Raw genomic sequence first — 288,358 nt, forward strand, 5'->3', positions numbered from 1 at the left:
ACCCTTTCATAGTTACCGCTATAAATTTAAATAATAGGCTTATGCCTTTATTTAAACAATATTTATATCTTAATATAAAAGATGAGATATTAACTTATACCCTGGCTACTTTCCCTATATATTCTCATTTCCTAAATTTGATACTTATTTTATTTTTACTTTTAGATCTCCTATGGGTTATAATTTTAACTGATATTTTCTTCTTCCATTATCCTGAATCTTTGCTTATTTAGGATGAGTGCGTTTACCCCTAACCCTTCTTTCTAACTTTCCTCATTCTAAACCTCTATACTCCCCATTCTGTCAATCACTTTTCTTCCACCTTCTCCAGGTTGTTGGTATTAACATTCTGTACACTAGCCATACATAAACCCCCCATGGTTTTCCTATAGTTAGATTCCATAATAAAAGCAAACGAATCAATAGCAGTTACATTGTTATGACGTATGCATTCTTTTTTTTTTTTTTTTTTTAAATAAAGCAGGACCCTTCTCTATTCATTCAATATCTGCACTTTTGGGCTCCTCAATGGAACATCTTTTCAGTACCAAGATCAAATGAAATATTTTTCCTTATACTTCATCAATTATGTAAAGTCTTGTCAAATTTGTTGTTTTATTCCTTCCAGCTTTTTTTGATTCTTTTAAAAATCTTTTACCAAAAGAATAATATGCCTTTATCATATTTTCAAGTTTTTCACCTTTTACGATTATTTGGTCTATTGCACCAAATCCCCCAACTGTTCTTGGGGAGACATCCCTGTTAGAGCCTCTGTCTCACTGGCCCACAATGGATTGCTTTTTTCCAAACTTGTAGAATAGCTCTGTCATCCTAGACACGCTCTTTTCTGGATCGTATTTGTGTTTTTCTTTCCGGAATTGTTTATAATCATCTTTTATCACTGGCACTCTAAAATTTATAGTTTTTTAAATTCATCCTACTCAGCAATAAGTGGTGTCTTTTCTGGTGAAAACTTTTGTTTTTCTCAGTTTAGGGATTTTTTTCCCCTGCTGTTTCTTTAATAATATTCTCTCCTCCAATTTTTTCTGTTTTTCTCTCTCTGAGATTCTAAGTCAAGTGATGGTTTCTCTAGTTCTCTTGTGTTTTCTCTCATGTTCTATTTCTCCTTATCGTTTTGCTCATATTTTGGGATATTTTTATGACTGTGTTTTCCTATCATTCCATTGATTTTTTTGTGTCCTGTTTTTAGTCTCTTTACAGTTCTCTGCTTGCCCCATTTTCTTGGCACCCAGAAAGTTTATGAATGTAAAATATTTCTCAGTGCTTGAGTTCTCTTTTTTCTCCTCCAGTCATTATTTCTTTTTATCTTCTTTTTTTCTTAATGCTGCTGGTTTTTCTCACATGTCTAATCATCTTTGGATTTGTCTCTTCCTATTTAAGAATGAAGGATGGGGATCTGGTATAGGCATCTCCTCTGATATACTGGTGTCCAGTACTGATGTCCAGATAGGCTGTTCCACCAAGTGGAAATTCTGGTAGAGAGTTTTGTTTACAAGGGGGGGGGGGTTTGTGGAATGGCAAGTTTAGCTTTAAAATGAGAAAATGTGGAGGTGGCTGTCAGATGGTGTTCCCCCAAAAGTCAGAATGAGGTGACTTCACTCTGGAGTATGCCAACATCCCATTCGAAGGCTTAATTCCCCAGATGGCTTACAACTGTAAGCAATGAGGGAGGTGGAGAGAGAGGAATTTAACTGGCATACCTCTTCTCTGTTTATATATTCAATAAATCCGCCTGTTTCCAGGCTCCAGACCAATTCCTCCCTCCTGAGCCCAGAGCCCCTCTAGAATTCTAGTTGGCAGATCATGGCGTTCCAGTCCCCACTCAGCCCCCTCATGGAATATTCCAGGCTATAACTTCTTTGCTGTGGTCCATCAATGTACTCCCATCTGTTTTCTGTCTTGCAGGGATTTGTTGAAATCTCTCCTCTACTGGTTACTCTTGCCCCCATCCCTGCTGTTTTCTTGACTTTATGTGTGTGTTTCTGAACTATTGCATTGTGTTCTGGGAAGCACAGGACATAAATGTCTGTACCCAATCCAGCATCTTGAACAACTTGACAGCTTTCTTTTGATGTTAAATTGTTATATTTCATTAGTGCTCATATGGTTTTCTGATTCTCACTAAATGCTCTTTCCTTCATGTTCTTTATGATGTTGGTTTCATGTAATGGAAATTATTGTACATCTACTTTTTAGAGTAGGAATTTACAAAGGAACTTGGAGATAGTTTCTGCTCCTTCCAATCAATAAATCAAGGGCTAACTGAGGACCTCCATTTGCTCTGGAATGTAATATGCACTTATTAAGTGCTGTACAAGAAGACCACAAGAATGAAGGGATCAGGAATGACTTTTGGGTAGCCAATCACCAATGTCTGCCCTATTATTTCATACATTGGCAGCATACTTTGAGCAAATAAATTCTTAGTCTTACAGATTTTTCTCACAAATGTTTGCCAAGGTAGTTCATTGATTGATATTCATTCACTTATTTATTCAACAAATATATTAAGCCTTACTCTGAGTCAGGCACTATGCACAATGTTAAGTAATAAAAACATGGCCCATTCCCTTAAAGACCTTCCAGTTGAGCTAGATAAACTGGCACAAAGAGAGCCTGAATCATTCTGAGGTTGGAAGGGTGCCAGAGAAAGCACATTATCTGCCAGGCACTGTCTTAGGTTTTGGGAAACAAAGATGAAAGAAACTCTCAGTCCAGTAGAAAGAGACAGAGAAGTGGGGTAAGGGATTTGACAGAGGTACCTGTTGTCCTAGTTCTTCCATTACTACTTCAGGACTATGAACCAGGTTGAGGGAATCATTGCTTTTCTTATCCATTTTAAAGGAGAAATCAGCTGTTTTGTACATGTAGCATCTTAAGCAGCTCAAAGTTCAAAGCTCAGGCCTTCAGAAACAATATTATTTGTTATCTCTACAGGCTTTCCTTAGGCTTTGGTACAAACACACACACACACACACACACAAACACGCGCACATACTCTTTCCTCTACCTCTAGTTCTGTGTATCTGAAGGCACCATCCCTTCTTTCTTCACTTCACCTGTCAGTTTTTTTTAATATATTTCCTTATGTCAAACTTACATATTTTAAACTCATGAAGGAGTTTCACGACTTCTTCACTTAATGAATACACACCTAGCTGATATTCAGCTGATATGGCCATATAGGTAGTTCAGATATTGATATTTCAATGAATCCTGTCATGATCCCCCTAGGCATCCCCCATATCCCTTCAACTTAGCCTCTTCTCACAATTAGAAGTTAATGGGCTAAAGCCTAACACTGCATTGGACTTCTAGGACCTCACCCATTTATTGCCCATGCCTTATTAATTATTAAATATATTTAATATTTCTTCTGAGCTAATCACTAAGTACAGAGTTTGCAAAACTGAAATGCCTTCAAAGGCAAGTAGGTGATGGAACTGAATGAAGCCAGCTATGTGAAACAAGAGATTGTGCTACACTTGTGAGCGCATGTGTCACTTTAGAGGTCATTTACATACAGAGGCCAGTATTATTAGATTTTCAGAAAAGGAGTGAAAAATGTTTTAATGTTAGGTATAGGAAGGAACATACTGAGGAGAGTTGTTTTAAAAAATCCCCCTCCCCAAATAATTAAAGTTTCTATCCACAGCATGATCAACAATTCAGTATACATAATCTGCAGCTGCTGCATGGAATTTAAATGAAGGATTAGTAAATGCATGCTACAGCCTCAGTTATTTTTCTAACATAGGTCACCGCAAGAAATATGTACACAACAGGTTTGATTTATATCCTCAATATTTCAGTAGTTATGGTGCCTTGAAGAAGCAAAACAAATTGGAGTCAAGACATTTGTAATATTTATTTTGCCTAAAGTAAAAAATATGACAGAATTAGAATAACCATCATTTGAAATTATTTCATTTAGGCAACCAACTATACGCTAAGATACAAGTAGGTGATTTTCCCCTGAAGTTTGAAAAGAAGGACCAGTCTCTGAAACATGTCCTCTGGTTTTCTATTTCTCCCAAATATCTTCTCCTGCAAAGTTCATCATTAAAGCTGTTTGAGAAGGATTATTTCAGACCCCTACATGCTATGTCTGGGACACAAGAACAGTCTTAAAGAGAATGTCCTGAAGTTCATCCACCTCAGTGTGCAGGGCTGGAGCTCATGTATATGTACTTTGGCTCTCACCGGAAGTGCTGAATCTTAGGGCTCTGGGTCTTATTGTTTTAAGAGATATGATGTGAGCCAGGCTGCTTAGTATGAACCACTGACAGATGAAATGATGGCTTATGAAAGAAAGTTAATGTAAAATATTAGCCCATGTGAGCTAGCATAATCAGTTGTTTTTATTAAAATTTTATATGTTTGTTGCATTAGGAAAAGGAAGTGGATTGGATACCCCTTTGTTCCCACATATCTTCAGTCTTTTTACACTTAGCACTACTGGCTATTTTTAGTATGCTTGTTGTCTGTCTATCCTGTTAGAACATCAGCTCCACAAGGACAGGGAATTTGCCTGTCTTGTTCACTGTTATACTCACTCCACTTCCTAGGAAATGCCTAGAAATAGAAGGAACTCAGTAAGTACTTCCTGGGTGAGTAAATACATGAGAAAATTATTTGTGTGCATGGATAGTTGCAAAGATCACTATGGCATAAGCAGAGGCTTCCCCACTCGGGTTACGGCAATGAGGTTCTTTGTTTGCAAACTGCAGTTACCAGTTGAAGCATCTGCTGTGATTTTTTTTTTTTTTAATCTACTTCAGTTTACTTGAAAGGTTTCCTAAGAAGACAGTGTTCTGATTTATGAAGCTATTGTCTCTCTACTTCAAACCCACCTTTCCATACTCAGCTTTATGGCACTGGGGCTGGGATTATAGGAAATAGAGTTTTGGCTGCCTGTGAGGCTTCTCTGAGGGGGAGGCACTGGATGCTTGCTGGAAGGCTAGAAAGGGAGGGAGGGAGGGAGAAGTCCCTGTTCCTGGCAGCGGCATCCGCCAGCAACAACCGCCCTCTCTTGGCAGCAGCAATTGGTCTGGTTCTAGTCTCCATCTTCTTTCTACACTTTTTCTGCGAAGTTACCCATAGCAGCCAGGCAGTGCCCTCTCCTCAGAGATCTGGTCCGGGTCTGACAATGGCTCTGCCGGGCATCTTCTCTGATTAGGGCAGCTTTCAGACAGCTGATTGCTCATTAGGAACACCTGGGATGGAACCTCAATTTCTTCCCTTTATTCTACCTTCTCTATTTAGCTTAGCCAATTCCTTATAACTGATTATAATTAATTTATAATACATTCCATCTGTTATAATAATTAGTATGCTTTCTAGTTTCCTGACCTGGACTCTGATGGATCATGTTCTTTATCCTACAGCTATGTGTGTTTCTGCAAATTCTATATTTCAAAGCTCTTAACAATTCACAAACTTGCAGGACTTCTTTTAATTTAATTTAAAATGATAGTGGGATTTCTTTTAATTTAAGAATGTTTTTCTGTTGGTGGGTATTTAAACACATAAAACAAATAGAGGTTTACACAAAATACAAACGCTCCAGTCTTACTTATCAATTTTTAACACATTTCCATTGGATTAATGTTCTCTTACTTTCAAACTCCCTCTTTTTAAAAATGCAAAACAGAAACTCCAATCATTCATGAATTCTCAGAGCATCCCTTTCTGTGATAGTAGAGTGGAGAAAAACTTCCTATGGGTCTATAATCCTATCCCTGCACAGGTACAACGCTTCCTTGTTTTTTCATGTGGAATATTTTGAGCAGTTTTCAGGAGGTTCCAATCTCAACAGACCACTTGCTTGTTCCTGTGGCATCTGAGGGGATGCTGACACATGGAGTTTGAGAACCACACTTTAAGAAGTTGTTCTTTCCTCTGGGGCAGAATTAGGGCGGCTTTCAGACAGCTGATTGTTCATTAAGAACACCTGGGTGGGACCAGAAGGAGGACAGAAAGTGCCATCTGAGATTGCAGAAATTCTCTGTAATTTCATGATTATGCCCATAGCAGGCTTTCTGTGGCAGAGTTGTTGACCTAAGGTTCAGAAGCCAATTTGACTTTGCTAATGACAGCATTTTCTCATGATCTGCAAAACATGAAGAAATGATGCAGTGGGAAGGTTGAAGCTATCAGTATAGTGAGTTGCTTGACCTGCAGAGAAGTAAATTCATTTATCTTCCTCTCAGCAATGACTTAAACTCCTGTCTATTGAGTGCCTCCGAGGTGCAAGGCAGGATCCTAGGCACTCGATTCTTCACACACTTGTAGAGTAGGTATTATCATAAGAGCACTGATCATCAGTCTTGAGCTCATAATTAAATGCCCCACAACTAGAATGTGGTCGAGCTAGTCCTTAGTTAATCTAGGGGTAAAGTCTGGTTGTTTTGACTTTTTTCCCCCTCCTTCCACCGTAAAGCATAGCATGTTCTCACATGGAAACCTGCAGGGCAATTCCCCTGCTTTACATTAATGAGGGCCAAATATGATTTGTGTCTTTTACTGTGTCTAATCTCCCACAGTTCTCACAGCTTCTTTTAAATTTATATGACTTTTCCATTTTCATAAAAAGATAGGATGCCATTTCTTATCTTTTTGGATCAATGTTATGGTATCAGTATTGATTCTTAAAGAAGTCCTTTAGAGGTTCAGCTCTGAAGCTATTGATCATTCAAAAGTTCCTCCTTTATTTAATTTTCATGTCACTTCAGTCTTTGAAACTTTAGGTTTCACATTTCCTCTGTATGTAGCTTTCCAGTGGAAGACAGGGCTTCCTTTACTGTATTTCTAAAGTTATGTAATTTGGGGGTACTTTATTTGGCAAACATGGATAGAACATTTATATGTTTGTGAACAATGTGCAATTCTTATCACAATGTTACCTAAAATAGCTAACATAAAGAGTCTAATTTATAAATAAGAGAAATTGAAGCTTAGGGAGTTAACTGTTCAATATAATTAAGTAGACTAACGGGTAGTAGAGCCGTGCCTCCAATCAAAGTCCATTCAAGGCCCAAAGCCTGTCCCCTAAACACTAACATCTATCTGCCCTTCACGTCCACTGTTTTCTCACTATCACTCAAAACTTGTCTCTGAGTGATGGCTTGCAGAGCACATGCCTAGTGCCCTGGTGTCCCCTGTTTGTTCACTCCAGGGTTGGCGGTACCATCTCGATGACTTCACATATCTGATCTAACTCTATTGTAACTGCTTATTTCTGTCACTCCAACTAGACAGGGTCTTTTCACTGTTTCATTCCAGCACTTGGCATAGTGACTAGCACGTTGGTGTTTAACAAATATTTGTTAAGGAAATGGATGCATGATTCTGGGCTTGCCAAACAGATGCTCAACTTTGCCTTCTGTGCCTACAACTACCTGGAGGAATTTCCATTTGCTTCAACCACCATCAAATCTCTCTAAACAAGCAAATGGTTGTTGTCAAGTTGGCAATGGATATTTGTTGTTGATTAAGGTGATAAACTGAAGTAGAGAAATAACTTCTCTGATGATGTATAGGAGCAAGGAGAAATGCTCTTGAGTGGATACTTTTATAATTCTACATTTTACTGGGATTTTATTGGCTGTCTTATTTTGTTGCAAATGGCATAAACCCAACTCACACTAGCTTAGCAAAATGTATAGTTGTAACTTTGGAAAATGTAGTATAGAACCGGCTTCAGATCCTAATGGATCCCAGAGCCAAACAATCTTCTTTTGGTCTCTCTTTGTATGTCCCTCCTTCTCTCTTTATTTGCATGTGTCTCATACTGGGTTCATTTTGCAGAAAGGCTGTCACCATTTGACCGAAAGGGAGGACAGGACAGAAGGACCATAAGTCAATGGTTTTCTTTAGTGTGCTGCCAGCAGAATCAGAATCACCTGGAAGCTGAGTGAGAATGCGAATTCTTGAGCCCTATCCAAGACCTACTGAATCAGAAACTCTGACACTAGGAAGTAGGACTCTGTGTTTTCATAAGCCTTCCAGGTGGTTGTTGTGTACACTACAATTTGAGACCTGCTTGACTAAGGGTAGGAATTGAGTCCTCAAATAAATGGGCTTCATCAAGTGACTTTTATGTACAGAAGTAGAAGAACATGGGAGATATTAATAGCTCAAAATGAGGGATTATATGTGTTTGGAATTCCTCTGACGTGCAATTAATCTACCTTAATTATACTCTTATCCCTATTTTGAGAGATCTTCAAAAAGAAAAGGATTTGGAGGAGGTTTAGTAATATACGATATTTATTAAATTTTACCTTTAAGACTGTCAGAGAGGAACTGGAGGATGCTGGGGTCTTTGTTCCATCAGAGAAAAGCATTTGGGTTCAAAATCTCACATTTCTACTACAACTTTGGGAACTCTGTAACTTCCCAATTTTATTCTTTAGCACCAATCTTTTTTTCCACAGTGATTAATAGTAAAATTGTTGAATGAAAAATTGTTAGTTAGTTTGGGGAGATAGCACAAAGAGGAAAAGGCTGGGGAGAACTGCAATCCACTTTGAAGCCAGCCTTGAGAAATAGGAATCTCCACAGATGAAAAGGGAAGTCACGGCTCAGAGGAGGGGGCACACCGCCTGTGTTCCTTGTGCCTCCAGGAATAGCGGGGCCCCAGGGACTACAAAGAATCCCCAGGGACCTCAGTTTCTTCAGAAGTAGTAGCAAGTAACTTCAGAATGTTATGCATTATCTGTCTTTTCAGATTTTAATCATCTTTATGTTTGCTTGGTCCTTAGTTAAAAAAAATAATATTTTGCACATAGGGCTAATAGAATTGTCTTTCTGGGGTCACAGAGAAAAGATTTTCAGAATATCTCTTCAAGACAATAGTGTCAGTGACCACAGCTTGGCAATTCCTGAGCTAGATATAAAGGTAGCAAGAACAGCACTATTCACAATAGCAAAGACACGGAATCAGCCTAAATGCTTATCAGTGATAGACTGGATAAAGAAAATGGTGTGGATATACACCATAGAATACTGTACAGCCATAAAAAGGAATGAAATTATGTCTTTTGCAGGGACATGGATGGAGTTGGAAGCCATTATCCTCAGGAAACTCATGCAAGAACAGAAAACCAAACACAGCATGTTCTCACTTATAAGTGGGAGCTGAATGATAAGAACATATGGATGCATCAGGGAGAACAACACACACTGGGACCTATTGGGGGATGGGAGGAGGAAGAGCATCAGGAATAATAGCTAATGGATTCTGGGCTTAAAACCTAGGTGATGGGTTGATCTATGCAGCAAACCACCAGGGCACACGTTTACCTATGTAACAAACCTGTACAGCCTGCACTTGTACCCCTGAACTTAAAATTAAAGTTGAAGTAAGAAAAAAAGAAAAAGTTTGTCAACCCTTTAACCCCTGACCAAAGGGAAAAATAAAAGAAGGTAGCAAAAATTAGAGGAGACCTAACTCATAATTCTAAATGATGTAAGAATTCAAAACACAACAATCCTAATAATTATTCTAAATAAAATAATTCTAAATAATTAGTAACATAATAATAGCAAATATTTATTGATCTCTTATGATGTCCTACGTCCTGTTTTAGTCACTTTAATTGTATTAACTCGCTTAATCTTTATAACTTCCATCCATTTTATAAATAAAAAAACTGACACAAATTGTCCAAATGAAATGGTTTTTTTTTTTTAATATAAACCCCAGAAGTTCTGTCCTCAGAGCTCGTGCAGTTTATCATTACCTAAGACTACCTGCCTCTTGAGAAAAAGTGAATCTCTTCAGTTAAACTATGCAGATGTTTGCTAATATTTGCTACTGTGCTTGTTCGTTTTGGGAAGGCGATTCCACATAATTTTGTCAGAACTCCTTTGTATGATGATAGAATCCAGCCACCATCCTATACTCATCATGACACTGTCATTACAACTAAGACATCAGAGTGGACATTCACCTCTTTTCAAGAAACATTTTCATCTACTGACTCTATGTGGAAGTCAAAGAGCTATGATTTATGTTCTTCATTTCATTTCCTGAAACTTTGATGTGCAGGTTAAAGACTGTTTCCATCTGAACTGTTTTATGGGAACAGCTAACTTGAACCTAACTACATGAACCTCTGGAGGCTGGGTAACCTGACGTTTTCACAAAGCAACTGATATTCGCATGTTGGGTTGTATTTTTAATTTGTCATGGTTCTTGGAGACTGCTCTGAATGTTCAATTATATTTTTAATTTCACTGCTGGCTTATTAGCTGATTAACTGAGCTGTTCTTATCTGAGCAGTGTTAGGGTTTAGTAAGATCTTACATCATTCTACAGGAATCAATTTATAAACTTTGTTTACTTCAAGATTCTAGCTGACACATAAATTTAGCAGCAACAGAATTACAGATAGCGTTACAAAAAAGCTATTAGCTATTCCCTTAGAGATAATATTTATAAATGGAACGTAATTACAGCCTGGAAGCACACAGTTTCCAGAGCTAAAGGCAATAAAGCTAAAGCAATAAAGAATTTACTATTAGCTCTCCTGGGACAAAGAGGTCTCAAGAGGAATGGGAAAGAGATTGGCGTGAGGTATAGAGCTGGGAAGGCAAAAAAAGAAGGAAGAGAAGGGGATCACAGGAGAGGCTTGGCTCTTCTAAACAGTAGTTATCGTCCAGGCTGTTCTAAGAAGGCAGAGACTAGCACCCAGGGAGACCAAGTCTCTGCTTCTGCTATGGAAGATTTTTAAAAGCTGTTTCCAACCCAATGGAAACTTTCTCGTGGGAATGGTTTGCTCACTGGTGTTTTCCCAAAAGATCCTTTCTCTTATTTTCCCAGATCACTGGGTTTTTTTAAAAAACGTAATGACCATTATCCCAAACAACTAGATAATATATAGCCTTTGTCCTTTAAGTGCAAATTTGGGTGCATAAATATTTATTGAGCAGCTACTGTATACAAGATACTTTACTAGGTATTTTGAGAGATACCAAGATAAATAAGATGTGATCCCTGCCCTTAAGAGGCACAAGATTTAGAAGGTGAGAGAAGATATATAATACTGCAAGTACCGATACTAGCTACTCTATACCAGGCGTTACTCTCAAAGCATTGGCTATACTAACTCATCTAACCCTCATAGTAACTCTGCAAGACGATGTCATCATTATTTTCATTTAATAGATGAAGAAATTGAGGTGGAGCAATATTATATAACTTGGCAAATGTTACATGCTATAAATAAGTTGAAAATCGAGACAGTGGGAGGTGAACTATTTGACTTAAAGTCATAGAGTAAATCAAAGTCAGAGCATCGGCTATAATTCAGTTGAAGTCTCCTGACTCCCAGCACAAGGCTCCGTTTATTAAATTGTGAAGTATTTTTTTGTTTTTTCCTTAATAATGAATGGGACTAGGAGTGATTTCAACACTCCATATAAGACTCCTACTTGCTTATTCTGAGAAAGTAATCAACTTCAAGTCAAACTTTGTTTTTTTTAAAGAGCCTTGAAAGTATTCACTAAGAGTTTTATGAAACTTTAAGCAAAGAACTGTTTGTACAAATACCATTTTAAAATAATTTTCTGACTGGAGCTAATATAAACGTACATTTATTGTTGACTTTAGGAAGGCTTTCATATGAATATCACTTTTTGAAGTTTATTTTTAAAAATTCATTCATTTATCTAAAGTGTATGTTTTGCATTAATATATCAGAATCAAAGTTCATTAAATAATGTTTTTATTAGGAAAATTGGTTTTATTTATATAAAATATTTAACATGTAATTTAAGAGAAATACTTGAGCTAATTTTTAAAACCTCCTCTAAATATATTAATTTTCCAAATGATTTTTAGGAAATCAGCAGGGCTGATTACTTGAGCCCTTAGACAAAAGTGCATGGTCTCTTCAATACTTTTGACCTTTTCTCTTCACCTTGTCTGTTTTTCCCTCAGTCCCTGGATTACTATGTTTGTCCTCTAACTGCTTGAAATGCCTTCTCCTATGCCTTTAGCAGCCACTGAAAGTTCACTATTTTCTGTCTTATTTTCTTAAATTTATGTCTCTTAGAGTGTTTGAGGAGATAACTACATAAATGGATCAGGAATAACGGGTGTGTTAGTTTCCTAGAAATGCCATAACAAAGTATCCAAAACTGGATGGTTTTGACAACAGAAATGTATTTATTCTCTCACAGTCCAGAAAGCTGGAAGTCCAAAGTCAAGGTGTCAGCAGGGCTGTACTCCTCTGAGGGCTCTAGGGGAAGAATACTTCCTTGCCTGTTTCGGCTTCTAGTGGCTCTTGGCAATTGTTTGCATTTCTTAGCTTGTAACTGCATCACTCCAATCTTTGTCTCTGTCATCACAGGGCCTTCTCCCCTATAACTCCTGTATGTCTCTGTGTCTGCATCTCCCTCTCCCTTCTCTTATAAAAACACCAGTCATTGGATTTAGGGCCCATTTTAATCCAGTAAAACCTCATCTTAACTAATTACCTCTGCAAAGACCCAACTGCCAAGAAAGATCACATTCAGAGGTTCCTGGAGAACAGGAATTTGGGGAGATACTCTTCAGCCCAGTACAATGGGTTAATAAGAGAAGGGAGGAGGGAAAGCTTGATCATTTGAACAAATGTTGGTTTATTTTAAGAGAAGTTGTGTTGTTCCATCTGGCTAGAACGACTACATCTTCTAATTTGCCTTACTTTAGCCTTACTTTATAGCCGATTGGAAAAGTCCAGTGACTTCCTTAGGTCTGACTCTATCTTTAAAAAGCCATGCTGACAGATGCCCATTTTACTTGATACAAGATGGAGTATTACCACTGGTCAGAGGAATTCATCAACTTCACTAATCATCTTCCTAAAGAGCAAACAGTATTAAGCATGTCTTGAAAAAAAAAACTGCCAAAAAGAAGAACAGAAAGCAAATTGAGCATCGTGAAAAGACTTGTGTCTATAGCTTCAGACAAAACTAAGTTCAATTTTCAGTGCTGCCATGTACTAGTTTACTAATCACAGGATTGTTAATCATGCTCTCTCAGCAGCAGTTTCGGGGTAATTAAATCTACATCAAAGGTTATTTTTAGGATTAAAGAAAGACACAGTCGATATTCAAAAAACATCTACATTAATAATGATAATAATACAGCTGCAAAAAAAGAGTAAGAGGGCTGCAAAAAGAGATGGCATCTAAAATACATTTCTATCTTTACATATTTTTGAGGAAATTTGATCTGATACTCTGAATTCAAGGGGGGGATGGTGGACTAACTTTGGATGCTGAAACAAGATGTCAGTATTCACTGAGATGGCCAAACCCCCAGACTCCTCTTCCCCTGTAAGCTGTGATTCAGCAGACCTTCATCCTAGCTGTGGCAAAGTGTGATTTTGAGCTTGCAAGTTCCTGGACCAGGCCTAGCTTTGCCCTCACACGGCACAAATCCCACACTCTGGCCCTCTCTTTTCCCACAACAATTTTGATTTGTAGGCAGGATAATCATAAAGGTTCAAAGGAGATAAGAAATTGCTACTTAGAAGACTAAGGTTATGTGTGGAAGGTAGAAAATTTCTAAGTAGCCATCCAACCCAGCTGGGCAGGATCTGACCGTCAGGTTGGTTGGTTGGTTTTTTACCACCAGATGTTAGGTCAGCTTCTTGCTCAGTGCCTCTCAGTCACTTATCTTAGTCCCTGGCTTCCAAACTAGAGGACGTGGGTCATCACTGGAATTTGCCATAGCTTAGGCCTGGGCCTGGTTAAGTCCACAAAAATCTAGTACAGCATCAGAGAAACTTCTGCTAAATAGTTATTCCACATCCAGTTTTGGTTTCTGTAGTTCAGGTGTCTGGTCTTCTGTTATAGGCTCCGCGGCAGATCTCTTGGCTCTCCCGCTCTCGGCCACACATGACCAACACCACCATCACCACTAGCCTGGCCCACAGGCTCTGGCCCTGACATTGGCTTGTGCTTCAAAGTGCTCAGGCCATGCTGTCTTCTTAACAAATGTTCACTAGGGGCAGTACTCTGAAAGGTTTCAAGCCACTGTGTACATTTCTACTAGGTAGACTCATCTAATCTCTAAATAGTAATTTATTACAAAGGCAACATGCATACTTTCACATGAAGTTCTTATTTGATTATGTTAATTAGACTTTCAGGACAAAACAGGTCACAATACTTACTTCACACTCACCAGGTCTAGAATATTTTACTGGGATCTGTGGGAGCGTAAAATAGATGTAGCATCTGCTTTGTGGAGGTCAAAATGGTACTTTATTTTTCTGGTTTTGAATACCCCTCATCCTTCCATTTTGAAAACAATCAAGAAAAATGTTCTGTCACATAGTTCTCTCTACTCCCTTTATCTTTCTTTGAAATATCGACTATTCTTCTGCTAACAGCAAAATATTTCCCAAGCATAACAATAAATTGTTCCTTGCCAAAGGAAAACAAGGCCAACCATTGGAAGAGACCCCAAGACTAAGTTACAGCTAATATAGCACCAAACCCCTCTTTTCTTAGCGTGATCTTTAAGTTTTGGACTTTGAAATGAAAGACCAAGGGGAAATTGTTTTATGTTTTATATACTACACTAGTTACATGTTTTATATATAACTACTGGTCCGGATAGCATGTTATCTAAGAAAAAGAACTATCACCTTTAAATACTTGAAAATAATTTCCAGCTGTCTCTCTTCCTCTGATAGTCATAAACACAGACACACACAGACACACATACACACACACACACACACAGACACACACAGAGAGAGAGAGAGAGAGACAAAGAGACAGAAAGAGAGAGAGAGCTTTACCACAATTGATTATGGAAAGAATCACAATTGATTATGGAAAGAATCACAATTGATTATGGAAAGAAGAAATGCTAGGAGAGCTCAGGCCCATTTATCTCAGTAGATGAACAAGATTGTAACCACTATTCTGTCCTCAGAACTTCATACAGTTCTGGTCCTACAGTACAAAAGGAAGGAAAAGAAGTGATGTAAGTACACATAATGTTCTTGTTAACATAAAAAAGCAGTAAAAGAGAAAAGATAAAAATATAGTGCCTCAGCAGCTGGAAAGTGCCCAAGTGGAGTGTAGAAAAGTGTCCAGTGAAAAACAAGGCGCCAGAAAGTAAATGAAGAAGGGGGCTTGGATTCAGCTAAGTGGGACAGAAAGGATTTCTTTAGGTTGAGAGAATTGGAGTTGGAAAGTAAGAAGTCTAAGGAAAATGTTCTTTCAAAAAACATGTTAGAATTAAGCGATTATAACTCACTCAAAATATCACAAATATATGTCATGAACATGGAAGTGGTTGGGAGGACAAAGGGTCAAAAGACTTCTTTGTTCTTTGAGTGAGTCCCACACGATTGAAGAGGAGGAACTAAGAACAGAATTGATGATGTTACAGATGGAAGGAAGGAAGTTTGTAGCAGAGCGCAAATTGTTCTTTGTCCTTGAGATAAAATGAAAGTTTGCTCTACTGGTTAAAAATTTACATGACACAGATCCCAGAATGAATGTAAAAATGTTTTTGACAGAAGGAATGGAATTAGAAGGTCCATGACTCCAATTGAACTAGATAGAGCAGATCAGGCATCTCACATTTGCACTCACATCTCTGACATGTGTTACCCACCATGGGATACTACATCAAAAATATTTAGTGTATTTTATTCTTAAATCTGTTTTCCAGCACATAATAATCTTACGTTATTCCTTGGGACACATTTGCTCCGAGCTCACCTCTCAAAGCAGGAGTCACATTGTGGGGCATACTCATACCAAACCTTCAGTGATTCTGAGAAGAACTCTGTGCTCACGTTCTCTTTTCTGCCTTCCTCTCACAGCAAGTCTTAGTTATATTGCCACAAAGCAGTTTATGTGACTTTACTGTGTCAAGAATGATCAGTTAACACACTCAAAGTAGGCTATTGTCTCTGTGACCTGACTAATGGACCCACCCCACACTTTTGTACATGCCCGTTTGAAACCTATTATCTTCTTCAACCACCATGACGACGGAAAGTCTTGGCATTGGTTACTCCTTTGGGGAAATGCTTGTAATAAACATTGTAGGATGGATTATTGCTCTAAGCCAATGTTTTTCAACCTTGACATTGGAGGCACTATTGACATTTGGCACCAAGTATTTCTACTTAGTATTTGGGGGGCTGTCCTGTGCATTGCAGGATGGCAGCCAGAATCTCTGGCTTCCACCCAATAGGTGCCAGTAGCATAAAATGTCTCCAGACACTGCCAAATGTCCCCCGGGGAGAAAAACTGCCCTGATTGAGAACCACTGCAGTAAACTATTATCTCTGATCAGCTCCTTATATATTGAAATTGCAGCAGTCTAGCAAGGCATTGAGAGAATGAGAGGTGTCTGAAGCTCAGGAAAATCTGCAGCTCAGGGAGCATCAGAAAATGGCTAGAAAGGGTAGGTCTGAACTGGCTATCACAGGGCAGGGACTTTCAGGGAGTCACAAGGAGATTGGATAAGGAAAAGACAGACAGGGATGAGGGGCATAAAGAAAGGCAACTGAAAAGAAGAAGAAATATTGAGAGCAATATGGCCTTCACTATAGGGCTTTCCTAGAAGACCAGAGGGGGAATCCACAATGGGCAGTCAGAAAACCAAGGTTCTGGTTTCAATTTCACTCTCCTGCTAGTTTTTAGATCACTTATTCTTGGTTTCTTTACCTATAAAACGTGGCTATGTTTCCAGCCCTGATTATCTCAGATTGCTGTATTAAGGCAATACATGGGAACATACTCTGTAAATGTGTTTATAAAAGTGTCAAGAACTGCTATTTTTGTGCAGTTGTGCCTCACATATAAGTCAGACGGCTGAGAGGAAGTAACTCAAAATTACTGGGGGCCTGAGGATAGAGAGTCTGCTTGCGGCCAGAGTGGCCTCATGCAGTTTGTTGAAAACCCAGGTCATGCTTCCTCACCTAACCCTGGATGCCTGGGCATCAGGAGCAGTTATGAGGGGTATCCAGGAGTATAAAGTAATATCTAAGTAGATGGGAGAGTGAAATTCAACTGTTAGCATTTTTTATACCAAGGAATTTTTATTAATCTCAATTTACACTTGTGGGGTTTCCAAAAGTGGAGATCTCAGTAAATCTTAGCAATAGGCCATGGTATAGTCTGTACTGCTTGAGTTCTACGGTGGAAAGGAGAATACCTGCCTACCAAAAACTTAGAAAAATATTTTAGGTAAACGAGATACAGAATAATCATGGATTTTTTTTCTCATATTCCATATGGAGAGCTGATAAAATCATCCTCAAAGCATTTTTCTTTTAAATTTATGATTAAGGTTATCTAGAAAACAAGATGGAAACAAGTGAAAACACCAGTTTGGAAACTAAAGCAAAAAGATCCTTTGGAAATTCCTAAAACTGTTTTGAGGATCAGTTCAAGTTTGAAAGAAAGATTTAGTGCTTATTTTTTTCAACCCTTATAAAAATGAATAAACACATTTGCCCTCTGAGGTAGACTCCAGACTTTTGCACCTGGCCAAAAGGAAGAAACACATCAGCTTAGATCAATCCAGTTTTTACTGGAATACTTGCGGCAGAACTCAGAAGTGCAGGTATAAGCACAATGACTGGATTATTCCCATCTTCTGCTTATTTAAGAAGTTAGGCATTATTCTTTCTCATTTTCAGACTTTCTGTTTACTAAACTACAAATAAAAATGTGCAGATATATGCTTCAGGTTTTCTACTTCTGAAATGCTGTTGGAGATTGCAATTGTACTAAGTTGGAAATTGAGAACTTAATTATTTTAAAATCCAGTCAAGTGAGAGGGAACTATCAACTGCAGAGATACCAGACTTCTTTGACGTTGTTCTTGGCCTTTGGGGATGAATTCTAACACTCCCCTTTTACAGTTCTCCCTCTCTTCATTCCCTAAAACCAGAGAGCTGAACCCATTTGCAAAACATTGTTACTTCAGGCATCTCATGGGGGATGATTAATAAGTAACCATGGTTAAATGATACAAGGAATAAAATAGCTAGTTGCCAGAAAGACAAAGGTGACCTGGAGAACATCAGAAGGTTTTGAGGAAAATAAGGGCTCTAAACAGACGTTATATATTTGCTTTGTTTCTGTCAAATGCTAGGATCTCAATCAATGCATCCCCAGAACAGTTCAGAGAGTAGAGCTGTGGTAGCATCTAATGATGGGGCTTATTGCAAAATGGGCTATCCACTCTCAAAGTTAGTGGGTTCCTTATTACAAAATAGTTTCTAATAAGGAGAATGATTTCTGCCATGTTAAGGAAACTTGCAAAATAGATGGGTAAGCCCTCACAACTCCTACTAACCTGGAAATTATATGATTTATATGTGTTGTTGGATTATTAGAACTTTCTGAGAAAAACACTGAAACCATGTTTTAAAAGCAGGTAGGTTCATTTTATAGGCTACAACATGGATGAATCTTGAGGACATTATGCTTAATGAAACAAGCCAGTAACAAAAAGACAAATACTGTATAAACCCACTTACATGAGGTATCTAAAGCACTCAAACTCATAGAAACATAAAGCAGAATGGTGGTTGCCAGGGGCTGGGTGAAGGGTGAAATGAGTCGCTGCTAAATGGGTATAGAGTTTGAGTTTTTCAAAATGAAAACGTTCTGGATATCTATTGTACAATAATAGGAATAAACTTAATGCCAATCAGCAGTGCATGTACAAGTGGTTAAGATGGTAAATTTTATGTTTGTGATTTTCAATACAATTAAAAAATTTTAAAGTATTTTAAAGTGTATACTATTTGCTAAGTAAAAGAATTTTGTTTAAAAACCCTGGCAAGATGAACTGAGTAGAATCATGGAACATAGAGGGTATAGCTGAGTGTGATTGTAATTAGTAGACTGTTAGTCTTCCACGCAACCTCACAGATCGGAGAATAAGAATCACTAAGAATCACATTGAGGAGAAAGAACAGCACTTCCTCCGCTCATTGTCTGTGATGTGACCTAGAAAAAGATTTATCATGCAATAATCCAATAGATATTTACGGAACACGTAGGAAGGGGCCAATAATTGTGCTAGGTGGGGATTCAGCAATGAATGCATTTCACACCTCAGTCTATTGTAAATTCCCCTGCTGAGGTTTTCAGCAACCTTCTAGTTACTAAATTCACTAGAAGCGTGTTTTACAGAGCCACATTGATTATTTCCTCCACTTAAAACTTTCTTCTTTATTGGCTTACATATCACTCTCCCTGATGTTTTTTTTTTTTTTCCTACTTGACCTGCTTACTCTGCCTTATCCATAAATACTGGTTGGTATTCTTCAGGGTTTCATCTTAGGTCCCCTTTTTCTCAACACACAGTAAATCCTATCAATGAGCTAATGGCCCCAAATCTTGTCTTTAGCTCACTTCTTTTTCTGGGCTCCAGAATGCTATATCTTATAAATTACTAGGTAGCTTTGTTTGAATGGTCCAAACACAACATGTTTAAGACTCAACTAATTCTCTTTTCCTGATGTTCTTCTATTTTAAACACTCTATATCAGAAAATTTCATTGTCACTAAATTAATTGCCCAAGTCAGAAACTGGAAGTTGTTCTGTATTTCTTCCTCTACCCTATCCTCATCTAGAATGAGTCAACATGGCCTGTTCATTTTATTTCCTTAACACTTCTTAAAAATGACCTCTCCTCTCCTTCATCCTTTCTGTCTCTTCTTAAGTTCTCATTTGATGGCCTCGCATAAGTTATTTCAATAGACTCCTTATTAGTTTCGGTACAAGTAGCTTTGGCTTCCCTTAATGCATCTGATACATTGCTATCAGAATAGTCTTAACACACAAATATGATTCTATTGTTTTCTTTGTGCAAAATTCTTTAGTGGCTCCTGATTACCTGTAAGATAAACTCTTCACACTTTTTCAATGTCTTTTGGATTTTCCCTTGGCCCTCTTTTCAAGCACCATCTCCTACTTATATTACCTTTGCATCCTATTCTTAAGCAAAATTCAACTTTTTAGTGTGAGAACACACAGGCTTGCTTTTGTTTCTGTACTATTTCCTTTGATTGGAGTATTTTCCTGCAAACTGTCCCATGAGCCCTTTTATAAAAGAGAATGTACTTTTCAGAGCATAGTCTTTTTTGTAGATGGCTCATGACTATGGTTTTATTATTTCGTTGATTTTAAAAGTACACATGATCTGGACAGACATCTCACCAAAGAAGATGTACAGATGGGAAATAAGCATATAAAAAGATGCTCAACATTATAGCTCATTAGGCAATTGCAAATTAAAATAACAATGAGATACCACTACACATCACATTTGAATGGCTAAAATCCTAAACATGAAATGCTGGATGCAGATATGAAGTAATAGCCACTCTCATTCATTGTTGGCGGGTCTGAAAAATAGCACAGCCACTTTGGTAGACAGTTTGGCAGTTTCTCCCAAAGCTAATCTTACTCTTACCATATGTAAGAGTAATCCATCAATCACACTCACAGCTATTTACCCAATTGGGTTGTAAACTTATGTCCACACAAAAACCTGCATATGAGTGTTTATAGCAGCTTTATTCATTGCTATAGTTGGATGCTTGTCCCCATCTAAATCTCATGTTGAATTGTAATGCTAATGGTGGTGGCTGGTGGGAGGTGTTTGGGTCATGGTGGCGGATTCCCTATGGCTTCGTGGTATCTTTATAATAGTGAGTGAGTTCCCGCAAGATCTGATCATTTAAAAGTGTGTGAGACTTCCCCCTCTACACTCTCTCTCTCTTTCTCCTGCTATATGATTGAAAGTTCCCTGAGGCTTCACTAGAAGCTAAACAGATGCTGGCACCATGCTTGCTGTAAAGCCTGAAGAACTGTGAGCCAATAAATCCTCTTTTCTTTATAAATTACCCAGTCTCAGGTATTTCTTTAGAGCAATGCAAGAATGGCCTAATACATTCATAATTGGCAAAACTTAGAAGCAACTCAGATGTCTTTATATAGGTGAGTAGATAAACTATGGTACATTCACATAGTGGAATATTATTCAGTGATAAAAAGAAACAAGATATCAAGCTATGAAAAGACATGGAGAAACTTAAATGCATATTGTTATGTGGAAAAAGCTAATCAGAAAAAAGCTACATACTGTATGAATCCACTTATATGATATTCTGAACAAGGCCAAACTTTGGAGACAGTAAAATGATCAGTGGTTGCCAGGGGTTTTGGGAGAGAGAGGGAGGAGAAGAGAGATGAATAGGTAGAACACAGGAGAACTTTGGGGCAGTGAAACTATTTTGTATGACGCTTTAATGCTGGATACATGTAATTTTACATTTGTCAAATTCCACAGAATGTACAAAACAAAGAGTGAACCCTAATATAAACTTTAAGCTTTAGTTAATAATAAGTTATGAATACTGGCTCATCAACTGTAACAAATGTACTATACGAATGCAAGATGTTGATAATAGGGGAAATTAAGGGGTGGGAGGGCTGATAGGTCATGTGAATGCTCTATACTTTAGGCTCAATTTTTCTGTAACCCTCAAAACTATTAAAAAGTAAATTTTGTTAATGATATATTTTAATAGTACATTCAAATCCTGAAAACTGGCAAGAAATTAGTGAACTTAACCATATACGGCTGCTTTATTAAGAATCTTCTCTTATGTACTAAACACAGATCCTAAGAAAATAAAAATGATGTTAGTGAAACATACACAGACATTTTTTCTTGGTATTGATTGTTAGTGTCAAGCATTACAGGGAAATAATTGGTGATTCAGAGGACATTTATGGACATTTTGTCTTTCTATGGAGTGGGATAGATTCTTAAACGAATCAGCACTGCCATACCACTGGAAGCAAAGAAATCATCTGCTGTTTAAAGAAAGGAAAAGTATTAGTTAATATCTGTACATCTTCTAAGAAGAAAACACTAATGATCATAACATCACTTTGGAAAGAACAATATTAATTATAATAATGATGATGATAATGATCACAGCAGTCAACATTTGTTGAAAGCCCACTATGTACCAGGAACTAAGCGTTTTTACTCATGAGGTAGGTATCATCTGTATGATTCCGATTTTCCAGATGAAGGCTCACAAGGGTTATGTCTCTTGCTGAAGACCACATAACCATTTAATAAGGGCATAATGTAATTATCCAGGTGTGGTGGCATACACCTTTAATTCCAGCAACTTGGGAGGCTGAGGTGGGAGGATAGTTTGAGCCTGGGAGGTTGAGGCTACAGTGAGCCATGATGGCACCACTGCACTCCAGCCTAAGCAACAGAACAAGACTTTGTCTCAAAAAAAAGGAGGAAAAAAAAACCAACTCAAAAATCTTAAAAAAGAGTAGCATGTAAAAGCCTTTGGGAGTATCTTTACTACTGCCTCTTAGCAAATGTCGAAACAGAGAATTTGGAAGAGTAGGAAGATGCTTTACAGTTCCAGTTTCTTACTTGTCACACCAAACATCTGTCACTTCTTTGCTCCTAAAGCTTTTCCTTATTTCAAGGAATTTACGCTATTTCAGCCAAAAAGAGAGAGCTTTGTTATAGTTATTTAAATGCCAGATCTTTTGCTTCATCATTTCTATATGAAATCACAGCAAGGGGAAAGCTACATGAAAAATAAATATCTGATAAGCATTCTTGGCCTTGTGTAACATTTTCTCCTTGAATTTAAAGAGAAGGAAAATAATATATATCTCTCAGTGAATGTAAGAAGGAGGAAATATCTAAACCTCAGATCACTTTGTTAGAGATTCACACAAAGCCATCGAATAAACATTGGACTGCTTTTTACAGAACTGAAGCTTCTTTCCTGGCTTAGACTAAACCCAAGATGATGCTGGGGCAGAGTTTGTGAAAAGGGAATTCAATATCTTGATGTTCCTAACATGATAGAGCACAACCAGACTAACACTGCTTACAAAAGCCATTTGGCGCTGCTAGATTGCAGAACAAACCTTGAAGGGAAAGTTAAATGGATGACTCAGAGCCTCTTTCCTTTTTGCAGCCAGTCACACCAGGGCAGTGGAGTTTCAGTGAATTTTCCCTTTGAATAAAGATAAAAATGTTCTGACTTAACATTTCACCATGTTTTATTCTTCCTCAAACACTTTTGTATTTTATCCTCATAACAAATCTGCAATGATGGTAAGATAGATTATGTTATTCACATTTAACCAAGAAAAAAACAGACGCAACAAGGTTTTTGGGCTAAATTCAGGGAGTTAATAAGGGGGATGGGCGTGGGGAATTAGACTAGAACTCTGAATGCTTAGACTAGTACTTTACCCGTTACTTGTTAGGTTGAAGCAAATGGAGAAACAGAATGGGACCTCACAGCTCATAATCTCAAGGTCTAATAAGGATACATGAAGCGCAGAAACAAGCAGAAGGAGAAGAGACTATTCCAAACCTACCAGACTTAACCCCTAGATTCATAGAAGAAATGCTCTATTTTGGGTTCCTCAGAAATAGCCCTCATACAAGGATTTCAGTGCAAGAAGTTTGATTGAGAGGTGATGATTTCAGGAAAAAACAGTTGCGAAGTGGGAAACTGAGAAAAGAAAGGAAGATCAGTTAATAAAGGGTGCATGACCAACCAGAGCTTAATTCTGCTGGGGAACTCTGAGAGTCAGTGTTGAAAATATGCTTTATAGGTAGCTCATCCAAGAGGTGAAGGTTAAGGATGCTGGAGAGAGAAAGTTGGAAATATTTATTTTCAGGTAGTGGCACTTCTCCCCGTATCAATTCCCATCCCATATGCAAAGACTCTTGGCTTCCAGACCATCATATGTATATGTAAATATGTGTATATATGCATGTGTGTATAAATATATATAAAATCTCTATCTCTATATATAAACAAACACACATTCATATATATACACACTTCATATACCCACACAGATATATGATATGTGTGTATATATAACATAATACATATATTATCTGTATATGTACTATGTATGTATATATAAAATTTTCAGTAACATGAGGTATAGGGTAGTATTAATTTCTGTGTTTTTGTGTTTACGTAAATTACATGGCAACATAGATGCCATTTGATTTTTTACTTTTATTTTAATTAACTTTTTAATTTGGAGATTATTATAGATTCATATGCAATAATAAAGAGAGATCCTATGTACACTTACCCAAATTTCCCCAATGATAATATCTTCTCAAACTATAGTACAATATTGACACCAATATACCAATATATAGTACATTTTAATCACCACGGAGACCTCTCGTGTTGCCTGTTTACAGCCACACCTCCTTCCCTCATACTGTCCCCTTCCTTTATCCTCTTTAACAGTTGAAAACCATTGATCTGTTCTCTATTTCTGTTATTTTGTCATTTTAAGAATGTTGCATAGTATGAACTTATTAAGATTGAATTTTTAAAATCAGTATAATTCTCTGGAAATTCATTCAAGTTGTCGCATGTACCAGTAGTTCATTTATTTTCATGGTTAAGAAACATTCTATGGTATAATAGAGTTTGTTACATCAAAAGACATCTGGGATTTCTCTCCCTTCTTGCTGTTACAAATAGAGCTGATATGACCATTTGTGTGCAGGTTTCTGTGTGAACATAAGTTTTCTTCTCTCTGTGATAGATACCGAGGAGTACAAACGCTGGGCTATATGATAGTATCATGTTTAGTTTTTTATTTAACTGCAAACTGTTTTTCAGAGTAGCATTTTCATTTTACACTTACAACAACAGTATATAGGTGATCCTGCTTCTTCACATCCTCACCAATATTTGGTGGTTTCACTATTTTTATTTTAATCATTCTGATATGTATGCAGTGATACCTCATTGTGATTTTAATTTGTATTTTACTAATTGCTAATGATTTTGAATATCTTTTCATGTGCTTTTAAACATGAGGCCTTTGCCAGATATGTGACTTGCAAATATTTTATCTGAGTCTGTAACTTGTCCCTTCTGTCATTTTACAGGATATTCAGAGGATCAAAGATCTTAATTTTGATGAGGGCTAATTTATCAGTTTTTCTTCTTACAAATTACACTTTTGGTGTTGAGTCTAAGAAGAACCTTGACTAGTCCCAGGTTCCACGTACTTTCTCTTACGTTCTTTCTATAAATGTTAAAATTTCAGCCAGCTGCAGTGGCTCATGCCTGTATCCTACAGCTTTGGGAGACTAAGGTGGGAGAATCACTTGAGGCCAGGAGTTCAAGACCAGCCCGGGCAAGACAGCAAGAACTTACCTTTACAGAACATTTTAGCTGGGAGTGGTGGCACATACTTGTAGTCCTAGCTACTTGAGAGGCTGAGGCAGAAGGATGGCTTGAGCCTAGGAGTTTGAGGTTACAGTGAGCTATGATCAAGCCACTGTACTCCAACCTGGGTGAGAAAACAAGACCCTGTTTCTAAAAATAAACAAATAAATGTTAAAATTTCACATTTTACATTCAAGTTTATGCTTTGTTTTTGTATAAGTTAACTTTATATAAGGTGTGAGATATAGGTCAGGTTTTCTTTATCATCAACGGATGTCCGGTTTCTTCAGCAACATTTATTGAAAAGGCAATTTTTTGTCCATTGAACATTTTCTCCTTTGTCAAGAACTAATTTGGATATATTTGTGTGGGCCAACTTCTGGATTCCCTATTCTAGTCCATTAATCTTTGTGTCTATCTTTCTGTCAGTATCACACTCTGTTGATTACCTCAGCTATATAGTAAGTCTGAATATCAAGAAGAGTAATTTCTCCCACTCCATTTTTATTTTTCAAGTTATTTTGAAAAATAAAGGTCTGGGGCCTTTCCCTTTTCATATAAATTTTAGAATAGGCTTGTCATATTCTAAATTGCCTACATGAAACTTGCTGATATTTTGATGGAAATTATTATAAACATAGAGATAAATCTAGGGAAATTGATATCTTAATTATGTGGAGTTTTCCAATCCATGAAAATGGTATGTTCTCACCAGTATTTAAGTTTTCTTTGATTTTTTTGCTCAATATTTTATAATTTTCACATACAGATCCCATACATGTTTTGTTACATTTATACCAAAATATTTCATTTTCTTTTGAGAAATTGTTAATAGTATTACATATTTTATTTTAGTTTCCACTTGTTCATTGTCAATATATGGAAATACATTGAGTTTTGTGCACTAATCATGGATCATAGATTCTGCGACCCTATTAAACTGCTCTGGTGGGGGTGGTTTTTTTGGAGATTTCTTGGAACTTTGTATATAGACATGATGTCATTTGCAAATAGACATAGATTTATTTATTTTCCAATTTGTATTATTTTTGTTTCTTTTTCATGCTTTGTTACTGCAAAGGCTAAAATTTATAGTACTATGTTAAATAATAGTGATGGAAATAGATATCCTTGCCTTGTTTCTGATCTTAGAGGGAAAGGATTCAATCTTTCACCATTAAGCATGATTTTTGCTGTAGATTATTTGTAGATACTCTTTATAAGATTGGAATACTTCCCCTCTATTTCTAGTATACTGAGAGGTTTTATCATATATAGAAGTTAGATGTTGTTTAATGCTCTTTTCTGTGTCAATTGATATGATTATGTAATTTTTCTTCTTTAGCCAGTTGTTTCGATAAATTATGTTGGTTGATTTTTGAATATTGAACATATTTACATATGTAGAATAAAGTCCACTTGGCCATGGTGTATTATGACATTTGGTTAAATTTGTTAAGATTTTATTGAATTCTGCTTTTCACTAGGATATGGTTTACAGATATGTGGAAGCTATGACCAACAGATTTCATTTTTCCTGTCAGGTGTGGTCTGCCCTAATTGTGTAAATGTAAAAGTGATTTTAGGGGTACTGGAAAGGGTCTTACCATAATGTTCTCATGCTTTCTGATGACTAAAAAATTTTAAGAAGGAATAAATTATTTTATTCCACAGTCAGAAATAAACAACTTGAAATTTAAAAGTCTATGGGAAAAATAGTATATTGGCAGGTTTTAACCCTGGGGGAAGTAGTGATACAGACATCTCCAACTTTGGCTACTGTGAACAGCAATGTGCAGAAATGTTGGGTATTTGCCACTCCTGCTTGTCACCCGTTATCCCTGTATTTCTCCTCTCCGCCTCTTTTGTTTTCTTTTATTTTACATTTAGATCCAGGGGGTACATGTGGAGGTTTATTATATGGGTAAATTGCAAGTCATGGGGGCTTGATGTACAGATTATTTCATCACCCAGGTATTAACAGGTTATTTCATCACCCAGGTAATCCACCACCTGATGGATAGCTTTTCATTCCTCACCCGCCTCCAACCCTCCACCCTGCCGTTTATTGTTTGCTGCTTTGTAGGCCCTGGTGTTTATTGTTCCCTGCTTTGTGTCCATGTCTGCTAAATGATTAGCTCCCAATTATAAGTGAGAACATGTGATATTTGGTTTTCCGGTCCTACATTAATTCACTTAGGATAATGGCCTGCAGCTGCATCCATGTTGCTTCCAAGAACATGATCTAGTTCTTTTTCATGGCTGCATAGTATTTCATGACATATGTGTAACATATTTTCTTTATTCAGTCCACCATTGATGAGCATTTAGGTTGATTCTGTGTCTTTGCTATTGTGAAGAGTGCTTCAATGAACATACATGTGAATGTGTTTTTATGGTAAAACTATATTCCTTCGGGTATATACCCAGTAATGAGATTGCTGGGTTGAATAGTAGTTCTAAGTTATTTGAGAAATCTCCAAACTGTTTTCCACAGTGGCTGAACTAATTTATATTCCCACCAGCAGTGTATAATTGTTTCTCTACAACTTGCCTGCACCTGTTATTTTTTGACATTTAATAATAGCCATTCTGACTGACGTGAGGTGGTATCTCATTGTGGTTTTGATTTGCATTTCTCTAATAATCAGTGACATTAAGCTTTTTTCATATGTTTGTTGACTGCATGTATGTTTTCTTTTGAAAAGCATCCTTTGATGTCCTTTGATCATTTTTTAATGGAGTTGTTTTTTGCTTGTTAATTTGTGTAAGTTCCTTGTAGATTCCAGATATTAGACCTTTGTCAGATGCACAGTTTGTGAATATTTCCTCCCATTCTGTAGGTTCTGTTTACTCTGTTGATAGTTTCTTTTGCTGTGCAGAAGCTCTTTAGTTTAATTAGATCCAATTTGTCAATTTTGGTTTTAGTTGCAATTCCTTTTGGCATCTATCATGAAGTCTTTGCTAGGGGCTATCTCCAGAATGATATTTTCCGGGTTTTCTTCTAGGGTTTTTAAAATTTGGGGTTTTACATTTAAGTCTTAATCCATCTTGAGTTGATTTTTCTATATGGTGAAAGGAAGGGGTCCAGTTCTAATCCTCTGCATATGGCTAGCCAGTTACCCCAGCACCATTTATTGAATAGGGAGTCCTCTCCCCATTGATTGTTTTTGTCAACTTTATCAAAGATCAGATGGTTGTAGGTATGTGACTTTATTTCTGGGCTTTTTATTTTGTTCCATTGGTCTATGTGTTTGTTTTTGTACTAGTACCATGCTGTTTTGGTTACTGTAGCCTCATAATATAGTTTGAAGTTGGGTAATGTGATGCCTCTGGCTTTGTTCATTTTGCTTAGGATTGCTTTGCCTATTCAGACTCTTTTGTGGTTTCAAATGAAGTTTAGAGTAGTTTTTTTAATTCTGTGAAAAAATGTCACTGGTAGTTTGATAGAAATAATAGTGAATCTGTAAATTGTTGAGGAGTATGGCCATTTTAACAATATTGATTATTCCTATCCATGGACATGAAATGTTTTTCCATTTGTTTGTGTCATCTCTGATTTTTTTCAGCAGTGTTACATAATTCTTATTGTAGAATTCACCTCCATGGCTAGCTATATTCCTAGGTGTTTTATTATTTTTTTTGTGGCTGTTGTGGGGATTGCATTCTTAATTTGGCTGTCAGCTTGCATGTGGGTATATAAAAATGTTATTGATTTTTGTACCTTGATTTTGTATCCTGAAACTTTGCTGAAGTTGTTTATGAGACCTATGAGCTTTGGGCTGAGACGATGGGGTTTTCTAGATACAAAATTATATTGTCTGCAACAGAGATAGTTTGACTTCCTCTCCTCCCAGGTAGATGTCTTTTATTTCTTTTTCTTGCCTGATTGCTCTGGCTAGGACTTCCAGTACTATGTTGAACGGGAGTGATAAGAGAGATTATCCTTGTCTTGTTCTGGTTTTTAAGGGGAATGCTTCCTGCTTTTGCCCATTCAGTATGATGTTGGTTGTGGGTTTGTTATACATGCCTCTTATTATTTTGAGTTATGTTCCTTCAATGTCTACTTTGTTGAGGTTTTTTTTTGTTTTTGTTTTTTTTAACATGGAGGGATGTTGAATTTTATCAAAAGCCTTTTCTGTGTCTATTGAGATGATCATATGGTTTTTTTAGTTCTGTTTATGTGTTGAATCACATTTATTGATTTGTGTATACTGAACCAATCTTGCATCTCAGGATTAAAGCTTACTTGATCATGGTGGATTAGCTTTTTGATGTGCTGCTGGATTTGGTTTGCTAGTATTTTGTTGAGGATTTTTGCATATATGTTCATTAGGGATATTGGCCTAAAGTTTTCTTTGTGTGTGTATGTGTGTCTGCCATGTTCTGATATTGGAATGATGCTGGCCTCATAGAATGAATTGGGGAGAAGTCCCTCCTCCTCAATTTTTGTAATAGTTTCAGTAGGATTCATACCAGCTCTTCTTTATATGCATGGCAGAATTCAGCTGTGAATTCATCTGGTCCAGGGAATTTTATGCTTGGTAGGCTTTTTATTACAGATTCAATCTTGAAACCCATTATTGATCTATTCAGGGTTTCTATTTCTTCCTGTTTCAATCTTGGGAGGTTGTATGTTTCCAGGAATTTATTCATTTCATCTAGATTTTCTAGTTTGTGTGCATAGAGGTGTTCATAATAGTCTCTGAGGGATTTTTTTTTTGTATTTTTGTGGGGTCATTGGTAATGTTCCCTTTGTCATTTCTGATTGTGTTTATTTGGATCTTCTCTTTTCCTTTATTAGTCTTCTAGCAGTCTATCAATCTTATGTACTGTTTCAAGGAACCAACTTTTGTTGATCTTTTTTATGGTTTTATATGTCTCAATTTCATTCAGTTCAGCACTGATTTTGATTATTTCTTTTCTTCTGCTAGCTTTGGAGTTGATTTGCTCTTGTTTTTCTGGTTCCTCTAGGTGTGATATTAGGTTGCTAATTGGAGATCTTTATAACTTTTTGATGTGGTCATTTGGTGCTATAAACTTTCCTTTTAACTTTGCTTTAGCTGTGTCCCAGAGATTCTGGTATGTTGTGTCTTTGTTTTTATGAGTTTCAAAGAAGTTCTTGATTTCTGCCTTAATTTCATTGTTTACCCAAAAGTCATTCAGAAACACCTTGTTTAATTTGCATGTAATTGTATGTTTTGAGTGACCTTCTTAGTATTGATTTCCATTTTTATTGTGCTATGGTCCAAGAATGTGGTTGGTATGATTTCAATTTTTTTGAATTTGTTGAGAATGGTTTTATGGCTGATCATGTGGTTGATTTTAGTGGATATGCCATGTGCAGATGGGAATGGGAAGAATGTATATTCTGTTGCTAGATAGAGTGTTTTTTAGATGTCTGTTATGTTCATTTGGTCAAATGTTGAGTTTAGCTCCCAAATATCTTTGTGAATTTTCTGCCTTTGTCTACTATTGTCAGTGGGGTGTTGAAGTGCCCCAATTTTACTGTGTGGTTATCTAAGTCTCTTTGGAGGTCTCTAAGAATTTGTTTTATATATCAGAGTGCTCCAGTGTTGGGTGCATATATATTTAGGATAGTTAGGTTTTCTTTTTGAATTGAGCCCTATATCATTATATAATGGCTTTCTTTGTCTTTTCTGATCTTTACTGGTTTAAAGTTTGTCTGCAATTAGAAATGGAAACTCCAGTGTTTTTGTTTTGTTTTCTGTTTACTTGGTAGACTCTTTTCTTCATCCCTTTACTTTAAGGATATGGGTGTCATTGAATGTGAGGTGGGTCTCTTGAGGACAGCATAGAGTTGGATTTTGCACCTTTATCCAACTTGCTACTCTGTGCCTTTTAAGTGGGGGCATTTAGCCCATTGACATTCATGGTTAATAGTGATATGTGTAGCTCTGATCCTGTTATCATGTTGTTAGCTGGTTGTTAGGCAGACTTGATTGTGTAGTTGCTTTATAATGTTAATGATCTTTTTACTTCAATATGTTTTTGTGGTAGCTGGTAATGGTCTTTTGTTTCCATGTTTAACACTCCCTTAATGATCTCTTGTAAGGCAGGTCCGGTGGTAATAGTTTCCCTTAGCATTTACTTGTCTGAAAAAGATCTTATTTGTTATTTGCTTATGAAGCTTAGTTTGGCTGGATATGAAATTCTTGGTTGGAATTTCTCTTCTTTAAGAATATTGAATAGAGGCCCTCATTGTCTTCTGGCTTATAGGTTTTTTGCAGAAAGCTCTGCTGCTAATCTGATGAGGTTCCCTTGTAGGTGATTTGCCCCTTCTTGTTAGCTGCCTTTAATATTTTTTTTCTTTTACATTGATCTTGGAAAATCTGATGACTGTGTCTTGGAGATGGTTATCTTTTATAGTATCACAGAGGGGTTATCTGCATTTCCTGAATTTGAATGTTCATCTCTCTATTGAGGTTGGGAAAATTCTTGTGAACAATATCCTGTAATATGTTTTCCAAGTTGCTTGTTCTCTCCTTTTCTTTCAGGAATGCCAATGTGTCACAGGTTTGGTCTCTTTATATAATCGCATATTTCTCAGAGGTTTCATTCAGTTTTATTTTTGTCTAAGTTGATTTAAATAACCCATACTTGAGCTGTGGAATTCTTTCCATAGCTTGGCCTATTCTGCTGTTAATACTTCTGATTATTATGAAATTCTTTTAGTAAGTTTTCAAGCTGTATCTATCAGTGTGGTTCTTTCTTAAAATGGCTATTTCAACTTTCAGCTGTTGTATTGTTTTATTGGATTCCTGAGATTCCTTGGATTGGGTTATGACATTCTCCTGAGTTTCAATGATCTTCATTTGTATCCAGATTCTGAATTCTACGTCTGTCATTTCTGTCATCTTAGTCATTTCAACCTGGTTACGAACCACTGGTGGGAAACTAGTGTGGTCATTTGGTGATAAGAAGACACTATGGCTTTTTGAGTTATTAGATTCTTGCATTGGTTCTTTCTCATCTGTGTGAGTTGATATTCCTTTAATCTCTGAAGTTCCTATCCTTTGGAGTTTTTTGCTTTTATGCTCTTTGATGCCCTTGAGGGTTTCACCATGATATCAGGTGGGTTTGTAACTGCCCAGTGGGTTCACTTTGCCCACTGCCTAGACAGAGCCCATTTATCAAGACAAGGGAATTGCAATGGTGAAAGAGTAATTCACACAGAGCTGGCTGTGTGGGAGACTGGAGTTTTATTATTACTTAAATCAGTCTCCCAGAGCATTTGGGGATCAGAGTTTTTAAAGATAATTTGGTTGGTAGGGGTTTGGGAAGTGGGGAGTGATGATGACTGGTCAGGTTGAAGATGGAGTCATAGGGGGTCAAAGTTATGTTTTCTTAATGTCTTCTGTTCCTGGGTGGGTGCTATGGCAGAACTGGTTGGGCCAGATTACCGCTCTGGGTGATGTCAGCTGATCCACTGAGTGCAGGGTCTGCAGAATATCTCAAGCACTGATCTTAGGTTTTACAATAGTGATATTATCCCCCAGAGCAATTTGGGGAGGTTCAGATTCTTGGAGCCAGAGGCTGCATTACCCCTAGATTGTAATTTCTGATCTTACTGCTAATTTGTTAGTCCTGCAAAGGCAGACTGGACCCCAGGCAAGAAGGGAGTCTTTTTGGGAAAGGGCTATTATCAATTTTGTTTCAGAGTCAAACCATGAACTAAATTCCTTCCCAAAGTTAGTTCAGCCTGTGCCCAGAAATGAACAAGGACAGCTTAAGTGTTAGAAGCAAGATAGAGTCGGTTAGGTTTGATTTCTTTCACTGTCATAATTTCCTCAGTTATAATTTTGCAAAGACAGTTTCAATCCCTCCCTTTGGGTTTTATAATCTTAATCTTAATCTTAATCTACATCTTAATTTATACCTTAATCTTAAAGTGTAGGCTACAAAGATGAGAAAAGGCTATCGATCACTCTCGCTTCTTCCTGCTGACATGGGATGTAATGGGAATGGGAGTGAACTCCAAGGTAGGAAGAGTGGAACTGCTTTGCAACCGTCTGAGTGTACTCATGCAGGCCTGGCTGTGCTTCCAAGCTAGCATGACAAAAGTATTAGTACTCTCATCTGTAGATTTACTACAATATTTAAGTGAACCACCTACAATAAGATAAATAATGAGTCCTAGGATGAGGGGTACAATTATCAACTTTAAAAGCAAAGATTGGAGAGAATTAGTTTGGGGACTTTTAACCCACAAATAATTTAGGATTTAGTCCAAACTGTAGACAAAACTTAAGGACAGCTAACAACAGGTGTATTATAGATTTTCTTTTGAAGCATAATTTTTCTCTCTTCAGACCCCATTTGAATAAAGAACAAATCATGATAGAACTGATTTGTTTACAAAAATAAACTTTAGTCTTACTGTACTTGACCTGATTATTTGCATAAAGTATAGCAAGAATACTTATTTTTCACTTAGGCTCTTTTTTTTTGCTGTTTAAATGGGCTTTGATGGAACTTTGTTCCATGAGGAATCTCGGAGAAGACTTTTTAAAAGCCGAGTCCAGCCACGGGTTTGCCCCCTCAAATACCTATAAGTTGGGTAAATTCCTCTCCTCTCAAGGTCCCATGATAACTTGGGGCTCCTGAACCTGTTAGAAAGTGACATTATTTACTTACCACAGGTCAGAAAACTTATATAGGGACTCTGTGTAGACAAGGTATGGGGCCAGATTCCCCAAGGGGCTTTTATTGCCTCTATAAGTCAACTTTGATTCTTCAAGGGAAGCATGCCATTCCAGTCAAAACCTTGGTAAAATAACCAATTTTTCCAACAGTGCCCTGTTCAAAAGAAAACAGATTCTTACTGCACTTATGCAATTAACTATACTGCCATAAATTGAGAATACTTACAAATGTTTTCCAAATTCTGGAGAAATCAGGTAGAGAGAAACAAATGTGCTCCAAAATTTTTTCACAGGAGTATATTTTACTCATGTGTTAAAAATTGCAAATAGCTGTAAAGAAATAAATTGTCTTGTCTCTGAAAATAAAATGATTAGCAATGTTTAACACATCAGCTTTCCATGAGAGTCCTAGAAGTTTCGTTTTTCCCTCTATTCCAATAGCACAATTTTAAAAGTTATCTGAGACCTGCACTCAGAATCTTATATCTGATTATAAACTGCCTTTTGAAAAGGACCAAAGCAAGACAAAATGTCTGTGGATGACAGAAGTGTATAGCCACTATTAAAGCTGCAATTGACTAGGAATTTTGGCTATTTCTATGGCATACAACAATTTTACATAACAATTATAATTATTCATAATGCACACTAAATCATATCAGAATTATAGAAGTTTTCCATAATTTCTGGAACATATGTTCATAACATATTAATACAAATACAGCCCAAAGAAACCAAACACCATTCACTCTTCTATTTGAAAGTTTTTCCTCTATTCTAATGTCACAATCTCCAGAGTTATTAATCAGACACCTGCATTTAAGAGCACCTGTTGAATTTTATAGCCGATTACAAAACCATCTACTAAAGAGGACCAAAATTATACAACAATTGTCTGTGGATGACAAAAGCATTTTAGGGTAGCTGCAGTTAAAGACACAATTGACAAAGAAATTTGTTACCTCTATAGCACACAGTCATTTAACATAATAATTATACTTATTTTTGATAACATATACTAAGTCATATTAGAATTATGAGTTTTAAATAATTTTGCAACATATACCATATAGCCCAAAGAAAGCCAAACACCATTTCATATTTGACAGTGCTTCCTGTATAACTTCTACGCCAAATAAGCCAAATACCACTTTTGGACTTTAGGGGACCTAATATCTAAAGTATTAGGTTAGGAAGAGACATAATTTATAATTTGATTTTGGAAACTTTGTCAAATATCAAAGGTTTAAAACACTGGATATCACAAAATAAAATCCCAGGTCACCATAAGTCATTTATTTGGCCAAAATGATAACTCTAAAATTAAAAAAAAGAAAACCTTTACTCAGAGCACGTAGCTGTCCAAACAAGACCCTATAAAGATAGTATGAGACTAACTGAATTTGCCTCTTCTCTCTCCTTCCCCTTTTTTTTCCTGCCATTTACCCAAAGGGGCAAACAAAAACCTTTCTATTATTTTTTAATATTACATAAAAATATCTTCAAAAGACAAAACCAGATTTCATGTTTGCATTAGTGCATGTCTCCTGCTAAGTCTAGTTTAAAAAAAATTATAAATTTACCCAGTTTTAATTAGTTTGACCATAAGGTAAGACTTTTATAAACTTTTTAGAAACCTTTACAATTTTTCCATCAAGCAGCAGATTAATTTTCTAAGAAAACCCTGTTGTTCGGACACATGGATCCAGATTTTGGCCCCACATCAGTATGATTTTAATATTTTCATCTATGGAAAAAAGCTAAGTAATTTATTTCAAATCTTAGACAACTCATTTATACCCACAGAATGTTTGTAAGATCAAGCCTTTACAAACCCTTCTCACTTTGCTTAAACCTTCAGTTTTGTCCCGTTACTCTTTTAGTTTAAGACAATTTTTAAAACCCTCTGAACTAGACAAAATTACGTTTCCTTTAACAAAAGCCATATTCCCATGCCTTCTGATAATCTTTTACCAAAAACACATTCCCTACACACATTGTATGTAAAACTGTTTCTCCAGTGGTCTTAACTACATGTTACAGTGTTAGCTCTTAGCAACTTCTATTTTTAGTGAAAAACCTGAAAAGTAAGCAATTTTAATTGTATACTAGGGGTGGAGCCTAGGACATTAGACAGAAGTGAAGATAAGGTCTGACTTTTTCCAGCAGGTAAATTGAGCGATATTCAAAAGTCAACGAAACAGGTTGACCTTAAAGCATTTAGCAAATCTGATATCTGACCTTAATTTAGACCAAATATCTACATTTTTAAGATATTTTATTTTACCAATAGTCTTTAAAGCTATCTTTATTTCCAAACGATTACTGAAGTCATGTGAACTAAAGGCATTAAAGTTTCTATTTTTTCTGGCAAAATATTTGATTTAAGCACTTATTTTTCTAAGCCAATTAATCAGAGCTTTTTATATAAACATACAACACATAACATATATAAATACACAGACAGACAGAAAATTCAGCACCTGTAAGATTTTTTATTTGCCAGGTTTTTAATTGGATTCCTGGTTTCAGGGCGGAGCCCTTGGCTGAACAGGGCCAGGAAAGCATGCGTTCTTTTTGGGAGGCTAACTAAGCATGCAGAGCTGAAGGCAAAGACAGATCCCCAAAATTAAGGATGCCATTTTATACTGGATACTGGATCCCCAAAAGGAGGGAAATACTATGGGAGAAGACAGTGCAGCGCTTCTGTTCCCGGAACCAAGCCAGGTCCGGCTGCATTTTCTTGAGACCCAATAACGAGAAGCAGACAAACTAAGAAAGAAGGGAATTTATTCCTGTAACCAGATACAGGGAGAAGGCTGGAGATAATTCCACCAGACCAACTAAAAGTGTTATAATTTTCTTAGTGCTCATATAGGTTGGTGTTATGTGTCTACATGCAATATAGCATTTGCCTAAGTCTATTGGTAACTAATTTTGTTTCAACTAGAAGGTCAGAGGCAAAAAGTGCTTGCTAAGTCTGATTAAAAGGGCCCCAGTACCTTCAAGGCCTGTCTACTGTGATACCAGATTGATTAGTTCTGCCTCATCTCCTTTACAGCTTGGTCGGGAGAGCTGCCTTAGACTCTCCAACGAATCTATTCCTAACAGCTGCCTCTGTTACCTTGACTTGTCTCAGATTCCGTCGACCTGAAATGTGTCCTGGCACTAGGAATGTAAGACTGTCTCTACTATTTTGTTCGCTCCAGGTTGGGGAGAAGCCTATGCAAGGCTCCTGATGACCATATGTTTCATTTCTAGCTTTGATGTCTGGGCACTGATTTCCCTGGGTTTAACTATTTGCTCAATGTTAAGGCAGTGCTGTGGAAATCTGTCTGTGTAACTGGAGTGCTATGCAGGCCTGTCTGTGTGAGTGTCATACAGGCCTGTTTGCGTGATTGTCAGGGAGAATTGGCCTGCCACACTTCTAACCCACGTTTTATTGCAAGGTAACCCAAAGCCAGTCAGCCCATTTTGTAATCAGCCCATCTCCCACGGGAATCTCATCTCTCAGTGGGGGTGGGGATGTTTCCATATCTTCCGGGTGGCCAAGAGCATGCTTCTCTGATCCAAGTGTGCAAAGAGTCAAGTATCCCCCTAAAAATACTATTAGCCATCTCTTAAAGTATATTTCCTACCTAGTTATTACACACCAAAGTGCCCTCATGATGCCAAGTAATTTCTGATACCCCCAAAACTCAAACCATCAGATAACACAGTGCAAAACAGAACAGAGCCTTTGATTTTGAAAAGGATCTGTCCACTTTTAATTCCTAGGGTTTCATGAAGAAAACAGATTTTTTTTTTTTTTTCCTCCAAACTGGGTCTGTCACACCTCCTCTGTTTTTCCCTAGAAATCCCAGGCTACCAGAAGTGATCTTAGGGCCTCTCATACGTGCATTAAGAGTGACAAGATGAAAAATGGAGAAAAATAATTCAGTCGACTGAGAAGAAAAAACCTTTTTCAGAAAAACAAGATCCAAGAAGAGAAAAACATAAAGGTCTTTTAAATGTATCCATAGCTTGTTTATTCACTTTTAATTAAGCTGACTTTTAACCATAGTGCTCTTTAAAAAACCTTTTAAATTTCTTATTAGCCCAATTTAGCCATGCTGCAAATATTTCTGGCTTTTGAACTTTACCAACGGTAACATCCCCAGGTGCTTCAAAAACATGGTAAACAGTTTCTTTTTACAAGATTTAGAATTTCCCCAAGGTAGTTCAGAGAAAGGACAATTCAAAGGAGGAAATCAGAAGCTATCCATTGCAGGGTGGGGAACCTCAATAAATGGCAAAGTTATGCAAATAACAAACCAGAAAGGAATTATTCTGGAAGCCAAGAATAGAACCCAGGCCACTATTGTCAAAAGGCAAAGCCTTAGCTACTGAGTTAGAGCATTGAGCAGTTTCTATTGCTTTTCCTGGAAGGAGCCTAGAGAAGCCAGTTTCAAGCTTGAAAAGGCTTTTAACTGCTCAAGATATTTTTTAGGGCTAAGTATGAAAAGAACCTGAAAATTCCTGTCCTCTGGATGGTGGAAACCAAGAGAATGTATCCCCAGATGGTCACAAGTTTAAGCTCTTAAGGACAAAAAACAAGACAGAGAAATTTCATACAGTACTGATTTCAGAGACTCCTAGCAAAGTTTATAACTGACCAGCCTGCTAAGCTGGCTTGAAAAAGCAGGCTTATAGGGGTCCTAAACCCACGTTCTATCCTGTGAAACCCCTCTCTCCATTACAGAACACAGAAAGACAAATTCCTAGCACAAAATACACCAGATTTGCTACAGCCTGAGACTAGTATCACAAATCCATTTTTCTATTAATCAAACCCTTGCAGAGAGATGAATAGTGATGTTTACTCTTTACACAGATGGAGAAAGAGAGAGAAAGACCAGAAACTCAGGTGGTAAGAATTTCTTACCCTTTTTGCTGGCATACCAGGTTTCCAGTTCTCTTTCTCTGCAGCTTCCAGAAGAACGGAGTGGCTTCTGATGACCCCGCTTGCTTGTGCCACAGCTGTGGGGTTCAAGCCACTTTACAAGAGAAAAATCACCCTTTTCTGTTTTATGGAACCATAGGCAAGATTCTTAATTTGCAAGATGTTGCCCAATGGGCTGCCTGGGGAACCAAATTAATATTTTTCATCCCAGCAAAATACACATAACAAAACAGACACTAGTCACCTCATTCAGCATGCAGTATCAGCCTGGCAAAGCTCAAACTTTTTCCCGTTGGTCCCCGTTGTCTTTGATCCACTCAAGGTGGGGAGAGACAACCTTGGAACAGTGATTCACAATGGGGTCTCTGGGCAAGGCGTAGAGCAGTCATCCTGAGATAGGCCTTTGAGCTTTCTTCAGGGCTCACTGAATGTAACCAGACAAACAAAGAGGGTTCTCTGAGTTAGGCCTGCTGGACTTCTACAGCAATTCCTTCTCAGATCCCCTCCACATATGCAAACACACACAAAGATGAGACAGAAGGCTTTCCAAATCAGATGATCCCTAACCAAGAACTCCAAGGGTATCCCTTCCAAACTATCCTCCTATTCTCCATCTGAGAAAACTCCTCAAAATTTTTCTGATTGAGAAATCTCTGAAACCAAGACTCTTTCTACTAGTTAGAAAGAGCCAACTGAGACTGCCCCAGAGCCAGACAACCCACAGTGGGACTACAGACACAGATACCTCATGGTGGAGCTACAAACAGACACCCCGCAATGGAGGGACAGACACCCCACCACAGGGCTACAGAACCTGTCGGGAGAAGGAAGGAGGCGTTGGCAGTGCCTAGGATACTCATCAATCCAGACACCTGGCAATGGGGCTACAGACAGACACCCCACAGTAGGGCTACAGGCAGACACTCTGTGATAGGGCTATAGTTAGGGGATGTCTCCTCAGGATTATTTCTCCATTGCAGTTCAATCCATGGGCATTGAGTTAGCAGTGCCCTGCCAGTAGAGACAGTACCAGAGCCAGCACCCAGTCCAAGAGAACTAAGCAGCCACTTGGGCTGGCTTCTGGATCCATCGCTGAAGGGGGGACCACCAAACCACAGGCAGGTAGCCACAAGGGTTTTCCCAGCTGACACGCCAAATTTGTAACCACCCAGTGGGTTCACCTTTTCTGCTGCCTAGACAGAGCCCATTTATCAAGACAGGGGAATTGCAATGGTGAAAGAGTAATTCATGCAGAGTCAGCTGTGTGGGACACCGGAGTTTTATTATTACTCAAATCAGTCTCCGTGAGCATTCAGGGATGAGAGTTTTTAAAGATAATTTGGCAGGTAGGGACTTGGGAAGTGGGGAGTGCTGATTGGTCAGGTTGGAGATGGAATCATAGGGGGTCGAAGTTATGTTTTCTTAATGTCTTCTGTTCCTGGCTGGGTACGACGGCAGAACCAGTCGGGCCAGATTACTGCTCTGGGTGATGTCAGCTGATCTATCGAGTGCAGGGTCTGCAAAATATCTCAAGCACTGATCTTGGGTTTTACAATAGTGATGTTATCCCCAGGAGCAATTTGGGGGTTCAGACTCTTGGAGCCAGAGGCTGCATGACCCCTAAATTGTAATTTTTAATCTTGTAGTTAATTTGTTAGTCCTGCAAAGGCAGACTGGACCCCAGGCAAGAAGGGGGTCTTTTTGGGAAAGGGCTGTTATCAATTTTGTTTCAGAGTCAAACCATGAACTGAATTCCTTCCCACAGTTAGTTCGGCCTATGCCCAGGAATCAACAAGGACAGCTTAAGGGTTAGAAACAAGATAGAGTCAGTGGGGTCTGATTTCTTTCACAGTCATAATTTACTCAGTTATAATTTTGCAAAGGCGGTTTCAGGTTCATTTGACTGGCTTTGCTTCTGGAAGAATTCAGGGAGCAAGAGCTCACTTAAGCACCCTGGCTGCATTCTATAACCCTGGGTGGCTAGTACCAGGCCCACGGTTTTGCTTTCTGGCCCCTCAGGGTTAAGCACCTGCTACACTGGAGGTGCTGAGGTGTTTCCAGAGTGTTGGCAGTAACACTGTAATGGAGGATACCAGCCAAAGCACTTCATCAGGTGGTGGCAGAGGGGTCTGCACTCATACACATGTGCACTGATCAGGGCAGGGTGGTGACAAATGTTCACACATGCAAGTGCCAGCCAGGTGGTGAGGCTGTGGGTGCGTGTCTGGGAAGCGTGCAGACAGGCTGCAGTGGGAGGAGGCTGTGGGTGCATGGGTAGGCATTGGCTGGTACACGTCTGCTGGATCTCTCCAACAGTGAGGCGAGGTCTGGTAGTAAAATACCTATGGCAGCAGCCACCAGGAAGCTCCCCAGTGGGCATCTGAGACTGGGCTGCAAGCAGATGCAACCAGGCAGGGACACCAGAAGAGGGTGCAGAGAGGGAGGTGCTCATATCAGACTGGCCCTGTCCAATGGGCAAGAGTGCCCTGCTCTGTCAAGATTTGACAGTCAGCAAAGGCTAGAGTCATCTAGAGGAGTGTGGTGAGCCTTTGGGTATGGGCATCCCTGGCCATACTCCACCACAGCTGTCCCCACACCAAACCCTCTGAGCTCTGCACAAGCTGGAGTCCTGTGCCTGCCACCTATACAAACAGCTCTCCCTCTCAGCTCCAATGTCCATGACAGTAGTGGGGTCTCCTGCAGCTAGAATTCCAGAGGTCTATGGTAAGACTGGGCCACTTCTCACCTATTTAACTTTAAGCCTCTGGGGGCCAGGAATGAGTCCTCATGCTTAGCAGCCCTATGCAGGATTCCAGCTTCCTCTCCCTTCAGCCCAGGGTCTGTGTCCTCCCTCTATCCACTCTCAATTCCTTCCTTCCAAAGATCTGTTTGGAGTGTGCCAATCTTCTTGGTCTGGTCTCTTGGTGGGAGAAGCTCTTCTGAGGTGCATCTAGTCAGTCATCTTAGCTCCCCATTCCTTCTCTTTCTTAACACACACCACATCAAAGCTCCATTACCAAAACAATCATAAAAATGTTTAAAATTCCAAAAAATTTTTTAAGATTTTAACATAGGTGTGGTAACATATAATAAAATGTATAGATCTGAGTTGTTTTGATAGAAGTGAAATAGTTGGTAAAGAGACCCAAGCCCAACTCATTTTTTTCTTGCCAACAGTTTAAAAACCACTCTTCTAATCCATGTTCCCCTGGAAAATATGTAGGATGATTGCTTAAGGGGAGAGGAAATCTTCAAGTAAGCCAATTTCTGTTTTGTTAATATCACATAGTTTTGTAAAGTCTGGAGATGAAAGGCTAATTAAAGTTATTGCAAACATTACCCTCTCTTATTACCTTTAGAACCAAAGTAAAATGAAATGATGTGCAAGACTGAAGAAGGAGAATGTCTATGTGGATATGACGTAGATATCACAGTGATCAAAGATAAATTCTAAATCTAAGTTTTGGTTGCAGACAGGATGTTTACTCTGTGGGCCTGAAGACTCTCCCTTTTCCTAGCATTGTTGTCCATCTGTCCCAATGTGAATCCAGTGAACTTTTCATGCTATCACTATCTTTTGAAGAATATATTTTGAGGGGTTGGAGTTAAAGTTTTAGTACTTGTCTCTACATAAATATATGTGATACATAGGACCAAAAACTAGAACTGACCATATTAAAAATAGAAGTTGTGTTAAGGTGCTGGGGTTATGGGGTTTTATTTTTTCATTAATTTAGACAGTATTCAAATTTAGAGTTTAATATAGTGCATATTCTATAGCCTTGATAGAAAAAAATGTAACTGGTGTTTCAGTTAGCTTAATTTGCTCCAGAGAGAACACAACAATGAAAGACCAGTTATGGCACAGTAGAAAGAATCCTATATTGAGGCAGGATGTTGATCTTCTATCTGTGGTCTTGGAATTATCAACAATGTAATTTTGAATAAATCACTTCATATCTCTAGCCACAATTTTCTGTAGAACAGAGTTAATATTTTCCTCAAAAGGGCACATTTTTAGTTGCTTCAAAGATACATCTGCATCTGTCATGTTAGAGGAGAGCAATTTCCTGTATGTAACTGAACAGCTATTTACACCTGATAGAATTTGTACATGATAGATAGTGCATGTGAACCACCCAAGGATCTTACTAAAATGAAGACTAATTCAGCAGACCTAGGGTGGGGATGGAGACTCCACATTTTTAAGAAACTTCCAGGGGATGGGGATGCTGTGGGTTCAAGCACCACTCTTTAGATGGTAAGCGTTTAGACTTCCTGTGCATCTTCCTCTTGGAGAGATCAAGTCACAGACAGTGTTAAGAATGTTCTTTCTAGGAAAAGGGAAAGAAAATGTCAGCTTGGAGACTTAGTTTGTATTTCAAATGGCAAAAGAAGCACATAAATTATTTTGGGCAGGATTAAAATATAAATGGTTGAATTTGTAATTAAAATGTCAACTCTAAGAAGGCACTAAAAGAATGAAGGCAGTTGATCAAATACCATTCCTTATTTTTAGTGAGATATGCTGGGAGGTAAAGGCAGAGGTCATGGTTTGTTTTGTGCATCTATGCAAAGGGCAACTTGATTATTATCTTGTAATAATTAAGAATCATTTCAGACAATGGTTGGGTTAATAAAATTCTTTTTTTATTGGAAGTTTTCCTCAGCAATGAAAACTCCCATTTTTAATCATTCAAATTTGTACTTCTCATAAATATGGAAATTGGACTAGGAAATTTTTTTTTTTTTTTTTTTTGATATGGAGTTTCACTCTTGTTGCCCAGGCTAGAGTGCAATGGCACAATCTTGGCTCACCGCAACATCCGCCTTCCAGGTTGAAGCGATTCTCCTGCCTCAGCCTCCCAAGTAACTGGAATTACAGGCATGCACTACCACGCCTGGCTAAATTTTTGTAATTTTAGTAGAGACGGGGTTTCTCCATGTTGGTCAGGCTGGTCTCCGACTCCCGACCTCAGGTGATCTGCCCGTCTCGGCCTCCCAAGGTGCTGGGATTATAGGCATGAGCCACCACCACACCCGGCCAGAAATATTTCTTAATGTAGGGGGAGAGGGCATAAAGAGAAATTGATTAATGGGTACAAATGTATGGTTTGATAGAGAAAATAAGACTTCATGTTATATAGATCAGTAGGGGAACTGTAGTTTACAGTACTCTATTCACAATAATAATCTTACACAATAGCTAGAATGAAAGAATTGGAATGGTTTTAGCATAAAGAAAAGACAAATATTGGGCTGGCTGCAGTGGCTCATGCCTGTAATCCCTGTATCATGAGGTCGGGAGTTTGAGACCAGTCTGGCCAACATAGTGAAACTCCATCTCTACTAAAAATACAAAAAAATTAGCCAGGTGTGGTGGTGTGCGCCTGTAATCCCAGCTACTTGGGAGGCTAGGGCAGGAGAATCGAGTGAACCCTGGAGGCAGAGGTGGCAGTGAGTTCAGATCGCCCCATTGCACTCCAGGCCAGGTGACAGTGCGAGACTCGGTTTCAAAATCAAACAAATAAACAAACAGACAAAACCAAATATTTAAGGTGATGAATATCCCAAGTATACAAATGGTAAGAATGTATTATTATGCATCAATAAAAAATAAAAAGAAACTTCTAATTTTTAAAAATTAGTTTACATAAAAAGCAAACTCATTTTAATGAATTTATTAGGATCCAGGATCTCATTCTTACCTTGTATGTTCAAGACATTGTATTATAAAAGGTTAACCATAATATCCATGTGGTTAATTTACACTAAAAAACAAAACTGTCCATTACAACAGTTGTTTTTTACTTCTAAGCAATTTGTATTTTCATGCAGGCAAACTAGTAATGATGTTATGAGGGAGACATGGTCTCAGGACAGAGGAATTCACTATATGATCTAAATGCTCAACATCATCAAATTCTGACAATTTGATGTTTCAGTCTCCACAATGGAGATGCCTCTGCAATGGGGAAAGTGCATACCCCAATCTGTATGAACAGATACCACCATTGTTCAGGATTCTGTCTATAATTACCAAAATGGTACATAACTGCTGAATACCAGCCCCATCTGCAAGGGAGATGGGACACTTGAGTCGATCTGTCAGGATACGCTCATCCTTACACAGCAAATGATGGAGTCATTGTTTTTATTCTATGCTTTTTTCTTGACCACCACAGCCTGTCTTTCTAAATATACACTGAATGCTACTTTTTTCTTCCCTTTGGGACAATAGAATAGAATTAATCATCCTTTTCAAACTGTGGCTAACTCAGGTCATTCTAAGACTTCATGTTTATTTGGTGATATTTTATTATAATTTTTTCACCACCTCCTGTGTCCAGTTCCATTTCCCCAAATCTTTAATAGGCACACACTCTAGTATTTGTAATGTATGTTCTTCCAGTCCACTTTCCATATGTGTACTGAGCTTTGAAAAATGTAAGGTGTGATTTTGACAGTTTCATATACATATACATTTTATGCCAAAAATAAAAGTTATAATTGCATTCTCTTTCTTAGAATTTGTGTGCAACATTATGTTCTCAATGACCATTAATGTTAGGAAGTCTAGTTCAAAACTTCTGACTTTTACAACAGTAGTTCCACTCTGTGTATATATTACATGTGATGTAGCCATTCCACTAGCAATAATCATGTGAGTTATTTCTACCTTGTTACCACAAGCTATACTATGTGAGCGTATGGCACACTCAATCTTTTCATAGAACTTCCTAGTGTCTATATTCAAGAGTGAAATTGCTAGATTAAAATGTATATATATGCATTTAACATTTTCTATTATGTTTCCTGTATTTTTCTTGCTCATTTTAGGAGTTCTTTGTGTATTTGCAATATTAACTCTTGTCAGTTATAAAAATTGCAAATAGTTTTCTCAGTCTGTCTTCTATTTATTTGTTTTGTCTAGGGGGTCTTTTATTGAAAAACAACTCAATTTTGATGTAGTCAAATGTGCATATTTCTTTTCATGGCTTGTCTTTTTAGGGTGAGTATGGAATCTATTGTATATTTCAAATTAGCTAGAGAAGAAGAATTTGAGTGATACTATTATAAAGAAAAATAAATCTTTAAGGTGTTGGGTATACCAATTCAGTCTTTACAAATTGTATGCATGTATTACATTATCACATGTATCCCCAAACCAGATACATCTACTATACATCAATTTTTAAAAAAGGATTTTTTCCTGATTACAGTCACAGAGATATCATCTTGTGTCTTTTTCTTCATTATTTTACATTTACATTTTTACTTATCTAAAGTTTATTTTAATATATGGTAAGAGGTAGATATCTGACCTTATTTTTTCTCAATATAATGACCAATTATCCTGACAGCATTTATATAATTACTTCATTCTCTTCCATATTGAAGTTACCGAAATATCATGTACTAAGTTACATGGCTACAGAAGTCCACTTGTGAATTCTCTTTTTGCTCTGCTGGTCCATTTATCTGATCTGGTTCTAGTACCATACTATTTTAATTGTATGACTGTGTAATAGAGCTTGAGTACAAACCAGAGATGTAATGTCATAAAGATATTAAACTCTTTCTAGTTTAAATATTTAATATTCTAATAACCATACTGATACTTTTTTTTGAGCCATACAAAATGGTTCTAAAGTTTGTATGGAAAAGTAAATTAAGAGTAACCAGAAAAATATTATAGTAGAAAAGAATGAGGGGAATTAATTCTGTAATATGTTAAAACATAATATAAATTCACTACAATCAAAAGATATAATGAATGAGTATGCAAACTAATGGAATAAATAAATTAAAAATCAATCATAAATATAGTAATTCTGTATATAATAAATTTTAAAACTCATAATCATAAATGAAAAGACAGACTTTTTAATAAAAGGTTGTGATGGCTAATTTTAGGTATCAACTTGACTGGGTTAAGAGATACCTAGGTATCTGGTAAAACATTCTTTCTGGGTATTCCTAGAAGAGATGATCATTTGAATCAGTAGACTGAGTAAAGAAAATCTACCCTCACTAATATGAGCAGGCATCATCCAATTCATCGAGGGTCCAAATAGAACAAAAAAGTGAAAGAAGAGAGAATGTTAAAAATTGAAAACCAACTGTAACCAGTGAATATTACTACATAGTAAGCTGCTAGAAAAACCTTACAGATAAAAGATTTACTCTACCTGACCTTAGAACAATAGTGACTATAAATCCCTAGCCACATGCAACTTAAGGACTAAAAACTGCAAAAGAATCTTAAATTTCATTTAGTCATTTTATTGTTAGTAAAATTTAAAGTAAACTATTACTGGTTTAAAAGTATTACATTTTTCCCATGGAATAAAGCACAGAATTATGTTAATATTGTTAGATATTTAGAATAAGAGAGAAAAGATACAATTATAAAATCAAAGAGGTTAAGAAATACTAAATCTGAAGGGGAAATATCAGTGGAATTCATATTTTATTCTTTAAAAATATGTATTTCTTAATTCTGGTTGTTAAAAAGGCCTAAAAGCAATGATAACCCCAGTGCAGGGAGCAGGCATAATGCCCAGATTGTGGTTTCTAAGAAATATCTCCCACTAAAAGAGCTTTGGGTTCTTTAGAGAAATGACCGATTCCAGCTCTGGGGCAAAAAATATACAAAATAAACCTGTCTATCTTATGCCAGAAGACAAGAAAGCTATCAAATTCTTATGGGTTTTCATAAAAAGGATATAGAAACCAACTGGAAGAAGTTCTCACTTGCCAATATAGAAAAGCATTTTAGCAACTCCCCCCCAACTTCCCCCCATGAAAAGACTGCACCTAATTAAAACATATTGAATATGGAAATATAATTCATTTGTAAGTGAAATAAGCCATGAAGACAAAGATTCCAATGAAAACGAAGGCAAAAGAAAAATAAAAAAGCCCTAAGTCACGATTGGAGGATGGCAAGCTAACTCTTAATATTGAAAACCAATAATTAAAGGGAAAAAATAAGTATTTCTCTTTCCCAGTTCGAGATGTGTTCCAGGTAATCAAATAGACCAAATGAATGAGGGAGAATTTTCAACCAAAGTATTCCACATAATAAATGCAGAAGAAATTTTAAAGTTGGAAAAACACAATTTTGTAATTCTGCAATTAAAAGACAAAAACGGACTCAGGCAGTGGTTATTATCTTAGTCCATTCAGGCTGTTATAGCAAAATATCGTATACTGGGTAGTGCATAAGCAAAAAAATATATATATTTCTTACAGTTCTGGAGCCTGGGAAATCCAAGATCAAGGCTCTGGCAGATTCTGTGTTTAGTGAGGGCCCACTTCCTGGTTCATAGAGGGCGACTTCTTGCTGCATCTTCACAGGATGGAAAGAGACAAGGCAGCTCTCTGGGACTTCCTTTATATAAGGGCCCCGGTCCCATTCGTGAGAGCTCCACTGTCATGAACTACTCACCTCCCAAGCGCCCCATCTCTTAATACCATCACTATGGTGATTAGATTTCAACACAGGAATTTTGGAGGGACATAAACATTCAGACCGTAGCATTTATTAAAGGTTGGAGATGCCATTAGGTGAAAGACTGATAAGAAACTTTGCTGATAAGGAAGTTTACCACCTGCACTTACTGACCAGTCTTAGGATTATTAAAAGAAAAAATAAATCATGTGCCTCCTGATACAATGCTATATGAATTACATAGCACCACTTAGGAAGTTTTCTTGGCCGACTCTGCCCTGTCACCCCCCCACACCACCGCCACCAAAAAAAAAGTAAAAATAAAAAAGTTGAACCTGAATTGAGTACTTACTTCTAACTTCTAATATAGTGGAAATATGGGGAAAAAGGACATGTTAAAATATCATGAAGAAGCCACCAGCCAAATCTGGAATGTGGGGTATTTTATAAGACAAATGATTGTTTTTCTTAAAATGTCAATGGTATTTAAAAAATAAGGAGTTGGGATTGCTGTAGGTGACTTAAGAGATAACAATCAAATCCATTGAGTAGGCCTCAATTGCATCTCATAAAAAGAAACTTTATTTCTAATTCTGGGACAATTGGACATATTTGAAAATACCTGGCCAGGCATGGTGGCTCACACCTGTAATCTCAGCACTTTGGGAGGCCGAGGTGGGTGGATCACGAGCAGGAGTTCGAGACCAGCCTGGCCAACATCGTGAAACCCCATCTCTACTAAAAATACAAAAATTAGCTGGGCATGGTGGCGGGCGCCTGTAGTCCCAGCTACTCAGGAGGCTGAGGCAGGAGAATCGCTTGAACCTGGGAAGCGGAGGTTGCAGTGAGCCAAGATCGCACCATGGCACTCCAGCTGGGCGACAAGAGCAAGACTCCGTCTCAAAAAGAAAAAAAAGAAAGAAGGAAAATAGCCAGGGAATTATGATAATAGGGTATTATATAATATATATTAAGAAATTATTGGTATTTTTGGTTAGGTATGGTAATAGTATGTTTTAAGAAAATGTCATTTATGTTACTAACACTCTTATTATTTTGAGATTCTTTCTAAAGTAGATAAAGATCCAATTTCATAGGATCTAGGATTTACTTAAAAAAAAAAACTTGTAAAAAAAGGAGTTAATGTGAGGGAGGGGAACAAATATGGCAAAGTGTTGATAAATGTCAAACCGGGGTGCTTGGACTCTTTATTTTTGTTATACTCTATATTTTCATGTTTGAAATTTTCTTTAAAATAGTTATCACACAGTATGACCTGGCCAGAACATGGGGAGGAATAAAGGAGGTAGGGAAGCTGGAGAGTAGAAAGAGAGTCCTGACCTCAGGTCTAGGATGCTGCCTGTGCAGGTGACCATTGACCATGCAGGCTACCTATCACAAAAGCAGCCCAGCAACCAGGAACAGGTTGAAGGGGACCAGCTGCACGAGAGGCAGTGCAACTCAGGCTGCCAATGTTCCAGGCAAAAATAATCTGTGGAAATCAGGCCAAAGCTGGCCTCAACAGACCAGATAATTAGATACAGGAAGAAAATGTTGCCAAATCCAATACAAAATTTGGTTCTTGTTTGACCATTTCAGAATAAAAATAAAATCAACATGTAGTTATGTACTCAGTTCATAAGTGAAGCAAGTTACAATTGGTTCTGGCATTTATTCAACGAGGCAGAAAAGTTTATGATTGCCCTTCCCTTGTAATAATTTCTTATATATTGAAATACATGATAAATGTACTTCTAGACTTTCTACTGAGATTAAAAAGTTAGAATCAGTTTAGCCTTTCTTATTTTTTTCCTAATCCCTTTATTATTTTTCTTCTCATTTGGAAATCTCAGAATCTACACTGTAATTGCAGAGTACATCAACATACTATAGAAATATCAGTAAACTTTAAAGGAAAGATGTAGGGACTCAATGAAGAGCAAGACTTCTGCACATTAAACAGTAATCATAGGAGTTGCATGGACTGATGGGGCAGAAAATTGGCCTGCAAATAGTGGCTCAAATTACACTGGCATTTTCAACAAAGCAGGCTCCCTTTAAAGTAGATATAATATAATATCCTGCATCCAGAGATAGAAATGATTCCTTCCTTCCTTCCTTCCTTCCTCCCTCCCTTCCTTCCCTTCCTTCCTTCCTTCCTCCCTCCCTTCCTTCTCTTCCTTCCCTTCCTTCCCTTCCTTCCCTTCCTTCCCTTCCTTCCCTTCCTTCCCTCTTTCCTTCCTCCCTCCCTTCCTTCCCTTCCTTCCCTTCCTTTCCTCCCTTCCCTTCCTTTCCTCCCTTCCCTCCCTTTCCTTCCCTTCCTTCCCTTCCTTCCCTTCCCTTCCCTCCTTCCTTCTTTCCTTCCTCTCTTTCCCTCTTTCCTTTTCCCTTCTTCCTTTCTTTATTCTATAACACAGTCAGAAGACTACAGAAGAGTTTGTGTGTGTGTGTGTAAGGATCAGCAGGTTGCCAATTAGATTTGCATATAAGACCTACTCCTTCCAAATATAGGTCTTCTGTCTCTCTGTCTCCAAGACATCATTTTTTATCATTTTATTGTCTCAAGTCCAAAAACATTGTCTTCCAGTCTTCCCTGGGGTATTCAGTTACCTATCTTGATTTCTTTTCCTTACTCCTTTTTAACTTCAACATGCTATGATGCCCAACCAAGTAAAGATTCCATGAAGTGTTTAGGTTGAGAGACAATTTTCCAGGTGACTTGTTTATTGTTTAATGGAAATTGGAAGTTGTATATACATTTCTTCTGCTTAAGGATGAGAAATTACATATCAAAGAGAATAAAAATTAGAGAGGGGAACCAAATAATTCCACTGTTCTTATTTTGTTTAGAATTAAAATGTATGCTATGTTAAATATATGTGGGTGTGTGCTTAGCCATTAAACCCTCAGTGCTCCATTTATCATGTGTTTATGCAACTGATGTGATGTGGTTTGGAAAAACAAAATATTAGAAAAATGGATGACCTTAGTTTGGTTTGTGTAACATTACACACTAATTTTTAATTTTTATTTCAGTACCTGCATATGGTTTAGAAATTTAGATAGCACTAAAGTCTCATTTTAAACACAACCCCCCGAACTCCCAGACCCTATACACAGAAGTTACACGTTCCACCTTCCCACCTCTGAGTCCCACTGCTTAAGGAATATTATTTTTCAACATTTTCAGCTACTATTCTAGTATTTATTTCCATATATCCAAACAGTATGCTTATTGGCCATTTAAAATTTTTTTTTCAAATTAGGATATCTAATGGCTTTCTCTTCTGAAGATTTAACCCTTTTACATTATACTCCACTCCAATGAACTTCCCCTTTATTCCAGTACATTTATTTAATAAAGTTTGGCTAAATCACTGTTAGGCACTTGGTATACTATGATTACATTTTTTTTCTTGCATAACTTTTCATTTCTCCTGGACTTCACAATCTTTTTTTATTTGCATAGTTTTCTATGTATCTAGAAAATTCAGAAGGTGAGGAGGAGCACTGAACATCACTATGCCTCTCAGGAATTGGCTGAGAGTAGTTCTCTAGCTGGCATGCATCTGGGGTCGACGGGGAAACTGCTCCTAGGAGACAGCAGGCCTAGGGGCAGTGTGTGCCGTAGTGCTAAAAGACCTTGGGATCTTATTAGGGTGCAGACATAGATAAGACTGCAGAGAAAGAAAGGCAATATATGTTGCTTGGAGAGGTTGCATGCTAAAAATGAAAGGAACTCTACTTACAAGAAGCCTCCCAGTGACATGAGAAATATTTTTACTAAATTTATGCCTAGGGTGCCAAGTATGTAGAGCTTAAAGGGTAAGTTGAAACTAAGACCTTGTAAATATGTGGAATCAAGGAGCAAAAAAATAAAAATAAAAATGGCTCAGGGAGACTGCAATGCCTTAAATGCTTTAAGAGATAAGGGGATTGCATAGAGGTAGGTGTTTTCCCCCAAGGATAGGGGACACTTGTGATGATGACAATTTAACTCTCAGTGTGACCGCTGTTGGAAAGGAATTTCAGCTCCCAGATTGTGAGCTTCAGACTACTGCTCACAGACTTAGTGGCCTCCTGCTGCCCTGATGCCGAGATATTTTCCCCCCTATCTCTCATATTTTATGTCTACTCTTCTTTCCAAGCTAATACTGAGCTTTGGCTTTGGTATACTTTTGTAGGTATGGGTTGTCTTCAGGTCTGGATCATAAATTTTACCTAGGAATTTTGCTATAGATACCAAGGATTTGTTTTATGCCTATGAGGCCAGTGATGTGATAACCTCGTATCCTATTTCGTCTGACTGGAAAAGAGATACACACATTTTAAAAGTTGAAACAACAATTTTGGAGGTGCCAGTGGAAGACAGCACAAGATGAAACAGCTGCTAAACAAACCCAGATTAAGGTAATATCCTCTAACTGAGTTGGGCTAAAGAGAAAATTGATTTTGAACTTACATTTTTTAATGCACAAGAAGGATATGTTATCAAGGGATTTAATTCTTTCTGGTAACTTCATCTTTGGAGGATGTATATATTATTAATTTTCTGGGCATTGTACCATTTGCCATATTATGTTGTTTGGGTATCTCTTATAATCTCAGATGAATTATGGTGAATAAAGTTACTGGGCATAAGTCGAAGTGTGAAATAAAGTTGACTTTTTATGTAGACAGCATCACTGACTTAATGAATGTTCTGATCCACACCAAAGCATTTGAAGGTCAACCATTAAAGGGGCCATTTCACAAATTTCAGGAGGATGTATCAGGGCCCCTCGTGGTAGTACGGCCTGGCATCCTGAAGGACAATTCGTTCTTCCATCCATACTTCCAGTTGACCAGAGGCTTGGCTGTAAAGTCTATCGGCTATGACAGAACAAAAATTTGTGGAATATTGATGAGACTGCATGACCCTACGTTACTGTTTTGGTCCAGAGACAAGGGTATTTTTGTTTTCCATCCTACTTGGGAAATAGTCTCATATGTCACATCCTTACTTCTTCCTTCAGGGGATCATGAGTACAGTCTGAACATTCTTTGAGTCATGGCTTTTTACTAGTGAATGGGGTTACTTTGATTTAAGACTGGAAAAATGGCACCATCTAGTCAGAAACTTAGTTGCCTTACCTTGTTCTTTAAGTCTCCATGAGGAAAGAGAAAAATAAAGGCTTTTCCCAGAAGGCCCAGCTAAGTCAGCTCTCTCAATTACAGCTTCTTAGTTGCAATTGGGTGAGTAAATCAAATCAGCGTTGCCCAATTTTGAAAATTTCTTCAATTTGTGGTGCGGGAAAAAATGGCCCATCATGTTGTTAAAGTCAGTGTTGTCAAAGAACGCTGCCCTTTAAGACAAAAATAAGCACTTGATTGGCACTTGATGAATAAACCTGACACTTGAGTCTCATTAGCTATCAACTCCTTGTGCCTGTTCTCTATTACTTCTGGAAGGGTGATTCTTCCATTTCTTCCTTTTGCAAAGCTTCCCAGTGTGTCGGGTGACTATGAAGTAACTTGAACTATCACACTTACATCAGCCAACTGTATGACCCCATTGGTAGATACTTTGGTAGGCCAAGCTGATGAGCATCTGGCAAAGTGGGTCTCAATCCTGGATTGGAATCATCTGGGGCACTTAAAAAATTATACCATCTGGCTCTACTCCCAAGAGATTTGATTTAACTGGTCTGAGTTGCACTCCCCAGGGTTGATGTTTTTATAATGGTCCTAGGAGTTTCTAATATGCAGTCGGAGTTGAGACCTAAATATGATTAGAAGCTGAACAGCAAATACACTTACTTCTCCTGAAACAAGCAACAAATTAGGCTTCTAGGTAACACAACACTACTTTAATTAAGGCTTCTTTATTTTCCCCCATTCCTTCAACCCTAGTTTCCTCAGGGAAGAAGGGAAGAACTATCATTAATAATTTACAGACTTTGTTCCAAAGTCTGTAAAGGATAACATCTCTGGTGTTAATCCTCTTCACAGCAGTTATATTTTCATCTTATGGAAAAATCAAAGGCTAATGGTAAAATAACTTCCCCAAGGTCACACTGGTAAGTGGAAAAATACGATTAGAATACTGGGCTGTTTGAATTAATCCATTATCTTATTTCAAACTTATTTGGTAAATAGTTTTACAAGTTTACATTTTAACACTGATGTATCTTTATTTATTGAAATTCATTGTATTTGCAACTGTTTTAAGAGAAAGGAGTAGAGTCAATTTGCCTTTACTCCACTATCTTTAGTTATAAGTCAAAGGTACAACTCCAAATTTATTATTACCAGTAACTTCCCAAATGTCAGAGGTGGCATAGCTTGCTTAGTAGTTGAAGGAGTATTGGACTTGGAGCCAGACCACATCAGTTTAAATCTCACCTCTATAGTCTGTCCAACCTTGAGTTTACCTAACACCTCTATGCCTCAATTGTTTCCACATTATGTTTAAGTGTTAATGTTATTAATTAATTCTGAATTATCGGCTTAAGGTATTGCATACTAAGGTTTTCCCTCTAATCTTCCTATGCGCCTATCTTTTGCTTTACCCCCATTATTTATTTTTATCATCCAGCCAACAGCCCTTCTAGCCTATTAGCCTAAAGTTTCCAAGGCTTAATGTATTGCAGGCTACCCAAATATTTTTACTTTACAGCAGAACACAAATCAAACCTAATTTGACTGCAGGTGTTAAAACTCATGGAACTTGGCAGAATTAACAAATTTTAGCTGCTTGTGGAACAAGTTGAATGTTCGTGACTCGGCACCTTGGGTAGGATTGTGGTTTCGTATGCTGGAAACCTGTAAAGATGGCTGCATGCCAATCCTTTGAGTTAGAGACTTTGAAAGTCCCTGCAGAAGCTCTGTTGGAGAAGTTTTATTCTCCAATAGCCTGAGCATAAGTAAATAAGTGGCTAACATGCTGTGCTAGTTACAAGTACTGTAGCTTGCTTGTTCTGCTGATTTGCAAAGTAAATGTGTGAGTTTAAAACTTGTCACACAGAATGTTGTAAATTACCTTTGAACCTGGGCCATGGTGAGAGAGAACTTTGGCAAGAGTACCAATGTGTATCTGCAATTTGTAAAATTCTTCTTCTTACCTACTTTGATGCAACAATATCATTACTTGGGTTCCTAAGTGTTAGTTTAGAATCAATCTTTATATCTTGTGTCAACCTTTTAAAGATTTCATAGTAATTATAGAAATAGAAAATCATTCAAGTATGCTGAATATCTCTTATGTATACATTTATGATATCCGTGTTTAAGAAGACAAAAATATGGTCAATATGAGTTTACTGTTTAGATTGCAAGATAGCACATAAAATATAGACAACATATAGGTAGTACAGGTATTCAGTGCTGTAAATTACAAACACAAGACATGTGGTCAGATAAGACTTCAAGGAAAAGTAATGGCTTGAAAGAAAAGCTTTGAAGAATAGGGTTAGTGAGATTATTGTCATGTGGGAATGACATGAACAAAGGTATTGCCACAAGAATAAGTTAGGTATGATCACAAACAGGAAGGAAAGGATTGTGTTCAATATCATATCCCTTTTAGAAAATGTACATTTAGAATTTTGCTTGCCCTTCTGATTAATCTTTTTCACTGATAAAAAGCCATTTTTGAAGTAGCTTCTGTAGTGTACTTCTAGAACACATGCCTTATTCTGACTTTTGTCATAGAATGTTGAGAGAACTAGGTAGTACTGATCTCTGGAATCACCCTTTCCTGGCAATGGTAGAAGGTTGAGGATTACCTGTTCACTGGTTCATTTCTTGTTCACCACCAACTTACTGTTGTAGGTGCCATCATGATGTCAGAGAGCTCATTCTCCACTCAGCACCACTTGTGCCTTTGCTGATAAGCTAAGTTCTCTTGTAGGAAGTCATATATAGCATCTTGATTTTTAGCTTCTTCTACATCTAATAATGGGGTGAAGATGGATGGATAGAAGCACTTAAAATAATCCTTAGATTTCTATGGATGGGCTTTGTTTTCTACTCCCTCCAAGTAACAGTAGCAGAGGCTTGATCAGTACAGCCCTTCTTCCAAACCAAAGCATCAATATGACATTATGGTTAAGGGTATAAATTCTGGAGCCAAATTGCCTCTGTTTGAATCCTGGCTCCCCAATTTCTAGCACTGTTGACTTGGCCAACATATTTAGTTTCTTAGTGCATTGGTAGTTTTATCTGTAAAATAGAAATGATAATAAATGTCTACTTTCTTGGATTGTTCTGAGATATTTAAATATTTAATATATGCCTTTAAAAAGTTCCAGGCACAAAGTAAGAACTCAAAGCATTGTATAATTGTAGTTTTAATTACATATTTTTGTTTACTAATATTTTTTCTGTCACTGAGTATTTCCTACTACATAGGCTAAATACAATGGCCAAAACTTCAAATGAACCATGACAGGCTTTTACGTATTTTCTCATTTAAAAAAAATCACCCTATTATATTCACCCCTCTATGTACTTGTGGAAGTTTTACATTTCTCTGGATAAACTGTGCCCTTATCGTCAGCTATAATGTAAATGTATACTCTACTATCACAAAGACTTTTCAGCAAGAAATGTTCTACCTTGCTTCCCCAGTTGCTAAGAAGGGAGAAGCAAAACAATTTTCTCTCCTCCCTTTAGCTCCCTTTCACTCCCCTTTACCCCCCTCAACGCAGACATATTGGCACTAATTCTTTGAGAGAGACTAGAATAAGAAAACATGAATAAGGATTTCTAGTCTTCCACATTAGAACCTTTTGGACACAAGTTTAAACAAATTTGTCATATGTTAGCCACATGTTTAAAAGTCAGCCAAGTCATTAGATGTCTAATATCCAAATGTAAGCTGCAGAGTTTAGAACTACAGCACAAAATTCCCTTTTTGTTCAGAGTTGGGCTACACAGTGGAGTTTTAATGTTGTATGATTTAAAGGGAACCTGACAGCCTTCTTTTTCCGTCCAAAGAATATCCTTCTTTACCCTGTGTCTCTTTTACTAAAGTATTTTTGGGGAAAATGATGAAGGCTTGTAGGCTAATGCAAGTTAGATTACTTTCTGTCCAGGGAGGATTAGGAAGTATGAAACTAGCCAATATATTGGAATACTTAGTTGAGTAAGAGGAAAACATGGGGAAAAAAGATAGGGCCTTTAATTAAACTTTACCCACATGATTCTCTTGCTGAAAGAGTTTCTGTTTTACTTATTTCTAAAATTCTTTGAAGGCAGATTGGTTCCGTCTAGGCCTCCCTATGTTATCAGGTAAGTAATGGTTACCTCTTATAAAATAGAACCATCAAGACCATCAAAAGCATTAGCTAGAACCAAAGGCTATTTTAATTTAAGTAAGGATAGAGATATTTGCCTTCGAGAGATGGTCTAATACTCGATGGTCGTGATGTGACATGTAAACAATATTCACTTAGTGGAAAGCAAGAGCAGAGTAACTATCCACTGTTTAGTCTTAAACATATTTCTTCAAAAGTAATTCTCTTGGTTTATATCCCTTGTTGTTGCCAATAAGTACAAGTATAGAAGGAAATTAACAAAGTATCTGCAAACCCTGTGAGGCCCCATCTCAAATCTAGCTATGAGACACTGACTCACCTAAATATCATTATTCAGAAAATTTTATTTCCACTTATTTCACTTATTCTCATTGCCAATAATAAAAATGGTAACAGACTAAAACTTTTCTTGTTTCAATTTTACCTTTGGAAACCATCCATATTTTTGTGTAACTGTTAGTTTCCAATGTATTCAGTAGTCTTACCTTTAATACTAACTACTTTTTTTGGACCTTAGGATTTTTTTTTTAAAAAAGCTTTAAACTAAAGCTGGCCTGATTAGCAAGATAAAGTAATATATACTTTTTGAGTCATTATACTCACATGCAGATCATAGCTTTTTAGCCACCTGGCTACATATGATCCTTCAGCCACACTGGGAAATGCTACCTTATATAGATGACTGAATCCATTAGGGCTGGTTAGGCCAAGGTGTCATAGTTTGGCTTTACTTTTGGGGCTGTGAATTGTTTGTGGAATACAGCAAGTGTAGACCATAAACACTTTAGGTTAAAAATTTAATTCAGTTGTGGATGTGATAAAACATGAAAATAGCAAATCATGGGTCTTGAAGTTTGACTTCAATTCAGATCTTGCCTCATTACTTGTTATATGACTTTGAGCAAGTTATTTAAACTTTGAATGCTAGTTTCTTTTCTTTAAATGAAGATTTGAAAATATTCCTAGAGGGCTAGTATAAGAAGGCAACACAATAAAACACATGAAATGTGGATGTGTTGTCGATCATCAACAAATAGTAGTTGCTAATATTAACATTAGAGATTTCTAAATTTTCTTTAATCCACTTAATATCAATGTCATCCAAAGGACAGCTAGGAAGGCTAAATAGTAGAAAGGAGAGCTTTATTGGTAATACCAGTTTGCAAACCGGGAAGAGACCATCTCCTGCATGTACCGAAGGTGCTCTCTCTTTGAAGAACAAAAGGGTAGGTTGATTTTTATGCCTCACAGGGTCTGCATTATACAATAGAATCATACATATTCAGCAAGTTTAGGGTGGAAAGCCATACATATTTATGAGGGGAGCTGAGATCATGTGGAATGGATAAATATATAGGTAACATGCATTCCATGTTCACTTTGGGGCGGGATTTTATGGTTGGTGCAAAAGTAATTAGGATTTTTGCCAGTAAAAGTAATGGCAAAAACTGAAATTACTTTTCCACCAACCTAATAGCATTAAAATGAGGTGGAATTTGGCTCTTTATGTCAAAGATAAACTATAAGATACAAAGACAGTTTGTGCACAGGTTCTATAAGCTGGCTGAAACTGGATTGAGGTCTAAAAACATCATCAGGAAATAATGTCTGTAGGGCCAATTCTTTGTCCAATCAGAGTTGTAGTGATCTGGGTTAATAATCAGAGTTACGAAGTGTCTGACAATTTGCCTGATAGCTCCTATTGTTAGAGAGTTTAGCAAGAGTGTGGTTTTTCTGGTAGCCATAGGAGTTTAAAAAGTTGCCATGACAATCGAGCCCCGAACTCTTTATCTGCAGGTAACTTTTGTTTCCTTAACCTTAGGGTCCCTCTTAGTTGATAAAGGGGCATGCATCTATTTTGGTTTCTCAGATCACAGCACCATCATGATGAGTCTATACGTTGCCTGATTGTTTTTATCCATGTACTTGATGGATCAGATTTTTTGTTGCCTGATAATAGTTGATACCACACAATGTGAGTGGGTCTTAATTAGCCCATAAAGCAAAGCAATATTCCTTAAGACTGTCTGTGAATATAACTAACCTCTTATGCTATGAAGATGTTTTCAGCCCTTTTGTTTGGGAGAAAAACCTATACTCATTTTTTAATTACCTGACCATATACAGCAGATTCAAACTAATTTTGTAAGCTTTTTTTGCACGTTATGCTATATTGCCAACACAAAGATATTTAATCTCCAAATAGAATTCTCCAAAACACCTTGCCTTGTAAGACATTCATTGAAGGCGTTGTCCCATCTATTTGGGGCATTTTTTGATCCTTTATCTTGTGCTTAACTTAACAAGTTGGCTAATATTTCTGTTGGAATCTTAGGTGGCTTTGGTTTTCTAAATTCACAGGATGTCCCATGACTGGCACTGCCATTATTTTGGAACTAAGCCAAGCGTGAGACTTCTAAATTACAGAAATATAAGGCAATAAATTTGTGTTGTTTCAAGCAACTGTGTAATAATTTGTTACAGCAGCAATGGAAATGATTATAAGCAACTACTATGTTATAGATGTTATATTAGGAGCAAAGAATCTATGCGTATACTGCCTTATTGAGTCCTTGCAAAGAAGTATTGCTATCACTGCTTTTTAGATGCCAAACCAATGTTCAGAGCAGATAAGCAATGGACGAAAGGTCCTGTGTTAGTCCGTTCTCACATTGCTATAAAGAAATACCTGAGACTGGGTAATTTACAAAGAAAAGAGGTTTAATTGGCTCATGGTCTGCAGGCTGTACAGGAAGCATGGCAGCACCTGCTTCTAGCGAGGCCTCAGGGAGCTTTTGCTCATGGTAGAAGGCACAGTGGAGGCAGGCGTCTTACCTGACAGAAGCAGGACCAAGACAGGGGGGAAGGTGTTATGTACTTTGAACAACCAGATCTCGTGATAATTTACTGCCTCACTATCATGAGAACACCACTGGGGGGATGGTGCTAAACCATGAGAAACTGCCCCTGTGCCTCCTAAGCACTGAGCACCAATAAATATTTAATGCTTAACAGACCAAAAAAAAAAAAAAAAAAGAAGACGTAAGCATCAGTTAGCTGTAATCATGGGGTTTATCACTTGCATTTAATTTAGAAATATTTACTTTAAGAAAGCAAGGTAAGGCCAGGGAAGGGAGCAGTGCTTCAATAAATCCGCTCTTTCCAGTCTGAAATAGATTGTGTCTCTACCACTTCCTCATGTCCTATCAAAATTATTCAATGTATTTGTCAGAATTTGAATTCAAAAGGAAAATTCTTCATTAAAATAAAATTGACTAAATTAATCTGAGTGATAAAACTGTTTGACAAATTTAATTTAGGTTCCAATGAGCCAAGTTTGGGGGAATTTATTAAAACATTTTTAGAATGGCGTGGGGCTCGTCACTGGTGTTTAAGTATATAAGTTGATATTCCAATTAAGTTTCAGAGCTAATTGGAAGTAGCTACCATGCTACCATAATGAACTATCTTCTATAAGCTATAGATTTGAACCACGGATTTTTAACTTTCAAACAATTTTAAAAATAAAACTATTATTTCTATTTAGAAATTGTTATACTTTGTTGTATAATACATAAGATATAAATTTAAAATGAGCAGGTTTGATGAGGACTGATCTCATCCAGTTAGAATAGGATGGATCTTTTCTAATTCTGGTTTTATCTCCAGTTTTTATTTGGCACGTTTCCTTCTGATTCATTCTGGGTCGGCTGTTCTACTGCAGGAATTTAAATTCTTGATCTTTAGGCTTTCAATATTAAAGGCTTTCAGGTTTGCTATTTCCCTTGGCAACCAGTTTAATTGAACAAATAAGAGTCCTTTCTATGATTGTAAACTAAAAGGCTGTTTGTAATTTGCCTTTTAAATTATTTCCTCTCATCTAAGATCTCTCATATTCTTTCATGTAATAAAAGCAGGAGTAGATGCTGTCATATAAGCTGTCTCTCTATTTTGAAGCCCCAAGCATAAAATGTTTGGTTTTTTTTCCCCTGAGTTTGTTTCTGTTACTTGACTCAGTAGCAAATCATAACATTTGTATTCTGCCTTATAATTTATAAACCAATTTAATATTCTCATATGAACTTTGTAATAAGCCTGTGAAGTAACAGAGTCATTTACTGAACCCTTAGCATATAGTAGGTTGTTAAAGATTAACTGAATGGGCCAGGCGCAGTGGCTCATGCCTGTAATCCCAGCACTTTGGGAGACTGAGGTGGGTGGATCACCTGAGGTCAGGAGTTCAAGACCAGCCTGGCCAACAAGGCGAAATTCTGTCTCTACTAAAAATACAAAAATTACCTGGGTGTGGTGGCACATGCCTGTAATCCAAGCTACTTAGGAGGCTGAGGCAGGAGAATCACTTGAACCTGGGAGGTGGAGTTTGCAGTGAACCGAGATTGCGCCATTGCCCTCCAGCCTGGGCAACAAGAGTGAAACTCCGTTTCAACAACAACAACAGAAAAAAAGATTAACTGAATGAAGTGTAGATATTAGTGTCTTGTTCTAAAAACAGGTATTTGAAGCTATGAGAAGTTGAAATCATTTTCTAAGATCATTGGGTAGAGTCTGGGCTCATTTTCAGCTGTTCTAGATCACAGGGCTAGGTTTTTTTCTATTATGCTATATCACACTGATCATATTTGAGGTTTCAGTTTCTGTGGTTGTTTTTAAGGTAAAATTTACATAGATTGAAATGTTCAGATATTAATGTACAATATGAGTTTTGAGAAGTACATTTATCTGTACAATGAAGATGCCAACCAAGATATCAAATATTTCCTTCTTCCCAATGCCCCTGGAGATCCTTCCCATAAACTTTACCCCAGGCAATCACTTTTCTGACTTTTTTTTCCTGCCATATGTTAGTTTTGCCTGGTCTAAAATTTCTTAGAAATGAAATCATATAGAAGATACTCTTTTATGTCCCAGTTATTTCATCCGGCATAATGACTGAGATCCATCCACATTGCTGTGTGTATAAGTCATTTATTCCTTTTTATTGCTGAATAACATTTATTATATGAATACACCACAATTTGTTCATCTGTTCTGTTGATGAGCATTTTGGTTATTTATTTTTTTAGCTATTGTAAATCAAACTGCTATAAACATTTGTGTACAAGTTTCTTTGTGAATATAAATGTTTATTTTTATTGGAGGCTTACTAGATTACAAGGTAGTTGATGGAGAACATAATGAAACTACCAAGGCTTTTTCTAAAGTGGTTGTACTATTTTATACTGCTACCAATAACATGTAAGTATTTTATTTGTTCCACATCCTAGTTAATATTTACTGTTGTTAGTCTTCTTCATTTTAGCAATTGTATTGGATATACAGTAGATTTCATTATGGTTTAATTTGTATTTCTTGGTTAATGTGCTGACCTTTTTTTCCTGTTCTTATATGCCATTCATGTATTATTGTTAGTGAAGGGTCTAAAATTTTCCCCACATTTATTTAAGATTTTCTTTTTGTTTTTGAGTCATGGGCATTCTTCATATATCCTGGATATACATTTTTGTCAGATATGTTTATTGTGAATATGCTCTCTGAGTTGGCAACTTTTCAATTTGTTTTCTTAATAATGTCTTGATGAATATAAAGCTACCTTGATAAGATTTAGTAGAGGGTTTTTAATTTTATTGATCTTTCCAAAGAAACAACTTTGGCTTTAATTTTTATATTATCTTTTTTATTTTATTGATTTAAGCTTTTTATTTCCTTCTTTCTACTTCCTAGATGAGCAAATTAAACCCAAAGGACTTTGAGAGATCTTGTTTTTTTATTCTAATTTAATTCTGTTGTGTTCAGAGAATGTACTCCATTGAGAATTCCTTTTAAGATTTACTTAAATTTATTCTACGATACGTGTGGTCCATATTGGTAAATACTTTAATGAACTTAAAGAATATAATATAATTATACATAATTATAATATAATTCAGTTGTTTCATACAGTGAACAATAAATATGAACTAGGTCAGGATGGTTACGGTGTTTAAATTTTCTCTCTCTCTACTACTTGACTGTGTACAATTGTTTTATTAATTGCTGAGGAAGAGATATTGACATCAGGCTATTTTTGTCTGCCCCTCCCTGCCTATGGCATTGGAGCGGAATGTGCCAACTGGCAGTTAGAAGAGAAAGATGGCATTGGGGGAAATTTTAGAGAGCTTTCAAACTCTTTTTATTCTCATGTTCCGTATTTCTAATTTTAACATAAATAATGTGCTTTTACACTGGATTGTAAAAGGCATGTGATTTTAGAGATTTTATTTTGGGATGTACTGTCTTATGCTGTATTAAAGGGAAAGAAGTATTAATGTGCATCACCCTATCTTGTTTTGGAAGCCAGGGTAGTTGTGTGATTTTGTCACTAGCAGTGCTAACCTGAATGTGACTTGGTTACCTTAGAAATGCGGGAACTTATATGAATGTGCTGTAAAATAAAATGAGGACTGGTTCCCAGGAAAAAAAATTGTGTATTTTATTTTTGTAGATATTCTTTAATTCTGTCAATTTATTGCTTCAAGTATTTAGAAGATCTGCTGTTAGGCACACACATATTTATAACTGTTATCATTTCAGATGAATTGACCATTTTATCATTATGAAATAACTTTGTCTTGGGTAATATTCTTTTTTAGTTTACTTCAACTGCTATTAATGTAGGTACTCGACTTCTGCTGACATTTTTCATGGTGCATACCTTCCATCTACTTACATTCAATTTTTCAGGGTCATTATATTTAATGTGTGTTTCCTATACCCTGCATGTAGTTAAGCCTTCCTTAAAAATTTTTATTGATACATAATATTCATACAAATTTATGGGGTACATGTGTTTTTTTGTTACATGCATAGGATGTGTAATGACCAAGTCAGGGTATTTGGAGTGTCCATTCCCTTAAATATTTATCATTTCTATGTGTTGAGAACATTTTAAGTCCTCTTTTCTAGCTATTTTGAAATACACAATACATTGTTAACATAGTCACCTTGTTCTGCTATAGAATATTAGAACTTATTCTTCCTGTATAACTGCATGTTTGTACCCATTAACCAACCTCTCTTCATAAACCCCACAATCACATGCTTCCCAGCCTCTGGTCTCTATTATTCTATTCTCCACCTCCATGATATTTTAGCTCCCACCCTGACAATCTGCATTATTTATGTTTCTGTGCTTGGTTTATTTTACTTAACATAATGACCTCCAATTCCACCAATGTTGCTGCAAGTGACATGATGTTATTATTATTTTTTATGGCCAAGTGTTATTTTATTATATGCATATTCCATATTTTCTTTATCAACTGATTCATCGATGGACACTTAGGTTTATTCCATATCTTTAGTATTGTGAATAGTGCTGTAATTAAAATGAGGTTACAGGTATCCCTTTGATATACTGACTTCTTTTCCAATGGATAAATACTCAGTGGGATGGCTGGACCATGTGGTGGATGGATGTTTTTTGTTTTCTGAGAAATTGCCATGCTATTTTCCATGGTGGCTATACTAATTTACAGTCCTATCAACAGTGTATTAGAAGTTCCCTTTTCTCTGCATCCTCACCAGAATTGTTTTTTGACTTTTTAATGATAGCCATTCTAACTGGAGTAAAATGATATCTCATTGTAGTTTTCATTTGCGTTTTCCTAGTGATTAGTGATGTTTAGCATATTTTTATATACCTGTTGGCCATTTGTATGTTGTTGTTGTTGTTGTTGTTTTCTGAGATGGAGTCTCACTCTGTCGCCAGGCTGGAGTGCAGTGGTGCGATCTCAGGTTACTGCAACCTCCGACTCCCTAGTTCAAGCGACTCTCCTGCCTCAGCCTCCCGAGTAGCTGGGATTACAGGCATGTGCCACCACACCCCGCTAATTTTTGTATTTTTAGTAGAGACGGGGTTTCACCATGTTGTCCAGGATGGTCTCGATCTCCTGACCTCGCGATCCACCCACCTCGGCCTCCCAAAGTGCTGGGATTACAGGCATGAGCCACTGCGCCTGGACTGTATGTTGTCTTTTGAAAAATGTCTATTCATGTTTTTTGCCCATTTTTAATGGGACTCTTTGTTGTTGTTGTTGATGTTGTTGTTTTTCTGTTGAGCTCCTTGCATATTCTTGTTATTAGTTCCTCATTGGATGAACTTTATAATTATCTCCCATTCAACAGGTTGTCTCTTCACTCTGTTGATTGTTTCCTTTGCTGTGCAGAAGCTTTTTAGTTTAACATAGTCCCATTTGTCTGTTTTTGCTTTTGTTGCCTGTGCTTTTGAGGAGTTAGCTATAAAATCTTTGCCTAGCCAATGTCCTGAAGTGCTTCCCCTATGTTTTCTTCTAGGATTTTTATAGTGTCGGTCTTACCTTTAAGTCTTTAACCCATCTTGAATTGATCTTTGCATATAGTGAGAGATAGGAATCCAGTTTCATTCTTCTGCATATGGATGTCCAGTTTTCCAAGCAGCATTCTTTAAAGAGGGTATTCTTTCTGCTAATGCATATTCTTGGCACCTTTGTTGAAAATCGTTTAAATACATGGATTTATTTCTGTGTTCTCTATTCTATTAGTTTATGATTCTGATTTTATACCAATACTCATGTTCTGGTTACTATAACCTTGTAATATGTTTTGAATTTAGGTAGCGTGGTGCCTTTGGCTTTATTATTTTTGTTCAGTATCACCTTGGCTATTTGGGAATTTTTTTGGTTCCATACAAATTTTAGAATTGTTGTTTTCTATTTCTGTCAAAAATGACCTTGGTACTTTGATAAGGATTCCATTGAATCTGTAGATTGCTTTGGGCAACACAATCATTTTAATAACATTCATTCTTCTAATCAGTGAGAATTGGATGTGTTCCCATTTGGTTTTGTCCTCTTCAATTTCTTTCATCAGTGTTTTGTAATTTTCCTTGTAGAGGTCATTTATCTCTCTGATCAAATTTATTTTTAGATTTTTTTTGCAGCAATTGTAAATGGGATTGTCTTCTTGATTTCTCAGCTAGTTCATTATTTGTGTATAGAAATGCTACAGATTTTTGTATGCTGATTTTATATCCTATAACATTACTGAAATTATTTATAAGTTCTAAGAGAATTTTAGTGGTGTTTTTAGGCTTTTCTAGATATAAGATCACGTCACTTGCTAAGAGAGACTATAAGATCATGTCACTTGCTAAGAGAGACACTTTTTTATTTTTTTTAATTTTTAATAATTTTATATATATATATATTTTATTGTACTTTAACTTCTAGGGTACATGTGCACAACGTGCAGGTTTGTTACATATGTATACATGTGCCATGTTGGTGTGCTGAACCTATAGTTTTCTCTTTTCAAATGTAGCTGCCTTTTATTTATTTCTTTCACCTGATTACTCTAGCTAGGACTTCCAGTACTGTGTTGAATAGGAGTAGTGAAAGTGGGAATCCTGGTCTTGTTTCAATTCTCAGAGGAAAGACTTTTGGCTTTCCCCCATTCAGTATGATATTAACTGTGGGTTTGTCATACATGGCCTTTATTATGTTGAGGTATGTTCCGTTTATATCTAATTTGTTGAGAGTTTGTATCATAAAGGAATGTTGACTATTATCAAGTGCTTTTTCTGCATTTATTGAGATGATCGTATGATTGTCATTCATTCTGCTGATGTGATACATCACGTTTATTAATTTGCATATGTTGAACTGTCCTTACCTCCTTAGGATAAATCCCACTTGATCACTGTGTGTTATCTTTTTGATATGCTGTTGGATTCAATTTGCTAGTATTTTATTGAGGATTTTTGTATCTTTATTCATCAGGGATATTGGTCTGTAGTTTTCTTTTTTTTTGTCGCATCTTTGGTTTTGGTATTAGGATAATGCTGGCCTTATGGAATGAGTTAGGAAAAATTCCATTCTCTTCAATTTTTGGGACAGCTTGAGGAGAATTGGTGTTAGTGTTTTGTAAGTTTGATAGAATTCAGCAGCAAAGTCATCTGATTTGGAACATTTCTTTGTTGGGAGATGTTTTATTACTGAATCCATTTAATTACTGATTATTGGTCTGTTCAGGTGTTCTATTTCTTCCTGATTTAATGTTGGGAAGTTGTGTGTGTCCAGGAATTTATCTATTTCATATAAGTTTCTCAGTTTGTTAGTGTACAGTTGTTCATAATAGCCTCTGATGAGTATTTGTATAATATTTCTTTGGTATCAGTGAGTATGTCTCCTTTTTTGTTTCTGATTTTATTTGGGTCTCTTTTTCCTTTTTTTTGTTAGCCTAGCTAGTTGTTTATCAGTGGTATTTATCTTTTCAAAAAACCAACTTTTCATTTTGTTGATCCCTTTTACTGTTTTTTAAGTCCCTATTTCATTTAGTTTTGTTCTGATCCTTTTTTTCTTCTACCAATTTTGAGTTTGGTTTGTTCTTTTCATTGTAGTTTCTTGAGGTAAATTGTTAGATTGTTCATTTGAACTCTTTCTACATTTTGATGTAGATGTTTATTGCTATAAACTTCCCTCTTAGCATGTTTTTTTGCTGTATCCTATAGGCTTTTGTATGTCGTGTTTCTATTTTCATTTGTTTCTAGACTTTTTTTATTGCCTTTATAATTTCTACCCTAACTTGATGATCATTCAGGATAATGTTGTTTCATTTTCATGTGTTTTTACAGTTTCTAAAGTTCCTTTTCTTATTGATTTCTAGTTTTATTACATTGTGGTTAGAGAAGATATTTGAAATGATTTCAATTTTTAAAAATTTTTTGAGACTTGTTTGGTTCCTAACATATGGTCAATTTTGGAGAATGTTTCATGTGTTGATGAGAAAAATGTGTATTCTGTAGCTGCTGAATGAAATATTCTGTAAATGTCTGTTAGGTCCATTTAATTTAAAGTACAGTTTAAACTCAATGTTTGTTTGTAAATTTTCTGTCTAGATTATCTGCCTAATGCCAAGAGTGGATTGTTGAGGTCCCCAACTATTATTGTATTGGAGTCTATTTCTCTCTTTAGGTCTAATATTTGCTTTATATATCAGAGTTCTCCAGTGTTGGTTGCATATATCTTTATAATTATTATATCCCCTTGCTGAATTGATCCCTTTAGTGTTATAGAATAAACATTGTCTCTTTTTGACTGTCTCTGTCTTAAAGTTTATTTTAATTAAGTATAGTTACTTTTGCTCACATTTGGTTTTTGTTTGCATGGAATGTCTTTTTCCATCCATTTACTTTCAGTTTATATGTGTCTTTACAGATGAGGTGCATTTCTTGTAGGCAGCACATAGTTGGGTCATATTTCTTTTATTTAGCCAGTTTATATCTTTTAAATAGAAAGTTAAATCATTTTATATTCAAGGTTATTATTTTTATGTGAGGGTTTATTCCTGTCATTTTATTGATTGATTTCTGGTTGTTTTCGCTATCCTTTGTTTTCTTTCTCCCTTATTTATCATTGTGATGTGGTGGTTTTTTTGTAGCAGTAAAATTTGAGTCCTTACTCTTTCTTATTTCTCAACCCATTTGCTCTGCCAGTGGGTTTAATACTTTCATGCAATTTTATAACAAGAGATATTGTCCTTTCACTTCCAGGTATAGGACTCCCCTAAGCATTTCTTGTAGGAGCAATCATAGTGGTATGAATTTGTAATGGTGATGAGTTTTTATAGCTTTTGCTTGTCTAGGAAAGAGTTTATTTCTCATTCATTTATGAATGATAACTTTGCTCTGTATAGTATCCTTGGCCAGCAGTTTCTTTTTCTTTCAGCACCTTGAATATATTATGCAATTCTCTCCTGGCCTGTAAGTTTCTGCTGAGAAATCTGCTGTTAGTCTGATGCGGGTTCCCTTGTAAGTGACTGGACAGTTTTCTCTTGCTAATTTTGAAATGTTCTCTTTGTCTTTGACTTTGGACAGTTTCACTCTAATATGCTGTAGAGAAGGTGTTTTTGAATTATATCTATTTGGAGAATTCCTGAGCTTCTTATATCTGATGTGTCAGTCTCTTCCTAGACTTAGGAAGTATTCTGCCATTATTTTATTAAATAGCATTTCTATCCCCTTTGTTTTCTCTTCTCCTTCTGGGACACCAAACATTTGAATATTTGGTTTCTTTATGGTGTCTCATATATCACATAGAATCTGTTCATTCTTTTTGATTCTTTTTTCTTTATTTTTGTCTGACTGGGTTATTTCAAAAGACGTCTTTGTGTTCTGAAATTCTTTCTGCTTGATCTGGTTTCTTGTTGAAGCTTTTGAATGTATTTTGTATGTAATTAAATAAAGTTTTTAGTTCCAGAATTTCTGTTCCATTCTTTTTAACGATATCTTTTTGTAATTTTAAAATTCATATCCTGAATTGTTTTTCTGATTTCTTTTTATTGTTTGTTTGTGTTGTCTTGTATCTCACTGAGCTTTAATATCATTATTTTGAATTCTTCTGGGATTTTGTAAATTTCTTTTTTATTGGTATCTGTTGCTGGAGAATTATTGTGTTCCTTTAGAGATGTCATATTTCCTTGCTTTTTCATGTCTTTTTTGCCTTTACATTGCTATCTGCACATCTGATGTAACAGTCACTTCTAATTTTTTTGAATTTGTTTTCATAGGGGAGGACATTTTCCTGAAGATGAATCTATGTTGTTGGTTGGATAGGGCACTTTGGCTTAGATTCTGCGTGCAGGCAGTAATGCAGTTCCTGTAAAATTTCTTCGGCTTTAGACAGCATATATGGCGTCTGTGATTTTTCTTAGTAGTTTAGGTTGCATTTTTAGTGGAGGCTGTGGTGAAGTTTTCCTGGGGATGGGGATGTCAGATGGGCCAATCCTTGTGCCCCACTGGTGGCAGTAATGGGCCAATTGTACCTGAAGTGGTCTATGCTGACACTGGATTAGCAGGTCCTTGCATGCTGATTCTCGGGCATTGAGGAAGCTTGCTCAGGTGCCAGTAGTGGCAGTGGTGGGCCAGGCAGGTGGGCAGATCCTCTAGCCTCTGGACATTAGGCATGGCAGGGGTGATGGCCATAGCAGTGGCAGAACATCCCTGTCCCCCAAGTGGTCTGCACTGATGTTGGTGGTTGCTGCTTAGGCTCAGCAGGGCAGTCCCTGGCCCACAGGTGGCAAGTGAAGGTAGGTGCTGTCTGTCATGGTAGTGGAAGGTCGGTTGGGCTTCACATCAGGTTCCTGGGAGGAGTACTCAGGTACAATGATGATGAATGGGGCTGGGTGATCTCCAGACTCCTAGATGACATGCTCAGGCCCTGAGGGGGCAGAGCTAGACAGGGAAGGCCTGTTCTCAGGACCCCCATTCCTGTTTGCAGGCACTGGCTGTAGTAAGCAGGGGTTGTCGGAGACAAAATGCTTGGGTGGGGTTATCAGTAACTGCACTGTGGATCTAATACTGGGGTGGCCAAGGTTGCTTTCAGTAGAAGCAACCATAGGCAGGGGACTGAGGAGAATGCACTTCAACTCTAGGTGGCAGCTATGGGTGGAGCAGCCTCCCCTCAGGGAATTTGTTAATGCACAGTGCCTTTATGACTGGGAGCAGTAGGGTCATTGTCAGTAGCTTGCCCTTCAGCTTTCTTGAGGTCCCCTCTTTCTTTGCCCCAATCAGAAAAGTGCTCCCAGGCAAAAAGTCAAGGTCATTGTTGGGCTAATCTCATGTATTCTCCTCTCTGAGGGATCACAGTTCTATACTCTCTGTTGTTCATCATCTGATAATAAACCCCTCATGTATTTTGTCCCAGGTTACAGTTTTTTTTTTAATCTCGAAAGCATTAGTTGGATACCAGTTACTTCACTGTGGGCAAGAGTGGAAATCTCATGGGCAGAAACAGAAGTCTTAATTATTGATTATTTTGTAGCTACTTTGTCCCTACTAGATATCAATAGCTTAAAATAAGTGTTTACACATACTTTCTATTCTTCTTTCCCACATCAGCATAAGCTACTAAGAGAGTTTCCTTGTTTCCCTAGAACAGTGGTTCTTGAAGTATAGGTTATAGACAAGCAACACTGGCATCATCTGCAAAACTTTTAGAAATAAAAATTTACTGGCTTCACCCAAGACCTGATGAATCAAAAAGTGTGTTTGGGGACCAGCTGTGTGTTGTTGTAGCTGTTGTTATTGAATAAGCTTCCAGTGATTCTGATGTGCAGTGAAGCTTAGCTCCTATCCCATCAGGTGTCCTGCTGTCTCTACAGCATGTTTGTTGTAATTGCTTGATTGGTTGTGTAGCTTTCCTCTAAGTTCTTTGTAAAGAGAAAATGTGTTTCATAGTCACCTGATTCCCAAATTTATGACTGATAAAAATTTGACTATCTGTGCTATTGCTTTGCCTTCCTTTCTTAGCACAATTTTTCTCCTTACACTCTAAATGGTTGATAAATCTTCTCCCAAAGTTTTTTGAACATGGAAAGATTATATTTTTTAAATGACTTTAATTGGTTTCATTTCATGGGATTATTATACTTTTTCTTTTGGAGAAGAAAAATTCACAAGTTTACTTAGATACCTGAAAATTTTTTGTGGAGTAAACTTGTCCAAAGAAGCATGTCTTTGTAGTTTTCAGTTTAATGAATGCTTTTAGGTTGAAGTAGACATGGGAGATAGTTCCCATTCAATGAAATTCTGCTTTCAGGAATCCTATCAGTTGAGTATTTTAGTTAGACCAGGGCCTGGTGGAGTAAGGAATGCTTCAGAATACAGTTATTTGTCTTCCTGCCCCAGAAGTAGGATCATGATATCATAGTGTCCCAGGGATGGAAAATATAAGACATTTTTGGTTAGTATGATAGAAACCACATTCAAATAAAGATGTGTGGTGAAGATTCTATGTCCATTTTGGGTGCTAAAGTAAATTACTATGAGGAAATTATAGAACCTTTTAACATCAGTTTTATTATCTGTAAAATATACACGATTTTCTTCAATGCAAAGACTTTACTCTCAGTTTACAGCTTCACTATCTCTTCTGCATCATACATTTCTTCTTCTTGACTGGAATGTTTCTGTGAGTTTCCATATTTTGCAATATATCTGATTTTTTATACCTCTTTTTAATCCCATATCTCCCCACCACCTCAAGAAATAGCTAGCCTTTTACTTAATCTTTGTTCTACCAGGCATTCTGTTGAAATTTGCTTAAAAGAGAAGATGAAAGTCTTTAAATCTATGTTATAAATCCTATCATGAATTGTAAATTAGTTCTCAGTAGTAGCATTTAATGTACCTCTACTAACCTCACAGCCTTAGAAATGCATGTATTGCTATGGCATTTATTAATTTTCACCCTTACTGCCAGTAAGGAACACACACACGTAGTCATGTGCCACATAATGATCTTTCAGTCAATGACTGACAGAATTTATGACTGTGGTCCCATAAGATTATACTGGAACTGAAATGTTCCTATCACCTAGTGACTTGTGTTACAGTTGCCTACAGTATTCAGTACGGTAACATGCCATACAGGTTTGTAGATTAGGAGCAATAAGCTATGCCATATAGTCTAGGTGTGTAGTAGGCTATACCATCTGGATTTGCATAATTACATGCTATGCTGTTCATACAATGACAAAATCACCCAAAGTTGCATTTCTCAGAACATATCCCTGTCATTACATGATGCATTTTTCCCCCTGAGGTTCCATATATCTAAATTGAGCATTATAAGCATGTTCAATTTCCTAAAAATGTAGTATATGTTTAGATGCCATTCAAATGTAGGAAGTCTAGTGCCGTTTCTGTGTAGCCTATCTGAATGTTCAAATTTATCTTTCATCTTTTGTCTTTTTAATATACTCAGAAACCTTTAATTTATACACATATTCATACAAATTTTCTTCTAATATCAGTGGATTCAGAAACATAGCTTGAGATCCTTATTTAAACATTTTATAGTTTTTTTTTAACATAATACATGTCTATCTACTGCTTTGAAAAACTAACCAGAGTATAAAACATCATCTTGGTCAGCTCAGGCTGCTATAACAAAAATACCATAGACTGTATGGCTTAAACCTGGGGTCCCCAACCCCTGGGCCACAGATTGGTACTGGTTTATGGCCTATTAGGAAATGGGCCACAGAGCAGGAGGTGAGTGGCAGGCAAGTGAGTGATGCTTCATCTGTATTTACGGCTGTTCACCATCGCTTGCATTACCATCTGAACCCTGCCTCCTGTGAGATCAATGGCGGCATTAGAGTCTCATAGGAGCACAAACTCTATTGTGAACTGCACATGCAAGGAATCTAGGCTGCACACTCCTTATGAGAATCCAATGCCTGATGATCTGTCACTGTCTCCCATCACCCCCAGATGGAACTGTCTAGTTGCAGGAAAACAAGCTCAGCGCTCCCACTGATTCTACATTATGGTGAGTTGTATAATTGTCTCATTGTATATTACAATATAATAATGATAGAAATAAAGTACATGATAAATGCAATGTGCTTGAATTATCCCAAAACCATCCCTCACCCCTCGTCTGTGGAAAAACTGTCTTTCATGAAACCAGTCCCTGGTGCCAAAAAGGTTGGGGACCAATGGCTTAAACAACACACATTTATTTCTCACAGTTCTAGAGGCTGGGAAATCCAATATTACGATGCTGGGAGATCTGCTGTCTGGCGAGGAACTGCTTTCTGGCTTGTAGACAGCTGCCTTCTTGATTTCTCCTATCATGGCAGAAAAACGGATCTCTGGTTTCCTTTTCTTCTTATAAGGACACCAATCCCATCATGGAAGCTCCACCCTCATAATTTCATCTAAGCCTAATTACTCCTGAAGGCTCACCTCTTTATCCCGTCCCATTGGGGTTGAGGTTTCAACATATAAATTGTCAGGAGACAAAAACCTGCAGGATGTAACAATATTTGATCAAATGTTCACAGTTGCCATAAACATCCCAAGTATCATTCTATTAACAGCAAATATTGCAAATGTTAACAGCAAATGCTTGTTTATGCCTCAGTTTTCTCTGATATGAAATCCAGGTCATTATGAATAAAATGAGAGCTTTTACTTTTTCAGGCAAGCCTGTTTTCAGTAGAGTCACAGAGAACTCAGTTACCATGACTACAAGGTTAGTTTCCCATTAATTCACTTATTAAATTACTGTCTAATAGCCATTCCTACTTCCTGGTCCAGATGCATGATCTGACCTTTCATTTTGAATTGCAAAGTAAAATTATGAATTCATGTTTTCATTTTCCTATTTGAGAAGACAAGTTTTTGTGTTTCCTTGTTTATCAAGATTAATTTTTCTGGATTGATTCTACTCAGTCCTGTTATATGAACTCTCAGGGTGGAGTTATATAAGTTTTATTGGTATCATTCATAAAATATAATTGACTTCCTACAATGGGAACTTAAGTTTCTTTTCTATGAAAATTATAGCATGCTGATAAGTATCTGATACTGATATTACTACTGCCTACATATGGGATTTTATGTATTTCTTGAAATGAATTCAATAAAGTCAGCTGGCAATAACCAGATACATTCTACTCATTGCCAAAAGGAAACTTCCTAAATTAAGTTTGAGATGGGATCATATTAGCTGTTTATTTTTACTCTGATGTCTTAAAAGTGTTATATTACAAGATACGCTTTAGAAATAAGAGATGTGTGTAAAAATTTTCACTTTATTTTGATTTCTTTCTACTTCAACTTTCCTGTAAGGAGTCTTGGGTAAGGCATTGGAAACTTTCAAGCCTCTGGAGGAAGATATAAAATTAATAATTAATTCACTAAAATGAGACATATTTTTTTTTTCTTTCTTTCTTTATTTTTATTATTATTATACTGTAAGTTTTAGGGTACCTGTGCACAATGTGCAGGTTAGTTACATATGTATACATGTGCCATGCTGGTGTGCTGCACCCCTTAACTCGTCATTTAGCATTAGGTATATCTCCTAATGCTATCCCTCTCCCCTCCCCCCACCCCACAACAGTCCCCAGAGTGTGATGTTCCCCTTCCTGTGTCCATGTGTTCTCATTGTTCAATTCCCATCTATGAGTGAGAACATGTGGTGTTTAGTTTTTTTGTCCTTGCGATAGTTTACTGAGAATGATGATTTCCAATTTCATCCATGTCCCTACAAAGGACATGAACTCATCATTTTTTATGGATGCATAGTATTCCATGGTGTATATGTGCCACATTTTCTTAATCCAGTCTGTCATTGTTGGACATTTAAAAAAATGTAAACTGAGAAGCAACTATTTAAAACTTAATCACTCAAAAATCAGAAAATTATCAGTACTCTTTTTGCCTCTTTCCTGTCACTAACTCCGCCTACAAAAATGTAAGCCCTATCTTGATTTTCAAAACCAAAGATGAGTTTTTTCTGTCTTGATATACATTCATATAGAACATATTCTTGGATCTGGGTCTTTCATAAATATTATCCTCATAAGACTATTCTACATCATTCTATGTACTTATTCTAATTACTAAATAATATTCTATTACATAACAAAATGTTATTCTGAAGTTGATGAGCATTTAGCTGATATACAGTTTCTGATTTTAATGTATAATGTACATTTCTTCTTGTAAAAGTGTAAACACATTTCTGTTAGTTATTTACCTGGAAATAAAATTACTGAGTTATAGAAAAAAAAATTAAAAAAAAAATAAAATGAGACATATTGTAATGCATGCTAGCCCTTATAAATACTGAGGGAACAAGTGGAAGAGAGTTGACTCAGGAGAGATTGGCATCAAAAGAAGTGAATTGGTTGCCTTTATTTAGATTAAGACTTTTCCTTTCAGTGTATGTTGATCTCCTCTTTTGCAAAATGCCTATGCATGTCTTTGAATCTTTCTGAAGAATTGAGAAGGAAATGATGAATGAATCAATATAGTGCTAAACTTTACAGTTCATCACCAATATTTGTGACCTACTGCTACTCTACTATGTACATATCAGAGCACACTGGCTCAAAGATTAGGTTATAGAATGATAACCAAAACAGCATGGTACTGGTACCAAAACAGATATATAGACCAATGGACCAGAACAGAGGCCTCAGAAATAACACCATACATCTAAAACCAACTGATCTTTGACAAACCTGACAAAAACAAGCAATGGGGAAAAGATTCCCTATTTAATAAATGGTGTTGGGAAAACTGGCTAGCTATATGCAGAAAACTGAAACTGGACCCCTTCCTTATACCTTATACAAAAATTAACTCAAGATGGATTAGAGACTTAAATGTAAGACCTAAACCCATAAAAACCCTAGAAGAAAACCTAGGCAATGCCACTCAGGACATAGGCATCGGCAAAGACTTCATGACTAAAACACCAAAAGCAATGTCAACAAAGGCCAAAATTGACAAATGGGATCTAATTAAACTAAAGAGCTTCTGCACAGTAAAAGAAACTATCATCAGAGTGAACAGGCAACCTACAGAATGGGAGAAAATTTTTGCACTTTACCCATCTGACAAAGGGCGAATATCCAGAATCTACAAAGACCTTAAACAAATTTACAAGAAAAAAGCAAACAACCCCATCAAAAAGTGGGCAAAGGATATGAACAAACACTTCTCAAAAGAAGACATTTATGCAGCCAACAAACATGAAAAAAAGCTCATCATTACTGGTCGTTAGAGAAATGCAGATCAAAACCACAATGAGATACCATCTCATGCCAGTTAGAATGGTGATCATTAAACTGTCAGGAAACAACAGATGCTGGAGAGGATGTGGAGAAATAGGAACGCTTTTACACCGTTGGTGGGAGTGTAAATTAGTTCAACCATTGTGGAAGACAGTGTGGCAATTCCTCAAGGATCTAATACCAGAAATGCCATTTGACCCAGCAATCTCATTACTGGGTATATATCCAAAGAATGATAAATCATTCAACTATAAAGACACATGCACACGTGTGTTTATTGCGGCACTATTCACAATAGCAAAGACTTGGAACCAACCCAAATGCCCATCAATGATAGACAGGATAAATAAATTGTGGCACATATATGCCATGGAATACTATGCAGCCATAAAAAACGATGAGTTCATGTCCTTTGCAGGGTCATGGATGAAGCCAGAAACCATAATTCTCAGCAAACTAACACAAGAACAGAGAACCAAACAGTGCATGTTCTCACTCATAAGTAGGAACTGAACAATGAGAACACATGGACACAAGGAGGGGAACATCACACACTGTGGCCTATCGGGGGGTGGGGGGCTAGGGGAGGAATAGCATTAAGAGAAATACCTAATGTAGATGATGGGTTGATGGGTGCAGCAAACCACCATGGCACACGCATACCTATGTAACAAACCTGCATCTTCTGCACATGTACCCCCAGAACTTAAAGTAAAATAATAATAATAAAAAAAGAATCATCCTGCATTATGTCTCAGCCACTGTGACATTTAAGAAAGTCATATATTCCTTCTGGCCTCAGTTTCCTTACTTATAATCCAAGGATGTTGAAGTAGACGGTCTATGATTCTTTCTGGTATTTAATATTATATTCTCATTTTCACCAAAAAGCTGTATATTTCCTTCTGGCCATGGCTCTGTGATCATTTGAATGTACACAGGTTTTCATGAGAATTGACTTTAGAAATTCTAAGAACATTTGAGTAAGTTAAATATTTTAGACTTGAAATCTATCTTGTAACTTTTCTAATTTTGTTTACAATTTTTTTCAAGCTACAAAGGCAACATTTACCAAGCCCACAAGCGGAATTTTCATTTTTATATTAGATGCAGTTAATTACAAATGTAATAAAAGTAAGAGCCCCGTTCTGTATAAAACTGCTGAATATGGCAGTGAAACTTACAGAAAAAGGAAACAAGCTAAACAAGCCATCATCCTAAACCCTAACAGTGATGTCTCACTCTTGGATGAAAAAAACTACCCAGAGCAGAATTCCATTTCTCCTCCTTAAAGAAAAGTGCTTTATCATCTTAAAGTATAAAATGCCTCTCACTCCGGTGCTCCTGGAGTTATTTATCTATTCCGGCGTGTTAACTTTTTTTACTTGACTAATGACTAAGTTGAGATTGAAATAGGACTGTGTGGGGACTCGTATTTAAGTCATTATGAATAAAAATAACTTGTAGGTTGTACTGTTTCTTACTATTTCAAGAAAGAAATGTTATCTTCTCCACAATGTTTAGGAATAAAACAGCTTTCTATTAAATACAAACATACATCTGTAACCCAAATACAAACCGCACATAGGGTGGTTTGGGCCAGGGGACGAGTCTGTGATAGTTGTGTACTCTACTGTTACTAGCCAAACACAAATGGAACTATATTATCATTCAGGAAAACTACAGGGGAAATTGATGTTTCACAGGCTCCCAAGAGTTACAATTCTAGTGAATGTTGAGATGATCATGCTGAGTCTTTATTTCCTTCCATACACTTATAATCTTCAACATTTGTATCATGGTTTATAACGGTCAATAGGACCCATAGTCCTCTTACTTAATGAAGAGGTGTAATTATAATGCTGTGGAGGCCAAACAAACTCCATCTTGGATGTTAATCTGCTGTATTGACTTGTGATTAACTAGTTTCAGGAAGCCTCTAAGATTTCCATTTATCTATTGTTCCTCATTTAAGAAGATTTACTTACTGTAAATCCTACCCTTAAGTCAAACAACCTTGATGTTACCGTAATTCAGATGTCCTACTCTCCCTTCTGAATCGCACTTTCCCTATGGTATATACGCCCTGGGTCTGGGGGATAATAGGATGGGGATCCACCATCTTGTCTTGTGTGGCAGGAGAAACAGACATGGCTTCTGTTCCTAAGTTCTTATTAAATATTTCTTTCTAAGAAACTGGATATGTCAGCCTCTTTTTTGGCCTCTCAGCTTCCTTGAACTTTGGGAGTAGGTTTGCATAGACCTGCCTACCACTAAACAAATGTTATTATTTATAAACAGATGAAAGAAGTATTTAACATTATTTAAGAACAAAAACTCCATCACAGGTTTCTGAAAGAAGGTGGATTAAAGCAAATTTCCAAAGCATCCTAGTTTTTATTAATCTTAACATACTATGTTGCAATCATATTTTGTTGGACTTATGGTTTTGTTTTCCAGCATAGGTGTATGTATCTATAGCATTTTGTGAATATCTATTTGTATTCAACAATGACAAAATTCAACACCAAACCAGCTTTGCTTATCTGTACCTATTATTTACTCCCAGTCCATACAGTATGATAATTGGCTTGCTTTTCTCATTCTGTTCTTTTTTGCATGATCCTTCTTGAATCAGTTGCCCTCCTTTCATCCTGCAAACTCTCACACTGCACTAGATTTGGCTCAGCCTTGAAGATGCAGTTCCAGAGTTTATTCTCTGCCACAAAGCTGAGTCCCTCCCACAGTCACCCTGCTTTCTGGATCAGGTGCTTTATCTATCACCATCTGTATCAGGGCACAATATTACACCAATGTCAATACAATGTTTTAATTCATCTGTCTTCTCCAGTAGACTCAGAACTCTGAGGACAGAAATTTTTCATACTTACCTTTGTATCTTATGCAGCATTGTGGTCAACTTAGCCTAATAAGAAGTCTGTAAACAAAATGAATAGAAATACCAGAAATAACACTTTGGCTCAGATGGAACATCAGAATGGGGACATCGTGGGAAATGTCAAAAATTTTTATACCCCTTGTTTACGTATATAGCTCTGTTATTACAGAGGTACCTTAAGTGTCTTCAGGCAGAAACATCTGATAGTTACCTTCAGAAGTTTGGACCAGTTTACTTTCTTTAGCAGCCTGAGCATTTGTATATATAATTGGGATTGCTGTGCTTGAGAGAGACCCTGTGACTATTAGTCATTCTATTGCTACTACATACTAGTAGCATGAGACAGTGAACTATCTTCTCTTCTCATATGTGCATGCCATTTATGTCCAACTATGTTTTAAGATTGAGCTTCCTGATTGTGTTTTCTGGAGATACTGTTTCAACCTCTACTGTTTAAGGATAAGATAAAAGAGAATTATAACACTGTGGGTAAAATTTTGATTTAAAATTATTGGCCAGTCACGCTGGCTGATGCCTGTAATCCCTGCACTTTTTGGGGGAGGGCAAGGCAGGCGGATCATTTATGGTCAGGAGTTTGAGACCAGCTTGGCCAACATAATAAAATCCGCTCTCAATACTACCACAGCTGATGCTCTCTTGAAAGCACCACCTCCCAGCAGGAGGCCAAATAGCACAAAAATAGTGCACTCATCAGCCAAAGCTAAGGACCCTCACAGAGTCCATTTCATCTCCCTGCCACCTCCACCAGAGCAGGTGCTGGTATTCACAGCTGAGAGACCCACAGACGGTTCAGATCACAGGACTCTGTGCAGAAAACCCCCCAGAACCACCTCAGAACCTGGCAGACTTGCTGGGTGGCTAGATCCAGAAGAGAGATAACAGTCACTACAGGTCTGGCTCTGAGAAAGCCACATTCCTTGGAAAAGGGGGAGAGTACTACATCAAGGAAACACCCTGTGGGACAAAAGAATCTGAACAACAGCCTTGAGCCCTAGACCTTCGCTCTGACAGAGCCTACCCAAATAAGAAGGAACCAGAAAACCAACTCTGGTGATATGACAAAACAAGGTTCTTTGACACCCCCCAAAATTACACTAGTGCACCAGCAATGAATCCAAACCAAATAGAAATCCCTGATTTACCTGAAAAAGAATTCAGAAGGTTAATTATTAAGCTAATAAGGGAGGTACCATGGAAAGGGGAAGTCCAATGTTAGGAAATTTAAAAAAATTATACAAGAAGTGAAGTGAGAAATATTCAACAAAATAACATAAATAAAAAACAGTCAAAACTTCAGGAAAAAATTGAAGCACTTATAGAAATGCAAAATGCTCTGGAAAGTCTCAGCAATAGAATTGAACAAGCAGAAGAAAAACTTCAGAGCTTGAAGACAAGGTTTTCAAATTAACCCAATCCAACAAAGACAAAGAAAAAAGAATGAGAAAATATTAACAAAGCCTCCGAGAAGTCTGGGATTATGTTAAGTGACCAAACCAAAGAATAATCGGTGTTCCTGAGGAAGGAGAGAAATCTAAAAGTTTGGAAAATATATCTGAGGGAATAATTGAGGAAAACTTACCCAGCCTTGCTAGAGAACTAGACATCCAAATATAAGAAGCTCAAAGAACACCTGGGAAATTCATAGCAAAAAGATCATCGCCTAGGCACATTGTCATCAGGTTATCTAAAGTTCAGATAAAGGAAAGGATCTTAAGAGCTATGAGGCAAAAACACCGGGTAACCTATAGAAGAAAACGTATCAAATTAACAGCAGATTTCTCAGCAGAAATCCCACAAGCTAGATGGGGTTGGGGACCTATCTTTAGCCTCCTCAAACAAAACAATTATCAGCCAGGAATTTTGTACCTACTGAAACTAAGCTTCATAAATGAAGGAAAGATGCAGTCTTTTTCAGACAAACAAATGCTGAGAGAATTCACCGCTACCAAGCTACAAAACTGCTAAAACTGCTAAAAGGAACTGTAAGTCTTGAAACAGATCCTAGAAATGTATCAAAACAGAACCTGTTTAAAGCATAAATCATACGGGACCTATAAAACAAAAATACAATTAAAAAAACAAAAACAAAAAATCAAGGTATACAGGCAACAAATAGCATGATGAATGGAATAGCACCTCACATCTCAATAATAACGTTAAATGTAAACGGCCTAAACGCTCCACTTCAAAGATACAGAATTGCAGAATGGATAAGAATTCACTAATCTTTAGTTCAACCATTGTGGAAGTCAGTGTGGCGATTCCTCAGGGATCTAGAACTAGAAATACCATTTGACCCAGCCATCCCATTACTGGGTATATACCCAAAGGATTATAAAACATGCTGCTATAAAGACACATGCACATGTATGTTTATTGCAGCACTATTCACAATAGCAAAGACTTGGAACCAACCCAGATGTCTAACAATGATAGACTGGATTAAGAAAATGTGGCACATATACACCATGGAATACTATGCAGCCATAAAAAATGATGAGTTCATGTCCTTTGTAGGGACATGGATGAAGCTGGAAGCTATCATTCTCAGCAAACTATCACAAGGACAAAAACCAAACACCACATGTTCTCACTCATAGGTGGGAATTGAACAATGAGAACACATGGACACAGGAAGGGGAACATCACACACCAGGGCCTGTTGTGGGGTGGGGGAGGTGGGGAGGGATAGCATTAGGAGATATACCTAATGTTAAATAACGAGTTAATGGGTGCAGCACACCAACATGGCACATGTATACATATGTAACAAACCTGCACGTTGTGCACATGTACCCTAAAACTTAAAGTATAATGAAAAAAAAAGACTTCACTAATCAACTATCTTCTGCTTTCAAGAGACACACTTAACACATAAGGACTCACATAAACTTGAAGTAAAGGGGTGGAAAAAGACATTTCATGCAAAGGGAAACCAAAAGAGAGCAGGAGTAGCTATTCTTATATCAGATGAATGAAACTTTAAAACCACAGCAGTTAAAGAAGACAAAGAGGGACATTATATAATGATGAAAGGGATAATCCAACAGGAAAATATAAAAATCCTAAATATATATGCATCTAACACTACAGGTTCCAAATTTATAAAACAATGACTAACAGATCTATGAAATCAGCTAGAAAGCAAACAATAATAGTGGGGACTTTAATACTCCACTGACAGCACTACATAGGTCACTGAGACAGAAAGTCAGCAAAGAAACAATGGATTTAAACTATACCCTGGACCAAATGGACTCAACAGATATATACAGAACATTCTACCCAACAACCGCAGAATATACATTCTATTCAACAGCACATGGAACTTTCTCCAAGATAGACCATACGATAGGCCACAAAATGAGCCTCAATAAATTTAAGAAAATTGAAATTATATCAACCACTCTCTCAGACCACAGTGGAATAAAACTGGGAATCAACTCCAAAAGGAACCTTCAAAACCATGCAAATACATGGAAATTAAATAACCTGCTCCTGAATGAACATTGGGTCAAAAATGAAATCAAGATGGAGATTAGAAAATTCTTTGAACTGAATGACTATAGTGTCACAACCTATCAAAGCCTCTGGGGTACAGCAAAGGTGGTGCTAAGAGGAAAGTTCATAGCCCTAAACGCCTACATCAAAAAGTCTGAAAGAGCACAAACAGGCAATCTAAAGTCACACCTCAAGGAACTAGAGAAACAAGAACCAACCAAACCCAAACCCAGGAGAAGAAAGGAAGTAAGAACAAAGCAGAACTAAATGAAAGTGAAACAAAAAAATACAAAAGATAAATGAAACAAAAACCTGGTTCTTTGAAAAGATAAATAAAACTGATAGAGCATTAGCAAGATTAACCAAGAAGAGAGAAAATCCAAAGAAGCTCAATTAGAAATGAAAAGGGGGATATTACAACTGACACCACAGAAATACAAAAGATCATTCAAATCTACTGTGAACACCTCTACGTCCATAAAGTAGAAAACCTAGAGGAGACGGATAAATTCCTGGAAAGATACATCCTTCCTAGCTTGAATCAGGAAGAATTAGATAGTCTGAATAGACCAATAACAAGCAGCGAGATCGAAATGGTAATAAAAATTTACCAACAAAAAAAGTCCAGGACTAGACAGATTCCCAGCAAAATTTGCATTCACTAATCCTGTCTCCTGTGCTAGTCTACTGTTAAATTTATCCAATGAGTTAATTTCAGATATATTTCAAGTTGCAGTTCTAGAACATCTATTTAATTTCTTTTTAGACTCTGTCTACATTTAAATATTCCTTTTCAAAATCTAATTTGTCTACCTGTTTCTCTATTTTTTATCATGTTAATTAATGTTACAGATTAACTTCTACATGTGACTTATCTCTGGCTCTCATTAATTAATCTCTTTTATCACCTTTTCCTGCTAATCACATGTGACTTAGGGGTCAGCCAAGGACCTGAAGTAAATTTAGTTAAAAAAAATTTAATTATTATTGGCACGTAATAGTTATACATGTGATATTTTTGATTCCTGCATACAATGTGTAATGATTAAATAAGGGTACTGTAATTCCAGCACTTTGGGAGGCTGAGGCAGGCGGATCACCTGAAGTCGGGAGTTTGAGACCAGCCTGACCAACGTGGAGAAACCCTGTCCCCATAAAAAAAAATACAAAATTAGCCTGGCATGGTGGTGCATGCCTGTAGTCCCAGCTACTCAGGAGGCTGAGGAAGGAAAATGACTTGAACCCGGGGGGTGGAGGTTGTGGTGAGCCGAGATGGCACCATTGCACTCTAGCCTGGCAAGGAGAGCAAAACTCCATCTCAAAAAAAAAAAAAAAAAAAAAAGGTAATTAGGGGATCCATCACATCAAGTATTTAGCATTTCTTTGTGTTGGAAACATTCCAGTTCCACTCTTTTAGTTATTTTAAGATATGCAATAGATTATTGTTAACTACAGTCACCCTATTGTGCTACTGAACACTAGATCTTATCCCTGAAGGGAGTTTTTAACCCAGAGGTTTGAATTCCTATTCTGTTGTTCTCATCTCCAGGACTTTGCCTCAAATCCCACCTGCTTTGGCAGCCCCACACGATGATATATCTTCTTGACAACAAGGCCATCATTCTTTTCTTGAACTCTATTTTCCTGCACTGAGGTTAGGAAGATGCCATCAGTGAGAGTAAGGAAGAATGTAAGGCTCATCTTGTCTTCTCCTTCTTTTAAGGACTATGGATATGCTCTAGGTGCTGTTCAGGGCCTACAAAAAGTGATTTCTATGTCTTGTCTATCTCTTAACTATTTATGACAAGAGAATAAGTTCAGCACCAAATAATCCCTCTTGGCTTTAGATAATATAAATTCTTTCAAATTTTTAAAATCAAATTAATTCTTTTCATGTGTAATCCACTGTCTTTAAGTTACTAGTCAATCAAATTACTACCTTCTCTTCCAAGAATGTTAAAGTCGGGGGTAGGGAGAATAGTCCAAATTTATTGCCTTTGAGTTTTTATCCAAATTTATTGCCTTTGAGTTTTTATCTCCAACCCATCCTCCCATGCCAATATGATTTTTGACATCTTTGCTTTATGGAATGTTCTGTACAAGTTCAATGACTTTAGTTTATCTGAGACAACAGATTTATCTTGCTTTTCTACCTGCTTGACCTGTGCAGCATTTGTCATTAGTAACAATCATGCTTTTCATAAAATCCTTCTTATATTACTCTGTTTTTGTATCACTGACTGCAATAAACTGAATGCTTATGTTCTCCCAAAATTCATATGTCAAAATCCTAACCCCTAAAATGATGGTATTGTGATGTGTGGAGCCTTGCAAATGACATTAGTGTTCTCATTTATAAGAACACTTTCATTCTGTCTGCCGTGTAAGTTTATAAGGAGAAGCTTGCTGCCTATGTGGAAGTGGGTCCTCACCAGACACCAAATCCGCTTGAGCCTTAACCTTGTGCTTTTTGGCCCTGAGAACACTGAGAAATATCTTTGTGTAGTTTATAAGCCACCAAGTTTATTTTGGTTATAGCAGTCCAAACAGATTAAGATGTTGACAATATTTCATTGTCATCTTGATTCAATGTTCTCTGTAGGTATGTAGAAAATTTCCCCCTCAAAACTTATTCTTTCTGTATTCTCGTTTAGTCATTCTAATTGACTCCTGTGGCTTCAACCATCACCATTAAGCAAATGATTTCCTTGACTGTAGCCCTAAACTTTCTCTCAGGGCTCAAATACCTACTTTTTTTTTGAAACTATGGAATTAATGAAATAGCATTGGATTGAGCACTTCTGATTATTTTGTAGAAAATTGACAGCAATTTACTCCACATTTGTGGGAATCCCTGTCTTCTTCCCAAATCCTTACTAGTTCATAAGCCCCATAAAGGCAAAGACAGAATCTTATTTGTCTGGGTAGATTTTGCAGTGCTTTGGAAACAGTTGATAAACATTTTGCAGAGCAAATGTTTATCATCACATATGTTTGAAGGCTCCATTAATATTCCAAGGACAATTGTCCTGCTAGTCACCAACTAGATTTTGAGTGTGCCCTTTTTACAGCAGCTATGAAAGGTGAATTTTTTAAACAACAAACAGGGCCTAAATACTCTGCAAAAGAAGGAGGGAAGGATGTGACGAGAGGAGTCAGGGAATGGAAGACTGGACGGATTCTGAGAGGGGTAAAGTCAGAGGGAAATCACAAGGGCATTTTAGGTACAGGAAATCCATTCCATGATTGGAATCTGTTCACCTTCTTTAGTATAGAACCCTTTTTCAACACTCTCAATTCTCCAGTGAAAATGACTACATTCATGAATAATTTTGGCAAGTGTTATTTTTCTTTTTCTTTTTCCTTCGATCCTTAGAATTAGAAGAAGATTGTGTTACACATCCAGACCAATTGATTGAGGATGAGAGAGATCAGATATTTGGAGACAGATGTGACCACAAGAAAATTTATAGAAATTTTGGAAACATCTGTAGACTTCCATAGGCTATGAAGTTTCTATCTGGGTCTTGATATCTCAGTCAATTTCTAAATAATAGTAACATTTACAATGCACCATTTAAAAAATATCATAAAGGCCGGGTGCGGTGGCTCATGCCTGTAATCCCAGCACTTTGGGAGGCAGAGTCAGGTGGATCACTTGAGGTCAGGAGTTCGAGACCAGCCTGGCCGACATGGTGAAACCTCGTTTCTACTAAAAATACAAAAAAAAAAAAAAAAAAATTAGCCTGGCATGGTAGTGGGCACCTGTAATCCCAGCTGCTTGGGAGGCTGAGGCAGGAGAATTGCTTGAACCTGGGAGTTGGAGGTTGCAGTGAGCTGAGATCAAGCCATGGCATTCCAGCCTGGGTAACAGAGCAAGACTCCATCTCAAAAAGAAAAAAAAGAGAAAAAAATACCATCAAATGTAATTTCTTAATTTTCTTGGTATACCTAAGTTCCTCAAGGATAGAATCATACCTTATTCATTTTTTGTTGTTTCTTCCTTTCCCATCCCTAAAATATAGACCAGTGAATTACAGGATGAATTATACAGTTGATCAATTTAAATGAGTGAAATGAGTAAGTTAATGAATTTAAGCTAATTCCTCACTGTTTACAGCCAATAAACAACCAGATTACCTTGATTTCCAAGATGGGGAGTCTTCCAAATGTGTTAGCAATTATATAGATTCAAGGAAACAACAAAGTTAGTAGTTCTTACACATTAATATTCTTCAAAACAAGCTGGAAGATTTGCTCAAACAATTTTGGGAGCTCCCCACAGAGTTTTTGATTCTGTAGATCTTAGGTGGGTCTCAAGACTTTGTATTTCTACCAAAATACAGCTGCCAGGTGAAGCTGATGCTACGGATTTGGAAACCACACTTTGCAAACCACTCATGAAGGTGACATTATTAAAACACGCAGAATTCTCTTCACGGAAAACATTGTAGGAAGACTGTTCTTGAAATGCTTAAAAATCTCCTTCACTGCCCTGTGGCATAACAAGGTGGAAGGTACCCGTGTTGTACAGCCTCAGCTCAGACACCCACTCAGGATGACCTTAGGAAAGCCACATCATGCCTTCATACTTCAGCTTCTTATAAAGAGGTTAACAGTAACTTTTATATTCTGCAAGCTCTTTCTAGAGTGTAAACTCTGACTACAGAATTGAAAGTACATTAGCCTTTTATGAAGAACATTAACTCAGCTCTAGTGATTCTCCAGAAGCTTTGGTTATGAGATTCTGTCATTAGCCAGACCCTGGAAAAGTAACATATTAATATTGGTTATAACTAAAACCAGAAATTGGCCTTGTTCATTCTTTTATGCTTTCTCTAATACAAAGATACTGAATGTACCCGATTTGGACTGGGGTCTAGTTTCTCTCCTTCCATATCATGTAAAGTCTGCAGAGATAGGAGAATGGAGAAGTTGCCTTCTTTGACTATGTCCCAGGGGTACTTTAGCTCTTGAGCAGGTGCACAGTAATTTCAATAGAACTACCACTCCAAATGAACAAAGTCTTAAAGGAAAAGCACTTCAAACTCAGTATCTCTTTCTGTTACAAACAATATCCATATTTTAAAATCAGCCACATAGGATAAATATACTTTTATTCTCTCCCTTTTCCAAAAAAGATTTGATTCTTCATAACCATTCATAACCAGAATGCCTTTTTGGAGTTCTGTATGTATAGGGGTTGGTCTTGTATGTACAGGGATTTAGAATAGTCGCATAATTTGAAGAAATAGGCAAAACCTAACATTAGTTTTGAACTTTTATATATGGTGATAGGTACCCAATGTAGTTAATAGTGAAGCATTGCCAGTTCACTTACGTGTCGTTGGTAAATTTTCCTTGTTCATTTACTTGCCAGTTCATTACTTGTTCATGCTTATTCATTTTTTAATGGTTGACATAGGTTGATACCATCTAGACAAAACAATTGATTATATTTCTCATCCTTTCGTTTAATCTTTCGTTTGATAGAATATTGAAACAAGTTGCATTCCAAGTGGTACCCTTTATCTGTGAGCTACCACATGCTCTGTAGAAGAGACTCGTGCGGCATCAGCGAGTCACATTCCACTGTCAAACATCTCTAATTTTGAGCTGTCTGCTCTGTATCCCTGTAAGCACCATGTATTAGACTGATGTTCTGATTCTAGCAGAAAGAAGAAAAATGATACAGGCAACACTAGGATGCAAAATTTTAAGAAAATCATGGTAATTTTAGAGCAATAACATACTTTTTAGACAACAATAGCCTTTTCTTAATATTATGTCAAAAGTGGTTTATGTATTACAGGAGTGACAATCGACCATAGATGCCATTTGTCCAGGGACAGTCCTGGTTTATGCCTATTTACTCAGGAAACTTCTAATAATGCTCTCTTTTGTTACCACATGCTTTAGTGTGGATGATAAACATGGTCACATTATTTATTAGCAAGTGTAAGCCACACTCAAAAAACTACTGTTTTGTATGTTTATTAAAGAGGTAAGCTGTAAACATTTTCTGATTACTAGTACATATACAGTTTCTAAAACATCGGGACAAAAACAGTAATTTACTTTATCATATAATTAAGCTTTGATTCAAAAAGAATCTCTGATAGATACACTGAAAGTACAATGGCTATGAAACGAATAGTAGTAGTTCTTTTCCCCGTTTACCCAGTCCAGAGTAGTAAGTAGCACTTTTCACACATATAACTATCATAAAAGCTATGAAAATTACCATTTTTATCGAAGAATTCAGAATATAGTCCCTATAAAAAGCGATTCCTACATGTAGAATTTAGGCAAGAAGGGAAACTAGAAACTTTTCATTTCCTCAGCAAAGGAAGCAAGTTGTCCTTGTTGAGAAATTCAAGAGAGGAAAACTTGAGGTTGATGTTCAATGATTTTAGAAAGCTATAACAAAATCTCTTTTTGTCTGAACTCTAAGAAAAGGGTAAAACACTAGAGGAAATAGCCAGAAAGTTAAGTAGACTAAAGCTCACCCAGATGGGAGAAAAGCCAGAATTCAACCTGGACTCTCAAGTATTAGCTAGCACATTCCCTCAACATCAGATTTTTCTGTAGCTCAGGTATATAAACATTTTCAGTAGGAATATTTGCATGGAAATTAAGTAAAGTGAGTTTCCAACTGTCTCAATTGGTAATATTACTCTATATATTTTTCAGATGAGCATTTTGTGAATATTTCTGAATTGTTGGACATTGTTTTTCTACATCTGTTAAAATATTGTTCATTTATATAGGACCAAGTCTGTATTCTTCACAAACATAATTGAACTAAATTAAACCACAAACAAAACTTGGAAAGCAAACCTCACCCAGACCAATTAAATCCATCACTGGAAAGTGGGGATGAGGTCTTATTACTGGAAGGGCATGTTTATTAGTTTTTTAGAGCTGCCATATCAAAGTACCACAAACTGGTTGGCTCAAGCAATATAATTTTTCTTTTTCTCATAGTTCTGGAGGCTAGAAATACAAGATCAAGGTGTCAGCAGGTTTGATTTTTTTCAGAGGCCTCTCTCCTTGGCTTGCAAGATGGCCGCCTTCTTACTGTGTCTTCAAATGGTTGGCATTCTGTGTTATCCGTGACCTGACCCGCTCTCTTCATAAAGACATCAGTCAGACTGGATTAAGATTTATCCATATGACTTTATTCTATCTTAATTATTTCTTTAAAGGTCACATTCCTCGGTATTCAGCGTTAGGGCTTTAACGTATTAATTCTGGGAGGAGATAATCAGCCTATAACATCATGTGTGTGTTAGAAGTCCTACTTCAGAGAGTCTCTGGGCCACTTACACTGCACACCTGGAAATGTTTAGAACAAATTTCATGTAATGCGTAATTTTGCTTGTAACAGGCTGAATCTTGAAGTCAAGAGCCCTGACTTCTTGGGAAGCAATAGGGGATGTTGGAAATATATAAAGTTTGTCAACTGCAAAAGTGGCTCTTTTGACTGACAGCTATATGGATTTTGTGGAATAATTTAAGCATTCCAAGCCTTACTTTTCTTATCTGAAAAACAGGGATAATGTTTATCTCATGGATTATTGTATAAGCTAATTATGATAACATTTAAAGTAATTAATATAGTGACTGACATCAGGATTCAAATATTAGCAATAACAGGATTCTGCTCATTCTTCTATTTATTAACTCTGCATTTGTATTAGTTTTATCTTGCTACTATAACAAATTGCTACAAACCTAGTGGCCTAAGACAACACTGATTTATTAGGTTACAGTCTGAGAGTTCAGAAGCCTGACATAGTTCTCACTGTTCTAAGATCAAGGTGTTGGTAGGGCTGTGGGTGTGTGGGTGTGCGTTTTTTTTTTTTTACTTTTTCTTTTTTTTTTTTTTTGAGACGGAGTTTTGCTCTTGTTGCCCAGGCTGGAGTGCAATGGCATGATCTTGGCTCACTGCAACCTCCACCTCCCGGGTTCAAGCGATTCTCCTGCCTCAGCCTCCTGAGTAGCTGGGATTACAGGCATGCAGCACCACGCCCACCTACTTTTGTAATTTTAGTAGAGACGGGGTTTCTCCATGTTGGTCAGGCTGGTCTTGAACTCTTGACCTCAGGTGATCTGCCTGCCTCGGCCTCCCAAAGTGCGGGGATTACAGGCGTGAGCCTCCGTGCCCGGCTGGGTTGTTTTTTCTGGAGGATCTGGGAGAGAATACCTTTCCTTGTCTTTTCCAGTTTCTAGAGGCCACCTGCCATTTCTTGGCTCGTGGTCCCCTTCCTCTATCCTCAAAGCCAACAATGGTGGGTTGAGTCCTCATTTCTGTGACCCTACTTTGGTCATTGTCACATCTCTTTCTCTGATTCTAGCCAGGAAACTTTCTTTGCTTTTAAGGACCATGTGATTAGATTGGAGCCATCTCAACAATCCAGGATAATTTCCCCATTTTAAGGTCCTCAACTTAATTGCATTTGCAAAGTTGTCTGCCAAGTAAGGTGACATAGTCAAAGATTCACGATAATGGGGCTATTACTCTGCCTGCTGCAGTATCCTTGGACACATTTCCACCGAGCCAATTCTTTGACGCTAACAGGGAGATACTGCTGTAACTGCCCACCTTGAGAGGTTTATTTTGGAAAGTTAAAACATTAGTTTCTATTTGAGAATAACAATTCTGTAGTGAATAAAGTTTCTCATCTTTATTCTATAGCCATATGAGAAACGAAGACTTATTATCAAAGCCATAAACAGAAATTCTATCAATTCTCCTTACACTGTGGTAAATTTGTTACCTTTTCTTTTCTTTTTTTCTTCTGTACCTGACCCCTATCCCACTGATTCTCTTGTACTTTAGTGATAGCTCTTGCTTATCTTTCAAGTTCAATTCCCTGTTCTTACTTTGGAACTATAACAAAAAGGATACTGTATAATTTAATTAATCAAAATATCTCATTCGCCAACCATTATAGAAACAAAAAATTGAAATTTGGACATAGTTCTTCTCTATTGGATACTTAGCGTGATACTCAGCTTAATGCTATATTCTTTTAAAAATTTATTAAAAGTTTCTTTTTGTAGAGATGAGGTTTTACTATGTTGCCCAGGCTGGTCTTGAACTCCTCAGCTCAAGCAATCGTCCTACCTTGGCTTTCCAAAGTGCTAGGATTACAGGCATGAACCACTGCACCTGGTCAGTGCTATATTCTAAGAATCCTGAAAGCCATTATTTATTGAGCTGGTTCCAAGATAAACTGATGATATAATTTGGAAGTACATGATGTTTTTCCTTGGAATGTTACTGACTCCAATTTGTTTGTAGAGGCTAGTCCTTTTCAGTGCATGGGGAATTAAAGGGTAGCCAACACATATTATACTTTCATCTGTTATATTGATAGACTATAAAACAGTACTTCAGAATTGGAGTTTTATAGGCAAAGATACCAGGGTTTAATCCTTGGTCTACCGTTTTTCTAGCTGACTGACCTTGGGAAAGTTTTACGTTATTTAGACCTTTATTTCCTCATCTATTGAATGTAGTAATATCAAATGTATAGGCTTGATTTGGGAATTAAATAAAATAATGCTTAAAATACATATTTCACAGTGTCTATCTAGCACACAAGAAACACAATATTTATTAACTTTAGTTATTATATTTTGTCTTCAGCTTTCCAAATGGCTGTTATGAAGGAAATGGGAAAGGGGAGCAATTTAGATTTATAAAAATGAGTGTAAATGGGTTTTTCCTTTCCTATGGGAAGACCCAAGACACTTATAGGAAGCAAAAATGAGCAAATTTTAAAATGTAAGCACTTTCCAGGTAGGAACTTATCTTTCCCATCAAAGTGGGTATCAGCTTTTCTCCATCAGTTCCTTCCTCTTTACTATCCACTGAAAAAAAGTTCTACCCCTTTTATATTTGTCCTTTAGGTTAAAATCAAGGTGTTGGTGAGGCTGTGTTTTTTTGTTTTTTTTTTTCTCGAGGATCTGGGAGAGAATATGTTTTCTTGTCCTTTCCAAATTCTAGAAGCCACCTGCCATTTCTTGGCTTATGATTGCCTTCCTCCTTCTTCGAAGCCAGCAAGAGTGGGTTGAGTCTTCATTTTTGTTACCCTACTTTTGTTGTTGTCACATCTCTTTCTCTGATTCTAGTCAGGGAAGTTTCTCTGCTTTTAAGGACCCGTGTGAGCCATCTCAACAATCCAGGATAATTTTTCCATTTCAAGGTCCTCATCTTAATTACATCTATAAAGTCCTCTGCCAAGTAAGGTGACATAGTCACCTCAATACAAAGGACTTAATTCACATAGTGCAGAATCTGGAGAAGTGAGTGAATGAATGGGAGAAGAAAATGGGAAAATATTTCCTGGAGGATTTGAGCAGAAATGCACTGCAGGAGTTATAGTAGGAGTTGTCAAAAGACAAAATTACAATAAACTTAAAAACTGAATTGGCTTTTATTTGTGATTCTGGAATAGAGAAAAACATCGTATTATAAAATAGAATGAGTTGGGCATGATAGAATGGCTGGTTTTTGTAGGGTGGGGACATGAAAACAGAAAAATAAAAAAAAAGTGACTGGTTAACATCAAGTCATCACAGGTTCCCTTTCTTGTAAGTGTTGAAGTAAAGAGGACTTCCTTAAATGATGCTGACTTGGATTGACTGCACTCTTTCTGATAGGGTTCTGTGAATCTTCTGTTTCCAGGAAAAACTGGCTTAAAGTACAGTTTGATGGTGTGGCATTTAGCATGCACTGACCCCATTTTTATTTGTTTTGGGCTGCTGGGGCCTAGGCAGGACACTAGTCTAAAACAATGGATTCCATAAATTTTATCATAGGAAAAAGAAGAAAGGGGATTCTAAAAATTATTGTTGTGGACTGTGTGTTTACTTTGAGATGTTAAAGAAATACCATAAGCCGGTGATTATCTTGAACTTAGGTTTTAGTTATGTTTCAATTTATTTGCTATATAGTTCTTTAATTGGACCATGTGAATCACAGCCTCAATAGGGTTATACAGAGTGTTAAAAGAAAAACCTTAGAGAAATTAAATATAACAGAGTTTAATTGAGCAGAGGAGGATTGTTGCATTGGGCAGCCTCTCAGGCCAGAGTAGATGCAGAAAGACTCCAGCAGAGCCACGTGGTGGAAGAACATTTATGGACAGAAGAAGGGAAGCAAACTATGGAAAACAGGTATGTGAGATGTGGAAACAGCCAGATTGGTTATAGCTCTGGGTTTGACTTATTTGAACACAATTTGAATAGTTGGCTGTCTTTGATTGGCCAAAACTCAGTGATTGGAACAAGAACAGATTGCGGTCTGTTTATACATCCAGTTAGGTTACAGTTACTGTGCACAGAAAAACCACGAGGTCAAACTTTGAATATATAAGGAGGCAGCTTTGAGCTAAATTTAACAAAAAAGGTATACATGTTTTGAAAGGATAGGGCCACAAAATAACAGATATTGTGGGAGAGAGAACGAAATAAGCGAGAGAAAAGGAGAAGGAAAAGAGAAAGCAGGAGGGGGAAAAAGGATGGATATGAATAAAAAAAAGGGAGGAAGACGTAAGACAAACTGCTTATTTCAACATTCTGACTAAAGTAGAACCCTGCAATCTGAGTTGTTTGTATCCAGATTCAACTACTCAGAGTCACATTTAAAGTCACATTTTAGGCAAGGCAAGACCACAGATCAATTTGCTAACCTTACATTTTAAAAGGCTTAACCAGTAGTTTATTTTGGGTGCCATGGAAACAAACAACTGGCTTTACTAACCAGACACTTTTAAGCTGGTGGTTTTGGCTAGGTGTAGTCACAGCTAGAATCAGGGACCAAAACCGAGCCTCAACTGTGACTAAGCAGATGCAGAGATGTTCAATAAAAGCAGATGCAGAGATGTTCAATAACAAGTGACATTTTCATCTTAGACAAAGATTACAGATTACATGCTCTCAAATTTCAAATTTTGGCTTTGTCATTAGACCATAATTCTACCTCTGGTGTATCGTTTCATTTTTGCTCATCCTTTTCTGGAAACAATAGCAATTTTCGTGCAGAGACTGATCTTATGTCCAGGTAGCTGATGTTTCACATTTATGAGTTAGATGCTGGTTTGATTTTTTTGTTTGTTTAGTCTCTAGCCATGTCCTCAGAAGCTCATTATAGAGAAAGTAGAAGTTATAATAACTAAAAATTGGAACTATAACTCTTACACTTTCAAATTAATACAACAAAGTACAGATGAGTACCAGGGTTTTAGAAGACTCTACTCAGGGCCGCAGAAACCAAAATCAAAACAAGGCAGGACTCCTACAATTCAGTGAATGATGATCTGGTGCACAAGACCAGCAAAATCATAAATTACCACCATGCAAGTCAGAAAGTGATCATTATAAACTAAGTAATCTCTGAGTACAAAGAAGAAAAAAAAGAAAGGGCCACTGATTAGGTAGTTTATTTTTAATTCTATAGCTTATTTTTTCTTATCCTAAGAGATTATGTATGTGCAGATTATTGAGCAAACACCAAAATTAGTCCTCCATAATCTGCTAAAAGATAACTACTCTGCCATTTTATTCTCTTTCAATTTTTGTCCTTTTATAGTTTTACTTGAGATTTAGCTGTATAATTTGTATCTCACTTGTCTTTTTAAAAAATGTCATAAACACTTCCCCATGTTTTTAGAAACTTTGTCAATAATATTGCAAAGTCTCTATAAAATTTATGTATAATTTTTAACATCCCTTATTATTGAATACATAAATGGCTTCCTTTTTGGTTTAGTTGATTTTTGTTATTGTTGTTTTGAGAATTAACAGTGCAATTAATACCTTTGATGTTAAGAATTTGCTGCATTATTTTGTTTCCTTAAAATAGTTTTCTTTATAGCAGCATGATTTATAGTCCTTTGGGTATATACCCAGTAATGCAATGGCTGGGTCGAATGGAATTTCTACTTCTAGATCCCTGAGGAATCGCCACACTGACTTCCACAAGGGTTGAACTAGTTTACAGTCCCACCAACAGTGTAAAAGTGTTCCTATTTCTCCACATCCTCTCCAGCACCTGTTGTTTCCTGACTTTTTAATGATTGCCATTCTAACTGGTGTGAGATGGTATCTCATTGTGGTTTTGATTTGCATTTCTCTGATGGCCAGTGACGGTGAGCATTTTTTCATGTGTTTTTTGGCTGCATAAATGTCTTCTTTTGAGAAGTGTCTGTTCATGTCCTTCGCCCACTTTTTGATGGGGTTGTTTGTTTTTTTCTTGTAAATTTGTTGGAGTTCATTGTAGATATTGGATATTAGCCCTTTGTCAGATGAGTAGGTTGCGAAAATTTTCTCCCATTTTGTAGGTTGCCTGTTCACTCTGATGGTAGTTTCTTTTGCTGTGCAGAAGCTCTTGAGTTTAATTAGATCCCATTTGTCAATTTTGGCTTTTGTTGCCATTGCTTTTGGTGTTTTAGACATGAAGTCCTTGCCCATGCCTATGTCCTGAATGGTAATGCCTAGGTTTTCTTCTAGGGTTTTTATGGTTTTAGGTCTAACATTTAAGTCTTTAATCCATCTTGAATTGATTTTTGTATAAGGTGTAAGGAAGGGATCCAGTTTCAGCTTTCTACATATGGCTAGCCAGTTTTCCCAGCACCATTTATTAAATAGGGAATCCTTTCCCCATTTCTTGTTTTTGTCAGGTTTGTCAAAGATCAGATACTTGTAGATATGTGGCATTATTTCTGACGGCTCTGTTCTGTTCCATTGATCTGTGTCTCTGTTTTGGTACCAGTACCATGCTGTTTTGGTTACTGTAGCCTTGTAGTATAGTTTGAAGTCAGGTAGTGTGATGCCTCCAGCTTTGTTCTTTTGGCTTAGGATTGACTTGGCGATGCGGGCTCTTTTTTGGTTGGTTCCAAGTCTTTGCATTATTCACAATAGCAAAGACTTGGAACCAACCCAAATGTCCAACAATGATAGACTGGATTAAGAAAATGTGGCACATATACACCATGGAATACTATGCAGCCATAAAAAATGATGAGTTCACATCCTTTGTAGGGACATGGATGAAATTGGAAATCATCATTCTCAGTAAACTATCGCAAGAACAAAAAACCAAACACCGCATATTCTCACTCATAGGTGGGAATTGAACAATGAGAACACATGGACACAGGAAGGGGAACATCACACTCTGGGGACTGTTGTGGGGTGGGGGGAGGGGGGAGGGATAGCATTGGGAGATATACCTAATGCTAGATGACGAGTTGGTGGGTGCAGCGCACTAGCATGGCACATGTATACATATGTAACTTACCTGCACATTGTGCACATGTACCATAAAACCTAAAGTATAATAATAATAATAATAATAATAATAAAAGAAAAAAAAATAGTTTTCTGGAAATGGACTCTTGAGTAGAAAAACTTAAGGCTATAAAGGGACAGACATGAAGTGCATAGTGTTATTGGCACAGGTAATAGCACAATCAAGAGCAGGCTGTTTCACTGGTTATGAAAATAGTTATGAAAAAATAAACTTTGTAGAAATGATTTTCCATATAGGTCTTATGTTAACATGTGAATATAGAGTCTTCTATTTATGAAAAAGCAAAAGCAAAAGGCCTGCATTTTTTTTGTTTTTGTTTTTGTTTGGAAAGGGTCTTACTCTGTGGTCACCCAGGCTGGAGTGAAGTAGCAAGATCACAGACTACTGCAGCCTCGACCTCCTGCTGAGCTCAAGCCATCCTCCCACCTCAGCCTCCCAGGTAGCTGGGACTACTGGTGCGCACCACCACACATGGCTAATTTATTGTGTTTTTTGGTAAAGATGAGATTTGACCATATTGCCCAGGCTGGTCCTGACCTCTGCATGTTTTAAATTATAAATGATATTGTGAATCCCTGACTATAGCATTGGACAGATATAAGATGTCTTAGAATGGGAGAAAGAGAAAATTTACAGCTAGTCTGGTTGTGCAGAGTTGTGAATTGTAAGTAAAAAGTGATTTTAAGACAAGAGTGAGTGGGATGGGGAAGCTGCTGTGCATCATTTCCTCACAGAGAAGATTCAGATAGCTAAACACAGTAGGCTCTGATTCAAAAAAACAAAAAACAAAACAGCAACAACAATGACAAAAAACAGAAAGGAAGACCCAATGATAACAAACAAAATTCATACGGAGGATCTTAAAAGAAGCTTATTTCTCTAGAGGTGAAACAATGGAAATGGAAGAGGAGCTACGAACTGGAGTAACCCAGGAATGAGCCCTTGAGGCGGTTTCCTTAGGTTAGAAAGGAGAGATCACCGCATATTCTCACTCATAGGTGGGAATTGAACAATGAGAACACATGGACACAGGAGGGGGAACATCACACCTCGGGGACTGTTGTGGGGTGGGGGGAGTGGGGAGGGATAGCATTGGGAGATATACCTAATGCTAGATGACGAGTTGGTGGGTGCAGCGCACCAGCATGGCACATGTATACATATGTAACTTACCTGCACGTTGCGCACATGTGCCATAGAGCCTAAAGTATAATAATAATAATAATAATAATAATAATAATAAAAAGAAAAAAAAAAAAAGAAAGGAGAGATCACAAGAACCCTGGGATGAATCTCTGGAGAGCTTTTAAAAGCAGCTGAGCTTGGCTACTGAATGACATGAAACCCTAAAAATACAATAGGGATATCTCTTTCCAGGTCAGGAATACCAGTGTGCCCCAATCCACTTATAAAGAATGGATAGCTGAAAGTCCTTACTATCAGCTGGTAATAGCAGCAATGAGAGGAAAATACTAGGCTACGCTGTGTTCTTCAGCCAGAAATGATCCCCTTTTTACCTCCGGATAATAGCAGCAAAGGGAAATACATCTACCGGCACACTAGGAGTTACACATGGAGCTCCATTTTGTTTGTTTCAATGATTTAAACAAAAGAAAACAACTACTCAGTGCTAGATCGGCATTTTCCTGGAACTAGAACTGCTCTTTCTTGCAGGGAAACCACTGCACATTCTAGGTGGGTCTGAACTTTTTCTCCAGCCAGAGAGGTTAGCAGCAAGCATGGTCTTGAGTAACTAGAGTATCCAACCTTCTGGCCACAGTGAATGATTTAAGGATGGGCTTAATACCCACATCAGGACAATCAAGGTGTGTGAAGGTTTTTTTCAGCAGAAAATATCATCAAAAACTCTTTCCCCCAGGTTGACCAGTAGCTGTTTTTTTGTTTTGTTTTGTTTTGTTTTGTTTTGTTTGTTTGTTTTCTATTTTGTGGCCGGAGAAAGAAGAGAAAATCCTGATGTGCTTTAAAAATCCCTGGATCTATTCATGCCTGAAGCCATTATCTTTGATCTTCCCAGTCATTTAAGCCAGATCAGATAGTTTCTGCCAGCTATGCCTGAAAATGTACTGACTAATACATGTTGTGTTTTCTTGTGTGCCACAGAAAAGAGTTTGTCAAAGAAGAGCCAGTACATATTTGGAAGACTCTGTAGTGAAGGGAGAAAATAAAATATACTCCCTCTTGACCCATGAAGGATGCTCAAGTTCCTGAAAATTCTTATGATAGAAGAGCTTTCCCTGAACGAGTTCAGGACGTTACGTAACAACAATAAGACTGGATGATCAAATATATGTATTTATTAAGTTCGTAAAAATCAAACAAATTTCAAACTGAGTAAAGATATTCTTGTTGATTTTTAAAGCAAGCTTTAGTATAATATTTACGTACAATATCCTATATACAATGGATATACAATTAATGTATGTATACTATTACTTGCTTGCTGAAAATTTTTAGATTTCTCTGTCCCTTGCACTTCCATAAAGTGGTTGTAATTTTTTTTTGCATTATTGCATACTAGTAAGTATTGAATCTAAGCCTCTTTCCAAATGTTCAACACTTTCTAGGTTTAATGACTTTGAGTAGTCATCCATGCCTAGATCCAAGATCTCTCCAATTATGCAGAACAATCTGGACACTTGAGATGGAAAAAGCTTCAGCTAACCTTTGCACTTATTTCCCCATGTCTTCCCCAATACTGGTTTCAACAATCTTCACTCTTCCCCTGACATCCTCAGACTATAGCTCAAATTACCAAGATTTCTGGGCATGATTGCCCTTCTCATAAGCTCTAGAGTGCTTCTTTTTTTCCTCTTGCTTCTGTTTCTATTCTTGTTCTGACATCACTGAGGCTGTTTGGCAGTTTAGCTATCTACAGGCTGCTGGGAGGAGCTGATTTCTTGGGGTGCTGCCTTGGAGGCGTAGAAATTAATATATCTACCTCCTTCCCCTCATGCCTTAGATGTGTTTTGCCCAGTTTACATGCGACTCTCTATAAAAGGAATCTGAACAAATCGATGTCAAGGTTACTTAAAGGGAATCTCTGTTCTGGAATACAAAACATTAAGTTAATTAGGGAGATTTTGGTATTCAGGTGAATGATGGTGGCCTGAGTTCTTTGTACCATTTTAATGAAACAGACATTATTATAAAATTGGTGTCAAGAAGCTTCATTTTAAATTGGTTTCACCCCATCTCCAGGAGCTACATAAATTACTCAGGTGCTTTTGTCAAGGCTCTCAGAACTCTAAGAACCTTGAAGAACCTTAGCTCTGGTGCAGTAATGTGAAGATCTGGCATACCCCTCTGTATGGTGACAGAAAACTGAAACAATATAGAACTAATTCCCTTCCCCTTGAAATTCACAGATCCTTCAGAAAATAGATATTTGATATTTAATATATTTGATATAATTTCTTGTTCTGCCTGTCTCTTTGGCCCTACTGCAGAAATTGTTGCACTTTGATGGAAAATAAATTCTTTGAAGATAAAATCATCACCTACGGAGCTTGCTATGATGCAGATTTCTGAGCTCTCCTGCCATACATTCTAGATCAGTGGGTCTGAAGTAGGTCTAGGATTTAAATTCTTAACACGTTTCCCAGAAAAGTTATGTTTTGAAAAACCTCTCCACAGGGAGTAAAGCACCAAGCTGTGCCAGGACAGCATGGGGATTCTTGTATTCCCTGCCAAGCTCAGGTTGGAGATGGGATATCATACTTTCCTATTAGTGTGCTTCCAACAGACTTGACCAAGATGGTCCCAACAGAAAGGGCCAATTACTTACGGATTCAGATTTCCCCCCATGTTTTACCATTGACTCCTTAGCAAGAACATGATTTGCAACATAGAAAAAACATCTGGCAGGTTGGCAGTCCAGTGTGTAATCTAGTTTTAGGCTAAGTAGAATTCAGATACAGCAGTAAGGATTTGTGGGCTGGTGCCCAGTAATTACAGTTGGTGAGAAGAGTTCCACTCTGTTTTACTTGCTTATGTTTTGTGGTCACAATCAGATCATTTATCAGCATCATACATTTGTCCAGCATAATTTCTCTTCTCCACTCTGAGTTGACATTTTAATGGATTGTTTATAGCCAACATGGTAGCAAGATACAGGATGATGATTCACTGTTAATTTATTTCAACTAGGAATATTACCAAAGCAGCATATCTCTTTGATATGCTCTGTCTCCACCCATATCTCACCTTGAATTATAATATTCCTCATGTGTTGTGGGAGAAACCCATTAAGAGGTAATTGAATCATAGGGGCAGGTTTTTCCCCTGCAATAGTGGATACGTTTCATGGGATCTGATGGTTTTATAAAGGTGAGTTCCCCTGCGCATGACTTCTTGCCTGCCGCCATGTAAGACATCTCTTTGTCCTTCATCTTCTGCCATGATTGTGAGGCCTCCCTAGCCATCTGGAACTGTGAGTCTATCAAACTTTCTTCCTTTATAAATTACCCAGTCTCAGGTATGTCTTTATTACCAGCATGAAAATGAACTAACATACTCTTGTTTGTTTTTGCTTGTTTGTTTTTTGTCATTGTGAGCAACCTGGATAGATGGAGCTTTCCCTGCCTTGTTCTCACCTGTCCTTTGATTGTCTGACTTTTCTTCCATAAAATCTTTCATTTGGTACACTAGTTAACTTGGAACATAATATTTATTATCGCTAAAAGTTAGAGTAATTGAGCTAAGCTAGCACACTCAAGACCCACTTTTTTTCAAAAAGTCAAAGTGAATGTAAAATGTCCCAATTTTCCTTAGAAAAATAGCTTGATAAAGGTTGTGTAGCTAATTAAATCTCAATTTGCCTATTCAACACCTCAATTATTTTGTATTTTTGTTTTTTTCCAAGGTCCCATAGAATCAGTTGGCTGGAAAAAAATTAGCAAAGTGAATTTTAAAATTCAAGTTGTAAGTAATATCATTTGGCTTAGACGTGAAAGCTGAGCAGATAAATTGAAGCTGGATACCCCTTCTCTAGAGAGAAACGGAGAAGGGCTAGTACATTACTAACTTTGCTATGGTATCTGAGTTTATTATATGTTTATGCTGCTGACTTAAGTACTTCATACAATGAAAATGTAGCAATAACGAGTTGCTCTTTAATCTACCGTATATGCTCTGTTTTCAACTTGGCAAGTAGCAATACTGCACAGTGGATATAGTCTGGAAAATGTGTTTGCAAATTGAATTTTTAAAAAATAAATCACTCATTTTCTGGAGATAGGCAATTTTTTTTTGAGACAGAGTCTTGCTCTGTCACCCATGCTGGAGTGCAGTGGCACGATCTCAGCTCACTGCAAGCTCCGCCACCTGGGTTCACGCCACTCTCCTGCCTCAGCCTCCCAAATAGCTGGGACTACAGGCGCCCGCCACCATGCCTGGCTAATTTTTTGTATTTTTAGTAGAGATGGGGTTTCACTGTGTTAGCCAGGATGGTCTCAATCTCCTGACCTCATGATCTGCCCACCTTGGCCTCCCAAAGTCCTGGGATTACAGGCATAAGCCACCACACCCAGCCGGCAATTTTTAAGAATAATTCTGTGGTGATCTTTTTAAAGGTGGAGCCAGAAATTTCTTTATAAATTCAAATTGTAATGTTTCCTTTTAAAAATATTATTGGTTGCTATGTTATGGTATATAAGGGAGAAGAGAATGTAACCCAGCTATCAAGAGGCCTGCATTCCAATCCTGTTGCTCTTCCATTATTTTGCTCTAGGGTTGAGAGATGGCATTAGAGGATCTTTGAGGATACTTTTAAAATTCCAGGATTTCAATTTCAAATTTTTAGTGACTGGCTTTGTTCAAAATAAAGCATTAACACTCAATAAATGGCAACATATCCTGAAGCTGCACTATCCAATACAGCAGCCATTAGCCACATGTGGCAATTGGGCACTTGAAATATGGCTGGTCTAAACTGAGAAGTGCTGTAAGTGTGAAGTGCATACTAGATTTCAAATGTTTGATAAAAAATTGTGAAATATCTCATGAATTAATAATTTTTATATTGATTATGTTACTGTGATATTGTTACCGGGGAGTCCTTGCTCCCAGAGCTCCCAAGATGGTGGCGGGCTGCTTCAAAATGGCCGTGGGCCACTTCCAAGATGGTGGCAAGCCTCATGTTCTCTGACCTGGGGTTCTTGGCCTCATGGATTCCAAGGAATGGAATCCTGGGCCATGCGGTGAGTGTTACAGCTCTATTAGAAGCCGTGGGTCACAGAAGAGAACCATGGAACCCAGTGACAAGTGTTCAGCTTGATTAGGATGAACCCAGGCACTTAGCCGTGTAGGAACAATGGTAAGCCTTTAGCCCGATAGGGAGCAGCAATGGGCGCTTCGCTGGTTCAGGAGCACAGCAGACACCCTGCCGGATCCAGAGGGATGGAAGTCAGTGGTGGGTCTGTAAAGGTGGCAAACAGCAGTGGTGGACGGCAAGCGAAAGCTCAGCTTCAGCTGTAACAAACACGGACCAGAAGAGTGCAGTTGCAAGATTTAATAGAGTGAAAACAGAGCTCTCATACAAAGGGAGGGGACCCAAAGAGGGTGGCCATTTCCTGCTTGAATGCCTGGGTTTATATCCCGATCATTGTCCCTTCCGCTGTGCTCTCAGGCAACAGATGATTGGCTATTTCTTTTTTTTTTTTTTTTTTATACTTTAAGTTCTAGGGTACATGTGCACAACGTGCAGGCTTGTTACATATGTATACATGTGCCATGTTGGTGTGCTGCACCCATTAACTCATCATTTACATTAGGTATATTTCCTGATGCTTTCCCTCCCCACTCCCTCCACCCCACAACAGGCCCTGGTGTGTGATGTTCCCCTTCCTGTGTCCAAGTGTTCTCATTGTTCAATTCCCACCTATGAATGAGAACATGCGGTGTTTGGTTTTTTGTTCTTGTGATAGTTTGCTGAGAATGATGGTTTCCAGCTTCATCCATGTTCCTGCAAATGACATGAACTCATCCATTTTTATGGCTGCATAGTATTCCATGGTGTATATGTGCCACATTTTCTTAATCCAGTCTATCATTAATGGACATTTGGGTTGGTTACAAGTCTTTGCTATTGTGAATGGTGCTGCAATAAACACATATGTGCATGTGCCTTTATAGAAGCATGATTTATAATCCTTTGGGTATATACCCAGTAATGGGATGGCTGGGTCAAATGGTATTTCTAGTTCTAGATCCTTGAGGAATCGTCACACTGTCTTCCACAATGGTTGAACTAGTTTACAGTCCCACCAACAGTGCAAAAGTGTTCCTGGTTGTCCACATCCTCTCCAGCACCTGTTGTTTCCTGACTCTTTAATGATTGCCATTCTAACTGGTGTGAGATGGTGTCTCATTGTGGTTTGATTTTCATTTCTCTGATGGACAGTGATGATGAGCATTTTTTCATGTGTCTGTTGGCTGCATAAATGTCTTCTTTTGAGAAGTGTCTGTTCATATCCTTCGCCCACTTGTTGATGGGGTTGTTTTTTTCTTGTAAATTTGTTTGAGTTCTTCGTAGATTCTGGATATTAGCCCTTTGTCAGATGAGTAGATTGCAAAAATTTTCTCCCATTCTGTAGGTTGCCTGTTCACTCTGATGGTAGTTTCTTTTGCTGCGCAGAAGCTCTTTAGTTTAATTAGATCCCATTTGTCAATTTTGGCTTTTGTTGCCATTGCTTTTGGTATTTTAGACATGAAGTCCTTGCCCATGCCTATGTCCTGAATGGTATTGCCTAGGTTTTCTTCTAGGGTTTTTATGGTTTTAGGTCTAACATTTAAGTCTTTAATCCATCTTGAATTAATTTTTGTATAAGGTGTAAGGAAGGGATCCAGTTTCAGCTTTCTACATATGGCTAGCCAGTTTTCCCAGCACCATTTATTAAATAGGGAATCCTTTCCCCATTTCTTGTTTTTGTCAGATTTGTCAAAGATCAGATGGTTGTAGATGGGTGGTATTATTTCTGAGGGCTCTCTTCTGTTCCATTGATCTATATCTCTGTTTTGGTACCAGTACCAGGCTGTTCTGGTTACTGTAGCCTTGTAGTGTAGTTTGAAGTCAGGTAGCGTGATGCCTCCAGCTTTGTTCTTTTTGCTTAAGATTGTCTTGGCAATGCTGGCTCTTTTTTGGTTCCATAAGAACTTTAAAGTAGTTTTTTTCCAATTCTGTGAAGAAAGTCATTGGTACCTTGATGGGGATGGCATTGAATCTATAAATTACCTTGGGCAGTAGAGCTATTTATGACAAACCCACAGCCAATATCATACTGAATGGGCAAAAACTGGAAGCATTCCCTTTGAAAACTGGCACAAGACAGGGATGCCCTCTCTCACCACTCCTATTCAACATATTGTTGGAAGTTGTGGCCAGGGCAATCAGTCAGGAGAGAGAAATAAAAGGTATTCAATTAGGAAAAGAGGAAGTCAAATTGTCTCTGTTTGCAGATGACATGATTGTATATTTAGAAAACCCCATCATCTCAACCCAAAATCTCCTTAAGCTGATAAGCAACTTCAGCAAAGTCTCAGGACACAAAATCAATGTACAAAAATCACAAGCATTCTTATAAACCAATAACAAACAAACAGAGAGCCAAATCATGAGTGAACTCCCATTCACAATTGCTTCAAAGAGAAAAAATTACCTAAGAATCCAACTTACAAGGGATGTGAAGGACCTCTTCAAGGAGAACTACAAACCACTGCTCAAGGAAATAAAAGAGGATACAAACAAATGGAAGAACATTCCATGCTCATGGATAGGATGATTGGCTATTTCTTTGCCTCCTGTTTTTGCCTAATTAGCATTTTAGTGAGCTCTCCTTACTATCTGATTGGTCGGGTGTGAGCTAAGTTGCAAGCCCTGTGTCTAAAGGTGGAGGCAGTCACCTTCCCAGCTAGGCTTAGGGATCCTTAGTCGGCCTAGGAAATCTAGCTAGTCCTGTCTCTCAATATTATCTTGGATATACTGGATTCAATAAAACATATCAAAATGAATGCCATGTGTTTCTTTCTTATTTTAAATGTAAACATTTTATTTTATTTAACTTTTATTTTAGATTTAGGGCATATATATGTGCAGGCTTGTTACAAAGGTATGTTGTGTGATGCTGAGATTTGATGTACAATAGAACCCATCACCCAGGTAGTAAGCATAGTACCAAATAGGTAAGCTTTTCAAACCTTGTCCCCCTCCTACCCTCCCCATTCTTTTATTCCTCAGTGTCTGTTGTTCCCATATTTATGTCTATGTGTGCCCAGTGTGTAAACATTTTACATTTAAATAATTTAAATTTAAGCAATTAATAAGAATCTGGTAAACAATCTAATAAATAGAAAATTTAAACTTGCTTATGGCTTACATTATATTTTTATTGGGCAGTGCTACTCTAAAGGGACAGCACATCCTACAAAGGACCTCTCCTAAAGAACAGAGAACTTTTCATTACTGGTGTTGTTCAAGAAAAGCCTTGATGATGTAGAAGAGATTCTTTGAAGGTAAAATGAAAGCATTATTTCTCAAAGTACAGTTCACAGAACACTAGTCCTGTGAGATACACCACCACAGTCAAGCAAGTTTAGGCAACACTGTGCTACTAACCTCCTCTTCCTGATTCCCAACACTCATTAGCATAGTGAAAGCTCAAAGAAGTTACACTATAGTGAAACTTACTTTCCTTGAGTTAATCCACCTTTTTTTTTTCCAAATTCGTTTGAAAAAAAATCCTTTTAAAAATATATTAATGATACCTAATAGCTGCCTGTAGAATCAAGAAAGTCACTTTGAAAAATGCTGGTAAATTAGATAATTACTAAGTCCCTTTTGTCTGTTGTTATGTTTATGGGCAATTTATAGGAACTCATTCTAGGGATTAGGTGTAACTGCTTCTGTGTGTACATGCTTCTATTCTAAAGAATCTTTCCCCTATTCTATGTAAAATGTTTTTCTTCACTTTTCTAAGCTACTTGAAATATCATCAGTTGGATGTATTTGTGTTATCAACCACCCTCTTGAAAAAATTCCTAACTTGCCGTACTCTTCAAAGAAGTTATAAAATCAAGAGTTCAAGGAGAGCTACTGCAATGTGCGAGAGATATATAGAAGGATAGGCAAGGGGATGCTAAAAAGACACCTGCCCTTTTTGAAATGTTATGGTTAGTGTATTCCCTATCAGGAAAAGTGCTGTGTTATGGGTTAAATAGGTTGCTATGGACTCGCTGGGGAGGCTAAATATGATTTATAACTTTGTTTTCCAGGGAAATTGCATTGAGCATTCCAAAAAGTCAATTTACAAGCAAATGTTAGGAGCATAAATTGTAAGTTAGACACTACTGGTGTACATATAGATTGACTCAGAACCTCAGGGAATAGAAGCAATCAATATCCTGTGCATTGCTTCAATGCATGATCTTGCTTTTTCCAATAAGCTCTTTGCTTCTTCAAACAGCAAGAAGATGGAGAGAAAGACAGAACAAAAGTTTTATATATAAAAGATAGAACAAAAGTTTTATAAGTATTTGCAGGATCTCATAAATTATAAAGTAGTATCAACAATCAAGAAGCCTTCATCAAGAATTTCCCTGGATTACAAACAATGAGGTTTTATTCTCTTTTTTTTTTTTTTTTTTTTTTTGAGATGGAGTTGCGCTCTTGTTGCCCAGGCTGGAGTGCAGTGGTGTGATCTCGGCTCACTGCAACCTCCATCTCCCAGGTTCAAGCGATTCATATTCTTTGTTTTAGTTTTAAGTGGCTGCCCTAAACTTTACAACATATGCATTAAACTTATTATCACTGCCTATCTCAAAATAATATTATGATATTTTACATATAGTTTCAGAAACTTAAAATCTATTCCCACCCTTCCTTGGTGTTAATGTTATTATATATTTTGCCCTAAAAATGTCCTTTAACCTTTCTGGCATTACAGACTGGCTGGTGATAAATTCTCCTAGATCTTTTATCATTATTTTACCTTTATTATTGAAATATATTTTCACTTGGAATAGAATAGTAAGTTGACATTTCTTTTCCTTCTATTTTAAATATTTCATTCCAATGACTTCTGGCTTGCCTAGTTTTGAAAGTAAAGTTGGCTGTCATTCTTGCCTTTGTTTTGCTGTACTTAATGTGTCTATTTTCCCCATTGGCTGCTTTTTTTTCTTTTCTTTTCTTTTTTCCTTTGAGATGGAGTCTCACTCTGTCACCCAGGTTGGAGTGCAGTGGCATGGTCTTAGCTCCCTGCAGCCTCTGCCTCCCAGGTCCAAGTGATTCTCCTGCCTCAGCCTCCCGAGTAGCTGGAATTAGAGGTGCCCACCATCATGTCTGGCTAATTTTTTGTATTTTTAGTAGAGACAGGGTTTCACCATGTTGGTCAGGCTAGTCTCAAACTCCTGATCTCAGGTAATCTTCCCACATTGGCATCCCAAATGGCTGGGATTACAGGCATGAGCCATTGTGCCCGGCCCCCACTGGCTACTTTTAAGATTTTCTCTTTATCATAGTTTTGTAGTAACTTGATTTTGATGTATCATGATATTGTTTTCTTTGTTTTTTACTCCTTAGGGTCTTTTGATTTTCTTGGATTTGAGAGTTTATAATATGGATTTTTTCAGCTATTATTCGTTCATTTTTTTTTGGTCCCACCATCCTCTTCACTACTTCTGGGAGTCCAATTATATACATATGTGTTAGACTGCTTGGTTTTATCCCAGAAATCACTGATGATGTGTTCATTTTTATCTCTTTAGTCTTTTTTCCTCTCTTTTCTTCATTTGGATTGTTTCTATCACTATGTCATCAAGCTGGTCAATTTTTCAGAGTCTAATCTGATGTAAATGCTACACAGTGTATTATTATTTCAGATATTGTATTTTCTGTCTCTAGAGATTACATTTGGGTCTTGTTTATAACTTTTATTTCTGTCTTCACTCACTATGTTTGTATCTTTCCCTACCTTCTTGAACATATGGAGCATATACATATAATGGCTGTATTAATTTTTTTGTTTGCTAATGCTAGCATTTGTCATGTTTTTGTCTGTTTCTATTGATTGATTGATTTTTATTCTATTTATGGATTATATTTTCCTGCTTCTTTGGCATAATAATTTTTGACTGGATGCCAGCCACTGTAATTTTTATCTTATCAGGCGCAAGATTTTACTATTTTTTGTATAGTGTGTTGGATTTTTTTCCAGCACAAAATCAAGTTACTTCGACTCAATTCTATCAATTTCAGGCTGCCTTTTATGCTGTGTTAGAGCAGTTACTTAGCATCCTGGTCTGGCACTAATTTAGACTCACAATTCACACAATGTCCTAATGTCCTGTGTATAAACACAGTGTCTAAGATCCTGTTTATTACTTCTATATTACATGATATTTTCAATAGTACAAACTATTCTCAGCCTTATTTATGATCCCCCCAAAATTTGACCTACTGCTTTGCTGCACTTCTTGCTTCATTCATGGGTAGCATCCTCTTACCATGTGTTCCATACTAAGCCAAAGACTAAAAGGAACTCTTTTGTACTTCTACGGAATTTTCTCTCTGTTAAGTTTCCTTTTTTCAGACATTCTATCCCACAGATTCTTATAAACTTGACCTCCCCCAATTCTGATTTTTGTCTATTCAACTCAATGAGACAACCAAGTTCTGCGGTGTTTTGTTGTTGTTGTTTGTTTGTTTGACAGTCTCACTCTGTCACCCAGGCTGGAGTGTAGTGGCATGATCTGGGCTAACTGCAATCTCAGCCTCTTGGGCTCAAGCGATTCTCCTGCCTCAGCCTCAGCAGTAGCTGGGATTACAGGTATGCACCACCATGCCCAGCTAATTTTTGTGCTCTTAGTAGAGATGGGGTTTTGTCATGTTGCCCAGGCTAGTCTTGAACTCTTGGGCTCAAGTGATTCACCTGCCTTGTCCTCCCAAAGCGCTGGGATTACAGGCATGAGCCACCATGCCCAGGCTTTCTTTTCTTTTCTTTTTTCTTTCTTTCTTTCTTTCTTTCTTTCTTTCTTTCTTCTTTCTTTTTTTCTTTCTTTTTCTTTCTTTCTTTTCTTTCTTTTTCTCTTTCCTTCCTTTCTCTTTTTCTTCTTTCTCTTTTCTTTTTTTCTCTTTTTCTTTCTTTCTCCTTCCTTCTTTCTTTCCTTTCTTTCTCTTTCTTTCTTTCTCTTTCTTTTTTCTTTCTTTCTTCTTTCTTTTTTTCTCTTTCTTTCATTTCTTTCTCTCTCTCTCTCTTTCTTTCCTTTTTATTTTTAACTGTATTGCTTCTTGGAACCTGTCACTTGGCAGTAAGCTGAAGCATTCATAGGGTTTACATCATTTCTTTCCCTCCTTCTAGGGATCAATGCACCGTATTGCTTGTTGTTCAATATCTGAAAACCGTTGTTCTGTATATTTTATCTGACTTTTTTTTCTAGTTGTTTAATATGTAAGAGTAAATCTGGTCCCTGTTATTCCATAATGGCCAAGTGATGTTATGCTTTTAATACAGAAAATAAAACACTGTCTCTACTTTTTACAAAGTGAATCTTGCTTCATTGGCATTCATAAAAATGAAGCTCAGCTTCTAAACAACTAATAGTATTAACTTATTTATAATTTTACATTTGAGGAGAAGCCTGGGGCATGAGAGAAATAACCAATTTATATTTATACAGTCTCATGCTCTTCTGTAATTAGTGGTTGAAACTTATGCCAGTGGTTGTTTGGTTTTTAATGTCTGGATTTGTATTCACATATCTAGAGTAGTTTCTGGTGTTGGTGACTGTGTGTTTAACTTAGTTTTTGACTCAAGAATGACACCCATGTATTTCACTATGCTTCCTTATGAGCTTAGTTTTAACAGGAATTGGTTGAACTATATTTCCAAGTATAGATATGAGAGAATCAAAGTGACTAATTCTAGAAGATAACAAAATTTCAAAAATAATTTTTATCTGCTTCCATGTCCCCTACATTGTCTGAAAAGACTTTACTGAAAATGAATCATAGCTAAGTTTACCAATTTGATTCTTTAGTAGGTAGTTGCTTGCAGGAATAGGAATTTTTGACTTCCTTTCTTCCCTCCTGCCCCTTCATTAAAAAAAAAATTATTCCCTTTTGTTCTCTTTCCCCTTTTTCCCTAAAAATGATATATGTGGCCCTCTAAACTCCTTTGCATGACCACACTTACCATCACTGTTCATGTCTCTATATTTTGATCCCATGCTATTTCCTTTGCCTAGAATATCTTTACCCTATTTCTTTCTTGGATAACTCTCATGTATACTTTAAGGCTCAGATCAGACACCATCAAATAGACTAATTTGTATCAAGTTACGTGTCCAACATGTACAAAGATTTGTAGTGAGTGAACAAAAACATAATTAAAGTGAATTATCTGCTTCAGTATCTTCCCCACTACAGCTCAAGGATAAGAAGTATATAATGGTTAATAATGCGAGGTCTGGAATCCAACTTTTTGACTCTTTGGGTTCAAATCCTGGTTCTACACACTAAATAGCTATGCAAAATTGGCTTTACTACATTTTTCCCCTTGTGACTCAATATCTTTATCTCTACAATTGTGCTTACAGTACTAGTCTTGCACAGAGTGATTGTGAAGATTTGATAATACATAAAGTACCTAAAATAGCACCTAAAGACTCCAAAAGCAGCTAGTTTATTCAACAGGAGCTAACTTTTTTATATCAGGCTCACTGATTTGTCAAGTTTGCAATTCAGTTGTCCCCTTGAGTCTCCCTTCAAATTATAAATGTTTCATGTTATCACAAGAAAGATTACCCAAATATGACAGAATGAGAAAATTATGCTTTTTATTACAGTCACATAAAATAAGTCAGTTACATCAAGTTGTCCAAATGCACTGGTGAATTAATGCCGTTAACGCTTACAAATTTTTATACATATATCTATGCATTTATAAATACATACATATGTAAAAGATATATATTTTCTACTAAAATAAAGTACCCAAATCTTGATATATATAGGAGCATAATGGGGGAGAAAAGAATCATGAAGTTTTATCAGTTGTAGACTGTATTTTCAGAATACAAGAATCTGTTTTAGACACATTTATTCAGCTATAATGAACTTTAATCACCCATTCTTTTCTGAATTCTCCTAAGTGAGTTAATGTATCCAAAATATCAAAACAAGTCATGTGGCAAACTTAATGAATCAGAGGCTAATTTTTCTTACTGTGCCTGGCTCAAAGTCTAGACTTCCCAATGGAGGCATGGTTAAGCTCCATTCTTAATTTGCTTGTCTTTTGGACTGTGGTTTTTCTGCTAAGGTGATAAGCAAATCAGATGTCTCTAATTCTACATCTTCTACTAGCATTCAATAAAGTCTGGGCTTGGTGAAAAGATTTCCAATGTTTTTATATCACCCTGACTTGATGAAAAAAGGCCCAGCAGGAGGTGAATTTTGTGTCCTATTGCCTTTGTTATAGTGAAAAGATTGTTTGAAGCAAGGAAGGAGAATTAGGGTGTAATGATCAATAGATCATTGAAAGAACCAACTCAAATTGAAATGAATTCTCTGTTATAGTGAAAAACATTAGTGAGAAGATGCTTAAACTTAAGAACAAAATAAAATTTTAAAGAAAACCTAGATGATATTAGATAATTCAGAAAATCCTCACTTCAAACAGAAACTAGAGTTCCTTCTATTTCCTGTTCCAATAGCTCAGCTTCTTCTCCTGTGTTTTTACTGTATTTTCTGCTATCTTAGACTTTTAAGACAATTATTTGTAGTATCTGACAAGAAATTGAATTTTTAAATGCCTTTGAAAAAACTTCAACCTACTTAAGCAAGGTGGAGATGCCTAAAAATAGCTTAACATAAACCAGTCATTTCAGAATCTCTGGTGATTACATGTTCAAATGCCATTAGAGTGTACCTTCTTCAAGCAGGAAAGGAAGAAGTTGTTAGCACTGAAATTGCATAAAACACGCGAAAACTTCCCAACCTATGAGAGGCCAGAAACAATGGGAAGCCCAGACATTTCTCAGAATCGAAACAAAGAATGCAATATTTTGTTTTATTTTTGAAAAGGGAACAGAAGGGGAAGAGTGTTTCCAATTAGTTGGTCCACCTCAGCTGGGCTGCCTAACTACTGATTTTGGTGAGCATCTTGTTAATGGCTTGCTTGACATGCGTGGTGGAGCTGCGTCGCCTCGTCTTGCCCTGCACCATCCTCCGGCGACGGACCTCTCGACACAACTCATAGAATATCTCTGTGATGTTCCCTTCTCCAGTGCAGGCAGAGCACTCGTAAAAAGCACAAGCCAATTCTGTGGCCAGCTTCTCTCCTTCTTCTGTGCTAACCTGCCTGGAGTGGTCCAAGTCAGCTTTGTTTCCAACCAAGATGAGAGTCACATTCTTGGGCTTTTTGATCTCATCTAGGATGTTCTTAAGTGGCAGCACTTCCTCAAAACTTCCTCGGTCAGTAATGTCGTAGACCAGCACAAAGCCTTCCCCCCATCGCATGTGCCCCTCCCGCTGAATGGTATCTTCCTGTTGGCAAAGAAAAATGGCCGTCAAGAGACCCGGAAATAATCAAAATAGATGGATGCTGGTAATGCTCACAGTAATGCCTTAATTACTATTCTTTATATCCAAAGGCATTAAAATGTCGTGGTACTCGAATGGTACAAACTTTCTAAATAAATTTTAAATACAGTCATGACTTATTCATCTCAACATATTTCAGGGAACTGAATATTTTCTAATTTAACAGATTTTAACTTTCTGCTTTTAATTTTTTTCTTGCCATATCATTAAATCTGTAATCATAAAAACTAAAAAGAAATTATAATCTTAGTTGAACACATCACTTTTGAGACTTTTCATCACAATTAAGGAATTAGCAATTTTTTAACAGACAAGTAGCCCCTATCCCACCTTTTAAGTATCATAATTAGAGTCAAAATTTAGCAAGATGCCATTTTGGTTTATTTATTTTTTTTTGGTTTGTTGTTTGTTTTAATTTTCTCTTTCTTCAGATTATAGACAATTAGCCTCCCGAAAAACTGTGACAAACTATTTAGAGAATCCAACTCTATGCTAAAGGATTTGGCTTTTTTTTCTTTTCCTATCTCAGAGCCCCCAAAATGTCATGTAGTACCAGTGATAGAAACTCTATTGAAGTGATTCTCAAAGTGGGTTGTCACTCCTTCATAGGAAAGTGGCAAACATGATTTGAAAAAGCATTGCTTTCCCAGGTTCAAATGACTTCTGGAGGCATGCACTTCCCTGCTGCCTCTCTTCAGAATCAGTGCTCTGTGAAGCTCAGAGAATAAGTAGGTGGTGATGAGACGGAAAAGTGGAAAAGTGGGTAATTCATTTCAAGAACATTTCTTGGTTTAAACACTTTGATTCAAGTCTTTTTGGGGGTCCCAGGTCATTGATAAAGTACCATGGAAAACTTCAGCTTTCTGTCATTCCAGTGGCCATTTCTTTCTTTTTTTTTTTCTGAGACGGAGTCTCACTCTGTCACCCAGGCTGGAGTGCAGTGGCATGATCTTGGCTCATTGCAAGCTCCACCTCCCAGGCTCACACCATTCTCCTGCCTCAGCCTCCCCAGCAGCTGGGACTACAGGCGCCCACCACCACGCCTGGCTAATTTTTTGTATTTTTAGTAGAGACAGGATTTCACCATGTTAGCCAGGATGGTCTCGATCTCCTGACCTTGTGATCTGCCAGCCTTGGCCTCCCAAAGTGCTGGGATTACAGGTGTGAGCCACCGTGCCCAGCCAGTGGTCATTTCTGTACCTGGAAACTAAACCTATCTATGAACCCTTTTGTAATCTCAGAAGTGACTGACCTAATACCAAATATTACAAGAAAGACATCTAAAATAAAGTATTCTGAAACAAACTTATATGACATCATGTAAGTTTAGAGTACAATATATACTAAATTTCTTTATTAAAAACTCACACACAAGCATGTTAGAAGCTCTGAGAATTCTTTCAGTAAAGACACCTGTTTAACTTCATTTGTGCATTTCAAAACACATTTGACTATGAAAACTTATTAATATCTTGCTATGCCACAAAATATAGGTGAGAGAGTCTAACCTAGATGATATGTGAATATTATAGTATTTTCAAAACCCCCTTGAAACACTGGGCAGTTTATATAAGGATGAATATACAGATATTTACAAATATGTTAATATATAAAATGGCTAGTTAATTAGAGAAAAAGGTTTTAGGCATGCAAAAGTTAGTTGAAGAAAAGTGCCTTATTTTTGTTCATAGCATAGATTTATCAGTTTTATTTGATCCAGAAAGATATTTTAGCTGAACTCTTTATTCACCTGACCAGCAGTGTCTAGTATCTCCATGGAAACAACTTCATCATCGATGGTTGCTTGGTGTCGGTAGGTTGATTCTAAGGGAATGAGCAAATAAAAAAGACAAAAAGGTAAATAAATGCAAGTTTTAATTTGATCCTTAAAACTGAAAATGGGCATGGGAGAAGTATTCCTGATTTTACAGCATGAGGGACTGTGTAGTCTAAGAAAGAGAGGACAGATGTGCAAAAATGTAGAATCTTCATACTTAGCTCCTGGACATACCAAGTTCTAACATGGGTGCCACCGACTTTCAGAGTGTAGAATAGGGGGAATCTCTTTGCGTCTTTGCTACCCTACCCTTTCCTCTTCTTTCTTTCTTTTTTTTTTTTTTTTTTTTTTTTTTACAGGGTCTAGCTCTGTTGCACAGGCTGGAGTGCAGTGGTGGAATATCAGCTCACTGAAACCCGGGTTTCAAGTAATTCTCTTGTCTCAGCCTCCCAAGTAGCTGGGGTTACAGGTGCCTGCCACAACACCCAGCTAATTTTTGTATTTTTAGTGGAGACAAGGTTTCACCATGTTGGCCAGGCAGGTCTTGAACTCCTGACCTCAAGTGATCCGCTCGCCTTGGCCTCCCAAAGTGCTGAGATTACAGGCCTCAGCCACCATGCCTGGCCCTATCCTTTCCTCTGAAGATTCCATTTTATTTTTCTGAAAAGCCGGCTCCCTGGTGCTCTTTTCCTTCTATAATGAGACCTCAACAATGTAAATTGAGAAGGTGATTTTCACAAAATGCATTCTGCCTTGGTGCTTCTAAAAAATCTAGTTTCTGGAAACTGCTGTTTCTAACAAGATAACATACCAACAGAAGCTACTAATTTCCTTTCAAACCTCAACTCTGGAAATGTAACAGATATTACCAGGAGGTGAATGGTTCTTGCCAAATGATGTAAAACTATGAGAAACTCTAGGGGTAGTAAAATGTGGTCAGACCCCAGTATTGGGTGGTTGGTGAGGAACAGTAATCCAAAGTAGGGGAGAGCTGGGCAGCATGGAGGGGAGGTGGAACTATATGGAGTCCTCTTGCTCATACTGCCTCTTCAAAGCAGAAAAATGGCAGATGCTCAGTACCAGCTGGAGGTTGGTGGATCAACAGCAGAGTGGTCACCAAGCTATGTGAGGGGAAGGAGAAGTTAGCAGGTGCAAGAAGACTGGGTGGCCCTGAGTATGCCCCTCATCACATAAAATGGAAACCACAGGTCAAAAATAAGTGCCAACCGGTGCTTCTCTGTGTGAAAACTAGAACAACAGAAATAAAGAACCGAATGAATGAATGAATGTCCTGATGAGAGTTAGGTTGAGGAACTCTCCCAGAAGTGTCAGTAAGTGTAAGTAAGTAAAACAAAGGAACATGTAAAAGTAAAATTTAATAAGAGGTATGGATAATAGAACAAGAAATCTTAGTATCCTTTATAAAATGAGCCTCAAAGGAGAGAATAAAATACATAGAGGAGTGGAAATTATTGAGGTTGTAATGACTGAGAATTTCTCAATGTGAGGGAACAATGAAAGATTTAAGATCAAAGGAACTAGCAGGAAACATGAGGAAAAAGCTCTATATCTAAACCTATTATGACAAAATTTAAGGATATCAACGAGGAAGAAGTCTAAAGGGATTTAGGGAATAGAGCACATCACCTACAAAAAGATACGACTCAGATTGATGTAGGACTTTTTGCCAGTGAAACTGAATTCAAGACGTCCATCAAAACAACAAAACTACATCAAAATCAATCCTGGCATTACAATTCTAGATGATTCTATCAGTATATCAGGGTGAAGATGGGGGAAAAGGCCAGAAGCAAGTTTGTGTGAACTAATGTACTTGTCTGATTCCAGAAGATGTTATAACTCTTAAAAATCTAGAAAAAGTGAACTAGGTATTCAACTCAATAAATTAGAAGAGAAGAAACACAATAAATTCAAGACAATATAAGAAAAGAAATAAAAGAAAAAACATCATGAAAAAGAAAACAAAACCAAAGCATAGTATTTGAAAAGATATAAAAAGAGGGCAGAGCTGTAAAGATCTGACAATACTGCCATTAAATTAAGAGAGACAATGCAATTAAAATTTAGCATAAGAAGAGGAAATTGTACATTCTGCTGAAATAAAAATAAAATAATATGAAGTTTATAAGCAATAATTTCAAACTCATAAATTCTGGAGAAAAATACAGTATCACTAGCATTATTCTGTATCAGCAAAAACCACGTAGGAAAGGTAAGAGAAAACAGGAAACTACTTCCAATGGTAGTAAAATAAATAATATTTAGGAAGTAATAAAAATGAACAAAACCCTTCAAAACCCTCCAAAAACAAAAACAAAAATTTTCTAGAATAGCAAATTTTAGAAGTTTGTAATAGAAAATGAAGACATGAATACATAAGAAAATCCTAGGAAAATGGAGAAACAACATTTTTAAAAACATGTCAGTTTTCCACAAAATTAATTTAGAATTTAATGCAATTCAAATGAAATGTCCAGCTGACTTTTTGAGAAGCTCAAGAAACTTATTTAAAATTATATAATACTATATAACATTACTCCAAACAGTGTGGTACTAATATCAGAATGCACAGATTTACCAAGGCCTTAACAATAGACTCATATTTATATAGGAACTTAGTATATGACTGAGGTGGCACCACAAGTCACTTAGGGAAATAATGAGTGGTTCAATCAGTAGCATCCGGATTAGAACCAATAAGAAAAGAATTGGCCACTAAATGCACAAAATAAAGTTGGGCTTCTAGGGCATATATTAAAAGTAAATCTGATGAATTAGAGATCTAAACTCATCTAGATTTGAAGAGTGAAACCTAAAGTTAAAAAAATTAAAAGTAACAAAATATAAAAGCTAGTGCACAGACCAAAAAAAAGAGATTAAAAAAATGGGTTGACTACATTAAAATTAAGAATTTCGTGCAATATTAAATAGGCTAAAGACTGGAGAACATATTTGTAACATGATAAGCAAAAAGTTGATTAATATCTGAAGTATGAAAGAAATTTTAGAAATTAAAAAGATAAGTGAACAGGAAAGAAATACGGCCAAAGTATACAAAGAAGAAATTCACAGGGGAGGATGCCCAATTAGCGAAAACATATATCGAATGATGTTCTACCTGCTTACTTACCAGAGAGAAGCTTATAAAATGATTTTATGACCATAAGATTGGCAAAAATTATAAAGTTATAAAGCTAGGTAATATCATGCCTGACTAGGTTACAGGCAGCTTCTCTACACCGGCAATGACAGAGTAGACTGGTACATCATTTTGAAGAGCGATTTACTAGAATTTGGTGTGGGCATACCTTATGATTCAGCAATCTCCCTCTCAGGTACATGCACCAGAAAAAACCCGGTCCAGGTTCTTACAGCACTGGGTCTCAAAGTGTAGTGCCTGAACCAGTAACATGTGGCTCACTTAGGAACTTGTTAAAAATGCAAATTCTCAGGCACCACCCCAGACCTATGGGCAATCTGTGTTCTAACAAGTCCCCCAGGTGATTATGGTGCATGCTAAATTTTGAGAACCACCAATTTAAAGGTATGTTTTCCCCAGTGATGTTAGCAGTAGCTCATATTAGAGGCAACTTAGGTGTTTATCACTGGGGAGATTAGTTAAATGTGGCATAGTAAAGAATATCGTGTAGAAAACTAGAAGTAAATATAGAAAAATGCATGGATCTTAAAAATATCAGATTTGGTTATAATGATTAGAAGTGTATATATATAAGTATATAAAATTTATATAAATTTAAAATATATATACACAGAACACTATTTTTCCTAAGTAAATATATAATAATAGCTAGCACATACTGCTTCTATTTGAACAACTGTTCTAAATACTTATGTTAACTCATTAATCCTCACAAATATCCAATGAAGTATATATTGCTATTAGCTCCATTTTACAAGAGGAAACTGAGCCGTAACAAGATTAAATAACTTGCCCAAGGTCACACAGATAATAAATGGTAGAGGCGAGATTTGAGTCAGGGAAGACCAGCTTTGGAGCTCAGGCTTTTAAATACCATGCTTAGTTTCAAACACATTAGACTCTGCGCTTAAGGGAAAGAGGAGGGCAGTGGGTGTCAAAATAAGGGATGAAGGGGAAAAGAAAATGGAATAATATAAGGCCTCCCATACACTAATAATAGCATAACACCACGAAAAAGAGTGGTGTGATTCACATGATTATTAACTCAATTCTTTGTACCCAAACTACCCAAATCATTAACCAACCAACCAACCAACCAACACAATAAACTCAGAAGTTTCTGTTGTCATGGGGGTAGCCTGTAAGCCGGTGGTTTTGTAATTATTTTTTCTATCTACCTCATGTTTCTGACTTTCATTTCATCAACTATTTTGCAGTCCTTTTTTGACCACTGTTTTCTGTTACTTTACTGTAAATATAATCTCCTGTCCAAAATATAAACTGTAGAATGCAGCTTCGCCAGCCATATCCTTGCCTTCTGCTTCCATCAGTACTGTGTAGTGATCATTGCCATAAGCACGGCACATTGCTCAAGTATTTTCCAAAAAGTAAAATTTAAAAATTAGATTTTGTTCAATATTTTAGTAAGTGTATTTTATGTTATTGTCATTCTTCTAGAATATGTAACCCATACATGGTGTATGCATAGTGATTCGCAATTTCAGAATATTCCATCCCTCTACTCTTTTATGTTAAATGGGAGATTATAGTTTTGTATGATTTAATGCTCTAAAATACTATTTTAGAGCACTTGTCTCCAACTGTTCTCCCAATGATTTTCTTTTTTCATCTTCAGTGCTGCAGCGTGAGGAAGAGCAGCCCATTCTGCATCACACATGCTGGGGAGCCATGCCCTTTGGCTTCTCCCTCTGCTGTTCTTTAGTGTCCTTTGTACCGACTTCCCTTTTGAAAGGACTGGCATCAGCCCCGGAGACTGGAAAACAGAGTTCTGGGCTGTATTCCATCTCTTTGCACTAAAAGTTGTCTGAGAGACAGGGACATTTTTCTCTGTTGCTTCCATGATAAATAGGGTATGTATTTCAATCACAGAATGCCACAGTAGGGGGGAAATGGAATATAATAAAAATTATATGAAGTTGTGTGATTCTTTGGCTATTTAACTGAAACAAAAAGGATAAAATGCAGGAAATGAGACAATGTCTGCCCCAGACATAGCAGCGTGTGGTAGCAGTGATTTTGTCTAATGTGAATACTGGGTTCATACCATTTTAAGCATTTTTTTTCATTAAGCTTCTCTCTCTCATTAGAAGCCCATTTTCTCTACGTGTAAAACAATGGAATTATTGCCCCAAAAGGCAAAGTGTTGTGCATCTATGTGCTAACTTTTCCAGAGTTAACTCTAAAAAAAGTACTAAGTAGTTTTTGAAATTAGACTCCACCATGCATCTTAATACATAAAAGAAAATGTGTATGTGTTTGTTTGGTGGATTTGCTTTTGATTTTGTTCATACTAAACAAAAATAATAAATTGAGCCTTTTTTTGTGAAGGGTGGGGGGATGATTATTTAGGAGATAGTTCCAAATGAACCAAAATATTTTATACTGTAAGAAAAATATGAGTTTCGAATTGGAATGAGGCATTAAAAGTTACACTTGAATTTCACTGTAAGTGAGAGATGTATAATTTAAAATCTGCACTCACTAGTAGTTTAATAACTAGAAGTATACTTTATGTAGTCTAAGAGGAGTTGGTGCTCGAAGGGATGTTGCACGTGGTTAATCTTTTTACTGATTTAGCTTTTTTTTTTTTTGCAAATTTCAACACCTTAGTACGGACACTTAGCCAGCACAGTAACAACAGCAGTTAGTTATGCTGATTTATGCCCGAATGGAAATTGTACTGAGTTGAGTTCTATTCCTAGTCTAACCACAACTGGACATGTAATTTTGATTAAATTTACTTCTTTATACCTGTTTCCTTATTTGTCAAATGACAATCTCTAAGTTCCTTGCAGTGCCAATATTAAATAATTAAATAATTCTATGAGTTGGCTAAGCACTTCTGCTTTAGAATCTGGTTAAGATAATTTGTTCTGGGCGTATCTATTTTGTTATGAACCATTCCAAGCAGCAGGAGTTGTAAGGCAGGCAAGAAGAACCAATCACAGAACCAAAGAACTAGTGGGTCTAACGTCTCCTGATTCCCATCCTCAACTGAGCCTTTTCTAAGCAGATTCAAACACAGTGCCTCCAAGGTACCAGTCGCAGTAGTGATAGAGGCTGAAATACAGTCTCTCTCTTCCTCTCCAAATGCCTCCATCTCACACACACACACACACACACACACACACACAGTCACAGGCACAAACATTCTAAGCCTCTATCTGTATTCTCTGCGGTGACCAGCATTCTTAGAGGGTAACATGACTCTTGGAGGTGGGGATTCAATTCTTGGTTGGGATCCATTCAGAACATGGATCCTGTTGTTCTACAATCAGATAATTGCTGCCACCACCATCAGGGGGTTTTCATGGTTAGATGGTCCAACTCCTACATCTTATGAGCTTCAGTGGTGGTTTTCAAACGTGGTTCATAGACATCCGTGTGCTGGCCACCCACAAAGATTTCACCGATCCACAGTATAATAAGGAAAATTAAAATAAAACTAAAATTGTTCAATGTAAGGAACTGATTTTTTTTTTACATTGTATCCTTCGAAACACTCAGATGTTAAAGCAATTTCTTCTTTTATGAAGTGCAAGTGGAGCGTAGGTTTAGTTCCCCCCTTCTTTCTTTCCCTTGCCTGCATCCCTAATTGAATTATTAGGATAGGCTTTCTCCATAAAAATCAAACAAAAAAAAGTGGGTCTGAAACCGAAAAGTTTAGGAGTCACTTGCTACTATAGTAGCAAGCATTTTCTTCGTTGAATTATTTCAAAGCAGTAAATATTCTAATTGTGTTAATATGTAGAATGATGTTCATAGTCTTCAGCTTCTCGTGGAGTAACAATTCTGTTCCAGGTTGAAAAAAAAACTGCCCCATATTTCTCAGGAAAGCACTGACTTCAGAATTCAGGACTGCTTCTTGTATATAAGCCACTTGGCTTTTTAACGTAGTTACCTCTTTTGGTGGTGGTTTTGAAACTTTTAGTTAAAGTAGCTGATATGGTTTGGATCTGTGTCTCCACCCAAATCTCATGTTCATTTGTTATCCCCAATGTTGGAGGTGGGGCTTGGTGGGAGGAGATTGGATCATGAGGTGGTTTCTCATGGTTTAACACCATCCCTCATGGTGCTGTCATCACAATAGTGAGTTCTAGTGGGATCTGGTTGTTTTAAAGTGTCTGGCATGCCCCCCCACCCTCAGTCATGGTCCTGCCATGTAAGATGCCTGCTCCCACTTTCCCTTCTGCTGTGAGTAAAAGCTCCTTGAGCCCTCCCGAGAAGCAAATGCTTCCACGCTTCATGTACAGCCTGCAGAACCATGAGCCAATTAAACCTCTTTTCTTTATAAACTACTCAGTCTCAGGTATTTCTTTATAGCATCATGAGAATGGACTAATGCAGTAGCCATGTATTCAACAAAGAATCCTGTCTTCCCCAAGGTAGTATGAAGTTAAACTCAGGAAATGCTAATTTCCCTTGAATCAAATGCATTGAGAACCCCTCTATGCTGGAACAAAAGTGACCTCTTGCAAACACGCATATAGACACACAAATCCAGCCTCCAGTGTGAGAGAATTAATGAAGCCCTCACCTGGGAATGAGTCATGTATCCATTACTCCTGAAGTCTGATGAAAGTGCTTGTTGCTTAGCAGCTGCCATCCTCTTTGAGAAGTACTGTACAAGGTCACTCAATAAAGTTTCATTATTCTTACTGAAGGAAGCCTGCACTATACATAACTGATGCAGGCAGATTACTATTGATAGCAGTTTTTTTTTTCAGAATGAATAAAACAAAAGGGAAAATGGTTAAACTAAGACTAATCAAGAATAATAAGATTAGGTACTGGAACACATTCAGGGAGAGTTCATTTTATGAGACCATTTTTTATAAGCTTCATCTTTCATTGAGATATATGGATACAGCAATAAAAAAATTTGTATTTTTAAAGTTAAACTCCCATTAATCATTAAGATTCTCAGATAATCTCTGTAAAACTTATGTAAGTAATAAAAATATAAGAGCAGAATAAGTATTCACTTTGGTGGGTGAAATAATAAAGAATAATTTTTTTAAAAAATTGGGTGCATTTTTAGATCCAAATATATCATCTTAAAATTAGTGTGGCTACATTTAAAAATATGTTGAAAAATTTGGATGTGAAAACTCTGACCTATTTAAAAGCAAAAACAGAAGAATAAATAATAAATGTAGAAACATGCTATTCTCCTAGATTAAAAGGTGGAATAACATAAAGATGTGGATCTTCTCAAAGTAATTTATAGTTCTAGTACAATTCCAATCAAAATCATGTCATATTATTACAGAGTTTCTAAACTTGATCTGGAGAAATCAACTGAATAGAGTAGCCAAAATAATTTTGTAAAAAAGTAATGAGGAAAGATGTTCTCTACAAAGTATCAAAATGTTCTGTACAGCATACAATTAACGAAAAAGTGTGCTTCTTCTGTTTGGTGTGAAAAGCAAATCTAGAATGGTGTCCTGGTGTAAACAATTCAACATGTGAAAAGATTGCATTGGAAGTAGTGGAGAAAGGTAGAGAGTATTTAATAAATAACGGGAGGAAAACTGGTCAACGATTTGGACAAAAACGTTGGGTTTTCACCTTGTACTTCTTACTAAAATAAATTTCAGAACTATTAGTCAAATACTAAGTAAACTATAAGATCATTCTCTATTCCCTTCCTTATTGTTTTCCTTCACACAACTTATCATTATCTCACATATATTTGCTTGTTTATTGACTCCTTTCTTTCCTAGACTGTGCACTCAGAAAAGCCAAGGCCTTCTCTTTCTGTATACTGATTTATCCTTAGCACCCAGAACACTTTGACACACAGGAGGCACTTGATAAATATTTGTCGAATGAATGAATAAAAACAATGAAAGAAGTCTTGCTCCCTTTTAAACTGAAAATCTTGGAGTGACAAAAATAAAACAAAACAAAGAAATTTAAAAAAAAAAACCAGGAAGAGTGTTTGCCTACATTTTATACATCAACATTATTACTATTTTTAAGATCCACAGACATCATATTTTGCTTCTTCTTCTCTCCTTCTCTCCCTGTAACAGACTTTAGTCAGATGTATTGGAGAGAAGAAAAGAGAGAAACATGTTTTATTTTTCCCTAAAACCCATATTCAGTAGTTTTATTTTTCTGTTACTCTTCTCAGGATGCCATTCTATTACGCATCAAATTTTCCAGGTCCGTTTTATCCTCTTTCTCCCATTAGAATGATACTGCATTTTTCTTATGCGAGGGCAGTGTGCTGTACCCACTTCCTTTCCTCATGGCTGAGGCTTGACCTAATTTCTTCATTATGCATTAAAATCCTGCAGGCTTCTAAGCACAGACAGCATGAAACTCACATCTAGCCTCATAGAGGGCTTCTTTGCATGATTTGAAAAGCACTTCCAAATCAGCTAAAAGGAGCTTAAAAATGTTGCAACAGAAAATATTATTCTTTCTTTGGGGCCATAAATTTTCATTGAAGAGGAGAAGGAAACAAAATTTGACCTACCGAGGGTGGGATCATATTCCCAGATGAACCGTTTGGTCAGAAATCTCACTACAAGAGCTGTGGAAGAAAAGAGCAACATTTCAAAAAATAATTTGTTAGTTTGCTTAGCGCACTTATCTTTTTAAGGAAAGCGAAATGCTCCACACAACCCTATAAATGCTTTATATTTCCTTGGTATGTAAAGCAAATAAATTTTTTTATGTTTATTCAAGTCATTTTCCAATTTCATATTATGGCCTAAAAACCATTCTAATATTTGAATGGGTTTATTGTGCATTAGTCAACAATTAGATTTGTTGCTTTAGTCACAAGTTTAAAAACAAAACAAACAAAAGTATAATGTGAAAATGCTCATGTATAAAATTTTTAGCAAAATGATGAATTTAGATATGAAAGGTCACAATACAGGTATCTGAAGTTTGAATATTGATAAGGATTGGCAAAGACAAGTTTAAAATGTGATAATTTTTAGTGTAATGAAAGATCACTAGCAGGTCATTTGCATTTTTAAAAAGTAGATATTCAAAATTAAGGATTTTTATTAGAGATCTGTGAAAACTCATCAAAAGTAGCACTGATAGAATACAGTCAGAGTCAGGTTCTGGAACTATGCTACGCAGTTTGCTTGCATGATCTCCTCAATCCTCACGTCATCTTTATGAGGCAGGTACAATGTTAATTCCCATTTTTCAGATGAGGAAACTGAGGCACTGAGGAGTTAACTCATTTAATTAAGCTTATCTAGTTAGTTACTGGCCTGGTAAGGATTTGAATCCAGGAAGTCTGTAACTTATCCATTGTACCAAACTGAATTTAAGTCCCAGGCCATCTGGATAATATTTAACTGGAAGATAGGCTGGAGAAAAGCACGGAAATATGTGGATTCTATTGTCCTTATAAATTGATGAGACATATGCCAAACATTTTCTTACACTTGTAGTATAGTTGAAAACAGTGGTTTTAAATTAAAAAAAAAAAATTGGAGCGGGATGTCAAAGGCACTTAAAAAATGGAATGAAACCATTGGATCCTTTTCCTGAAAAAATATACATACACACATTTGGCATATAATTTAGCAGGCTCATGAGCCCTCCATAGACCCCTGATGGCCTCCCAGGGATCCCACTGACCTTAATGAAAGATTCATTGTCTATCATATTTTACAGTTTTAAAATACCCATTATAATGTGTATTTTTATTTTTACTGAAATGCCATGAATGTAGCAGCCAAAAGATACTCCTTGAAGAAGTAAAACTAGTTAGTGGTAGGTCACTGTCAGTCTTTGCCTAGTCTCACTTTTAGGAAAAACAGAGGTATAATCTTCCTTCTGTAAAGTTTTATTTGGGAGATGTCAGTGTAAACTGCATGAGGACTTCGCAAAACAGAGCACAACGTGGCTTCTTGACTGGGGGCTGGAGATGGAAAGTACCAATGTTCTTTGTAATTACAGAGTGTGAGGCTGAATTCAAGCCAAAATATTTGCAGTGCCTAAAGTAGCAAGGCCACTGACCCTGTAATACTTCCCACAGTGACTGTACTTGTGGTTTTATCTGCAGTCTTCAGAGTCTGTCATTGTCACTCTCTTGAGACTGAAACTTTTATTTTTACATACAGGATGCAGTAAGCAGTAAACATATTTTTTCTTTTGTGCAATTAGCAACATTAATAAACACATAACAGCTTGCACGATTTAAAGAATTCCATCTTTTGTTTGACTATGGACTATGTAGATTTTTGTTTTGTTTTGTTTTTGTTTTTGACTCTCTCCCTCTGTTTTCCAGGCTGGAGTGCAGTGGTATGATCTCGGCTCACTGCAATCTCCACCTTCCGGGTTCAAGCGATTCTCCTGCTACAGCCTCCCAAGTAGCTGGGATTGCAGGCGTGTGCCACCACACCAAGATAATTTTTGTATTTTTAGTAGAGACAGGATTTCACCATGTTGGCTAGGGTGGTCTCAATCTCCTGACCTTGTGATCCACCTGCCTCGGCCTCCCAAAGTGCTGGAATTACAGGCATGAGCCACCGCGCCCGGCCAGACTATGTAGTTTTAACACCAAAGGCTGCAACCTAGAAAACTTAATTATCTGCCATGATGAAAAAATGAGCTTAATTTTTTACATGAGTGAAGTTTACAGTTCTTCAATTCCAAAACCATTTACATTTGAATCATTTCTCAAAATCTTTAAAAAATGTATTAGACAGTCCATCGGCTGTCAAAACCAAGTATACTGAACATAATTGAATCATTTGTAAATGCCTGGATCTCAGTTAAGAACCTTGGTTAGTGCCTGTGCAGTTATGCAGCAATACTTTCTGAAGCTGTAGAGTGGAAGAGGCAAAAGAACTCTAGAGTGCTAGATTTTTTGAGCATATATATGTATATGAATGCTCCAAAACTCAAAAAAGTTATAGATATTAACTATTATATATAAATATATATATTCAAAACAGTTGTTTAATTTATTAAATTTAAATAATATATATTCAAAATAGTTATATAATTTATTAAATTTAAATAATAAATATATATTCAAAATAGTTATATAATTTATTAAATTTAAATAATAAAATTTTATCCCAGTTGTATAATTTATTAAATTTATATAATAAATATTAAAACTTATTAAATTTTAATAAATTTATTACATTATTAATAAATTAATAATCTAATTTAACTATAATTAATGAAAATGGGTACCATAAAGATTGACCTAATTTCCTTTTGACTCCCTGCTCTCTCCATCCCAACTATCTTGAGCAAAGTTTGTCTTTTGAAGTAAAATGGTGGTATTGATTTAAGGCCTTGTTGCTCCAGAAGTTTTAAGGTTTGACATATTTGATTAGTAGTTACTGTTGAGTCTCTGCCTTCTGAAATATTTTATTTTCTTCCCATTGCCTTAACAACCCGTGCCTTTCCATTAAACAAGCCAAATGTGTCCAATGGCTAATGTAGGGAAGACTGTTTTCCTCCTTTTGCCTAATTTACAACCTACTTGGCTAATTCTTCATCATCTGTGGTTCTGTTTTAGTATTACTGGTACTATGAATTTTATGATTATTAATGAAAGTTGGTTGCTAACAAAATGGAAAATTTGGTAAAGAAAAAGTTAATCCAATAAAATATTTTTAAAAGTCACTTAATGTAATCATTCAGTGGCATGATATTCCATTCATAAGTAAGAGCTAAAAGGTAAAACCATTACATTAAGATAGTCACGTTATTTCTAAAAATTAACCAATCTATGCTGGTTACTCAAAATAATTCCTGACATCATTATCAAGAAGAAGCAGGCATCAGGAGTGCCAGATTTAGTTTCAGAATAATATTTTAAAATGAAAATTAATTAGGTATGATCTGTACAATAAATCAGCTTCAGCAAGAAATGAACTCTTCAAGGTAAATGTAAACTAACACACATGCTATTCCTTATTTAAGAGTCATATTCAAGAGAGATTCAGGCAAAACTTTCAAATGTTACCTTTCAGTATCATACTTGAAAAATGTGTCATTACTTTTCTTTATAGAATTCATGAAGCAACTTGATTAACAATGTATATAATGCAATTTTTTTCTAAGCTACTTAAGCATATGTAACCTCCTACACAGTTGTGATTGTTCTTTTCTATAGGTCTCCAGGCATACAGCTACTGCTATATAACAAATTCACCCCAAAACTCTGTAGCATACAACAATAAGTATTTATTATGGAAAAGTATTGGAAATTTTTTTTCCAGCTGGAAAAAGTATTATGTATTTATGGGACTGTTGTGAGTTGATTGCGTTGGAAAAATGTAACTAAAAGTGTTTAAAATGGCCAGAACAGATTTTTTTTTGGTTAGGAAAAGAATTTCTGCTCCAATTAAAAGTGCTTCAAGGAATATTACTCATCACCTTCACATCGTGAATACCTTTTGAATTTTGTCTATAATCCTAGCAACATACCCTATAAAGACCCTTGATTTAATATATGCTCTACAGCAGTACAACATTCATATAATAATGAAAACTTACTACAGATGTATATTAAGTGATTTATATCATTTTCATTCTGTAACCTGCAGTACCTTCACAAAAAATACATAGTTACTTTTAAGTTATGGAATCAGGTAACTTTAAAATACTTTTTAAGGGACTTCTACAAAAGTTTTCCAACTTTGGGACAATTCTGTCACAAACGGTTTCAAATATTTTGTGAAAAACAAAAATCTGTGTTATATAAAGAGAAGGCAAATGTGGATAATACTAGAACAACTTTAGTCCGTTATGGGTTGTGATATGTATATTTACCACTTGTTATCTGAATTATTTTTCCCATGTTGATTTATAATAAAAAAGTTAGAAATGTTAAAGCTTAAAAACTACATGAATAAATTATGATAAACTTACGTAGTATCCTAAGTATGAAACTTTTCAAGGTTGAGATGCCTCCAGGAGATAGAGTAGCTCTCTTCATTTCTCCTCCATTTTCATTTCATTATAGTACTTACAGCTTAACTACTTGACCTTACCTTGACCAGCAAAATCAGGAGGCAATGAGGTACATTACCAAGCCCACGTAAAATCAACACTAAATTGTTTTCAGTTTGATTTTTATGATCTATAGTTAAAATGTCATAATAAAGTGTTTAAAAAATAATGGAAAAGAGAAGAATGAGAGGATTTAATACAAAGTGGTAACTGTTTTCTCATTGCATTAAGCATGACCTCAATTTAAATAATATTATAAAATTATAATGGAAAAAGTTTAAAAGTAATGCAGTAGTGTTATTATTATTCATCTTCATTTAGTGTGTGCTCTATTCGGTTAGGCATTACGGTAAATATTTACACATGTATCTTTACTCTTCACTTCCTTATAGTGTGGAATATACGGATATGGATATGCATACAATGTATGTATATTGATGAAGAAACCGAAGCTCAAGTTGTTTACATTTCTTCCTAAAATGTGAGCCTACTCTTTCCTAGCCTCAGGATCTACATTCTCTTTTTACAGATAAGGGCTTTGCTACCAGGGAGCTTAAGAGTCTTACTAGTGTATTCCTCTATTGTCTAAACCCTTAATTTGAAAAATTCCATGGAGAATGTTGTATATACCATATATATATATATATATATGTATTTACACACATACATTTTTACACATATAAACATTCTTCCATTTGAAAAAAATGCATCATCTAGTCTCAACCTTTTTTTGTTACAAAAGAAAAAACTAAAAACCCTGGTGAAAATGAAACCTGAAATGTCTATTAAAATCTGATATTTTAGACATAAACTTCTGAACATTTATTATCCTCTTTTATTGCCTCGGTGTGGAGCACCAACACTATTCCCTTAATTCTAACACACATGATGTGCTAACACACACACAGACAATGTAATTATCCTCATGATACCATTTTGCTTCACCATCCTAATTTACTTGACTGTACATTTCTTACAGGGTCTATTTCTATTATTTTAAATATAGTGCAGGGATCATTACATATTTGGAATGTTCCATAAATACTTACAAGCTGATGTTAGTTTAGCTTAGCGCCCTTAAAAGCCCAAATAAACTAATAACTTGTCAGTATTTTAAGCAGGTAACCCAGAATGGAATTAAGTCAAAGAAAGGGGAAAAGAAACACATATTTAAAATGTACTAACTCACATCCAGATAGCATTTCTTTTTCTTTTTTTTTTTTTTGAGACGAAGTCTCTCTCTGTCGCCCAGGCTGGAGTGCAGTGTCGCAGTCTTGGCTCACTGCAAGCTCTGCCTCCCGGGTTCACGCCATTCTCATGCCTCAGCCTCCCCAGCAGCTGGGACTACAGGCGCACCCCGCCAAGCCCGGCTAATTTTTTGTATTTTTAGTAGAGACAGAGTTTCACCGTGTTAGCCAGGATGGTCTTGATCTCCTGACCTTGGGATCCGCCCGCCTGGGCCTCCCAAAGTGCTGGGATTACAGGCGTGAGCCACTGCACCTGGCCCAGATAGCATTTCTACCTGTGGTATCTAAAGCAGCATCCCCTCCTCTTTAAAGTCTTCCCTGGCCTTTCCAAGCCATTAATCACTCACCTGTGACATGAAATTGTCTTTTGTTTCTTCTCTGTTATATAATGTGTACAATTACCTTGTAAACATTTATTTATATTCTTGTATGTCTTAGAAATGGTGAATGATCTGAAATCAGAGATTAAGCCTTCTTCATCGTTATGTCCGATGGCTGGCATAGCACTTGACATATATGTGCCCAATAGGTATTTGAGAAATGAATGAGAAAACAATGAAAATTTCTTTAAGCTATGTGGCTCCACTATTGCTATTGTGCTTGGGTCTGTACTCTAGCATGTTTTTGTTACTTGAAAGACATGTTCTTTAAAGTGGAACTTTCATTTCTTGAAAATATATTGACCACTTCTCTGGTCAGATGCCAATCTGATCAACCTATATTGCAAACCTGATTGAGAAAGGCAAGACCCATCACTCTTACTCTCCTAGGCCAGAGAGGAATCGCTACCCCTGACCTCACACCACTATCAGCCCTAAATTTAACTCCAACCCTTAAGTGGTCAAAAGACTTCAGAGAAGTAAAAATGAGCATTACTCACAAAAATAGAGAAGATTCTACCCTAGATTTGTGGAGATAGTTTATTATTGAATGAATTAATTTTGTGGAACTAAGTATCCATTTATTAATCATATGAGTTGTTGGATTAAAGTGTATATGCTTTTAGAAAATGCCATTAGGTAAGTTTTAGCTGTATCTTAAATAAAAACATTACTGGGATTTCTTGAAGGTTAAATATCAAAAGGGGACTTAAGTATATATTAAATACTGACTTTAAGCTAATTTAATTTTCCTAAAAACTCTTAAGAGTAGAAATTAAGGTTCCCACTTTACATATAAGAAACCAAAGCAGAAAAGTGAATAAACTTGTCTAATTTACAAAGCGGTTAAGTGATAAAACTAATATGAACCCAACTCTGTTTACCTTAAAACCCGTAATTTTTCCAATATACAATACTTTTCCACTGTATTTTAATATTTCTGTGTATATGATATAATTCTACATGTTTGATTTTTTTTTAACGTGAGCATACATCTTATGGAGAAGCATGCTTGAGAAGGGAATATTTTGCTTGTGATTAGATTTATTCTTCCTTAGTGGAGAAAATATCCATGACCAGAAACCATGGCAACACAGAAAGAGAACATGAATTTTGTAAAGCAAGGAGAAAACTTTTAGATAAATAAGATTTTTGTTTTTCTCTTGAAAACATCTTTAAGAATGCTGTAGATGAGGAAAACAAGTATCTGAAGATGTAGGTGATGAAGCAGTATGCGAAAAGCAAATGATTTTTTATGAGTTTCCTCCATCATTAACAATAAAAACTAGCATACCAGGAACCATTTTAGGCAGTGAGGAAGTCAGCAAAGAAAATAAGATACAGTTTCTATTTATAAAGTGTTGTAAGTTTGCACCTTTGCATGTCCCAGGAAAAATATAAAGATATGTGGGTAATTTTGAATAGTATCGAATTGAAGTCCTGTTAGGATGTCTAGGATTCTTACTGCAAGGACTGGTTAAAAGGGAGGCCAGATTGAGGTGAGCTGGACTCACTCGAGTGCCTCACAGGGAGCAAAACTTGTGTTTTCCAGAAAAACTCTAGCAGATAAAATAGGAGTAATGTGTATGGTGTGTCAGCCTTATAATGGTTTGTCTTCCAGCTTGGGTCTCCCTAATAAGAGGCAATTCAGCTCCTTCTTCTTCCCTCCCTCACCTGCACCTGGAGCAATCTCCTGTCAAATCAAGGCTACAAATCGAATTTTCCAATTCCTTGTCCCCTGGGTCCAACACTTTTGGTTCTTCATACCTTGTTCCTGGGTCTTCTACCACCAACCCTCAAGTCCACGTTCTTTTTTACAGCAGTCCTTCCTCTCTTTTCTGTGACCGTTCTGGTCTCCTCCAAGAAATATGGGTCATTGTGCCTCAGAAGGAGGTGTGAAGTATGAGATCCCAGCACCGAGTGAGTCCCGGCCTAGAAAGCCACATGGGGACCATGACAGCTAGTTGAAGCTTCGCTTTCACAGCTGTTGGTGATGGCTGAGACCAAGATTATGCCAGTTTGGAATATTGGAGCCCTTAGTCAAAGGAGATGAAAAACTATTTCTGTACTGAAGAGCTGTTCTGGAAGGCAATGGAAATGAGCTGGATTGGAAATCAGATGTCAAAAAAAACCCTCAGAAAATTGTGTGATTTGAAATGTTGGATCTTTAAAAAAAGGGGCTCAGAGCAAAGATGTGTACACAAAAACTAGATTTCAGATATATTTGCTGATAATTGAATGCAATAATTTTCAAATGCTTATCCATTTTGATCTCCTATCAAATCTATCTCTCTTTCTCCACACATGTGACTTTCACACACATTCACTCAGTCAATAAATATTTATTGACCACTGTGCAAAGCACCAAAGAAAGCAAGACCAAGAGGATGCCTAGGCATGATATTAGAAATGACTTTATATTAAAGCTAAGCCATAAGCTGAGTCTTAGAAGATTGAAGCTCACTATTTTAGGAAGAGCATTTCAAGCAGAGAGAAAGGGTCAAGACACAAGAGAGCTAGTTCAGTTAGGAATCACATGTGGTTCAGGGTGGGTAGAGTGGCATGTGGGGGGAGCTATGTTGGTAGGGGGGTCAGGTTGTGAGGTTCTTTAGGGCCCAGACTATAAAGTAGCTCTTATGTCACATTAAGGAGCTTGGATTTTACTCTGAAGTTTTTGAGCATACAGGGGTTCTGAGTAGGAGAATGGCTCAATTTGATCTGATCATCTTGGGGACCGTTCATTGATTAGAGGTGGACAGCGAGGGAGAGGGATTAGTGCAAAGACTCCACATGAAATAAAAGTCTGGGGGTAGCATTATTCTTTGAGAATATAATGGGGAAACAAATTAAAAATGATGTTGTACTTGAACATGTTGAACATAAGACATTAAGGAAAGCATAATGTAGAGAATTGCCATCCATCCATTCATCCATCCTTTATCCTGCCATTCATCTGCCTATCTATCATACATACACAATTATTGAATGTTTATCATGCCCCAGGTACTGTGCTAGGCACTGCCCCATAAGCAGTGGACATCAAAGCCTGAAGCTGGAGGGAGTGATCCTTGCCAGAGTGCCACTTTCTGGTGGGTGGTGGCATGCAGTGGGCATGGTTAACATGGTCCAGGTAGATAGTTTAAGTAGAAGAGGACTTAACTTATAATTCTATTTTCAGATTCATCTCATGGTGGCATCTCTTGCTTTTTATGTTCTCCTCCACCTAAACTCCTCAGATGTTTTAGCTAAACTAAAAAAGTTAACAGATGAAGCCAGGGGACAAATATCTCTTCAGATAGTGATTATTTCTGAGGGAACCCTCTCCCTTACCCCTTATTTCACCTGTCCCCTTTCTCTATTCCCTGTGAAGGTCAAAATAATTTGACATTGAAAAAAAAACCATTTGGCTTTATAAAAAATAAAATTGAGCAATTTAATGGAAATTTAAAATGAATGCTATATAAAATGCATGCTTTATAATGCCAGAAGTTAAAATGAGAAGTAAATTAGTTCCAGATGGGGGTCTAGGGATTGCTTTTAAATTACTGTGTTTGCTTAAGCCTGAAAATTTTGACCAGTCTTGCATTCTCACAAAAATATCACTGAGAACACATCAGTTCTCTGTACAAATCATTTTTTAAGGCTACGTGGTATAATCTCCAAGAATTATTAGGGAAACACTTTTGTTTTTGAAAAAAAAAAAACAAGATCGTACATACCTTACTAAACAATTTTGGTTTTTCACCAACATTTTATTCTTTAAAGACTTAGACTAACAGAATTATTTAGCATTTCGAGTCTTGTGCTTTATTTAGCAAGTGAGTAAAAATATTGGAATATTGAAGTATTTGCATAAAAATCAAATGGTGGTGTTTTGTAATCTCTATTATATTTCCTATTAAGGTTTCATATATTACTTTCCCATTGTTCCTGAATTTGTTATTCTATATATAAACAGAAACATGGATGAGTAAAAAAAAAAAAAAAAAAAGAAAGAAAATCTAGCCTGGGAGTCTAGCTTCAGTGCATCTCAAGTTCTGAAAATTGACTTTTCTTTTTAACTTGGAAATGGTAAGGTAAAAGTTAATCTGATCCTGGTAATTTGGTTTTAGGCTGACACACGATGAGGGGAAAAATGGCAGAATCATTGCTTTTAATTCCTAACATGTTTGAAAAGCAGTAGAGATACTGGAATGCTTAAAAATAATGCAAAATCAAGAAAAATGTTAATTTTCCATAGAAAATTAACTTGTATAATTAAATGACACTATTTTGTTGAAGAATTTAAATTGAAAGTAAAAACAAGAGAAAATAAATTTGGAATATGGTAATCAACTGATTTGGTTTTATCTTTTTGTTTCGGGCTTGAAGGTTAATAGATCAAAAGGGTTTTGTGTCCAAGATTTCCAACCAGTTTTATATAAGTTGAAAAATATTATTTACGTTAATTTTAAAAGTGGTTATTAAAAAATAAATTACTAAATTTCCCAAGTCAGTGTTTTTAATTTAATAACTTATATTTCATTCCAAGTCATCATGCTTAAACAGAATTATTTGTAAGGTATTAAGCATTTTGTTAAGTTGTCAAGGGATTTGGATATAAAATTTAGATTTTCAATTTTTACTTTTTCTTGGAAAAAGAAATACTTATGATGTTAATGCTTAAATTTTTTTCCTACACTTATGTTACTAGGGCACATAAGAAATTGACAACTGAAAACATTTGGACTTTATTGTGGACATAAAAGTGACTCAGAGTGACTAAGTATCCCAGAGAAGCAGAGGAATATCTGGCATAATCCTCACTGGATGACCTCCTTATACAGATCCGAGGATCTTACAAGTTACTCTCTTCATCATGTCCTTTTCTCTAGACTGATCTGGTTTCCTGTCCATATGGACACATACAGTTCATTTGCAATTCCTAAACTGGCTGTGCCTACGGATTCTAGTCCAGGGGGAAAACCTCTAACAACAGGGTGTCTCCATTTGCAGCCCAAACACCACTCCAATGGCTACCTTTACACCCCATAAGAAGACAGGAAGCCTTAAACATGTGGAGAACCAGGGCCTGGTGAAATAAGGGTGTCAGTGGAAGGAATTATGGGTGTTTGAGCTGGAAAAGCACCCCCATTATGAAAAACTTATAAGCCAGCCTAAGAAATTTCCAATTATGTTTAGGATGCTGGGAAGCCATTAAAGTATTATAAACCAAAATATGACATGAACATCTTTTTGTTTTATAAACGTCACTGCTGTTTCATTGCCAAGATGAACTAGGAGGATGAAGGTAAGACTGGAGACAAAAGGCTTAGTTAGGAATCATTTTCAGTACTACAAAGGGAAAGAAAGTAGCACTGAAAGGTTTCCCTTTCACTCCTACCATTACTAAATGTGTCCAATAATAATTGGAAATATACAGTATGTGACCTATTTAAATTAGCTTCTTTTACTTTGCAATGCACATTTAAGGTTCATCCATGCCATTGCCTGGATTGATCACTTATTTCCTTTTATTGCTGAATATTCTATTGTATAGATATACCACAGTTTGCTTACCCAGTAACTAAATGAAGAACATCATGGTTGCTCCCAGGTTTTGGCAATTATGTTTTGGCAGTAAAGATGTGCATGCAGGTAACTGTGTAGACATAAGCCATCAAATCAGTTGGGTAAATATTTGGATGCGTGATGGCTGGATTATGGTAAGACTTTGTTTAGCTTTGTAAGAAACTGCCAAACTGTTTTCCAAACTGGCTTTCCCATTTTGCATTCCCATCAGTAACGAATGAGAGCTCCTGTTGTTCTACATCCTTCTCAGCATTAGAATATAGCTTTGTCAGGTTTTTGACTTTGGATTTTAGCCATTCAAATAGGTGTACTGGTGTCTTGTTGTTTTAACTTGTAATTCTCTAATTACACATGATATTGGGAATATTTTCATGTGATTATTTGCTATCTGTGTATCTTCTTTGATGGGGTGTCTTTTAGATCTTTGGCCCATATTTTATAAATGAGACGTGATTTTTTAGAGCAATTTTAAGTTCACAGCAAAATTGATCAGAAAGCACACAGACTTTCCATATACTCCCTGCCCTCCCCGCCCTGCCCCCCCAACACACAGCCTCCCCCATTATTCATATCCCACACTAGTGTGGTAACTTTTTTTTCTTTTCTAACAATTGATGAATCTACATTGATACATTATTATTACCAAAGTCCGTAGTTTTTACTATGGTTCACTCTTGGGGTTGTATATCCTGTGGATTTTGATATATATATAAAATGACATGTAACTACTATTATAGTATCATGTAGAATAGTTTCACTGTCTAAAAGTTCTCTGTGTTCTGCCTATTCATCCCTCTATTCTCCCTAAATCTTAACAACCTCTGATCGTTTTACTGTCACCATAGTGCTGCCTTTTCCAGAATGTCATATAGTTGGATCACGTAGTGTGAAGCCTTTTCAGATTGCCGTCTTTCACTTAGTAATATGCATTTAAGTTTCCTCCACGTTTTTTCATGGCTTGAGAGCTCCTTTCTGTTTAGTGCTGAATAACATTCCAATCGTCTGATGTACCACAGTTTGTTTATCCATTCATTTACTGAGGAAAAACTTAGTTGCTTCCAAGATTTGGCAATTATGAATAAAAGTTCTACAAATATCCATGGGCAGGTTTTTGTAGGGACATACATTTTCAGACTATTTGGGTAAACATCGAGGAATTTGATTCCTGAATCATATAGCAAGAGTACCTTTAGCTTTTAGTAAGAAACTGCCAAATGGTCTTCCAAAGTAGCTACACCACTTTTGATCCCCACCAGCAATGAGTGAGAGGTTTTCTTTTTGCTCCACATCCTCACCAGCATTTGGTGTTGTCAGTGTTTTGGATTTTGCACATTCTAATAATGTGTAGTTGTATCTCACTGTTGTTTTCATTTGCAATTCCTAAATGATACGTGATGTTGAGAATCTTTCCATATGTTTATTTGACATCTGTATATCTTTTATGGTGAGGTGTCTTTTCAGATGTTTTACCCATTTTTTTAGTTGACTTTTTTTCATTGTTGAGTTTTAGAAGTTCTTTGCCTATTTTAGATCACTGTCCTTTATCAATTATGTCTTCGGCCAATATTTTCTCCCAGTCTGTGGTTTGTCTTATGATTCTCTAGACAGTGTTTTTTTCACAGAGAAGTTCTTAATTTTAATGATTTGTTTAGAAATTATTTCTTTCATGCATCATTACTTTGTGTTGTATAAAAAAGTCACCACCATACCCAAGGTCACACAGATTTTCTCCTATGTTATCTTCCAGGAGTTTCATAGTTTTACCATTTACATGTAGGTCTGTGTCTCATTTTGAGTTAATATTTGTGACTGGAATAATATCTATATCCAGGTTCATTTTTTCTTTTTCTTTTCTTCTTTTTGCATGTGCATGCCCAGTTGTTCCAACATCATTTGTTAAAAAGACTATATTTTCTCCACTCTATTATCTTTGCTTCTTTACCAAAGTTGACATTATTTGTGTGGGTCGATTTCTGATTTCTCTATTCTGTTCCATTCGTCTATTTATCTATTTTTTCACCAATATTATACAGTCTTCTGATTACTGTAGCTTTATAAAACTTGAAGTCAGTCCTCTGAATGACCTTCTCATTTAATATTGTGTTATCTATTCTGGATCTTTTGCCTTTCCATATAAACTTTTTATTTTTCTTTTATTATATTTTTTTTAGATGGAGTCTTGCTCTGTTGCCCAGGCTGGAGTGCAGTGGCGTGATCTTGACTCATTGCAACCTCCACCTTCTGGGTTCAAGCAATCCTCCTGCCTCAGCCTCCCAAGTAGCTGGGATTATAAGCATGCACCACCATGCCCTAATTTTTGTATTTTGGTAGAGATGAAGTTTCACCATGTTGGCCAGGCTGGTTTGAAACTCCTGACCTCAAGTGATCTGCCCACCTTGGCTTCCCAAAGTGCTGGGATTACAGGCATGAGTCACCATGCCCAGTCTCTATATAAACTTTAGAATCAATTTGTTGATATCCACAATACAATTTGCTGAAATTTTTATTTCAATTGCATTGAATCTGTAGAACAAATTGGGAAGAACTGACATCTTGACAATACTGATTCTTTCTACACATGAACATGAAATATTTCACCATTTTCTTAGTTTTTCTCTAATTTCTCTTATCAGAATTTTGTAGTTGTCCCCATAGAGGTCTTGCACATACTGTTAGATTTGTGGCTAAATATTTCATCTTGTGCTAACATAAATGGTAGAATGTTTTAAATTTCAGCATTTGTTCCACTTGTTCATTGCTGGTATATAGGAAAGTGATTGACCTGTATCCTGTAATCTTTCCGTAATTGCTTATCTGATCTGGGAGTTTTTTGTCTATGCTTTTAAAATTTTCTACATGGACGATCACATAATTTGTGAACAAAGACAGTTATATTTTTTTCTTCCCAATTTGTATTTTCCTCTTTTGTCTTATTCCATAAGCTAAGACAAGCATTATGATGTCAAAAAGGACTGGTCAAAGGAGTCATTCTTGCTTTGTTACTGACCTTAGAGAGAAAGCACTTGGTTTCTCACCATTAAGTGTAATGTTAGCTATAAGTTTTTTGTAAAATGTTCCTTATCAAGTTGAGAAAGTTCTCCTCTATTCCTAGTTTGCTGAAAGTTTTTATCACCCATTAGGGTGTTAGATTTTGTCAAATGCTTTTTCTGTGTCAGCTGGTATGATCATGTGATTTTTCATTCTTTAGCCTTGATTTGATAAATTTCATTAATTATTTTTTGAATGTCAACCGGTCTTGCATATTTGGAATAAATTCCACCTGGTCATGGCATATACACCTTTTTATAAATTGTTGGATTTAATTTGTGAATATTTTGTTGAAGATTTTTGCATTTATGTTCATGTGCGATATTGGTCTATAGTTTCCTTTTCCTGTAATATCTTTGCCTGCCTTTGATATTAGGATAATACTGGCCTCATAGAATGAGTTAGGACGTATTCCCTTTGCTTCTATTTTCTGGAAGAAATTACAGAGAATTGCTAAGATTTTTTGCTTAAATGTTTGATATAACTCACTAGTGAACCCATCTGGGCATGGAACTTTCTGTTTTGGGAGGTTATTGATTATTGATTTAACTTCTTTAATAGGTATATGCCTGTTCTAGTTGTCTATTTCTTCTTGTGTGAGTTTGGTAGATTGTGTCTTTCAGGGAATTTGTTTATTTCATCTAGGTTCTAAAATTTGTGGGCTGAAATATTTGCCCATATAGTATTCCTTTATTATCCTTTCAATGTCCATGGGCTCTGTCGTGATATCTATCCCCTCTCTCATTTCTGCTGTTAGTAATTTGCATCTTCTTTTTCTTGGCCTGGCTAAAGGCTTGTCAATTTTATTGATCTTTTCAAAGAATTAATGTTTAGTTTTGTTAATTTTTCTATAGATTTTCTATTTTCAATTACATTGATTTCTGTTCTAGTTTTTATTATTTCTTATCTTCTGTTTATTTTGTGTTTAATTCACTCTTCTATTTCTAGTTTCCTAAGGTGGAAGCCTATGTTATTGATTTTAGATCTTTATTCCTTTTTAATACATGAATTCGATGCTACAAATTTTTCTTTAATCACTGCTTTTGCTGTATGACACAAATTTTGATAAGTTGTATTTTTACTTTCATTTAGTTCAAATTATTTTAAATTTCTCAAGAGTTTTTCTTTCACCCATATGTTATTTAGAAGTGTGTTGTTGAGTCTTCAAGTATGTTGGGATTTTTCCAACAATCTTTCTGTTTTTGATTTATAGCTTAATTCCATTGTGGTCTGAGAACATGCTTTGTATGATTTGTATTCTGTTAAATTTTTGAGGTGTTTTTTATGACCTAGAACGTGGTCTATCTTATGAACGTTCTGTGTAAGCTGAAGAAGAAAAAATGTGTATTTTGCTGTCATTGGATGAAGTAGCCTATAGATGTCAATTATATCCAGTTTATTTATGGTGCTATTGAGTTGAACTATGTCCTTCTGATTTTCTACCTGCTGGATCTCTCATTTCTGATAGCAAGGTGTTGAAGTCTCCAGCTATAATGGCGGATTCATCTATTTCTCCTTAAAGTTCCATCAAGTTTTACCTCACACATTTTAATGCTCTCTTTTTAGGCCCATATATATTAAATATTACTACGACTTCTTGGATAATTAACTCTTTTATCATCATGTAATGTTCCTTTTAATGCATTATAATTTTCCTTTCTCTGAAGTTTGTTCTGTCTGATATTAATATAGCTATTCCAGTTTTCTTTTTGTTGGCATTATCATATTTCTTTCTCTATCCCTTTACTTTTAATCTATATGTGTCTTTATATTTAAAATATATTTTACATTGGATGCATCTGACAATCTCTTTTAATTGATGTATTTAGATCATTGATATTTAAAATAATTACTGATATATGAAATTAATATCTATCATATTTGTTATGTTTTCTATTCATTGCCTTTCTTCTTTGTTTCTATTTTTTGTCTTTTACTTTTTTCTACCATTTTTGGTTTTAACTGAGCATTTTATTTGATTCTATTTTCTCTCCTTTTTTATTATATCAATTTTAATTCTTTTTTTACTTCGTTTAGTACTTGCCCTTGAGTTTGCAAAAAAATATAAATTTACAACTAATCCAAGTCCACTTTCAAATAACACTACACTACTTTATGGGTAGAGTAATACCTTATAATAATAAAATAATCCTAATTCCTCCCTCCTGTCCATTGTATCTTCGTTGTCATTCATTCAACTTATACATGAGCAATTATAAATACATTGTTTCCTTTACTACATTGAACAAACTGTTATTTGTTAGATAAGTTAAGAGTAAGAAAAATTAAAGTTTTAATTTTACCTTTAAAATTACCTTTTTCTGTAATGCTCTTCCCTTCTTTAAGTACAATCCAGTTTCTGAGCTGTATCATTCCCCTTCTCTGAAGAATGTATCATATCATTTTTTTTTCAAAGCAGGTTTATTGGCAGCAAATTTCTTCAATTTTTGTTGCCCAAGAAAGTCTTAATTTATCCTTCACTTTTGAAGAATAATTTTTCAGGGCGTAGAATTCTAGGTCGGTGGATTTTCTTTTTGTCAAAATGCTTCAGATATTTCATTTCACTCTTTTCTTGCTTGCATAATTTCTGAGGAGAAGTTCGAATATGATATACCTGGCTGTCATTCTTTCGCATTTATCCTGCTTGTGTTCTCTGTGCTTCCTGAATGTGTGGTCTGGTGTCTGACATTGGGGGAAATTCTCAGTCATTTTTTCAAATACTTCTCTTATTTCCTATTTCCTCTCCTTCTGGTATTGCCTCTCCATGTATGTTGCATGGAAAATAACATACATTTGTACCACAGTTTTACCACAGTTCTTGGATATTCTGTTCTATATTTTTCAGTGTCTTTTCTCTTTGCTTTTCAGTTTTACCAGTTTCTACTGACATATCCTTGAGCTCAGAGATTTTTTTCCTTTGGCTGCGCCCAGACTCATTAGCAAAGAGACTGAGGAAAAAGGCATTTAAAGGCATTCTTCATTTCTGTTATAGACATTTTAATATCTAGTATTTCTTTAGAGGTCTTTCTTAGAATTTCTATTTACATTAACCATGAGCTTTTGCATATTGTCTACTTTTTTCCAGTAGAGACTTTGGAATATTCTACCCATTTTTAAATTAGTTTATTTGTTTCTTATTGTTGTTTTAATACTTCTTTGTATATTTGGGATGTAAGTCCTTTTGCACATACATGTTATTTGCTTTGTGAATAACTTTCTAACTTTGTGGCTCATCTTTTCATTCTATTCACAGTGTCTTTAACGTAACGGAAGTTTTCAATTTTAATGAAGTCCAATTATCAACCTTTTTTAATTTTCATGGATCTTTCTTTTGATGTCACTTCTAAAAGGTCTTCATGAAACTGAATCTTACCTAGATTTTCTCCTATACTATAATCTAGAAACTTTACAGTTTTGCATTTTACATTTAGGTATATGATCCATTTTGATTAATTTTTGTGAAAGTTGTTCACCTGTGTCTAGACTTTTTTTTTTTTTTTTTTTGCCTATGGGCACTTGCTTTTTACAACATAAATTTGTTTTAAAAAGCTATTCTTTCTACATTTACTTGCCTTTGCTCCTTGGTAAAATATCAGTTGACTTAATTTGTGTAGATCTACCTCTGAGCTCTTTATTCTGTTTCATTGAACTATCTGTCTATTTGTTCATGAATACCATGCTGTCCTACAGCCTTATAAATAAGCCTTGAAGTCTGGTAGTGCTAGTGATGGAACTCATTCTTCCTCTTTAATACTGTGTTGGCTACTCTAGGTTTTTTTTTTTTTACCTTTCCATATAAATTTTAGAAACAGATTGTTGATATCTACAAAATCAGTTGCTGGGATTTTACTTGAATTGCATTGAATCTATAGGTTAAGTTCAGAAGAACTGGCATCTTCCGATGCCAACAATATTGAGTCTTCCAATCTGTGAACATGCAATATCTCTCCATTTATTTAGATCTTCTTTATTAGATCAGAGTTTTATAATGTTTCTCGCATAGATCTGGTACATATTTTGTTAGATTTATACACAAGCATTTAATTTTCTTTGTGCTGTTTTAAATGGTACAGTGTTTTTAATGTCAAATTCCATCTGTTCATTGCTAGTATATAGAAAAGCAACTAAATTTTACACATTAACCTTGTATACTGTTATTTGATATAATTACTTATTAATTCCAGGGGTTTCGTGCAAATTTGGGGGGATTTTCTACATAGAAAATCTTATCATTTGTGAACAAAGACAGTTGCATTTCTTCCTTCCCAATCTGCATATCTTTATTTCCTTTTCCTGTCTTATTACACTAGTTAGGTCTTCTGGTGAAATGTTGTATAGAAGTGGAAAGAGGGGATATCCTTGCCTTGTTTATGACCTTACTAGGAGAAAAATCCAGTTTTTCACCCCTCGAGTATACTGTCTTCATCTGGTTCTGCTGCTAGGCTAATGCTGGCCTTATACAAAGTGTTCACTGCTTCTATTTCTGTAGGAAATTGTCTCAATCTTTCTTAAATGTTTGGTAGAATTCTCTAACGGAACTTCTGTCTGCTTTCTTTTTTAAAAGGTGTTATGAACTGAATGTTTGTGTCTCTCCAAAACTAATATATGAAAATCCTAACCCCTAAGTTGATAATATTAGGAGGTGGAGCCTTTCGGAGACAATAGATCATGAGGGTGAAACCCTCATGATTGGGATTAATGCTCTTATAAAAGACATCCCTGAGAGTTCTCACTCTTTTTCTCCCATTTGGGGGTTAGCAAAAAGACAGCTACCTGGAAACCAGGCTGAGGGCCCTCACCAGATACTCCCAACTCTTCTCTCTCATCTCTTACATTACTGTCATTCATCTTCCTTATCCATATGCTATAATCACCCAATACATCATTACTATTATGATTTGAATTACAGTTATAATTAAATCATTTTAAAAATAAGAAACATAAAAGATTTTATTTTACCTTATTTATTCTTTCTCTATTGTTTTTTCCTTTTTTATGTAAATCTGAGTTTCTGGCCTATGTAATGTTTTTTTCTCCATGAATAATTTTTTTTTAACATTTCTTGTAGGGCAGCTCTGCTACCGATGAATTCTGTCAGTTTTTGTTTGCCTGAGAAAAATCTTCATTTTTCCTTTACTTTTAAAGGATAATTTCACTGGATACATAATTCTAGGTATTTTTTTTTCTTTCAGAACTTAAAATATTTCGCTCCACTCTCTTCTTGCTTGGGTTCTGATGAGTCTACTATATAATTCTTATACTTGCTTCTCTATAGGAAAGATCTTCCCCCCATGCCAGCTGCTTTCAATATGTTTTTAGTCTTTGTTTTTTTTGGAGTTTTCTGTGATTTTCCTATGAGTACGTGTAGCTTTTTTGGTATTTACTCTACTTGGTGTTCTCTGAGCTTTTGGATGTGTGATTTGGTAGTTGCCATTAGTTTTGGAATATTCTAAGTTATTATTTCAAAATTTATTTTGCTTCTTTCTCTTTCTTCTTTTTATGGTATTCCAACTATGTGTACATCTTTTGACACTATCCTACAGTTCTTAGATACCCAGTGTGGAGAATGTTCATTTTTATATTTTTCATTCTTTTTTCCCTTCACATTTTATTTTGGGAAGTTCATATTGATGTATCTTTTTTTTTTTTTTCTATTTTGAGATGGATTCTCACTCTGTCACCCAGGCTGCAGTGCAGTGGAGCAGTCTCGGCTCACTGCAACCTCCACCTCCCAAGTTCAAGCTATTCTCCTGCCTCAGCCTCCTGAGTAGCTGGGACTACAGGTGCCTGCCACCACGCCCAGCTAATTTTTTGTATTTTTAGTAGAGATGGGGTTTTACCTATTGGCATACCTTAAAGCTCACTGATTCCTTCCTCAGCTGTGTCCAAGCTACTGATGAGCCCATGAAACACATTCTTCCTTTCTGTTAATTTTGTTTATTTCTTATTTCTAGCATAATATCCTTTTGATTTTTTAAAGTTTCTATCTTTCTGCTTATATAACACTCTGTTCTTGAATGTTGCCTATTTTTAATATTAGAGAACATTTCACAGTCCCATCAGCTTCTGTTCAGGTGAACTGATCCTGCCTATGATTTTTCTGTATTTGTCTGTCTCTTTCCAGGTTTCAAGGTATGATGGATTCCCTGGGAACTTTAATATTCTGACTGGTCCAAGAAAAGTGATTGTTATTCAGTTTGTTTAGCTTTTTCTTTTTGTAAGAATGGAAGTGATGACTTACAAGCTCGTTGCATTTCAAGGCCGAAATTAGAAGTCTGTTCCAGCTTACTGTTACAGTAATGTTCTAGAGCTCCCTTATCCAGCTATTATTCTTGCCTCTTCAATATTTTTTCACATTTATTTTGGCTCAGCCATGTGTTATACATATGTCAGCATTTTTAAAGTGTGCGATACAAAGAGGAATTTATCTTACCATCATTGACACTGTAGGTCTAGAAGTAGAACTCAATCGACAAGCGTTTAGCATTTTACTATTAGTTTTATTTGGTTTGTTTCTAACTTTTTCAAGTTACTCATATTCGCTTAACTTTAAAGAATGTGCAAGAACACATATCTGATTAATACATATATATTTAATCACAAAATATCGATTATTCTCCATTAATAAATGTGTTAAAAATTATTTCACAGACTCAAATATTTACATATGTTATCTTTTAGCCTTAATAATCCAAGAGTCATTACCTTATTCAAATTAGAAGATTCCACTTCAGATTCACTTTGCCAATCTTATGTTCTTTCCAACACAAATGCCACAGGAATATTATCTTGCTAGCAGCTCCAAGAGTAAATTTCTTAGTAAATTGTCAGACAAAACCAAAATCTAACAGCTATACAAACATGAGTACAGGTCAATGTTTCCATGTAGCACACTGGAGTATTTTATAAGAAAATTTCACTTTATACCTCATCTATTTTGTTCTCTCTGTTTGGAAATAAGCTAATTTTAAAAGCTCATCAAAGATTGTTATGCTTATTTATTATACACATGATCGTAATACAGCTACATGGTTGGTATGGCTCATGCACTGTAATTTAAGCATGGATTTTGGGTTGTTTGGTGGCGACTTCTCAGTTGGCCTCTTCTTTATTTTGCTTTTGCTTTTTCTAGCATTTATCTGGATAATAATAATACTTTGGGTCTCAAGAAAGAGAAGAGAGAGGTGGGGTAGGAGAGAAGAAATAAAAATGTAACAACAGTCTCCCTCATAAGATATTTTAGGTAGTTAAAACACCTAAAAAAACCCTGAAATATCTTTATACATACTTTCTGAAACTATCATCATCTGTTATATTCTCATTTTGAAATAGCTGGCACAAGTCTTGATACATACACTGGCAAAAGCACACAACTTAGCCAGCTTTCTTCTAGCTGTTCCAAACCCATTGCTTCACAGTGTGAGGTAGAAAAGCAAATCACACCACAGGAAGGAGTACATTTGGAGACAAAAAGAATAAAAGTGACTTCCCAGAATCCTTTTTTCAAGTCCAAAGGATTTGGCTTAGTGATCTTTGGTACACGCTGTCTGAAGCTCTGCTGGAGATGGGGGCTGGTGTGTATGTTAATGTAATAGGTTAGTGTTAGTAACTATTACCAAACATATCTACCCTGTACAGGTACCAGGCTTTTGCTTAAGCACCCTAAAAGAAAATTCGACAGTAATTAACGAGATTTTCCCTAGAAAACCTCAGAACAAAGACAAAAACTGTGGATAATATAAAGTAAAAACATATATATACACACTCACATATGTATATATAATATATACACACTCATATATGTATATATAATATATACACACTCATATATGTATATATAATATATACACACTCATATATGTATATATAATATATACACACATATATAATACACACACATATATACACACATATGTAATAATACATATATATTATTTTCTGTGAGTTTTAGAGTTCAAGACAACTGCTCATAGATTTAAACCATTGTATTCATTCATGAAACAAATATTTAATAATACCTACTACGTGCATGGCAATGAGCTGGTTGCTGAGTAACTGTACTGACCCTGAGTTCATTCATTTCATTTAATATTGATTGAGCAGCTACAATGTGGCAGCCTCTTGTAGGTCCTAGAGATGTAAACAGAGGAATTCTCTTCCCTCAAGCTTCATGGTCCTTAGATTTCAGTACAGGAAAACAGATACTAAAACAAAAACCAAATAAATAAATAAATAAATAGTATGTTATATGGTGGTAAGTGCTATGAAGAAAAGTAAAGCAGGGAGAAGAAAGAGGAGTTGGAGGAATTTGATTGGTATCTTATTTTAAGGAAGGTGATCAAGGAAGGCTTCACTAACAAGATGTTATCTAGGCAGATACCCAAAGCAGGTGACAAAGTGAGCCATCCATGTATCTGGGGATAGAACGTTTCAGGCCAAAGGAAGGGCAAGTGTAGAGGTTCTGAGGCAGACATGCACTTGGCCCGTTTAAGGAACAGGAGGCCACCAGTGTGGCTGGAATGGAGAGTACAAAGTAGTGCAAGTGGAAGAAGAAGAGGTGAGTGAGGAGGTGAAGAAGGGTGTGGAGTATGAGAGGGAAAGAGGAGTGAAGGATGACTCCAAGGTTTGTGGGACAAGAAATTGGAAGAACGTAGTTCCATTTCCTGAGATAAAGAAAGACTGCAGGAAAAGCAGGTTGGAGGGTAGGGATCGAAAGCCAGTTTTGTGCAAGATAACTTGGTAATATCTTTTAAACATGCAGTGGAGATGCTAAGTGACCATGGAGTGCAAGAATCTGGCGTTGAGGGCAGAAATTCAGGAAAGAGATACAAATTTGCAAATTTGTCAGTGTAAAGATGCTATTTAAAGCCACAAGATTGGATGAGGTCACTTGAAGACAGCATACATATAGGAGTACCCTGAACTCTGAGGCACTTTAAACAGTTGGGCTGATGAGGTAAAAATGAGGGACGGTAATTGGAAAGTTGAAGTAGGAGGAAAACCAGGCAAGTTTAGAATCCTGGAAACTGTGCAAAGAAGGTTTTTCATGGAAAATGGATTGATCACTTGTTTCAAATGTTGCAAATAAATATGATGAGAACTGGGAACTGGATTTGGCAGTGTGAAATTGGTGGCCGAGTGGTGTGGATGACAGCATGAATGGAGTGGGCTTAAGAGAATAGGGAGGGGTGGCAATGCAGAGAGTCAATCTAGGCTTTCAAGCTATTATCAAATGGTTCTGAATCACATACAATTCATGGAGACAGGCCCATTATAAACATTTATCAGTCATCACTTGGTCTGAAGATAACATTGTGAATCACACAAATCTAATGATATATCCAGCTACTATTTAGTAGTGTACCAAATATGGTTTAAATGCACAATGCTGTGAGAAACAGAACTAGAACAAAATGACAGAAGGTTGTAAAATGAGTGGGAGCAATAATGTGGTGAAGCATTTACTTAAGTCTTTTTTAACAGAACATTTTCCTTTTCTTTTTTCCATTCCTTCTCTTTCTATTAGATCTTGATCTCCACTACCCACAGGGAAGGTAAACCAGAGCACAGATGCAAAGAGAAAGCACAGAGAGCCATTCCTACATTTTAACAGACCAATGTCTTGGCATTAACAATTGGAGTCTAACAAGAACCCTCTGCTCTTCCAGTTCCCAAACAACCCCATTCTCAGAGACCTGAGATAAACACTCTTTCTGGACTAGGAAGAGAGGACAGTTAGAAAAGCAAGGGAGATAAATTTTGGTGTGGACTTATACACCCTCCCTCTTAGGCTGAGCCAGTGACCTGGAATTAAAGAAGAAGAGAGAGACAGAGCAATCCCTGGTTAGCTTTGAAGGAGTTGGCACAAGGGGAACCTCTCCTTCACAGCCTGTCGGGGCCATAAGAGATCTCACCAAATCCCCTTTGATTAAGGAGGAACAATAAGGACTACTCATGGGATGGCCAGGCAGATGGATCTCAAACAAGGTGGCAGAGCCACTCTGCAAATGGGGCCCGGGGTGTGTCCAATGCTAGCTCCTTGGCTCTGAGAGTGCCCCAGGTGTGCCATCAGTCACAGGACCTGTGCGCGTGCTGCAATCTGACAAGGGGATTTCAACAGCAGGTGTGCTCAGGTGCTTCAGTGGATGGCAGCACAGAGGGACAGCTGTGCCTGACCAAATGATGAAGCCTTCCAGTGGTAGGCATAAGCCCTTGTATCTTAGATTTCACCCCAGGGAGTAAAGAAGCAACAGCAGAACCTACGGTGGCTGAATTTGGCCATAAACCCACTAAGAGAAATCTGAAGTTTTAGGCTGAATTCATGTAAAATGGACTATTTCAAGTTTCATGTCAGAACACAGAATAAAAATTACGATAGAAATTAGTTCGTTTTAAGAAAAAGTAAAGTTACAGTTGCTTTCCGTGCCTACAGTGGTTGATTGAGAAATTTGTACCAGACACATGAACCCATAATTGCATAGATAATGTGTTTACAAGCCCTTTGGGACAAATGTGTGGCACAGGGAAAAGCAAAACACTATGCTTGGAAAGATAAAACTAGATTTCTCCTAGCTCTGTTATTCTCTTTAGAATCTCAAGAAAAGTAGTAATGCTTTTTGAGTCTTAACACTTGATAAAATGAAATGCCTTACAAGACTGTTGTGATTATCAAATGCCATAATATACAAAAGTGATAAACTTTAAATGTTTCAAAATAAAATATGAAGGAACTGAAACCAAGTGCTACAATATGCCAGGCCCCTTATCTTATGGTAAACATGATATGTATTTTACATTTAATGTAATAATTTATAGTAATACTGTATTATGTTATTTTATATTATATTCCTGGCTGGCCTGGGATAGCCATATTTTACAGACATCATCCCAGCATAATTTTTAATAACGCCCTTTTCACTCTCAAAACTTCTGATTTGCATGATAAATTACATAGTCATGCTATACATTCTTTCCATACAATATCCTTGCAAAGTAAGGTCGGTATTTTATTACCTTTCCACAGATGAGGAAACTGAAGTTTACATGGCTTGAATAACTAACCTATGCTCTCACAGCTAGTCATGCTGCCCTGTTGGAAATCAAATCTGGGACTGTCAATTTGAAAGGTCAGGCTATTCAATTTACTGTACTATTGTGTAAGGTACAGTATGACTCTTTCCATTTGCATTAGAACCAAAGCATGTAAAGTGAATCACTCTCTCCCAGGCACAGAGCATGGGACCCATCTAAACTGACAACTGTGAGTTAAGCACAGAATGAAAGCTAGTCTTTGAATTCCTGAGCAGGCAGCTTCCCAAGTCCTGTTTACTTTCAGCGATTTGGCCTTTGCGTTGGATTGGAGAGCAGTACAAACGTATGCAGATTAGCCTTAAGCAAATCAACTTGGAAATATTACATTAACAATCCCTCTCTTTGGTTTCATTTTTATTTAGGTGTTATTCAAATATTCTTAAAAGGAAAGCCTACATCTCCTTCAAACATGCCTTCCCTTTGACATTCTAAAGCTTTTAATTGTGTCCACCTTCTAAATCTGATTCAGTGAAGCCAAAAAAAAAAAAAAAAAATTAAGGCTATGTTTATTTCAGTTAAGCCTGGAGTAAAGGTTCATGCCAGATCTCATTTTAACAAAATGAATTCACCATCCCCTAGTAAACATTGGATGAAACTTATAATTATACAGGTGACCAGAAAGACTCCCTGACCTTGGTTTGCAGAATTATATGACCTTACATTAATATTAGAACTCTAAATGATTAAAATCTAGGTTTGCAAATGAAAATCATTTCTGTTGTAAAATTTGCTTTCAGCAAAACAGCATTTTGTAACATTCTTTCGCTAAAAGTGTCTTTACAAGCCAAATGAGATGGGTATTTGGGGGAACAATTTTTAGTTAATTCAGTACAAAACAATCTGAATAAAGACAGATAAAGACTAGAATCACTTTCTAACTGTAGTTCTACATAAGTATATTTATTTTTAAGAATAGCGAGGGCAGCAGGGAAATTGAAACATTGTTTTAAAATACATATACATATAGAGCATGTATCTGAAATTATGCCCACTAATCTAGAACACCTGTTTCAAAACGTGACAACTTGTTTAGGAACATTCAACAGCAAACACAATATTAATCCAGAATGTTCAATTAAGGATCAGAGCTGAGCAAACTAAAAGGTAGATTATAAGAAATTTATGTATTTAGATGTTGAACCAAAAAGAGAGAGACCATGGAGTTGTTTTCTACTTGGGAAAATGTATGTTTATTTAAAATTCAAAGGAATCCTTCTACCAGTTCTATACAATCAAAAATAAGTCTCAGGAATTGGATAGCACATCTGCGAGTCTTAATGGATAATATTAATCTGTGTACATGAAACATGTAAAACATATATCAGATTCTCCCAGAATAACATGGAAGAGTGTCCAAATCTGGAATCTCCACTTACAGAGTGGTTAGACACAAGAAAACACTGCAAAAGTTGAAATGACGTTCATTTGCAGACCTAGATTTTAATCATTTTGATATGTAATATTTATGTAAGGTCATATTCTGCAAACCAAAGCCAGGGAGTCTTTCTGACCAGTGTAATTATATCCTTATAGCCCAGGGAGTGAGTGGAATATATTCTTATATAATGTGAACTGAGAGAAAAAAGCCAGAGAGAGAAAACATCCAAAATACAAGGCTATATGTATGTGGATTCAAAACAAAACAAATTACAAGTGAACTATAAGTAATAAAGTCAGAAGACATGCAGAAGGTTAGGCAGACTGGCCATGTTGGGGACTTCTGGGATTTTCAAAAGGAAGATTGGGAATGTTAATTGGAATAAAACAAGAAGGTGTGAATAAAGAAGGTAGAAATGGGGGGAAAATGACCTAAAAAACAAACAGCAAATGAAGGACCATGCCAGTGCTGGTCAGCTACAGTTAGTCTCCTGTTTCTGAAAGAACACAGAGCTGAGTGTTGCAAGAATCAAACTTAAGACACTGGGAAAATATTTCTATCCATGTAAGCATAGGAAACTTTAAGTGTATTAATTATTAAGGAATACAAGTTATGTGCAGTGACTTGTTAAATAAGCCGCTGATACCAAGCAAGTGCAGAGACATTGAGGAGTCATGAAGTGAATGAGAAAAAGTCACTTTTATTACAACTACTAATTCCCCAGGAATTTAGAGATTTTTAAATACTCATATATTCCAGCATCATTATTAACATGTCTATTTAGCACTGAAATTTTGGTCTGTACATGAACATCAATCATTTGGGCAATAGTTTCATTAAATTCATTTGCAGTCCTTTAACTCTTTTTTTTTTTTGAGACAGAGTCTAGCTCTGTTACCCAGGCTGGAGTGCAGTGGTGCCGTCTCGGCTCACTGCAACCTCCACCTCCTGGGTTCATGCCATTCTCCTGCCTCAGCCTCCCAAGTAGCTGGGACTACAGGCGCCTGCCACCAAGCCCAGCTAATTTTTTGTATTCTTTAGTAGAGACGGGGTTTCACTGTATTAGCCAGGATGGTCTCAATCTCCTGACCTCGTAATCCGCCCACCTCGGTTTCCCAAAGTGCTGGGATTACAGGCGTGAGCCACCATGCCCAGCCTGCAGTCCTTTAACTCTTAATGTTCAATATCTAATAGTGACTGAGAAAAACAGGGCTGTGTTTATTTGCTTATTTGTTCTTTCTGAGAAATCAAGACTTTTTCATCTATTTTTTATCACTTCATCTCAGGCTTTCCTTATATAGACTGAATTCTGATACTTAATTCTTAACATATTTTAAAATATTAATAGTAAAATGTATCTGTATATTTAAAGCCAAAAAAGTGTATCCATATCTACTATGAACAAAGAAAACACCAGTGCTAGGCACTGGTGGGAGGGGAGGTGGATGATACATGAAACCACAAGACAGAATTAGTACTCAAGGGCTTTGCAGTTCTGATGGGGAGAAAGATGTTCACTAACAATACTAGCTCATGGCAGAATGTGACCTGTGTTGCATACTGGAGGGGAAGAGTGCTACTTCTATAGAAGAGGGTGGAGACTTTAATGAAAGAATTCCACTTCCAGTAATTTCTCTCAAAAGATCTACTGGACAAATGCAGAAAGTTACATGCACCTAGATGATTCCTAGGTTAATATTTAGCCTATTTGTACTAAATAACCAACAGATTGATTATGCCAACATGCCAATTCACAAGGATACTGGATTTAGAAATGATAGAAAATAAAATAAAGAAAAGTTGTTTCTGTTCATAAATGGTGTCTAGGACCAGCCTACAGATCTCCACCATCCTCGTTTCGTGACTATGATAGACATTACTAATTGATCATGGCCTACTTTCCTTTGTGCTCTACGGCCTTAGAATCCTTCCTTCCTGAGAGTTACAACCCACTGAGATGAATGCATTTGCATATCCAGGGTATAGACAGTGGCTCCCCTACTATGCTACTTTGGTCTGTGAAACCCCCTGAAGGCTACTGGGGGAAAGGACGGGGAGGGACAGTAGGTAGAAGGCCAAGACTGCTCACTTTTGGACCACAGCTGTGATATTAGAAGGGAGCTTAGTAGTCACCTTTGGATGGGATCTGGTAAAGGTGCAGTGATGATATCTCAGGCGTTTTTCATTTGGGAATATTTACACAGGTTTAAACTGTGTAATATGCATTTTTATATATTAAATATATTTTATACTTCAATACAAATTAAACAAACAAGCAAAATAATAGCTAGCCTATCAGAGCCAAAACAAGATGGCGAGCTCAAACTTTATAGACCGTCAAATGTAGGCTCATATCTAGGCTCAACATTGTAACTTGCCGTGTGATTTGGGCAAGTCATTGGAGCTCTCTGTTTCATTTTCATTACCTGAAACAGGGATAAAGAATATCTAACTCACAGGATTCTTATGAGGAGTAAATGGCGTAATAATGAACTTAGTATCATGTCTAATATATCATCATAATATGTTAATAATGATAACTAACAATTTATGTTCCCAGGTCTGTTCTAGGGACTTAGTTTTCTCCAAAAAACCTTGTGTGGCAGGGCCTTTATTTTACAAAGAAGGAGACTGAAGCAGAGACTTTAATTACTCATCCAAGATCTCTCAGCTATTAGGTGGAAAAGCCAGAATTGGAATTCAAACAGGCTGCATATTAATCGCTGCATTCTCTTGTGTAATAAGGACCTGTTAAACAACAGTTATTACTATTACAAGAATAAATCCTGGCAGAGATGTGGGAAGTTATAGGGAAGAATTGAGTGTGGGCTGAACTGCTGTTCTCCAGGAGGCAAAGGGCAACTCTAGGGTTAGGCTTTGAAATTCTGTGCTAAATAAATGGCTGCTATTATTATTATGCAATCTCCATACCTAATTTGAGACAGAAAATGAAAGTACATAATACATGCAATATTGTTATTGTACTTTATAAATAGAGAAAACAGCTTGTGGAAGGTTAATGCCATGCTCCCCTTTGGTCCACTACAGCCTGCTTCTAAAATGTACCCCAGGGGAGCATTCTACCTCCGTAGGCTACATCCAAAATCAATCTTGGTTTTGTTGTGACTATGGGTGATTTTTTTTCCTCTGTATTTTCTACGTTTTCTATAATGAACACACTTAATCTTAGAGTGGAAAACTGACTTTGAAAATAAAACAAAGCAAAAACAAAAACCAATCTCAGTAAGTCAATAAGAACCACATGTCTTTTAAATGGAAAACATGCCTATTTCTCCTTTGTTTCTTAGAAGCAGCTTGCCAGATACACAGTCCACAGCTTTGAACCATTTACATAAACACACCCAAGCCAAGCGTTTCCACGCAACAGCCAAATTGCACCCATATTAGCAATTTAATGACTTTGAAAGTAATAAATGGTAGAAACTGATATTCACTTTGCTAGAATTCACCTTAGATATTCCTTACAAACCACAATCCAGTGGCATTTGTTATAGATTGTAGATGTAGATATTCAAGAAACTTTGAAAGAAAACACTATTCATCTTGAGATGGGGGGAAAAATGCTAAGTGGTAACAAAAGGTAGAAATCTTTCAGGTGAAATGTAATGTCCAGGAACTGAATAGTAATGGATCATAGTAAATCATCCACCAGAGGGCACTGCCAGAATATACAAAGTTTTCTTGGGAAAGATTGGACACCCCCTAACTCTAAGCAAAGAGAGCTAATATGGTTAGGTTAACAGAATTCCACTTTTATTATGCTTCCTTTTCCTTTATAAATCAGGTCAGTCTTTTCCTCCTGATGAAGGAATTCATGAACTGCAGGCTACCATTACTGTTATGACTTTTAAAACTGCTGCAACCATTTGATTGGAAAAGTATTTTACAATAAATGCTGCGTTCCATGTGCTAAGTACTGAAGTTATTACCATGACGACAAGACCACCTTCTTGCCCACAGTTCGGAGATTAATAAAGGGCTTCTGAGATAACCACAAGGCACATGAAATAACCCAGGAACTATAAATTGCAGAAGGTAGATGCTGTTTCGTTTTGCACTTAAAGTACCATTGCTGTTCAGTGAAGGGAATATTGCCCACAGATGTTTTGGAAAGCCATCTGAGGAAGGCACAGAAGGTTGTACAAATAGAATAGGCAGAAAGGAAAGCAGAACACAGCATTAGCAAAGTCATAGGAGTCAAAATTTCATTGCTAAGGAAAACTAGTGCCTTTCATTTCATATTTCTGGCTGTCCTACTGACTTGAAATGCTTCAAATGCACCAATTCACCTGCCTTAGAGATGGACTGATACTTCAGTCCCATCTGCTGTAATAGGTGGGCTTTTCATATTTTCTGAAGCTATTATCCATAGTGTTTCCCCTCTAATTTCAAAAGCTTAGAGAGAAACAATATGGAAAAACTCTTGTTTTGGACAGAGAAGGCTCTGAAGCAAGCCACCTCCTAGAGATGGAGAGTCTCATTTTGTCCTGCCTGAGCCAAGATAGGACACAGTAGGAGTTTGCTACAAGAACACAGAACACATCAGGTTTTCATGTAGCAGTGCCCTAAGAAGGAAACTGGACAAGGATAACTTGAATTGAGGAAACCAGTCCAGCTGGAGCACCACCCTGTGGTTTCGCATGGACTAGGAATAGAAATTTGCTCTGAAGAAACGTATTTTTAAAAGTTAACCTTCACATAGTATTTGAAGTTTCATAGAACTTCTTTGGATTGGAACCAGATCTAGCATGCATGTTCTTAGGTATTAAAGCCTAATATTATTATATTACTCTTCAAAAAAAAATTAATTCTTTCATCATAGTAATTTTCTTAAAATATAACACTGCTTTTTACTTATATTAAATTCTCTACTGTTTCTGATGTTATGCTACTTAGGAAAATGCCATTTTCTTGTTAAATTAATATGTGCAGACAAGTATTTACTTACCACACATGAACATGAGCCCCTTATAAGTCATCACTCCTAATATTTATGGTCTAAGAATGAGGTAGTTTGGGTGAGTCACATATTTACACTTAGCAGAGAGATTAAGAAAAAAATTAGCACCACAATTTTCCTTAAGTAATGGAAAAAATGTGACTTGTTACACATTTGTTTTCTGGGTCAGTGTTTTTCCAGCTTTTCCATAGAGTCTTAAGGTCATCCAAGGTTTCTTTAGGTTTTCCTAAAAGAAAGAATTGGGGAGTTGTGATGGGTGCTTGATTTTAAATGTGATAACAATTATCTGCGACTTTTAGAGAACACAACTAACCATTGTGAAGGTTACTGTTCCGGATAGTGAAAAATATGAACCAGCAGTATAGGCTTTGAATATTTGAAATTGATGATCTTAAATTTCTTAAATAACAGGGCCCTAGACATGCACTTTGCTCACAAAAGAGATCTTTTGCCCCAATCTTTAGATATTTGCTTAAAGTGGGAGAGTCTAGTATTTATAAATAGAAGGAAAACAGTAAGATTCAGAAAAATACCACTGAGATTTATAAGGAACTAGAGAACCACAGTTCCTGGAAAATCCAGGAGTAATTGAATAGTTTCATAATATACAGAAAAAAAAATATTCACGGTGCATTACTTTTGGCAGCCTATCATCTAAATACGGCACCCAGAATAAATGCATTGACTGAAGGGAAATTGTATGATTTGCATAAACTTTACCAATGGCTATAACTTATCCTCTCTGGTGATTTTTCAAGTATAGATAGTGTTATGGGTTGAATTGTGTCCCCTCAAAGGACATTGAAGTCCTAATCTTAGTACCTGTGAATGTGACCTTATTTAAAAATAAGATCTTTGTTGATGATCAAGCTAAGATGATTTCATTGGAGTAAGCCCTAAGTAATTAAGTATGACTATGTTCTTATGAAATGGGGAAATTTGGACACAGAGACAGATACACACAGAGAGATGATATGGAAACATAAGGAGAACACCATCTGTAAGCCAAGGACGGCCTGAGGTTACCAGAAGCTAGGACAGAGGCAGGGAACAGATTCTCCCTTACAGACTTTGGAAGGAACCAATCCTTCTGACATGTTGATTTTGGAGTTCTAGCCTCCAGAAGCATGAGGCAGTAAATTTCTGTTGTTTAAGCCCCCCAGTTTGTGGTACTTTGTTGAGGCAGTGCTAGCAAACTAGTACAGTTATATATTCTGAATCTTTGTCTTTTGGCTTGCCATTTAGCCCCCGAGTCTCCCTGGCAATCAATAAAGCACAGAAGCTTTGTTCAGATTGCCAACCACCCGGTTCGGTTCTGGACAACCTCATACTGCCATCCACGTAAGGCAAGTTCTTTTTAAAGTTTGCCAGACCAAAGCAATTAAGAGGGCAAATCTGTTGGAAAAACTCACATATTGCATTATGAAGCCAAATATAAATTCTACTTTGATTATTGTTCCTTATGAAGGAGAGCAGTGTCTCTAATAATCAGAAAAGAATCAGGGATTGATTGTATTTCATTTTCTTCGAGGAAAATTTGGCCAAATAGCTAAAGTAACCTGATTAATGAGAAATTTGCAGAATGGGAAAAACACTGCAATTATAAGCAGCAACCATGGACATCCGCTGATGGCCAAAGAACATAGCCAGTCTTCTGGTGCGTACATTATGTGGCAGCTCATTGGTCTCCTGCCAAATAGGACAATCAATGTAGGCTGAAATTTGTCTCAATCTCACTCGGCAATCATATTCATAAACACTGCCTCTGTGTCTTATTTAGGTGAGACAGCAACTTAAAGACTATTATGCAAACAGAATTTTCATAACTAGAATTTTAAAAATGTATTAAACTTCAAAAGGGCCTTTCCTAATATTTGATGGAGGAGCTTTAGAATAGTTAATTTAAATGAAATTGTAGTATTATATATTTTCATTTTTTAAAACGTTAAGTTGCTAAGTGTGAAGGCTTTAGACACTGACACCTCATATTGATTCTTCCTTTACAAAGAGACTTGGAAAAGAAACTAGTGTATGTATAAAATGATTAATTGGGATAAGAAACTCAGCTAAGAGATATTCAGACTGGAAAAAACTAAATAAAGAATATAAAACAAGCAATTAAAAAAGGGAAAAAGTAGGCATGGTGTTGAAGTATATAAAGTAATCTAACACCACTGTGTTTTTTCATCTTCATTTTCCAGTGTCTATGCTGCATTGTAACTTTTGGAAAAACGTGCACGCACCTGGTGCCATCTGGGTAGGTGTGACCAGAACCTGCCTGTTGGAAAATAAAGGATTAAAAAAATAAAATGAGAGAAAATGACACATAAAAGGACAACTTAAGGTTTCCGCAAAGCAAATACATAACCAAGCTGATCAACCCTCCTTCTGAGCTGTGCTTCCACAGGAAAATGAGGGTGGAGGCAATCACAAAAGTCTTGGCTCTCATCCACCCCTGTGGCCTGCTGACACAGGCCCAGCTTGCCAGAGCACTGGGGTCACAAGTTGCTGCCAGAAGAGCTGCTTTCATTAAAATTGAGCAAGAAGAACAGGTAATGGGGTTGGGCAGAAACTAGGACCTGAAAGTGGTTGGGATTGGGGGACTCCTCTCTTCTAATTGGGAAGGCTGGGTAGGGCTTCTTGGTAGTACCTGACAATTATCTTGTTCTAGCATTTACAGCCTTTCTCTACTCCTGGAGTCACTGCAGGGCCCCCAGGGGACTCTGAAAGCAGGCAGTTGTTAAGCGAGGGTATTCTCCACTAGGGCTACAATGAAGTTTATATTATAGAGCTGGATCCTTCACCCCTTTTGTGCTGTAAACCATTTTTGCACAGCCTGTGAACTATTTCTCATAATAATACTTTTAAATATATATAAAATATGTCATTACAAATAAAATCAACTATGATGAAATATCTCTATAAAAATATTTAGAAATATTGATATACTGTTAGAAAAACATTTTTTAAAATAAATAGGTGATATAGTAATTACATTCTTTATTAATATGTTCAATATAATCTGGTCTTGAGCTTATTAATTATGATTTCACATTAATGATGACTAAAAATAACATTTTGAGATATCAGCAACAACTGATACGAATGGAAACATCCATCATTTCTATTAGGGACAAAGTCACAGGTATTGCTAACACTGTGATTTGTTTCTACATTCATCATGGAAGGCAGTGCCAAATGTCATTTAAGGGTGCATGAAAATGTGGACGAAATGTTTTCCCATACAAGTTCACAGACCCCCTGAAATCTACCTGTGGACCCTTTGCTGGATCTGGAGTTCAGGTTAAGAACCCTGCCGTACAGGCTTACCCATCCTGATACGGAAGTTTACCACAAATACCAAATCAGCTTTCATGCAATTGTATGATAATTACCAACTTTTAAACAGTGTCTCTTTAATCTCTATCTCTCTGATGATTCAGAAATCACTTCAAAATTTTCACAAGAAGTAACATTGTGTCAAAAAATTTGCCCTGTAGACTTGAGGAATGCTTGTTAATGAAATTGCTAGGTTCAGAAAATCTCTAATAGTTGTTAGTATTTTCTTTCTAAACAAGAATGTACAACAAATGATGCAAGAGCAGAATGGTATTATCATTGCTTTGTGAGTCCTCAGGAGAAAGAAATAGAGTGATCAATATAATCAATAAAACAAGGCAGTTTAAGCTTAGTCAGACCCTGAAGTCAAGCACATTTTCATGCAAATCTCAACCCTACTACTCACATTTGACAAGTTATTTACTTCTCTAAACCTCTAAACCTGTATCTGAGCTACAAAATAGGGATAAAAATAGTGCCTATCCCATAGAGATATTGAGGGGATTAAATGAGGTAATACATGATAAAATGCTAACTCAGGCTCTGTTGTTAGAGGATCCATTGCCCCTCTTGCAAAATGGGAAAATGGAAACCATCTTCAAGTCTGTCAAACATCTCTAAGCCTGTCTTTTCTTTCAGCCTCTTTTTTTGGAGTTGCTCTATATTTTCCACTTTAGTGGATGGCCTCTGTTTTTCATTCTGCATTGCAGGAATCTTGAAGAATACACAGTTTTGGAAAAGAGACAGTTCAAGAAGACAGGGGAAAACAGAAGAGGCCACTTATTTTGCATATAAGACAGATGCTCAGGGCATACCAGAATAGCTTAGAATTACTTGTAATCAGCAGATATGAGTGTAGGTCTGGTATCAGCTTTAAAATGTTTTGTAATGTTGAGAAATATTTTACAATCCATCCACCCCCAGTTTTCCTATGACAAAATGTCAAGAGGGACATGCAAGAAGCTTGAGAACCAGCAAGTAATTTTTCATATGAATTCCCACTAGTTGGGACTGACTTGAAGGATGTAATTTATGGCCATTCTTGGGAAACGACCATGAAAATGTGGTGCTACAGCTTGTCAGCTGCTTCCTGTCCCCTAAAGTGGTAGAGATAACTTACCAGAGTGTCCCATTGTCACTCTTTCTGGTTCCCACATTATACTTACAGATACAAACAAATAAAAACAATACAAACATGAAACAGAACTCTAACTTCAAAGCATGCAAAGATAACTGATGACTAGGAAATAAGAGCTTTGGCTGCTTATTTGAATAAGCCAGGCTTTTCTTTTTCATCACAGTGAAATGTAAATGACTGCCTTTACTGATGAGAAAATTTTGCTTTTCAACATTTTTTGTCACTCTTTTGTATATATTTTCAAACTTAGAAAAAAGCTATGAGAAAAGATTACATAACTCTCATATTCTGTTTATCCAGATCCACGAACTGTTTACATTTTTCCCATTTGTTTTATCATTCACTCTCCCTTCTCTCTATACATAAATATTTATGTATAAATAAATATATATACACACACACACATTCACATTTTTCTGTACCTGAGAATAAGTTGGAGACATTTTGCCTCCTTACAGTTAAGTGTTTCAATATCTATACTTCATAATAAATACATTTTGTAAGATAACAAAAGTATAATTATCAATATCAGAAAATTTAACATGATGCAATAACATTATCTAATCCACAATCTATATTTGAATTTCTTCAATTGTCCCAGTCATGCCCTTTCTAGTTACTTTCCTCTCCTTGGTCCAGGATCTAATCTAGGACTGAACATAGCATTTAGTTGTTATAACTCTTTACACTCTTTTAAATTGGAATAGTTCCTCAGTTTTTTTTTTTTTTTTTTTTTTTTTTGAGATGGAATCTCACTCACTCTGTCATACAGGCTGGAACACAGTGTTATGATCTTGGCTCACTGCAAACTTGACCTCCTGGGCTCATGTGATCTTCCCACTTTAGCTTCCCAAGTAGCTAGGATTACAGGCACACACCACCACACTTGGCTAATTTTTGCATTTTTTTAAGAGTTGGGGTCTCACTGTGTTGCCCAGGCTGGGATCAAACTCCTGGGCTCAAGCGATCCACCTACCTTGGCCTCCCAAAGTGCTGGGATTACAAGTGTGAACCATTGTGCTTGGCCTCTCAGTATTTTTTAATGATATTTCATCTTTGACATTTTTGCAGAGTAAAAGGAATTTTGAAAAGTACACAGTTTTTGAGGAGAGACAGACTAAAATGTCCCTCAGTTGTCTAATACTTCCTCATAATTAGATTCGGATTAGGTATATTGGGGCAGAAATGCTACAGAGTGATGTGTGTCCTTCTTAGTGCTTCATATCAGGAGGCATATGTTGTTGGTTCATGTCCCATCATTGGTGACATGAACTTTATTTTATTAAGGTGGCATTTTTAAATTTAATTTAATTTAATTTAATTTAATTTTATTTTATTTTATTAAGGTGGCATTTTTTTAGAATTTTCCACTGTAAAGTTATTATTTTTCTATCTGATAATTAATGAGAAATTTGTGGAAAATATTCTGAAACTATGTAAATATCCTGATCCTCACTACACTTTCACCCATTAGTTTCAGCCTCCACTGGTGACTCCTGCCTGAATCAATTATTTTGATAATTTCTGAATGATAGTTTTCTAACTTGTCATTTCTTCTACATTTATTGGTTGATATTCTATTGTAAGAAAGAACTTGTCTTTCCCCTGTTGATTTTTTTATACACTTACTGTTTATATCAACAGGGACCCATGTATTCTTTTTTTATTCAATGGATTGTAATCCATTACTGACATTACTTTGTCTCAGAAGTCGCCAGTGAGAGCCCTTTCAAGCTGGCTCTTGTGTCCTCTTGATAGGTCCCTACCATTTGTGGCCTACAACCACAATAGTAGTTCATGCTTTTGCATAATTTGCTGCCTTACTAGTACAGAAATACATTTTTAGTTCTTACATAAAGATAATTATTTACTTTTGCAGAAGGGAGAATTGTTATTGATTTAACTATATATTTTAAACATTGCATTTGGCTTATCAGGATTTTTAGTTTTTAAATAAAAGTTATTGATTTGGACACATTTATATCTATTGATACAATTTAAAAAATCTTAATGGAGGGCTGGGTGCGGTGGCTCACGCCTGTAATCCCAGCACTTTGGGAGGCCGAGGCGGGCAGATCACGAGGTCAGGAGATCGAGACCATCCTGGCTAACACAGTGAAACCTCGTCTCTACTAAAAATACCAAAAAATTAGCCAGGTGTGGTGGCGCGCACCTGTAGTCCCAGCTGCTTGGGAGGCTGAGGCAGAAGAATGGTGTGAACCCGGGAGGCATAGCTTGCAGTGAGCCGAGATTGTGCCACTGCACTCCAGCCTGGGCGACAGAGCAGGACTCCGTCTCAAACAAACAAACAAAAAAATCTTAATGGAAACAAAACAAACAACAACAAAAAATTCCAACCAAATTTATCTTCCAAACAATGGAAAAGGGTGAGAGTTAATGCATCTTGGCCTAAGACAATTAAGAAAATTTTGATATTCCGTAGTTGATATAAGAAGGAAGAAAGCAGTAGAAATTATCATACATTTTGGAAAATAGAGGGACAAATGAACACAAATATTTAGTATCTATAACAAATTTCTACTTGTATAAAACAGCAAATCTGTTTCATTATAATGGCTAAGTACAGTTCTCCACAGTTGAGCAGTTTTTATTTGTACACTTCTATATATATGCATATATATATGTGCACATTTTGGTCATTTTTTTTTGTTTTGAATCCTTGTCTTGATATTGTTCTGAAAACAGTAGTGTTAGATTGTGTATATTTCACGAATTCTAAGTACAAAGCACTGTGACCCTCTCTGGGCAGCACAGTAACCATGCGCGGGTACCGGCCACTTGACAAGCTGAAATGAGGCATACAGGGATTGCAGCAGGTGCAAAGCATCTCAGGTGCCTCTGAAACATGGCTTTTTAGAAAACTTTTGTTAAGGGCTTTTCAAAACTTTTGTTAAGGACTCCATCTATAAAGGAAACAAGAAGAAATCACACAGCAAAAGGTATGCAGAATTTGGAGTGTAGCCTTAGATTTGTTAACCTTTCAATCTCAATTTCTTCATGTCTAAAATATAAATCACAGTAATATTTACATTATTTATCCCACAGGGTAATTTTAGTGATCAAAAGAGATACTGCCACAATAAAATACTTTGCATATGAAAAATAATTAGATTAATTATGATCACACTTTGTCCAAAGACATTTGAAGGCATTACATAGAATGCTGGAAGTCAAGAATCAATGCAGCTCCACAGCTTGGATGGCAGCATAGTGGAGGTGGAGATGTAAGAATTGAATTGGAAAAATACATCAGGGTTTGCTCAATAAGCATTAAAGACTTAGGGAATAATACTCCTTAGAAACAGGGGCATCGGCTGGGCGCAATGGCTCACACCTGTAATCCCAGCACTTTGGGAGGCTGAGGCGGGCAGATCATCAGTTTAGGAGATCAAGACTATCCTGGCCAACATGGTGAAACCCTGTCTCTACTAAAAATACAAAAATTACTCAGGCATGGCGGCACATGCTTGTAGTCACAGCTACCCGGGAGGTTGAGGCATGAGAATTGCTTGAACCCAGGAGGCGGAGGCTGCAGTGAGCCGAGATCACGCCATTGCACTGCAGCCTAGGCAACAGAGTGAGCCTCCATCTCAGAAAAAAAAAAAGAAAGAAACAAGGGCATCGCTTAGTGATTTGCTCTATCTAGTACAAATAAAGTAATAAAGTAGGCCACTGTGTCACACAACATAATCTCTACATATGGACCACCCCAAGGAAAACATCAGTCAACAAGTGTATTCTTTGGAGAATGTTTATCTTCTCCTTAGGTCCTCTCCTGTCTCAGGAATAATAAGCTAGTTCCTGAAAGACCCTTGTACAGTGCACAGACCTGTTCACCAAACACTCTGGACGTTCCTTCCTCCTTCTTCCCATTTACATTTTGCCTGTTCAGGAACCAGCCAGATCCCCTTCACTCACCATGAATAGCTGATGCACTCAATTAATTCTCCCGGAAGCACATGCATTTTAGAAAACGATTTTAGAGACTCACTCATTCACTTGACTGATTATTTATCAAGCTCCTATTTTGAATCAGAACCTATGTTAGGAGCCTGGACTTGAACCATACACAAGACCTACGGTCTCTGCCTTCATGCAGCTTACTATCTGGTGGTAAGAATATATAACTAAAGAATCAATACTACCAATAACAATAATAATAATAATAATAAACCATATTGTTGATCATTTGCCATGTGCCAAGCACCGTTCTAAGTATTTTGCATTAAAAATCCTCTTCTCAAAACATACGAAGTATATTCTGTTATTATTCCCATTTCACAGGTTTAAAAATTAAGTCTTATGAAGCTTAAATGATTTTCATACAGTTACTAAGAGGTGGAGGCAAAATTTAAACTCAGTATCTTCAGTACCTGGTAAGGAGATTCAAGAGCGTTGTAGAAATATACTCTAACTTAGGCTAGTGGTAGGAATGGAAAGTTTCTCTGAGGAAGTGTTGTCTAAAGAAAGACTTGAAAAATGAGACTACTGCCTTAATCAAAACGAATCTCTTATGAATGTCAGGATACTTACACAGAACAAGAGCAAAGCAATGGGAAGAGGAATGTTTGAGGGCTGAAGGACCTAAATCTCATTGCTGAAATGGCAGGCTACTCTGGTTATGCACTGGGTGAACCAAGGCCCAGGCACAGCCCTGACCAAGGACTGCCTCCAGGAGAAAGTATGTCTTACGTCAATCAGAATAAAAAAAGAAATCAGGAGATCAAATATTCCAATATATCAGATAAATCCTCCAGCTAAGAGCATTGGGGAGAGCTTGGGCACATAAATATTAAGTATACAGGCTTAAAATCCATAATTAAGAACCCCATTAGAGTTTTCTCTCATTCTTAGAGACAGGTCCTATAGCATTGCTTTTATGATGAAGGAATAATTAAGATCCCTAATTATCATACATGTCCCATTATACATAAGCATTATACATCCATTGGTCAAAACATAAATGCTAATACAATGGATGGGAGTATTGAAGTGAGGAAAGGCAGCAGAGAAGGCCTTCTTCTACATACATGAAGAGCTCTTTTGTTCTCAAGGAAGGAAAATAAAGCATGAAGAATTTTTTAAAAACACAACCAAATAAATTTATGGTGTGGTTTCAACTTTATGTTTCTGGGCTCTTAAAGATGACCTAGTCCAGTTCCCTTATTTCACAAATGTGAAAATTATCTCAGAAAGATAAACTTGCCTATCACACAGCTAATTCTTGCCACTGTGAAAAATGGAACCTAGACCTCCTTACGATATTGCTCTAGACCTTAGAGTCCTGTAACATACGTTTATATTGTGAAGAGTTTCCATTCTTCCTATTAGCAATAGCTTTTATGGAGATGTTCATGTTAAGCCTAGATTTTTGCTAAGAATTTTGATGAACTTTGCTGAAGCAATATGAGTATTATTTGCCCTTGAGCCCCCGGTTGTGTTAACAAGGATCCCTAGTTTCAACCTTTTGTTGAAACATCACAAAATGTAGGTGGAGATTATAGCACTTTCTTTTGCAGTGCGTCCACAATGCCAGAAGCACTACACAAAAGCCAAGCAGACGTTATCCCTCCCAGGTGGCCTGATATTGAAAAAAGGGAAATAAATAATATACTAGAAAAACTGGATGATTTAGGAAGCAGGGAAGAAGAAGAGATGAAGATTAAAATTGATAACATCGTTTTGTGACTCAGAGTCATTTTTCCTGGATCATATTTCAAACGTTGCCCTTGTTAATTTTCCAATGAATATACAGATTCAAAAGCAAAGGAACAATGACCCAAAAGAACTAAGGTTCGACACGAATGTGAAGAATTGGGTTACATAGGGGAGGTGTTTCCAGTAGGGGATAAGACCATACATGTGGAATAGAGGAAAGAAAGTAATTTAATAGTCAGATGGTCTCTGCTGTGATTCCAGATCTGCTCAGTGGGAGTGTATCATAGGGTCTAGCCAGGAAAACAGAAACCACTCTACGTCTTTCAAACTGATGGCATTTAATCGAGGGAAATTATTATCCAAAATGATAAAAAACCTGAGAAGCCAGTTAGGAGATGGAAGGCAACAGCAGAAAACTGTAACCACAACTAGAAGTGATGAAACAACAGGAGGAAATGGGTAACCAGAGCCCAGCATCTGGAGCCACCCAGAAGAAGCTCGAGTCGGTGAAGACTGCCTAGTGGGAGAGACGATCATTGAAGGAGGAGTTTTCTTAAGGTAATTAGAGCTCTAGATGGAACCCAATTACTCCACAGGAATGGAAACATCACAGGAAATACTACAGGAAGGGGTAGGGGGGAGAGAAAGAGAGAGAGAGGAGAGAAGAGAGAGGAGAGTGGAGAGAGGAGAGAGAGAGAGAAATATTGTGGTTTTCCCTTTCCATATTGCAGTCTTCTGCTACTACCTCACATTGGCCAAATGTGCCATGAATGAAGAGGAGAAGAGAGACAAGGAAATGCAGTTCTATTTAAAACAGAGCAAAGCAGGGAAAGAGCAAGAATGGATGAGGTTACTCAGTTAATTGACTAGCACAGGAGGTTACTCAGTTAATTGACTAGCACAGGGCACAGTTAATAAAGTCTGACTCCAGAAGACTCACTGATCTCTGAGCCAGTCCTGACTGGAGCAAGTTTTACATAGGGGCCCCATTACCATTTGTGGGGCCTAGATTCATCCATCCTCCTTTCTAGAGCTTCTGAAGTAAGCTCAAAAGTCATTGCCTATTCATCAAACTTTAGACCTCCCCTAAACAATCAAAGTATTTGGGACATCCATAAAGCTAATGTCCAGCTTACCACATGAGCCTTCTCTGAACCTACTCCCTTCTTTTGAGACCTTGACAGCCTGTGAAGCTCATTAATTCCCACTTCCAAGGGACATGAACAAGGCTTGCACCCCCAACTTTGGGCTAGAATATTGATCCGAAAAGGATTGATCATCTGGTGCCTCAGTGCAACCACCTATTAGATGTCCTGTGTCACCACTAGCAAGTTTCTCCAGGCTCTATGTTTCCACCCACCCATTGGACCTCCTTGATATAGTCAACAGCAGAATTTTCTATGAGTTGCCATACCCTGAGCTATATAGACTTTGTCTTAGGGGGCCAACAGAACCACTGTTTACTTTACTGGGCTTGGATTACCCATGGTCCACTAAGCAGTCACATTGAATTTTCCTTCTTTATCTCTCCCTCAGAAATTTGCCACCCACAAAAGTTGTTAACTAGCACAAAATAGTCAAAGGTGTATGAGAATAAGATAGAGTTAAAACAAAATTTCCTTTGGAAACTTGACCTTTTGCACCTGGAGAGAATCCAAAAGGGTGTTATTGAAGTTTTCCAGTGGAGCACTCTCTTCATTAAGCCAGGGTGCCACTCTGGAAATTTTAATGTAAGAGCAAATTGCCAATAATCCTCTTGGCACTAAAGGTTGTGCTCTCTCCTTGAGGTCTCAAACAGCTCCTCCAGAGCAGACTCAGAGCTAAATGAAGAGTAGGAACAAAATGTACCAAAACCCAAATTGATTGTGAGGACACGATCAGATTCTCAGTCATTTTCCTTGTCCGTGTGGCACTTTAAAGCTGAAGGTTAAGGGAAGGACTCCTGCTGAGCACTGGCTGCATTAGTCATAGCAGCATGTCTTTCAGTGGCGACCACTCAAAGACAGCAAATTACGGATTTCTGCCTCTGCATGTAAACTGTCTCCGTACAACTAAGGAAACTAGATTGGAACTCATGTACCAAACACTTCTTCTAGCCAACAATCTTTTAACTTCTGCCAAGACTTTTTTTTTTAAACTAAAATAAAGTTGCTCAGGCTCCAAAAATAACATCTGTTGCTCAGAGTAACATTTTCAAACAACATAATAAATTGTACTTCCAGAAAATATACACTTTATGCTTCCCTAAGGGAACTCACAAATGAGTGATGTGGGATTCTCAGCTCCTTCATTTCATGTACTGCCTGCCCTTGGGCAAGTTGTTTAGGTGGTATTGGTGGTGGTAAGACTCACCATGAGAAATTTACCTTCATTTACAGCATGTAGGGACTGGAGTATCCTTAACTAACAACGCTCCCCAGATGAGCCTGGCGGGTTAGCAGAATGAAGTTTTAAAATGGGGTCATGATGCCCTGGAGTATGTACCAGGGAGAGCCAAAGAGGTTAAACAATCATATTAATAGCTGTAACACTCCAAGTATGGCACATTTTTAAATTCCCTGAAAGTTAAATACTTTCTGAGATCAACTAATGGTCTCACTCTTAACTCTGAAACCTGCCAATCTTAGGATCTTATCCTCTCCAACTCTCCCTGTCAACCTTTTAGAGATGGAAGATGAGCTAAGCATGGATGTGCTTGGATCACAATTGGCTCCATGACTGTGAGCTCCCCGACCATTTCCTAGGTACACCTAGGTCAATAATATAAGAGACTGGGAGAGGTTGTGCAGGTTATGTATAATCATTATCACTACTAGAGATAATTCAAAACACTCATTTCCATATGCACAGGATAAAAGACTTAACTCCATGAGAACCCTCATTTTCTAATTTGAGAAGAAATTCCAAAGATATTTTTATTGTTATCAACTTCTTAAAAGCATGAGATAACCCTGCTGTCTGCCTTGGCCAGGATGTGGCTGCCAAGGGCAGAGTAGCAAGGAGGCCTAGAGAGTAAGCCCAGGGTTTCTTCTAGATTGAAAGGTATTGAAAATAAATAGCCACCCTCATGGGCTTGCAAGACTTTTTAGAACTAGAACATAATATTCATACAATTCATCCAATTTAATCAAATTCCTTAAACCTATGAAGGTGTTATGCAAAAAGGATGGGAAAATATGAATTTCAGTGTCTCTTTTTTAATTTTGGGACTCTGGACAAGTCATCAAGGCACTCTGAGCTTCAGTCTCATGATAATTGATGATGATGATGATGATGATGATGATGATGATGATGGGGATGGTGGTGATGGTGGTGGTGGTGATGGTGGTGGTGGTGGTGGTGGTGGTAGGGGTGATGCCACTACAGCTGCTTACCTTCCCTAATGCATACATTATGTGAAATTCACATCAGCATATATGAAATGACTTTATGATAAGATATGGTGCCTTGAAAGTATTTATTGTTGTTGCTTTCATTGTTGTTATTATTCAGAATGTAGTGTCAACCACTATACTGCCTGACAAACGGCTGGACTAGATCACTTTTAAGAACTTTCCTGACCCTAAGATTCAGTTTTGCTATATGTTCATGTGCTTTCTCATGTTCTAAGGTCAAAACATCAATGAAAATATAATGTCTTACAAGCAAGGCAGGTCTTATTAAGCAGATAATGCATAGGCAAGCCTTGGTGCAGAGGGTACATTTTCTTACCAAGTATAGGGCATGTATAAAAATTACTGAGGGTTAATCTGACTTGGCCTTCCCAATTAAGCCTGCCTGGAGGCCTGAGCAAACCAGAATGTCCGAGACACTAGACTTGGCCTGGGTTGAATGTGACTATCTGCTGGGTTGCCCTGAGGAGGAGTCCAGGCTCTAGATAGGCCCTCCCTCTTTGTTCTGTAGAGAATTTAAAGGGGATTTAGGTTCTGCATCAGAAAGACTCCACCCCAGCTCTAAGTCAATGCCTGCCTCTTCTGGAGAAGTGGTTCTCAAAGTTCAGCATCAGCAGAATCACCTGGGGAGGGGCTTGTTAACACCCAGATTGCTGGACCCCAGCCCCGGGGTTTCTGATTCAGTCAGTCTAGGGTGGGGCATGGGAAACTGCATTTCGAAGATGGTGCTGATGCTGCTGCTCTTAGGACCATGTGTTGAGAAGCAATGTTCGGGAGAAACCATCATATATTCTGGTATCTAAATTGACCCTTTAATTACGCCAAAAAGACAGGCAGTTTTGTGAGCTGTTTTTGATGGAAGCTGGAATGGAGATACTTTAAAAAAGATAGTAGTAGTGGGTGTTAACTTTAAAAATAGATAATCTAGTTATATAAATTACATCCAAATAAAGCATTTCTTTTTTTGCATAGACTTCCCTGTTTAACATTTCTAATAAAGACAAAAAAATCATACTTTTTTGGATTAGTCATTTTTCCCATCTCTGGCTATTAAAAGTGAAGTTTTAATTGGTTTTTTGCTCAAATTGAGGCAAAAGGCTTTCAGATTGGTGACACAGTTACAAATTGCCCTTTGAAAGTTGAATAACAATTGGGAACTATGGCTCTGAGAGAAGGTAATGTCAACTGTACACCTCAATTTTTCCTTTCATTATGCCTACAAGTCTGGCTTATGATTGCCTCTCATCTAATTAACCAATTAGGCTTTTCACCTTTTTGTTGGGACACTCAAATGTCCAAGGCTCTGCTTTAATAGTACATTCCATCATCATAAAAATGTGTACAATTCCCACTTTCCAAAGAAGATTGCATTTCTTGAGATTTATGTGCTGTTTTCAAGTTCAGTATTAATGATTTGGATGTGGTCCCCTGCAGCTTTAATCACTCACCACAAATAAGAGGTGAAGTATAAGCACCATTTAGCCTCTTCATTGCGGTCTGCCTTATTAGCAGGAGAGCAACACAACAGCGAGAGAGTTCTGCACTGAGTCTAAAGACTCAATTTCCATTCCAGCTCAAATGCTTACTGGTTCCAGGACCTTGAGGAAACCTTTTGACTCCCCAGAGGTTTTTCAATTTTGAAATGGGGCCAATAACCTGTGCCTGGACTACTTCAGAGAGTTGTTTTGATGATCAAAATCAAAATGAGATAACACAAGTGAGAGCACTTTGGAAATTCATAAGTCTTAAAAGAGTCAAGATCTCCTTCTTCCTGGTGTCATGTTGTGGGTACAGTGTATTCTCTGTGATGGATTGGTAGTTTGCCCTGGACTGTGTCCGCAGGTTTCATTCCTGCTCCCAGCAAGCAGTTTCTCAAATGTGTGCTGCTGGTTCCTACTTGAAGACTGATGAGAAATGATGACAGCCCCATATCAACTCGCCATGATAATGCTAACATTTCTCTGCCACTGTAAAGGTAATAAAGTCATTTTCAAGCACATGATGTTTCTTCACCTTTATAACCCTGTGCAGTTAATATTATTTCTCTCAATTTGCAGATGGGGAAACAAAGATGCAGATTCTTATTGTCTTCTCAAGTACACAGTGAGGAGCAGAACCTTTTCTTCTGGAAAACCAGATTTAAAGAAATAAGTACATAGGCAACTCAAGGGTATGGTCTGTGGATACACTAAAGGTTTTTTGTTGTTGTTGTTTTTGTTTTGTTTTGTTTTGTTTTTCTGTTTTAATGACTCTGGAGATGAAAGGTTGTAAATCAAGGGAATCCCAAGGTAAGAAAATAAAACACGTTCTCATTGGTTTGCCAGTGAAATGAATGACAAGTGCAAACTTAAACCTACAAGATTGAGAAGGTGAAGTTTAAATAGTAAGTTCTATAAGAGCCAACCTATAAAAACAGATCTGTAGTGTTCCTTCTGACTATACAGGGGTGTGATGGTTAATTTTATGCATTAACTTAACTGGATCACAGGATGCCCAGATATTTAGCTAAACATTATTTTGGGTGTGTCTGTGAGGCTGTTTCCAGAGAGATTAGCATTTGAATTGATAGACTGAGTCAAGATTGCCCTGACCAATGCAGTTGGGTATCATCCAATCCTTTGAGGCCTGGACCAGAAGCGAAGAAGGAAGGGAGAATTTGTCCCCTCTGCCTGACTGCTTGAGCTGAACATTGATCTCCTCCTCCTCTTGGCACTTCTGGTTCTCAGGCCTCAGACACAGACTGGAATCTACACCATCTGTGGACCTTTCCTGGGCCTCCAGCTTGCAGACAGCAGGTCTGCAAAATCAGATCAGCAGATCTGTGGAACCATACAGCCTCTGCCATCATGTGAGCCCGTTCCTCATAATAAATCTATTTACATGTATGTATATATCTTATTGGTTCTGTTTCCCTAGAGAACCCCAATACAAAGGATTCCCTCTCAGATGTGTATAGAAATTTATTTTTGTGAGTTTCTAGCCAGGCATTCATGTGATACCAATTCTTGGCCAGTACTAAACTTTGACTCTTAACGATTAACCCACACTCTTTAGGGAGACCACAATGTGGGGACACATTAACAGAGGCCAAACACCACACAAGCAATGAAACAAGAAGGGCACACGTCATCTGCTAAAAATGTGTGTGTGTGTGTGTGTGTGTGTGTGTGTAACATTAGGGATCAACAATGCATGAGTTTGAGAAGACCAGATGACGAGACCCAGCTTACAAGGTATTTTGTATTTCTAATTGTTATAAAACCAGCCAGATTCAAAGTAAGTGAGAAATACAGATATAGAAATGGCACTCATAAATGAATTCAACTCCAAAGTGAATAAAACTTAAGACTATTTTAAAATAATAGTGTAATTTTGTTTAAATAAAATAAATGCTTTGAGTTATTTTAAAATAAATATTAGAAAAGCGAACCCAAATGTAAACTATGGACTTGGGTGATAATGATGTGCACTGTAGGTTCATAATTAATTGTAAGATATTTACCACTCTGGCACAGGAGGCGGATGGTGGGGTAGTCTGGGTGTGTGTAGGGTGCGGGGAGTGGGAGGACAGAGGGCATATGGGAACTCTGTACTTTCTGCTCAGTTTAGCCCTGAACCTAAAACTTTCCTAAAAATAGAGTGCTTTTTTTAAAAAAAGAAAAATTATTTTTTTAAAAGCACATTTTCTGGAGTCGTGGTCTTCAGGATTACTGCTAGCAATTGCATTTTACAAACATGCAGAGGCCAGTGGCTTCCAATCTCTGAGTATAATATGTTGGTCTGGAGGATAGACTCTGTTTACCTTTTGGATCCAGACTTTGGTTCTGAATGAACATATTTTGCAGAACATGGAATGGGCAGCCGAGCTCGAGGAAGCCTGCAGAATTCTTCAGTGTGAAGGCACACTGAGCAGAGATGGCATTTCCAGTTTTCACAGAAGATGCCACAGCTCTTGCATATACTGTATCTCCTTCCAACTTAAATTCCCAAAAGGTAAAATCACCCCACACAACCACTTTTAAAAATCTAAATCACTTTGCTAAAAACCAGAGGAAATAAAAATAACAGTTAATATAAAACCAACTGCTAATACTTCCTCTTCTACTACATGACTGTGTGCACAAATAAAGCTCTGCGGACAATTCAAGGGAGCTTTAGAAAATCCCAGGTATCTACGTAGGTTATTGTTCTCTTTGATTTACCAATAGGGAGAATTTAATTGGTGCATTTATTGTGTTTATCACTGTAGTAATATGAATGAACATTTTCAGGTCTCTGTCTGGCTTACAAGGATCACTGCAATGCGATGCCTCTGTCTTCCTTCAGGATGCACCCACGTGCTGAGGGATGTGTGCATCCACCTGTTTAGGAGGCTGTAATCAAAGCTGGTGGTCAGAGCTGGTGTTGGACCTTCCTACTGCCAAGCATGAGTTGATTAATAGCATTAATTTTTACTCCACCTTGTGGTCTTCTGATTTTTCCCCACATATCTGTACCTTGAATTTACAGTACGATTAGTAGACTTTGAACAAATATTTTAACTGAATGACTAATTGAATAAATGATTTAATTAACACAAGGTGAGTTCAGGGACCAAATAATTTGGATGATTTACAAGGTTCATGAAAGAACAGCAGATAAGGCTGGACTGTGGATTGAAGATAGAGTATAGGATATCCTGAATGCCCAGCTGAGGAGGTGGGAGGAGAGGAGCCTCCAGAGGTTTCTGAGTGGGGCGGGAGCACAATCAAAGCATGCTTTAGTACGACTGTGATTAGAAGTGATGAGTCAAAGTAAATATCTGAGAGACATACCTAAAAAACAATTTTCTCTTCTTATTTTTCATATTGTTAATGAATTATTTTTAAGTGGGTTTTAAGCTAACCTGGAAAGGTCTTGAAATTTCAATAAAATTAAAACATGCCATTTCCCAGAGCTCATGCAAAAGAATATTTCATAAGTGATGTATTTCCAAGGAAAAGAACATTGACATACTCTGACTACATGCTACCTAAAATAATAGAGGTTATCGGTTAAACATATTAATAACGACAATCATACTAATAGTTAATAAGCTTATGTGTAGTTCTCCAACTTTTTTGAAATAATTTAAACATGTGTAAGACCTAACATTTTTACTTATTCTTTAAAGCTACATACAGCTTTTTAAAAATAGCTTTATTAAAGAGATAATTAACATATCACAAAACTCAGCCATTTAAGTGTACAATTCAATGTTTTTAGTATATTTGCAGAGGTGTACAACCATCAACACAGTCTAATTTTAGAATATTTTCATCGCCAAAAAGAAACCCCGTATGCATTAGGAGTCAATTCTCACTCCACACCCATCCATCCCCAGCCCTAGGCAAATTAATTTTTCTGTGTCTATAGATTTGCTTATGCTGGACATTTCATTAAAATGGTATCATACAATGTGTGGTCTTTTATGACTGGTTTGTTTCACTTAGCATAATGTTTTCAAGATTCATCCAAGTTATAGCATGTTTGAGTATGTATTTCTTTTTATACTGAATAATATTCCATTATATGAATACGCTATTTTTTTATCCATAAATTCATTTATGGGCATTTGGGTCGTTTTTATTTTGGGCTATTATGAATAATTCTCCTAGAAACTTCCATGCACAGGATTTTATGTAGGCATATTTTTTCTTTCTATTGGATATGTATCTAGAAGCAGAATTGCTTGGTCATCTGGTAACTCCATGTTTTACATTTTTAGGAGCTGCCAAACTGTTTCCCAAAATAGCTACACTATTTTACATTCCTATCAACATTATTTGAGAGTCGCAGTTTACCACATCCTTGCCAATGTTTGTTACTATTTTTAATTAAAGCTATCCTAGTGGGTGCAGGTGGTATCACATTGTGGTTTTGATTTGCATTTCCCTAATGGCTAATCAATGTGAATATCTTTTTATGTGCTTATTGTTCATTGTATATCTTCTGTGGAAAATATCTATTCAAATCCCTTGTCCATTTTTAACTGGGTTATTCATCCTTTTATTATGAGTATGAGGGTTCTTTATAAATTCTGGCTACAAATCCCTTCTCATATATTTGATTTGAATGTGTTTTCTTCCATTCAGTGAGTTTTTCTTTTACTTCCTTTGATAATGTCCTTTAATGCATAAAAAGTTTCCAATTTTCATAAAGTTCAATTTATCGATTTTTTTTCCTTTGTCACTTATGCTTTTTGTGTTATATCTATAAAAATCACTGCCTAGCCCAAAGTCACAAACACTCTTAGGTTTTATTCTAAGAATTTATCATTGTAGCTCTTATTTTTAGGTCTATGATCCATTTTGAGTCAAATTTTGCAGACAGTGTGAGGTGCAGGTCCAACTTCATTCTTTTGCATTCAGTTATCCCAGAACCATTTGTTGGAAGTACTATTCTTTCTCTACTAAATTGTGTTGGTACCTCTGTCGAGGATCAATTCTTCATAAATATATGGGTTTATTTCTGGGCTGTCAATTCTATTCTGTTGATCTACATGCCTATCCTTGTGCCAGTACCACACTGTTTTGATTAATGTAGCTTTTATAATGAGTTTTGAAATCAGGGAATATGAGTGTCCAAGTTTTTTCCTCTTTTTCAAGATTGTTTACCTATTCTGGGTCCATTGCATTTCCATATAAATTTTAAGATCAGCTTGTGAATTTCAGCAAAAATTCCAGATAAATTTTTTATAGGGATTGCAATGAATCTGTAGATCAGTTTGGGGAATACTCCCATCTTGTCATCTTAACAATATTAATTCCTCCAATTCATAAATAAATATGGGCTTTTCCCTTATTTCAGTCCTTTAAAATTTCTTTCAGTAATATTTTATACTTTTCATTGTACAAGTATGACACTTGTTAAATTTATACCTAAGTATTTTATTCTTTTTATGCTATTGTTAATAAAATTGCTTTCTAAATTTCATTTTTAATTTTTCATTGTTAGTATATAGAAATATAATAGAGTTTTGTAAATATCTTGCATCTTGAAACCCTAATAAACTCATTTACAATTTTTAATTGAATTCCTGAATATTTTCTATATACATGATGATGTTGTCTGCAAATACTTGTTTTACTTTTTCCTTTCTAATATGGATACCTTTTGTTTAAAAATGCTTTTATTCTGCCTTTTATATTTACCTATGCAGTTACCTTTACTAGTGCTCTTTATTTATTCACTTGGAGTCAAGCACTCCCTATTGTCCTTTCAATTCCGTATGAAGGATTCCTTTTAATACGTTTTGTAAGGCACTCTTCATAGAGACAAATTCTCTCAGTTTCTGTTTGTCTGGTAGTGTTTAATTTTTCCTTCATTTTTGACATGTAGTATTGCTGGATGTGAAATTCTTCTGTTACAGTCTTTTTCTTTCAGCACTTTAGATACATCAGCCCCGGTAAAAAGTAATTTGAGGAGAAAAAAATAGACATGTCATCCACTGCCTTCTGGCCTATGTAGTTTCTGATGAGAAGCTAATTATTAATCTTAATGAAGATTCTTTACACATGATAGATCATTTTTCCCTTGTTGCTTTTAAGATTCTCTCTTTGCCTTTATCTGTTGAAAATTTGACTATAATAATGTATAGGTATGGATCTCCTTGAATTTATTCTACTTGGAGTTTGTTGAGTGTGTGTATATATATATATTTAAAATCAAACTTAGGCAGTTTTGGGCCATAATTTTTTCAAGTAATCATTCTGCTTCTTTCTTTCCTCTATTCTCACATTCCAATTACACATATACATTTGTATACTTGGTGGTCCCATGGATCTCTGAATCTCTGTTTATTTTTCCTTTCTGTTTCTCACAATGGATAATATCAATTGCTCTACATTAAAGTTCACCATTTTTTTTCTTCTGTCAGCTAAAATCTGCTCTTGGGCCCCTCTGGTGCATTTTTCATTTTAGCTTAATACTTTTCAATACCAGAATTTCTATTTTGTTTTTTATAATTTTATCTCTTTATTGATACTCTCTATTTGGTGAGATATTGTTGTCATACTTTCCTTGAATTTTCATATGTTTTCTATTAGTTCTTCAAACATTTCATAAAAGCTGATTTAAAATCTTTGTCTAATAACTCTAAGATTTGGGATCCCTCAGGGCCAGTTTCCATTGACTCCTATTTTCCTGTGTATGGATAATTCTTTCTTGCTTTTTTCTGTGTCTCATAATTTTTTGTTGAAAATTGGACATTTTAAATAATATAATGTGGCAACTCTGGAAATCAGATCAACACCTCCCAACCAAGGTGTGTGTGTGTGTGAGAGAGGTTGCTATCATTTTGTTGTATTTGTTGTTGTTTGTTTGTTTTGTAACTTTCCTAAGCTAATCCTGTAAAGTCTATATTCTTCATAGTGTGTAACCACGTCTCTGTTCAGTTACCTTGTTAATCAGCTAATGCTTGGTCAGAGATTTCTTAAATGCCTCCAAAAATTAAATCTTTCAACCTTTACTCTCAGGCTGTGTGTGTGTGTGTGTGTGTGTGTGTGTGTGTGTGTGTGTGTGTGTTGGGGCATGCTTTCCATGTTCAGGCAGCCAGTTTACAAACTCTACCCTAGACTTCATTTCCTGCTTGCACAGGGCTTCAAGATCAGCCAAAGATTAGAGACTGAGGCCCTCTCAGGTCTTTCCTGGGCATACACACAACCTTGCATGTAAACACAGCCATCTAGATCCCCAGGAATATCTTAGAGCTCTTGAAAAGCCCCAGGGACATCTCATTTCCCTTATCTACTTTTTAAGTTTCTGGCCAGGCTCTTGTTTATCTCTCATGTTAAGTAATTACCACTAATTGTTTTTGAAAAATTCCCTGGGGATAGGGCTTTTCCTTTAACATGTGTTGTGAATCAGATCAAATAACAACTGCTCCTTTTGAGTGGGCTTTTCCAGAGGCTGTGAGATAGGTCAAATAGTGACAGTGCTCTGCAGATAGAACATTCTGTGGAGTTACAAACCCCATCTGCCCCTCCAGTGGCTGCACGGCTGCTGTTTTTCATAGCTACTATGATTGTGAGGCTGCTGATTTTCCAGGCTACTGCAGAGATGGGGAAAGAATGATAATAGTAGATAAAGTTAAAGTACCACAAACTTTGCAATTCTTAATGAGGTTCAGCAGTTTTTCCTGAATAAGCACTTTTCAGATTGTTACAAGACTTTGTTAATTTCTAGAAGTGTAAAACGTTATTAGTGTTTTCATGGCTTAGTATGCCAGTGTTTTCGTGGTTTTTATGGCAGGGCAAATTATAGAGGTCCTCATTCTGCCATTCCAGAAGTTTCCTACTAGTATTATTTTTAAAGGAAAACAAAGTTTAATTGAAGATTTTCATACATTATAAATGATTCTTCATCTTTATTTTCAACTATTTTATTTAGGCAATTGCACATTGTAGTTCAAAATTCAATATTAATTTACAGAGTGTGACAGAAGCCTACCTTTTCCTAGTTTCTTTCAGCGCCTTCTTCGTATCACGTATTTCCTCATGTTATATAGAGGGCTGAATCTCCTGAGTAACTCTCCTTTTTATTCCCCTTAATTTGGTTATGCTTTTTTTAACATGGGGTACCCAGAGCCAGACATATTATTTTTTATGTAATCAGATCTTTGCAGGCCATACGAGGGCTTTCACATCTCCCCTGTTAAGGGTATTATGTTTTTATTGCTGTTGTTTGTTAGTGAACACTCTTGATTGAGTATATAAACCTACCCAGATTCAAATCAACTTGAAGCAAGACACGAGATAATAGAAACTGCAAGATAAATGCTGAATAGATTGGTTTTTCTCTTTTGGAGTTTGGGGACTTGGGTCCAGTGAGATCTGAAAATACCCAAAAAAACTAGCAAAATACCAAAGCACACAAATTTACTTGTTATTTTATTTTGTTATTCTTTAAAACTATTTTATAACATTTATTTAAAGTAGATTAACAAAAGATTTCTTCTTCCATTGTGAAATGCGTTATTTTCAAATATCTTTCTGATATCTGATCATTCGGTAAAAGAGCTCATTCTTTCCTATTAACTAGCCACACACACACACTTTTTAAAATATTTTAAATATCAAGAATACAAAAAGGGAAAATACACTTATTTGGCCACTAAACCTTTCTGGCATCTTATTAAAATCTTATCATAAGGCATGAAAATAATTGATTTTATTGAAGATGTCCTCATTCAGTTCATCTATATTTAAGTGATATGCAGTATGCAGAATCCTTTGTCAACATTCAAATAAATTTAAGACCATATTTTGGCATGATAAGTTCTAGTTTCTTAAAACTTCTACAATTCATGGCTGGGTGCTGTGGCTCACACCTGTAATCCTAGCACTCTGGGAGGCCGAGGAGGTCGGATCACCTGAGGTCAAGAGTTCGAGATCAGCCTGGCCAACATGGCAAAACCCTGTCTCTACTAAAAATACAAAAATTCACCGGATGTGGTGGTACATGCCTGTAGTCCCAGCTACATGGGAGGGTGAGGCAGGAAAATCACTCGAACCCAGGAGGTGGAGGTTGCCGTGAGCCGAGATTGTGCCATTGCACTCCAGCCTGGGTGACAGAATGAGACTGCCTCAAAGAAAAAAAAAAATTTTACAATTCATACAGAACAATTCTCCCACTATAATTTAGCCTTCTTATTTATGATGTTCATCTGAAATTCATACCATTGCTTAATGGAATACCTCAAAATCTCTTTCTAATAAATTCAGTGGCTCCACATTTGAGCATGAAAAGCAGCAGAAATAATCAAAGTATATTTTAAAACTGAAGACAACTAAACTGTCAGTTTAAAGGAACACTTGTTATCAAACTTCTATCTTACAAACATTTAGGCTCCACCTAAAAATCTAGAGCAAAGACCAAAACATTGTTTTGACAGAGCCTAAGAAGAATGTGAGGAATAAAGAAACAAGAGAAAACATGAAAAACTAAAATTGATATCTCTCTGGCTCCCTCTGTTTTTTTTTTTTTTTTTTTTTTAGCCTGTATGATTTATTAGATAATTGTTGCCATTTATAACAAGGATATTATACTTTTCTATTTGTGGTGTTAACCAGAGGCACAGAGCACACAGAAATGGGGAGCTGGATGCATATATTTACATATTTAAATTTTATAATCCCTAGATCTCTGCTTTTTAGCTTCTTTCTCAAATAGATCGAAATCCTTCCCTGGGTGACTGATGGAACAGATTGGAGTTTTATTGCTAAAGGGGAGTAAGAAAGTAGAAAGCCATGTGCTATAATGGAGGCATACTTTGCAATCCTCTCATTTTGAATGTATATTAACAACTTGATTCTATAATGGAATAACTTCAAGAGTAGCTCTAAGTTCTCTACAAAATGGCTAACTATATTCTTCTTATTCATTTCAACCTTCCTTCTAAGTAAAACATGCGACCTCTTCACCCCCAATTAAAATGGCAGCATTGAGTTTTTCTACAATATTATTATATATGTCTTTGAGCCTCTGTTAAAAATATGAATATGGAACCTTGGCACTAATAAATGAGTTTGATCTACACCATGCAAAAGGTATCAGAAATAATCAGTACACTATCCAGGGAGAAGTCCAAGACAATACCCATTTGCTTTTCTTCCTTAATTTTGTAGACTTATTTTATTTGGTGAGAGAAGATTCTTTGGATTCAGAGTGGCCTAGATTTGAGTTTCAGATTTATCTCTTACTAACTGTGAGAACTTATGCGAGTTACTTACATATACTAAAATATACTGAGTCTAAATTTCCTCATCTGTAAAACACGGATAATAACACCTGTTGGCAAGACCAAATCATAAATTAAATGACTGCATTGAAAGGAGAGTTTGACTCCTACGAACCTCTAAGACATTCATTGCACAGGAACAAACGCCAAGTTCCTCAATGTATATGGAGATTCAATAAAAGACCATCTCATTAGAGATGCGAAAAAATGTTTTCCTGAAGAGATTACCCCTGTCAATATAAAATTATTTTATTTTCTGGAGTTACAACTGTGTTAAAAATTACATCAACTCTTTTATCTGTTGTAGGAAGTGAGCATTTAAAGTAAAATTTCTTAATTGTCAATACTTTGTATTGAAATCCTAACCTAGTACTTTCTCCAGCTGTTCTGCCTAGAACAAGGTTGTTTCCCCATGCCCCAGTTAAAGATTTCAGGCATCAGAAATATAGAAATTAAAGAAAGAAGGGAAGGGAAGGAGAAGCGCAAGAGAGAATGTATGTTTTGGGGGTAGGGGTGAGAAATGGGTAGTAGCAATGTGTGTATATGTGTGTAGCAGAGGTGCTGATAAGAGTGGCTACTTCTCAGCTATCTGAGGATGAAACTAAATCTCTCTATTGTCTTTTAATTCATACAATCCCTTCTGAAGACAGATGCATTTTTCTTTCCTTATGTTATCAGAGTCACTTTTTGCAATCTCAAAAGCAGTTCAAAACCAAAGGATGTCAAAAGCCAATGCAGTTTGGAGAAAGTCTGAAACTCAGGGCTCTGCACTGCTTGTCTCTTTCTAAATTGAAGTGCAGAACTGCATTAAGGTTGTTGTCGTCAATCACTGTTCAAACCCAGGATAAAAGATCTGTACCTGCTGGAAGGCAATCTCCCACCCCACAGTGCTGCAATCAAATGTATAAATTTTGTGAATTTCCACCAAAACTTTCTACAGTATCTGGCTTATGCCCCTGATTGTATTATCTTCCATGTTTAGGTTATATCTTTCCCCCCAAAATTGTTAGGAAACATTTGCTTACTGCCATGTAACATCTAAAAATATGAAGACATTAAGAGATGTGAGAAAATGCCTACGGGTTTTTGTATCCCAATTGCCATCCCTGAAAGCCACAACAGAGTGATTCACTGTTTTTCATGGAGAAAACTACCAATCAACAGAAAAAGAAAAAGGAGACACTGAGGGATATAGTGTGGGCAGCTCTAGTTATAGTCATTCATTATCACAGCTTGTACACTGCACAATGGGAGCTTCAAAAGATCACAGCTGGACTTTGCATGAAGCACATGTTACAGGACATCACAAGCTGGGTCCCAGATCATCCGGGTGAGGGGCCAGGCCAAAGTTGTAATGAAAAGCATTACAACAAGTTTAGTAGTTTTCAGAAGAAGGACGAAGAAGAGATATAAAATTCACACACAGGAACTTATTTGGGAGAAACTTGATGGAGGAAAATGAAAGAAAAAAAGATGGAACAAGAGCACTCCTAGTTAGAAATTTAACTTTTTTAAACAAGGAAAACCAAGAAATACAATATAATAGTGTCTTTTTAAACAGAGAAGAATATGACTCCATAATCAAGGCCTTGGAATTTTACTGCAAAGGGCTGACATACGTAGTGAACAAAGATCAGAATTATAAAATCAAAAATAAAAATGTAGCCCTGTTTCCAGGCTGAAGTGAGCTGACAAGCCACATCCACTATGTGCCTGGGGGTCCCTGTCTTGGGTCATTCAGTCTCCCAGAACTGTCCACAACCCAGTGGACAGTTTCCTTCTCATCTTGGAGAGGTGGGGAGAGCTGGGGTCCTGAGTTGAAAGGCTTGAGCTACTGGCAATGGCTCTGACATGAAAACAAGCCATATTTCTCTGTACAGGCCCCACAGCCAAGCTTCCAGCAAGCAGTAGCTCTGGGGACTGCAGCCAAGAATGATCAAAAGCAAAACCTCACACCCCTGAGGCAAATCTAGTATATCATCCACAGCACCCTCTAACTGGAGGCACAGACTTTGAGATGGAAGTGCACTGGCTGAAGTCAACAGGGACGAGGTAGAGCCCTTCTATCTGCTAGAAACTACGTGATCCTGAATGCTCATTTGTCCCATGCACTACCAATAAAGAGATCTCTGAAGTGGATCTGTCAGCCCCACTCATAGGCTAAAAGCCTCACTCCTGACTCCATGGGTTTGTATCTCCCAGCTTTGTGAGTAGGAAGCAGAAGTTTTCCAATACTCTTGCTCCAAATTGGGGAGTAAGACCACACAGCCAGGTGGCTTCTAGTTAGGCAGTCCCATGAGTTGTAAAGATACTTCATATGCTCTCAGACTCAATTCTTCTAACATGTACAAATGATTAATAGCAGCAATTCTATTGCATCCAGACATTCATTTTTCCAATTGTTTCCCACCCCCCTCCCCTCGCCAGGGAAATGTCATTTAGCCACTAAGAAACCAAACACAGACATCAATAGCTTTAAAACTCTGTTTTTGGTTCACCTTCTGCTGCTGAGACTCTAGTTTCATGTAGGGTAAGCGCAGCACATAACATTGCAGTAGTCCAAAGAAAGTCCTCAACCAGCCCTGGATAGTGGAGGCCCTTGGAGAGACTGATAATGACTGAGTCATGTGGATTTAACCCAGAAACCCAACAGCCAGCAAGCTAGTCTTCTTCATCTTGAAAAATCTTAATAATCCAAACAATATGTGAAATATTAAGCTAGAGCACTTTTATGAAATTCCATATCTAATTCAGAAACTGGCATGAAATTTCTTTCTTTCTTTGTGTTCACAAATACCCCATTCATCAAGATTGCTAATGGCTTGGCTTTGCAGACTTAAAATGTGAGAAATGAGATATTGTAAGACGACAGTGTAGGGTGTTGGCAGCCTGGGCTGCTAGGTTTCAAATCCTGGCCCTGCCACTTACTAGTTACATAACCTTGGATATCGTGCTTAAACTCCCTCTCCTCCATTTCTCCATCTGTAAGTGGGGATAATGTTAGTTATTTCATAGGATTGTTATGAGAATTAATTACTATATGTAAATTGTTTAGAATAATCCCTGGACATCATAGGAGTTCAATAAATGTGAGATACTATTATGTCTGGGTGAATCTTTTCTCCATTTATAGAGGAAGAAGGCAAATGACTAAAGCCTGCTGGGGTGGTTACGTTTATATTGATGAGGAGAGAGTAAAGAATGGAGAAAAGAAAGTGAGAAGTGAGGTCACACATAGAACCAAGTGGAAAACACCTGCAGGGCATTGCAAAGGTGTGGCTGCAGGGCTTCCTTATTCATAGAGCAAACTCTGGGAGAATGTTATTAAAACCACTGACCACTGGCAGGAGCCATTTGAAAATTCAGTCATTTTCTCTCTCTCGTACTTTGAAGAATTAAATTACTGTTCACGAGACAATCCTATCTCAGAAGAAGAAAGTAACACTAAACTAATTAACTTTTAACTTTTTTTTTTTTTTTTTTTTTGAGATGGAGTTTCGCTGTTGTTGCCCAGGCTGGAGTGCAATGGCGTGATCTCGGCTCACTGCAGCCTCTGTCTCTCAGGATCAAGCGATTCCCCTGCCTCAGCCTCTTCAGTAGCTGGGATTACAAGCATGTGCCACCATGCCCGGCTAATTTTGTGTTTTTAGTAGAGACGGGATTTCTCCATGTTGGTCAGGCTGGTCTCAAACTCCCGGCCTTAGGTGATCCGCCCGTCTCAGCCTCCCAAAGTGTTGGGATTACTGGTGTTAGCCACCGCGCCCGGCCCTATAATTCACTTTTAAAAGGTTTCCTGGATTCCTGCTAAAAGAACTCTCCATCCTCACCAAATACATCCTCCCAGGTCTTAGCCATAATGGGACCAAGGGGCAACTGTTAGCTAGGAAGAGTTTCAAAGGTTAAAAATAATCGAATATTGACTCAAAGATATAATATCACATTATAAAGTACAGATCTTATTTTTTCTCATCTAAAACAATTAAAAATTTCTATAATTCTAAAAAAGTTGAGCCAATTGTAATGCAATAGCAATTGTTAAATTGCAAAACATATGCTGTCTACATATTCATGTTGATTCTAGAATGACATCAATGTAAAGTGATATAAACTGTTCATCTTTATATTCTGACTTAACAATAATAATTTTTACTCCCTGATGATCTCAAAATACTTAACAGACATTATCTAACTGAGAAGGTATTAAGCCACGTGTGGTGGCTTAAGACTATAATCCCAGCACTTGGGGAGGCTGAGGCAGGTGGATCGCTTGGGGCCAGGAGTTTGAAACCAACATGGGCAGAATAGGGAGACCTTGTTTCTACAAAAAAAATTAAAACATTAGCTGGGCATGGTGGCGTGTGCCTGTGATTGGTCCCAGCTCCTGAAAGGCTAAAAGTGAGAGGATCCATTAAGCCCAGGAGGTTGAGGCTGCAGTGAGCCACGATTGCACCACTGCACTCCAGCCTGCACAACAGAGAGAGACCCTGTCCGAAAAACAAAAACAGAAAAGAGAGTATTAATGGGAGATTTCTATGCAAATATTATAAAAAGTTGGAGTAGAAAATATGGGGATGTAAGATCTAAATTAATGATAAATCTTTGAAACGTAATAATAACTCATTATTATATTGTCTTTAATGGTTTAGAATATATCTTCCCATGCATGATATCATTTAAATTTCAACACAAATCTCTGAGATACGTGGGCAAACATATAATAATCTGTAATCAAGAAAGCTCCAGAATATTGAAATTGAGTAATCAATTTAGTTTCAATTTTAAAAAGTAAATGCAAAATTAAAATAATTTTGTATATAAATTCAAAACTTTGTAATCTTCCTGAAATATATATTAATAAAGTATTTCTTTTTTAGATAAAAAAGGCATTTATCTCAATTTTTAGTGAAAGAAAATCAACAGAGACATGAAATACAGTATTCAATCGAACCTTCTAGTTCAGGTATACAATTTTTAACCCAGGACGAATATTTTCCCTCAAGTTATATAAAGTTTTATGCTTACAACATGTTATTTTACTATCTGTCATTCTGAGATATTAGAAAGCTATTAGGGTATTTTCTTTAAATAAATGATCCCCATATATCATTTTAGAAAAATAATTTTATTGTAGTTTGTCCCAAATCCAGAAAAAGCACAGCTTTTACACAGGCCCATGAATAGTGTGGAAAGCAAAGGGTCATCCAGATTTACCCTAAACTTACTTGTTTCAGGGTTAACCTGTCATGAACCCAGCTGGAAGAAGTCCCCAGTCTCATCAGAACTATGTATCTCTTCATCTTCCATAAAGAGTAGAATGAGGAGCCTATAAACAAACACTTAATATCTCTGTTTGCCTATCAAAGTTTTGCAGGAAGCCAGATAATCTTTCTAAAAGTAAAACGTGTGATGTGAATTTATGGAAATTCATTCTACATCCCTGTCACTCTCTAGGACACATCAAACCCAGTGACACTCATGAGTCAGAATGTGATGGTGAATGCAAATCAGATAAGGGAAGAAATCAATCACTTAACGTCTTTATGTCCATATCCTCGTCTACACCACTAGTCTCCAAAGATATAAAAGAAGAAAATATTCAAACTTCTATTTCTATTATTTTAATCTCATTCTTCCAAAATGTCTACATTTTATATTTTTCATAATGTGAATAATATATTAATACAGTAGTGACAGGTAGTAATTCCAAATGAACCTAGTTTAAACAAGAAGGAAAAATATTCCTTTGTACATGAGAGCAGTCTTGCAGGGAAGAAGGACTTTTTTATACTCAAGTGGATGTATTCTGCTTTTCTAAACTGGCTTGCTTCTTACAGAAAAAAAAAGAAATATGATAAGTGAAAAATTTTCTAGCAAATATGTGATAAACCAGAATGTCTGAAATTTCTAAATCCAGTAAACTTTTCCCCCCACTTATGCTACGCGATCAGGATGGGTCTTATTTATCAGGAATGCACTGAGATCCGGGTCATTATTACAGGCTGTAAACCTGGGAACACAGTGTGTTTGAAGTGATGAATTTAATAGCGTCCGATGACAGCAAATCATAATGACAGAAGGTGTGTCATAAAATCAGTCAGAGACGAATTGTGAAACATGAATATTGCCAAGTCACCTTGTGGGAAATTATGTGATTTTCCCTGTATTTCTAACATTTTAAGAAGATCAACCTTCAGGAGTCCTTTCAGAATCTGAACTGAGGTACTTAGGAGGTCTCTCATAGATTGCATAATTTGAAACACCACAAGAAAGAATGGGGGCAGGCATAGAAAAGGACATTCTATTTTCCTGTAATTTTATTTTCCCTTAACCTAATAAAACACTGCAATGGAAAGTGACAAAAAAGCAGCTCCAGTAATTTGTCAAACACAGACTAAGCACTGCATAAATAGCCTCAATATCATTCCCCCAGTATTCACTTCATTCCTACGCAGGCAAGATCTCAGGGACAGGTGCAGACCCCCAATTATTTTTTCTGATGGCTACGTTTATATTAAATAACATTCATTCCCCTGAAATATTTAATCTTAGATTAATTGCCACAATTGTCAGAATACACATAAATCGGACCCAAATTCTGCCATGTTTCAACAACTAGAATATAGAACATGAAATATTTAGTTCCTTTGCTCCTGTGATATCAATCTCATATCAATCCTCTTTCACATATTCTTAACAGTGGCCTAGACATCAAGATTTTTAAAGCTCTCACATAATTGTAATATGCACCCCAAAACTGAGAATCAATGGACAGGGGACTCAGAAACACAGAGAAGCTCTTCAGGGAGCTTGCAATGTGATTCAGAGCAGAGTGGCCATCTGCTCTTAGAATCCCTCACTCCCCTAGATCTCCTGGAGTGCCCCTACCTCCCACTAGGTGAAGACACCTCAGTTAGTGTCAAGAAATGCTCCAATCTGTATGAAAGTAATTGCGTCATTTTTTAGCAACAGTAGGGTATTTTAAGGGAAAATTCTGAAGTTGGGCTCTCTGGGGGAAAATAATTATTTTAAACTCCTTCCCATATTAACAGGCTATGGCCCTAGACACCAGGGTCTACTAGAGGGGGAAAGGTAGGAGGAGGATGAGGGTCAAAAACTATGCTCACTACCTGGGTGACGGACCATTTGTACACCAAACCTCAGCGACATGCAATTTACCCATATAACAAACCTGCACGTGTACCCCCTAAACAAAAACGAAAGTTGAAAAGAAAAAAAAATACGAAACATAAATTTGATAAAACACTAATAAGACTGATTAGAGAAAAGAACAGAAGAAAAAAATTAAAAATTTGAGGAATGACTACAGATAGAGTAGATATTTATAAAAATATTTGAGAATACTATGAAGCAAATTATGCCAACATATATTAAGATATAAAAATGGACAATATTTTAGAAAAATATAACATCAAAAATTGAACTGAGAAAACCTGGAAAACTTTTTTCAATGATCAATGACCATTAAAAAGTTGAACAAACAAGACTTAGAAAAATGTTTTAGTCATGTTTTACCAAATCTTAGAGGAATATATAAGCTTTCTCTTATATACATTATTTCAGAGGATACCCAAATAGCTATACAAATTATATTTAAAAATACATTATACTTTATATTATATATAAATCAGTAGCATGATGACATCAGGAGGTGAAATTATTTATTTTTTTCCTGTTCAGCATTTATAGCAATTCATTTTGTCTGGATGTTTGCTGGGCCATGTGCTCCAGTCAAAGATTAACCTTTGCAGGAAAAATTTAAAAAATTAAAAATGCACATTTAATTCTAATGTTTTAAATCTTCTCTACTCAGAAGAGGTCAAAAGGAAGATAAAAAAAGTTTATATCAACCTGATATATTATTTAGATAGTCTGGCTTTGAGTCAAAGAGATGAGGAAGAAGAGAAGAAGAGCAAGGAGGAGAGGAAGAGAAGAGGAGGAGGAAAAAGAGAAGGTGGAAGAAGAGAAGGAGGAAGAGAAAAAGGAGGAGGAGAAAACATTCATTTAGAAGAAGGAATCAAACAAAGAAAGATTTGGAGGCCACTTCTTCACAGCCATATGGGATAAATGACAAAGAACAGGCCTTGCTATTTAATGAAAATAAGCTGCCAAAGTACAGGACCATGCAGAAAATAACAAAGCATTTAATTATACGGTGACAGTTGCAGCACTGGGGATTTCCCAGAGATTAATGGAGCAGCTGGGAAGAGTCGATGGCCCTGGGGACAGCCAATATGATCCCAGTCAATGAATAATACTCAGGAAAAGCTTCTTGTTAACTTCACTATTAAGCAGAAAATGGAGGAGAACTTGGGTGCTTGGCTTGTTTTCCTCTTTTTCTTCTTATTAGAAAAAAATTAACATAGGGATAATTTGATTTCAATTAAGATTCCTACAGAGATAATTAGACCATCTAGTTCATCTCACTCACTATTCAACTATCTTAACGATGGATAAAATTTTTCCACTATTTCAGGCTAAATTGGAAGTTACGACCAAGATAATCTTTGAGGAGATGGTGGGAGGAAATAGACTTTGAAAATTGACCTTTCAAGAGCAGAGGGGTAGAACCAGCTCTCAAGGCAACAAGTAGGAGTGAGGCACAATGCTGAATACTAGTAAAACACACTACTCTTGTTGGAAAGCAAAGCTTAAAATGTGCCCAAGAGTAAACGCAGTAGTTAGCACATCCAAAGTCTAACTATATTAATACAAACTAAATGTGATTTGACTAGAAGCCAGCAAACTCTTTAAGTCTGGGGTCTTAGCACAATTGCTTACTTGTTCACACTTTATTTGGTGACCAGCCATAACACTGATGGGTCTTAAGTTTGACAATGTCAGCTACAAACATGAATTAAGGCCATACATATTTACTACATCTTCTTAGTCATTTAGCTATTCTTAATAGCAAAAATAAATGCTCTAAGAACCTTTTTTTTTTGAGATGGAGTTTTGCTCTTGTCGCCCAGGCTGGAGTGCAATGGCGCAATCTTGGCTCACTGCGACATTTTCCTGCCTTATTCAAGCAATTCTCCTGCCTCGGCCTACCGAGTAGCTGGGATTGCAGGCACCCGCCACCACACCCGGCTATTTTTTGTGCTTTAAGTAGAGACAGGGTTTTGCCATGTTGGCCAGGCTGGTCTTGAACTCCTGACCTCAAGTGGTCCGCTCGCCTCGGCCTCCCAAAGTGCTGGGATTACAGGTGTGAACCACCGTGCCTGGCTGAGAACTTTTTCTTGAGTTATACTAGATGAATTACAGACTTTATTATAATTTTATGAGACTACATGTTGTTCTCCCTTTTATTATCAGGAAATAAACAAATACTGAACATAGGAGGACATGGAGAATTTTTTCCCACTGGAGTAAATTATAGAGAACACCAAACTGGGTTATAGAGTTCCAGAGCTAGAATTGGTCCTTCGACAGGCAATACTTGTATCTTAAGGATGAGGAATAGATATCCAGAGAGATGAATTACTACGTTTGTAAGGCCACGTGGCTAATTAGTGAGAAAGCCAAGACCTTAACTCCTGCTCCTTGTTCACCAGTCCAATGTTCATGTATTTCCAGCAGTGTTTTGTTTTGTTTCTTTCTCACATGGTTGCCTTTAATGCCTCCTTGGTGAAGAGATATTTATCTTGCATGCTCTAATAGAATAGGTTTTTGACAAAGGACAAGACAGAACGCTCTGTCCAGAGACCCAAGCTTGGGTAACCACTGTTACTTGGAGAAGGTCACAGTGTCTCTACAGATATATTCAGAAAGTTACACAAACACACAAAGCTTTCTAATTTATTAACATTCTCTTTGGATCGTCATGCATGAAGAAATCCCCAAAGAGGAGGCAGCATCAAGTACAACAAAAAGTGATGATATTGTGGATTATTTCATGCTCCAACTCTGACTCCTGCCCTGGCCATGGCATTCATCTTCCCTGAACTCCAGAAATAAAGATATAGTATATTTTTCATATTTAATGTAAAGATGAACTTTTTTAAAAAAATTAAGTGTATCTAGCACATAACATGTGGACATGATGTGTGCTTATACCAAAAACATATTAAAATTGTATTTAGCATGTAATGGGTGCTCAATAGTATGAGATTATTTGCTCTTCCTTAAAAGGGTTTTTCAGCCGAAATTACAGTCCTTAGAGATAAGTAAATATGCTACTTGGAGAAAGGATGAAATCAACTGTCCTTTCCTTGGCTTTTTGTTCTCTATGGGCAGTAGTTATGAGAATGTCTCAGACGCCCATGCACTCTCAGAGTAAGGTGAGAGATCACTTCTTTTTATCAGATTTCTTGATTTCTTGATCAGTCACCAAAAAATGCAAGGTGCCCCATATTGTCTCTCCTCCCCATAAGTCCACTAGGATGTTGTGTAGTGATGGTAATGTTCTACGTTTGCCCTGCCTTACTTGGATTATTGCAGTAGCCTCCTAACTGGTTTCTATGTTCCTACCCTTGTTTTCAACCTCTCTCCTGTAAACACACACCATATTGTTTTCTTAGCATAGAAATTATAGACTGTTAAATGTGTCACATGTCATTTCTTTGCTTAAAATATTCCAATGGTTTTTCATCTTATTCCAGTAATAGTCAAAGTCTTTATAGTGACCTGCAAGAAGCTACATAGTTTCACCTCCCCAAGAATCTCTCTGACCTCTTTCTTCTCTTCCATTCCACTCTACTCCACCTAAACTGGCCTTCCTTTTGCAGAAATAGGCCCTTTCACTTGCTGTTTCCTTTGCCCAAAATACATTTGTCCATATATCCACATGATTCACTCTCTCACTCTTTTCAGATCTTTGCTTAAATGGAATCTTCTCGCTGAAATATTCTGGTTATTCTGTTAAAAATTGCAACTCTTAATATTATTTTTAGTCTCATAATTTTCCCCATTATAGCTATCATTGACACACTGTGTATTGAAGTATTAATTTTCTTATTATGTCTCTTTCCCTTTAGAATGCATATTTTGTTTTTAAAGCTCTTTTGTTCATTGCTATATTCCCATAGCCTTAAACAGTGACTTACATATAGTAGGTAGTAAATAAACATTTGTTGAATAGATGGTTCTACAGCTAGAGGATTAGAAAGAAGTGTCTTCTGAGAGAAGACTTTGCATTACCTTAACCAAACGTGAGGACTAAGAAATGGAGGGCTTACTGAATCTGTTCTGAAAAATTCATGGAAAAGGCAGAAGGCCACAGCCTCCTGGTTATCACTTATGTCAGCAAGGTTACGAACCAGGGAGCTTGACATTAAGAAACCTGCATGATTTCTTAAACTCTACACATTCCCAAATATGCTATTTTTATAATTCTCTATCCATTTCTAGGTAGCAGTTTACAATGTTACACTTCTCAGTAACAGTAAGATAAGAGAGAAGGGTACAGTATATAAAGTCCAGTTTAAAAATAAGATTACAGATGTGGGAGTTCAATTCCATAAGAATTAAAGTAGATGAGGATAGCTTAAAGGCTTAAAGCAGCTTAGGCCTGTTGCTTCTGTGGTAAGGGACATAAGAAAGCACGGGAAGCCAGTTTGGGCCTACAACAGGTCCTCATGGTTCCAGGGGTGTCCAATCTTTTGGCTTCCCTGGGCCACATTGGAAGAAGAATTGTCTTGGGCCACACATAGAATACACTAACATTGATGATAGCTGATAAGCTTTAAAAAAGTCACAAAATAATCTCATAACATTTTAAGAAAGTTTAAGAATTTGTTTTGGGCTGCATTCAAAGCTGTCCTGGGCTATATGCTGTGCACAGACCGCAGATTGGACAAGTTTGGTAAATAGTGGGAATGTCTTGGGGTGCTCCTACACCCCAAAGCAAATGTCATTGGTAATGGGTTATGTACACAACATAGTTCTAGGTTGACCAAAGATGGCAAAGATGTTCCTTGATTTGTAGGTCAACCCAATTCTGATAGAGCCAAAGAGAGTTTTCAACATTCAGAATATACAGGTTAAGTAGCTGAAAACATAAATGATAGGCAAAAACAAGAAGAAAGCCCAGTTTAAGGCCCTGATAATGGATGGAGCCAAAGATGGGAAATACAAAAGAAGGAAGAACACAGTATCTGGAGTAAGTATATTCATTTTCTGTTGCTGCATAACAAATTGCCATGAGCTTAGTGGCTCTGTACAGAACCCTTTATCATCCCATAGTTTCTGTGGTCAGAAGTCCTTTGCTCAGCATCTTGCCAGGCGACATTCAAGGTCCCAGTTGGGATTGCAGCCTTTTCAGAGGCTTGACTTAGAAAAGATTTACTTCCAAGTCTCCCCAGGTTGTCAGTAGACTTCAATTCCTCAAAGTCGTGAGATTAAGGTTTCACTGTTTTGCTGGCTGTCAGCTGGGGCCACTCTCAGCTGACAGTCTTATGGAATGTAACTTTTAATTATGTAAGTGGCATTCTATCACCCTTGCCATTTCCTATAGGTTAGAAGACAGTTACGGATTCTACCCACACTCAAGGAGAGAGGACATGACTCGTTAGGGGTGCCTGTCACACCCACACAAGGATCATAGATCTTCAGACAATCATATTTCAGTAACAAGCTGCTGCCATACATGGTAGCATGGAATTATGTGTAGACTAAAATGATTTACTAATTCTAGATGTAGAATTGAACATTCTAAACAGTAAATCCTTTCTCTCCCTTATCATCCCTATGCAATCAAGCATTAGCTTTTGTTAATTATGCCTTTCTGAGACCTCTGAAATCTGTCCACTTTCTCTCCAAGCCACTCACTATAGTGTCAAGGCCTCATCCTCCCAGTATAATCTATTCCTCATAGGGAAGCCAGAGAATTTTTTTCCAAATTATAAATTTAATAACATCACTCTTGATTCAAGCTCTTTACTAGCTGCCATCTTATTTAGGTTAAATCACAAACTTCTTAACACAATGTGCACTCTACTTACCTTTCCAGCTTCATCTCTCTCCAGCCTCCCCTTGATTTCCATGATCCAGCCAAGATAACTTTTTCTTCATTTTACAAAGGTTCCTTGCTTTCCCTTGTCTCCGCTTCTGCTATGCTATTTCTTCCACTCTAAAGACATCCCTATCATTTATCCCCTCTCTCCTCAGTCAGTTCCAACTTGGCCCATTCCTACTCATCTTCAGCTCTGTGACCTCTGATGCCTGCAAGCCTAAATTCAGTGTTGCTTCTATACGTTCTCATAGATTCATGCACTTTTCTTATCCTGGCACTTACTGCTTTATCAGGATCTGCCTGACTTGTTAGCCACGAAATCCCTAAGGCTAATGGTGAGTTGACCTAGTGATTGCTGAGCTGCTGTTGAATGAACAAATGCCAAGTGTCAAGGTGAACACTATCTTGTCATTGTCCAGGACACCTAATATAGTTTAGATCTGTGTCCTCACCCAAATCTCATGTTGAATAGTAATCTCCAGTATTAGAGGTGGAGGCTGGTGGGAGGTGTTTGGATCATGGGGCAGATTTCTCATGAATGGTTTAGCACCATCCGCTTGGTGCTGGCCTCACGATAGTAAGTGACTTCTCATGAGAGATGACTGTTTAAAAGTGTGTGGCATTTCGCTGTCTGTCTTGCTCCTGCTCCTGCTATGCGATATGCCTGCTTGCCTTCTGCCTTCTGCAATGAGTGGAAGCTTCCTGAGGTCTCCCCAGAAGCAGGTGCTGCTACGATTCTTGTATAGCCTATAGAATCATGAGCCAATTAAACCTCTTTATAAATTACCCAGTCTCAGCTATTTATATCAATACAATAATAGCCTAACACAACACCTTACAGTTATTTTTTACAGGATTAAAATGTATTTAAAAAAACCCTAAATATTGCATATGCAATATGTTTTTATTTTGAGATAATTTTAGACATATAAAAGTTATGAAAATAGCACAGAACAGAGAATTATGTATTCCTTCACTTAACCAAAATGCAATTATCAAAACTAAGAAATTAATATTGGTGCAATACTATTAACTAAACAACTGATTCAACTGGATTTCACCAGTTTTTTCCAATAATGCTGTTTTTTTCTCTTTCCAGTATATGATTCAACACCCCACACTGTATTTACTTGTCATGTTTCCTTGGCCTTCTGTAATCTGTGACAATTCCTCAGTCTTTCCTTGTCTTTCATGACCTTAACACTTTCAAAGAGTACTGGCTAGCCATTTTGCAGAATGTCTTTGATTTCAGGTATGTCTGATGTTAACCCATAATGAGGATATGCATTATTGGAAAGAATGCCAGAGAAGCGATGTGCCCTTCTCAGTGCATCATATAATCATGTCAGTATGTCTCATTCCTAGCTATGCTAACCTTTAGTATTACTTAACATAGTGTCTGCCAGATTTTTTTCACCATAAAGTTACCACTTTTCTCTTTGTAATGAATAAATACTTATTTAAGGGGAGAACTATGGGACTATGCAAATATCCTGTTTCTGCTTAAATTTCTACCCACTAAATCTATTGATGGCTGCTTTTAGTGATAATTCCTCTGGTATTCTAATGTTCTATTCCACTCATTCATTCTATAATTTATTAATTGGAATTGTGTTCTAAGGATGACTTGCTGTTTCTACTGCCTTTATTCAGTTATTTGTTTCAGTGTGGCCTCAGGGATATCCATTTTATCCCTTGAATTATATTCAGTAATATTTTTGGCTTTATGCTGTTATTTATTTTGCTTAAACTGTATAACTCCTGCCATGGGGAACTGTTTTTATCTGAGGTTGGTAGACATGCCTCCACCCTTTCATTTTTCAGCACTTCCTTACTTTCAGACACCACAAGATGTTCCACACTAATCTTCATCCCATGCCCCAACCTTGAATCTAATCACTTCTCCAAAAACTCCATGTGCCTTCTATTGGAGAATTTATATCTGTGTCTCAGAACACTGTGATGGCTTTAACTCTACACTCATCCCATGCTGCCCACACTGGGGCTCTCTGTCTCACTTCTGGTTCCCTCAAAGAAAGATAAACTCAAAATGACAGCTTTAGAAACTTATATGGGTCCACAATATAATAATGAACACATGACCATATAATATAGGAACAAGAGTGCTGTACTTAGAGCTGGGAGATATCCTGATCATCTAGTATTTTCACTCTAGGTCTGGTTTGGATGGAAAAATATTGTAAGTAAGAGAAAGTACAAATATAATTGCAAATGAGAGAAATCTGCCTTAGAACGCTTTGGCTATCATTTCCCCTGGATGTGTTATTTCCTAAGTTTCAGTGGTAGGCAAACGATTCAGGTTATTATTAATCCTATAGAAAGGAGCGAATTGGTGAAAAGAGGCTCACTTCTTTTTATTCTCTACTTTCCCATCCCTCCCTCCAAAAGGATTTGAATGTGAGATTTCACATTGACAGCAGGAAAAAAAAGTAAGTACCTTTACAAGAACAATCAAAACAATGATTCATAAACTCTGTGCAAGAATTTAAGATTATTTCCCTGTTTTGAGAACCTTCAGGGGATTATGCTAAATCATATGCTGACAGGTGAAAAGGAGAGAGTGCGCAGCTGGGGGACATCTATGTTTGCAGGAAACACTTTTGCAGGGTTCAGGCTGGGCTCTAAATAACAAACACTGGTTTCCTTCAACAGCACATTCCAGGCCTTGCTGTTAGGAAACAAAGGCAAGACACATTTAAGTATAATCATGAATGATCATTCAGAAGTCACTGAATGGCCTCTTGAAACACTCTTTTCCTACTCTCTCACATATTGTCTGCTACTCCTTGGTTCTCAAAATATATACACTCTCCCCTCAGAACATGTGCTTTTGAAAATCAGTTTTATTAGACTGGATGTTTTTAATTTAAAAAACAAAAAGAGGAAGAAGGAGCCCGATCTCCCTAAAATCTTGGTGTTCAGTGAAATCTCTATTATGAATGCCACACTCTTCCTGCCATTCCATCATCTCAGATTCATACACTGTATATAGAGCCTTGGTGTTGCTTAAAATATTGGAGCCCATCTCTTCCAAGAATGCTTAACATGATGTTCAGCTTTCAGATGCCAAGAAAGGAGTTCTATTTTGCTTTATTGGTTAACAACAGCAGGATCTCTTGCTGTGTCCATTTTTCACCCTCTGGTTGCTGCAGGATGTTGGGCTGAATGTGTCTGACCACTGAGAACCTAATGAAATTCACAGAGGAAATCTTACAGAGGGCATTGGGTTCTCTAGGTGCAATTTCCACAACCACGTCAATATCCACTATCTCTATAAGACCAATTTCCAGGCTGCCAGATGGCACATGGTAACTGATGCCAAGGATTCAGTCCTTTATATCCATCAAAAATTGATAGTTTTTTCCATTTGTTTTGTTTTCTAAATATCTATGTATATTACCTTCCAGCAAACACTTTGTGGAAAGGTTTAATCTACTACCCAGAAAGCTAGAGAGCTTGTCAAATTAATGCTTGCAAAGTGACTTGAATAAAGCCCTTCTGAACATCATTATAGTCATAGCTAATGAATAAATAACTGCTGACATGGGAAGATTCTAGATAGCCCCCGAGATATATGATGGCAGAGTTGAGGAGATTTCCACAATGCCTCCAGGAATACTGCCTTGGGTAAGGTCCAATACGACTGGGATGAGCCCAAGCTGTCATGAATGGAATGACATATAAACCCTATAAGACCATCCTGCCTCCCTTTTCCACCTCTCACACAAGTGGCACTGCTCAGAATGCCAAGGGTGCCTGATTAGGGAACGAAGAGCTGGAGCAACAGAGAGGCCATTGTTAATCTTTGTCTTTCTTGCCCACTCATTTTCCTCTTGCTAAGTAGGTGGCCTTCACCCTATTCCACAAAAGATTATGTATTCCAGTTCCATAACTTCCCATGGAAAATTTCCACTTATCTTCTTAAGGCACAGCAAGCTTGGCTGTGTGTATGTGTGTGTGTGCATGTGCATGCATGCGTGTGTATTGTATTCTGTTGGTTTAGTTAATTACCCAAATCCATCAGCATCTATTTGTCTCAAATTGAACTGCGGTCAAAGGATGGGAGGAAATCAGTAACTGCTGCCATATGGCACCAAACTCAGACATGCAGATACCTAGAAGTTGCATCACTAATAATAATTACATTGCTAATATGCCACCCACCTTCCTGGAAGGCTCACAGCTTCGGTTCTCATCCTGCTCCCTATTAATATCTCCAATTCATGACTTAAATCAAATGCATGAATAACTTAAGGTGAAAAGCCACTCCGTCAGCTGCTTTTGTGTTTTGTGTGTCTTAGGAAAGTTTTTCAAGCCATATGGAGAAACATTCATGGAAGGGATATAGGTGTCCAGCATAATGCTCAATGGTTTGCATATGTGCCCCATCCAAAACAATAACCCAAATCTAGGTGTGGGAACTTTGTCTGCCTAAAGTGTATGATTCAATGACTTCTCTCCCTCTTTCAGGCCATTTAAAATCTGAGAAAGGCATTTCTATTCCTCTTCAAGTTTCCATGGGTAAGCTCTGCCTGGTCAACAATTTGTTGAACTGGATTCATGTTAAGTCAAATGAGAAAGCAAGTCAGGTAATATCTATAGATACATAGGAGTGAGCACATTGCCCATCCCTGTTTAATAGTATGGATGCAGTTCTTATATTTATCTATGGAAAAAGAAAGAAAAATCATTTCACTTTACCATCTCTTCTGACTGAAGAAACGACTGTGGCTTCAGCTTCCTGAACTGAGATAATGAACACTGTCAGCTTATTACAAGGCTGGCATAAACATGCTAGAAATTGACACCTTGTCTTAATCATTCTTTTCCCCTGAGGAAGTATTTCTCAAACAGATGCAACCTCAAGCTAGGGCTTCATATTAACAACTGTGTTCAAGGTCAAAGCCCTGGTGTGAAGGTCAATCAGGTCCTCAGCTCCCAAGACTGTAGACCTTGCACCAAAAATATGCTCAGGGTCAACTCAAACACATGAATGAGAGAAAAGCTTTTAGTGCTTGGTGAGCATTTAGTTTACACTAAAAATGAAACACATACTGCCTCTCTGGGATGAGAAATCATTTCTAAAGAACTTTAGAAGTGGTGATTCTACAATTACTGTCAGTAATTCATTGAGGTAGGTATTTTGTACATAATTATACTGCACTAGAGAGGAAAGGCTATTCTTAAGCATTCATAGCAGTTTATATTTTTAAAAATGCTGTGCAATCCTTCTTAACTGCTGACACTGAAACAAAACAGTCCTAGGTGAGAATGAGAAGAGAAGTGAGAATTCTAATCACAAAATAACCAAACCTCCTAATTGTTAGTATCTCATGAGACCACAGGTCTATTCAATCACAGGTCCTGGGCTTCAATTTCATGTATAATGACAGCTAACTTCGAGTATTTATTAGGTGTCAGGCTATATTCTAAAGAATTTTCATGAATTATTCTGCTTAATACTTACAATGAAAATCTGAAGCAGTATTTTATTCTCCAAATATTTACTGAGCAACTAGAATATGTCAGACAAACACACAAAAATGCCTGTTTTCTGTAACTTAGATTGTAGTGCAACGAGGAAGCAGAGAAGCCAAGATCTGAATCCAAGAAGCCTGACTATTGGATTATAAAACTATTATAGTTAGCAGGCATCATAAAATGCAGTCTCTCTTGGAGACCAATGAGAATCTCATAAATCATAAACAATTCAATGTGAAACAATTGGGAGATGTTTGTGTCCTGGGCTTGATATTACTGGATTCCTAAGACTGAGCTATTCTTGATTGGAATAGTCTGAGCAAGGCCAGAAACTGAAAAGATCTGGCATTTGGAGTGAGCACGTATGAGTTCAGGTACTGGCTCTGCCACTTAGTAGATACATGCTTTGGGCAAGTTGTTAAACCTATGTGTGCCTCAATTTCCTCATCAATAAAATAGGGACTTAAAATAACAGAACTTAATTCGTTGCATGTTGGTGAGCTATTAAAGGCGATAGGTCAAATAAAATAGTCGGTAGAGTGCCTGATATTGTATAAAGTAAGCTATTTTTATTATTTGCCTTTATGGGCCCTCAAACCTAGACAATAAAATATAAGAACCTAATTTAAGTCATTTTAGGAATGTGAACCTTGCACTTTATAAACTCCTGACTATAAGGAAGGAAGAAGAACTGTAGTCTATAGCCCACCTGTCTTCAGTATGTGTGTGCACAGTGGTGGGTGGTGCAGAGAAAAAGGACGGGCTGGGCCTGTATTACCCAGGAGCACCATTCAGCTCAGCCTGTATTAGTTGCTGAGTCATTTTTGCCCAAGAAGACTGGATCTTTTGTCCTGTGTCACCAGCTTTGCTTCCTGTAGGTCTTGCCCTCAGAATAACTGTGTCATCCAGGACTCATATAAAGCAAAGATGCCTGAGAATCCCAAACTGATTTGTCTATAAGGACATCACCTGGCCTGGCCACTCTACACTTGATGCATTGGTTCTTTTTAGTTCTCAACCTCTGGCTCTATTTCCTTTTCTCTCCATTTTTCCTATCTTGTCTCTTGGTGAGGAGGCATTCACTTATAAATCTAGATGGTTCAACTTATTGTTATGAGTTCCTCTGTTTTGTGTACAGCTCTCAATGCATCCCCTTCTTGGTCGAAAGGGGTGCAGAACTCAACTCCATTCAGGCCATGCCTAACCCAAGTGATCACTCAATGTGATCCTTTAAATTTAGAATTTAACTAGCTATGACTTTTCAGGATGTTGGTCATCTCCATCCATTTGGTGTTCCCATCTGATTGCGGCTCCATTCCTGAGTTTTCAAATGCTATTTTGAACCTCAGAGCCAGGGGGAATATGTGTGCTCAGAAACTTCACTCTGTATAGAATCTGTTGATACTCAGCAGTATCTTCTTGTTTAATTTCAGTATACATATGAAATCAAAGCGTCTGGGAGCCACATTCAATTTTTATGTATAAGAATCCAAGTTATCACAAACTTAGTGGCCTACAACAATCAAATTTACTATCGTAGAGTTCTGTAGACTAGAAGTATGACACAGGTATGAAGGTCTCTCTGGAGGCTCTGAAACAGGTTCCATTTTCCTGCCTCCTTCACCTTCTAGAAGCCACTTAACATTTCATGGCTAATGATCCCTTTCCCCATCCTCAAAGCCAGTAACATTATCTTTCTGTGACCATTCTTCCTTTGTCACATCTCCCCCGACTTCAGCCTCTGACTTCAGCCTGGCAAGATTCTTCACCTTTAGGGAATCATGTCACTAGGTTGGGCTCACCCGATAATCTAGGGTAACTTCCCTGTCTAAAGGTCCATTACCTCGATCACATCTGCAAAGTCCCTCTTGCCCTGTAAAGAAACATATTTATAGGTGCTACAGATTAGAGCATGAACATCTCTGGAGGTCATTATTCTGCCTATCGCAGTCTTCTCTCTGGTCCCTAAGGGTTCACATCTGTTTCACATGCAAAATATATTCATCTCAAGGTCCTCAATATTCTCAACCCATAATAGTGTCTACTCAAAGTCCAAAATCTCATCAGCTCAAAAATCCTATATCTCATCATCTACCTTATATAAATCAGGCATGGGTGAAGCTCAGATTGGCAACGTGAGGTACTCTTTTTCAATGTAAATGTTCCAAAATAATTTAGTTGTTATTGTTTCTATTGGTTTACACATTTTATCAAATGTTTCCATTTGATTATGGCATTCTGAGGCATTTTTATCAAAAGTGCCATGAGTGGCTTTCATTTTTTGTTTTTTGTTTTCTGCAGGTTCCCATATGTCTACTGTATGTCATTTCAATCTTCCTAATCTCATTCCAACTCTGAGTCTACGGTGGAGGTAGACATTTGTTTTCCTTACATTCCTATATTCTAGACTGGTATTTACCACATATGGGGGAAAAAGCTAAACATAAGACTAAATATTGAACCCCTTGGTATCTCAATGTTTTCCATGTTTTAAATCTAAAAAACATCAAAATCTATAGATGGTTTAGGTTCTTATTTTCTAGGATAGTAGTTTTAGCCAACATACATATAGATACAGACACACACACACACACACACGCACTCACTCATATATATGCATTCATCAAATAACAGTAGGGATTTGAAAATTATACAACTTAATATAGCAGTTAATGCAGTGTCTTTAGTGCCTTAGAAGTTTCATTTTATTTCTACCTGTACCAATGCACCTTTATAGAGAAAGCATTCTAAGATTAAAATAAATTTCAGATTTCTTGGCAATTCCTTTCTTTTAGTACCTTTGCATTTGCTCCTCTATAAAACGAAACTCCTTCATTGTAAAAAAATTATTTTACAGTAATTTTTGGGCCATTCAAACTAATACATGCTAGAAATACAACATATAAATACTGGGAACAATATTGTAACTCCACACGAAGTGCACAAACTTAGAATAAACTTGGCTGAGTAGACAAAAGTATTTGGTAGACTATAATGAATACTCTGTAGATGACCAAGAAAGAAATGTTTATTTACTGAAAACTATGGCAATGCTACATTGCATAATTAAAGATAATTTTTAAAATCTTGTTTCATCATACTTTGAATAAGACACATTTACAAGAGCTCATGTTTTCTTAGTGATGCTTGGCTTGAGGAATTTTTTAATTTGTAGTGAACAAGACTTCCTTTCTACTGAACCTGAAAAAATGACCTGAGAAAACTGTATGGTAAAGTTTCCAGTTTTTCATCAAAGCTATGTGTGCCAATCATTCATCCAAAAAGCACCATCATCATGTAATTCTGAATAATCAATTATAGAATTAAAACATAGCAACCATAAATGACAGTGGTCCCTTGCATTTATAAAAAGCATCATCGTTTTTAACAATATTTATTGACCTAGAAATCATGAATTATTCATAGCAGATAAAAGATCTCTATCTGATGGGATCCAATTCTACCCAACCTGCCCTCATAAAATGTTTGAAGCCTCCTGGCATTTTGCCCTTTGTATGGGCTTGATTCTTCCAGTTATTTGATTCACAAGAACATCTTGTATTTTAGTGAAGAATAAAACACCCTCCTATTGTGATGAATAATGAAGAAAATGTCTTCAATCCAATATTTTGAACACATATCATCATTTAAAGATTCCAACTTGACTATATATTTTCCTTAATGTTGACATGTTAGGACTTTTGTGTTTTTAAAAGGCTTCTGAGTTTTGCTTCTGGGGCTATGCCAGGTCAAATTATTAATGTACCCTCCCTTTCCACTGAGGATATTTGACACGCTTCGCATTTTTTACATATTAAATATTATGCTCTTCTATCTTCCTTTACAATTTCCATCCTCCTCCCTTAACACTTCCTTCACATACTGCTGGGCCCTAAAAGCCAAATAAGAGGTTTTAACATGAAATCATAGGCAGAATTTGGAACAAAAATATTATTTTTAAAACTGAGTTGACTAACAATATAATGTAAGGCCATAAGATCTTTTAGTAGTTTAATCACAGTTTCCTCCATTCTGGTTCCTCACTTTTTTCTAGCAATGGTTCGGGTTAAGTGCTTTTCATGGATACTGATTAATCTAAATGAGTATTCTAAGTAACATGGAAAAGAGGACAAGGGAGGGAGAAGGGAAGAAAATATTTGTTGAGTGTCTACAATGTACTTGGCATTTTGTTAGAAATTTTTAGAGTACTGTAAATCAAATCAGACACCGGAGCCAAATTGCCTGAGTTGAATACTAGCTCTGCTGAAATCCCATCACTGCCTGTAAGATCCTGGGCAATTTACTTACTTTGCACCTCAATCTTCTCATATATAAGAACAAGGTGAATACATAAAGTAGTTCTGATCAATTTATGAGTTCATATGTGTGAAGTACCATGGCAATGGTTGGCTTATGGTAAATGATACGCTAATATCATTAGCTAATTAATATTAGCTAATAATAGTAATTAACAATCATAATAATTAGCTAATATTAATTGTTAGTAATTGTTAGTATTAGTAATAATTATTAGTAATAATAGTAATTAACAATCATAATAATTAGCTAATATTCATTATTAGTAATAATTAGTATTAGTAATTAGCTAATATTAATTATTAGCAATTGTTAATTACTATTATTATTGTTCTATCTCACTTGATTTTCGTCCATAAAAGCCCTAATATAAGATGGCTGTTTTCATCAGCATGTTACAGCAGAGGAGACTAGGGTTCACCAAAGTTAAATAAGCTGATCACTCATACAGTTAATAAGTGGTGTGTCTTATTCCAAACACATGGTCCTGCCAACGAAGGGAAATGAGGGCTAATAAGTAAGCTCTGTAAGGTATTAAAAGGACCTTTCCTATGACTGAATCAGTAAGATCTCAAAAGCCTTTCTTCCTTCCTAATCATCATTTAGTTCCTATCCCATTCTTTCATTACTTTGTTGTCCTTTTAAACATTCTTTTTTACAGTTTCATTGGAATATAATTAATAGGTGAAAAAATTGTATATATTTAATGTTTACAATTTGATGTGTTTGGACATATACATATATCCATGATACCATCACCACAATTAAGGGTAATAAAAGTATCCATCACCTTCAAAAGTTTTCTTGTGTTCCTTTGCCTTTTGTGTCTGTTTTATATGTCTGTGTGTATGTTAAGAACACGTGATATGAGATCTAACCTCTTAACAAATTTTTAAGTGCACAACACCATATTGTTAATTAAAGGCACTTTGTTGTAAAGCAGATATCCAGAACTTATTCATCATGAATAACTGTAACTTTATGCACATTGAATAACAACTCCCTCTTTCACCTTACTGCCATGCCTGCCAATCACCATTCTATTTTCTGATTCTATAAGTTTGACTATTGTATTTGCCTTATATAAGAGGAATCATGAAGTATTTGTCCTTCTGTGGCTGACTTATTTCACTTAGCATAATGTTTTCCAGGCCCATCCATGTTGTTGCAAATGGTAGGATTTTATTCATTTTAAGGATGAATAATGTTTCATTATATATATCCACTCCACATTTTCTTTATTCATTTGTAGGTCAGTGGGGACACGTGAATCATTCCCATAGCTTGGCTATTCTGAATAATTCTCCAATGCACACTGAAGTATAGATTTCTCTTTGAGACCCTGATTTCATTTCTTTTGGGCATATATCCAGGAGTGGAATTGCTGGATCATATGGTAGTTCTAATTTTAAATTTCTGAAGAACCTCCATACTGTTTTCCATAGTGGTTGCACCATTTTATATTCCCATCAACAGTATACAAGGATTCTAATTTCTCCATATCCTCATCAACACTTCTTGTCTTTTTGCTGTTGCTGTTGCTGTTTTTATAACAGCCATTTTAACAGTTATGAGGTGATATCTCATTGCAGTTTTGATTTGCATTGCCCTGATGACTAGTGATGTTGAGCACCTTTTCAAATACCTGCTGGCCATATCTATGCCTTCTTTGAAGAAATGTCTATTTAAACACTATTCTCAGTTTTCAATTTTTAGATTGAGACTTTTGTTTTTGTTTTTGCTGAGTTGTAGGAGTGCCTTATCTATTTTTAAAATTAACCCTTTATCAAACATATGGTTTGCAAATATTCTCCCCCATTTTTGGGTTTCCTTTTCACTGCTGTTTGTTTTCTTTGCTGAAGAAGCTTTTGAGTTTGATGTAGTCCCACTTGTCTATTTTTGCTTTGTCGTCTGTGCTTCTGGTGGCAAATTCATGAAATCATTAAACACTCAATCAACTAGGTATACAAGGAATGTGCCTCAATGTAATACTCTATATGGCAAATCCAAAGCTAACATTATACTCAATGTTGAAAATCAAAGCTATTTTTCTAAGATTAGGAACAAGACAATGATGACCATGCTTATGACTTCTATTCAACACAGTACTGGAAGTCCTAACCAGAGTAACTAATCAAGAAAAAGGAATAAAAGGCATCCAAATAAGTAGAAAGAAGTAAAATTACCTCTGCAAATGACATGATCTTATAAGTAGCAAACCCTAAAGACTCCACCAAAAACACTCTTAGAACTAATAAATGAATTCTAAAGCTGTAGAATACTATTTACAAAATCAACAAACAAAAAACGCTTGCATATATGCTAAACAAATTATTCAAAAAGAAATTAAGAAACAATCCTATTTACAACAGTATCAAAAAGAATAAAAAACTTGGGGAAAACTTAAAAACTTAATCAAGGAGTTGAAGACTTATAAATTGAGAACTATAATACATTGATGAAAGACATTAAAGAATCTACAAATAAATAGAAAGACATTTTGTGTGAATGTTATAATGTTAAATTTGTTATAATGTTAAAATGTTCATCCTACACAAAGAAACCTACATATTCACTGCTATTCCCACCAAAGTACAAGTTTCTATTTCTTACAGAAATAGAAAACATAATTCTAAAGTTTATATGGAACAATAAAAGACCCAGAATAGCCAACACAATTTCAAGTAAGAACAAACTTGGAGGCATCACATTTCCTGATTTCAAACTATATTACAATGCTATAGTAATCAAAACAGTATCATATTGCCATAAAAACAGGCACATAGACCAACAGAACAGAATAGAGAGCCCAGAAATAAACCCACACATATGGTAAACTGATCTTCAGCAAAGGCACCAAGAATACACAATATAAAAAGGATAGTCTCTGCAACAAATGATGTTGAGGAAACTGAATATTCAGTATTCGTGTGTAAAAGAATGAAACTGGACCTCTATCTTACACCATACACAAAAATCAACTAAAATGGATTAAAGACTTAAATGTAAAACCTGAAGTGTAAAACCCCTAGAAAAAAGATAGAGGAAAAGCTTCATGACACTGGTCTTTTTCTCCTTCTAATTCCAACATTAATAACATGTGAATTGCTATGAAGATAATACAATTTTGAAATACAATAAATAAGAGGAAAAGCTTTTCCACTCCTTACCATAAAAATCCCACTGAACTTACAGTATTTCAAACTTACCGCCTCCCTAAAGGCCTCCCCAAGTATTTCTCACTGATTTCTGTTCTTCCCATTGACTCCTATAGCATTTATGGCCTGAACAAAATGGCTAAAACTTTGTTATATACAATTTAAATAGCTAAATTGCACATAACATAAGATGTACATTTCTGATAATAAATAGCTTACCAAATTTCACTTTTTAAAAACTCATGATGAGCTCTATCATTTCTTAAAGTCTCTCCTTCTCTGTCCTTCCCTAGTTGTATTTTCAAACAGGCCTTGGGCCTGAACTGAGTTAAAAAGCAATAATTCTAGGATCTGTAGCTTAATTGTGTATCTACATCAATTTCCTTGTTTTGCTAATGCATTGTGGTCATGTAAGATATCATCATTGAGGGGAATTAGGTGTAGGGTACACAGGAACTCTCTATTATTTTTGCAACTCTGTATAATTATCTAATATTATTTCAATATAAAAAGTTGTAAAAATCATTTATTCTGCTGAACACATACTATCACTGGCTGATTTTGAATTGTAAGTTATACATGCTCAGGAAAACACTATAGTCCCTGAGGACAAGAAAAAATTTACATAGTTCTTTGGACTTCTCCCACAAATATTAGCATTTTATTGGGCTTATAGAGGGAGGACTGAAGAAATGGTGGAAGAATTAAGAACACAGTAGGAAAGTCCCATGCTTTGGAACAGATCACTATTATTCATACTACCATGTATGGTTGAGTCTTCCTTTAAACCATCAAACTCAACATGTGTTGCCAAATGACTAGGAAGCTGGCTCAGTTGTTAGATTCAGTTGTAATTTATGGGGTTCTTAGTGCAAAAATAACTCAATTATTTTTCAGACAAATAGTCACAATTTTTTATTTGTACTTTTTCTTTTTGACTTCACCTCTTAAATTACTGTCCAATGGCACAAAACAAGAAAGAACTTTTAAAAAGATTTAAAAAACAGGAAATGCATCATTGAGGAAAAGACGTTATCTTTGTACCTAAAACAGTGGAAACTTAGGAACTTTTCTCAACACTGCTGTTCTTTCTATCTACCATTGCATAAGTTTTATAAATGCCACTGTCAAAGAGCAATTTAAAATCATTTTTCCAAATACTGGGGAAAGAAAAACGATCTGACTTTAATTTGGTTTTATCTAAGACTTAACTATATGGAGCGAGGTGTCAATAACTCAAGGTTATGGGTTCAACTCCTATACAGCTACTGAGTTTCTATCAGCAGAAAATTTGTAACAGGGTCATAGACTATATATTTAATCCCCAAACACTTACCATGCAATCTAGCGCAATCCATTCCCACTATTATCAAATAGCACAAAGTATCATCTTAAAATCAAAGTTCATCCTGTCACAATTGTTGAGGCTTACAATTTACTTTTTAAACAAAATTCACCCTTCTATGATGTAAACAAAAAGTTCTAGTTTTAAGGAACCACAGGAAAGCTTCACATGTGCTCTGGCCCACAGAATATTTTTTTACTCAATTAGTCTATTCTCACTAAAATGCTAACTCCATAAAGGCAGAGAGCATCTTGTTTTATTACTATAGTGTCAGTATACCCAACATGGCATGGCACTCAATTCACTGAATATGCAGCTCACAAAAAGCTATATGCTTTTCTGAAGCCAAAAACACATACCTCAAATGGAAATTGAGTACTCAGCAAACTTAACACAATGATTCCCAAAATGTGGGCCCTAGACTAGCAGCATCAGCATCACTGAAGAACTTGTTGGAAATACAAATTCTCTGGCCTCAGTGCAGACCTACTGAATCAGAACCTGTGGAGGTGGGGTCCTGAAACATACATTTTAACAAGCTCTGCTGGTGATCCCGAGGCACGGTAAAGTTTGATATCAACTGCTATAGCCCAATAAAAAAATACATTTCCAAACTCATCTCTGGTTTGCAGCAGCAGTGCTAAATCACATAAATTCAGCCATTTTAGTACAAAAGTATTCATACATATCTTGGAATAAATGCCTGGGAAATGAGTTTCTGCATAGGATAGATATTTGGGCCAATAATGGTTGATCACTGTTAGGCACTTTCTGCAGCAATGTGTCTTGATTCCTAAGAAAAGCATGGGAGAGAGAAACAAGAGACATAAAATTCAATATTAAGCAGGAGATTGTAACTGTGAGGCTTCTCCCCAGCTCACCTTTGTTATGGCAAATCTCCTAAACAGAAGTTATTTACTGACCACAGAAGTAATGTGATACAGTGTTAACGTGCCTACACCAAGAACCAAAGACCTATGTTTTTGTTAACCAGTTGTAAGTTACCCAAAAAGTGACATAATTTCACTAGAATTTCTCATCATTTCAATGAGCTAAATAATAGCTCATTGAGTGGAAAATTCTGTGATTCAATGCAAGTGCCACAAGGGTCCATTAGTTCCAAAACAAACATTTCCAGATGATAGAAAGTGGAGAGGGATAAGAGACATACTGGATCCAAAAGGCTCCTGATGCACCAGGAGAATTGATTAAATCTGATAAAATAATACTTAAGAGGATGAAAATGAACATCTATACCTGGGTTAAACACACACACATTGCTCAGGTACAGATTTGGGAAGGTTTGGCTCAGCAATGGCATACGTTAAAAAAAAAAAAACAAACAATAGTCTCCGTTTGCAATAAACTCCCCATGAGCCAACATCATGTTGTCTCTCATCCTGAAACCAACAGTGACCTTAGGATACCTCAGCAGAAGCAAAGGATCTAGAAGCAAAATCACAGTTGTGCTCTGATCTGTTCTGGGTACACCACATCCGAAATGTCTCTTCGATTCCAGGTCCACATTTCATGGAGTGCATTGTAGAATGAAAGAGAGAGGATGGTGCTTTGACCTCACAGGGGTAAACCAAGAGACTTTTTGTACCTAGACTATAGAAGAAGAGACCCAGGCATGAGTCAAGGCATGCTGGCTATGTTCAATTTTGTGAAGGGCTGTCATAAGGAGAGGGATTTATCATGCTCTATGTGACACTGAGGGGATAAAGTTAAAGTCAATGCCTAGAAGCTACAGAAAAATCTTTGGTTCCAAAGAAGGAAAAGCAACAAACAGGAAGAACTGTTGGGATAATTTTATGTGTGAATCTGGCTGGGCTATAGTATCCATTGATTAAATCAAACACTAATGTAAGGGTTTTGTTGATGTAGTTAATATCAGTAGACTGGTAGTAGTAAAGGAGACTACCCCTGATAATATGGGTGGGCCTCATCCAATTCTTGGACGGCCTTAAGTGAAAAAACTGAGGTTTCCTACAGCAGAAGAAATTCTGCCTTAAGATTGCAACATTATATCCTGCCTGAGTTTCCACCCTGCCAACCTTACAGATTTCAGTCTTGCCAGCTGCCACAATCAAAAGACACAATTCCTTTGAATGAATGAATGAATGAATGAATGTGAGTGTGTGTGTATTCTATTGGTTGTGTTTCCCTGGGGAACCCTGACTGATACAGTTGTGCAAAGGTGGATGTGCAAGAATGATCTACTTCCGGTCATGTTGCATTCCCGTCACTGGAGACAGTCTAGTTCAGGCAAGGAAAACACTTTGGTCGTAATAAGGAGACTATTTAAAATATATGACCCTTGATACAATTTTAAAGCATGTGTGGCAAATTAGACAACATAGTCTAATTCAAATTTTTCCTTTATTTATTAAGTCCTAGTATGTGTCAAATACTGTGTGAGGTTCTAGAGGTATAATGAACAGAAACAGCTACTGCTTTGCCTTTTTGGAAGGTACATGGATCCTGTATGATATGCAGGGATACCAGATCAGCTCTTCTAGAACTCAAAATTGGTGCTCAACAGATACTTGTTGAATGAACAACTGAATGAATGAATAAAAATATATTTTAAGATTGTAGGGAAATATATAAATACACACATATATACATACATGTACATACATGTTAATTGAGAAATCTATCAAAAATATTAAAAGGTTTTAAAGCTTTAATTTTTATAACGATAAGATTTGATTATTAAAACATTATATAAACACACCATGTTTCCTTCTCTGATAAGGCATAAGTCTAAGTTATTGTCCTAAACAATCCTCTCCTTTTTGACTGCCCACTTTACATACTGACACTTAAAAAAAAAATCAACTCAATGTCTCTTCATGTGACATATTTGAAACCAAAAATTCCTAAGGCATTGAAACTACAATCTCTGGATATGCTGTCACATTCCTCCCTGCTAGGCAGTCCATGGAGGAACACAAACAGCCAACTGCTGGACTGAGTGTATTCATCTGGCCTTCAGTAGCAGACAGCCAGATAATTCACCATGCTGCTTCTCCAAAGACAAATGTTAAGGAACATAAAGGGAAAAAAATGGATGCAGATCAACAATAACAGAATCTTAGTATTAAACCCACATTTGTATCAGACTTGTAATTTTTCAAAGTACCTTCAATGCCATAATTTCATTTTATCCTACCTGCATTCTGTAAAAATTGAAAAAGAACAAATGAATACATCATTGGGCAGATGAATAAAAGGAGATAAGGATGAAATTAAATGAGGTTTTAATCCCAATCTTTACAGTCAATTGTGTGCTTCTTCACTATTAGATTATAAGGACAGGACACAGTGTAATGTAGGCTATTTACATAACAATGAGAAACATATTCTTTAGCAAAAGATGATTCATCAGTTTTTTTTTTTAACACTTGATCCAAGGCTATAAGAAATAGAATACTGCATTACAGAAGAACGCTCTTTTATATAAAAGTTGCCGAGAATTTTGGCTATTCTGGTTGATAACACACCTGGTACTCCCAGAGAGCTTTGCCATGCATTGGTTATTTATTGGTTACTGTGAATTTCTTATAAAAACAAAATCCATCAGGTTTTACAAAGTTTGTATGATAAAATTCTAATGGTCATTTCATTTTCTAATATAAAATATCTGAGAAGATGTGGAAAATAACTGAATGATACAAAATGAAAACCTTTGATAGCAAAGTTGCAAAAGCCTTGCGTTGAGTCATAGACTGGAATGCTAGACTTGGCTCTAGCACCAACAAGCTGGGTGATCTTGCTAAGGATCTCTCTCTCACATGTATCTCTCATATGTATGGATAAGCTTTACATATTTGTTTATTCATGCTGAAATTATCTATTTCAGACTGCCCTGCCTTTACAATATAGCAACTCATTTTTCATGGGATGGAAGAAATTATGGCTGTTTTTCTGAAACCACATCAATTTTCAAAAGCAGCTGTAGCAACAGACATGCATTTGCACTGGAATTTTGGCTTCAAGGCCAGTACCACCTTGAAAATCTGGCTGATTTCCCCAAACCCATAAGTTGGAGAAATACCAGGAATAAAAAGGGGAATTACAAGGATAATTTAAAATTTTCTTCCCTCCACTTAAAGTTAGTCTTTTCAAGTTGCCAAGAAAACAAGTCAAGATCAAAATGGAATGAATAGATAGCTGGTATTTAACTACAGAAACAATTCAATGAATAAACTAGCCATTAGTTTAAAATACAGGACAATTGAACTTTAATAATGTATTCCAATAAAAAAGCAAGAACAGAGATATGTCCTTTTGGCTTTGAAAAATAATTCTTGATTTTGTTTTGTTTTGTTTTCCAGTATTGTTTCCCCCCAATTATATTTTCTTAAGAGAAAAGCCTTAACTAAGAAATGGTCATTGTCCACCTGCAAAGTACTTAGCCACCTACAAATAACAATTCACTTTTATTTTTTTTTTCTAGTTTTTTGCTTACTTATATTTTCCTATGCCTTCTTAAGCACCATTTCTCTTTTTTCTTCCTGGGCATACAAGAAAGGTCAGCAATGACTTACAAATTGCACAGAGGTCTGCCTTTTATACATATACATAGGCATATACCTGCAATTTGAAAACATGGTTTCATTGGTCTTGGGGTAGAAAAAACAAATTACAATTGACCCATCTAGGCTGTTTGCCTCCTTTTGCTTTTCTGTCTTTGCAGGTGAAGGAAGATACAAACGCTGTGAAGCCACAGGTAACCAGAGCACTATATTTTAGGACAACAGAAAGGCTCCTTTTTTCTAACTACACCCAAATTTGTCTCAAAACCACCTCCCTCCCTTTGGTCCAATTCTTTAAACACCAATTATTTCTCTAACCACCAACTACACAAGAAATCAATAGGATTTCTGGTAATCCTTCAATTTCATAAACCAACTAGGAAAAGCTTCCTTACGTACACACATGTGTTAAGGGGCCATGCAAGCTCTGCATCCACATGGGCAGAGGGAAGCATAATCTGCCCCTCTTCTTACCTTGATTTTTGTTTTTAGCAAATTTACCACAAAGATTATATAATCTTATGTCTACACTCCCATGTTCATTGCAGAATTTTTCACAATAGCCAAGACATGAAAACAACTTAATGCCCATCAATGGATAAATGGATTTTAGAATGTCATTATATATATATATATATATACACATACACACACACACACACACACACACACACACATAGACTATGGAATGCTATTCAGCCTTAAAAAGGCAGAAAGTTCTATAATTTCCAACCACATGGATAAACATAGAGGAAATGATGCTAAGTGAAATAAGTCTGGCCCAGAGAGACAAATAACATACGATCTCACTGATATGTGGAATCTAAAAAAGTCGAACTCATAGACACAGAGAGTGGAACGGTGGTTAACGTCACTGGGAGAGGTATCAATGGACAAAATGGAGTCATTGGTCATAGGGTACAAAGCTTCAGTTACACAGGAGGAAGAAGTTCTGGTGATCTATTGCACAGCATGGCGACTATAGTTCATAATAATGTATTGTACACTTCAAAATTGCTAACAGAGAGGATTTTAAATATTCTAACTACAAAGAAGTGACACTTGAGGGGATGGATATGCTAATTCGCCTGGTTTGATAATTCCATAATGCATATATGTATCAAAACATCAAATTATACCCTATAAATATTTATTGTTACTCTGTCAACTAAAAATAAAACAAAAAACCTTGAGTGATGGTGAAAAATACATAGAATATTAGAAAATAATGTTCTAAAAGTTTAATGGCTAGTTGGGTCCTCAAGGAGGTAGAAACTGAGATACAGCGTTGTTGTCAGTGCTCACATTCACGTGCTATGCACAGCCGAGGCTACTTCTTATATCTGTGGTCCTCAAGTGGACCTGAAACCTGTGTGATATTACAGCCACAAATAAACTTGTTATATCTTCCTGAAAAGTCCATTTTGGTCACTGAGTTTTAGGGAAGATTGTTTTTATGTTTAAGCAAACTAGATATATTAGGGATTAATAGTAAGTTTTGCATACATTTTATATAACTATAAAACATGCAAAATACTTACATGATTATGAGATGCTTACATATCCCAAACCCCCTAGATTTTTCTTTCTCCTATTAAAAGTACTTTGAAAACAATGTTCAGAAAGCATCCTACTATGCCATTTAGTCTGAAGAAGGGGAAAAATTGGTATATAGCTACTTAAGTAGAGAAGAAGTTCTAAAACACAGAATGTAGTTCTATGGCATAAGAAAACTGACCTACCCAAGATGCGACTGAGGTTTCTGTTTTTTTTTATTATATATATATGAGATCTCATAAATATATCTCAGCCTGAAGTATACATATATTTTAAAGCAGGTTTTGATGGTTATCTTAAAAGTCACATTTATAATTAGAATAGTCCCTGTCCCACTTAAAAATAAGTCAATTAAAAACCTCTTTATAATTGACAGAGAAAAAAGCAGACAAGAAAAAGAACAAAAAATAGGATGAAAAATCACTTCTCTTTGTGCCACAGAAAAAAATATCACAAGCTTGTTTGTGTTTGCCACCCAGTTTATAGCTTGGCAATCTGAGTCTATGAACTTAAGCCTTCATGGATGAGTGCACCAATTGGCTTTTGAATTACAGGATAGCATTACTCAATTAACTTTAAGACTAGCCCTTTCAGGCAATATAGTTAGCTGTGGCACACAATATTTCAGTTCTAAAATGAGAATGTCAACTGTGAAACTAAATTTACAATTTCAGTTGTTTCTCTATCAGCCCCCTCCCACACTTACTATGAATCTGAATAATACGACTACAAGAAGCATTTAAATAAAAATGTGTGCATTCTAGGCTTATTGGCAAATCTTATCACTTTAATTACTTGGAGCTTGTCAAAATATAGGCTGATGCACACAAGTAAGGAAATCTGTGCCTTGCATGCCACATTATTAGTGCTTCACCCTTAGCCAGTGAAAGTAAATGTTTACCCGGCTGGGGCAAGAAAAGATAGAAAGGGCTGGGAAATCATGACCCTACACTTTGCAGCGTCCCCACGGAGTTCACCGTACTATCCCTACGCCAGCAAGCTCACTTGAAGACAGAACCGCAAGATAAACTTAGAAGGAACGAGAATTCCCCCAATACAGCAGACCATGTAAACACTTATATATTACACACATGTGTGTGCACATACACGCATCCCTCACATGTTTTATCAGTGCTCCTTAGTAATTAGCACATTATTAAATTTTTGCCTCTGCTGACATGTCTATGGTCAAACTGTCAATGAAAAAGTTCTGGTAAATGTTAAATTCTGTTTTAAATATAGAGGGCCTATCTATCACCTGGGCTTAGGAAGCCATCTGCCACATACCAGAAGCACTTTCAAATTTAAAGGTGTTAATTTATTGGTGACATTAATATATTTCTGGCTTTTTACAAGTTTAAATATAAGCCATACGAAGTATTGTTACGATCATCTGTGGTCAAGCTATAATTGACATTAACCAGATTTTAGGTTCAAGAAAGAGAAAAACAGAGAAAGTACGTGTGTATGTGTGTGTGTGTGTTCAGGGCATGCTGAGCAGGGATATGGAGTTTTTACCTTATAAGCTCTCTGACTTAGTGAAAACCAAAATACTCACTTTAATACAAGTATATATTTAATTGTATGTTTTCACTGTGGAAATTACAAATTAAAAAAGCATACCTTAACAAATTATAATAATATAAGCTAATTTTGAGCATTTGCAATATGCCAGGAACACTTGCATGTAACAACCCATTCAATCCTAGTAACAACTGAGGTGCTATTATATGTTCTTCATAGTTGAAGAAATTGACAGGTTAAGTAACTTGCCAAAGTTGCCAAGTTCACAGGGCTAACAAAAGCTCACACTCTTAACTCCAAGCTATACGACTCCTCGTTAGCAAATGGGCAATATGGTCTTATTTACCCCAAATTCCTACTGGTATTAAGTGTGGGGAAAGTAGAGGGGACAAGTAAGACTTGAAGCCTCTGAAATAATTCAATGAGGAGCTACTGAATTACATTCCAGCAGGTATAATTTCTTGCAGACTTAAGCAAAAGTTACCTGTAAGACTGATAAAGTCTCTGCAGTAGAAAGATAAATGTGTGATACAATTATGAGGCAGAGATATCAAATAGCCATATTCACGAAGAATCAGAATCAACATAAATTCAATATTGTTGCAGTCTATTTTCAAAATTGTTGCATATGAGCCAGGTGTGGTAGCACACACTTGCAGTCCTAGTTACTGGGGAGACTGAGGTGGGAGGATCTCTTGAGCCCAGGAGTTGGAAGCTGCAGCGAGCTATTATCATGCCACTGCACTCCAGCCTGAGTGACAGAGGGAGACCCAGTGTTTTAAAATAAAATTGGTAGATATGAAGTAGTTTGTGGTCGTTTTCACTGAACTATGCAAAAAGGTTTCACAATTGTCACCCATGCATCAAACAAGTGCTGCTTTTAAAATGTGAGGTGCAGTTACAGGTCTCAGAAAAATAATTTAATGTCGACATAGGAAAACACTGTCTATTTATAGATGACAGACAAAAAGGCAATTGTTACAGGTACGTGGTCTGTCATTGTCATTTTCACCTAAATGAAAACACACACAAATGGTGGAATGTATTCAAGGCAAATAGAGAAAACAATCCAAAGATTTGAATGTTAGAGTTGGAAAGAAACTTAGTGAGCAATTTCAACCTGTGCATTTTACATAAAATAAAATTAAGGTCAGCAGAATTTGATCTCTCTGTGCAGGTGTTATCTTCAGCTCTGTGTGTGAGTAGCACTTCTAGGGGCAGTGTATGGGGTAAGGACTCAAGAGGATGATATATAGAACCCTGGAAGCTTCAACTTTGAGAAGTGTGCAGATGAAGAGCAAACCCATGAAAACAGCTTGTTAGGAGCAATGGAGAGAGAGCAGCAAAGCCAAAGAGTGTGATGTCACGGGAGCCTGGGAAGGAAGGAATTTCAGGAAAGAATAAGCAGCTGTGTGATGATAGAAAGAAGTCTAAGAAGATCAGAACTGGAAAATGATCATTAGATGTGTTGGTCATTGTTTGGTAGTGACCTTAGCAAAAGCAGTTTCAGTAGCATGGTTATAACAGAAGATGGCTATGTTTTAAGCAATGAATGGGAGAGTAAAAAAAAAAGATAAGACAGTAAGAGAAGAACCCATATTCAATAAGCTTGAAGAAAAGAAAAAGATGAAGCAGTGGACAAAGACATGCATAAGGAAAAATGGTCAGGTGAGAATGAGAGGAATCATTGAAACAATGTGGGGAAAGGCAATGAAAACAGGCATCCCAGCTCAGGCTGATGCATGAGCCTTGACAGTAGGAGACACCCAGCTTGCTCCGAGATCATGAAGATGGGAAACTGATGGACGCACGTACAGCTACGTGGTTCTCTCAGCTGAGTTTTCATTTTTATGTTTGACTTCTTAAATCACATGTAGGTTATTTTAACAAATGATACAAGGTTTTTAAAAATCTCTTTCCCTTATTGTCTTTGGAAGTCTGGAATAAAGGAATAAATGGTCAGCCTCAAGCCTAGACCCTGCACTCACAAGGAGTTAGACAAGCTCTTGCTGGCCGTGCACATCTTCTCCCACACTCCCTTCCCTCCATCCTCCACTCACAGGAATCATTTCCTCATTCTCCAGATCCTTCCACCAGCTACAGAAATTAGGTTCTCACGCCATTAGGAAACACTGAGGAGATTAACAGGGAGGAGTTTAACTATCTTCAATCTTGTGAAGGCTGGCAGTTTCTTAGCCTTGCCAACTATCTATTTTCCTTGTGTGGTTTCTGCCAGAGGCAAGAGCAAACCAAACAGAAGAAAAGGGTGCTAGCAGGAAAGAGTACTCTTGAGAAAATTAAAAGGAAAAGGAGAGACAAAGACTTAGAAGAGGGAAGATTACTGCTGAAATTAAACCAGACAGCAGGTTAGAAAAGAAAGGTTAGTCACAGAATTAAAAAGCGATTATGTGTATTTGTCTAAGATTTTGTGGATTATCTAATGTATTGGATTATACAGTTTATTTCCAAACAGGTTTCCCTCTACAAACATGCACCCACCAGATATCTGTTTGAGTCCTTTCCTGAGAACCAAAAGCTCTGTGTACAGTTAATTATGGTTCCTTCCTCCAGTAAGAGACTAAGGCAAGAGGTTACCCTGAAAGGTCATGCTGCCCTAATGTTTCAGCAATGCTGACTTTGGAATTCTTTAATTATAAGATCGAAGATATATTTTTCAAATTAGATATTAGGTACATTTTTCACTTCCACCATTTCACCCTTAATCTTAAAGGTCTGCTAGTGATTTCTCAGATAGGGAACAAAGTCTCTGAATTACTGATGTTAGCCAGAACTTGCTAATTTAAATTCACTGCAGAGGCATTCGCAATAGCTATCTTGCTTGACAGCATGCACTCCTAAAGTTTCAGGAATCCTCTCAGGATTTTCGAGTGTTGGGCAATAATGCAATTCTGTTTCTGATAAAGCTAGATTCACTTAAGCATTTTTAAAGCACCTAACACATGCTTGACACTGGACTGTTTGCCGAGAATATCAAAATGAATGAGATGTAAAATCAGTCCCTCAAGATCTCATACATAGAGAAAAGAACAAATATATATTTTTTAATTTCCATGATCTGATTTCTTTGGAGGTTGTTAAAAATCAGAATGCCAAGACCTCTGATATATCCTTTATCTTGTGTGTTATCAGCAAAGCTACTTCAACATAAATAAGCAAAAGGATACCTAACAGTCGATTATGCAAAATAAAAGTTCTAGATGAAGAGACTTTATCTAAAAGAGTAATGAAAATAGGAGGAATACCAACTACTCACCTGCCCAATCCCAAGAAACAGTAATAAAGAAACACACTCACCCACACACACACACTATAATAACCACAATGAAAATCTTACCTGACTTGCCCACGCCTGCTCTCCCAAATATTGCCAGTTTAACCTCCGCACTTTTAGCCATGATGGGTGTTGGTAGACAATTTACTGTTGTTAAAACTAAAGCACTGAGCAAATCTTTTTGGTTCCAGTCTTTGGATTCACCATATCATTGTAAATCTTGGAAGAGTCCACAATCCTTAAACAAAAGAAATTTGGGAATTCATAAGTGACTGGAAAATGAATTAATATTTGTTAAGCATCTACTATATGCCAGCTACCATTCACTTTATCAACATTTTCCGGTTTGATCTTTACCACTATCCTGTGAGAAGTCTATGGTAACTTACTGTAAATGATTTAACTAATAAATGGCAGATTCAGGACTTGGATTTGGATCTGGTTGGTACTAAAACATGCATTATCATACACAATAGCATTTCTAAAGTACTTCCTCAAGAAATTTTTTTATGAAGGTATTGATTCTTGGTAGTAACTGAAAGTAAAAGTGAATACACACATTTACCATCTACCTGTAAACATTCAGTGTACAAACACATGCAATGGGGCAATGGAGAGAGTCACTTTCGGGCCTCTTCCTGTCTCTTTGGGTTGAATAATATGCATTCATATTAGTCAACTCCAATGCAACACAATTCAATTTTGCATCTCAAAGTTAAATTTTTTCTCAATTCACACTTGATCACATGATGAAGTCATGTGACAGTTACAGATACACATGTTCTAGGAATCTATATATATTACATAATATGTAGGTTACATTTTTATATTTTGCTGGGCACAATGCCTTGGTACACAAACAATAAATGCCATGCTCCAAGTTATTCCTTTTCTATGATGACGTCAAGTAAAGTTGTTTATAGTGCTGTCTTAAAACTTGGGAAATAACATTATGTACAAAGTAAGCACATCTTATTTAGTTTGGTGCTTTAGGGATGACATCTAGGTTCCTAGGATCATGGAAACATAAATTTGGAAAGAGCTTTGGTGGTGGTGGGGGCTGGAGTGGGGGTCATCTGAAGAAATCTTCTAGCCATTCTTTCTAGCAAGAATCTTTCCTTAGGACATAACGATCATTCCATATTCCATGCCTTACTTACCACTTCCAGGTATGAAAGGTGGGCTCATTACTTCTGAAAGCTGTTTCATTTCTCCAATTAGGAGGAACTATCTTTCTAATATTGAGCTCTAAACTGTCTCCCTGTGGCTTCTATTCATTTGCCCTGCTTTTTCTCTATGAAATAACTCAAAACAAGTCAACTTTTTCTTTCACCCAGAACCGTTCAAGGATTCTAGCATCTAGTAGGACCCTTTGCTCCATCCTAGGCTTCTTTTTTCTAGGAACATGAGGCCCAGCGTGTCCACTTGTTCTTCCCGGAATGTACACTCTCGTTTATGTTTTTTTGACCTTCACTCCCTTTTTCATCATGTGCATTGCCTCCTCAACATCTTAATCACTCTAAAAACGTGGTGTCCACTGCATTCCACTTTGAGATATGACCTGACAAACTGACCCGGTATAAATTCCCTGAGATTTTCACTATCGTTAATCTGCACACCATGGTTGTACTGTAGCACAGCCAATCACATTAAGCCTCACATCTTTTACACGGACTGCAGACCCCCTCATTGTGAACTTTTGCAATCAATGGCTTAAACCTAAATACCACACTGCACTTTTACCCGTGTTCAACTTAATCACATCAGTCTTCATAATTCATTCCGTTTTCAAGTCTGTAAAGATGTTTTAAACACAAATATGTTATCTAAATGTGTTAAATGTTCCTGCCAGATTTTTCCATCTATAAATTTTTACAAAGAGCTTCTTAAGAGAGAGAAATTAAAAAGTGAAAATCCTTCTGAAAAAGTATTTCCACAAAGACATTAACATGTAATTGTTTCCTTCCTTATGTATTTAAGCTATCATCCTGTACCTAATAAGGTTTCGTATTTGCTGATTTTCAAAGTGCCAGAGCTTCCTCTGAAGGAAGGAAAAATCAACATTAACATTAGCTATTGTTTACTTCATCCTCAGTAATGAAAAAGTGTCTAAGTAATCATTAATAACAAAAACCAGAAGTTTAAACATCCGCAATTTGTCCAGTCCCATATTTTTGGCTAAAGATAAAAAGATTTCCTTATTTGTCACTTTAGATGCATTCATTAAGAAAAGGCCCCTATGTTTTTAAGGTTCAGTGGTTCATCACAGAAGCATAATATATGGAGATATATTAACTATTTAAATTATAAATGAGAAGAGGTGCTGGCAAGTATTTCTTTGAAACATTGAACATGCAAGTGTCTGCAGCTAGTATAAACAATAATTTTGTTTCATGCAAAACTGTTCATATCCATGGATATAAAATGCAAGTAATTATCTGTCTGATTAATGTTTCATAAAAGTAGCCATCAAATGTGATTTAAAAAAATATGACAAGTCACTTTTTTTAGTAACTCCCAAATGGCCCCAGAGGCATAGGAATTTCACATAAGAAAGAGAAATTGTGTGGGCTGTTTTTTCCATTTATAACCTAATACAGATACAGCCAGTTATTGTCAACCTAATGTTGTGTTTAGAAAAATCACTTAAAGGAAGACACAAAACTGACAGGAGTTCTTCAACATTTTATTTCTCACATGAAAATGTGAAAATTTACATTTGACAAGATAGAAAACAAAAATAAATTTGTAAATTGTTGTAATAAGTAAACTGTTGCCAAGTTTCTGATGTTCAAAATAATTCATAATCTGAGAGTTTCCATACGTGGATCTAAGAAAATCCATTTGTCCTAATGTTCTGCTGAAATATTCTGAGTAGGGCTGAAATTTGCCATTCACTTTTTATGTGGACAGTGCTTTATTAGGACAAAAACCTCTCAGCTCCTATCACTCTAAAGGTAAAATCATACCTATTTAGTTTGAAGGTGTAGGTTTTTTCCTAAACATAAATTAAAGGAAAAAGGAAAAACGCTAGCTAAAATCCTGTATTATTAGTGATGCATTCATTGATTTATTCCACACTCTTACGCTATGCACATACAAATAAAAGTAGTTCCCTTCGAAGAGCTTACACTCTGTTAGACCTATGATATTTAGATCACTGTAACCTTATTTACTTACTTATTTAAAGAAAGTTTTCATTCCTAATAAATCATCCTTAAGGCTATATTTATCAAGGTTCATGCTTTCTACTTCCTCTTGGGGGTGGGGCAAGCAAGCATCTTTATAAGGTAATCATGCTTGGAACTTCTGTTTTCATGCGCTCATCAAAATCAAGTGTAGCTATTTAGGGAAGCAAAGACCCTAGTCAAGGCCTGGAAATGAAATTCTCTTCTTTTTTGGCCTCCCCTTCTCTGGTTCTGAAATCAAGTTTTCCTGGTCTCATTACTAGGAATTCTTCCTCTTCTTATCACTACGCAGTACCCACAGCAAACCAGGATAATTGTATAAGCCCCTTGGCTATTTAATGTTGCTCTGAACTCAACAGGTATCTTGCGAGAATAAACAAACCCATTGTGGACTGCAAGTCACTTGCTTTCAGGCTAGGGAGAAAATGCAGCCTTAGGTCAAAAGGGCATTTTCCCTCTCAGCTAGGAGAGCCCTGTCAAGCTAGGCTGCTGGTGTTCACATCTCCCTCGCAGCGAACCCCAAAGCCGCCCTGGGAGGAGGACCGGGTGACTAAGAGGACCGACTCAGAGGCCGAGCGCGCTTAGGGCTCGGAATGGGTCTGCAGGAAGTCGTCCCAAAAGAGCCACCTGGACACGTGCGTGACACTCACCTGTTCACACTCTCCAGGCCAGGAGAGCCACGGTCCTCTGCAAGTTCGGAACGGGTCCCCCAAGATCGCGAAGCCCTCCCACACTGCGCAGCCCAGGCTTCAGGTTGCGTTTGCGAGCTGCTGGGCTGCGATCGTGGGTGGGACTCGCCGCAGAAGCAAGTGCCAGTGGCCCGGCGGGGGTCTCCTCACTCGCGCTCGCTCCGACTAGCGGCGGAGGGACTGCGGCAGGACGCGAGCTGAGCCCGGCCAAGGCCGCTGCGCTCAGCGGCCAGGATGCTGCAGTGCGGCGCTTCGGCGCCCCCTACTGGGGTCAGGGGCAGGCTCCTCCCGCCGGGCTGCCTCCCAGGCTTGCGAGCTTGGGTCTTTAACGTGCTGCACCCAAGATGGGCTTCCCTTTTTCACTGGTTATTTCCAAGCCTCCAGGCTCTCACCGAAGGGCGGCTTTCCTCGGTTAAAACCTTGCCTAAGAGAGCAACACTACGTGGTGTTTTCTTTTCCTTACTTCAAATGATCCTCACAATATCTCTTTGAAGTATCTTTAATTATCTCCATGATACCCAAGAGGAAACTGAAGGAGAAGGTAATGCAAGGCTAGTAAATGGCTGGAATGAAATCCATACTGGATTGGAAACTGAGAGATGCTAGGAAAAACAAACATGGAATTCAATTGAAATTCTAGTCATATATTTGAGAAAGTTCCAAAAGCTTCTCGTCCTCCTTACAGGATCAGCATTTATAGGATTTGCATTGGAGTCATACTCCATTATGCTCAGACCCTAACAAAGACAATTAATATGAGAGCTGTGCTGGACCTGCTTTCATATCCCTCATCTGATTTGATTTTTACACCCTCTCTTCATGTAAGAACTAGTATTATAATTACTAGCCTTTCACAGATGAGATGAGCTTCAGAGAGGCTAAATGATCTCCCAAAAACTGAAACATCTGAGCAAAGAAGCAGGAGACACTTATGTTATTGTTTTTCTCTTATAAATCTAGGTATTCTTACCAAGATATCAAGCGGCTTCCAGAAAACCAGTGTTATATAGAACAGACAGGGGCCTGGGGCAAACTGAACGATCTGTAGAATGTCATCAATGGGAAGGGAGGTAACCATGGAGGCAATTTCCAGAGTCCAGACTGACCTGGAAGGTCACTGCAGCCACGAGTGAATGGCTGAATGGAACAGCTAGATCTATAGCAAAAGGAGGAGTTGCCTAGCTGAGCAGGAGCTGCCCTGCTGGTTCTTTGAGAAAGCTCAAACATTGTATGGTTTATGAGTTTCCTGATCACTAACGTATCCCTCCCTCCACACCACACACATCTGGATTAGATGCCTCCCTCTGTATCTCACAGGACCCTGTGATCTTATCATTCTGTTTGTGTTGTTCTCATTTCTGCCCCTTAGTCCTCTCCATTAATCTGTGCGCTCCCAGAAGCCAGGAATGTACCATGTGTGACTCTGTATTCTCAGCATCATCCATACAGTGTGTATACCTACAGCCTGGCATATAGTAGGTAGTTAAAGAATACCTACTGAATTGAATGAATTAAGATAAAGAAGAAGTTGTGATTGGATATGTTTGAGCTTCTTTACATACTGGATTTAGGATAGACCATCCAGTAAGAAATTGAATGTATGGGGCTGCGACATTTAAGAAAGAGGCCTGGAAAAGAGAGAGACTTTGGTGTCTTAGCATGCAGAAGATCTTTGAAGTTTGGGATGGGTTAATAATTACCCAGATTGATTATATAGAATCTTACAGAATTCCAATTACATGGAATCGTGTGGCATTAAGGTGTTCAGGTTTCACATGTTACCTTGTTTCCCCCATTAAATCTTGTACTCACGGCAAGATTTAATAAAAAAAAAATCTGTAACCCTATATCTATAAATATACTATTTACAGAGACTTGAGTTGGAATTCCCACTTTGTCACTCTTATTTAATAAGAGTTATTGACCAGCCTGGGCAACATGGTAGAGACAGCGTCTCTACTAAAAATACAAAAAATTAGCCAGGCGTGGTGGCACGCACCTGTAATCCCAACACTTTGGGAGGCTGAGATGGGCGGATCACCTGAGGTCAGAAGTTCGAGACCAGCCTGGCCAACGTGGTGAAACCCCATCTCTACTAAAAATATAAAAATTAGCCAGGCGTGGTGGAAGGAGCCTGTAATCCCAGCTACTCCGGAGGCTGAGGCAAGAGAATCACTTGAATCCCAGAGGCGGTGGTTGTAGCAAGCCAAGATCGCGCCATTGCACTCCAGCCTAGGTGACAAAGAGAGACTCTGTCTCAAGAAAAAAATAATAATAGTAAGTTTTCGAAGAGGGCCCAAGCTAGGTCCCATTTGTAGTAGTTCTTTTGGAACTTGCCTATGGAACCTGATTCTCTCCATTTTCCTGCTTAGCCCTTATAAAACAGCATTCCTCCCTCAACTAGGGAGGCATTTGCATACACATCTGCAGTTCTTGATGTGCTGCTCTAAGATAGATGAAGTAGCTATCTTGGAGCCTGACACCCACTGTGTTACATCTTCCGTATGTATCCTATATTCTATGGGCTGCTTCTTTTGTCTCTAAAGCAGCAAAAAGAGGCGTGCTCTCTTGTGCTGCCTGCCTCATGGATCAGTAAGAAGAGCAGAGGACACTTTGTACTTATGGTTCCATGATATATGTTTGCTGGGCAAGAATTCTTCTGGGGAAAGGGGAAGTCCTTGTCACATTCTAGTCTCTTAGCCTGGCCTTAGGCTTCAGCTAAAACCTCTAACACAAAACAAGTAGATGAACAGTTGATATAACCACAAAGCATGTTAGAAACTGGTATTCTGTGTGTGTATGTGTGTGTAGCTGTTAATTGTTTGTTATAAATAATTCAAACAGTAGAAAAAATACAAAGATGTAGAAAATCATCCCCAGAATCACACTATCCAGAAATAATAACCATTGTTAACATAAGGGGACCATCATCATTCCAGATATTGTAGAAAACAGACATCCTGATGGACAGGTATGTGAAATGGCACAGATATGCTAAGTGTCATCATCCTGTAGATGCTATTTTTAATTTAAAAGTACACTTAATGAAGCAGAAGATAACAAAATTAAAGTGAACATTAAAGGCTGACTGAACTTTAGGTATTTACACACTTCATGAGATAGTCACTCACTTCATGAGATATTCACCCTAAAGATTCCTTTACAGTTTGAATTATTACATAAAACCAGATCTGAATTCATTATGCTTAAACATATATTTGTTTTAGCCAATATCAACTGACTGTTTGCTATTTAAAAAGAAGAAAATAGCTCTTTTATTATGTCTCTTTTTTTCTTCCCTCCTTCTATATTTTTACACAGGTTTCGTTTGTTCATTGTCAAGATTTATAGCATTCACATTCCACTTATAACTCTCATTCCCAAAGTGGTTTAAACTTAGTTGTATATTTAAATAGAATAAATTTATTTAATTGATTCTTTTATCATGTTTTTTCTATTATTGATTATTTTGATTCATCCCTTGATATCTTCATTAAGCAGTGTTTTCAAGAAGGTCTTGCAGGTGCTGTATTGTATAATTGAGAATACCTGTTTCTTCCTTTTCTTGTTGTTTTTAAATTTGTTATTAGCCTACTTTTGCTTACAACGACCTTCTCCTCCTTTTTTTTCCTGTGTAGTGTATTTTTATGTTTATTATTGGTTTCTTTTTAAGATCAGGACTCATATTTGCTATGATACAAATTCAGTTAATTGTGCTTGACTTCATTCCTACCTTATCTGAGGCCTGTTTGTTTTTTCTATAAAGCAATGGTTTGAAGGTGAGCATTGCATTCTGTCTACCATCCCAAGATGAGAAGGTGAGGGCTTCTGAATCTCTGTGCAGCCTCTGAGAGAAGTTACATGCTCTGCTTTTGTTCTCAGGTTTTACTAAAGACTCTGTCTCAGGATTTAGTGCAGGCCATCAGGATCACACACTGTTTCAGAAAGATTCCCTTAAGCCTGAGATTGCACTCTTCATTCATTCTTGGAGCCCTCTACTCTCTCTCCCAAGCCATTTCCACTATGACTACTCACTCTGCCCTCTCCTCCCATCAGAAAAGGATAAGTGTAGTTGCTCAGTTCATTTCACTCCAAATCCGCAGACATTCTTAATTGGTGAGAAATAATACTTACGATTTGATCACTCATCAGTACTGCTTCTGGAAAGCCAGGAATTTCTATATTATGATCTTTTATTTTCTTTATTTCATTTTGAAGTTACATGGCAAGAAATTATACTCATTTCCTTATTTTGTTGCTACTAATGATTATCTTTTGACTTTGGGATGGGTATTTAATTGCTGTTAACTATTTAGTTAAATATTAGGCAAAGGCAAGACTGATTTTAGCTGAGATTGAACTTTCCTGTTTACTAGGAACAATTATAAAGGCTAACCAAAATATACAAAATAGCTGTTTGGAAGCATTGGCAAACAACCAAGCCAGGGCTGCACATCTGACAGAGGGGATGTACTGGAGTTTAGCCTCACAGGCACACAAATTTTCTTGTTGGGGGCATTTTAAGGGCCCATATCCATGAAAGTGAAGCTCAAACATCAGTGAGAGATTAGGGTTCAGGGCTACTAAGGCAACTGTGTTCAGAAGGCTATCAGAAAGGGCAGCAGCCACGGAGACAGAAGCTCAGATATTTGCGTGGAAATGTCCCTAGGATCTTGGCTAATTTCAGGGCTGCACATTGCGTGGTGAGTCTCTGAGACATCTGGTAAAAGAACAGCTGCCTAAAGTCTGAAAGCTCCTGAATCCCAAGATGTGAATTACAGAGTTCTGTGAGTGCTGAGAAGACATCTGAGTTTCAGCCCAGTCAGAGTTCAGAAATCTTTGTGAAGTAGGAGTGAGGATCATTAATGCTTTAGGCAGAAGGACTGTAACCTAGGACTAAGGGTGGATCTGAAAGACATCCCCCTACAACAGAGACTAAAATGAGACCTTTACAGGAGCAATCTAATCCACCAGCAAATTAACAGCCTGCCAAAACAAAATGCAACACTCTTGAAAAAGTTAACAGGATCCAGAGCCTGTATAACCATCATCTACAATGTCAAACCTACTGAATTAGTCTGCTCAGGCTGCCATAACAAAGTACCCCAGAATGGGTAACTTAAAAAACAGATATATATTTCTTACATTTAGGGAGGTTAAGAAGTCCAAGAACGTTTCATTCTGAAGCCTCTTCTTTTGGCCAGCAGGCGGCCCTCTTTATGTGCTCACACGACTTCCTCTGTATGAGTGTGTGGAGAGACAAAGAGAGTTTCCAGCGTTTCTCTTTATAAGGACATTGATCTTATTGGATCTGATACCATCCTTATGACCTCATTTAACCTTAATTCTTTTTTGGAAAGGTTCTATCTCCAAATAAAATCACACTAAGAATATGGCTTCAACATATGCATTTTGAGGGCACACAAACATTTAGTTCAAAACATAGACAACAAACATTTCCAGATAGGCAAGAAGCACATGAAATTTACCAATACTCAAGAGATAAAAATAGAAGATAGATGTCTATATATTGAAGTAATTAGACGAAGACTTCAAAATTGCTAGGATTATTATGCTAAAACCAACAGAGGAAATAATGGACAAAGACAGATAAAAATATAAAGTATTTATCATATTTTTATCTATTTGGGGATATTTCACAGAGAAACAGAAACTATGAAAAGGATCAAATAAAAACTTTAGAACTATAAATAAATACTTAAAATTAAGAACCCATTTGAGGGGTTTAACAGTAGATTGAAAGATTGGAAGACAGAATAGTAAATTCAAAGATCTGTCATTAGAAAATGTCCAAAATGGACCACAGAGGAAAAATAAACAATGAAAGATCAAAACAGAGAATGAAAAATGTAGAACATGATCAAAAGTCATAACACACAAATAATTGGAGTTCTAGAAAGAGAAGAAAAAAAGGATGAGATAAAAGCAATAGTTGAAGAAATAATAGCTGAAAAATTTGCAAATCTAATGAAAGATAGCAATCCCTCTATTCAAGATGTTTCATGAACCCCAGGCAAGGTAAATAAAAAGAAAGCTACACCTACATACATACATCAACTTACTGATCATCAAAATACAGAGAAAATACTAAAAACACCTAGAGAAAAAAAAAAAAAGACATGCAGTTTTTAAGGAAAAAATACAGTAAAAATGGATTATAGCCTCTCAATAGAAACTATGGAAAACCTAGGACAATGAAAAGGCATCTTCAAAGTGCTGAGCTAGAATTCTATATTTGTTGAAATAAGTCATTCTCAGACAAAATTTGAGATAGTTTATTGATTGTCAGCAGAACAATGAAAAAAATGATTTCAGATGGAAGCAAAACCAAAAAATTCTAGTAGTGGCAGCAACTCCTGATAGGGTAAATAAATGGGTAAAAATAAATGAATATTAACCAATGAAAACCACAAGTATAAAAATGTCTTTACCAGGCGTGGTGGCTCATGCCTGTAATCCCAGCACTTTGGGAGGCCAAGGTGGGTGGATCACCTGAGGTCGGAAGTTCAAGACCAGCCTGACCGACATGGAGAAAACCCGTCTCTACTAAAAATACAAAACTAGCTGGGCATAGTGGCACATGCCTGTAATCCCAGCCACTTGGGAGGCCGAGGCAGGAGAATCACTTGAACCCGGGAGGCGGAGGTTGCAGTGAGCCGAGATCATGCCATTACATTCCAGCTTGGGCAACAAGAGTGAAACTCCGTCTCAAAAAAAAAAAAAAAAAGTCTTGTGGGTTTATAATTTCTGGAAGTAAAATATATGACAGTAGCAAACAAAGTAAGTGGTATAAATTAAGTTATGCTGTTATAAATTTCTTACATATTGAGGGATTTGGCAGAATTACTAACTTAGACCAATAATATAACAATGCACTTGCAATTTCTAGGAAAACACTAAAGGAATCCCAAAGTATAACCAAAAAAGCTAATAGAGAAGATAAAATAAAATATAAATATTCCATTAATACAAAATAAGGCAAGAAAAGAGAAATAAAGGAACAAATAGATGGAAAAATTTGTCAACAAATAAGAAGATAATAGACTTAACGTCCAACTCTCTCAATAATTACATTCAATGTACATGTACTGAATACTCCAATTGAAAGACGGAATATTTCAGATTGGATTAAAACTGATGCAACTGTATGCTTTTTACAAAAATCACTTCTTAAATAAAAAGGCACAGATAGATTGAAAGTAAAAAAGAAAAAAAAAAAAAGGAAAAAGATGTTCCATGCAAACACTAGCCAAAGGAAAAGGGCAATTCTGCAACTGACCTTCCTTCCATGTCATTCCATACATGAAAGTTAGCCCAAAGCCTGTGTTCTGAATCATAATGCTTCACTACTTTTATAACGCAGCGAAGTTCATCTCCATTTGTAATATTTCTTTGTCTTGGCCAAGGTTGATGGCCTCCATTCTTCTTTCCCATTCTCAGTTCATTTGGTGGTGTTCTGAGCATGACAACAGGAATACTAGAAATGAGCACGTTTAGAGAAAAGTAAGCTGTAGTCAATATTCTGTGTCTCTTGCAGTTCCTCACTCTGAATCCTCCTGCTCACCTGGCAGTACCCTATGGTGGGCGGGATTGCTGGAATGACAGCCCACTTTGTTTAGGAAAGGGAGAAGACAGTGAGTGCCCATATCCGAGCAGATCTTTGAACCATACTCTCTGAACCAAATTTAGTTCTCATTAGTCCATCTCTGTTTAAACTATTTTTCCAGACTATTGGAGATTAGATTCTCCTAAAAGAATTGGATTTCTTATTGAATTCTTATTGCTATCACTTTTACTGACTTTTAAGTGGGCAGTAGAACAGTTCTAAGATTAGTTGCCTATGTCTCCTTGTTAGTACTGTGCAATAGAGAAAGAGAGAGAGAGACTATCTGCTAACAGTAAATGCAGTTTAGTTATCACTAGTTATGTAAGTATTGCAGCTATATAAGTTGGAATCTTGAAGAAATTAATAAATTCAAATAGAATAATATATTCCACTGGAGGTTAATGCTGCTCAGATGATACCGGATGATCTTTACCTAATAAACTGGCAGGGAATTAGAAACACATTTGCAAAGTTCTGACAATTTGTAGGACCTGGAATAACATAATAAAAGCAAAATTTAGCTTACCACAGGGTCAATGTGAAAAGCCACATTTACTTATATAAGAAAGTCCACATGGTTTTGTACTTCCTAACTTTGCCTTTAATGATACATAAAAACAATTCCAAACTGGAACATTTTTTGAACCTCACAAATTCCAACTTATCATCTATGGTTACAAAAGGTTAAGAAGCCACATGAGCTAGGATAATTTTCCCTCCGTTCTGTCTCTTATATAGGGTTGAAAGTAGAAACTCTTCTTACATGAAATCATCATTTAATGAATCTAGTTGACACAGAAATCCTAATGTTTAATAACAGCCACCGACTGATGCCAATAAGCAGCCAACTCAGGGAAAACTGTAGAAGGTGAAAAACATTACGGTTTTACTTATTTACTTATTTACATAGTAGCTGGCATGGAGATAGAGCTTGATTCATTTTCAGTATTGTTGAATTAAATAAATACAATAAAATATGTATGATCTGTGGATGACTGAGCATGAAACAAATACATAGTAATTTCTGGTTTAATATTTCATCTGGCTAGCTATCCCCAGCTAAGTCTTTCCAAAATGCTGCCAATAGACATCAAATAAGACATTGATAAAGATGAAAACACATGCCAAAATCTAAAGCCAACACTCAAATAAAACAAACCACTTTAACAGTTTAGGATATATTCTTCTTCCTTTGTCTGTGTACTCACTCACACACACACACACACACCCATAAACATACATTTTTAAAAATTCTTACACATTGAATCATAATGTACAAATTGTTCTTTTTCTCATGCACTGTGCTTTAGAGATCTTTTCATTTCACTACATACAGATGTACCTCACTGATTTCAACGGTGTTGTCATGGTACTCAGGAACTATGTACCAAACACTACTTATGTAATTTTTTAACCATCTAAAAGTACATTTTTATATTAGAAATATTATTCATCATTTTAATGAGGTAAATCCATATATACTGACATAAAATATCTCCAACACAAAACAAGGGGCAATACACAAAATCTGATGCCATTCCTTTAAAAAAAGAAGTCTACATAATTTCTATGTAGAGACACACATGACTTCATAGTAAATGTATGAAAGATAGAAAGCTAACTGATGAAAGTCCCTTTGGAGAAGTGTCTGGGGTTGGTGTGGTTAAATAAGGGGGTGTTAGGCTTATCTGTAATGTTTTAGTCTGTTTTATTTAGCTTATCTTATAATGAAGATATATGTATTGTATTAGCTGGCAAAATAAAAATTATATCATATTTTAAGTAATAAAAATATATAAACCGGAAAATGAATACATGTATTCTAGAGATGGTTGGAAAAGCTTGTCAAGGGAAATTGGTCCATTGAAAGCAAGATCATCAGTGCAAAAATGTAAAATGGTTGGATTTTACAGTTACATCTCTTAAATGAACACTGTCAAGATGATACCTCATATGCTTTTCTCTGGTGGCTCTGAATATTATTTTAGCCAGCTTGTTCATGAAGGATGATGACAGAAAGGCATGGAAGTCAATTAAAAGATGCTGTCATTTATGTCAAACTCTGGGACTGAGTATGAGAGTCATGCTACTGTCAATCATGCTGGTCCTTTGCATATTAGTGTCCCTGCAAGGCTGGCTGCACGGGGGCTCACTTTTATGAAAGCTGGATTCCAGTGCAGTCACCTTTCAGTTGCCTTGCTATCAGTGCCTTTTTCTCCATTACGCATATCGTTTGCCCTTATGTCTTTCCCTTTTCCTTTAGCTGAATGATAACATTGAAGGATAGAGTTACTGGAGCTTATTGAAACACAAAAAACAAAATTTACAATTTACTTTTTAAATATATCCATGGCTCAGAATTTCAGAGGTGAGCAAAATAAACAAATAAATATAAAGCTGTATCTAGGTGTTTCCCAAAAACACTGGAAGAAAGCAATTTCCTTTCTATGTTAGTAGTTTAAAGATCTGTAATTAAAGTGAACTTTTAACTAAAACAAGAACTGAGGATTCTTCAATTCTGACACAAAAAAAGTGAATGTTACAGCTGAGAATGAAACAATAACCTAGGACTAATAGAAGAACATCAGTAGAATCCGGATTGTGTATGAAAATAGATCTGGAAACCAATGAAGAGAGAGATGGTTGTCTTAGCTGCTGCCTCTAGGGCTCTTACTAAACCTTCAACAGGATTGAATAGCAAAGGACAATGATGTCAAAAGACTACTCTGCAACACGTGCAAATGTATATAATTATTCCTGAGTCCACAACATAATGCAGCCATTCTCAGATTCTATGTTTTTGTTTTTATCATAATGTCTTAAGTTAATGAACCTCCTCAGAAGATGTAGCCTTGACAGACCCCATCTAGCCATTTTGTTAAGATTCTGCAAATCAAGTAAGCAGATCTCTTATCAAAACTATATTTAAAAATTTTAAGAACATTTAAAATGTAGGTGTTGTGCATCACATAAACTGATGAATGCACAGCAGAAGAGGACAAATTCGAGTCTTTCAAGCATGTTGATCCTGGCTGGTGGAGGAAAAGAAGAATGCATGCCTGAAAAGAAGCTCTCACATGTATCTACTGTTATAGCACACTACAAAGAGTTATAGAAATATTTGCCTAATATTAGCTGATCTGCCACCCCAACCAGAGAGCATTGGGAGGGACTGGGTTACATACACAGGCTCAACAGGACAAGCCAAGTTGAAAACATGCAGGTATGAAAGCCCAGGGAGCTGTCAAACGGCAGAAGGGCAGAAAGGAAGAGAGGCAGGTTTATCAACGTCAAAATCTTAGACCAGGAGACAAGTAGAAGCAAAACTGGTAGGAGCTAAATGAATAATCTATTTGACAATTATCTGTACTTTCTGTGTAGCATACTCATGTCATACATCTCCATTTTCCCTTCTTCCTTCACTTTATACCTCCATCAAATAAACCTGTCTGATGTCTTATTCTCTTAGATTCTGGCTGGGTGACAGAAGCAGTCTGATACATTAATTCCTGCCAGATGTTAACTGTGGCAATAACATCATGGATAAGATCAGGAACAGCATAGGTTGGAATCCAGACTCTGCCTCTATTAAATTGTGTGTCTGTGATATAGTTTCTTTTTTTTAAGGTGAAGTGAGTTTATTGGTGTGTACCCTAATCTAATATGACTGCAGGTCTTATAAGGAGAGGTGGTTAGGACACAAAAAAGTTCAAGAGTAGACTCTCTGAATACAGAGACAGAAGACAGCCATCTCCAAGCTAAGAAGAGACGGCTCAGAGAAACCACCCCAGACTGACAGCTTGATGTTGGACTTCTATCCTACAAAATTGTGAGAAACTAAACTTCTGTGGTTAAGCTCTTCAGTCTGTGTGCCATATTATGGCAGCCCTGGGAAACTATTCCAGCCTATTAAGACACACATAGGATGCTCCCTGCAGAACGGCTACATGGAAATGGGATCCTATCATGACAGGATCCAACAGCATTGACAGGCTGATCCGTTATGGGAAATGGCTTCCCTTAAGGAATAGTATGATGCCATGTGAGGGCACCTCCCGATGGGGCTCCTCCCTGATGGGGCTAGAGGGATGAATTCTGTGGGATGACCCTTTACAGACAAATGCATGGAGTAGCTTCACCCCTTTTTTGGTGTAACCCCCCTACTTTTGTGTAAAAACCTCCCTAGTAAATGTTGGATTGTCAGTCTTGGAGGACGTCTAGCAGGGCCATGGAGCTGTGTGCTATATGAGATATCTAGGGTGGGGAGTTGAAACAAAACTGTGGCAACAAGCAGAGATACTCATGATGTTTTCTCTGATCTTCCTACAAGGTGGTGAAAGGGATTTTGCATGTAATCAAGTTGCCACTGGGGAATAATGTCAGGCAGATTCCTCTGGGAGGAGACAGTGGGTTACTCAATTGGGAAAGCCCTAGGACACAGCCCAAGGAATTCCCATATTCATTTATATGTCCTGGGTCCACCCTGGTCTTCTCTGGTGGCTGTCTGTGGGGACCACTCGATGCCTACTCTCACCCAAGAGCACCACTGGTCATGGTTGGTGGCATGGTACACCTGCCCTTCTTTGAAGGGGATGGAAAAGGTGAATCCATCCAACAGCTCCTCCTTGATATGCTGCATGGAACTCTGAAAAGAGAGTGTCCAAAAGCCAGGCCAAGAGGCGCCAATGGCCAGCCTTGCTGTTTCCCCAGGCGGTCACCCAGATTAGAACTTTCCTCCCAAGATCAGGCACACAGGAGCATCTGCAGAGCGTCTCCAGTCAGAGAGGAAGCTAGATGACAGATTGAAGTCTCAGGATGAACATGTGAAAAGAAAAGCTTTGTCCCCAACACTCCCTTTCCCATCCTGCCAGCCATGACCAGAGTATGAATCTGACAGACCCACCTCGCTCCCAACCCCTAAAAACCTGCTCCTGTCCAGGGAGGGCCCCTCATCTCTTGCTTCCCTAAAACACATGGTGATGGGGAAGGGTATGGGACAGCCCTGATTGGATCACAGCTGAGGCCTGGACTGGAAGGGCCTGCCACTGGGCTGCCCTGTGTTGCCTGTGGGTGCCTTCTGCCAAATGGCCAGAAGCGTCGATGGTGAGGGTTCAGCCAATGTCCGCAGTCTCTGGAAAGATTCTCACTTTGGCCTGTCGAGACAAGGACATAGACAAACTGAGATACAGCAGGAGAATATCTTGCTCTCTTGAGCATCCCCACCAATGGCTGGATATGGGGCTATCCCTAGAATGTGGGTGCCTAGTTACCAGAATTCTAAGTTCTGTTGAGGTCTGTCCCCAAGGAAGTTAGGTCACTTCTTCAAGGTTCCATCACCTAGGCTCCCTCCTTTCATAAGACCTACTCAAAGGCCCCACTGGGCTTCTGACCACTCACCCTCCCCCATCAGCTTCTTATTTTTTCCATAAGTTATTAAGGTACAGGTGGTATTTGGTTACATGAATAAGTTCTTTAGTTGTGATTTGTGAGATTTTGGTGCACCTATCACCTGAGCAGTATACACTGCACCCTATTTGTAGTCTTTTATCCCTTGTCTCCCTCCCACCCTTCCCTTCAAGTCCCCAAAGTCCATTGTACATTCTATGCCTTTGAGTCCTAATAGCTTAGCTTCCACATATCAGTGAGGACATACTGTGTTTGGTTTTCCATTCCTGAGTTACTTCACTTAGAATAATAGTCTCCAGTTTCACCCACATCACTGCAAATGATATTAATTCATTCCTTTTTATAGCTGAGTAATATTCCATGGTACACATATACCACAGTTGCTTTATCCACTCAATTGATGAGCATTTGGGTTGGTTCCAAGATTTTTCAGTTGCGAATTGTGCTGTTATAAATATGAGTGTGCAAGTACCTTTTTTGTATAATGACTTATTTTCCTATGAGTAGATACCCAGTAGTGGGATTGTTGGATCAAACGATAGCTCTACTTTTAGTTCTCTAAGGAATCTCCACACTGTTTTACGTAGTGGCTGTACTAGTTTACATTCCCACCAGCAGCGTAGATGTGATCCCTGATCACTGCATTCATGCCAACATCTGCTGTTTTTTTATTTTTTGATTATGGCCATTCTTGCAGGAATAAGGTGGCATTACATTGTGGTTTTGATTTGCATTTTCCTGATCATTAGTGATGTTGAGCATTTTTTCGTATGTTTGTTGGCCATTTGTATATCTTCTTTTCAGAACTGTCTATTCAAATCCTTAGCCCACTTTTTGATGGAATTGTTTTTTATTTTTTTTCTTACTGATTTGTTTGAGCTCTCTTATGTTGGAGTCAAGGACTCTGGTGTTTCTGGCTCCTGTCCAGAGCACTGCCTACCTTGCCATCTCCAGCTGTCACATAACTGTGCTCCTGGATCTCCAGCTTTCAAGTAACACATTTGATGTTTCAGCTTTCATCATCCTCCATTACCTTAAAGCATTCCACTAGGAATGACCTTTAGTCTTAAGAGACCAGGGTGTTCCGTTCCACAAAGTATTTACTGTATTTTTTTTTTTTTTTGATGGAATCTTGCTCTGTCACCAGGCTGGCGTGCAGTGGCAGGATCTTGGCTCACTGCAATCTCCGCCTCCCGGGTTCAAGCGATTCTCCTGCCTCAGCCTCTGGAGTAGCTGGAACTATAGGCACATGCCACCATGCCCGGCTAATTTTTGTATTTTCAGTAGAGATGGGGTTTCATCAGTCTGTTGGCCAGATTGGTCTAAAACTCCTGGCCCCAAGTGATCTGCCTGCCTTGGGCTCTCAAAGTGCTGGGATTACAGGCATGAGCCACCGCACCCAGCCCCACTGTGGTTTTGAGGGAGGTTTTCCATTGCCCATTCCATTGCTACAGTGAGGGAGGCTTTCTACTGATGTAAAACTCTCTAGCAACCTTGATAGGATAAGAAGAGTCTGAGATTTGGGTACTCCCTGGAAGAAATTGCCTATTACGTATCTAAACCTCCACTTTATAGTGAAGTGACCCTCACTTTATAGGTACTTAATAAATGATGGAAGTTTCCTCGGGTCTACCGTATGTGGAAGGAAACCCATCACTGGCTGCTTTACAGGATTTTGTTTTTAATATTTTGTGACAACATACGTTACTTTTGGTTCAAGGAATAGTTCATTTAGGAGTTTAATAGTAAGAATTTGTTAACAACAAGAACAGAATTTTTACCCCTGCATTAGATTAATTCCATAAATTTTTAACAGTTATTTGTTTTTACATTTTAATATAAAACAGCAGGTTTAAAATCTGAAACACAGATTAAAATGAGACTAAAATAATTGCCGGTTTCTTTTAACCACAAAGGAAACTGGGCAAGGAAAATCTTAGGATGGAGGAACTGATAAACACTAAATTAGGAGTACTTGATTTCATATATGTAACCTAACCGGGAAGCAGACATGCATTTTTCTCATTTTAAAGATAAAGAATGGAAATATGTGACTTTCCTCTGTGTCCAGCAAGTCAGGGGCAATGAGCCAGGCAATGAGCTCTTATAAAGTCTTTGAGACACATTACTTCTCATATAATGCAATAGACATGAGTGCAAGTGATTAATATCCTAGATTGTAATAATTAATCTGTCAGCCTCCTATTGCCAATAAAAATGAAAACAACAATCTCTAACATTGAGATAGCATTTTTTTGATGTTCTAATTTCTTTCACTCTACTTTTCACTGCATCATTTTAGACAAAAGGATGCTGAGAACCAAAGAGCATTTTGTTTAAATTTACAAAGGTAGTAATTATTAAGTATGAGTTAGATTTTTTAAGTGTAGTGTGGATTTTGTTTTGAGAAACATATATTTGACCACTTAATCTTTCACTTATAGGTTATCTATATTGTTTATTCCTTTAATAAACATTACTGAGCCCCTAATATACCCAAGGTACTGTGCTAGATTCTGAGGATACTTCAAGGAATGATTCAGACACAGTTCATCCCCTGCATAATTTACAGTATATTGATGAAGACAGTTATTAAACAAGGGATGAATATTATAAAACAATTTCGGTGTTTTCCACACTTGCCTCATGGTTAGTCACAGGTATAGTGTGGTATCTTTATTCTGCCACAGACTGGTAGACTCAGCCACACTGGATGTTAGTTGGATGATAACTCCTTTGAAAGAATTAAGACTCATTAAATATACATAAAGAGGGTTGTTGCTGTCCAGGGGACAGGAATAGAAGTCATGTCTTCCAGAGGTTTAGTGAAATGGGTAGACTGTGAGGCTGACTTTCAATGAAAAGACTTAGGTGAACATCATCAAGAATACAAAGACAGGAATTTCCCAGGACAGGGAAGGAAGGAGTACGTTGTTGAGACCAAATTCAGCATATGCAGGGACAATGTCCATGAGCTATATTTTTTTGAAGAGGATAAAGAATGGACCAAACACAAGCAAAGGCCAGAGTTACTCTAAAAAAATAGCTTGGTGGACAGATGCTATCTTTAATGAGGCAACTCAAGGCTTTGCTGATAGGCTTCTCTAGAGCTATTTTAGTCAGAAAGAGGAGAGAATCTCCTAATATGGTCCATTTCCTTAATGCAACCAGGAGTCAAATGAGAAACTCATTTAAAATTCCAAGAAAATTGGGTGGGGAGGGAGAATATTTGTCTTAGAAAAAAAAAAAATCCCCTTCTAGGTATAGGGCCTAGTATTGTTGGGTAAATATTTGGATATTACGATTAGCTAAGAATGGAGACCATCAAAAACCAGGTTGAATAACAATGGTTATTGACAAATTGCCTTTTAAGGAAGGCGGGTCCAGTTGACCTCAGAAGTTCTTCAAGTGAGATTATTTAAGTTTTAAGTGGAATCTGAATTTGTTGGGACAATAGAGTATAACTTAGAGATTTATGGGGAAAACATCAAGAAAGAAAAACATCTCTAGGCTGGCAGCTGAAGAATTACTCTCTGGGAGAAAAAAGGTCTAATGGAGATTGTTACTAAGTTCTTTGCTATGAAGTGTGCAATGTAAATTTGCTCTTTTATTTCTGCAATTAAAATCTACATTGTGACTTGCATTTGACCTTGAAGCATGTGACCAAGTATTGTGTTCTTATTAAAGCTGATACAGGAAAAACTACAGGTTATTCATATGGAGTGCCAAATATGAGTTATAATACTCATAATCATAAATACCACTTACTTAGCATTACTATGCCCTAAATGTTTTCCTTATGTTGTCTTATTTGCCCTTTACCCCAATTATATGATTTAGTGTGTAGTTGCGGTTTTAATTGCCTTGGCTTGAACTGACCTATGTCATTACTTCTCATCTTCCATTGGCAAAACTTAGTCACATGGTGGCACCATAATGGGCACCAGCAAATAGAGCCTCCAGCTGTACTATTTCTTCCCAGATATAACTCTCTAGTGTAAAAGAGAGAGCACACATTTGATAGATAGCAGTCATATTGGCCATGTCAGTCAGGCAGATAGTATCCCCATTATATACATGAGAAAAAGGAGGCTTAGAAAAATTAAGTAACTTCCTCACTATCACACAAATAGAAGTGGAAGAGCCTGATCCATGCCAGATATTTTTTAGATGCTTACTACATATGATCTAATTTACATGTAAGGTAAAGTTTCTTTAAGTGAAATGAGTTAGATGAGTTAGATGAAATAGAGTTAAACTGACAGCCCCAACCACCAGATAAAAAGGTAACAGAAGCCATTAAAATGAATGGGGATAAAAAGTGAACTCAAAGACACACTGTTAAATAGAAAAGAAGGAGCAAACCAGTAAGATACAATTTGTATATTAAAAAATTGTAATTATACACACGCACTGTGCTCAGGCACAGACAATATCTCTGGAAGGGGGATTCAGAGCTGCTGGGACAGTGGTTTCTTCTGGGGAAGATAACTGAGGGCTTGGAGAGGGACTTCCCTTTCATTATACACCTGTTTGAACGTTTTGAATATTTTATTGTGTACATGCAATTACTTAGGCAAGTTTAAAATTTTAAGTCAAATGACAAAAGTTGATCAGAAGATAGCATAATCCTTTAGGAACTGCTGCTCATTCTCCAGGCTGGAGAGACTCTGTAACGCTGAACTTCCCACCTTCACACTTTTGGCGCCACATAGCCACCAAGGATACCATTCTTAACTCCTGTTGATGTGAAACTATATTGACTCCTGGAAATCTCAGAGGTCGTTGATCCTGGTCCCATTGTCAATAGACAACTCTTTGACTTGGTTTTACCTCCCTATTTCCTGGCAAACTATCCAGGTTGACTTAGCATTAACCAAGCCACCTTCAAATTTACCACTTATGCTTGGATCTATTCTCCCGAGACTGAAAGTCTAGCCAGTGTTTCTGCGTGACTGGTCCCAGTGCAGCACACATGTAGGAAATCTGCAGAAATAAACCAAGATATATGATTGGCAAATGAGTGATTTGAGAACAAAGGATAATAACATTTCAAATGTGAATTCCTACAATTAAGGATTTGAAAGAAAATGGAAATCACATTTTTCTCTTCATGTTTATCAGAGCAAATCATTAGTGATGTTTATGCCAGCTATCTAGTTAGGTCAAGCTTTACCATGGCCAGGACTGATTTTCATAAACATGCAAGCAGGTGGAAACAACTTAAAAATAGCCTTGAATGGAAATAATTACCACTCTATATTATCGCAAAAGCGTATCTTTGTGGCAGAAAGCCCCATTCTTACTTGGCAAAGCCCTAATTACCACTGCTTACAAGAAGAGTGTTGATGCCTTAGTCGAAATTCCTAGGTTCCAAAGTTCAACTTTTTTTTCCCTAGAGTTTAGAAAATGCTAAAAATTATCTTTTGGTCCAAAATGGCTTCACAGACAGTAATTGTTCCAGTGATGCGCAAAGTATTGCTCAAGCACATTTGTCTTATGTTGAAGCCTTTGTTTTTAAAGGAACAGAATGCAACTAAACAAATGTAGAAATTAATCCTTAATCCTAATGGTTAAATCCCCATTTAAAACTATATACACAATAGTTGTCTCCACTAGAAGTTAAAATAATTTGAACAACTACAAAGTTAAAACAACATTTACAATGAAAGCATTTTAGGACATAAAATATGTTAAACTAAGTTATACTATATTTCTTAACTAGAACATGATGCTCTGCTTGGAATGCAGGGGGAAAAACATAAATTTGACCTTTCATACATTCTCAAATATTTCATGTTGTTTGAGGTATGGACATATTACATACATTCCTTAATTCATTTATATATTCACTGATGCCAAACAAACATTTCTAATATTATTCATTTTAAGCTTATTTGGACAGTGAAAAATGTCAGTATACAATATGCTTAATTCTACTTCAGCTTAGAAATGGTTGTCTCAGCTCAAATGTCAACTTTTAAAACCAAACAGAAGAGCCAGCAATTATGTTCTAACATTTAGATCTGAGAGTGAAAATGAATACTGGCCTAATTGTTTTCTGCTTTTGTTTTTGTTTTCCTTTTTGCTTTTTTGTTTCACTTCTCCTCCTTGCCCCACAAAACTTGAAGATTGAAATGTGATAATTTTCTTTTGTAAGACTTTGTTACTGATTTAATGAATTAAAAGCAACTTACTTGTATTTTAAAAATCAGCTTATATTTTGGTTCATCAGTGTTTTCAATCTTCTCATAATGCTACAGCCCATTCCAACATTAACTTATGGACTTATATCTATCAAGTATCAACAGTGACAGAAACAAACTTCTTCTCTGGTAGAAAAAAATCTATCACAATATTGCTTTGCCTTTTACCTTTCAAAATGCTTGGATACCAACCATGTATTTTTCCCCTCATCTCTCCTAAACTTCCTTGTAAAATTCCTTCTGTATCTTAACTCTAAATATCGGAGTTCCTTGAATCCCTTAGATGAGATCCCTTTTCTTCTCTCTCTCTCTTCCTCAATGTTCTTAGGCAGACCTATAGTTCGAATGCTATCTCTGTGCAGATGAATCCTATGTTTATATAACACTATGATATCTGTGAGCTTTCCTGTCTGGAGCAGAGGCCACAAAGGCTGAGAGCAACACAATGTGAGGCAAGTATCTTACATCCTAGAGACGATGCTAAACCAGACGGGGTGGTCATGCTAAGGAATTATAAAACCAGTACTGCCAGCATTGGTCTGTTGCCTGCCTTCTGAATCTGTGAAGGAAGGCAGCAGATCCAAAGGAGGTTGAAGCAGCCACTTTCAAAATAATTTATTTAAAGGGAATTGTCAGTGCGCTATCCATTTCCCCCAAGTTTTCCACACAGCTGTGAAGGAGGGGAGAGGTACTCCCCTCTCATCTTCAACCATGTGAGTTGGAGTTTGTGAGAAGTATTTAGAGTTTAGCACACTTTTTTTTTTGAGATGAGGTCTCACACTGTTGCTCAGGCTGGAGGGCAGTGGTGCAATCTTGGCTCACTGAAGACTCAACCTCCTTAGCTCAAGCTATCTTTCCACCTCAGCCTTCTGAGTAGCTGGGACCACAGACACATGCCACCCCACCCAGCTAGTTTCTTTCAAAAATTTTTTTTTGTATGTAGACAGGGTCATGCTATGTTGCCCGAGCTGGTGACAAACTCCTGGATTCAAGCAATCCTTCCACCTTGGCCTCCCAAAATGCTGGGATTGCAGACATGAACCACCACATGGAGCCAAAGTGCACACGTTTGGAAGAACACTGGAACTAGTACCAGACTTACTCTAAGAGAAGGTTGTGTTGAGGTGTGTTGCAAGTTCACAGACTCAGGACAACAGTACATGTTTTCCAGGTGCCAGATATGGACTTCATGAGCTACCTTGAAAATAGTCCTGCTGAGGAAGGTTTCCTACTAAGGAATTGACTACGGGTATACCAGCTGTTTATTTTTGCCCTACCCACAGGGCACCAATCCCATATTTTAATCATACCAGTTATTTATCCTCTATCCCCCAGTCCCCTTGGAATCCACAGAGGCTCAGAACAATCATAAGCTACTGAAAGTGTGAGGACATGTCCCACTATGGGGTTCAAGAGTCCAAATACAAAACAGCTGCGGGGAGAGGAAAAGTTTCAAATTGGATGATAATCTGGAATTTTTATAGTTTGGAAACTACAATGGATTTTTATGTTGCCTGATACTATCTTAGAAGCCATGCCATTTTGCCATTCAGTGGGAGGGAAAGAGCAACTCAACAGAAAGGAATTAAAAGGACCAGTTGGAGAAAATATAAACCTGCTTTCTGTTTGCAACCTACTGTGTACAGGTCCTTCCAAATACTGATTGCCATTTTATATCACACCCAGACTTAACCTCTAAGCCCTAAATTAAATATGTAACCGAACACTTGATACCTACATTTAGATGCTTTGTAGGCATCTCTACCTTAGCAAGTCCAAAACTTGATTCCAGCCCCTTTCAATGCTGATCCAATTCTTCTTCCTTCTTTCAGCCTTTCTCATCTCTTTACAAGGCATTATCACCCACTCACTCTCCCAACCTAGTAAATAGAGAGTGATTACTCCCTCTACCCACCATATGTGTCTAGTATTTTAACAGGTCCTGTTTATTCTCTCTGCAAAATACATAGCAAATCCATCTACATCTATCCATAACCATTATCATAGCTCTCATCAAGGGCGGGCACAGTCACCTTTCACCCAAACCACACAGCAAAAAGTCCTCTAACTGGTCTCTCCACATCTATGGTTGCCTTTTTTCAGTCTTTCAACATAGCAGACACAGTATTAATTAAGCAACCATTTTATTAAGGTGTTTCAACTTGTACAAACATAAGGGGTTTTCTTTTTCTAATTGTTGCTGAACCATTGTTTCCCATTGGGAATGTCTTCCTGAGCAATATCTCAGCTTGATTTCCTAAGTTTTCAGTCACTTCTCACAAGCTGGTCTCATGCAGCTTCTACGACAGACCAGTTTATTTGAACACTTTAACTCTGTATCCATTTCAGATCTTTTCTGCATCTGCTCTGCCCAGGTGACTCTTGTAGTTCACATGGCCCTGAACAGAAGGGCTCTGTTTCTTATTGGCTCTAATCTTTCTAGATCTGGGGATGCAGAAGAGGCCAGAGTGACAGAGTGATATCCTTTGTGATTTCTTTGCAAGACCATAGCCTTCTCCTTGTTTGCTTGGGAACTGTTGTTCTAGCTTCATTGTCCATGACCTGCAGTGGACAGGTGGCAACACCCTCCTGGACATTAGCTGTCACTTGTAAAATTCAGAAATGTCTCTGGCTGAGTCCTTGCCATGGCAGCCTCATGCTGTAGTTTTATGGCATCTGCACTTCTTGTTCAACATCATGTCCCTAACAGGCCTACAAGTCATCCTCCAAAACCAACAACAACTCTACACTATCACACAGAGGCTGGTAGGATTCAGACTAGGACCTCATCTTATCAAGTCCTAATTGTCCAACTCTCCCTTCTTGCACCTGCTTCCTCTCCCTGAATAAATGCCAAGCCTTGTTTAGAAAGGATGTGGAAAAGAAAACATAGATTATGTAATAACCACATTTCCAGGTTTCTGAGGATCTCTGAAATTTGTTCTAACTCTGTCCTTCTTAGAATTTATGTAAACTAATACATTTCAACTTCTGTCAGTTTAGTTAGATTTATATCACATACAAACCAAAAAAATAGTGACTACCATAACAGATAAAGCACTGGAGTTTATGTCAATGCAAAGAGAACCAAGCACCAAGCACTGGAGCAAATTCAGCAGGACTATTTTCTAGTCTAAGTCATGGCTTTCCAGGATCTGTGGCTGATTTTTTGTTTGGTTGTCTTTTTTCTTTTATTTGAATCCATGTTTAAATAGGACAGTACTACTAAAAGCACAGCCCATGACAGAATAAACAGAGAAAGCACACAGAATTGAGAGCAATTTGGCACTGTCATGACATCCAAGCATGTGATCAGTGAACTCATCTTGCTGAAAAAGAAGTTGACTGGTTTGAGTGTTTTCTTTTTATTTCATTTTCTAGTAATCCATTCTTACTGTTTTGTCAAAGGTCAAATTCTTTGATGAAGTTGGAAAGTAAGGAGAAAAAGGTGAAGAGGGGCAGAGGGAAGATAAGGAAAGAAGGAGAGAAGGAAGAAAAAAGAAAGGAAAGGAGAGGAGAGGAGAATAGGAAGGGAAGGCGAGGGGAGAGGAAAGAGAGGGGAGGGGAGGGGAGGGGAAAGGGAGGGGAGGGGAAGGGGAAGGGAAGGGGAAAGGAAGGGGAAAAAAGGGAAAGGAAGAGGGAGGGAGGAAAAGGGGGTAGAGGCGGAGAGAGGAAGGGAGGAAAGAAGGAGAGGGTAGGGGAGGGAAAAGGAGGGGAGGAGAGGAGAGGAGAGGGAAGGGAAGGGAAAAGGCTGGACTTTACCACAAATAGTTCAAGTATTATTGCACTCTTATATATTATATATTCTCTGTAAACTGCCTACGATTCCTTGTACAAAGTGGTAAGTAAAAAAATAAATACATAAACGCCCAACTCCACAACTTTAGTTCTCTGAGCCGATAATTTACCCGCCCTCCCACTGATGTTCTTTTTCCCACCCCATGCAACTATATGCACCTATTCATTTCCCCACCTACCCAGCCAATTTCCTCGTCACCATAATGCCAACCACTACAGTTTTCTTCAATTTTGATGTTGCTTGAAATACTGTTTAAAATGAAATGAACAAATATCGTAGTGCCTAAATGAAAATGGTCTTGTGACCCAAAATGGGTCATGATCTTCAATAACTTTTCATGTCCTGTTAACTTTTGCCTAAACTTCCTTAGCATTTATAAGAAAATTTAATGCTCACTTTTTTTGAGCGAAACATTTCACAGCTTACATAAGACCTCTTTCTTTAAAAAAAAAGTTTAGGGAGATTAATGTATCAATTTGCATTAGGAAAAGCAAGTATTAAGAAGAACATTAAAAAATGTTTATGTAATGATGATATTACACATTTTTCTGAATGCAGTCTGTTTGAAACTCTCCTAATTAAAAAATAAGATAAACAAATTAATATCAGTTGAGTTTATTTCAATGTGATTATTGTGGTTCAGTATTTATCAACAATAAAACATTTTGTTAAGGATCAACTGAAGGATTGCTTTTCCCTCAATCACATTTGGCTTTGTGTCCGTGTTAGTTCAAGGTTATTTTTCTCTTCCATGTGGAGTAAATATGCCAAAGATATTATCTATCTGTGAGATAATAAAACATGAAGAATAAAAAAATGAAGAAATATTGGGAAATATTGGGTTCTTATACATATTTCACTTGGTTAAATATTTTGTTAAAACAAAACCATAGAAAACGGAGAATGTATCTGGAATTCTACAAGTTAAGAAAAAGTGTATTTTATTTAATAGTTTAAGTGTTTTAAAATATATTACAGTAAAACTATAAATACTGACTTCCTGTTCCAAAATGGTGGCATAGAAGCAACCTGATATCACTCCCCCATCTTACAAAAAACCAAAAGCAAATGCATAGTGCCAAGATTATCATTTGTGATATCCCCGAACTCAAATATGAGGATGAAACAGTTCCTGGGGCCACAGAGATGTAAAAAACCTCTGAGCAGATGAAATTTCCATATCCATGCTGCCTTTCTCCACAATCTGCCTGGCACCAACCATGCAAAAATTTCCTCCCAACTCACAGCTTCTCCACTGGAATAGCTGAGATATAGATGAATAACCAGCTTCCCACCATCTTGGTTTTTTGGCAGTAGACTTGTTCCTGCCAACACATTTGGAAGCATCTTGAGTGCCTGAAGGAGATAGATCCCTGAGAAGAGCCAGAGACATAGGGAGGATGCAAGACTACCATTACCAGCTCTGAAAACTGCTCTGTAACTCAGCCAAAGGAGACAAAATCAGAATAGCTGCTCAGCACCACTACACTGTGGAAGGTAAGTTCTATGGATCCCCTGGGCACAAATCGCTACCCAGCCTTGACACACTGAAGAGGTATCCCCTTTGGGACCTCAAATCATTTATTAGAGCTGAGGCAAACCTAGACATAAAGTGCCACCTAGAACCTAAAAGGAGGCAGTTACCTAATGGTAAAGAACCTCTAAGCAAATGTATCCAATAAAAAAAATCAAAATAAGCCACAGAAAGAAGACTGGAATAAATGGCTAGTTCTTCAGTGCAAAAACATAGACATACATATGCAAGATAAATGAGCAAACAGGGAACCATGACCTCCCCAAAGGACAAAGCAAGGAACCAGTGATTGTCCTTAATGAGATGGTGAACTGTGAGCTACCTGACCAAGAATTCAAAGTAGCATCTTCGGGAAATGAAGCAATCCCCAAGATAGCACAAAAAGCAATTCAGAAAGTTATTAGAGAAGTTAAACAAAGACATTGAAGTCATTTAAAAAAACAAATCTTGAAACTGAGAAATACATTTACTGAACTGAAAATTAATTACAGGTTTTCAACAGTAGACTGCATCAAGCAGAGGAAAGAATCTAAAAGCTCAAAGACAGGCTATTTGAAAATATACTGTGAGGAGAAAAAAGTAAAGAAAGAATAAAAGGAACTATAATCATCTACAAGATATGGAAAATTACCTCAAAAGACAAAAATTACGAATTATTGGTATTCAGGAGGGAGCTGAGCAAGAGCAATGGATAGAAAGATTATTCAAAGAAATAATAACAGAAAACTTCCTAAAATTTGAGAAAGATATAAATATTCAGGTACAGGGAGGTCAGAGAACACCAAACAGATTCAACTCAAATAAGACTACCTCAAATCATAAAATATTCAAATTTTCGTAGGTCAAGGACAAAGAGAAGACTTTAAAAGCAGCAAGAGAAAAGAAGAAAATAACTCATAGAGGAATGCCAATTCATCTGGCAACAGACTTGTCAACAGAAACCATATAGGCCAGGAGGAAGTAGGATGACATTTCCAAAGTGCTCAAAGAAAAAACCCTGCAATCCAAGAATATTGTACCCGGCAAAGCTATTTTTCAAATGTGAAGGAGAGATAAAGTCGTTGCCAGACAAAATTTGAGAGAATTAACCACCATCAGACTGGTCTTAGAAGAAATACTATAATAAGTTATTTAATCTGAAATAAAAAAATACACTAACATGCAGAAAAGAAAACATTTGAAGGTTAAAACTTACTGGTAAACATAAATGCACTGATAACCCCAGAATATTCAAATACTACAATTGTGGTGTGCAGTGCATTCATAGCTCTAATATGAAGGCTAAAAGACAAATGTATCTAAAACAAAAATAGCTACAGCAAGCTGTAAGAGACAGGCAATATGAAAATATGTAAATTGGAGCAACTAAACATCAAAATGTGGGGGAGATGGAACTGAAGTGTAGAGAAGTGTTTTTAGTTGTTCCTTTGTTTGCTTATTTCTATTACCTTTTTTTTGTGATCTAAGACAAGTTGTCATCTCTTTGAAGTAACTTCTTATATTTCTAATATTTTTTGTAAGCCTCATAATAACCACAATGCAAAATCCTACAATATATACTACATATAAAAAGCAACAAATTAAAATATACTACCAAAGACAATCACTTAATCTCAAAGGAAGACAGTAAGAAAGGAAGAAAGAGTTCCAGAACAACCAAAAAACAGGCAACAAAATGGCAGAAGTAAGTCCCTTTACTTATCAATAATAACACTAGATGTAAATGGTCTCAATTTTCCAATTAAATGGCACAGAGTGAGTGAATGGATTAAAAAAAAAAAGACCCAACTATATGCTGCTTTCAAGAAACCCACTTCACTAATAAAGACACACAGAGACTGAAATTGAAGAGGTGGGAAAAGATCGTTTGTAAAACTGGAAACTAAAAAAGAAAAGTAGCTATACTTAGGTAAAATAGATTACAAATCTAAAATTGTAAAAAGAGATAAAATGGTCACCGTATAATGATACAGGGGTCAATTCAGCAAGAGAATATAACAATTATAAAAATATCTATGCATCCAACACTGGAACTCCCAAGTATATAAAGCAAACACTAATAGATTTAAAGGGAGAGATAGATTGCAATACAGTAATAGTAGGGGACTTTAACACCCCACTCTTAGCAATGGACAGATCATCCAGACAGAAAATCAACAAAGAAACAGCAGAGTTAAACCATACAGGAGATTGAATAGGCCTAACTAACATTTACAGAACATTTCACCCAACTACTTCAGAATACATGTTTTTTCTCAGCACATAGAACATTCTCCAGAATACAGCATATCTTAGGCTACAGAACACTCAGAGCAAATTAAAAAAAAATAGAAATCATATCAAGTATCTTTTCTGACCACAGTGAAATAAAACTAGAGATCAACAATGAGGAATTTCAGAAAACACACAAACACATAGAAATTAAACAGCATGCTTCTGAAGGACCAGTAGGTTAATTAAAAAAAAGAAGAAGAATGAAACAGAAACATTTCTTGAAACAAATGATAATGGAAATACTACATAGCAAAATATGTGGGAAATGGCAAAAGCAACACTAAGAGAAGTTTATCACAATAAATACCTATATCAAAAAAGTAGAAAAGCATCAAATAACCTACCCTCAAGGAAGTAGAAAATCAGGAACAAACCAAAACAAAAATTAATAGCAAGGAACAAATAATAAGGATTGGAGCAGAAATAAATGAAACTGAGATTAAAAAAACAATAAAGAAGATCAACAAAATAAAAAGTTGGGTTTTTGTTTTTGTTTTTGTTTTGAGATGGAGTTTTGCTCTTTTTGCCCGGGCTGCAGTGTAACAGCATGATCTTGGCTCACTGCAACCTCCGCCTCCTGGGTTCAAGTGATTCTCCTGCCTCAGCCTCCTGAGTAGCTGGGATTACAGGTGCCTGCCACCACACCTGGCTAATTTTTTGTATTTTTTAGTAGAGACGGGGTTTCACCATGTTAGCCAGACTGGTCTCAAACTCCTGACCTCAGGTGATCCTCCTGCCTCGGCTCCCAAAGTGCTGGGATTATAGGCGTGAGCCACCAGATCTGACCAAGGTTTTTTGAGAAGATAGTTGAAATTGACAAAAGTTTAGCTAGACTATCAACAAAAGAGAGAACACCCAAATAAATAACATTAGAAACAAAAAAGGAAACATAACTATTGACAACTTAGGAATTCAAAGAAGAGACTAACTATACATTAGAGACTATTATAAAAAACTATATGCGAAGAAATTGGAAAACCTAGAAGAAAGTGATAAATTCCTATATATATACAACCTACCAAGATTGAACCACGAAGAAATAAAAAACCTAACAAACCAATAATGAATAATAAGATGGAAGCTGTAGTACATAGCCCAGGACCTGAGGGCTTCACTACTGAATTCTACTAAACATTTAAAGAAGATGCCAATCCCTCTCAAACTCTTCAAAACAAAAAAAAAAAAAAAGGAAGAGGAAGGAATACATCCAAACTCATTGTACCATACCAGCATTACCCTGATACCAAAACAAGACAAGAACACAATGATAAAAGAAGCCTATAGGCAAGTATCACTGATGAACATATATACAAAATTCTCAACAAAATTCTAACAAATCAAAATCAACACATATTAAAAAAAAGTCACTCACTATGACCAGGTAGAACTTATCCCAGGGATGCAAGGATAGTTCAACTTATGCAAATCAATAAATGTGATACATCACATTAAAATAACCAAGAACAAAAAGCATATAAACATTTCAATAAATTCTAATAAAGCATTGATCAAATTAACATCTCCTTATGATAAAAATCCTCATCAAACTATATAGAAGGAACACATCTCAAAATAACAAAGGCCATATATGACAAACCCACATTTTATTGAATGAGAAAAAATTGAATGTTTTCTTTAAGGGTTGGAACAAGACAAAAATGCCCACTTTTACTACTTTTATTCAGTATAACACTGGAAGTCCTGGCCAAAGCAGTTAGGCAAGACAAAGCAATAAAGTGCATCCAGATGGAAAAGGAAGAAGTCAAATTAGCCTTGTTTACAGACAACAAGATTTTATACTTAGAAAAGCCTAAAGATTCCACCAAAAAACTGTAAAAACAAATTAATTCAGTAAAGTTTCAGGATACAAAATCAACATACAAAAATTAGTAGCATTTATATATGCCAATGGCACATAAGCTGAAAAAGAAATCAAGAAAGCCATCCTAGTTCCAATAGGTACAAAAATATTAAATATCTAGGAATCAATCTAATCAGAGTAAAAGACCTATTCAAGAAAAACTATGAAACTCTGATAAAACAAATTAAAGAGGACACAAAAATGGAAATATATTCCATGCTTATGGATTGGAAGAACTGTTATTGTTAAAATGACAACTCTACCCAAAGCAATTTACAGATTCAATGCAATCTCTATCAAAGTACCAGTAACATTCTTCAAATAAATAGAAAAAAAATCCTAAAACTTATAGTGAACCACAAAAGACCTCTAATGGCCAAACCTATCCTGAGCAAGAAGAACAAAGCTCAAGGACTAATTGACTTCAAAATCTACTGCAAATCTATAGTAACCAAAACAACATGGTCCTGGCATAGAAACAGACACATGACCAATGGAACCAAATAGAGAACCCAGATATAAATCCCCACATTTACAGCCAACTCATCTTCAACAAAGGTGCCAAGAACATACAATGAGGAAAGGCAGTCTTTTCAATAAATCGTTCTGGGAAAACTAGATAACCATATGCAGAAGAATGAAACTGGGTCCCTATCTCTTACCATACATAAAAGTCAAAATAGGTTAAAGACTTAAATCTGAGACCTAAAACTCTGACACTACTATAAGAAAACATCAGGAAAACTCTCCAGGATATAGTTCTTGGCAAAGATATTTTGTGTAAGACTTCAAAAGCACAGGCAACCAAAGCAAAAAATAGACAAATGGGATTACATCAAGCTAAAAGCTTCTGCACCGCAAAAAAACAAACAACAATAAAAAACAAATAAGCAAAAAACAACAAAGTGAAGAGATAACCAACAGAATGGTATAAAATATTTGCAAACCATCCATTTAACAAGAGATTAATAACAAGAATATATAATGTGCTCAAACAATTCAATAGCAAAAAACAATCAGATTTTAAAATGGGCAAAAGATCTGAACAGACATTTCTCAAAAGAAGACATACTAATGGCCAACAGGTATATTTCAAAAATGCTCAACATTATTAATCATCAGAGAAATACAAATAAAAACTATCATATTCTCTCATTTCAGTTAAAATGGCTTGTATCAAAAAGACGGGGCATAATAGATGCTGGAAAGGATGGGGAGTCAGAGGAACCCTTGTACACTGTTGGTGAGAACATACATTAGTACAGTCATCATGGAGAACAGTATGAAAGTTTCTCAAAAAGCTGAAAATAGAACACCATATGAGCCAGCAATTTCATCATATGAGCCAGTTATCCCACAATAACACCTAGGTATGGACCCCAAAGAAAGGAAATCAATATATCAAAGAGATATCTGTACTCCTATATTTATTGCAGCACTATTTGCAGTAGCAAAGATATGGAATCAAACTAAGTGTCCATCAATGGATGAATGGATGAAGAAAATGTGATATTTATAAAAAGTGGAATGTTATTCAACCATAAAAAAAATGAGATCTTGTCTGATATGGTTTCGTTCTGAGTCCCCAACAAAATCTCACCTTGAATTGTAATAATTCCCACATGTCAAGGGCAGGACCAGGTGGAGATAATTGAATCATGAGAGTGGTTTTCCCTATGCTGTTCTCATGATGGTTAGTGAGTTCTCACGAGATCTGACGGTTTTATAAGGGGCTTCCCCTTTCACCTGGCATTCTCTCTTCTGTCACCCTCTGAAGACCATGATTGTTAGTTTCCTGAGGCCTTCCCAGCCATGCGTACTGTAAGTCAATTAATAAACCTCTTCTCTTTATAAATTACCCAGTCTTGAATATTTCTTCACAGCAGCATGGTAACAGACAAATACACTGCAGCAACATGGATAAAACTGGAGGTCATTATGTTAAGTGAAATAAGCCAGACATAGAAAGACAAATATCACATGTTCTCACTCATATGTGGGAGCTTAAAAAGTGGATCTCATGAAGATAGAGAATGAAATGGTGGTTACCAGAGGCCAGGAAGTTTGGGGGTCCATGAGGAGATGTTGATTAATGGGTATAATTATATGGTTTGAAATAAAAAAAAAGACCGAGTGTTCAATAGATCAGTAGGATGATTATAGTCAATATTAATCTACTGTACATTTCAAAATAATTAAAAGAGAATAATTTGAATGTTCTAGCATAAAGAAAAGATGAATATTTAAAATGATGGATATCTCAATTACCCTGATTTGATATTTACAAATTATATTACTGTATGAAGTTATCACATGTATCCCCAAAATATGTACATCTATTATGTATCAACAAAAACTAAAAATACCTAATGCAGTTAAAAGATCCTAGAAATCAGGGAAACTAGAGGAAGATAACAGTGCAAAAGGAAAGATAATGGCAAAGAGAGATTGTGTGTGTGTGTGTCTGTGTGTCTGTATGTCTGTGTCTGTGTCTATGTGTCTGTGTTTCAGAGGAGGAGGAGAACAAAGAGGAAGAGAAGGAAGAAGAAAACTGCGAGGACAAAGAGGAAAGCTACACAGAGAGACAGCTCACAATTTTTTTTTTCACAAGATTTAGAGAAGCTGGAACATTCTTTATCTCCTAGTCCTCTAATTTTACAATGTTTTCCATTTTCTGTACAACCTCCTTCCTCCTTACTATTTACCACCTGAAAGGACATGGCTAAAGAAGAGATCCAAGCAAGTTTTCCAATCTCATTTCCATAGCAGCAGCAGCTGCTGCCTGGAATTTCAATAGCAAGTAACTGAACACATCAACTTTCTGCAACCTTTCCACTCCTTCTGTGCTCACTTGTGATCTCCCCGGAATTCTTCCTTTTCTCCTTCTCACCAAGTTAAAGTTAAGGTAAAGGTTATTGTTAGGAGATTCATAAACATACACAAACTTCAGGTCAAATATTATTGTCAGAGAGAGCCTAGACTAACCTATGGGTTAGCCCATTTGTTTCTCCTGTCCTCACAAGGATTTCTGGACCATCTAACATACTGGACATGCAATGCTGTCTTTCTCTTCTTTGCAACTGTGGCTATTTATATTCTTCCACTTCCACCCAAGCTGGTAGTTTGTAATTGAACTGATGGATGGTAGAATCTGTATGAAGCCAATCATTTGTGTCTTATAAAAGCCTAGACTCATTAAAGAAATTATTATATGCTTCCACGATGTGGAGAGGAAAAGGAGAAGATCTTTGTGGACAGAATGAGACAGAGAGAAAAAAAAGAACCTAGCAACAGGGTGAGAAAAGGATGGAATTTGGTAGGCAAGAGCAATGCAAACTCACTCTGCTTCTAGCAGTGCCCTGGGGGTGAAGGAGAGAGTTTGGGCAGCTGACTTTTAGCACCAACAAAGACCAGTCTGCAAAGGAGCACCAGAGCTCCAGGCATCTTGAACATCAAAGGATTGTGAGGAGTTAGAAACAACAGGCATCTGAAAGGGACCAGCATGAATCCCATACTGGAAGTGCCTCCTAAAATATTTGCTTTGCATAAAACTCCAGGACCTTTGCACAATCCTAGAGGAACATTGAGGATTTTGTGAGAGAGACTGGTGGCATAGGAGCTTAGGTTTGGATTTAAATTGATTTTATGAAATGAAGAAATGTCATGTTTCTTACTCTGACCACTCTACAAGTATCATTAATGTAAAGAGATACACATACAAAAAATACGCAATCATGATATATGTTTATATGTGTATGATTATACAATCATCAAAAACTTTATTTCTGTAGATTACATGTGGAAGTTAACAATCCTTTAAAGCAAATATTAGTCTCCCCTTTGAGGGTTTTGAGCCTCATTATGGTCAGGAATTCCTCCCTTTGTGTGTGTGTGTGTGTGTGTGTCTGTGTGTGTGTGTGTTTGGGAACTGGTTTACTAAGCCTAAACAAATAAACAATTTTTTTTACTTGCAAAAAATGTCAAGTTACGTTTTCTCAAAATTACCTGACATAATACCAATTTAATTGAATGCTTATAAAATTCAAGGAACAAGCAAAATGGTTAGATGTAATAAATTCAAACAAGCTTAGGCATATCAAGTTTTCAAAGCACAGAAAAAGGCACACTGTGCTGAATCACATGTGCTTAAATGCACAAAGGAGCTCACCTATGACAAAACAGCAAGAAATACAAATTCTCTTCTTTTTTTCTCACTGTCTTTTGAGAAACGAAAGACTTATAGTAGTCTTTGAATAGCACAGTCCTCTGGCTTTGTACCTTAACATGTTACAAAGTTCAGTCTTGAAAAAGGAGTGTAGATACCACATTGGAGCTATTCTGAGTCTGGTGCAATGGTTTCTGGAATTTGCCTTGAACCCACACTCGGTGAATTTTTACTTGTTTTTTCCTATTAACTTGTAAGAGGCGATCAACCGGATTTTGCTTTTCATCTAAACTGGCTTTGCAGAACATACTGTGGACTTCCCCTTTTGTAAAGAAATATGCTCTGGTACCATCTCCTCGAACATAAAAATTTTCAGATAAACAATGTCTGATTTTAAAATGAAGCTGAGTCTTATCATATCTTCCACAGTCTCGAAATAACAGCATTCCCCCAGGTTTCAGTAACTTGGAAAGTCGGTTTACAACACCTTGCATCCTGTCAGGATGAATAGAAGAGAGCACAAAGACAAGGTGAGTGGCATCCAGGATCCCATCTGGAAAAGGGTAAGGTAAGCCATCATCACAGACATCATGAACAAAGGCAAAACACTGGGCTGCTCTGTAGGACGAGTGTGACTTTACGAGCTCCACAGCTCCAGGAGCAAAATCACAACAATACAGAAAGGATTCTGGAAAGTTCTGCAAAGTGTTGAAAATAGGAAACACATTATTTCCAACTCCACAACCAACCTCTAGTATCCTGAAAGTGGCACTGCTACCAAGAAACAATCGGTCTTCATAAGTCCTTTTTTGTGTTTTTCAGAGTCTAGGTTGGAGTCTTTTGCTCCAGATCCCCTCTTGTGGGCAGGCAGAATTCTAATACTCATGATCTTGGCTCTCCATCTAATTAGAAACTAAAGAGAGTTCTTTGTTTTCAGTTCTCATAGTGCAATTCCATCTAAAACAGTTGCTACCTTAATTCTCTGAGGTGGAGTGCAAGCCTACGTCAGCCTGTTCAATATTTTAAGACACAAGTTCCTCACGTCTCAGCAAATGGAAACCTACAGGGTTGTGGCAGGTCCTCAACATGTATATCTCTCCAATTCTCCATTTCCTCTATTTAGTAGCAAGTAGTGTGTGTGTGTGTGTGCCGGTGCATGCGCATGTATGTGTCTGATTGGAGGATTATTCCTCTATTTTTTATAGCATTATCATCTCTCATTTTAAAACATTATTTCCTGTTACTGACCCTCCATTCCAGAAACACATTGCTTTCTTTCTCTGTACTGGAGCGTAGCAACACAAAAACTCAGCCAACAATTTCACTTGTGGTCTGATGAACTCTCATAAATGCCTTGTTTACAGCATAAGAACGTAAGTACATATTTATGTAAATCTCTGACAAAATATCCTTTCCATATATCTGATGGCCATTAATTTGGACTTAACTAGTTTGTCCAAAAATGAAATTCCAAGGGCCAGGGAAGAATATTATGTACTTGAAAAATTTCTTCTACCTGGTATAAATATTAAATTAAACTTATATGCTAATTGGAACAATAATGGCCCTTTGAATGATGCTACATTACAAGCATCAACTGAAATAAGGTCCCCAATTGTCACTGAGAACATAAAAGGGATCTTACTTTGTGGAATAGATATGTGTTCATAGTGATTATGTGTGAATTGTGGTTATATTCTTCAATAAAGAAACATGCTGGGATTTACAACTCTCCGCTGAAACTTAGTCAAATAAATTAACACATATTGAACACCCACAGGATTCCTGCAGCAGAATAAACAAATTATTTCACCAACCTGCAAAACATCAGCTAGTGGACTAAGCTGCACAATGAACTCAGCTGAGCATGGCCCCAAGCAGAACAATTAAGCAGGCGGAATTTATTTTCACTGTGGGTTACGTCTCCATTGTGCAATCTAGAATCGTTTGGACTGGACGTCAGAACTGGATTCTGTTTCCAGCTCTGGCATCTGATAGCTGCATAATGATATTGAGTTTCAATTTCCTAATTTTGAAATGGGAAATCATTGCTTCCATCTCATGGAGAGTTTCAAGGGAAACAACAAGTGGGAAATTACTATTCAAATTGCTAAACATTCTATGGTCATAAAATATTGTTTATCTGCTTCATTTTTTTCTCAAGACTTCCCTAAAGCAGGCTTTATTTTCATGATCTAATCCCTCTTCTCCTTTTTCTTCTAAATCTTCTCTCCAATCCCCTCTACACTGCTAAATCAGATCACTGTCCAATTCTCAGTTCTCATCCTACTTAACTAATCTTCAGCATTTGACAGAATTCACAGATTACTTTATCTTCCTTAAAACATTGTCTATATTGAGGAAATGACATCTCAAGGATACAGTGCACTGTATATAGATATATCTTCTAACATATGTATCTATATCTCTATCCCTTTATATCTTGGGAAATTACTTTTTTTGTTGTCTTTCTGCACATTAGAATGATTTTTCCTTGAAAACAAAATGTGTGTCTATATGTTTTGGTACTTTTTTATCCAAAGCAATGAGAAAAATGCCTGGTATGAAATAAACAGACAATAAATAATTTTTAAATGAGTGAACAAATGAGTATCCTTGTTACTGAACCTGAATATAAAACTAGCCTTAATAATTTTCCATTCTAGGGAAAAAGCTCTGTGAGATAAGAGAAGTTAGTGGCTTTTAAAGTGGACATTTTTACATTGATTGAGGTAGGTTCTGATTGTTTGTGCCTGGAATTATTTATGAAGCTGATTCCAGCTAGCATATCAATTATTAATAACTGGGGGACCCAGACAAAAGGGAATTTATATACATTCACAATCTCTTTCATGGTTCTTTACTGGGTACTTATAAGACTGGAGAAAAGAGAAGAAATTGGCAAGAGCCCCATGCTTAGTAGTGCATATGTGAGAAGGTGATTGGATGCTTCTGGAGTCAAACACAAATCATCACCCACTTCTCTGGATTCTTCCCTCCTATGTTGCCAAAAAGCTCAGCCTCTGGGGCAGGAGTGGAAAACCCTTTTATCCCAGAGCACAGGAAGAGATTCCTGTATTCTTATGTAACTGCATTAATATTGTTATATTTAAATAAGGCAGAAGCTATATTTCTAATACTCCTGTATGCCATTTTTCATTTTATGTTAAAATTAATTTAACATAAAATGAAATTTTATTTTATTAACAAATGAAAGTTAATTTGTTCTCTGGAGTTCCATGGTAATTTTTTTTTTCATTTTGGCTTTAAAACTTTCTCCCAAAGTAGCAAGATGCCAGGCAATGTTGTTCAAAGTTTCAGCAACTCCAATAATAGGTTTCAGACACCACTATAATGGCCCTTTCTAATATTCAGCAGGGAGATGAAAGCTATAAGAAAGTGTCAAGTAAAATGACTTGGAATTTTTTTAAAAAACCATGATATCAGAGGTGAAGAATTCTTTCATGTAGCCTATCAATAGTCTTGAAAGAGCAGAAGAAATAATGAGTGAACGTGAAAATAATTCAATAAAAATTACCAAAACTGAAACACAAGGTGAAAATAGAGTGGAGAAGGGGAAACAACAGAAAAGGGCATCCAAAAGCTGTGGGATATTTGTCAGCCTGACATATATAAACTTGGTGATCTTGGAGGAGACAGAACAGAGCAGAAGATTATGTGAAAATATAATTGCCAAAATGTACCAAAAACAGTGGAAGATACCAAACCATGGGTCCAGAAGCTGAGAAAATATCAACATGATAATTCTAAAAAATAGATACATTACAGTCAAACTGCTAAAAACCAAAGCTAAAGAAAAAAATCCTAGAGGTAGACAGAGGAGAGAAAAAGAAATGTTATAAACAAAATACACAAAAATGACAACAAGAATTATAGCAGGATTCTCATTAGAAGCTATATTATAGTATATTATATTAGCCTATACTGTACTATATGACTGTATCATGCACCAGAAGACAAAGTGTTGTCTTTAAAATATTGTCAACCCAAAATTCTATACCCAGCAAACATATTTTTAAAAATGAGAGATACAAATGTCAAAAGATGAAATAAACATGTTTTCAGAAAAGCAAACAAGAGAATTGACTGCTAGTAGAACAGTATGTTTTAAAAAATGGTAATAATAGACCTTCAGGTATAAGAAGTGTGAGACCAGATCAAAGCTTGGATCCGCACAAAGAAATAAAAAGTACACGAAATGATAAAAATGAGGATAATAAGATAGATGTTTTAATCTAATTTTTAATAATTAAAAGATAACTGAATGTCTAAAGTAAAAATCATAGGTTTAAAACATATGAAACTAAGTTTTTCGTCCAATAATCCTGTTCAGAATAAATTGGATGACAACAATCATGTAAAGAAGAAGGGGGAAAAACTTGAAAGTATATGATTGTAAAGTTCTTGCACACTTTAAATGAGGTGGTAAATATTTAAAGGTAACCATGGTAAGTTAATGGCTTCTATTGTAATCTATAAAGAAAATGCTAAAACATATACAACTAATAAACCAATAGTAAAAATTAAGTAAAGCTATTTTTTAAAATATTCAGTTAATCTCAAAGAAAGCAGAAAAAAGAAGAAAGGTGAATGAACTTGGATGTGCTCAAATAGAATACACTCATGAATTAGTAAATACAAATACAATTATATTAAGAATTATATAAAATGTAAATGTCTAAACACTCAAATCAAATGGCAGACATTGAGAGACTGGTTAAAAAATTCCAACCACTGGCTGTCTACAAGAAATCCAATTTAATTATAAAGATATGTAGAGATTTAAAGTTAAAGGATGGGAAATAATTATAGTATGAAAGCATTAACTCAGGAAAGCTATAATCACTACTTACATCAGACAAAGTAGACTTCAAAACAAATAGTTCCAGAGGGAAGAAGAGTATTGTATAATAATAAAAGAATCAAGTAGTCAACTAGGTCTAAAAATTCTATATGTATATGCATCAAACCATGCAGTTTCAGAATGCATGAAGCAAAAACTGGTAGACCTGCAAAGAGAAATAGAAAAATCTACAATTGTATTGGATATCTCAATACTCCTATTTTAGTAACTGAATAAGTAAATGGGAATCAGTAAGGACATAGAAAGCCTGGACAACATAGGCTGGGTGCGGTGGCTCACGCCTGTAATCCCACCACTTTGGGAGGCCGAGGTGAGTGGATCACCTGAGATCAGGAGTTCGAGACCAGCCTGGCCAATCTGGTGAAACCCCATCTCTACTAAGAATACCAAAATTAGCTGGGCATGTTGGCAGGCATCTGTAATATCCCAGCTACTCGGGAGGCTGAAGCAGGAGAATCACTTGAACAAGGGAGGCAGAGGTTGCAGTGAGCCAAGATCGTGCCATTGCACTCCAGCCTGGGCGACAGAGCGGGACTCTGTTTCCAAAAAGAAAAGAAAAAGAAAAAAAAGAAAACCTGGACAACACTATCAACAACTTGACCTAATTAATATTTTGAATAGACTATACAACATGAACTAAATACATATTTGCATATGCACTGAAATTTTTGCCAAGATACACTGTGTTCTCAGCTATAAAGAAACATCAACAAATTTTGAGCAACTGAAATCAGGCAACATATGCTATCTCCCCAAATGGAATTAAAATAAAAATCAATAACAGAAAGAAATCTGGAAATGCTCAAATATTTGGAACTAAATAACACACTTTAAAATAGCCCATGGGTCAAAGAGCAAACAGCAATAGAAACTTAAAATATTTTGCACTGAATGAAAATGAAAACACAACATATGGAACACACCTAAAACGGTGCTTAAATTGACATTTATGTAACATTAAATGCCAATTTTTAAAAACAATGACGTTTTTGAAACAATATTATAAGATTTTAAGAAACCATAAAAAATAAGCAGAGCAAATTAAACTCAAAGCACGCAGACAAACAGAAATAGTAAAAATAAGAGCAGAATTCAATGGAATTTAAAACACAAAAAGAATAGAACTAAAACCTGATTCTTTGAAAAAAATTAATAAAAATATAACAAAGGTGCCCAAGTAAAAGTTCGGGACATGATAGCTGCACAGCTGAATTCTACCAAATATTCTAAAAAGAACTGGTGCCAATCCTTTTCAAAATTTTTTAAAAATCCAAACTCATTTTATAAGGTCAGCATTACCCTGAGACCAAGCCAGAAAAGGACACTACAAGAAAAGAAATTTACAGACCAATATATCCCTGATAATCATAGATGCAAAAATCCTCAATATTAGCAAACGAATCCAACAGCACATTAAAAGGATCATTCGCCATGATCCAGTGGGAGTTATTTCTGGGATGCCAGAATTGTCCAACATAATCAATAAATGTGGTACACCACATTAACAAAATAAAGGATAAAACTCATATGATCATCTCAACAGATGCAGAAAATGTATTTGACAAAATTCAACACTCTTTCATGATAATAACTTAAGGATAGAATAAATATATCTCAACATACTAAAGGCCATACATGACAAGCTCACAGCTAACAACATACTTAACAGTGAACATCTGAAAGCTTTTCCTCTAAGATCAGGAGTAAACGAAAGTGCCCACTCTTACCACTACCATTTAAAATAGTATTCAAAGTCCTAGCCAGAGCAATCAGTCAAGAAAACAAAATAAAATACATCCAAATCAGAAAGAAATAAGTTAAATTGTCTGGGTGAAGATGACATAATCTTATGTATAGAAAACTCTAAAGATTCCCCCCAAAACTGTTAGAACTAATAAATAAATTCAGTAAAGTAGCAAGATATAAAAATCAATATGTAAAAATCGATTGTATTTCTATATGCTGATGACAAACTATTCCAAAAATAAGAAAACAGTCCAATTTAGAATAGCATCAAAACAAATACAATACTTAGGAATACATTTAACCAAGGAGGTAAAAGATCTGTACAATAAAAACTCTAAGACATGGATGAAAGAAATTGAAGAAGACGCAAGTAAATGGAGAGATATCTCATGCTCATGGGTTGGAAGGTTAGCACTGCTAAAATAGCTATACTACATAAAGCAATCCACAGAGTCAGTGAAATCCTTATCAAAATTCCTGTAGGAATTTTCACAGAAATTGCAAAAACAACCCTAAGATTCTTCTGAAATTACAAAAGACCCTAAATAAACAACATAATCTTGACTAAGAAGAACAAAGCTGGAGGCCTCACGCTTCCTGATTTCTAACTATATTACATTGCGTAGTAATCAAAACAGTTTGTTAATGGCATAAAAACAAACACATGAACCAATGGAACAGAATAGAGAACCCAGAAACAAACACACACAAATGCAGTTGTTACGGTTTGAATGTGTCCCCTCCAAAATTCAGATGTTGCCAATGTGATGGCATTAAGAGGTTGGGCCTTTAAAAGAGGATTACACCATGAGGGCTCCTTCCACGTAAATGAGATTAAAGTCTTCATAAAAGAGGTTTCATGCAGCATTCAGCAGCTTGCCTTTCGGACTTTTGCCATGTGAAGTCATAAGTTTCTCTTTTTCAGGGAATATAGGCATCACCAAATGACCAAAACCTGCTGGCACCTTAATCTTGGACTTGTCAGCCTCTACAACTGTGAGAAATAAATTTTTGTTTTTTATACATTACCCAGTCTGTAGTATTCTCTTATAGCAGCACAAACGGACTAAGATAACAATCAACTCATCTTTGATAATGGCCCAAGAGTATACAACATGAAAAGGATAGTCTGTTTGATAAGTAGTTTTGGGAAAACCGGATAGAAATAATTTGAAAGGGAATACAACACTTTCATGATTCATAGGTAATGTGATTGTAAACATAGAAATCTAGAATAATCTAAATAGATTTTTAATTTAACAAAAGGATTTAGTAGAGTAACTGCATACAATCTAAATATACACATATCAATTGTATTCCTATATAACGGAAACAAATAACTAGGAAAAAAATATATCACTTACAATAGCATTAAACAATCTAAAAATATTAAGAATTCATAAAATATGTGAAAATCTCTGTGGAGAAAATTATAATTTTATTGAGGAATATTAAAAAGACCAAAGTGAAAGGAAGGTATGCCATGTTTATGGAAAAAAATATTTTTCAGATGTAAATTTTATCAAAATCTATAAATTTCATGAGATTCCCATATTAAAATGAGAAGAGATAAGAAGAGGCAAGATACTCTTGAAGAAAACGTTAGACAAAAAAAAAAAGTCGTCTATCAGGTAATAGAATTTGCTTGAAGCTATGGTAATTAGGACAGTGTTTTTTCTTTTTTTGCACAGAGATAAGGATCGTAGACCAATGACACAGATCAGGAGTTCAAATACAGGCCCTCACATATATGGACACAAAATGACAGAGACGCCGTAACATGTCAATGGGTAATTGGCATGCTTCAACAAATGGAACTGGGACAGTAAAACGGTCACTTGAAAAAAAAAATTTAAAGGGTATTTCCAGATAGATGAAGAGCCTGAAAGTGAAAGACAAATCTATAAAACTTTAGGAGATAAGAATATATCTCCATGAAGTACAGTAGGAGAATATTTCTTAAACAACATACAAAAGTCACTAAGTAAAAAGGAAAAATCAAAAAATTCAAACACATTCAAATTTTTAAAACCCGTTCATAAAAACAATATTAACGAGAGTGAAAAGCCATAGAAAGAGAGGTTATGATTGCAACACATATATCTTGAAAAAAGATCTGGTATACCAGTGAAATCTTACAAATCAAGAATAAATACAACACCACCTAAAAGAAAATGAGTAAATAAGGCTTTAACAGTTTCCTTACAAAAGATGAGATCCAGGCAACCTGTAATACATTAAACTGTGTCTCTCAAAAATTCAAATAGTGAAGTCCTAGCCCCCAATATGGCAGAATGCAATAAAATTTACAAATAGGATTGTTGCTTATGTAATTAGTTAAGATAAGGTCACACTGAAGTAAGGTGAGCTCCTAACTCAATATGATCATTGCCTTATAAAAAGAGGAAATATGGACACAGACACACACACAGGGAGAATGCCATATGAACATTATGGCAGAGATTGGGCTAGTGCATCTGCAAACCAAGAAACACAAAAGATTTCCAACAAACCACCAGGAAGGAGCAAGGCAAGAGGCACAGAAGAGATTCTCACAACCCACAGAAGGAACCAACACTGCCAGCACCGCAGACTTCCAGCCTCCAGAACTGTGAGATAATAAGTGTCTGTTTAAGCCACCCAGTTTATGGTCTTTGTTACAGCAGCCCAAGCAAACTAATTCATGGTCAATTAACCTAAGAAAATGTGACCAAGCTAGTAATTAGAAAAATCAAAATAATAATAATCTATTTCTGCACGCCGATCAGATTGGCAATAGTACAAAAATATCAATGAATGGTGAGGATGTAGAACAATAGAACTATCCTATCATCTACTACTTTTGACAACCACTTTCCAAACAGTTTGGAACAACTTGATATCATCTGGTAAGTTAAATGTATACATTATTTCTTAATTCAGAAATTCTACTGTCAGGTGTATACCCTAGTGACTAATCAGTGTGTATAATGATTTCTATGCACCCGAGATACACACACAAACATGTAATTAGAAGCTAAATGAGAATCAAACTAAATCTATCAATAGCGAAGTAAATAAACAGATCAATGTGTACAGTTGACCCTTCAACAACACAGGTTTGAACTGCATGGTTTGAACTTACATAGGAATTTTATTTTTCAGTAAAAACAGTAGTCCCTCTATATGGGCAGGTTCCACATCCACACGTGTATCAAAAATACTGTACAATATTCACAGAATGTGAAACCCTTATATAGGGAGGTATAACTTTTCATATCTGCAGGGCCAACTGTGAGACTTGAGTATGTGCTGATTTTGGTATCCATGGGCCATCCTGGAACCAATGTCTCATGAATACTGAAGGCCAACTGTATTTCTTGCAGCAATGAAAAAAAAGTAAAGCTACGCACAACAATACGGATGACCATCACAAACGAAATTTTTAAAATACGATACAGATGGTTACATAGGTGTTTGCTTTATGATTATTTGTTAAACCAAAGCAGCACATTATTTGTTTCTCTCTAGTTATATTTCACAATTTAAAAATTCTAATCTTTGTTTTCTATTTGGGGGAAGTCCCACCCAATGGCTTCAATCTTTAGGTAGAAATTTGTCACTTGGCTACCTCTAAATGCACAGTCCAGAAGAGTAAAAACAGCAACAATGACAAGATTCTGTTTAAGAAAAAAGAAGAAGATAGATATTTGGTAAGGAATTAGTAGCATCTGCTCCCCTCATGCCAGTCATTGTTTGACATGCTTGTGCAATTATACTTTTTGTTTTTTATATACTTTTAAGGTATATATTTTTTCATACAACAATGTGCATAAATGAGGTCTGCTCTAAAACTTGAAGAAGAAATTTTCTACATAAATGTTCTACATTCGACTTAGTGTGAATGAGTATGTCAGTGGTTACCTTGATTTACTTCTAAAAAACTTTCAAGTAAAAGTGTGCATCCTCAAGAACGAATCCCTCTGTGAGATAGATTATAGACTATCCCCCTTCTGTGGAGTTGGCCTCTCACTCAACTTGGCATAGTGCTCTAGAGAGGGCAGGCCTGCAACTATTTCCTGGTTCTGCAGAAGTGATAAGGATATAAATGGGATTATACTTTTCAGAGTTTATCATTGCATTTTTACCTCACGATCACTCTTTTTTTTTTCTAAATTTCAGAGGTTTTTGGTAATCCAAAATCTTCTGTGTGATGCCTGAGCCAACCCTTCCTCATAATTCTCTTCCCCCTAGTAACTTAAGGAGCCTCTATGGAAGTGGGGAGAGACAGAAGTGGAAGTCTGCTGGGTAGGGCTGCTTCGAAAACTTTTGCTTTCTTGACCCAAAGGGATCTTTTCTGCTTCTACAGAATGTTGTGGAGATGTTGGCAGGTGTGATGCAGCAAGCATGGGGACTAAAGCAAACATATCAGGGATAGTGGAGCAGAACTTGGACTAAACCCAAATCCCAATAAGCATTGCTGAACACTTGCATCAGCCCAGGATTGCCTATCTGCAGACTCCTACATCACATGCCATTAGGTGCAGAGGCTACATCCTAAGATGTATTCCAGAAATGTTAGAACATAAAAATTATTTATCACTCTGTCTACTTGTAGATAAATAGAAGCCATTTTTGTAGGACCCCATCCAGGGGCCAATGTCATATAAGTTATTGAACGACAGTTTATTAGCCCATTCTCATGCTGCTATAAAGAACTACCCAAGACTGGGTAATTTATAAAGAAAAGAGGTTTAATTGACTCACAGTTTCACAGGCTATACAGAAGGCATGGCAGGGGAGGCCTCAGGAAACTTACAATCATAGCTGAAAGCGAAGGGGAAGCAGGCACATCTTCATATGGCAGCAGGAGACAGAGTGAAGGGGGAAGTGCTACACACTTTTAAACAACTAGATCACATGAGAACTCTATCACAAAAACAGCAAGGGGGAGGTCCACCCCCATGATCCAATCATCTCCCACCAGGTTCCTCCTCCAACACATGGGGATTACAATTCAACATGAGAATTGGGTTGGGACACAGAGCCAAACCATATCAGACAGTCATTTGAAATTTGACTTAAAAATCAGTAAACTACCTAGATAAGAGATTATAAATAACTTCCATAACAATTTGGTAATAAACTCCTGATAAGTCCTATATTTTTAAAAAATCCAGCTAAACTAAAACCAAACAAAAATGCTAATAATAGAGAGGCTTTCAAATTCAGAAGAGATAACGCTATTTTAATTCCTCATCTTTATTCCCTAGAGTCTTGCTCTGTCGCCGAGGCTGGAGTGGCGTGATCTGGGCTCACTGCAGCCTCTGCCTCCTGGGTTCAAGCAATTTGCCTACCTCGGCTTCCCGAGTAGCTGGGATTACAGGCGCTGCGCACCATCGCACCTGACTAATTTTTGTGTTTTTAGTAGAGAGAGGGTTTCACCATGTTGGCCAGGCTAGTCTTGAACTCTTGACCTCAGATGATCCACCCGCCTCAGCCTCCCAGAGTGCTGAGATTACAGGCGGGAGCCACCGTGCCTGGACTCCTCATCTCTTTTCTTACCTTAAAGAAGTTAACTAACTTTTTAGTCTCAATTACTTAATCTATTAATTAGTTAATAATACCTTTTTTTACAATATTATTGCTATACATGGAAAACAGCAATTACATTTCTAGTACATGGTACTTTTTCAATAAATAGCAGCTATCATTAAAGCTCACAAAATCAAGTCATTCCCTAAGGTCACTAGCTATACCAATTGATTCTTCTTGGGGCAATTGATTCCTTTATATAATAAGTGGATTAGACAAAATTACTCTTTAATATTCTATAACTACATAAGACAAAAGTTGTCCCTATAAACCAGCATCTCATACAAGTGGAGTTGCAGAGAAAGAAAATAATCCTTGAGTTCTAGTCCTAACTCCACCACTGCCCACCAGGTCAACAGAGAAACCACAGATCCCTGCTGTGTAGAATTATAGGGATGAGTGAATATGATCTCTGATAGTCTCTGATGCTGTTGGTATCAGACAAAAATGTCTGATACTTTTGGTCATGGTGGGCAGACAACATGTGAAAGCAGAAGTGAGTTCAAAGCTGGAAGAGTTCACCATATTTCAGGATCAACTGCTGAGACTTGGATGTCTGGCACCATTTTGATCAAAGGCTCAAACCTGTGCCTCTTGACTCTGGTGTCCAGGGCTGGGAAGTCTATTTGAGACAAAGTTGCTTCCCTTGCTCTAGGATAAAAGGGAAGTTATAGGCTGGTATTAATTAAACGTCCATAAAGTGTGGATGAGTGAGGCACATATACAATGAAAGTGAAAAGGGATGTAACCAACCTAAGGAAGGAGTTCTAAATTCCATCAGAACACACTAGGCCTATATGAAGAGATAACACAATAATTATAGAAAAGGGATTATAAGCACCAGGACCTGAAAATCCCCCCCCCCTCCTTTTTTCTTTAAATGGAGATAGAGTCTTGCTATGTCACCCAGGCTGGAGTGCAGTGGCATGATCTCGGCTCCCTGCAATCTCCGCCTCCTGGGTTCAAGCAATTATCTTACCTCAGCCTCCCGAGTAGCTGGGATTACAGGTGCCACGCCCGGCTAATTTTTTTTTTTTTTTTTTTTTGTATTTTAGTAGAGATGGAGTTTCACCATGTTGCCCAGGCTGGTCTCGAACTCCTGAGCTCAGGCAATCCGCCCACCTCGGCCTCTCAAAGTACTGGGAAAATTCCCTTTGAATTTAAGGGACAGGTTACCTAGGAGAAAGGCACAGCATTGCAAACATAAAATTAAGTGAGTAGTTAATTTCAGAGGAAAAGACTGAGTTTTAGAAAGCCCCCGTTCACTGGCAATAAAAAATGTGACTATACAAAAGAGGCTAGAGCATCATTTCCAGCTTAGTCCAGTTAGTAGGGAGGGAATCATGATGTGTTGTGTGTGTGGTCTGGGCCTCAAGCCATTGGGAAATGCTTAGAAGAATTTGATCTACTATGTTTGTAAGTCTGATTTACTTGATTTACAATTTCAGTACTTAGCAAGATGTTGTTAGATCTGTATTTGAGTGTTTAAAATAAAATCTGTATATATCTTAGTCAATTAAACATTTGAGATAATACAGATGTATTAAAGTTGTCATTGTAGTTTAACATATCCAAGGCAATTTTATTAAATATATAAAATGGTGGTGTTTGAAAAAGAATTTGATCTCACATATCAAATTCAGAAAAGCATTTTTTCAAAGTTACTAAATGTAAAAATAAAATAAGATTTATCATTCAAACCTAAAGTCTTGAAAATTTTTAATTAAAAAATTGTAACTTTAATCAAAGGAATATTGATTAAAATCCAAGTTTGGGATAGAATTCCTGTTCCTGAACAAAATCCCCACTGGTATTATTCCTTTCAGCATTTGTCTTCCTCTAGTCTGGCTACCCCAGGCAAAGTGCAGCAACAGGTAGAAGAATCAATCCCATCATAAGTAGGTAGGCACAAATCTTTCACGTGTTTCTGCCCATGCCTGCATCTGTAGTGCCACCTAGTGTCAGAGAGGGATAATAACATTTTTAGAAGTCAAGGGTGGAGCATGAAACCCATTTCAATTATCAATTTTTTCTTAAATTCTTAATGCGTGAAACTTTCCAAAATCATGGTGTCTAAGCCTTTTTTTCTCCCTGCTGTCTCATGGCCTTTTGTGTTTTCTTGTTTATATTCCCGTAGCACATTCTATTCATATCATTGAGTATATTTCTTAGCTTTGGGTTTCGTAAAATCTCTGCCTTCGTGCAGCTTGTGCACTAGTAAGATTTTCGCTTCTGTCATACTATTTATCACAGCTGGTTCATATCAGCATCATTTGTATATGTCCACCTCTTTTATTGCCTGGGAGCTGTTTTCTCAATAGTGCCTCATTACTAAAGAGGGCCTTGCCTTGTGTTCAATGAATACATATGGAATTAAATAGATGTGCAAAAAAGAATATTGAGCATAATGTACAAATAAATTGATTTTATAGATTTAATGTTCCTTTTGTCTTTGTGTATTTGGTCAACTATTATTTTCTTCATCTGTTTTATGCTGGAAGTCACACTGTTGTATACTTTCTAGCTAGAATAAGAGATAATGGAATTTCTCTTCTTTTGCATGAGAATGATTAGATGCTTATAAAAGAAAATGGTCAAGTCTATGATTTTTACAAAATAACATCATTTAGTCATCTTTTCTACTGTATTCTATTTCCTAATTTATCAAATGTTATGTGTCATGTGAGAAAAATTATTCAAGTACTACATATACAAACATCATCTTCCACAAACATGTCATACTGTTAAATAAACATATCATTAAAGAATCACTGTGTTCAACTCATTAAAAGAAATTATAATTTTTTAAAAAGATAATACTGGATGAGTTGAGGTAGAAATAATAGGTAATAATAATGGTAGAATAATAGAAATAATAATGAATTAAAAAAATAGAAATATTTTATTTGATCCCAGGATACCTGATATCAAATGTACCATTTTAAGGAATCTTATATACTAGTCTTTTAAAAATGTAAACAATATTAACTAGATTCACAATAAAGAAGCAGATCTGCATAATTTTCATGTATTTGAAGCTCATGCAAATACAGAATGTGAAAACACCTATGATGTTTTGTTTCCTCATTCTAACCCCTAGATTGCGTGAATATATGCTATATAACATAGCAAAGTCAGGCTAAGGTTGCTGATAAAATTATGGTTGCTAATCAGCTGACCTTAAAATAGAAAGTTTAGCCTGGCTTATCGAGGTGGGCCCAATGTAATCATGAGGATCTTTAAAAGTGGAAAAGAGAATCAGGAGAGAGCACCAGAGGTGGTAGCATGAGAAGAAACTCAGCCTGACTTTGCTGGCTTTGCAGATGGAGGAAGAGGGCCAAGAGTGAAGAGGGCAGCCTATAAAAACTGGGAAAGGCCAGAAAACAGATTCTTCCTAAGAACTCTCAGAAAGAAACACTGCCCTGAGGGCACCTTGATTTTAGCCCAGTATGTTAGTCCGTTATTGCACTGCTATAAAGAAATGCCTGAGACTGGGTAATTTATGAAAACAAGAGGTTTAAGTGGCTCATGTTTCCGCAGGCTCTACAGGAAGCATAACAGCATCTGCTCCACTTCTGGGGAGGTCTCAGGAAACTAACAATGATGGTGGAAGGCGAAGTGGAAGCAGGCATGTCTCACATGGCTAGAGCAGGAGGAAAAGAGTTGCAGGGAGGTTCATGGAGGGGATGGTACCAACCCATTCATGAGAAACTGCCCCCATAATCCAATCACCTCCCACCAGGCTCCACCTCCCACCAGGCTCCACCTCCAACACTGGGGATTGCAATCGAACATGAGATATTGACGAGGACACAGATCCAAACCATATCACCCAGTGAGACCCATGCCAAACTCCTAATCTAGAGAACTGCAAGTTAATACATCTGTGTTGTTTCTTTGCCACTAGATGTGTGGTAATGTGTTGTGGCAGTGATAGGAAATTAATTCATTCCTACACCCTTCTACTAAAGAATGATAGAAACTGTTGAAATTGCATTCCATTAGCTGTCAATATTTTTTATATTAAGTATTTAAATTAGGCTGCAAAAGTCAGGCAAGGAATAAACAATCCAGCCTTTTGATAGCAATACCAGAAGGAGTTCATTAACTTGGGATTTCCTAACATCCAGTTAGTGATATATTGAAAAAGACTAAAGATCAAACCCCTATTGTGGAATAAGAGTTATAGTCATTTATTTAGTATATATATATATATACAAATTGTTCATATACAATATATAGTATATATGAGCAATTTACTTCATAACTCCCTCTTTCTATATATATATGTGTGTGTGCACATATATATATTTATACATATATACATACATGCATTTTTTTACATATATATTTTATACAGACGTGTGTGTACATATGTGTCTGCACACACACACACACACATATATATAAAATCTGGAACAAGTAAAAATATAAGCTAGCACACAAAATGTCTCAGTTAGTTACTGGCCAATCTACATTTGGGTTTTTTCCTGTGCTTTAAAAGTGATACCGAATTTTCTCCAGATTTTCTATGCTGTTCTGATCCAGTTCGTGCTGCAACCCCGTTTTCTTATACCAAAACCTTTATCACGATTTGTAAAAGATTCTCAGTATGTAAAATTGGAATTGCTTCTGGATTTTGTCATCAATACTTTTATAAGGTTTCGCCTTCTCCAATAGATCTGAAAAATGCCAAGTTCTTACTTTGCCTGTTATCCCAGAGTGACTTTGCTTTTAGCTTTCTCAGTGCTTCAGCTCTGCATTGAGTTCTGATCTCTCTCCTAAGTCCTGTGTCTGCGTGCACTCACAACAACACTGGTAGAGCCAAGTTAAATCCTCCAATATGATGTCAGGTCAGGAGCATAGCTTGAGACTTCTGTTTTCATCGTGGCTCTGATACTTACTACCTACGTGACTTGGAACAAACTTTGGTGTCCTCCTTATTACTCCATTTCTCATCTATAGAATGGAAGATATTAATACACACCTAACAGAGTGGTTGTCACGATTAGATGAGTATATATAACACTCATCTACACAAACATTTACCATATAAAATACCATTCCATGATAGTGAATGGTTAGCACCACGAAAGTTGTGCTAACCAGAACTAATATTATCAGGAAGTATAAGGGGGCTTAGCTTCTACATGTATGAATCTGAGTATTGATATGATATTGTCAAGACTCTCTTCCTCTCTTAGTTCTGCTTTTTATTTACTCTGATCTTATTTTCAGGGTATCTGTTTGTGGTAGCAAAATGATTGGCAATAGCTTCATTTTCTGAGAAACGACAGCAGGAGGAAAAAAAAGGAGTATATCTTTAAAGGTGCTTCAATAAAAATCCCAGAATTAGTTCTGATTGGCCCTAACGGGGTCATGTGACTAGTCCTAAACCAATCACCATGTCCAGAGGAATACAAGCCTCTTATTGGACAGTCTGGAAACAGAAGCAAAATAAAATTCGGGGAAATAGAAGTGAAAAAGCTGGCACAAATAACAAGCAAAAGCTTCCAGAAACATCATCCCGTTCAGCTGCATCGATCCTGTACAAAGGAGTCTGGTGAGGGGGCCCAAGCAGCTGCTGAAATCCAGCCAATTCCCCTCTTGTCCCATCTAACTGGGAGCTGAAGACCCTCAGGTGCCCTTTGTGCTAGGTGTGGCCCTGATCACATTCCCTTCCCCACTCCATGTCCCCAGGCCACGAGTAGGGCTAAGTTGAGAGAAGGAGAAAAGCTTTGAACTAAAGGGGAGATTAAAGTCTTATTTTGATTTGACGAGGCATTTTAATACCTAAAATTTACTAGTTTTATATATATATGAAATATATATATACATGTATACACATATATAAAATATATAAAATATATATGTATATATTATACATATATAACCAGTAATTTTTATATAGTAATATATAACTAGTATATATATAACTTGTTATATATAATATGTATACATATATATTTTATATATGTATATATATTTTTTATTTTTGAGACAGAGTCTCGCTCTGTCACCCAGGCTGGAGTGCAGCGTTGCGATCTTGGATTACTGCAAGCTCCGCCTCGTGGGTTCAGGCCCTTCTCCTGCCTCAGCCTCCCGAGTAGCTGGGACTACAGGCACCCACCACCACACCCGGCTAATTTTTTGTATTTTTAGTAGAGACGGGGTTTCACCGTGTTCACCAGGATGGTCTCCATCTCCTGACCGTGTGATCCACCCACCTCGGCCTCCCGAAGTGCTGGGATTGCAGGCGTGAGCCACCGCGCCCAGCCATAATATTCTTATAATATCTAAAAGGGACTAAAAAACTGTGGAATCACCCAAGATACAATAAGGGATGAAGAGAAATAAGACAGAGCAAACCTGAAGGTAGTAGTTGGAAGAAAAACATAAAACTGTGTTCAGGTTGTGCCTGTTAAGTCAGCTCATTCACTAAAGCTGGTAACTTGTGGGCATTATGGTCTCTTTACAGCATTGCAGAATTTAAAAATTTGTATAAAGAATATATTTATCACTAGGCACGCACCAGGAAACGAAGTTTCATTTCTCCGAAAAACTAACGGAGACCAAGGAAGGAAGCCAATATTTATCAATGTGAACTATGAACTCAGTCCTGAATCTTCTTGATCCCCTGGAATGCTCCCAAATATCCTGAGACATGTTATTGTTTCACATTTGAGGAAACTGAGGCTCAGAGATGATAAGTGATTTAACCCAATTCAAAGCAATGGTATAATGGTGTGGGGAGGGTCAAATTTAGTCCATTTTGATGAAACAGTATTTAATTTCTCATCTCCTACTGTGTGAAAGTGAAAGCGGTTGTAAGATGGGCCCCATCTAAATCTCCACAGTCTTTGAGCACTTACTTGGGAGCCCACATATTGGTCCCTCAAACTTTAATCTGCTGGGAGTCACCACACAGCCTTGACCTAGGTTAAAGCGAACTGAAACTGAAAAGGGTGTTGTGTAGTCCAGTTTCTAATCCAAACAGCTGAAGAACAGGTTGTGCGCCATAAATCACTGAACTTCACAACAGTGAACTTTTAATGTGGAGGCAGAGAATTTTCTTCATATTTGTGCAAAAAAAATTTTAAGTTAAATTTTTGTGTTCAAATTCCATGCTTGTTGCGGAGGAAGCTGTGCATTCACTGGTGGAAACATTCTCCTTTTCTTTTTGCAGGAACTGCAAAGCCTACATACAAAGCCAAAAAATCTACTATGTAGCCCCTTTGTTTAAAAAAAAAAAAAAAAGAAAGAAATGCCAATCCCTGTCCTAGAGTATTGGTTGTTAAACTTGGTTGCACATTACAATCACCTGAGGAGCTTTTAAAATTCCAGATGCCCACGCCACACGCCATACCAATTAATTCAGAACCTCACGGGGGTGGAACTAGGCGTCATTTTTAAAAGATCTCTACTAAATTGAGAACTCCAGAACAATGGTTTTCAAATATTGGTGAGCACAAGAATCACCTGACCTGTCAAAAACGCAGTCCAGGGCCACATTTCCAGATTGTCTGATCTGATAGTGTGTCCGGAATTGGTGGGTTCTTGGTCTCACTGACTTCAAGAATGAAGCCGCTGACCCTCTCGGAGAGTGTTACAGCTCTTAAGGTGGCGCATCTGGAGTTTGTTCCTTCTGATGTTCAGATGTATTCGGAGTTTCTTCCTTCTGGTTGGTTCGTGGTCTCGCTGGCTTCAGGAGTGAAGCTGCAGCTCTTCGCGGTGAGTGTTACAGCTCATAAAAGCAGCGTGGACCCAAAGAGTGAGCAGTAGCAAGATTTATTGCAGGGAACTAAAGAACAAAGATTCTACAGTGTGGAAGGGGACCCCAGCGGGTTGCCAATGCTGGCTCAGGCAGCCTGCTTTTATTCTTTTATCTGGCCCCACCCACATCCTGCTGATTGGTAGAGCCCAGCGGCCTGTTTTGACAGGGCGCTGATTGGTGCGTTTACAATCCCTGAGCTAGATACAAAGGTTCTCCACGTCCCCATCAGATTAGTTAGATACAGAGTTTCCACACACAGGTTCTCCAAGGCCCCACCAGAGCAGCTAGATACAGAGTGTAGATTGGTGCACTCATAAACCCTGACCTAGAAACAGGGTGCTGATTGGTGTGTTTACAAACCTTGAGCTAGATACAGAGTGCCGATTGGTGTATTTACCATCCCAGAGCTAGACATAAAGGTTCTCCAAGGCCCCACCAGAGCAGCTAGCTACAGAGTGTTGATTGGTGTATTTACAATCCCTGAGCTAGACCTAAAGGTTCTCCAAGGCCCCACCACAGCAGCCAGATACAGAGTGTGGATTGGTGTACTCACAAACCCTGAGCTAGACACAGGGTGCTGATTGGTGTGTTTACAATCCCTGAGCCAGACATAAAGGTTCTCCAAGGCCCCACCAGAGCAGCTAGATACAGAGTGTCGATTGGTGCACTCACAAACCTTGAGCTAAACACAAGGTGCTGATTGGTGTGTTCACAAACCTTGAGCTAGATACAGAGTGCCGGTTGTGTTCACAATCCCTGAGCTAGATATAAAGACTCTCCACATCCTCACCAGACTCAGGAGCCCAACTGGCTTCACCTAGTGGATCCCCCACCGGGGCTGCAGGTGGAGCTGCCTGCCAGTCCCGCGCCGTGCGCTCGCACTCCTCAGCCCTTGGGTGGTGGATGGGACTGGGCGCCGTGGAGCAGGGGACGGCGCTCGTCGGGGGAGGCTCGGGCTGCACAGGAACGCACGGAGGCGGGGGAAGGCTCAGGCATGGCGGGCTGCAGTCCTGAGCCCTGCCCCGCGGGAAGGCAGCTAAGGCCCAGTGAGAAATCGAGTGTAGCGCCGGTGGGCTGGCACTGCTGGGGGACCCAGTACACCCTCCGCAGCCGCTGGCCTGGGTGCTAAGTCCCTCATTGCCTGGAGCCAGCAGGGCCGGTCGGCTGCTCCGAGTGCGGGGCCAGCCAAGCCCACGCCCACCTGGAACTCCAGCTGGCCCGCAAGCGCCGCACGCAGCCCCGGTTCCCGCTCGCGCCTTCTCCCTCCACACCTCCCTGCAAGCTGAGGGAGTGGGCTCTGGCCTTGGCCAGCCCAGAAAGGGGCTCCCACAGTGCAGCAGTGGGCTGAAGGGCTCCTCAAGTGCCGCCAAAGTGGTAGCCCAGGCAGAGGAGGCCCCGAGAGCGAGCAAGGGCTGTGAGGACTGCCAGCACGCTGTCACCTCTCAATAGGACTGGCAGAGGCCCAGGAATCTACATCAGCACACCAGGGCTCGTGACATAGGAGCCTCAGGACTTTATTTCAGAAGTAACCAAGGCACATGCCTTCTAATTTCATAAAACTTGCTTTATCAAAAGTTTCACATCAACTCAAGTGTTTACAGAACTATGATTTACAAGAATGAGTCGTTACTACAAAGTACAACCTGTACCAGCAGTCCTACTCCTTACCATTAAAAATGATCTTGCACACAGAAAACATTTCACCCACATCCTATTTTACTTAACCTCTAAGTGTCATGACTACAAAAAAGACAACGAGTTTCCCCAGAACAATTCATAGTCTCTATGATTGCCCTTAGGAGTTTGGTTTTTATTAGCATAGAAAGAAGGAATGAATAACTTAATAATTTGAAACATCTAGAAATAGTTGTATTCCTCTGACTGTGCTTAGGGTTGGTTTAAAAACTAGCAGGACAAAAAGCTCATTTTTATTCAATTGCAATATTTAAAAATTAATAATAACTTACCTTTTAGGGCAGCAATGTCAGTGACCAAAATTTCTAATCAAATTATGATAAATGTGTACCAAACCTGTTGTTTTTACAGGGTCTCTGTACTATCTGCCTAATGGCAGGGACCTTAAATCAGTAGTTCCCACATGACTTCACTTTCTACATTTGCAGGACCTGTGTGTGGCAGTTGCTTTTCAGATTCCTCCTCCTTCTTTGGGCATTACTAGGATAAATGTAATTAAAGTAGTCAGTGAGATCCTCATTAAGCCTGCCTTTCACGTCTACTGAGATCCTAGTGGAGTTTCATATAGGTCTTTCACAGTCTCATGGAGGAATCACCATCTTATCACTTATTTTCCTTTTTTTTTTTGACAGGGTCTCACTCTGTCACTCACGCTGGAGTGCAGTAGTGCAATCTCAGCTCACTGCAACCTCCCTCTCCTGGGTTCAAGCGATTCTCCTACCTCAGCCTTCTGAGTAGCTGGGACTACACCCAGCCAATTTTTGTATTTTTAGTACAGACACGGTTTCACCATGTTGGCCAGGCTGGTCTTGAACTCCTGACCTCAAGTGATCCACCTGCCTCAGCCTCCCAAATTGCTAGGATTATACACCTGGCCTATTTTTCTTTCATTTACCCTCATGTCTACTAAAGGCTTGTTGGGATCCTGATTGATATCTGCGCAGTCAGACAACGGGAGAAAAGTGAAGGAAAGCACACATGAGATATTGATTGATTGGTTTTGCTTCCTAAAATTCAAAGACATCAAAATATCCAATACGGTTCTAAAGAAAACTTAGCACGTCCCTTCTAGCAGCAGTCATTTGGCTGCATGGATTAACAATCCAATCTTCCACCGGATGAAATAACTTTTGGAAAAAATGAAAATTTTTTTTTCCAGAAGAGGAGATGCTAAGCACCAAAGAGATGAGCTGGAAGGAAGGTCAGTTTTTCCCCAGTGCATGAAGAAGACTGATTCTAAAGCAAGGAATTCCTGGCAACTTGCGATTCCTCGCTCAGTGTCAGAATTTTAAAAACCAACAAATGTCATATTTCAGTTGGCCACAAGATGGCAGGATTTCGGCACATTCCCCCAGATAATGGCCTCCTCTTCCCATCAGGATTAATGGATGGTAGTGATTTAACCGTGACACTCTCCTCTCAAGAGACTTCATACTCTCATAAATGAAATACAAATATGGTTCAAGGACTTATTTTTATAGTTTTAAAATACCAAGAGTCAGCGATTCACATAATATAACTGGCATCCACAAATGCTAAAACTATGGAAAAGTTTCTAGTTTTGTTAATGGGCCTCTCATCTATCTCACTGGATGAGGCCTGGGAACCACCTGGACTCTATTTTCCTTTGCTAAGCCTTTCTCAGAAGGAGCAAGTCTTGCTGCTACTGTGGACACACAGCTTCTGGGAGTTCCACAGGACCACGTGTGGAGAAAGGAAGGGAAGCAAACTTTGAAGGTGGAAATAAAGGAAAAGGTTGTGGGGGAAAAGAGAATGTTTTCACTTTGAGTTAAAAAAAGATGGACAGGGTACAGCCTGTCAGAAAACCCCAAACTGTGATACAGCTCTAGAATATCCATTCATTCGTTCATTCATTTGTCCATCCGATATTTATTGAGCAATTGTGTCTCACGGAATGGAAAAAGGGGAAAAAAAATTCTGCCCTCAAAGAGCCAGTCCATTAGAACATTTCTTGAAAAGACTGAGAAAAAGAAAAATTCCATATGATAACTAGACTAAAACAAAAGAAAACTACAGAGCAATTGGAAAAGGAATTGGCAGAATTACAAACCTTGTGAAGAATGAAGAGGGTGCCCTGCAGGGATTATCAACAAGGAGTAACAGGGGGCCATGAGATCAGATAAAAAGTCAGAAACTGGGTGCTCCTGGGGAGTTGGGGGTTGAACATTTATTTGTAGGAAGGTTGGGACCCCATTTGGTGTGAGGAAGTTGGGACTGGAATTAGGAACAACAACAAAAAGTACTTGAGTTTCATCAGAGATTTCAGGACTGGTTCATTGTATGACCTTGAGCGATTAGCTAAATCTTTCTAAGCTTCAATTCCTTCATCTGTAAAGTGGATCCTGCAATAACTAACTAGGGGAGCTAATAAGGATGATAAAGGTGAAAACATAAGGGAGTGTGCCTAGAATAGAATTTTTCATTACATAATGTCAGTTGTTCTTCTTCCCTGTTAGACCATTTAAGAAAGTTGGCAAAAATATACGGAGAGCAGGGTCCTCCATGCTGAATAGCTAAACAGACACACTTTCATCCCAGAAGCCCAGCTCCTCCTCGGCACTCAAACCTGCAGTAAAGGCAACGGTGATGGATTGCTGGGCTCAGAAATCCTGAGCTAGATTGATAGAGGCCCCATGCTGCATTCCACCAAGAGGCATGGAAACACACAGTTTGCCTTTTTATATAAACATATATACATGCTCATCATGATAAAGAGAAAGAGAGAGAGACAGAGAGTTTAAACTATGAACCCTCTTTACACAGTACAATCCTATACTCCTGTTCATGTAACCACACAACAGGCTGGGTTGTGGTCTCCTAGCTTTTGACTGATGCATGCGTGTGTGTGTGTGTGTGTGTGTGTGTCTGTGTGTGTCTGTGTGTGTGTGTGTGTTTGTGTGTGTCCGTGTGTGTGTGTGTCTGTGTCTGTGTGTGTGTGTGTGCATGTGTGTGTGTGTGCATGTGTGTGTGTATATCCTCATATATGCATGTCCACGTACCTGTACCTGTACCTGTAACTCAGATGCTGGCCATCTCCAGATGAACCCCATCTTTTCCCCTTTACAACCTGGAAGCTGATGGTAGCATTTTTCTACACTCTACACAAAGGAAATTCACTCCACAGAGCATTAGGAGCGATGTAGAATTTGCTGAAGTCTTCTTCACCCTATGGCAATTCTTTTCTAAGTCTTCCTTCACCCCCACCACCAGTTGGGAATTTGCTTCTCTTTGACCTTCCCTAACACTGCACCAAGCCTGGAACCTGCCCACTGCCCTCCTTTATCATTCTGAGCCTCTGGCTCCTTCCCTTTGAACTTCAGCCCTCAGGCTGAGGCACTTTTCTGATGTACTAGGGTCTTTTCAAAGCTTCGTTTCAAGAAAGATGATCCCTTCCTAAAAATAATTTCTGTGCCAGTTACCGTAAAGATTAATAATTTTCTCCATGTTACAATGTCTATATGACTATAAGCGCATACATTATTACATATATAAATGTTTTTAACATGAAATGGAATCATATGATCATATCATGCATATTGTTTTCTGATTTTCAGTTGCTCCTCAATTATATATTTTGTGTATCTTTCCAAGTTATTAGAAATAAGTCAAACTCATTTTTAAAAATTACTGAATAAAAGTAGTACTTTAATGTGAGACAAGGTCAATTTCTTCGTGCTGCAATTTTGTTATTGACAAGATAGAACATAATAACACAGAGTTATAATGAGAATTCCTCAGCTACAGTATTAGAGACCTTCAGTTGCTTAGAACAGGTAAGCTACATAAATAATAAAAATTACGTTAGCTATATAAACAATGCTAATAGAAGTTGCTAATATTTCATCAGCATTTTTCTATGGGCCAGGACCTATTCATAGTCATTTATATGCAATAACTCATTTAATCCTCATGGCAACCCTATGAAGGAGATACTATTATTATTCCCATTTTATAGATGATCTTTCTGAATCATGGGAAAGTCAGTAAATTGCTCAAGGCAACACAGCCAATAAGTGACACTGCCAAAATGCAGTGAGTCTGGCTCTAGAGTCTGTGTTGTTAATCACTAAACCATCTATCATCATCTCCAACAGGAAATACTTTGTACAGGCTCGCTTGCCAGAGACCCGAACTGGCTGTCATTGACCAAATTTAATAAATGTGCTCACTGCAAGTGGCGCTCCAGCTGATCCTGGCGTGGGGCTCTCTGCACTGCTCCAAATTAGGCAGCCAGGCCAAAAGAAGATATGTAGCATCCATGGGGAACAAAGCGAGGCAAGGTCTGCTGAGCAAGGCATGGCTTAGAGGGAAAAGTGGGGTTGAGGGGAGAAGCTACAAGGTGTCAGAATAAAATAATGAAGAGGAGTGCTGCCAGGCACCTGGCCCAGCTGAGGAAGCCTCTGAGGTGTGCATGCCAAACCTCAGCAGCTCCAAGCCCAGCTCCCAGAATAGCTGGAAGGAGGCACACTGCCAGCGAGCTACTTATTACAGCCAGAGCCGGGAGCACTTAATCAGATGCATCCGGTTTGTGTTCACAAGATACTAGGCGGAAATATGTGGTCAACTGCAATGAATTGGCATGCCCTGTAGTGGGCCAGCCATTGCCGGAAGCCATGTCTCCTGCAAATTGAAACCTAATCTTTCTCTCCTCTAAGTGCCTGCCACAACTAACTGATTATGTACATTTAATCTCTGTCTGATACACTGTCTAAGGAAGAGGAAATATTTCTTTTTTTCGTGATGGCTCAATGGAATTGAGAGTGCATAAAGCTAGTAGAACCACATCCATGGAACACCCAGGGAAGGTACCCATCAGATAAGGCCAGTCTCTTACCTCCAGCAGGTTACTACACAGTGAATGTCACCTGATGCATCAGGCCCAGGGAGGCTGGCATAGAAAACATGAAAACATTATGGAGAGGGTTAAGATGACCCTAAGGATTGCTGAGCTGCTTTTTCTGCCAAGAATTCCCACAAATGACATATCATTGTTGCTAGTTGGCTACAAAGTCTTCCTGAATTAAGAGCTACCAGTTGGTGATCTCAGTGTACTTGGGGTGTTTATTATTCTTTTGAGTATTTTTTTTCTCCTGAAATTGCATTGCAGACACTCCTGGTATCCTGTCCAGATTCCCTTACCAGGCCAGTGCACTCATCATCCAGTCGCTGTGACTGTTTCAGAGGATTGCCACCTCACCAGGACATGACTGGAAAAATTGTACTAATCCCACAAGTGTCCTATGGCCTGTGGCAGACTGAAGTGAGGTTACGACAGTTCAGCCACCTCACCCATGGGCAAAGCAAACTTTTTGTTGCATTTAAACATCAAAATTCCTTGGGGGATCAGTCTGAAGCTAATATTCTCCTAAAACCTTGATTTACCTAGCTTCTTATCTTGCCCTATCTTACTTCCCTTCCTCCCCTGTAGGTTTGTCCTGAAAGTGTCCCCTCAGTAATTCACCTGGACAAAAATCCCTGCCTCAGGCTCTGCTTCTCAGAACCCTGGCCTAAAAAAGCATGTAAAATCCTTGTCAGCAAAGACCTTATAGTAAACACATGCCACCAGAGCAATACAATGCAGTTTCCCCAATCTCAGCTATTCATACACTGCCTACATTATTTTCCCATATTTGCATATTGCTTATACAGCTATTTACCTAACAGTTGTTTGTAAGTAGTTTTCAAACTAACTCCTTTTTCAAAAAACTAGCCTTACCCTAAAAAAAATCATAATTCTGCAACCATGATTTTGAGGCACTAATGAGATTTATCAATTACACAGTGAAATAATGTGTGTATATACATTTACATAAGGGCATTAATCTATGTATAACTTAAAATTATTCCATCTTTCACCATGAATTATATGTACATGAACTACATCTTTAAAAACATCATAAAATGAAAAGCATGGTTTGTAAAATCTGTTTTTCTACTTTATAGAACTACTGCAGAGCTATCTCATATTGAAGGTAAAATAAATTCTTGCTGATGTTTCCAAATTCAATAAATACTTTTAAATTTTCTCTTAGCCCCTGATCTTGCCAATAGTTCTAAGGGAGATGAGCAAAACATGAAGTAAAAAGAGGAAAGAAGTATCAATTTTTTTAAGTAAAGAAATAATTAAAAAATCCTTAGCATTCTATCTTCAGTGCTTAGATTTTTCTGGGATCATCTGCTAATCTGCTCCTGTCACACAGGAACACTTTACTCAATGATTGAATTGACAGTGACTTGCAAGGAAAGAGGAGCTTCCAGAAACTTGAAATTCCTATTGCAAGGATGATTATCTGACATCATGAAACTCAGATACTCCTTTCAGAAAAGGAAGAGCCATTGGCGGCCATTATGGCAGGTTTTGGACCATACAGGAATGCTTGACATTGCACCTTTTCCTCCAAGCTGCAGCAATGAGTTAAACTGCATGACCCTCACACAGAGTATTTCAATGTGGAAGGTAAAAAGCCAACTGTCAACAAAATACTTTAGGGTCAGGATTTTGATTCTCATCTCCAGCATAATGTCTTTTCTGATCCATTCATCCTTCATACATTCTTTTGGGAACAACCTAGTATTGAGGAAGTAGAAGCCTAAAGACCACAGTATCTTGAAATGCATGCTTTGCACAGTTGCAAAGGTTGCCAAAATCATACATTTCAAACCTGACAGGACAAAGTTTAAATTAGACACTAAGGAAACATAGCACCTGTAAATCAGGGAAATGAGTGCAAGCTTGGTATTAAAAAAATCTACTTAACTAAGTCATAAAATTCTTTCCAAAACTAAAACCTGTTCTTTAAAATGTAATTCTTCATGTTTTTATCCACCTGGGCATGCTTCATTGAATGACAAGATCTGCTGACAGCAGAACTTCAGCTCCATTAATGTATCGATTAATATATCTGTGCATAGAATTTCCTGGTACTGGGTATAGGATTTCTCTGATGCAGGAAAGTACATCATCTTGGTCTTATTCTTTAACTGGCAAGAAGTTTTCTTTTACAAGAGATTTGGTTATATATTCCAGTAGTAGTTACATGAGTTTAACTTTTTTGAGTACAATCCCTATATGTCCCTTCATTCTCAGAAAGTTTTCTTCTTAAAGGCTCTTTATTGTGACAGTAGTTGCCTGAGTGAGCTGTCTGCTTCCATTACTCAATAGCTATAGCCTTAGGAGTCTAATTCTGTCCTTTCTTGTAGCTCTCTAATTTAGCTGAGTATATCAACAAGAAACATTATATCTTAAAGCCAAGCCAATCCTCTCTCCATGGTGGAATGTGGACCAAAATATAAGAACTTTTAATTATATATTTTAAATTTAAAAAATAGGAAAGTAAGCTTTTCTAACACATCATATATGGATTTATACTGGTGTCCTAATATATTCATATGGAAAAGAAGCAAGTGTCACATATGGTCACCGAGGCATGCTGGGAGAAGGGCAGAAGTTCTAAGTATAAAGGAGGGGTCAGTGCTGGCTTCATGCCATAGACTTCATGCCATCTTGCAAAAAACATGGACTAGACATAATACCAATAATTCACAGACAAAGAAAAATTGGCAGAAACTTCAGTTTCTAATTTGATCTCTTTACAAGCACATCAAAAGGTTGAAAACAATGAGGATGTAATTAGATAAGACAAGAAGTAAGCCAAAATGGTTTGAAATTATCCAGGCTGTTTGAATCTCATGCTAGGTGTGTTTGCTGCCTTGAAATGTTTGCAAATGATAATGTGGAGCCATCATGATTAGTTAGACATTTGGGATCTGAGCATCCAGAGAATGCATACAAACATTTACAAATTTTTTCCAGTGATGTTTCAAGCCGCATTAAGCCCAATTTGCTGACCTGTTCAGGGAGAACTAGTGATTCTCAGTAATGTGCTACCCAGAAGATATATTTCTCAAAATAAAAATATAATCTATTCCTTCAAGGTAAAGGTGAGTTTTTTTTTTTTAACAAAGAGTGAGAATCTACCTGTTTTTAAAGGGACTTGTCATGCAAAATATATTTGAGAACTGCTATCAGCTGATGTTTGGATCACTATGTGATTTTGCTGCTGAAAATTATGTCACTTATGAAAACTCTCATATCTGCATGCTTGAAAATACAGCCATAAATT

General features: G+C 37.0%; 2 protein-coding genes across 5 annotated transcripts; both read right to left on the reverse strand.

Annotated features, from left to right (window-relative positions):
- Positions 1 to 112,855: 112,855 nt before the first annotated feature.
- On the reverse strand, positions 112,856 to 226,722 carry RERG (RAS like estrogen regulated growth inhibitor). Of its 4 annotated transcripts, none has more exons than XM_009247508.3 (5): positions 225,630 to 226,038; positions 221,855 to 222,029; positions 126,112 to 126,168; positions 116,396 to 116,469; positions 112,856 to 114,588 (listed from the first exon to the last, which is right to left on the reverse strand). In XM_009247508.3, the coding sequence occupies exons 2-5, from the start codon at positions 221,913 to 221,915 to the stop codon at positions 114,181 to 114,183; spliced, it is 600 nt and encodes a 199-aa protein (XP_009245783.1). In that variant the 5' UTR covers positions 221,916 to 222,029; positions 225,630 to 226,038; the 3' UTR covers positions 112,856 to 114,180. The 4 variants fall into 4 exon arrangements, with proteins under 4 accessions (XP_009245783.1, XP_009245785.1, XP_054382862.1 ...); XM_054526887.1 differs by lacking the exon at positions 225,630 to 226,038 and adding an exon at positions 226,639 to 226,722 and having other exon boundaries at positions 112,863 to 114,588; XM_009247510.3 differs by lacking the exon at positions 126,112 to 126,168 and having other exon boundaries at positions 225,630 to 226,052.
- Positions 226,723 to 258,671: 31,949 nt separating this feature from the next.
- Positions 258,672 to 259,505, reverse strand: LOC100434698 (tRNA N(3)-methylcytidine methyltransferase METTL2-like). Its single transcript, XM_054526889.1, is given in 2 exon segments — positions 258,672 to 259,330; positions 259,333 to 259,505. Coding segments are annotated over 2 exon segments (753 nt in total). The 5' UTR covers positions 259,427 to 259,505.
- Positions 259,506 to 288,358: the final 28,853 nt, after the last annotated feature.

Source organism: Pongo abelii, chromosome 10, assembly GCF_028885655.2.
Source record: "Pongo abelii isolate AG06213 chromosome 10, NHGRI_mPonAbe1-v2.0_pri, whole genome shotgun sequence".
NCBI lineage: Eukaryota > Metazoa > Chordata > Mammalia > Primates > Hominidae > Pongo > Pongo abelii.

Bases quoted from the DNA above. Each gene is read 5' to 3' on its own strand.
- RERG (XM_009247508.3), bottom strand. From the start codon at position 221,915: ATGGCTAAAAGTGCGGAGGTTAAACTGGCAATATTTGGGAGAGCAGGC. The intron at 126,169-221,854 runs GTAAGATTTTCA...TTTCTTCCACAG, and splicing joins AGCAGGCGTGGGCAAGTCAG to CTCTTGTAGTGAGATTTCTG. The intron at 114,589-116,395 runs GTGAATAAAGAG...CTTTGCCAACAG, and splicing joins TACTAGACACTGCTGGTCAG to GAAGATACCATTCAGCGGGA.